At 39.4% G+C, this 243,793-nt stretch overlaps 1 protein-coding gene and 1 long non-coding RNA gene across 8 annotated transcripts; one reads left to right on the top strand and one right to left on the bottom strand.

Moving 5' to 3' along the window:
• Positions 1–107,537: 107,537 nt before the first annotated feature.
• On the bottom strand, positions 107,538–239,790 carry CCSER2 (coiled-coil serine rich protein 2). Of its 7 annotated transcripts, none has more exons than XM_067552532.1 (11): positions 239,489–239,790; positions 217,943–219,425; positions 213,356–213,561; positions 171,762–171,852; positions 166,008–166,167; positions 165,069–165,264; positions 143,682–143,765; positions 140,804–140,890; positions 137,458–137,556; positions 123,051–123,135; positions 110,223–110,448 (listed from the first exon to the last, which is right to left on the bottom strand). In XM_067552532.1, the coding sequence occupies exons 2-11, from the start codon at positions 219,384–219,386 to the stop codon at positions 110,354–110,356; spliced, it is 2,547 nt and encodes an 848-aa protein (XP_067408633.1). In that variant the 5' UTR covers positions 219,387–219,425; positions 239,489–239,790; the 3' UTR covers positions 110,223–110,353. The 7 variants fall into 7 exon arrangements, with proteins under 7 accessions (XP_067408631.1, XP_067408630.1, XP_067408633.1 ...); XM_067552531.1 differs by having other exon boundaries at positions 165,069–165,276; XM_067552530.1 differs by lacking the exon at positions 123,051–123,135 and having other exon boundaries at positions 107,538–110,448.
• An 87-nt stretch (positions 239,791–239,877) lies between these two features.
• On the top strand, positions 239,878–241,817 carry LOC137156202 (uncharacterized). Its single transcript, XR_010920694.1, has 2 exons — positions 239,878–240,249; positions 241,057–241,817. It is a non-coding gene; the product is annotated as an uncharacterized lncRNA (long non-coding RNA).
• Positions 241,818–243,793: the final 1,976 nt, after the last annotated feature.

A 243,793-nucleotide genomic window follows, 5' to 3' on the forward strand; every position in this document is an offset into this window, starting at 1 on the left:
TAAGGTCTTTGCTATTTGCTGTTTAGATTCATGGACTTTAAGACCAGAAAAGACCATTGTTATCTAATCCGACTTCCTGCCATCACAGGCCACAGATCTTCACCCATCCATTCCTGCAGTAGGCTCATAATCTTTGTCTGAGTTACTGAAGTCCTCAAATCATGATTTAAAGACTTCAAGTTACAGAGAATCCACCATTTAGTAGGTTACTCTTTCTGTTAATCAGTGCCATTTTCTGTTACATTGTAAAGAATATTACTGCAACTTAATGGATTTACAATGATTCCATAATACTGTGATGGGTAGTATTCCCAAACTGCAGTCAGATTACATTTGTTTGAGAATTCAGCACTCTCACTGACAACTGGGAAAATCCTGCTCACAATCATTCAGTTTAGAGAAGCCAGGTTAAGATTAAAAACAGCGAGTGCGCTGTAGCACTTTAAAGACTAACAAATTTAATTTCAGCAGGCATAAGCTTTCGTGAGCTTCAGCTCACTTCCTCAGATGCAGTTGGTAGAAATGATACAGCAAATAGGTAACATATATAGGAGGCAAGATTGGGGCAGTCACCACATAGAGCCATCAGAGAGCCCAGGCAGAGGCCTGCAGGTGAGCCAGGAAACAGAATATGCTTCAACTTCCATCTGGCAAGTGCACCTGTAGTGCATGTGGGAAGGTTTGCCACTTGCGCATCGGTCTCTTTTCCCATGCCGTTGCTAAGCATCACTGACGAACCGACTTTGTCGCATCTCCTTTCATCTTTCAAGATGTTGGATGGCCATGTTTGACACAGATTAAACTCTTCTTACCTGGATGACAAACTGAGGCTACGCACTATTTACTGGCTGCTTAATCACCAATTTTCCTTTCCACATAAGGACAGACACTTATGAAGTTGGGTATATTATGTATTAGCTATAATTTCTATGCACCTGCTATTTTGACATGCCTATTAATGTTACTTAGACTGTAGAAATAACAATCCCATTCCTAGTAACCCAGTGAAACAACATTTGTTTAAACAATCACAGTCTGGGAGCAGACCTGCCTGGCAGAGCCCAACATTCATGAAGAAATTCAAAGTCAACACTATAGTGAATTCGCAGCATTAATACTTATGTGACTACAGCACGTAAAATATACTGTATAACAACATTTAATTTGATATAGCATCCTTCATGAAGGGCATTACAAATTGCTGCACACCGAGTGAATCACTCATAGCTAAAGTAACAAGGGAAGGTTTTGAAAGAAAACTCATTTAAAAGGGAAAGTAATGCAGATTTTAGTACTGAAGTTTTAATGGTAATGCACACTAGAGAGTAATAGCATTTAGAAAAAAAATTACAGAAATGATCCTATCTTTCCAAAAGGGACAGTCATAGAGAAAGATTTCTGTGACTTTTTTGCTTTTCACTCAGACGGTGAAATTTACCCCTATGTAAAGGTCCAGAACAAAGCTTATACATCAGTGAAGACCCAAGTTAGCCCTATTTTGAGAACTTAAATGGCGGTTGAAGTAGAGCTTGTTAAATATTGTAAGCCACACCTTTCTGTGGACATTTTGTCAAATGAAGAGCTGGGTTTTCATTTGACCTGTTAGTACCCACTATAGTATTCACCATCTGTGACCATTCATACAAATCAAGTTTCATTCACGTCAAAGTCCATGTAAAGCGTTTTAGGTCCAGAGATTTATAAAAATCAAGAATTACATTTCGTTTTGTAATCAGACAAAATTCACATGGGGAGGAAGTGGAATAAGTTTATAATGGTTAGTTATGCCCAACTGCAGAACAGAAATAATACCATGTGAATTAGGGGCCAGATTTTCAACAGAGCTCCAGACCAGATTTTCACATGTTCACCCACCCATAATTGGGGTCAGATTTTCAAAAGACTTTAGCTCCTATTTAGGCATGCCAGCAAATTTTCAAAAATCCTCAGTACCCACACTGTCCTAAACACTTTTGAAGATCTGGCCCATTATTTTGGTGCTTAAATGGGAGCTGAGCTCTTTTGAAATCTAGTACCGTTTGAAAATCTTTGAAAACCTAGGTCTCTATGACTAGTAAATACTAAATACCAAACAATCTACTGAACACCTACAATGAACTATTCACAAATAATCCAGAGTTTGTTAAAATATACAGAAAAATGTTAAAATACTACACACATTTTAAAAGGTTGATTTTTTATGGAGAATCTGTAAATAGAAAAAAGTCTAAATTATTTCTTCTGAGAAAGTACACTGAATAATTTCCCACAGACAAATTATCACACAGCTCTTTTTAAGCAAGCACATTTATTCTTAAGGTAAAAGAATGACAAACATATTAAACAATAAAAGAATCTATATAAATGCTAATAAGATTGCCAGAGATCACCCCCATCTACAAGGGCTCTTGTTGGTGTCAGTCTTTCCAACCCTTCCCTAAGGATTTGACAGAAGATCCTGTCCATTTGCTAGATCAGAAAGAAGGCCCTGAGTCTGTTTAAACCCAGGCTATTTATTCAAAAGCCCTTTCTGTCTCTGGGCTTCTGGAGCATCCAGTTAGAAGTAGTACAGTTGAGCCTCCTCAGGAGGTATTACAAGCTGAGTGAATTTGTCTAATCACGCCCCACTGTTCTAAGCTCCTAGAGGACCTGTGGTTACCCTTGCCCATGGAATTACATACAGAATGTGAGGCCCATAATGATACATAAACTTAAAACATTAACATTTCCCCAAGATATTGCAAGAAATTGCCACATCTACCACAGGTATATTTAAGAGAGACTTCCAGATTCCAGGGAAAGAGATGCAACAGGACTGTTTATCTCAACTGGTTCATGTAAAAAGATTAACGAGACACAGGAATAACACAATCAGCACTCACCAAGTGATGCTGTTAATTTGTTAATGTCATCCACTGACCTGATTCTCTGTGATGCATGCAAGAGAGTTCGTTAACCGCCAATACATTCCAAAATGTTTCAGCTGTTGAATCGGAATGACAGCAGAAGGACAGGTTATTGCCCTCCCTCTCCCCAATACAGAATAAGTCTAGTAATACTTGAAAGATGTTTTCTGCACGTTTAAATTGCTAAGCAGCTCCTTCCCTTGCAGCAGAAACAATGCTAACAATCACATAGTTGGGATATTTGTTTTGTCAGAGCAAACATCACCACTACCATGAGGCTCTTCTGCATTCAGCCAAAAGTAGTTTCCATCTTCACCTAGAGTTAGTCTATTGTTCCAGTTACTGCATTACTGTGCTATATTGATGCAGCTTCACCAAGGCCATGAACCGTGAGAGACAGGGCATAGGCATTAGTTCCATGCCGTCATTTAAAATGACATGGTGGCATAGATACAAGTGACTACTCTTCACTAGCGCTCACACAATTGCTGATGCACCAGTACCAGTTTAATGGTGAGAGAATTTAAGAAAGATGCCAGGTTAGTCAAGCCCAAAAGAGGCAATTCTCATTGCAGAAATTTCATTATGCAGGAGATAGTTTGTCATAGCTTGACTGCCATCGTCGTCACTGTGACAGATTGGAATTCAGAGGACTTCAGCTGCAATCCGTTTTCGCTTACACTGAAGAATACCAGACAGAATAAATAAAATAAAACTGAGTCTTCCACTGCCCAGAAGGAGCTGCCATCTACTGTGAGTTCATAGAAATGCCATCATACAAACATATGCCTGGTCTTACACTTGAATTTCCTGCCAGCATCAAATTGCCCATCCATTAAACAGGAATAATGAAACTAAAAGGTGTTTACTTTAGACTTATAGTGTCATAAATGCAGGATTCCTCCAAGATTTGAATAGTCAGGGCTTCCACCAAATGTGCACTATTTTAAGACAGAAGCATAAATAACTCTGTTATAACTTGAAGTTCAGCAATTAATCATAGAGTAAGGGTAAGAATACATTGAAAGCAATGAGAAGTATATTACATTATTTTTAAAAACTTTGCATCATCTATATTTACACTACAACTGTGACATTCCCCCCTGCAATCCGGACTGGTGTGAAGCTGTGTCACCCCTATTCCTCACTCCTTGGCCCCAACTTACCCTGCTTTGCTGTGTGAACCACCCACTCCTGGGTCAGCCTATGCCCAGCCTCCTGTAAGTAATTAGTCCCTGACGTAGTGAAGGAGTGCTTCTGGCCAGCCACTCATGGGATAGACCCCCAGCAAACACCCCCAGTCCCAGATGCAACCCCGGAAACTGCCATCTTGCAGGGTTCAGGGATGTACATTGCACCCTGAAAGCTCATTTACATTTGTCCATCAATTTATCAAATAAATTAATATGCACCAGCTCTGTCACTCTAAGTGAGGTCTCTACACACACTTAATCCACATGCACTGTTTTAGATAAGACAAACGTATACGTTTATTGATTACAGTAAGATTTTAAGTGAATCAAAGTCAGATTATTAATAAGTCAAGGAGTTGATCACAATTAACTAAAAGATAAATCATATCCTAAACTAAGATTAATATTCTAGTCTCTTTCAATCTATGACATTAATTTACCACACAGACTGGTTGCAATGCGTCTTGCAACCAGGCTCCCCCTCCCTGTGAGTAGGTGCCAGTCTTTGATGTTGCTTGGAAGATAAATTCCAGGGGAGAACCCCAAGACAAAGATCCCTTTTTCTTTTTAACAAGTTTCCTCGACACCCCCTGGGGTCAAGTGATCACCCATGTCCGACAATGAGCATGACTTTTCCCTCGAGCCAAAGTGCTCAGAGGTGATTAGGCCAGTCCATTGTTCCTGTATGCATGTCTCTGCTGGGCATGGAAACACAGCATTGTGTTTGTCTGCATCTATTCAAGCCATGTGAAACACACATTTGGGGATATGATGTAGCAGGGTTTCATATCTGTACACATGTATAAAATTGCAGGAAATATGCTGCCACAACAATAATGTTCAGAATGTCATGAGCATTCCAAAAACACCTTACATGGCATATTTTGCATCAGACAATACACAGTTACACTGTAAGAGTGAACATGAATGATACACAAATCACACCATAAGGGTGTATGTGGGATACAGCGTGTCATAACAACCATAACCATTGGCACCTGGGTACCTCTTATTATACATGCCCCATTTTATTTAGAACCTCCAGCAAATTCTTAAGCCAGTGAGAAAGGGTAGGAAGAATAGTCTGATGGCAAGGGCATTGGACTGGGATTCAGGAGAACTGGGTTCAGATCCCAGCTCAGCCACAGACTTCCTGGGTGACCTTGGTCAAGTCACTTTCAACCATTCCTTAGTCTCCCATCTACACAATGGGATTGTACTTCCCTACCTCACAGAGGTGTTGAGAGGATAAAATTCATTTCCAATTTTTTAGAGATCAGATACTACCAGAAGGAGGACCATATACGTATATACAATTCATGTACTGGATCCCACTACTCAATTTAAATATTACTTCCAAAACTCACCCCAAAAATGAAGTCCGGGGAAATACACAGGATGTAAGGGAGAATATCAAATCATTAAATGGATTGTGTTATAATGTTACGCATTAACAGCTGGCACATGCCATTTTGCTGGTAGCTCTGAAGCTTTTGGCAGCTGTTGCTTCATAAACTGAGACTGATAAAAAATAAAAAGCCCACCTCAGGAGAAAGTCACAAAATTCACAGTATTTAGAGGAAGCTTGAATGGTTATTCAGACACCTGCAAAAGACCTGATTTCACAGCTAATCTGTGAATAACCTGATCACCATTTGTTTTGAGCAGCACATCACGTTGGAAAGCTTTTCCCAGCTAAAAATGACCCTCTATATTTGGAATTTTTAACTAGGAAGAATTTGACTTTCCAAAGTTTTGCATTTTTAAAGTTTAACTCAATATAACATAGAAAGAAAGACTGCCATGGGCTACAGAATCCTTCACACATATAGGACTATCTAGTTGTAGAGAACTAGAAAGAACTAGAATGAGAAAGAAGAACCAAAACATGCTGTGTTTGCAATCTAAGACAAAAGGAGACTAAGTAATTGATATTGTAACCCCATAGTAGGCAGATGGATAGTATTTCTGAAGGATGCTGAATGAAGCCAAAATGCAAAAGATATGCATTTATGTTTTCCAAGCAACAGCAGCCAGAAACATAAATTTCTAAAAGCCAGAACAGGCTTGAAGAGTGAAATGTAAAGGCAAAGACGGGCGTTAAAAAGGAGGAAGGGCCAAGTGTGAATGTGTGCAAGGAGGGGGGTCAATCGGGGCTGGAGTTAGTTTCAGGAAGATTGTTACCCTTTGAAAAGCAAGTGGTGGGGCAGAAATGAAAAAGCTTTCACAAATCCATTTTGCAGAAAGGGAAATTAAAGTAAGCACCCTACTACTATGGATGGCTAGAAAACACAAGGAACAATTAACCTGGTTGGCCTTTCAGATACTGAGGCAGAAGAAAACAGGAGGGAATCTGGACATATAATTGAACTTTTAACTTATATATAAGTGATGTGACCAAAATGACATATTGCAAGTTCATTTACGCCAACAGCCTGACTAACAACAGAGGCTGCAACACTCAAGGAAGCAGAAGACTCCCTTAATGATGATCTGAAAAGAATGGAAAATTACTTTAGGTACTGGCAGCTCAAATCCAATCTATCAAAAATGATTTCATCAGCTTTCCATCTCAGCAATTCAGGAGCTAAGAGAATGCTGAACATAAACTTCTGCGGCAAGGCTATCACCGACAGTCCTAACCCCTGCTATCTACGGGTCACTCTCAATTGCAGTCTTACCCATCAATATCACCAAGAGCAGGTAAGTCATAAAACGAAGAGTCACATCAATATTATCCAAAAGCTAACAGGTTCTAACAGCAGTTCTGATGCTTGAACATTATGAATGGAAATGCTGGCTTTAGTTTATTCCATGGCCAAGTACTGAAAACTTGTTTGGAGAAGAAGCTTGCACATGGCCCTTGTTGATACCCAGCTAAATGCAGCTATGAGACCGGTAACAGGTGCCCTGACGTCAACCCCGCTGTCTTGGCTTTCAGTCCTTGTAAACATCCTTCCTTCAGCCATCCAGCAAGAGATGGCTACATTGTGCAAGTACAAGAAAGATCTCACTAACTAAAAGCTCCTGCTCCCTGACAAGCTTGTGCACCAGCTTTGCACTCACCTGAAGTCCCACTGACCATCCTAAGTGGCTAGAGAAGCTCTTCTGTCATCTAACTTTAACCCAGAATATATCTGACAGATACAATGGGCAGGCTCTGATGTCAACAATTCCCTTATAGATGATCCCACCATAGAGCTTCCTGTTTTTTCACTCTGCTGAAGACAGCAGACAACCATCAACCATATTAGGATGTTACACACAATACGAACATGCTTAATGCAAAAATGGAGAATCAAAGATTCACCACAATGCAAATGTGGAGGTCTCCAAATCATCAAACACGTTGTGAACATGTGCCCCATGTTTTCATTTCCAGGAGGTATAGCAAAGATGTACTCTGCATCTGAATCCTTCAAACTATTTCATGCACCAAATTCATCCAATGTTCAAAAAATGAAAAATTAAAATGACTGTCAGCAGCAGAATCCTCCCCTGGTTTAATTGGTTTTAGAGATTTGTGAATCATATTTCCTTCCATTAGTTATGAATATAGAACTGCCATTTAATCCAATGGTTTTCTGTTTTTTAGTCATGATGAAATCACAAAAGGATAAAGATTTAGTTTGGTTTAAGGACCAAAAGTTCTGAATTTTTATCAAAGTTAGCCAGTCTTTTAGGGCATAGAAAACTGGGACTGGAAGTTTTACAAGAACAAGCTCTCATGAGCGATTCAGTAATTCCTACTGGGAAGTACAGCAATTTTCTGTCAAAATACTTTTTCAATAGAAAATTAGGTTTTCAACTAAACAAAAAGTTTTCATGGAGATTGTCTGTTTTCCTTGAACATTTTTGATTTTGGTCAAAAACACCAAAAACATTGTAGCTGAAAATCAATTTGTTTTCAGTTTTTGACCAAAGGTTTTTGATTGCCAAAAATATCTAACGCTTGCAATTTTCAGGGTTTTGATGAAAAAGTTTTCTATGGAAAACATTTTTTCCAGTTCTACTTTCTACTTCAGCTGGACCACAACTATTGCAGAAAAAGCCTCTTTTGACATTTTTGAACTTCTGCTTCCAGACTTGTCCAGAATCAAGGTTCACATAGACGAGGTAATTGATAAGAAAAAAAAAAAAAAAAAACATTAACCAAGACTTGGTAGGGAATGAATATTCTTACCTTAAGTGAATCAGTTCTCTCATCATGCTCAGAAATATCATATGGGGAGAGCGTGGAGGATTGGGGGGAAATTAACCTCGTAATATTTTGATGTAGGATAATATAGATTGAAATATATTAGTTATGGAATATTTGAGATGAAAAAGCTTCCAAAGGGTATCTGGAGACAGAGTTGATCACTAAGAAGTGCTGAGCACCTGGAGTTCCAACTGAAGTAATTGGAAGTTACAGGTGTCCAATACTTTATCACCTGACCCACAGTGTTGTTTTAGAACACCAAGGAGAAAAGATAGTTTGCCCAGATTTATACCCACCAACTCTCAGTAAATTAAATAAAATAGTCATAAGACAAACAAATTATTGATAATTCTAGTAATTTAAAAATCTAATATGAGATCTAGCAATTATATAGAATGGTCTTGTATGTATCATATGCATTGTTGAATGCGTGTTTGTATATAATGGCAATTTTAGATCTGTTGCATGGAAGACAAATTTGCATTAGTTATTCACTGACCAGTGTAATGGAAAGAAGAGTGATACAGAAGAGAAGACAAACAGATTCAGAGAACCCCAGGTACTTCTTGAATTAGGGTCAGAAGAATGGTGATGTTATGTTGCTGAGATTTTCTAATACGCATAAGGGAAGTAGGCACTCCACTTCTTAAATTTCAATGGCCTTTGGGCACCTAATCCCTTTAGGTGACTTTGGAAAACCCAATCTTCATTTTTGTTTTTAAATATTTAGAGCTTCGTTGATACATTGGCAACCCTAGAGATGTGGTAAATAAATCAACATACGTCTTTAGCTACACCTATTCATTAATGACTTTCTGAACTAGAAGTTTGTGCTTCATATTATCCTTTAACAATAAGAATGAAAGCAAAAATAAAATTAGTACATTGAGCAAGAATGAGATTAAAAACTGGGAGAGAAAGACACAATTCTGGAAGAGGCCCACCACGTGCAGTAAGGTAACACTCTTGCTAGTGCTTATGTTACTAGCACAAACTACGCTGGTGGCAAATGTAGACAATTGAAAGGCAGAACTTCTAGATGCAAGCCCAGCAACAATACATTAGCTGACAAACTACGGGTCTAGAATTGAATAAACTGTAACAACATCATCAGTGACTGAATGCATGTAGGTGACAGGCTACTAAATTAATACTTGCTTTTGTTAGGGGGAAGCTGATTACCCACAGAAATGTTTACACATTATCTGGACAAACTAATGCACTTTTTCTTTTTAAATTAGTTATCACCACTTTTGCTGATGCTAATTAAAGAACTAATTCATTTTTTCCCAGTACAAGGTCCTTCCTGATGCAGAGAGGGAGGTGGTATTGTGACTAATGGGTTAGTTGTTGTGATTAGTGGTTTGGCTCAGGTTGGATAAGCACTCAGAAGTTCACATGTTTATCTGGAGATTATCTAATCATTTTTGGTCAATATATCAGGCTTGGAATGCCACAAGAAGTAGATGTCTCACAACATGTTCAGAACCTCCTGGACTTAGGTTTGTTTTTGTTGTATGTTTTTCCACTTCCAAACCCATGCAAAACTAAAGTGTTCAGAGGCCTGAAAATACATTTTTTCTAAAGACTATTCCCAACTTTTCAATCCTCTAAAAGGACTCAAGTTTAGTTCAAATACTGGACAAAGGTTCACGCTCGTATTGATTCATAGGGACATAATTGCCATACTAGGTCAGACCTGTACTCCAGCTAATCCAGGATCCTGTCTCATACAGAAATTAGTACCTAATATGTCAGTAGAAGTTGCAAGAAACCCTATAGTGGGCAGTTATGGAATAACCTTCTCATAAGGGAAGTTTCTACTCCTTGTCATTTAAAAAGTTGGTTTTTGACCTGAAAGTGGGGTTATTGTCCTTCAATATAATTATCCTGTCTAATGTAACTGTAGATGTTCTCATTATCCATATACACATCTAATCATTTTTTATTTTAATCCCATTAAGTGTTCTTAAACTTCAATGAGTTCCACTGGTTAATTTTATGTGGCGTATAAAAGATTCAATTTACCCATCCCCAAGTTAATATCCCCACCTTTCTTCTGAATTTAAATACTGCTTTAGGTCACAGGTGAAATGAATTTAGCAAATCTGGGGTGTTTCAATTTTTGTTGCACCGAAACATATGTTATGATGCCCAGCTTAAGATACCTTGCAAGGGCCTGATTTTCAGAAAGTACTGAGCATCCATCCTCCAAAAACCAGGCACCCAAATATTGAGACATCCAAAATCACTAGTCACTTTTAAAAACTGAGGCAGAGATGCCTTTGTCTAACAGTTGAATAGCATATATGATGCAGGCCAGGCCTGAAATTCAACAGGAAAGCTCTATGGGGAAATCTAACTCCACTGCACTCTTACACCAAGTTTACTTTTTTTAATAAATGAAATTCCTGCGGTCATATTCAAAAAGAAAAAAATACCTTTAATTTTATAGCTGGTGCTGAAAGAGACAAATATTAGTTAATAAAAACATGTCTGCACATTTAACTACCAGGATATTTCTGGAAATTAGTTTCAGCAGTAGTCAAGTACTGTATTATATAAAAAGACAAAAGCAACTCCTCGTTCCATTGTTGTTATACAATATTTTAAACAAAATGCAGCTATGTTCTGTTATTTTACACTTCCACGGTCTCCTTGCCACACTAGGATCCAGTGTTGCCACTGAAATGTTGGCAGAGGCACAATTTTAAGATGGAATAATTCACAAGTAATGCAACACATTAGAATTGCAGATGAAGGACATTGAAACGCTTAAGTGCTGGACACATTTATGTAGGTTGTATATGAGGACTTCCAACCATTGCCTGATTTATTCTTTGCCAATCAGGAAAGTTCTTTGGAATGAAATGTAGACTCTAAAAGAATTGCTACCATTCCATCTAGCAATATAATGTTTGGAAGTGAAAGAAGAATGCTATTTTTTATTCTCTCTCTCCCCCCTAGAAATAAATAAATACAGATTGTTATGCTCATGTAGTCTCTGACTTCATTAGAACTTTAGTACTTGAATTTTTGAGTCAAGTTTGCTGATGAAAGGCTACCACCCCTTTTATTGAACTATAAAGTGCTGCCTGTAACAAATCTGGCAATTTCCTGCAATATTCTTGAAAATTCTTACAGCATTAAGTTTATGTATTATTGTGGGCCAGGATTGCACGTAACCTCTCAACGGGGTAGATGTGCTGTGAGGTCTGGGAGTCCAAAGGACTATACTGAAATTGTGCCAAAGAAGAATGGACTTTTGGGACAATAAGTATGAAGGGGAATACGTAGGGAGAGATTACTGCAAATACTTCACCTCTGATTATGCAAAAACCCAGGCTTTTGAAGCTATGCCCTGAGGACTGGGCCATTGTCTGCAGATTACCTGTTCCCATAGACTGGAGATCACCTGCCCATGCAGTGTAAAGAAATAGTTTAACTTCCCAGACAGGATTTTGGTTCTGAATCTGAGACAGCTATGAATTTGTAACCATTGGGAAAACTCAATTGTGGATTTTGAAGGACTGACACCTACCAGAGCAGTAGGTTAGAGTTGGGGGGTGACTGCTGGTAAGCTTTATAGCATGAGTATAGGTTCTTTTATTGTGTTGTCTCTGTAGTGCTTTCATTTTAAAAATAAATGTGCATGTTTAGAAAGAGCTGAGTGGTAACTTATAACTACCTGCAATACACTGCTCATAGCCTCTGGAGGGAAAGTCAAGTGCAGATACTGGCCTTTTAGGCAGTCTGGCTTGCTAGAGATATCACAGTGTAGGCAGGGAACTGTGCAGCCTTAATGATTCCTGGGTCAGGAAGGAGTACAATTCAGAGCTCCACCCAGGAGAGGTGATGGCTGGAAGCCAGCAGCCTAAAAGTGGGTGCCTTTGGTGGACCATGGAAGGGGAGCACAGGTGCAGTTGCCCTGAACTCTGACACTGCCGACCATATTCAGAAGACTCTGGTTAAAATTAAAAGATGGTTACTCTCTCAAAGGTGACTTTGTAAAAATAACAGTAGCATGTTTATTATCTTGCAGTGCCTTGAAGATCATTTGCTCAGTTCACAAGATAATTTTCCTAACTGCTAGTCCTGAAAACTCAACCTGTGTTCTGAGTCAAACTGTGTTCTTTCAGACTTATGCATTGAGAACAGCAATAAATACTGGGGAGTAGAGTTAACATTTTTGCTAACAATATGCAAGTCAGAATAGAAACCAACTCATTCTTCCAGAGCTGTGCTGATTCTGCAATGCTAGCAGGAGTAAAAAGTGGTAAAAACTTATTTTTGTCACTAAAATAATCCGACGTGATTTAGAATACATGGAAGCATTGACTGATTCTGGATGAAAGTGCTATTTAATTTTTTTCAGTCACCTTTCTGACTTCTTTTGCAATTTATACTCGGACAGTTATTAGCAATAAAGAAAATAGAGGCTCTTTTCTTGAAATGATATTTATTATGGAAGGTAGTGTTAGCATAGGCAGTTATTCATAAGCCTTGCTTGATACATGAGGCTGATTAAATTACTTTTGTTATTAAAATAAAACTAATTAAAAATGGCATATGGAACCAAGATCAGCCTCAACTATCCCCAGTGTAAGTCACTGCCTGGGATCCTGCACTTCTGAAAGCATCTGCCCAGATCTGGCAACTCAGACTAGCCAATTCAGTAGCAGGACTGGAGGGGGTGACAAATGACCAGTTACTATCTCCCTATGGAAACTGGACCAGAAGGAAGGGGCATCATCATCATAGCAAATCCCAAAGGGATGTGGTCTCCATGTAGATCGAGCACCACCCTGATCGATCTCTAGCTAGATCCTTTACATGGTCTGGCTTGATACTCAATTTATGTGCATCACTGATGATATAACCACACCACCAACGTTTTTGGCACTCAAATGACCACCAGCCATGTAGCAACATTCCTTGGTAAACATGCTTTTGATTTCATTAGGGCAGCTAGTCGCCATCTAGTCTCTCCCTCTCTTTGAGGGATGGGAGTTAAAAGAAAAGCAATTCACAGCCCTACCCTTCAACCTAAAAACCAGACTCCTTGTCTATCACAAAACTGGCCCTACATGGACATGGGTAAACTATAAACTTAAAAGTACTGGTCTAACTTTACTATAAAATGTTGTCACCAATCCCTGTGGGTTCTGTCCTTTCAGATTTTGGTAGACACTACGTCCAGGCAGAAAATTTCTAAACATTCTCATCATTTTGTACCTAATTTACCTAGATATTATGTATATAATCTTTTTTCTTGTTTTGTTTTTGCAATGGGAGACAGGCTGCCTGTTACGTCTTGGAGAGAAGTTTTGGAAACCATGCTGCTGGGTGGAATTGAAAAATGTAGGAGTAATTTATCCGGGAATAATACAGTCCATTAAGGAGACAAATATGACGATATTTATTCCACTTTCTTCCATGCAACACTAGATTACATTGGCTCTCTGATTATATTCCATTAGAAACATGCATTAGCGTTCTCTATCTCTTCTAATACAACATTCTGGTTATTTAGTCAGATTGAGAATTGTGTCCAGTTTTTGGTGCCAAGAGTATAAAAAAAGCATTGAGAAACTGCAGGTAATTCAGAGAAAGGTAAGCAAAATGAAGGAGGACTTGAAAGAATTCACATACCAGTATGAGCCAAGACTGACAGAATTACATAGATACAATTTAGGGGGAAAGGAGACTGAGAACTGACATGAGAATAGTGTCTAAATAGCTTTAAATGTTTACCTGTAAGAATAGTTAGATAAGAGAATAGTCTTCCAAAGCCATTTATAAAAGCTCTGTCACTGGAGATATTCCAAGATAGATAGAGTAAAGCCCTTGTAAATATTCAGTAAAGATACCCTTGCATATTGCCTAAGGTGGACTGTCAGATCTTTTCCACCTTAATAACTGTGATTATTCTACCTTAAAAAGTTTGAACTGTGATCTTTATGCATAACTATGTCTCTGTTAAAAATGAAAAATTAATTTGCAAGAAATAAATCATCAGTTCTGAGCAAACAGCTGTTCTGATTCTTGAGTTTTCACCATCTCTAACACTGTGCATTTATGAATTTTGAAGATACGTCTTGTACCACCATTTGAGGGCCATAATTACAACTCAGAGCACAAGGCTGGGCAGAAGCCGAAATATATTTTAAGTTATTCCCCTTTTTATTCCCAGGCAATTAAACTGAGAAGATCCGTTGACCCATATGAAACTAATGCAAAAATAAAATTGTATTACATGAAACTATTCATACTTTTCTATCCCAATATAAAATATTTTATATTTGCATTAAATATTCTCTAAAGAAGGACTTGTGAAAGGTACCAGATTGACAGTACTAGAGACTGAAGCTCGCTATCGATAGAAAAGATTCAAGAATAAAAGCAGAGGAAATTTGCTTGCATAGTTACATCTCTAGTGCACCTCATTCATTCCTGACAGGAAAAGACCAGCTCAAGTGTTGAAAGGATAGGATTAATTCCAACACTCATCCAAACCTCCCCATCTCTGCTTAAAATGCCAAGAGGAGTGTAAATATATACCAGCTGCAATGTGATTCCTGTTCATTAGGAATTGGATTGAGACTACCATTTTATTTCACATAGGCTGCTCAATAGGTAACTTTTGGTTTCTGCTAGCCTGCGCTGACTTCAAAGCAATGACCTAGAAGTAAAAGGCCCATTTTCAGTCTTTAGTCTTATGAATGAGATACTAGTAATACACTATGTGATGCTGGCAGCTCTTGCCAAGACTGCAGGCTTTAGCTAAGGACTGAAACTCATAGCTGAAGATCAGACTAGTTCAGACTAGCTGTGAGTTTTACTCATAGTAGGTATTAGTCTTATAAGAATGTATTTAGTGTTATGACTATGAAATACTTGTAAATTGCTGCATACATTAATCTCACTTGTAATCTCTATATTCCATACTATGAGAAAATATGTAAGTTTTGCTTTATGACTTTGAAAGTGTTTCCTCTGAATTTATGAACTCAGGCACAAGCACATCTTAATGGCATTTCTCTCTCTGTCCATCATTCTTTCACCAGCCTCCACCAGGAGTCCTGTGTGACCCTATCCCCCCAAATGTCTGGGACTGTGTGCGCCATCCCTTTACCCCACACTTTCACACCTATGCCAGAACACTACTGATTTTGGTGAAAATCAGAAAAACCTAAAGACAATTAATGGGGGAAGCAATAAGGGACACCTGGTTAGCAGACCCAGCTGCCTCAGCTACCTCTAATTGTCTATAGATGGTTCAAGGGTTTCTAATAATAAACCACCACCACTAGCAGGTAGATGTAGCTACCTGCTGAAAAATACTAGACAATACATTACCCCAGACACAAATACTCATGGGATACCTCACACAAAGAGTGCTATAGGATCTCTGAAATGGAACATATGCAAAAAAATAAATAAATAAATAAAAGGCACTATACTGTGAAATGATGTTAGTGGAAGCAGATAAACCAGTGCAGAGCTCATACTCGCATCTTCCCAGTATTGCCAACTCTTATAATTTTATCATGATTCTCATAAAGGTTTCATGTCTTCCGTAAAGCTGTTGGAATTATGCTATTACATGAGAATCTCAGCTTTCATTTAAAAAGTTTCTAGCAGCCAGAGAAAAGCTTGAAAACATTAAGCAAGTGCATGCTAAAGGCTCAAAAGCCAGAAGGTAAAGAAAGAGAACCCAACATCATTTTTAAGTCAGTCTCATGATTTTGTGAAGCTGAACTTGCGATTTTTTAACATTTGTCATTTGAATGGTCTTGCTCATACTGGGTGGAAAATATAACAGATGACTCCACTTTAGCTGGACCCAAGCTATGTTCCCCAACCCAAATATTGCAACCTGCCATTACAACTAGAGCTAGTCTGGAACTTTTTGCTGGAACATTATTCCATCAGAAAACATCCATTCTTGGCAGAAAACCTGCCAGATTTCACCTTATTGTGTAATCCATTTTGAAGTTGGAGTCATTCTGCAAACCTTAAATCCTTTCACCTTCCAGAAGTTACACACTGAAGAAAAGGTGGTAGCTCAGACTATCTGGCACAGCCATTTAATCGCTGCCATATAGGAAACTAGACTATTGACTGCAGCTCCTAACCAACATACCTCCTTCTCTTCTGCAACACACAGCAATTTCCAGGAAGTCTTTTGGCACTTTGGACAAGTAGACTTAATAGCTTGTCATGTTAAGGGCACTCTCCAAAACAAAGAGACAGTTCAGGTAACTGAGATTCTTTCTAATGGATCTAAGAGTGCTGCTAGTATAAGGAGTGATTAAAAGCCTCCAGTATCCATTTGGCTGTACATCACTAAGGGACATGCACAACACCCTTTCCAATTCATAATATTAATGCAGTTTCTTAGGAATGAGACAATGGAAAGCTGTGCTGAACCTTCTTCCTGTTTCCTCTTTCAGTGAGAATCTGGTTATATAAACCTCTAAGCACAGAAATACAAGTGGCAGCAGTTTTGAACTAACATTTTGAAGAGAAAATATTAAACATTGTCTCAGACTGAATGTGAGACAAGTTTCTGCTGGCAGAACATCATGGACAAAAGGATCAGAGAAGGAGCACTTGGGGGGCAGTCAGGAAAGCAACTGAGTTCTCCTTTTGGTGGTTTACATGACCTTAGTAGGGTTCATAAATGTTGTAGCTTTGCTACACATTCTTTTTTAAATGTACAGTATGACAAGTTATTGTTACAAGAACTGTATAAACATAATGTGTACACAGATGTGAACTGCATGCGAACATAGGCTCAGTAGATTTCTACTGTGAACTTTCTTTGACCTTTAACGCTATAGTTAATCCATTTTACCCATTGTTCTGACCACATCCAGCCTGGTCTTCAAATCCTTTCACTGTCTTCTCCTAATCTTCCATATCAAATATAAGCTCCTTGTCTTTATCCTTCAGAGCCATGCCCACCTTAAGCTCCAACCCACTTCTACCTTCCCATTTTTTTTTTTTTAACTCTTTCCAAGTCATGTAGTTAACAACCCTCCTTCTCACTCCCTTGTCTCCAAAGTCATGGAAGTGCTTTGAGATTTGAAGTATAACAGTTATTGTGACTGATAATTTACATTATGATGCTAGATAAGAGATTATTTCCCCCATAAGAGTCCACAGTTTTCCCACCAGTATACTCAAAGAGTTAACTCATATTTATCAGCTGTATGATTGCAAGGGTAATATCAAACAATATGCAAATTTCAGTATTAGCATAGTCAACACACAATCCAAACCAATCTCTACAAAGCCACGTTGTATGTAAAAATGTATGGTAAGTAGGAGCTGGTGAGAAATTTTGTATTTTGTGGGACCTCAAGCAGGGTCACAGTACCCATAAAATACAGAAAACTTTTCATAAGGGGAAAGGGAATAGAGGAACCTGTATGTTTTTCTCTCTCTCACACTCACCCACACCCACACCAGCAGCAAGCAGTGTACGCTGCCACTACCTGACACTGTCATTTCTGAGAAAATGATTTAAAATGGTTTTAGTTACCCTCCTGACCATAACCAATGAAAAAACCAGAAACAATTCTATGTGATCCATATCAAAACATTTAGTCAGCTCAAAATGCAAATAAAAGAATACTCACATCCATATGAATCATTTTTTGCAGTTTTCCTAATAGCAAAGTTTTTCCTCAGCAATTACATGTGGAAAAATTCTCTTTTTTTAAAAAAGACATTTCCATTTTGCAACTTTTTTCCAGCTTTAAAAATGGGCATTTTTGTCAAAGAAATTGTTTGCAAAAATTTTACCCAACTCTAAATTCAAGTTGGACTGCATTTGAACAAGAAATGTGCAACTGTTGTTCACAAACAGGCTCCACATATTCTGACAGTAAAGAATTCTGAGGCAATTTTAGCAAGTCAGGTTGTATTAATTCTATTTTGAATAAAAATACTAGAATCAGAAAAAGCCAGAAAAGTCCAACATTCCCACCATTTTGAATGGATCTCATACTTCTTCCTAAGATAATACACAGTACAAACTAATTTATATCCTTGGTGTCTATCACCAGCCCCAGTAACTCATTTCTTATGCATATTCTCTTTGGTATCAAATAATTTGAACCAAGTTCCCTAATTTTCTTCAATTTTTTATATAGCTCCTAGTTTTTTTAATCCTATACCACTGTTTATTGTGATCTATACTGCAATAGCACCTAGAGGCCCCAGATTCATTGTGCTAGTCACTAGACAATCAACAGCACCCTGCCTCCAGGAGCTTACAGTCTACCAAAGTGGTTCCCAACCTGTGGCCCAGAGGCCAAAAGTGGCCCGTGGGGGCTTTCAAAGTGGCCAGTCACTCCTCTCCAGCTGGCTGCAGAAGGGAGGCACTACCTAAGGACCCAGGCAGAGTGCGTTGCCTCAGGGCTAAAAGACCAGTGCAGGCTCCTTGCTGCAGCCAAGGGGATGGGAGATCAGCGCTCCCCTCCCCCTGGCTGTAGCAGGGAGCACAGCAAAGCACTCCACCTGGGTTCCTAGGTGCGGGGGTCCCTGTTGGAGCCAGAAGGAGGGGAGCACTGATTTTCTATCCCCCTGGCTGCAGAAGAGAGCCACTGCCTAGGGACACAGGTGGAGCACACTGGGTTACAGGACACATACGGTTTCCCCACTGCAGCCAGGGGGATGGGAGAACTGCCTCTCTGAACTCCTTCCGTCTGGCTGCAGGCAGGGGAGAGGGACTGCTGGTGGAGACTGGTGGCCCCTCAGGGTAGTAAAAATTATATATGTGGCCCTCGAGCCAAAAAGGTTGGGAACCACAGCAAGTGGATACACCAAATAGAGGAGGTTAGGGAGAATGCAAGTTAACAGTGAAATGATCATGAACAGCTTTATAAGCCATGGTCACAGCACACCAGCAGCCTAATCATGTCAAATTTTTGCAGGCATCACAGCAAAGGCGAGTTAAGAAGGGATTTGAAGGAGGGCAACAACAGCACAAACAATTTTTCACTATATAACTTTTCAAAGTACTTTCCTAATTCTGACAGCTTTTTTAAGTTCACCTTCAAGTATCCTTCCAACTCCTTTGACTTTTCCTCCTAAACAAGACTCTTGAGACATGGTATCAGTGCACGGCACTCTGTCCAAAGTAATTCCATCCATGATGTGGTATGGATTACTTTTACTCAAACCACTATCTAGATGATTCCTGGGTGCCTCTCTTTCCTTCCCACAGTAGAACGAATATCTTGAAGAAGACATCTCATCTCCTTTCAGCCAGTTACCTGCAAGGGTTTCTAATCCCCCACCCATTTCTGGGGAGAGGGGTTTAGATCTTCTTCCTCTGAAGCATTAGGGATGGCCATCACTGGAGATGTGGCATTGGACAGGGAAGACCAGAGCTCTGAGATGCTACTGACAAGTTTTCTATCTCAGGTTCTTGGCAGGCTGGTTCTTGCTCACATGCTCAGGGTCTACCTGATTGCCATACGTAGATTTGGGAAGGAATTTTCCTCAGATCAGATTGGCAGTGATCTTTGAGTGGGGTTGCCTTCCTCTACAGCACGTGGGTGCAGGTCACTTACCACTGTGGGGACTCAGACATCGGTGCACCTCAACCCCTCCTATTCTCTAGCAGTGGCACATAGGCTAGTCTCCTGGGGTTGTAGCACTTCAGTCTAATTTCAGTTGTTGGGTTTAATATGTGGGTGGTGTTGGTGGCCTAGGATACAGAGGAGGTCAGACTACAGGATCGGGTGGTGCCTTCTGGCCTTAAGATTTTAGGACTTTAAACGATGGATGAGAGGATGGATGGATGAAGCCCTCGGTGATGGATGAAGCACATGGTGGATAAAGCACTCAGTAGAGTGGCTTCCCTAACAGCTTACTGAACTCAAACACATCCGCTCACGATTTTTGTCCTAAAGTTCAGCAAATTCTGCTTAGTTCTGTCTTGCTGTTGCTTAGTCAGCTCCCTCTGGGGAGGGATCATTGGGGATAGGTAGAGGAAGGAAAGTCAGCACCACACACTTTGGAGCAGTACTCAGTTCTGAGATTTATAGCAACCTGTACACTTAACTGAGGAAAGGGACCTATCAAACTATAAAAGCTGGTTCTGATCCACATTTGTAATGCACTGTTGGTATTTCCTATCAAGCTAGTAAAGCAGGGTCAATACTGGGAAGAGAATTGAAAGCCATTCTTTTGGCTGCAGCTCAGATATGATCTGGCTCGGTTCCAGGACAAGATGGCTTCCCTGATGGCATAGCATCAACGCACATCTCTTACTTAAATGCAAATCTTCCACCTACCGTGCAAATCATCCTTGTACCCATCACACATGGCTGCTAACCTTCAGTGCCTGCAATGTTGCCAGCTGGTGTAGGCTCTGTATGGTGTTGGTACTGGTCCTCGCTGGGGGCAAAGGGCCATTTTCTCGGTGATCTACTACATCTATAGACCTGATCCAAAGCCCAGTGAAGTAAATGAAAGGCCTTTTTTTCACTTCAGTGGGTTATGAATTAGCCCCATCGTCCTACAACATCTAGCATGGAGGAGGGGTCCAGTTACTTCAATGCAGGGCCTGCTGATAGCCCTTTCCCTTTGTTGCCTTTGTGTTGTCAGCTGACAGAGACGTCTTCCTTGAGAGAGCACAAGAGGTCTGTCTGGTTTTATTGGCTGGGCAAAATGAGGGCACTTAGCCAAAACCATAGGTCATTTGCCTTATAGCTCAGAACACTTAGATCATCCCAAACATCCTGGGCCTGCTGCTCTGCTGCTGCTGCAACAGCAGCTCTGATCTTGACGCCTTTTTTCCCCCTCTTTGCCTTTTATCACATTCTAAAAAGGTACCAAGTCTCTTAATTAGTGTCACCAAACCCATGCAAATTAGCTGAAAGCGGCTTTTCTGTCACTGATCACTGCATCAAGATGAGCTATTAGGCCTGACATTTCCTTCAGTGCTGTATTCCTTTGATTAATGCAGCCACACAATTTTTTTTGAAAGTGTTGCATAAAGCACTCTTATGACAGGAATTGATTTATAAATATAAGACAGAGATTAAGAAGGGGAGGTAGACTTTCAGTAAGGAAAAATAAACCTAATGAGATTCATAACTGCAGTCTGAGGCCACCCTCAAATAGGTTGTGCAACTGAAACAGTTTATCACTGGCTGTGGTAATGGAGATGATCCATCAAAAGGCAGGTATGGGTCAACAATACTCTCACTGAAATGGGGTGCCTGTTAAAATTCTTTAAAAGGACAGCAGCCATGTTTAATTTCTGAAATATTTGGAAACCAAACTCATTCTTCTCATCTACTGATGAGATCTGCCCAGTGGAAGTCACTGACCTGTGTGATATAGACCTGTGCTGATTAGCCCATTTAAAACACACATGAAAAGACAAAGCAAAAACAAGGTTAATAATTTATCCTAATCCCCTTGTATATACAAATGAACAACCCATACAAACAGGTGCACAATTAAATGTGCCTTGGCAGGAAATAGAATACAGTCAAGCTCACACAAACAGACTTTGTTCACCATGTGCTCCTCAGTCTCTGTCCCGGGTAGAGTCAAACCTATCAGTCTGAGCAGGAGTCAGGCTGAATCAGGTACCAGGAGGTCAGAGTCCAAGACGGGCCAGAGGGCAAAACCAAGAGTCAGGCACCTGGAGGCAGGCAGAGTCAGGTTAACAAGAGACCAGGATCAGGCACCGGCTTCTAGATAGCAATCAAAGAGCAAAGACAAGGACAACTAGGCTCGGAAGCTGGAGTCTAGGATCCATCATGAGCAGGGCCTACAGCGGAGACAGGCAGGCAGTCTGCAGAATTGCAGACAGCTCCCCTTCATGGTTTCCTGGTGTAAGCACTGGTACCAGCCAACCAGTGGGGTACGAGGGGCCACCACTCATGTTTGCTGTGTGGTACTTCCTGCTGAGCCCAGCCACACAGGGTCCTCCTGTAGGAGCCCAGGGTAAGCCTCTAGTGATGATTCAGTAGCACAGAACCCCCATGGTCCCAGGTTCCAGCCCTGCAGGGTTTTCACACTCTTTCACTGTGGTCTTTTCCTTGCTGATGTTCTATTTCTTTTGCTGACTTCCTCTCTCCTGACCCTGCTCTGCTCACTGTTTCCCTTTTGCAGCCAGTGCAACAGCTGGTTAGTGGGAGGCTGCTTTACTACCTCATGGATGCCCCTCTATTTCCAGTAGTTGAACATGCTCAGCAGAAAAAACTACCAACCCAAACCTTACCCATCCCTCTGAACCAAAACTAAACCCAGTTTTTACTAGGGTCCTCATGGCTTTGCACAGACACAGACTTTATCGGAACAGGTTCTTCAGGGGCTATATGCTCAGATCCCATTTTATTCTATTGCTGCTCTGTGGGGCATGGAGTGTAAGTGGGGGAAGACAGACAACTACCCTATCCAGCACTGTGTGTGTTATATCAACAGATTCTTTTAATCTAAACTTGCAGTCTTTTTTAGTGCTTGCAGGACTCCAGTTCAGCATGAAAGCTGAAGAAAGCCTTCTTTCTTGTTTGAACCTCTTGAAGAATCTCAAGGATCTCTCTCATATGAGGCTGTCGACACATCTTCAAAGGATTTTACAGAAATAAAATCCTTCACCAGAGTTTTAATCTGAATTATTGAAAATAGGAAGTTATTCTTTTTTATCATGTTCTCAGATGAGCCAAGCTCACTCTGGCTATCTGTCCCTACATCTGGCATGTGGTTTGGCTTCCTTAAAGCAAAACAATCTCTAGCCTTCAATGTATCCTTTCCTCAATATGCTTTTATTTACATATGTGTGAATGAGTAATAAAATTATGATTATATATGTAATCATCAGCAACTTAGCACTCTCTCTCTCCCACACTTTACATTTCCAAACCTGAGTCACCTCATCATATCCGGCCCATTAACTGCTTTTTAAAATATTAAACTTCATTGGGAAAGGATTCAATCCCATAGTCACTTTGAGTTACTTCTTGGCTCCCTTTAACAATAGAAAGCCATTCCCATCTCTCTATATAACATTATCTTCTCCAGTATGATCTAGTGGGTAAGGCATTGGCTTGAGACTCAGGCCATCTAGGTACTATTCCTGGCCTATTGTGTAATCTTCAGCAAGCCAATTCACCTCTCCTTTTTCCCACCTATAAAATGCAGACTGACACCTACTCTTTTTTATCTTCGATATCTACAGATGAAAAGCACCATGAAAGAGGTCAGTATTATTATTATTAATTGTACCACTTGGTATAGATCTCAGAAAGGCAAACAAAACATAGTAGTTCTGGCATCCACACAGGAATAGTATAAGACTGTTATACCAAAAGGAATACCTCTGACAATATGTTTTAACTATTATGGATCACTCTTTTTTTTATGTGGGAGTGTGAGAAGTTGGTATATCTCATCAATACAAACCAGAAAACGGTGTACAAATATTTGTTTAATTAGGGCAAAATAAACAACAGGAAAAAAACAGTTTCACAGAGCTGTCTGTCTCTTAGCACAAAGATACCACTGACGGTTTTGCCCAGATCTCACTGCAAGAGAGAAGTACTCCCATTTTCCCACATTACCTCAGGCTCATGTAGCACTGAGGGAAGAAAATACTTTTAAATTCCAAGCCAGTCTTCCCTTTATACCCAGAATTCCACATCCCTCAAAATAAAACAAACTCCATAAGTGTCATAGATACAGCAAGTAATTCAGTATCATGCCATCAATACAACATGCTTCATAAAAAAAAAAACAACAACATTTTTCACTAACCAAAGAACAACATATTCCACACTTCATTAGCATTTACATCAGCAAAAATTGCTTAGGGCAAAGATGGCTTTCAAAGATACTTCCCAGCATGTTGCAAGTTGAGGTTGAATTTCATAGGTCATAGCAACACTCCAGGGATAAAAATATGAGCTTCCTTCTGGGGCCTTTATACAGGGTCCTACAAGTGCAAGGGTGTCATCCAATTTAGTAACAGACACCTTCTTTAAACAACATTAGTATTTTGTGATATTGCAGGATTGATGATCACACAGAGATTCAGGACTTTTCTTGGACCCACCCTGTTAGCAAGAGTTAGAATCCTGTCTGAACTGCTAAATTCTTCTGATTCAATAGGACAGATGTATTTTGTGAGACATGGGCACGACCATTTGGTCAAGTGGAATGAGAGGCAAAAAGAGGGAAATTCTACAGGAATCTTTAGGAACTGCCAAGCTTAGGGGAAAATCTTAGGCAGAGGTTTATGATCCCTTATTGGGCCAGGTCCTTGGCTAGTGTAAATCAACATAGCTTCACTGAAGTCAGTGGAGCTCTGCAGATTTTACATCAGCTGAAGATTCCAACCCATTATAATCTGAGTTACCAATAAAACTAAACCCCAGAAAAAAAAGATAAGTTTTACGTGATGCAACACATTTGGCTTTATTTGAATCAGGATGGAAATCACACTCTCTGCGCTTTATAATGAAACATTAGCCCTTTACACCAGAAAATTAAACCTGCCTCTTTGTCAGTTGAAAACATAAGCCATGCTGTTTTCACTGATGTTCAGCCGTCATTGCTTTTAAGATGCAATAACCAAATAAAATGCAACCCATGTATTTTCCATAGAAATTTCTGTGTCTACAAAAACACTCTGGTTAGGAGCAACAAACAATCTTTATTGGTTCTATAAAACCTGTAAACAATGCTACATATTCTTGAGCACCATTGACATTTTTTTAATTAACAATTTATGTATATACAGACATAGAGCACTCTCGTAACCGTTCTTGCAAGGACATGTATTCCTATCAGTACTTACAATCTCTCCCCAAAGAAATGGTCCATACGATGCAGACCTTTCAGAACTTGGCCATGTGGAACATTGCATGGAACAAAAAGCCACCAGACTTTTGGAAAGCAAGCAATTCAAATGCAATAGACCAAAAAATGATGGGTAACCAGAACAAAGGGCCAGTAATGATGTGCCATCTTGTTGAAGCTCCTAAGTCATGCAATACTTTGATTTGAGGCTCTCTTTCAAGATTTCAACTATCTCCTTGTTTTGACTGAGCTACTATATTTCTTCTCTTCTGTTTCCATTCTAGGAACACACAGAAATATACAGAGTGGTGAAAAAAAATCATTTGAACTTTTTCAAAGTTCAAAAATGGTTTGGGTTTAGCTCATATCATAAATACTTACAGTTTGATACATCTTTTCTGGGTGGCTGTCATTAACACATCTTTCTGCTAACAACTCCTCTCACTTTCCTGGGTGCCTTGTTGCCATGGCCAAAATTCTGCTTTTGCATGTATGAATATAGTTCCCATTGATATTCACTGGATCCTAATTTGCACAGTCAAGTTTGAGATGAGTTCTTTAATAGATTGCCTGATTTTGTTGGTTAGGCTTATGTATTCTTCATTGTAACAGGGCTGCTATAGCTTACACAGAGGCTGAAAGGACCACATCATCATGATGGCACATCACCACACACTGCAAATTCACAATGCTGACTGCACAATGTAACATCAGTTTGACACCCAGGGGTATAGACAGTGATACAGAACTCACAAATGTATTTGGTTATTTTTATGCTTTCCCTATGCTGTTTTTCATTCTGCCACCTGGTCTTGCAGAACACAGACACAGTCATTAGAAAAGTTGACAGGATTGACAATCATTGTTCTTCAATAGCCAGACTGACTAGGCTGTGAAGTTCACTGCATTTTCTTCATTAACTGCTAATAACTTAGAGAGATAAGTTAGTATATAGGGACAGGCACAGCAGAAATAATTAAAATAGAAGGGCCTCATGTTGCTAGTAGTATAACACCACACTGAGCTAGTTAGAGAAAAATGTTTCACTGATTCATCATCAAAGTGTATAGAGGGGAAGGAGGCAAAATCATAGCATAATAGAAGGGTAAATATCACAAAGTTGTGAATATCACGTACAGAGGAAAAATCAATCCTGACAGAGAAGCCTTTATTCCAGCTCATTTAATGTTTACAGGAATATTTATTCAAGATATTTTTAAACAGCTGTATTGTCAACAGCAGACCCTAGATTAGAACTAGAAACTTGTTGGCTCTTTTATCACTATATTTTGCATTATTGCTCTGCCTCTCTACTTTGCTCTAGTCTTTGCTTTTCTCAGAGGCCAGCAAAAGGAGCCTGTCCATCAGGCTGAAAGAAGAAAATTGAACCATCTGAAAGCTAACCACATTTTTACCGCTTGATTTGGGCATTGTTTGGCACCTTCTCTCAGGCATACTAGTCCTATGATAAATCAAGCCTTTCTTGTCTGGAGAGAGAGATGTCCATAGTCTTTTCTTCACCTACATCTGCCCGGTAGAGCAAAACATTTTGCTGCATTGAAAATAAAATCATAAAACCAAACTACTAGGAGGGTCCTCCTTTCAAATAACACTTCAACAGCCATAATGTCTGAATATAAATGAAACTGAATTTCCAGTGGAAAAGGAAACTGCAGACGATTCAGTGTGAGTGTTATCAGGGAGACGAATTTACTACTGCTTTGCAAACATGATCCAAATAGCTCAGAAGCAAGGCAGAAAATGAAAGAACCAGGTTGGTAGGTAGGTTGGTCGGTAGATAGATAGAAATGTAATGATTTTGTGGGGACTGATTCATTAATTTTGAACAGTTGGGGTTGCCATATAGTCCAAGAATGGGATTGCCTGGCCACCACTAAAATCCAAAATGCAGTTGGATTTTAAATCCAACAAGCATCTTTCCTTTTGTCTGTCACAAGTCACCCTGGTACTCTGGTTGGATTCACAATACTCCCAGGCATTCTCCTACATGCCTTTCTCTACTTATAATTCACAGCACTCTCATAGAGGGGAGTCCCACCACAACTCTATGCATTTTGGAGAGAAACTTAAATTGGAGAAAATATCTGGTTATGGTTATGTCACTCACTCAACCCTGGAGATGGACTCCTAAAAGAACATTTGCCGAAGTTTCCCCATTCCTACAGTGCCATGGAAAAGCTGTGCTCCGTGGACTCCAGCCACAATATGCAAGGAAGAAATGAGAAGGAGGGAGGGAATCACAAGCAGTGTTATTCTCTGAAGAGGGCTATGCCATTGGAACATAGTCTTGAAAAGAAGGAGAATGGGATCATCTAGATAATTGTAGATTTTAATAAAACAATATTTTAATCAAAGTTTCCATGATTCACCCATGAATTTCCCCAAGATATACTATGACAGATCACTGTCCTAACAATAAGATAAAGCCTGGTTTCTTACAGAATATTTTATAAAAATCTATTCAGATGTTTCCATGAACTCACCTCTCAGTGATGGCCAAAGCTAAATGCTAGTTTGAATGCCTATCTTTTTCCAGATGTTTTGTAATAAAATGTATGTGGACAAATTGGAGAGAGTCCAGAGGAGGGCAACAAAAATGATTAGGGGGCTGGAGCACATGACTTATGAGGAGAGGCTGAGGGAACTAGGCTTGTTTAGTCTGCAGAAGAGAAGAGTGTGGGGTGATTTGATAGCAGCCTTTAACTACCTGAAAGGGGGTTCCAGGGAGGATGGAGCTAGGCTGTTCTCAGAGGCAGGAGATGACAGAACTAGGAGCAACGGTCTCAAGTTGCAGTGGGGAAGGTGTAGGCTGGATATTAGGAAAACTTTTTCACTAGGAGGGTGGTGAAGCACTGGAATGGGTTACCTGGGGAGGTGGTGGAATCTCCATCCTTAGAGGTTTTTAAGGTGTGGCTTGACAAAGCCGTGGCTAGAATGATTTAATTGGGGTTGATCCTGCTTTGAGCAGGGAATTGGACTAGATGACCTCCTCAGGTCCCTTCCAACCCTACTCTTCTATCATTCTATGTCAAACTTGCTCACTAGGTAGCAATCAGTTCTGGTTCAGAAAGTACAGGCCCCATAACCTTGGTTTATATATGCTGTCTTTGCAGTGCAGTAGTTGTCAGTATACTATACTTTTACAAGTACCAGTCTTCAGCTGCAGTGTTCAAATGAAGTGTTTCCTGCCCATCTGTGATGACTGTCCAAGTGAGAGTTAAAGATCTCATAGTTTTGAAAAAGGAAAGACACATATCCCCTCTGGCTTCAACAAATGTCATTCTCTCCATAAAACAGGCCTTAAGCTGAGCTAGAGCTTTGCATTTCTTGCAGCCCTCAACCTCCAGAGGCACTGAGCACCAACAGCATCATTCACCTTTGTGAACAGCAACAAGCCTCCTGTGGGCACTGGTTGAATATCCACATGTTTTGAGACTATCTGCACAACTGTATTTGTTTCAAGACAGACTACAAAACTAACTGCATTCAAATTAACAGACTTCAAAATGGAAAGAGAGGGATAGCCGGGGGCAGGGGAGGAGGGAAGAAGGCATGAATACAGAGGACTAGGTCTAACAATGGAAGAGAAAGATGGAGAGGAAAGTAATGATGGGGCAACAAAGTATTAGTAGAGAACCTAATGCATGAAAATGAAAGGAGGAACATGGCAGATGAAAGACGACAAAAAAGGAATAGGGAATCGAAAGAAAACAGAATAAAAGATTTAGGATTAATATATATTTTATTCAAACAGATTTCTTTCTTTATCATCAGTATGGAAGGGGGGGGATAGAAATTGGTACAAAACTCATAAATGAGGACGTAGGTGCTGGAAATAGGGATGCTGCTGCATCCCCTGGCTTGAAGTGGTTTCCATCATATACAGGATTTACAGTTTGGTTCAGCATCCCCTCTATACAAATTGTCCCAGCACCCCTGAAGGAGGGTAAATATATATGCAAAATAGCAGCAGCCCTGAATCACCTGCTAAGCTGCAAATGTGGGCTTCAGTGCCAGAAAAGGCCAAGAGGATAATGGCTGTTCTATTTGCCTGTGCGCCAGCTGCTCTACCAGCATCTAACATCAATACATTATTCTGAGCCACTATGCCTCAAATAGTAAACCCTGCTATATGAAGAAAAATGAATCTGTTCTAATGTTTTACTATTGAAATAGGAGCCTTTGCAGGGCATTCCAAAAAGTGCACTTTCACATCTTAATTTCAAATTTATTCTGACTTTGATTCAAGTGCAGTGTTCGAGCACTCACAAAGCTACTGCATGTTAACAATGACAAAGCTGCTTGCTGCCCATATAATTTCAGAGGGTGGAAGAATATTTCAGATATTAGACAACAGCTCCCCATTGTCCTGTCTCTCCTCAATCTTCCCTTCCTAACTGTAAATGAGCAAGACAGAGGAAGACTACTGACAGTGATTATGTCAGTCCAGGAAGGTAAAGGATTTTCCATATTACTCCGTCCTCACCATTCTCAGTGATTATTTTTTATTCCTCCAAACTGTCTTTTCCCTTTGTACAGTCATGGATGCAGCGCACATATCTAGGGTCACTAGGAAAAAGCACACACCCTTCATAATTCAATTGGCCTCTCCCACTGTTGATGTCACTAAAGTACAAATAAACCAAGGTCAATGCCAAATTCTACTCTCCAGTGCAGCACCAGCTATACTGATGAGCTCTCCCTAAGTATCTGGGCATTCTTTCCTTTTATATTGCTGTAGTCTCTGCCTTGGAACAGGAAAGCCTCCAAAGAGCAGCTGACGCCTTATGGAAAGTTTGAAAGGCATTCTAGTCTGAATTCACCCCTGCTGGCACAGAGAGGAGCATTTTCCTCCAATAGTCTAGCCCACTGAACCCCCCATTGTTCATTTCTCTGCTACCCTCCTGAAAGGTCCAACAGGAGAGGAAAAATTGTGTGCCACTGGATATAGCAGAGTCTGCTGACAGCTATATACATCTCCTGGCCACACCAACGCCACAGCTCACACTGCCTACTTTTGGGGCACTGCTCTGAGCCCTCTTATAGAGTTGTGTTGCACTGGCACAGCATGTGGACTTCCTGCCACCTGGGATCCATTCAGGATTTGCACTTGCTTTCAACAGAGGGGAATAAATCTAGCCTCCTATGTACAAGTTATTCTGAATATCTACAACTATGAGAAATTTACTTATTTCCCTACTTCCATTTCTTCATGAGATTTACACAAAGATTGATTCTTTCTCTTAAGAAATGGGGAAAATATCTGTTCTGTTTATTCCATGCTTTAAGACCATAAGAACCTGTTTATTGAAAATCCAAGGTGGCAATGAATACATCGTCAAACAGAAGGTTTTGACTTAAAAGAGCAGGGGAGGAGAGAGAGCAAATGAGGTCATCATATGAACTTCTAAACAAAGATACTATATTCAGGCAATAAAGAACAACGGAAGAGGAAAAAAATCACTATACCTTAGAAGAAATCTCTATACCTTAGAAGCAGAACTCCTTCTAGAAAATAAGATTCACCATGAGAGGTCAGTTGCTTTTTAAGATTCAAATGCATTTTCCAAAGTGTTAGCGATACCATGCAAGACTAGTGCCTCACAGATAACTAATGATTTAAACAAACGCCTGTATTTAAATTATTTAATCATACTGTGTAAGTGATCCTATGAAAGGAAGATTATCCTCACTTGTAAATTACACCAAAATGTAGTAAAATCTCCAATCAAGTTCATTCTCTGATCCACTGATGCAGTCAGGCACAAGATGTATCTGATCTACAAACATAATTTTGTTTATCCAGTGGGATTACAAGTCTTGAAAAACAGACATAGCTGGAAGGTTTCCTCACTGTCAGCCCATGGTCCATACTACAGCCCACTGGAGTCTCAGATACAAAATAAGCTTTTACTAATATTTAATTTGGTCTGAAAAGGTAGAGAGATTTCATGCATGAAACCCTAATTCAGTGGTTCTCAACCCACAGGCCTCTTGCAGCCTAATCAGCACACAGTTGCAGCTCATGTGATGTCCTCAGGCCCGCACAGGTAGTGTGTGTGTATGTATGTGTGTGGATGCAGCCCACGTAACACAGAGAGCTACCTATGCAGCCCACAATGGTAAATAGGTTGAGAACCACTACCCTAATCATTACCAACCTTTGTTTCCTATATATATGCAATAAACTCGGGTAAATAATTTAGAAGCTTTAATTTACCCAAACTCCTTAAAGGTAAAATTCAACTAGTGTGCAGTGCTTGTTTTCTACTTCACTGCTCAATGCAACTTCAGAATGCAATATACTTCACTGGAGAGCTTTATAGAGTATCTGGATGCAGAGGGAGATCAAAAGCATCTCCCTTTCCTTTCGACACTTCTTCTCTATTCATTAAGATTATTGCTTTCATTTTAACAACACCTGCTGACTCTGCACACACAATCCTGAACTCTAAAGTGACCAGAAACTAGGTATATGTAGTCGCCACACCACACAAATCTGTAAAGGATGAATAAAACTCCAGGTATGTTACTATGACTTAATGACTCATTCTCTCTCTAACAAATTTGTTCTGGAAAATAAAACCCAAATGGGGATGTATAGTTTCCAATGCAGGTAGTGATTTAGAATAAATAAGTAACAAAAAATTAGAGTACTCCTGTATTTGCATATGGCAATCTGAACTGCACAGACAGAAAACTGCCAAGTTTCTGATATTTTGGAAGAACTAGTGAAGTGGTCTGTTTTGGGGCTTTTTGCTCCACAATGTGATATTAAGGTACAAAAGGCAGGGATAACAGTATTTTAACTATATGAGCTGTGATAATTATCAGTAAGTTGTAGCTTAAAGAATTTTTCTAGTTCAGTTTTATGACATTTTGTCACTGTTCAACAGGTCTAGATTCTCCTAGATTAGGTCTGATAAAATTTCTTATGACTGCAATGATTTTCCTGGTAATTGTATATTTTCTAGTTCCAAGAGGGAAAAATATTATTACATACACTTTTACAAAGTTCATTGTGAGAGTGTTTCCATTGACTTCAGTGGACTTTGGACAAGAGTCTATAACAGCATTGGACATATTTTACTATTGCACTCAGGAATTCCTGTCTGTCTAGAAGCCTTTCAGATCATCATTTCAATATTGTTCTTGAATTCTTTCCAAGTTGGGATTGGTGATACAGGCTAATGCAGTAGCTAATGCAAAGCTTTCACCTTTCAAACACACATTATACTTAAAAGTAAAATAAGTTTGGTTGGTCACATCTCACATTTCCCAAATGGGTATTGATTCAACAACAGAAATAAATCCACTGGAGATTTCAGCACAAGTGGCAGTCTCCACTCAGAGGACCAGACCCGGAACAGCAATTAGTTCTGCATGTCAGGAGTAGGGTGCATTGGAACATCTATGTGGAGGCCTAAGACTAGTACACCATACCTGATATAGGCCAGGATTTATGTACCCTGGAAGAGCTGTGTAGTGGAGAAGCTTCCCCAGCAGCTGCCCACACTAATAGCCTAGCCCTAGCTAGTGCTACCTCACCCACACATTTTTCAAAGGGAGGAAAAACAAATATCTTGTCAGCATAATGCAGGGGGCTTGGAGCAAGAAATCCAATACAGTATTGAAAGATGAGCTATTATCAAACATCATAGCAGTACAGCTAGACACATTTCAGAAATGAATCCTGACACTGTTCATCCCAGGCTCCTATATTGTCTTAATACCCATTGGATTGGGAATACGATGTACCTCCTAAAGCACAAATGGTTAATTGCTGTATACTGCTATTACTTAAAATAACTCCAGTAGAAAAGCCAGCAGCAATGACCCATAGTGCAATTTACTTTTAAGTAGTCTAAGCACATTATCTATAGAAACCATTACAATTTTAATGTTCCTGGCAAACAAAGAAATAATTACTCTTGCAGTCATGGAAGTGTTGATGTGTACCAGAACAAGATACAAATGGAAAGTATCCAATTCAACATTTCTACTTATAACAAGATACTCTCTTTTTTATTCTTGGGTAAAAGACTACCCTTAGTTTCTTTTTTTTTTAAAAATACAGGTGATAAGAAAGCTGCTTTTCAATACAAATTAAAGTGCAAATAGCATGAGATGTCAGAAGGGAGGAGAAAGAAAAACTAAAGAAAAAATTAAGTTACATTGAGTGATCTTTTGTGAAGTAGCCTTATCCATCAGTCTGGTATCTAGAAAAGCACCTAAACATATGCTTAATATTAAGCACATGCTTAAGTTCCAATTGACCAAAGCAGAATGGTCAGTACAAAACATTGTTTTATGCTATTTTGCACTGGTATAAATGACCGCTCAAGGTGCAAGACAATGGAAAAAACTGGCTGTGAGTTCCAGTTTCATTCTCTTGCTCCCCAAGCCTAAAAGGGACGGATGCTTTGAATGTGTGCTCAGCCTTTCATCTGTTAGCAGCCTCCAGCCAATCAAGGAATTTACACTGATGAGCTCAAGAAGGAACCACATCTGGCTTCCTAACCAAGCAAATGGGATACAATATGAGGCCACTGATTTCAGTGGAATTATACCTAATCACTCTGCTGTAACTGAGAGGAATCAGACCACTTATTACTATCATTGACGAGTCTTTTTTGGTCAGTGATCAATCAGAAATTATCTTCCATGCTTACAATCAGAAACCAGCACACTGTCTTTGGTGGCAAGACAATCTTAGTTGAATAATGAAGCAGGTGTGAAACAACAAATAACTGAGCTTTGCAATCACTGAAATCACTGACATTTTCAGTGCACCTCACTGGGAGCAGAATCACACCAATAAAATTAAATACATTTAAATTTCAGACTTCCAGCAGAGACAGAGAGAGAAAATATAAATAAATACAAAGGAAGCAAAATGTCCTGACTTCCACATTGCCTCTCAAAAGTTCCAATTTATCATAGGACAGAGGTGAAAAAACAAAAAACAAAACCCTGAGCAGCCATTTAAAGAGAACAGCTTGAACAATTTCTCATGTCTGCTGCTTGTCTGGAGAATCACCAAATGGATAAGTATGCAAACAATAGAAAAAGCTGAATCCAGTGAATTTTCTCCTTTCTTCAAATTCTTCTGAGAGCCCATAAGCCCGCCTGTTTTGCTGGCAAGCCTGGCAAATGCTATGTTTAGCAGAACAGTGATTACGATTTCATAAATTGAAGTTCAGAATTAAAACCCGAGCAAGTAATTTCTCACATCTATTCCGCAAGGGAGAAGAGTTTTGTTCAGCATGTAGAAACACTCTCTTTGTGAAAGCCTAAGTAATCTAAAGTACAATAAACTGTATTATTTCCCACTGCCTAGTCCTCTGCCAGCCATCCTGCTAGATTGTTCATCCTTTTTATATTAGCACACCAAGGGGAAAGCTGTTTAATTATACAAGGACAGAGATCACTTTTCATAGAATCATTTCCCACAAAATAAGGAAATTATTCCTATTCTTGACTATGCCCCATTTCTCCATGCACATTGTTCCTTTGCACAAAAGCCTCTTTTTATGTATAATAATTATTCACTTTGGATCCTTCTCTTTTTGAAGTCGGGGGGAGTTTTACCATTAACTTCAATAGCGATAGGTCTTTTGGACCAGTCCCACTAGATTATCACTAGGTCAGACCCTGGATGTCCATGCCACTCGTGTCTGTAGGCTTCCTCATGAGGGCTGGGCTGATGATACCTTTATACAAGAAAATAAAACAGAATAAACCATTAAAACATATTTGGGAGTAGAGTAGAAAGAGGACTAATAATAATCAAATATTTCAAATGAGATGTAAAGAAAAAAAAAAAAAGGTAGATTATGTTGTCTCTTCCTATCTCTTGCAACCCATTTCTGCATAGCACATGTATATTAAGTCTTGATAAGCCTCTCATTCTTAAGTGATATAGGAACAAATAGAATAACTGAATGCTTAAAGCATCCAGCTGGACTTCCTATAACTGTTGCACAGACTCTTATGACAGTTCTTTCCTTATTGCCATAGAAACTGAATCAGCGCAGACAGCAATTAAGAATCATTTCTCAGGCAAACATATTGCACCCTATCAACCAGTGATATTTACAAAATATCTGCAGGAGAGATGGTCACAAAGATGGCTTTGGGCCTAACTATACAAAGACTAGAGACCACTGGTGTCTTCCTGCAGTGCTTTTGATTTAGCATAAACATACGCCCAGTCCCGACAATGAACATTCCATAGGGTCTAAAATTCTGCTTTGTGAGACTTATTATTTTAATGAATGGAGTCAAAATTGGGTATTTATCAGTGGGTGGAACTGGTTCTTGTACATACATTTCTACAGTGAACATGCGTTTTCTACCATATAACCATTGGGCTTTTGTTCAATGGGCCTTGCTCATGGGCCTATTGACATCTGACAGTTCCAGCAAAATTTCTGTGGCATTGTCCCCCGCTGACCCAATGCCCCCTCATTGTCACAACAGCATCCCAATAGTTAATTTCATTTTTTGCTTATCTTCATTCAGACTTGAAGACAGGCAAATTATTTAACTCATCAAGAACACCATAAATCAGCATTTCCCCAAAAACACAGTCCAGGTGAGTACAAATAAGATAAAGTAAATGCCTCTCATTTTAAGATTAACAGGAAAAAATATACAGAATAAACATTTGAATAAATAATCTCTTAAATGTTCCATTTAATTGCTACCAAAAATTTAAGATAGTTCCTTGAATTCAGTTTATCAGCTACAAAGGATTACAACATCCCAGACCCAATCTATTTATGATAAGCTATCCTCCTTTCAGAGCTGACTAGTGGGTACACTCAGAATGGAAAGTCTAGCGTTCCCCAGGAACTGGGTTTGCTATAGCCCAATTTTGCTTTGAAGATTGTGTTAATCCCAGATGTTCTTCTTTGTGTGTCCCGATACAAGACAAGGTTACTCACCCTGTGCTGTAACTGAGGTTCTTTGAGATATGTGCGCCTGTGAGTGCTCTACTTCAGCTGTTGGTACATCCTCGCATCAACAATTGGAGATTTCCATCAGCAGTGCTTGTCTGGGTTGCGCATGTGTCATTCCAGTCTCTGTGTCATTGGCGCCTCGCTCGGTGCATGAGCGACCAGACCCCCTCTGTTCCTTCTCTGCCATAAAGTCCTTACTTTGAACTCTGAAGTAAAGGTGAGAAGGGTGGATAGTGGAGCACCCACAGGGACATCCATCTCAAAGAACCTCTATTACTGCACAGGGTGAGTAATCTTTTCCGAAGGGTGTCCTGGGGGGTGCTCCATTTAAGGTGACTTTAGATCAGTGCCCTTCATTGGACGGAAGGGACTTTGGAGTTACTAGGGTGAACACATCAGAATATGTTAGGCCTATCGATGCATCTGATCTAAAAGCCTGATCAATGGCATAATGTTTTGTGATGGCGGAATGTGTTTTGACACCTTGCGGGCTTGCATGTTCTTTTGTTGGTAGCATAAATGAATGCACCCTGAGATTCATTTCAATAATCTCTGTATGGAAATGGCTGTGCCTTTGGATTGTTCTGCGATGGATACAAAATTGAGGATTTTCTGAAGGGTTTTGTTCTGTCTAGATAGAAATCTAGTGCACATCTGACATCTAATGCATGTATTAATGCATCTTGTGCATTATTGTCAGGAACATAGGTAAATGGATTGGGAAGACCGTAAGTAAGTGGATCGGCTGATTTATGTGAAAAGCTGAGGTGATTTTTGGTATAAATTTTGGGTGAAGTCTCAGAGAAAAATGGTGTAAGGCGGGTATGCCATAAATGCCCCGATTTCCTCCACATGGCAGGCTAATGTAACAGCCACTAAAAATGACACCTTCATGGACATTTGCATAAGTGAGCATATTACAAAAGGCTCGAATGGAAGCTTGATAATACCTCATAGGAAACGCACGTATTTTGGATGCACTTATGTCTAGGTATATGTTCTGAATACCTGTGATGAAGCCTTAACTGTTGGGTGCTCTAACAGGGTGGGGTTGTCGATTTTAAGGTGGAAGGCAGTGATGGTCACCAAGTGAACTTTGAGCTCATTGAAAGGGCTGATTTCTTTAGTTCTAGGATGTATTTGAGTACAACTGGGATCTGTGTGGATACAGCAGTAATGTATTTGTCTTTACACCATATGTTGAATCTACACCATTTTTGAAGGTAAGTCTTTCACATTGTAGGTTTTCTGCTATTTAGTAATATGTGCTTAACTTATTCCAAACAGTTTAGTTCTTCATGACGGAATCATGTAGGAGCCAGGCTTTCAGGTGAAGCTTCTCTAGATTTGGATGGAGAATTCAACCATTGTTCTGGGATAGAAGATTGTTGCACAGAGGAAGAGCGATTGATGTGCATACCAACATCTGGAGTAGGTAAGAATATCCGGTTTGTCTGGGCCATGTGGGCACTATCATTATAACCTTTGCCCTGTTGATGCATATTTTGTCAATGACTCTGGATATCATTGGAATGAATGAGAATGCATAAAGGTGGTCTACGTTCCAATTGAAGAGAAATGCATCTCCCATCGATCCGATTCCCAGACCTGCTCTTGGGCAGAAGTAGGGGCATTTGAGATTCTGTGTTGTCGCAAAGAGGTCAACGGTTGGGAGACCCCATTGTTGAAAAATGTCTTGCAGGATCATGTTGTTTTGTTACCACTCATGATTTCAACCAAACTGTCTGCTGAAGGTAACCGCTGTCATGTTCTGGCATACTGGGAAGTACACAGCTGATATATTGATGTTGTGTCAGATGCACCATTTCCATAGTTTCATCACCTCAGTGCATAGGAAGTGTGATCATGCTCCTCCCTGACAATTTATATAAAACATGAATGCAATGTTGTCTGTCATTACTCTGATCATCCTATTTTTTATGATTGGGAAGAAATTGGTGCATGCGTTGCATACTGTGCAGAGTTCTAATAGGTTTATAGGGAGACATGTTTTGGTTTGGGACCATCAGCCCTGGATCATATGATTCCATAGGTGTGCCCCAATCTATTAAGGATGTGTTTGTGGTAATCATAACCGACAGTTATTCCAGTCAGAACAGGATCCCTGCCCGTATGTAGGTGGGTTGGGTTCACCATTGTAGAGAGTCCTTGACTCTGTTTGGCATTACAAGTTTTTTGTTTAGTTCATATTTGTGTGGTTTATAGGTGGTTGCAAGCCACCCCCATAGGCAGTGCATGTGTAGGTGCATGTGTTGCACCACGAATGTAATAGTTACCAGGTATCCTAAGAGTTGGAGACATGATGCATGCAGTTATGTTCAGGCTGTTCTTCACCAATATTAAATTGATTATGGGAAGAAATCTGTTCTCCGATAGTTACGCCATGGCAGTTAGTGAGTCCAGGTATGCTCCTATGAATTCCAGTTGTTGTACTGGATTCAAAGTGGACTTTTGTTTATTTTTAGTCCTAGGTCTTGAAAGAGTGACGTTGTTTGTTGGGGAACTTGAATAGCTTGTGCTTGACTATGTGCTTTTATTAGGCAGTCATCTAGATATGGGATTATTACCACCTCTTGCCTGCATATATATGCTGCCTCTGCAGCAAACATCTTCAAAAAAATCCTGGGTGCTGTGTAAAGGCCAAAGAATAGTACCTTGTATTGATAGTGGTTTTCCCCCAGCATGAATCTGAGGAATCTTCTGTGTGCTGGGTGGATTGTTATATAGAAATAGGCATCTTGTATGTCGAGGGCTAAAAACCAGTCCCCTATTCCAGTGCTGGTATTATAGTAGATAGTGTGGCCATCCTAAATTGTTGTACCTTTACAAACTTGTTGAGCTTCCTCAGATCCAAAATGGGTCTCCATCCCCCGTTTTCCATTTGGGTAAAAAAGTAGTGAAAGTAAAAACTCTTCCCTCTCTGTTGTGGGGGTACAAGTTCTACGGGACCAAGAAGTAAAAGATGGTTCACTTCTTGTTATAACAGATGCTCATGAGATAGGTCCCTGAAGAGTGATGGAGAAGGGGGTTGAGTAGGGGGAATAAAGGTAAATAGGATGGAACATCCTGAGTGTACGATCTCTAATGTCCATTTGTCCAATGTAATGGATGCACATGTGTGATGGAAAGGGAGTAGTCGATGTCCGAATTGGATGGTCAGTGTCATTAGCATTGGGTGTTGAGGAAGGTCATTCAGATCCTTGACCAAGATTTCAGTATTGGTGGTTTGTGGACGACAGTTGTGACGTTGAGGTTTGTTGATGGGTCTGCTGTCATCTTTGTTTGATACACTGTGGTTCATAATGTCTTTGTTGGTGGGTATACTATTGGTGCTTGCATGGATATGGCTGATACCTGTATTGTTTTCTCCTTGTTGCTGGTGTGAAAATACCAAGTGTGTGTAGTGTGGCTCATAAGTCCTTTAAGCTATGGAGGACCTCCTTGTTTTTTGCAGCAAAGTTTCATCTTATCAAAGAGGAGGTCTTCTATCATGGCCTGTAAATCTTTCAGCAAGCTTGCAGAGTGGAGCCAGGATACCCTGCACACAACCACCGCTATACCTGTTGTTCTTACAGCTGTGTCAGCCATGTCAAGGGAATCTTGTAAGGCAGTTCTAGCCACAACATGACCTTCATTTCTGAGCAATCTAAATTGTTCTCTCTTCTTTTCTGGAATAACTAATTAATTAATTCTATGATTTTGAAGTACTTGTAGTCATAATTCAAGAGCAATGTGGCGTAGTTAACTACACATTATTGTAAAGAAGCAGATGATTACACTTTGCACCCAAATAGTCTAGCTTTTTCCAGTCCTTATGCTGTGGTGTAGACTTATAATGGGGCTGTTTGCCCTGTTGGTTTGCCATGTCCATAACAAGGAAGTCAGGAGGAGTGTGGGTAAAAAGAAATTCCATACCCTTAGAAGGGATGTAATATTTTTTATCTGCCCTCTTAAAAGTTGGTGGAATGGTTGCTGGTGTTTGCCAGATGTTGTTGGCCAGCTCCAATAATGCTTCATGATTTTTGACAAGGAAGCGGTGTGAAGAATTTGTAACAGCTTGTGGTGTGTTTCAGTGAACTCCTTGAGTGGAATTTCCAGATTTTCTGCCACTCTTTCAAAAAGTTCTTGAAATTGCCTGAAGTCATCTGCAGTCGTAGGAGGAAGAGGTATTATTTCCTCCTCAGGTGAGGAAGATGAGTTATGCATTGGAGGTGATGTTTCCTTTCAATATTTTCCTCCTTTCCTTCAGTTCTCTCCAGAGATGGTTTAGAAACGGGTGGGACAGATCATGATGGAAATCACTAGGGGATCTAGGGAGAGTCTGCTGTAACCCCTTGTATAGATGGACCATTTATCTTAGTTGGGCCATTGCTTGGGAAAGGTATTGGTGGCCCAAACTATGGTGGTCCATACCATGAATGTCTATGGTGTCTGGTACATAGCCTACATTTTGGAGATTCAGGAGCAGGTGTGGCAGGTGAGGAAAGTTGGGAGGAGAAGGCTCCTTCCTCTCCTTCATCCTTGTCTTCACTGGAAAATGGTGTGGGAGAGAGAGCCTCATCAAGTATATTATGCACTGGGGAAGTATCTGTGCTGAACAGCAGCAACTGAGGTATGGATGTTCCCTGTATCTCTCTCAGATGGCAGTAATTTCATTTTTGAAGTGTGTGTTTGTCCCAGTGCCAATGTCAGTACCATGATTTTCATCAGTGCTGTCTTCATGGTCAGTGCCATAATCGGAGCCAGTGCTGGGGTCAGGGTCGGCTAAATCACCCGTGTCAGTGCCACTGTCAGAATCGGTACTGCTGTCGATGTCATAATCGCTATCAGTGCCGAGATTAATGTTAAATCGGTTAGTAGCAGTTTGACCTGTGAAACTGGTCTCTTAACATGTGTTCTGTTGGTGCGGTCATGGAGGAGGTTGGTTTATTTTTGACTCTTGACTCTGCATCGGAACAATGAGAGTCCTTCAAGTACCACTGAATGGGTGGTACCTGAGGAACCTGGTGTCTCATATGTGCTTAATCTTGGCACCATTGGTATCACCAAGAGAGATTTTGCCCATGAGCTTCTTTTTTTTTTTTTTTGGCCAGTTGTCTCTGAGGCGGAGTTGAGTCTCTTTTCTGTGAAGATTTTTCTGCAGTTTGAGCTCTTCTGGGCTCTGACAATGAAGTTTCCTGGTTAGGGTCAGAGACAGGTCTCAACGACTTTTCCATTAAAATAAGTTTGAGTCGGAGATCCCTGTCCCTTCTGGCTCTGGACTTTAGGCTCTTACAATGGGTACACTTTGGGGGTACATGTCCTTCACCAGACATGTGATACATTGAGAGTGTCCATCTGATGGTGGGATCATGTCTCTGCAGGACATGCAACTTTTAATCCTGGTGAGCCAGGCATAATAGCAGGTTCCCTGAGGGAAAAACTATTTATGCTATGAGAGAAAAAATGTTTTTCAACTGGGTAAATGGGGAAAGATAAGTATCCAACTAACAACTAAACTAATACTATATAAAGACTACCTAATTGTTAAAATGAGCTAAAGGTAGGATCTGCTGAGGGCTCAGTCTCAGATCACAATGGTTGTGAAGGAACCGAGGAGGGTCTGATCGCACGCATGCTGAACGAGGTGCCAATGGTGCCACAAGACGGGAACACCACATGTGTGACCCAGACAAGCACTACTAATAGAAGTCTCCAATTGAGGACGTGAGGATGTGCAAACACCTAAAGTGGAGCACCCATGAGGACACCACTCGAAGAAGAATAGTTCTATTTCCTTTGATTGCCACCTCTTTGATACCATCGTTCCCCCTCAGCCTATTCTTCTCTGAGCAGTCACCTCAACCTTTAAAAAAGTGTCACTCATATAGATATATGCTGAATGTATGATTTTAACCACTCCAATTGTCAGATTCACAAAAGCTGTTACAGGGAATGGTTTTCTAAAATCTCCTCACGGATATCTGACAGCAAATGTACAATACTCCAAACTTTACCCATCAGCATTGGTCTGATCGGAGGGCTAAGACTATGACTCAATCACTCTGACCCTAATTCAGCAAAACACTTAAGCTTGTGTGTAACTTGCAGCATTAAGTAGTTGCATTGACTTCAATGGCATTTTCACATGTGCTTGTGCTTAAAGTTATTCACATGATTAATTGCTTTGCTGAACTGAGTCCTATGCTTATTTTTACACTTTTCTCCTCCTAACTAGCAGCCATTCCTACATTAATATTCAAACAGACTAGGTAGGTTACTGGTATGGGGCGCTGAAGTGCTCCACTCTACATAACATGGCTTGAATTTCATATAATTAAAATCATTGTAATCAAAAGTCTTTCTAAATGATATGCTATAGCTCAAAAGTTGTGGGCTTGATGCAGAAATTATTGGTCTGATATGCAGTAGGTCAGACTAGATGATCATAATGGTCCTTTCTGGCCTTAAAAATCTATACATCTATGAAAAATTAGAGGAATAGAGAAACTAAATTAATCACAGATTCCAGTTTTAAAAACATCCTTGGTTAAGACAGCCATGGTGTTATGCAGATAAACTATAACAGACAAAATCTGTTAGAATGCAGGGGAAAGGAGAAGAGTATGCTTTCTAATTGTGCAAAATTAAGTAAGAAAAATCAAGGCATTTTGAGTTTCCAAAGTTAATCAGTAAAGTGAGAGTGCAAAAGAAGTTGCTAGATTTTGTGAAGTAAAAAACTATTGAATGATGCAAAACTGAATACAAACCAGAAAGCTTTCTGGATGCCATAAGACTGATGTAGGAAGAGAGACAAAAATCTCCTCAAGCACTCCTGTATCACTGCTGTAAGATGTAACATTGTGGCCATTCTCTTGGACTACGCTAATACATTAATGAGTGTTTCAGATGACCGTACCCCTGATAGGCTGGGCTTTGTGCTTTTAATGACCTTTCCCTTCAATTGAACTGTTGATCACACTGCACTGACAGCAAACAGGCACTACTGGAGTCTATGTATTTTGGGTGGCACAGATTGAACTTGCATCTGTAAAGCTGGTGCCTTCCTAATCCATCTGTGCAATTGCACAGCAACTGTTATTCTATAGGTCCCTGTTAAGTCTTATCACCTCTGTTCAGCAGATGATGAAATGGCATTTTACCATAAACTTTGACCCAGATGCATTGGGCATTATATGCATTACCTGTATTCCAATTCTGTTTTAGAACTCACTGTAAATTAATAAAAACCTGTTCTTTGCACTAATTAACTCACTCATGTTTGCTATCACAGTATTTTCTGTTCGGCTCCCATTATCTGTTCCCGAAGCACTAAACCATAATCCTTCATAATCCTGGCATAATCCTTCAGGGAATCTTCAAGCAACAGGTTATGTCTACCTTTGTTTATTTTAAGGTGTGAATTCTCAGTCAGTGCTGGAAAATATAACTACCCACATCCCCCCTTTTCTTTTTTTCCCTACATCTAATCTTGTTAATGTACTATTTGAAAAAAAGAAGGCTTTCATGGTAAGCCACTGCCCCTGTAAAAAATGTTTCCATTTTCCCCTGATAATGCCTGAACAGTTCTGCTCCAGTGTATGCACTTATCTTCCCATTGCATGTAATTGTGCATGTTTATCTGTGTGTTTTACGCATGTGTAATGATGGCAATTACTTAGCTTGTTGAAGTTATCATTGGGATTCTAAGTCAGTGGCTCTCCTTTTCTTTCTTTTCATTGAATCGGTTATTTCAAACCCATTCTAGAGACAGCTAAGTATTCATATAGCAGATTTTAACCATGCAGCAAGGCCAGGATCTTAGCATAGAGATACTGGCAAGATAAAGTCAGAAAAGTCAGACCAAGTAGATGTTTTACTTCATTGTGAGGAGCCAATCTATATCCTCAGATGCTTAGTTTATGAATCCCTCCATTCACTGACTCTTGCTCCAGTTACGAGCAGCTACACTGAGTCATATTTGCCTGTCTGTTCAATTTCCTTAGCTTTGCTATTAGTGGGAAATGGAGACCTGGGGCTAGTCATAGTTATATTTCTGTATATGTAAATAGCCTGATGCATTCATCTGAGCACTAACAAAATTTTCAGATACTAATGGAATGGGGTAGTCTGTCCCTTTAGGGGTAATGGCACCTGGGAGTCAGCTCACCCCTGTCCTGAGGCATGGCCTCTAAAGAATTTGGGAGATCTGATATATACAGAGATGTAGAAAACAAGAGACATTATTAGAGAGAAAGCATTCCCAGGAATAAGTAGTGTTTAGGAGGAAAACCTGGTTCGGTTTCTTTAAGTGACCCATCACAGGATGGGGTGGGCTGATCCCCAGGTCCCACTTCCTTTAAGGGGACAGACTATACCACCACAACTATAATCCCAGCCTACTCTCCTTACCCAGGAGGAGGATACCCACAGCACGGAGCTTTGAGATGGAAGGATACAAAGGAAGGAAAACTGAGGCATAGAGGAGCGAATAAAGTATTTGCAAGGTTCCTACATGGACGTGGAGGACCTCCACTGAGCAGGTATAAATTTACCCCATTCACAAGATACTTAAGAACACCATATGAGGGACTGGAAGTGAATGATGTGCTAAGCCATTGATCCACCAACAGAATATCAGAGAAAAGTGAAACTGAATTCATGCCATGCATATGACTCTAGCGTTGGATAAATAGGGTAGGAATACAATTTGAATCTGTCACCCACTCAGTAATCCGCATATTATTGTTCAGCTTCTTTGCATGTGAGTGTTTAGCAGAGTAGTAATTAAGGGGATTTGTTTCATCTTAAGTATCAATTTCAGCCATGCCTTTTCCATGACAAGACAAGATTTGGCATAGGACAAAAGTGGGCTTTTCCCAGTCATGTTATTAGCACATGTTCACTCTTATTTATTCTGTGTCCTAGTACAGGCCACTGCAGGAGGAACTATTTTGATTGCTGGAAGTGGCCATGTGATCAGAAAGCCACTGTGATTCTGAGATTATAGTTAATAGATAAGATATCCAGTAGGACAGACTGTGTAATCTTTCTCTCTCTCAAGGGCTTTGTGTCACCTACCCTCTCCTCCATCCAAGCAACAAATAGAGAATGCCCTTGTGCAGTGTGACAGTTCTGACTGGGTTCCTCTCCCCCCACATCCCTGCCAGCTGAAAATGGGCAGAGGGGAGCTGAGCTGACTGGGAAGAAGCCCCCCCCCCCCGCACCCCCGAAGCAGCATAAAGGTTAGTAAATTAGTGATGACAGCAGTAAGAGGAGTTCCATTCCTTTTACAAACTAATATAATTACTCTTTACCACACTAACCAGGTGGCCATATCTTCTTTTCTCTATTACAGGATGTGTCAAATACTTCCTTTCCAGTTAAAAAAACCGTAGGGTTGATTGCACACACAAGTCCAACCAGGACTAGAGGGGATGGAACAGAACAATGCTACTGAGGGCAGCCACTCCCATAGCTCTCTTCCTCACCAACCCCTCTTAATACATGAACCCCAGCACCCATACAGTCCATGAAGATACACACTTGAGAGGTCAGGGGAAAGAGGGAAAAGAATGCCAAAGAGATAGCATTCTTTCCCTTCTCTATTCTTACTGACCAGCAACACAGGTCCCAAACTCCCTTCACCACACTGGGTTTTTTTTAAACCTGGAAAGTAAGAATTTGACAAGTTCTTTGAAAGAAGATATGGGCAAAAAATGCATTGCAGGCATCATTTCCTGTAAGCAGATCCGAATAGTTGCAAAAGGAATATTTTATGTTCATTAACTCTTCCTTTCTTTCAGTCCAGATGCCAATTACTATTCTTACTTACTTTTTGTATTGCAGTATTGCTTGAAGGGCCAAATTAAGACTGGGCCCACTTATGCTAAGTGCTGTACAGTCTAAGTAAGAGATGGTCCCATCCCTAAAGAGCAGGAAATCTAAATTAAACAAAACAAAGGAAGGGTGAGAGAAAAGATATCATCATCTCCATTTTACAGAGGGGGAACTAAGACAAAGGGAGGTTAAGGGACTTACCCCAGGTCACACAGGAAATCTGTAGCAGAACTAGGAATTGAATCCAGATTTTTGGAGTCCTGATCCAATTCCTTTCCAACATACCTTGACATGTTAATTATATTTCATCACTGTTGTCCCATACTAAGTGCAATGGTATCTTTGGAATGAAGATTTAAGAGAATGAAGCCTTAAGTTTCCTAGAAATCACTTAGAACAAAGCTGAATGGAAGGCTATACAAATAAAGCTGACTTGGAAAAGTTTGCCTTAGTCTGATATTTCCTTTCATGAAGCCAGATAGCAAGGAGTGCCATGACTATCCAAGCAAGTCAGAGTGGGTTGGATAAATTGCATTTATTTTTCTAGAACTAAAGGAACTGAGAAATATTTGGATATATGGTTTTTAAACACCGCGTTGTCCAGATGTTGGTGTATCGGCTCTGCCACTTTGATTATCCTGCATACTTCAAGGTCAATGAATCTATTGATTTTCCACTCAGTAATAGTAACAAACTAAATGGTTCCGGCTGGAAGAAATTTATGGAGTCATTTGCTGATTCATAGGCCTCAAATATATTTTTCCATTTTTGATATTTTTTTCTCTTGGAGGTTGAAGCAAGCAAGGATATCCGATGTCAGAATATCATCACAAGAGGGATAAAAATAGGCTGTGTTCTCAAAGACAAGAAAACATAGGTTATCTTGAGCTGGCAGTTTACTTGTGATTCCTATGCAGCTCGCTCTCACACACACACCCACACACACACACCCACACACACCCAAATATTCAGGCATCACAAAAAATACATCACCTCCGGTGTTGAAATTCAATTGTCACAGCCCTGCTACATTTCCATTATGTGTTGGCCATAAAAAGAGCAGAATTATGTTACTGTCAGCCACCCTTGAACATATTTGTTCCTATTAGATATGGATAAGAAGGTGCTTTTAAATAGGATTTAGGCTAGGATTGGAAATTCGAAGTTGTAATTCTTCTTTAGCTGAAGTGGCAAAGTCCTGTGTTTTCGAATCTGATGCTCGTGTGTCAGAGACTTGCCTGAGCCTGTAGGCCATCTCACGAGGTGAGTTTACCTAGTTTTCAGGAGTTCAATAAATATCTAACTCGCTATCTAACCGAGGCCATAACACTGTACAAAATAAATCAAGTCTCTCACTGACCTGAACAAGAAGTGCAGTACGAATTAGGGTCCAACCAAGCCTGGTTTCTTGGGCTAAGGCAGAGGGATGATCCTTCCTCCCCCACTCCTGGCTTTCACCCAGAACTGCCATCTGAAAGAAGGAGCTATCCTCTTTTTAATCTAGTCTGCTGAGCCCTGATTGGCCTCTGCCTGCTCCCAGCTCTTCTAGCAGCTGGAGGACCAAGTCTCACTAGTTCTCCCAGTAGCTGACTCTGGAGGCCTTTCTAGGCAATTCTTGGAGGTCCAAATTCTCTGCCTTTCTTTTTTAAAAGGGTCACTTCCAAGGGCAGGATGTGACAAGGCAGCAGGTTCTCTGGCGGGGGGGGCAGGGAATACCTGGTACATTCATTACACCAGGTTACCTTTTGTTCACTTCACATGGATTCATTAAAATAGGCCATTTAGCTAACTTTTCTAGGCCATCTGCAGGCACCATTTCAAGGGTGTTCTTGATAAGAATTACTTAGAAGTAATGGAGAAGGGTTTTATGTCCACGATGAATGTTTTCCCAACCAAGTTGGTGGAGTGGCTGAATATTTTTTAACTCAACCATTTTAGAAAGGTGTGTGACAGGCTTCTAGGAAGAGAAAGGGTTTTGCACCTAGGTGGAGTTTAAACACCTTTCTAATGGGCTTTATTGTAAAAGATAAAATTAATAGTAAAGGATGTCCTGCCCCTGTCCAGACCAAATATAAAACAGCTCCTCTGAGCCGAGTCCAAAGCAAGGGTCTGCAGTGTGGCTCAGTGCAGGAACATCTCCATGCCATTGCATCTCCCCTCAGCTCCAGCCATCTAACTAAAGAACCCTCCTCTCTGCCTATTGTTCCAAGTCTCCTCTCCTCCAACTTCCCCAGGCCATCCCTTTCACAATGTGAAGGCAGCAATAATTCATCACAGCTGACCTAATTCTGCTACCATGCAAATTTTTGCAGGCAGCTATGGGCTCTCTTGTAGTCCTTTCCCGCCAACCTCTCAGTTGATCCATATATCCCATCAAAATACCTTAATGGAGCCAGCTGAGCCTACTTTCTTCCATTTGTAACTGCTGGACTATTTCCTTTTAAAGCATTGCTATGGAGAGAAAAACAGTATTAATGCAGGAATGAGCTGAGGTTTGTTTTATTAAAATTATCTAAAAGACTGGCAATTTACAGTGATGACACATAGTGCTCAACAGTTCCATCCATTTGTAACCAAGGGCCTCTCATTCATCATTTGATCAGATTAGCTTCATTTAGCAATTCAGTAGCCTGGACACTCTGGGTCACTATAAACTTTTTTAAAAACAGAGTTTAGAGTTACTACACCTAAAGTATTTTCCTCCTTTTTGGAGAACACGAAGAACATGTTAAGACAGAGATTTGTAAATTTCAGTCTGTTGCCTTGTTCCGCTCTGTCAATATGATATAATATAATTATACACACTAATATCTGTTAATATTATATGCAACTCCCCCTTGGAATTTGCCAGCTCCTGGAATGCTAGACTGAGGGTCTAAGGTATCCTGACCAAGGGACAACAACTGCAATGGCTACCAGTGCCTTTGGAACCAGCATGTTGGAGTCAGGGTTGGGGAGAGAATGGATTTAAAAACTCCTGCTGTGATCAACAGGGAGGCTTCTGCATGGAGTGATCTAGGTAAGCAATTTAATAGGCCAATGAAGACCCAGGGATGCTCAGTCCTTCACTGGGAGGAAATAGCCTGACTCAGACTAGTTTTAGTTTCCGTTTGGAGCGGGTTGCTGAGAGAAAAGCAGAACTGCTCAGGATGTATCTGATTAACTCCCCTCTCCACAATGGAGAAAGCAGAGAAAGCAGAGGTGACAACCAATTTCCTTTGTCAGCTGCAACTATACCTGTCCCCAACAGCTTACAATAAAACAACATTCTCCACTCCAATAGGGACACTAAAATATTTTTAGATACCAATTGCCTGGTACCCCAAGCTACAAACCTATTAACAGACTACAAATAAACAGAATGCTCCACCTCTTGTTTTTATCCAAAATGTAAGTTTCTGGGTGACTTTATTCTGAGTAGGCAATTTCAGTGAGAATCAAAAGATGCTGACTGGAATGATGAAAAAGACTACATCAGCCAATCTTGGTATCCTGGACTAGTAGTTCTGCACTAAAAAGAAAGCCAGTTCTATTTACCACACATGCAAATAGGTCAGTATACAACCCAAAACTGGAACATATTAGCCATATCATCTGATCACCCTATTCAGCCACTCAAATCTAGGACAAAATTGACCACAGTACCTGGTCACTCTAGTTAGGGCTCCACGAGGGGTGAAGAGGAAGCATCAATCAGCTCTGCTCTGGGCCCAGCCAGACTCAGCATCAGCTCCCGGTCCTGGCATGTGGCCTCAAACCCCGGTCCCCGGCTTGGCCCTTGACACCTTAGGCCAGGGACACCGGTGGGCTAACTACAGGCCCCCAACTGTGGTCCTGCTTCCAGCCGCAGCTCCCAGCCTCAACAGTGCCCCCCCACTCCCACCCCCAGTTGGGGGGCACACAGACAGGGATAAGGGGAGGCGTGGCATAAAAAGTTTGGGGACCACTGAGTTAAGGTCTACTATGAACCAATGATATATTTTATGGTGACTTGATCCAGTGTGCACTCATATGGACCTTTCTGAATCCACAGACGAGAGAGAGAGAGGATGTACAAGGATTACTAACTCTAAAGAAAGTGACACTGTGCTAATGGGTTTTGCTGAATTCAAATGCAATGGCAGGATAAATCTGCTGAAAAGGAAAGTTATTCTACTCTGTGCTGATAAGGACTCAGTGATTTAAACACTCTCGAGAAGGCCAACTGCTGAGCTCTTGAATTGCCCATTTGGAAATATGTTGGAGAAGCCATGATTTACAATGCTCCTGAAATGTGTTTTTTAAAAAAATACCAGAAATTCAGTTTTATTAGTTATGATGAAATAATGTTTACAACTTTTTTCCTGATCTGATACTACCGGATTGTTTTTTGACTTTATGATTTCTTTCACCATGTTTGTCTCTTGCCTGTAAAGCAATTACAGCCAGCCTAAAAACACTGCCTGTCTTGCAGCCTAATATTTATGGCATTTTATATCTTAACATTTTATCCCAACAACTACTGAACCATCTTTCTACCCTTCGCTTGACTCTGCTTCATGCACCGGGAATAACGGGGATCCCAGAAGCTCTATATATGCTGTGAAAAACCCCACTACTTCCAGATTTCATATTTGTTATGGCTCCCATTTCATATCCCATGTATCACCTACCGTGATTTGTACATTTTTTTTATTCTAGGATTTGAAAAGGAAGTCTGCATAAAGTTAATCCACTGAAAATTATTTATCCTTTTCTCCGGATAATTTCACCACCCTAATGGGAACTGACATCTGCTCTGCCTACTGATGCTGCATACATGGACAACTGGTTTCAATGAAAATAGATCAGTAGCAGCTTCACAAATGAGGGGAAATATAAATGCTAGGGTACAAGCAAGACATACCACATGCTTCAAGATCCACATCACTGCATTATGAGAATTGGTGATGCCTTCCAGAGTGACTTTATTTTTGCTGCATACAGTATAGTCAAGAGAAAGGTAGCAAAACAGTTCAATAGTTGGGAAAAATTGTTAGGATTCTTAACCTTGTGTCATGACATCATCGCTTATCAGCACTATTCAGAGACAGACTGTAACTATCCAATTCCAGACGCATTCCACAAACTCCACACACACTAATGGGCATGAGAAATGAACAAGATCAGATTCTCTCATTTGATAATATTTACACACTTGCACTAGGTTTTAGAGTTCGGGGCTTAGAAATAAATCAGGATTACAACCAACTGTATATGTTGAAGTTACAAAATTAAAATCTCAAATCTAAACTGCTATAACATTGAGGTGGGAAAATGCTGACACTATGAACTCTCTGCAGAGACATTGTTACCAACAAATTACAAGATAAAAGCATAAGTGACAGGATGTCACCACGAAACATCCCCAAAGCAGTTTTCACAGCTCAAGAACTACATATGTTTTCTGAAGTTTGGTTTTCACTCCCACCTCACAAATTGCAACCTTTTGCTTGCAAAACTGCTACCACTTCAGGGAAACTATGTGAAGTGGTCTATTCTGAATAAACCATATAGTGGCAACCCCATTTCTTTCTGTATTTCTCTTCCTTTAACATTTTAGACACAATTGTATGAAAACCTGAGTTTTTGTTTAGTTATAATGGGAGTTACTTTAGAAGACTGCTAGATGGTGCTAAAGTATATTCATATGCAATAGTTTGCCAATAGGTTTGCTTGGACTACAGTCCTCTTGTGACTGGTTAGAGACTTCTGGAGTCTACTGATACAGTTCTTGTTTTGTCACTAGTAGTCATATATATCAGCTAACATTTTCAGGAGCAGATGAACCCTAATGGTCTGATTTCCATACAGTTTAGGACATTATTGTATACATAATCATTGGAATTGCACATGTGCATAGAGCAAGGTAAAATAAATGCAAGTGTAAATTGATGTTTGTACACGATTGTTCTCAATGCACATAGTAGCGGTTCAATTGAACACTTTTCACATATGCAATAGCATGCATGCACTATATTTAAAAAAAAAAAAAAAAGACCTTACTAATAACATCTTTTGTTCTTACCCCCATTGATAAAAAAATATATATATAAGGGTGACGAAAAAATACACAACATTTTGCTCCAGAACTGCATGCAAGTTGCTCAGTTATAAAATAAAGTTTTGTGAAAAAGCAATAGCATGATATGCAGAGGGAACCCCATCCACCCTCACACAAAAAGCAGGGGAGAGTTGCTTGATATGAGCTCTGTCCATATCCTAGAGAGGTTTAGAAAGTAGATAGTAAAAAAACGGTACTAACCTTATTTGATTCTTTGCACTAATGGGTAAACATGTGGACAGAGAGGGAAAAGAACACACAGAAAGGATTTAGCTCAGTTTTAATTACTGCTAATCTGCAGAGACCTTCACATCAGAAATATCACCCTGACATTTTCCTGTTTACCAGCTGCAAACCAAGCTCTTTAATATTTAATCTTTCTAAGTACTTGCCCTTTGAAATCCCTGCTTTCCTCACCTGCTTACCTTCTCCCCCATGTTCATGCTACAAAGACATCTCCCACCAGTTTCCTGGCCTGGTCCCCATCACAACCCTGAAGGAGCTCTGATAACCCCTTCTCCCTCCTTAACCTTGCTTTCCTGCAGGGTCCCACATTGTCATCCTCATCCGAAAGATTACTGGCTGCAATTTAGGACTGCCTTGAGAACTGCAAAACCACAGCATAATTGGCTGGAGAAGTTGCTGAGACATTTTCAGCTGGTTCCAGAGTGAGAATCAGGGACAATGTTGTATACTGTAGAATCACAAGTCACTTGGATTTGCTACACAAAAATGGTTAACTGTCATTTAACACTGAAGGAACCCCTAAGAGCTTTAGAGATCAAAACAGGCTGACCATTCTAGAAGACAGCATGCAAGTGAGTTAAGTAGTTTTGAAACTGCTTTGCTTCCAGATAAAGGCAAAGTTAAATCTGCCCAGATTTAATAAACAGACAGTTAGATGGGAGGTGTTTACTACTACATTGCAACTATGTTTACCCTTTGGATTATTCCCAGACATCTATAGCCAAGAAGATAACACCAATTTGCATAAATTTCAGATGAGCCCATTTATACACAATTCTAGGCCTCATCAATTCAAATTAGTGGATTACAATCATGTGTAAAGCAGATATATGAGCAAATGGGAAACAAACCTAAATCTGCTATGTGACCACAACTAGGCCTGTCTCCTATCATTCCACCCTGTGTTTCTCACTATGTGTTCAGTATCATTTTTCCCCATGACTGTTGTGCCCATGTAGGATTAGTAAAGAGTTGTGGTTCACAAATACTGAGAGCAGTGTTGTTCATGCTCATATCATGGTTAAAGGGAAAGTTTTTAATGTCCCATTCCTAGATCATATCTAGTCACGATAGTTTTCACTGGAAAGAGAACTGTAATAGTGATTCTGGTCAGCTGACTCCAGAAACAAATCCGTTTCTTTCATCCCATCCCCCTTCCGTACCAGATAAAGCATCAATGATACCAGAAAAAGAAATATTTTTTTCTTCAACCAGGCAAAGATTATTTATTTGAACCAAATATCTTAAAGAAAATAGATGCTGAATAAGTAGAACCTCAGGTTATTGTCTTCACTTTCCTTACTGCAGTTTATTTCAGTACATAATACATAGAAACAATCAATATACTTTTATTGTGGGAGTAATGTGTACTGCAGATAGTTCAAAAGGAGCTTTTGCCTATGGGAAGAGGCTACAATCTCATCATCTCTAAGTGTCTGATTCAGAGGCAGAGATACATTCACATTAGCTTTTCTGTGTGCCAGCCTCAGAAACCAGAATACCAGCTAACAAGACTTTTCAGAAAAAATGTGGGACTTTTGAACCTGAAAGAGACCCTGGCTGCTACTGTAATATTTTTTTTCTTATTTCAGACATTTGTCAGAATTTGCAGAAGAATAGACACGTCCATTGAGGAAATGAAAGGGACATGGCTCCCAAACTGCTCTGTACTGTTGATGGGTCCCCCACATCTGCTCCTTGAACAAGGACTATGTTTCCCCTGTGAGCAAGGGATGTGATTCCCAGTTCACATGTGCATACTTGGACCAGCTCACTGAGAGCTACCGCAAGTATAAATAGTAAGGTAGCTGCAGTATCATGGGCAGCAGCATCATGGCTTAGCTGTCCACCTGAGCCCCATGGGTGCATAATCAGCATGACAAAACTGTGCACCGCTACCTGTGCTATCGCAGCTACTGCTACTATTTATACTGGCACTATAATTAGCTCTGTTGTTGAAAAAGGGTTGACTGCTAGTTTATAGACAAGTCCAATCCATCCTGTCTGTAACATGTAATGTTTTTACCTGACTACACTAACATCTTCAGTACTCATGCAGGGGCACTGCTGCACACAACCAGTATTGGATTGGGAGTCAGGAAACCTGGTTCTGTTCCTGGCTTTACTACTACTGACGTGCTGTATGATCTGAAGCAAGTCACAGCTGACTCATCTGTACAATTGGATTAATGATACTTAGCTTCTCTTGTAAAGTGTTTGGAGACCTACAGAGAAAAGGGACATAATAGTTTATTACTATGATATGATTAGCAATGGGACAATTTTCAATTGTAAATAGAGAAACATTTCAGCTTGACATAAATTTTTTTTAAATGTAGAACTATCAACATTTTAGGGGAGATTTATTTTATCAGCACAAGACACCTCATAATTCAGCACATAATACTTTGTAGTTAGAAGAGGTCTAAACCTAGACTAGCAGGAGGTATTACTAGTTATGAACCTTGCTCATGACCTAAGATGTGTGAAGACCACTGGCTAAAATAAATATTTAAACATAATTTGTCATCTTTTTCCATTTATGAATCTGAAGCTTATATAGGACATTTGTACAGTGGATGCATGCTATATAATTAAAACTGCTCTACGAATCAAAAGGCCTTCTGCATGTTTGCATTCAGAAACCTATGTTATTTCTTTGGCTGGCCTGATGAGAAGGTATCTGTGGGTTAGCTTCTGCACTGCATTGTGCGTGCCAGCAAAAAGTGTTACCTGCATTTCTTTCTCGGAAAACCCTGACACTGACCTCAGGGAGCAATGCTGTTAAACGTAGCCATTGCAAAGAGTTGTTTTAATACATTCTACCTTTCTCGGGAGAAGTGAGTTCTTGTAATGGTGGCCTCAAGATTTAAAAGGGGAGGATAATGGAACACAGCTTCTCCTTGCGGTAATCCGGGTAGGATGCTGTGAAATCCCCTGTCTACTTCCTTTCTCCTACAGGAAGACCTGCCCCCTTACTAGTTCCCATTCTTCTTTGGGGTGCAGAGAAAGATTGCTGAGGCAGCAGACTTCTCTTCTCCTGTGGAGAGGGGAGACCCCTCCCACCACAAGGTTCTCCAACCTGAATACAGGAGAAACAAAATGGCTCTCACTTCCCGGCACACTACATTGGGGTGCGGGTGGAGAGGGTGGTTAGGAGGGTACTTCTATACTGCTCCATACACACACCTTTGTATGAGTGGCTATAGCTCTGCTAAGGAACATGGACTCCTTTCAGATATATTTATTCTTTTGTCCACCTATGCTTCCCAGTGCTATCACACAATATAATGCAATGTCAACATGACCTCAACAGTATACAGCCATCAGAATTGGTGAGCTCCCCATCTGTGTGTTAGCTACTGCATACGTTTATGAGAGCTACTGGACAAAACAAGAGAACAGAAGGGAGAGAACAAAAACTGAACTCCATCCAGTCTCGAGCTATTCTAGCTCAGGCGAAAGTGCTGTAATAGAGATCCCTCTTTTCTGAATACCTAGGAATCCCCACACCCCAAATAAATGAAAAAGAGAATTGGTTTTGAAAACCCCCACTACAAGACAATGCATTTGATTCAAACCAGTTTCTAGTAGATTAGCTACCAAAGAGGGGAGAAGCCCTGACTGACAGGCTTCCCATATCACAGCAGACTCTCACCATCTGCAACATTTCTAGACATTTCACCCACTATGGGACCAGAAAAGAGAATGTCCAGAGTAAATGTATTTGACACTGTGTGACTGCATGATCAAGGTCTATAGTCCTCTTGTACCCTTAGGTAAAAATGTCTGTAGTTTCTACAGCTGCTCCAAGCATGCTCATGGCTAGATCAAAACGGCATAATCATGTGCCACAACTACTGGGGACATGCCTAGCATACCTATTTTTATGGCGACCTAAGAAGATTTCACTGTATTGTATCTGACTAAAGCTCCATGCTAATGAAGCCCGTGTTCTCTATGGAGAGATACAGCTTCCATAACTTTGACAGTGGAAAGGATCTCTCCTCCAAATCAATGCAAGGAAGGAACATTTGTTTAATAAAGATATTTCCAGCTAAACATAAAACATTTAGTAACAGTTGTTTGCAAGCATCTTTTTTTTCCCAGCTTCACTTCCTTTTTATCCTTCCTGGAGAAAGTAGCAAGATAACAGCAACATTGCAAACTTTGGAATAAATGCTAACCCAAACCTACCCAGCCTATCTTTGTGCTGGATGGAATCAATGGGGAAGCCATCTCTTTCCTTGACTTTTATAGGCAATAAAGGAGGAGGTGGAATCCTATGAGTTAGGCAGCCAAACAAAGAAAAACAGGAGACACAGTTGTGCTCCTCCCACAGCTCAGGCTTTCAGCAGTGTCAGCAGCGTGACACACAGTTAAGTTTCTGTCACTCTGTGACACTGAGATTAGCTGGTTCCTCTGTGATTTCACAGATGGCATCCGCCCCATGAAAGCTCCTCATTTCTAATTCCTATAACTGCTTTATCACCATAATCTGGAGGTGCTATGTCCCTAACTACTTATCCAGCCCTCATTGCTGTTTCATCCAAATGTCCTGCACTGATGTACCAAAAGCAAAATCTTCCTGCATTTCCACTTCATTTTCTTCAACCTGCAGAAGCACTCCAAGGCCTGGTCTACACTGCCGGCTGCCGTTGATGGGAGATACGCAAGCTATATTACGTAGCTTGTGTGTGTATCTCCCATAGACTTACTTATGCTCTCTTACCATGGCGTCTTCACTCTGCTACGTCGATGGGAAACACCCTCCAGTCAACGTAGCATTACTCTTTCCAGGGTGGGGATTTACTGCATCAGTTGGAAAGCACTTCTGGGATCGATTGAGCAGGTCTCCACTGCCCGCTTAATCAATCCCACTGCATCCTGTGTAGCCCCGGAAGTGTAAACACATCCCAAGAGAGAACTTTCTGTCAGAGCAGATCTTCCAGAGAGAGACAAGAGCAGCTTAAATGTCTAGAGAGAATGTCGTTTTGTCACACAATGAATATCCTAGACAGACAAAAGAGAAGTGTCCATACTGATTGATCTATGTGCTGCATTTCAGAAGGTGGGTAATATGATACCTAGATATAATTGGCAAAGTTTATTATGATCTTTTGGGATGATAGATAGTATTATGATACAAGAATGTAAGTTAATAGTAGTAATACAAAAAAGGAGTGGAGGAAATTGGGGAATCAGAGAACTCTACCATCCCAAGAGAGAATTTCCAATCACATACAGTTCCTTAATGGAGAAAATTCTGGCCAGGAGCACTTCTTCAGATGGTTAGTGTGATGTTGGCAGACTAGTTACCACTTGATGCCAAAGTCCCCATGGCTCAATTGAACTCTGACAATCAGTCTGAAATCAGTCGGGGTCACCTGTGTGTTAATACCTTTAAAACAGGTATTCAATTAATATATTTAGTCTTATTGAATGCTTGTCAATTGCTACAGACATTAATCTCATTTATAACCTCTGTATCCCATAATGTAAGGTAATATTTGAGCAGTTGTATTGTGACCCCCTGTAACTAGGTAAATCACCAAATAGGAGAGAGACATTAACTAGTGCAAAGTGCTGATCTCCAACAGAAGGCGTTACGTACTACCTAACATGAAAGGTCCATTGACACCAGATGGACTATTGTGAGACGTTAAAGAGGACAAAAGACATTGGTTGTTCTGCCCTCCCCCCATGAAGAGGAGTCATGCAAGTGGATTCCTCCTGTGAGCTGAGCTTCCAGCTCAGACTACAAGGTATAAGGGGGATAACCCCAAACAGAAGGAACTGACAATCTCTATGCTGCTTAGACTTTTGCGGGCAAGGTTTTAGGCATAAGCAAGAGATAAGAGCAAGAACAGCTTAGCGTGGGTTAGCCCTAAGGGACATATATAGTTTGTGTACTATAGACGCTTCTATTATGTTTGGAATTTAAGATTGTAACTCATTTGTTACAATGTTTACCTGCTTTAACCTTGTAAATAACTCATTTACTTTTTCCATTTAATATATCTTTAAATAGTTTATTATAGGCTTGGCTACAAGAATCTTTGGTGCGATATCTAAGGTGCAATTGACCTGGGGTGACTTGTGCTTTGGGACTGGGAGTAACCTGAATATTGCTGTGATTCTTGGTGTAAGGAACCCTCTGTCACAAAGGTATGCTCACTCTGTCTCCTTGAGTACTCTGTCTGTGACTCCACGTTTAGCCATTATGTCTGAGAAGTTTACACTTAACTGGTTGATGAAATCTAAGCATAGAATTCACAGCCAATTTAGGATTTGTGCTCTGCTTCTTAACATTCTGCCCTGAAGCTGGTACTCATGCTCTTGGGCCACTGCAGGCAGCATTATAGTTAGACAATCCTGTCCAAATAGATTTGTACAAGGCATATACAGTATTATACAAAGAAGAGTTGCAAAGCTGAACCTGGACCTAGGGGGCAGAGGACCTGGAGAATTATTTCCTTAGGACTTGTGACATGCTGAGTTTAAAGAGATGCAGATCAGACTGGTCTTTCTGGCTATGTAAGATTCAGATCTGGGACTCTGAACAGCATCTGAGATAGTTAATATCTATTCACAAGTTTCTGAGTTCATCAGTTTCTCTTCCCTAGTTTAGGCCCAATCTCGGTCAAGAGAAATTGATTTGTTTTCAGTGTTATCCTGTGTATGGGATAACCACATGTACAAATGGTTTACCAGTTATACAATGGAAATTTCAGGGTATCAGCCACCAAAAGCTAGCACTGTCACTCACAGCGGAACAAGAACAGAAAATGACAAAGTTAATCCAGCTCTGGGAAATCATATAAATAGTGTGTGTAATGGCACAAATTTAATCCCTTTTCATTATAAATCAGACCTGGGATTTCATGTTTTCTCTGTCTGATGGCCAACTGAATTTGATTACTACACTGTACTAGGAGTTTCAATTTTGCTTCATATCTATTAATAGAGTTCCAATATATACAGCACCATTTCCCCCTATCATCTCTCTTCCCCACATTTCATCCTCTTATTTTTTGATGAATCCATTTAAAATAAGAATGATGAAAGAACCAGTTAACTACTGCTGAGATTACCTGGAATTTTCACTAATGCTGCATAGCATTTCCAAAAGGAGGAATTTGCTGCTGTGGAAATTATCAAAATTGATTCCACATGGTCAGTGATCACACCCCCAAGGCAAAAATATAAAAAAACATGTTGTATTTTAAAAAAAACCTGCCATCAGATTGAACAGGGAGAAAAAGCATTCATCCTTCTTTCCACATAAACAAGAGCTGAAGAGAAAAAAAACCTTGCAATGGTTGCAAGATTTGCAAATTTTATTAAAAAATACCAAACAGTGCAACTGATCAAAAGACATATCAGTAGCAGAATATTGACACTGTGACCTACTTACTATCTTAACAACAAATTGGGCAGGGTTTTATCCAGCAAAGCACTCAAGCACCTGTGTAACTTTAAGTTCAAGAGTGATCCCAATGAAGCCAGAATTTTAAATGCTTTGCGGGATCAAGGCCTTAGTAGGTTTTTCTCTTTCAGTCACCAGTGACATCCATCACCGGAGCAGCACATCCTTATGAGACAGTTTAAATGAATGTAGCCTTAAGTAGGTGTCCTAAAGTGAAGAAACTGAGGCATATCCTATCTGAACCATCCTTAACTGAACATGCCTTATGTTCCAATAGGCCTTAAACATGCCGTGAGAAGCTGCTTATGCCCAGATTTTTAAACGTATTCCGGTGTTGCTACACTCAGCCTCACAACACCTAACTGATTTAGAAATCTATAGTTGATTTTTAGTAATGATTTAGGCACTTGGGAGTCTACATCCCGTCAACTGTCAATGCCGAGTGCAGCAATGCCAAAAAACCTTTTAAAAATTTAACAGGAGCTCGTTAGACACTCTGCAGGTTATTTGGCTTTCTGCATCCTACAGTGGACTGTTTGAAGAAGGAATCACAATTACCTTCACAGCTTTCCTTGCACTTTGGACATTGCCTTAGAGAAGAATTCTGAACTATAAGAGGCATTTGTCAGAGATTATTCCCAGTGAATCATATACAACACCCAGTTCTAGGTGTCTTAAATGAGAACTGATTTTACTGGGAAATAGTCAGAACACAGAAGAAATCATGAAATGAAAGGTTGAGTAAACTATATACTTGCGTAGTTATATCCTACAAAATGTCGTACTAAGCAGCCTGCAGCTCCAGCTAAGGATTTTGTTTAAAATACCTGAAAAATCTTACATAGGAAAGCCCAGTCTGGTCCAGAAAATGTTGCATCTCTTTAAGCTCAGCATATCACAAGTCCTAAAGAAACAACTTCCTAGGTCCTCAGTTCCTGTCCTATGTCCTTGACTTGACTTTTAAGATAATGTCAAGCAATGTCTTGTTGGGTGTTCCCAACCATGCAAAGACAAACTTTTCATCACCCACCAAAAACAGATTTTTCAGATTCCTGTTTGATTTCTCCCACCTACTTCTCCAAAGCATGATGGGTCCTAGGCACAACTATCTTTTAAGTACTTACTTCCACTGTGTGATACACAGCCATTGGCTATATGTTCTGCTTTCAGATGGGACTGTGTAAAACATATTAAATTAGTTGACCCTTGCAGGCTATGAGGAAACAAATGTGTTTTCTCTCATTTGTAACTGTAAAATGGCAATGCAAGAAGGAAGGTCAGTTTTTAAGTTAAAATTGGCACATCTCACCATACTAGATTAAGTCAAAGAACCATGCTCACCATTTTACAAAAAAATTAATCTTAATGCCTGAATGCATCTGTCACAAAAGTATCCAGAGGGCCAATAGATATACACAGCACATGTTCCTGGTTTGTTCAGATCAGTAGTGTCACATCAAAGATTCCAAATAAAAGCAACATTTGGGTTCTTAAATTTAGATACTCTTCTCTACACCCATCCTTTCCTTTCATGAGAAATCCTAGAGAACATCAATAAATGAATTAATTTTACAGTAAGCATGTGGGAGCTAGGGAAATCTTTTCATCTGCCTAATCTTTGAAGAGGGATGGACCTTCACACTGGGGAACACTTTAAAAAGCAAACAATTACACCAAAAAGTAATTTTACCATATCTGCAATTGTCTCAATTCCCCTTGCTGTTACTACAGCTATTTGTGTTTGAACAGCTAGATTTCTCCTTCGCAACTCAGCTTCTCCTCCTGTTGGGTCCTGTAGGGAAATCCTCCTCCTATCTTTAGGACACAAGGGCTGCCTGCTCTGGAAGTTAATTTCTGATAATGTAGTCAGCACTACAATCTCAGTACATTTTCTCTTCTGACTTCTTGTAAGTGTGAGGGAGAACACACTTGTTTAAAGACCACTACCCTTGAGAGCTCTAGGCACACTGGGAAATATCCACTCCTCCTATCAGCATTCATACCACCAAGAGTCACTTAGCCTTGGCTGCCTCAGGCAATTGCCTACTATCCCAGGTCAGGTTGCCACTGTTAATATAATTTTAAAAGGCAGCATGTGGAATAATTTACAGTTTTATGATGTCTTTAAACCCAGGATTTCAATGTGCTCTACAAATATTAATTAAGGAAAAACATGTAAAAGGTAATTGGTTATCTGTTTAAATATTATTAATTTTAAAGTTCTTCCCAGTAGGAAAGTCCCAACCTTTACAATACAGAGACAGCAAAATCAGGGGGAGTTAAAGAACTAATAGGCCTCAAAATAATGTATTACCAGACTTCAAGATATGTTTCTCTTGTCTTTATAGATCTTACTTGCTTAGCTTCACATAAAGCAAGGGGAACAGGTATGAGGTTTGAATTTCATGCAAGCTTGCAAAGTTGAGTGTCCTTATAAAAAGAGCAATTATACACACACTTTAAGCACCAAGCAGCACAATAATTAAATGAATAATTACCTTTCCACTTTTAAGCTGTATTGCAATTAAACTTAATTAAACATTCTCTCTACTTCACTAATCTTATACAAACAGAGGAAGGTAAGAAGGGTGTGGTGAGAAAAGGAAAGGGCATTTGGTAGAAGATCTAACCTATTATCCTGGCTATAATGAAAGATGACAGAGAGTAGTCAGAGGATGGATCCTTGTATAATTGCCCTGTCTCTTAGCAAGGTGATCATTTGGGCTGAGCAGCAAGATGGTGAATGAAACAATACAATGCAACGTTCTTCATACACAGCACCATAAAATTATTTCCAGACAGACAGGCAATTATAGACCTATAGAGAACAGAAAAATGATGGCAGATCTGCGGACAGGAAGTGAATCAGTGGCTTGGAGGAAGTGGAAAAAAAACCCTCAATTTTAAAAAGGACTATATGAATGTAAACAAAATCAATCCTAAACATAATGCTCAGCTCCTGTTTTCATATTGGGGACTGCAGGACAAAGGGGAGGCCAGGATTAGAGATGGGAAGTTTGCTGACAGGGAAGGCGGCAGCTTTCATATCAAAAAGAATATGAACAAGCGTCAAACTTGAGTGATCTCAAAAATCAATGCTGCATTTCCCTTGCAGGTTTGTGTGATAGCCTCTGGGTGCACGTGCTTCATTTTTAATTGTTATAAAAATCAACTTAAAGAATCCTCCCAATAATAGCAAAGCTCAGACCCCAGGCTCTCTCAAGCAAAGGCCTGAGTAAACAGATAAAAGTCTTAAAACATGACCTGAAGGTCAGCAGATTCTAGCTTTGTTGAACCAAAGGGCAAGCAGTTTCAAAGCCATTCCTTCTCCTCATTTACACACAGACACCACCTCGCTTCCCACGCCTTACAATTCAAATAATAAGACTGATACAAAAGCTCCCCCAGCTGCTCTCGGTAGGAAGGTATATGGGAAAAGAGATGCAGGCTCTGAAACTCAGTAAAAGAAGAAAGTCTTGACAAATGGAGTGGGTCTCAGAGCCTAGGGTCCAGCTTAAGCCTGAATGTCTACTCTGCTATTCTTAGCTCTGCAGTACCAATGTTGACTAGGGCTCTGAGACTTACTGCCATGGGTCTTTCTTTGCTGTGTAGAGGCACTCTTAAAGCCACCCTCGTCCCTTCCCCACTCGCAGTTCCTGCTCCGCCATCACAAAGGATCTGAAGCCCATTATTTAGATTAGCCGTGGCAAATGCAATATGGGTTGTGCATATAACCACAGTGGTAGGGCAACAGTAGAACATTGGACAGGAAATGGTATTTTTGAAGAATGTAATATGTCATTTTAAAACAGTTGGAAAATATTGAATACTGATTACTAGAGCGAGACGAAGAATGGGGAAAAAATGTTATTCTCCCCCCCTCCCGCCCCCACCATCCCTTTTTCACCCAGCTCCAATCTGAAGTCTCAAAGAATAAATTCTACATTAATATTTAAAATTGTGATTTTTCTCTTTCTGAAATTCTAAATTCTAAAATGTTTGGTCAAAGTTTATTTGCTCAAGAAATGTTTGAGGTGAGGCAATTTGGAAGTGTCAGAAATTTTGTTGTTCTTTCCTCTCAACATTTTAAAATAAAATAAAAAAAGTAAAGAAAATTTCAAATTTTGATTTTTTTACTATCAGCTCTTCTTAAAATTAAATCTTGTTCAGGCTACAAGTGAAATGAGTTTGATGGTTTTGACACAAAATGTAACCAACGAGACCAGCCACAGAACACAATCACCACACCATAGGACACAATTCATAAAGCTTTGTGCTCAAGAGAGGCAGAGATTGTCTAGTAAAGGACAATGCAGGTCAGGAAGAAAGGGCATTGGCAGAACAAGGAAGTGTCAGCGGATGTATGCTGACAATACCCACCTCCAATCAATGTTCTCAGCACCTTATTTTCACAATGACTAAACAAACCCTCCACATTCACCAAATAAACAGAAATTATTTTAAAACCAAAACCACTTCTGAATGCTGTCAGCAATCAGAAAGACTGAAGCAACTGCTGATGAGAAACAGGCTTTTGTTCAGGCAATCCACAGACTCTTGCTCTATACACTTGTTTCAGTGAGAGAATAATTCATGTTCCTCCCACATCAATGCAGAAAAATATCAAGTTTCTCCAAAAATATTTGATGTTTAAGCATTTAGGAAAAGCCTGCTACTATGATTATTCCATGGGTGTTTATACACTAATGAGAATGACCAATCAGAGAACCCTCCTCCACAGCCACTACCTTTCAGTCTTCTCTGTAATGAAGACTGGTTAGCACAGCACAGTCTCTGCCAGCACCAGCTCTGGCAGGGCCATTCCTTTAACTTCCTAACAATCCATTTGATTTAGAACCTAGGGACCTTGGTTCTAGTCCCAACAGCTACAAAATAGAAAGGAAGCTTTAGAATCCTTAAACTTTAGCTGTTAGCCCAAGTTTACGAGTTCCAGTGGGTACTATATTTTAGAACTTGGACATTATATCATTTTGCTAATGGAGTGGAAGCCAACAGTACTCACACCAGCTGGCAATGGTATGCCATTTGTGATTTAAACTGGGAATCAGTAACAGGAATAGGGCTAAAATGATTGCTTGTGTCTTGCAATCTGCATGCCAGATGAGTCCCCACACAAAAAGCTGCACACAGGAGGAACACCTCCACAGCAGAGTATTTGGATGCACAAGAAAGGTTATTTCTACACTGCAATTGGACACCTGTGGCTGGCCCGTGCCAGCTAACGGGCTGTTTAAATGTCGTGTAGCTATTCAGGCTTGGGCTGCAGCCTGAGCTCTGGGACCCTCCCACCTCAAAAGGGTCCTAGAACCAGGCTCCAGCCCAATCCCCAACGGCTACATTGCAATCAAACAGCCTCTCAGCCCAAACCCCATAAGCCTGAGTCAGCTGGAACAGGCCAGCCACAGGTGTCTATTTGCAGGGTAGACCGACTATAAGAGGTCTTTTTTTCAATAGATAAATACTTAGACTTGTTGCTTCTTTTGTTTCCAAGTTTTCTGTCAGATTTGGAAATATTTGCTATTTTAACCCCTTCCATGCTGCTGGGGCTGTGATTAGCAGCCAGCACAGAAGCAATCATAAGGCCTGCCCACTCCATGAATATACATTGCTGATAAACTTAATTCAGAGACAGGCAATAAAATAGTTAAGGCCCAGAGATGCTGATTTGCTACAGGAGGAAGAACCGAAAGAACTCTGTGAAGCTTGGAGCAATGTTAGGAAGCTGCTAAAGAAGCCAAGCACCCATACTTCAAAGGAACCATGTACTCTGTGCCTTATACTAAAGATCCAGCCAATGTTAGCCACTTTCCTCTGAGGACCGAAGGCTGATATTGTTACAAGTGCAATTCATTAACTTTTACAAAAGTGTAACGAAGTTATTTGTTCATAAGTAACACATTTATTATCTGTATGTAGTATTGATCTTTTCTTTAATTGTTCACTTTATGTGCTAATTTGGTCCTTATCAACAGGCTTTAGAAGGTGCCTCTGTAAATAAGAGCGTCTCTTATAGATTGCTGTTACACACAGACCTCTTCATTTCTCAGATGGTTCAAAGATTATTAGCCTCAGTCTCATGCTTCCCAATACACTTGAGGTATTTACATAACTGATTAAACTGTGCACATTGGTGACCCTACACTCACCACCCACTTTTCCCTGCTATGTTACCCAGGCAAAAGCCTTTTTTTTTTTTTTTTTGCGCACTGCACCTCTATATAGATCAATATAGAACTAGCTTGCAAATACAAACCCAACGTAGTTAGGCTAACCAAGATGTTTATAGGAAGCATAGGGCTTGATCCTGCTCCCACCAGGTGCTAGGGTTGTTTTCTTGGAAGAGGTAACAAAACAGAACTGGCTTTCATTAAAGTTAACATCTATCTCAATCTAACTTTTGTCAGCTGGGCTTTGCATCTCAAACATAGATCAAGCAGTTCTCCAAATGCTCAGGAAACACTAATATGTAATTAGTTTGGATAATACAAACACCGGCAGATTTCAAACCAAAAATGCAATCATGAGTCTTTTCGAAAGAACCACTTTCAGTGGGCTCGATTCTGTTCCCGCTGAAGTCATTGACAGTTTTGCCAGTGACCTCAATGGGAGCAAGCTGTACATTTACTATAACAAGTTTGGACAGCGATGACTTTGTGTTCATAGTTGTAGGCCAGTTCTATAAGGAAATGTACAGTATCTACCAGTGTTCATATCTGATGCATTTACCCTGGCCCCCATCCTACACACACAGAAAGCTCATGTTGATGAAGGACAAGAAACCCCTGCTTACTATATAAATGCACAATGTATTTGTTTACAATAATCCAGGGCAGGGATGCCATGGAAGGGGAATTTCCCTGGATAAAGGTTCATCAGTAGAGCCCTGCTCCCAGGCACATCCCAACACCAGCCACACACACCCAGCAGTCTTGTATATTGCTACTACATCAGCCATTTGTAAGGAGCTTGTTGTCGTCTCAGTTTCATTTTCCAGTGTTAAACATTCAGCAGCCCTGAACTTGTTGATTGGTATATTGTATCTCTAAGTCCTGTAGCTTGGTGTTTTCCTTTTTGGATGAAAAGTTTCCAAAGCTGAGTGATATGCTTTTACTGATTTTCTGTGACTTGCATCCAAGGAAATCAGACTCCTGCAGTTATTCCGTATGTTGGCTGAAAGAGTGATTTGTTTGGGAACAATACATACAATCCTACAGTAGCAAAGATGATGATACAGGAAACACAGCTAAGTATCATTTATAATGGAAATTTAACAAAAAGGAGTGGGAACATTCTTCACATATTATGAGATCACCTTGAGGCCCATTGATTCTGGAAAAGAAATTTAATGGTGACAGTAGATAGGATATGCTGATTCAAAAGCCCTGAGTGGCAATGTGGGAAAAATGAGCAATCAGCATGGTAGAGTATAAATCCTAATCGTGTCCCTAGGAAGTTATTGTTTATTCCACAACAGAAGCAAATCCATGATTGGGAATGGAAAGTGCCCCTTTCCCCAGGGAAGCAACTAGTTTTGTTTATTGTATTTGATAATACACAAAGGCTTAGAAGTCAGAAAGATGCTTCCTTTACAGTTGTCTCATTCACACAGCAGGTGTAGGGGGGCTGGCGTTGGGAAGACAGGAACGTCTTCATGTTCTCAAAGGAACAGGGTCTACCATAGGGATTAATTCCATAGAACCATTGAAGATTAGGGTTGGAAGGGACCTCAGGAGATCATCAAGTCCAAGCCCCTGCTCAAAGCAGGACCAACCCCCACTAAACCATCCCAGCCAGGGCTTTGTCAAGCCGGGCCTTAAAAACCTCTAAGGATGGAGACTCCACCTCCTCCCTGAGTAACCCATTCCAGTGCCTCACCACCCAATCCCTAGCCATCCCTATGGCTTTCTGCAATCAACCTTCCCTAGGCCCTTCCCAGAGAAGGAGAACTCCCTACCTCTTCACCTGGGTTTTTCTGTCTTGGGTCCTTCTTCTGGACCCTCCCCTGTAGCTTTTAGTTCCTTCTTTTATGACGATCCAGATGGCTCCCAGCTGAGGCTAACATCATCCAGGTGAAGCAAGGTGGGCCAAATAAGCTCTGAGACTCCTGCTAACATTTTGTTCACCTGTATAACACACTCCATCATACAGTATAACTGTGTACAGATCAGGGCGATTGTGCCATTTTAGCTAAAATGGTTTTGCTACCAATTTAGTTAAGTTGGTACAAAAAGTGTGTGTGGACAAGCCATTGAAGTTCACCTTGTCACTGTCTAGCTTCCGCTATGGTGGTGACAGCACTGTAGATATCCCCAGGTATAATTATTAGCTGAATACAAGGACTCCAATAATATATTACCTATATTATCCTAAAAAATCACATTATCTTCACCACAGTTAAATAAGTTGAACTTCAAAAAAGAAAATATACAAAGGCCTGGGTAGGCACCTCCCAAAATGGACTCCCCGCCACATTAACACATACAAGAGCAGAGTAATAAATAGCCCTTCTGGCTCCACTCTGCTAGAATGCTTTCATATAAGCACAAGTTTTGTTATTGCAATAATAAATAAGACCCTAAAACAAAACAAAAAATCCCTGCCCTGCTCAGAGACGTCATCTTGGCAAACGATACACAGTGAATGATCTTAAAGACTTGCAAGATATTAGAAGGAGTCTATCGTGTCCCACTGCCCATTTTTGTTTAAAATAATGGATCTCCACCCTAGCTGTGCTTCATTGATAAGCATTCACTATCACAGCTGTCCCCACTCCAGGGTTTTATTTATGAGGCAGTTTTTAAATGTCACCTCTCCACAGTCTGATCCTGTTTGAGATGATCAGAAGACAGCGAAGATGAGGTGATCTCCCAAAGATGCAGTACTGTTCAGAGAATCATTAATGTAGCCCAGAAAGGAGAATGAAAGCTGCATAATTCCACATATTTACCAGGGATCTTGGTCTGGTGAAGGGTCAAGTGGAAGTCTCCATAAGTGTGTTCTCCTGAGTAAGCCCCTGAAAAGCCTGGATGTGCAATGGAGAATAAATGTATTACCAGCTTGGTAACTGTTTACATTGTTCAGATACTGAGAGGAGTGTGTGTGTGTGTAATCATCTGGGTTAGACAAGAATGCCAGAATTTGCTGGGCTGTGTGTTTTGTCTTTAAGCACATCACATTGAAAACATCACATTAAGGGATTCACCACCTCTTCTGCACAACCAACCAAAGCTCTGAAACAATCCAACAAATGTCCTTCCCACAAACAGCAATAACCCCTTTCTCTTTGTAGCACCATATGCTAGAGAGGAAGGAGGTGAATGTCTAAAATCGCATTACCAGTATGAGATCTCCATCCTGGTGGCACAAAGGCAGCGTGCCTGTCAGGTGTATCCTACAATGGAAATGTATCCACTAAACCTACAGTCAAAACACCAGACAAGGATTTTGAAAATTGTTTCACGCTAAGTGAAGTCACAAAACACAAAACGTAACACATCAAAGCAGTCTGTACGTCACTAATGGGCTTTTCTATGCACTCGTATTATACTATAACTTATAACAACACTGATGAGCTCTCCCTGATGGACACACTCAAGGCTGCTGTACCAGACCTTTGGGTCCTACATCTTCTTGGATTGCTGGGGCTGGGCAGCATTAGACAGTCTCTCTGACTCCAGGCCTCTAGACACAAACTTCAGGTGCAGACCCGATGTTGGACACCCTTCTTGGCAATGAAGATCCCACTGTCCAAATGCCTAGGCCCTGATCCTAGCCCAGCTCTCCCAAGCCTCCCCTTTAGTTGTTGCATGCTCTCAGAATTCCACCCAAGCTGTGGACCTGCTGGTTTATGGTTTCCCTCTTTGGAGACAGTGTGACCATGTAAGCAAGTAACACACTGACTCTGCAAACATATTTCTAAACACACATGCACTCTTTACTCAGAGAAAGAGCATACAAGACAAAGATCCATGCAAAAACAAACAACCATAGACAAAATAAAACCTTATGACCTTTTTTAGAGCCTTGAGTTTGGGTCATTTATTTCAGGGGCCTAGGACCTTGCCTTTCTTTCCTTCCTCCTACCCAGTCTTGCCTTCTTTCTCTGATTGATGAGAGAGAGTGACTCAGAGCAGACTTGTTCTTTCATCACTTCCAGTACCTGTGTGACCAAGTGCCTAGAATAGACCACACAGAGAAAGCCACACTCAGACCAGACTGCAAGAAACTGAGCAGACAATCCCCCCAAACTGGTGGTTTATTCTATACTTAGATTAATCAAACCAGTAACAAAGAACCACTATATTACCACAGTGGTTAGCAAGAAGTCAAACACAGTCCCCTTTAAGTATTCCAGCTCTTGGCTCCTATCCGGACAACCAAATCTAATATAGTGAGAGGTTATTAAAAAAAAAAAAAAAAAAAAAAAAAAAACACATTTCACCATATGTGAGGTTCTTACTGATCCTAGAGAATCAGACATTTACTCCAGCTCAATATGCATTTCAGATCTTACTCAAATATCATGCTGTTAGCCAATCCTTAGTAAACTAACTAAAAGAGTTATTAATAAAAGAAAAGGAGAGAGATTTAGATGGTAAATAAATCATACACATAGAAACGATTGCAAAGTCCTTATATCAGGTTTGTAGCAGTGACGGAACAGACTGCTGACTTGCAAAAAATACCTCTGGTATCTTCCAAAATATTGGAAGGGCCTCAGTCCATAGTTCAAGATGTTCCTTTTAGTTCTAAATCCACAATCCAGAGAATTAGAGCAGGAAAGAGGCAGACTGGGAGGTATCTCAGATGTATTTTATATTCTTTGCTATGTGCATAGACATTTACTGTCCCAAAAAAAGCACAGCCCAGGTGCCTGGAAAGTTACTGGCCCAAGATGGAGTCCAGATCGCATGTCTTTACATGGATTACTTAATTATAGGGGGTAGCCATTGGCTCCTCACTGTCTGAGGCATCCTCAGGAAGAACCATAGGGATGGGATTAGTTTCTTCAACGGAGCATTGTAAGAGTGGAGTGTCCTTGATGGGCCATCAACACATAGAATTTACATTAGGGCTAAACAGCTAACTGAAGGGTGTCACCCAGGAAAACACACATTTAAGATATAAGTACATAGCCAATATTCATAACTTCAGATACAAAAATGAAAGATGCATATAAAAAGATCACGCTTAGCAAATCGTAATTTTTCCATTGATACCTTACAAGACGTACTTTGTACAAAACTTGTGGAAATTGTGTAATAGTGGTAACAACAGTGACATAAATAGTCACAATAGATAAATAGTCTCTCCTATACACAGCATCACACCCTGTGTCATGTGACACTCCTGGTCAGCCTCAAAGCCCATGTCAGGTGAGCAGTTGCTTGGTTATCACCCACATTAAATCCAAACTGGAAAACCTGGTTCCTCAGCAGTGGGCCACCTTCTCTAGCATATCCATTGTATTGCTAGGACAAAGTCATTCAGTCTTAGTAACCCTTAATTGCTCATCCTGTGTCAATACCTCTGAATTCCAGCCCAAGATGGGGACAAAAAGACAACAAAGAAAGTGTAAAATACAGTCTTACAGCCAAAATGGGCTCACAAACCAAAAGGGAGTTTGTAGGTTGATAGAAATATCTACAGACATATATTAAATCACCACACATTAAAGAGGAATGGCAATCACAACCAATCCTGAGGAAAGAATAGGAGAGGAATCATCAAAAGTGAAAACGAGGCTGAGAACTAGAAGTAAAAAGAAAGGCAGAGAGAGATGGCTTTGGCAAGTGTTAAGAAAGGTCTAGACGAGTTAAGATCACTAGTACTTCAAGTGACCACTGTGATATTAAAAGACCGTCATGAGGATGTGCATACAATGTGTATTTGATATTCCCATACAAAACTTCATAAATTTAGTAGTAAGATTAATCAAATGTCTTTCCTCACAGCAGCACATACACTAAAGCAAAGGAATCAAAATTAGGGCAACATTCATACAAAAGCACTAATTAGGAGGCTAGTTTTTCAGATGAAGACCTGTGTCCGTTAGACTACTGGCTCGAAACAATATCATGTTTCACACTGGCAGATTGACCGACTGTCATAACAATTTACAGTCACTATGACCTGGATTGGGTTCACACCAGTGATCTAGAGGTGAAAGGCTCTGCGTACCCGAGTACTAATACTCTGAGTCATCCAGTCCATGGTCAAATTTAAATTTCAAAGAAGTGGTCAGAAGTGCTACAAGACTCTTATTTACCAGATGATTTGTTTCCTCTTAGTCACACTTACCTGTCAATATACAGTGATGCTAATTTACAAGCTCGGGTCCTTTGGCTTAATAAGATAATAATTTCAAAACATGCATAAGACAAGAGGGGTGGGAAAAAAGTACTTAAAAAAACAAAAAACCAGGAGAAGAAAAGTAGAGCTTTCTGACTGAAACTTCTTCAGAGAAAGGTCTTGTACTGCACACAATATTACGGAACTACTGTCAGCTTTGATACTGCATTAGAAAATCTATGTAGCAGCTAACAACATTGTAATAGACATTGCCTGGGACTGGAAGAATGCCAGTTCACTCCATCTCTCTAGCCACCCACGTAGGCAACCAATGGAAAATTATTACATGCTGTATCCCTCCTCTCACCATGGTTGTACAATGGAGTCAAAAGGGTCAGAAGAATAAGAATAAGCAGCTTGAGAGGAAAGTAAATTGAGTTTCCTGGTTATTCAGAGCACTCGTGTGATTCATGAACTGATGCCTTCACCTCCTTACTCAGTTGAATGCCCAACTCCTCTAGTCAATTCTGACTCTTCCCCCCTCTTCATGGGACACTCCATAGTAACTCCTGATTTATGAATGGGGATGTGGAAGGCCTTGTCTTCAATGAATGCTCTTAAGAGTGATTAGTTGAGGGCACTGGAAACAGAAGTTTTCTGTGTCAATCTGATATATTTTAGCCTTAGTCAGGCATCTTGTTATGAAACACCATATATCCCCTATGTGGTGCATACCCACAATTCAAATATTGCAATAAAGCCTTCAGCAGACACAAATGCAACACAGCATTCACTTTTTTCTCTAAGAAATGTGGCATCAGGTTCAAATAAGCTTAAAACCTGCTATTTGCTATGTGCTTTCTTGCCACTCATCAAAAAGTCCCTCCCTATAATTTAAAAAGATGGTGGTGAGTTTACAGTGCTCTACACTCCAGTAGACAAGAGTCATAACAGAATCAAGAGATATGGGTTTTATTCTATGCTCTGCTACTACCTTTCCATGTGACCTTGGATATCACTTCATCTCTGTTCTTCTCAATTTCCTTATCTGTGAAATGGGTATAATTATATACTCAATTAAATTGTTTGATATCTAGGAGTATGAAGGGCTCCAAGTATGTTGTTATAATTATTATAGGACTAATTTCTAATGACAGTATGTTTGACAAGTGACACCTAAAGTCAGTCAGCACTGATTCCAGCTGGGCACAGAATTCCAGTGACAGATCAGTGAGTCTCTCTCACAAGTAGGAAGTGTTTGTAATGTCTGCAACAATAATCAAATTGCCATACCAGACCTGACCATTAATGCATCAAGCCCCCAGTATTCTGATTCAGACACTGACCAGTACTGGATCCTTCAGGGAAAGTTATAAAACAAACATGTACAATGTCATAGATATGGAAAAATTCCTTCCCGATACTGATGGCAATTTACTTCTTGAATGACTTGATTTACTTTTGCTAATAGGTACCTTCTGTGTAGACTGCTAATAGAGACGTGGAAAGAATCCCCTGAAAAAAGATACTGTATAATACTGCTATAGTTCACTTATATTTTAAACAGGATTGTAAGACCCAACATCATAGAACATCACACTCTGGGCAAGTTAAACTGGTCACTGATTGAGAGTGAGGCTTTACTTACTATATATGTAACTCAAAATGCATACATTTCTCTAGCAATCCAAAGAGACAGGAATCTTAAAGGAGGCATTTCAATCAAGTACTCTGAGATTATCTTATTTTTAAAATACTCAGCTAATTAATGTATTCAGAGCTATGACAGCACTGGTGAAATCATCTATGTTATATGCATTCCTCACACAAAGACACAATGGGCCAAATTCAGATCTTGTGCATTCAGATACAACTACACTGTACGTTCATGTTATCCCAGTTTACAGTAGGTCTAAGTATGGCCCTTTGCTCGTAGCAAGCAAAGAGAGAGGACTTCCAGGATGAATGGCAGAGACTCTGCTTATGTCAGAGAAGTAATTTTGTAGGTGAGATCTCTCCAGTTCACATAGAAATTAGCAAAGATCTTAGGATTTCCAACTATATAAGAAACTAACTGAACACAAGTACACATCCTGAAAGATTATTTTAAGAGAGAGATGGCTTTATCCACTTAAACTCCCACCGCATCCCCAATCATTGCAATGGAAAAGAAAAATGTAACTAGCCACTAGAGAGTTAGTGGCATGATGGAGAAGGTCAGAAGAACTTTTAGCACTGACAGAACACAGACTTGTTGGGACAGATCAATCCTGTCCACTCAATGGGGGCTCAAGTTAATCCATCCATGACAGAAAAGGAAAACAAATCCAGGAGAGGGAGGAAATGTGACAGGGTATTAATTGCTATTAACTGCCCATGCTACTGATCAAGCCATGGACTCTGAATTACATTTTGGTTGAGCTTTAGGTCACCACTGGGTGTTAAGCTATAAAGTTAAATATATCCTGCATACAAAACATGTGCATGTTGGTAGCTTAAAGTTAGAAGACGTGTCGGACTATAAGCAAAGCACACAGTAGAAAAACCACTAAAAAACCATTGCTAGAAAATGGCTGTGAACTTAACATGAAAACCATTGCAGGAATTAGATTAATAGACACTGGAAACTGGTTTGTATAGTACTAAATACAAATGCCATGCCAAACTGTCCCACACATTGTAATTTTTACACAACCGCAGCACTCTGTATACATACAACTTTGTCCTGTACCACTCTAATAGCTTGATAGAGAAAAATCAAGCAATTAATTCTGCAGCAACCCTGGAAAATTCTAGCTATTTCTGTTAAAAACACCATCTTCTCCAGGTTTTCAGTGTCCAGCGTAGGCACTTGTACAAAATAAGGATCAAATGGAGATTACCAAAAGAGATTCATCTCTCAGTCAGACTGGCCACTGATGCTTGCATAGATGGACTTTTTGTTTTAATTATATTTCTGGTTGTTATGGTTATTGTAATATCTCCTGTCTCCTTCCCTGAGTGACTATTTGCATTTCCTTCACCCCTACCATGGGGCAAAGCCTTATAACAGTTTTGATCATATGACTTGTGGTCATGCTGATCTCCTTTAGTGCTGAGTTCCATGGTTTAGGGATTTGCCCTGCTGAAAACATTCTGGATGCCTTGTTTCATTTTTGTTCTTAACAGCTGCATTGTTCCTGTAGGTTCAAAAACTGCAAGATCAGCATCTTGGCTTTCTTTCTCAAAATGCTTGCCCTCTTCCAATCACCATTACTTCTGCCTTGCCCAAATGTGAGATTAAGCTGCTGTTCTTCCATATGTTTATTAATTTAAGGCACATGCCGCATCTTTGGTTACTTCTGCTGCTCCCTGATAGGATTGGGTGGGGGTCTTTGCACATTGGTATCATGGGAGTATCTCACTTCCTCTCTAGGAAGTCTCCTATTTGTTGAACAAGAGAAGGCAGGTTGAACCCTTGCAAGATTCTACAACTCTCATACTTGTTTTGAGAAGAATATGGGGAAGCCATTTTCTTGCTGTATGATGGGAAAGTGTCTGAAGGGTCAGAGAGGTAAATAGCCTGTTTGAGTGGACCGGCACCTATCAAAAACACTCCTAATTTAGAACAAGCTTTAAATTCAGGTTAAGGGATGGAAATGATTTGGGCTGATCCTTATCCTGCCTGAACCAGTACACTAATCTTGAATTTATTCGGTTATATATTGATTAGGTGTTTACTTACGAGCATCTATGCTTTGCTGTGCATGGAAAACTATGGATCTGTGCCTTTAATAGGTAGGTAAGGCTAATTTCACTTAGGGCCAAATAAAGTACACAGTAAATGCACGACAAGCTATTAAAACTTAGCACCTAGGAGGTGTTTGGTAAAAATTGGTTAAGCGTAAAAGTATAGTGTCTAGTTTTATAATGTCAGTGTGATGCTAGGGAATGATCTGTCTTTGGCTTCCTTATCTGGCTGCTAAAGTCCAGTTCTGCAAAAGCTGAACTCCATCATTCCCCTTTCAAATACAGCTTGGCTGAGCAGCTCTTTCAACTCAGTCCAAACTCATATGCAGGGAATAAAAAGCAATCAAAATGTACTAAATTTGGAGGGGAAAAAAGAAAGCATCTGATGCATAAGGAGCCCTGGAAAGTGAGATGAAAGCAGAGGATGGATCAATTAATTCACAAAATATTTTTTTAAATATTATTCTCACCTGATGTACAATTAAATCGTGTACAGAAAACCTTGAGACCCTTTTTAATATATTTGTTGTAGTAATTAAAATGTCATTGTATTCAAGGCAGTGAAAGTGAAATTAGAATGCGGTTTATAATTAATTCCCCAATTTGTTTTATGGTGGGATATTTTATGGTACAGACCCAGAGAAAGCAGCTGTGTTTAAAAGAGGGGACTGTGACATATCAGAAGAGGTGGGGGGGAAATATGGGGGAGCCATGGCTGGAAAAGCTTCTCTCATTTAGGGCATTCAAGGAGAGATTGGGACAAATCAACTGAACCTCTGATAATGTGATGAAAATCCTGCAGGACTTCTAAGGGAAAAGCATATGGCAGGTTCATCCTCCCATTTCTACATATGAAAACAGAGCAGGAACTATGGGATTTAAATGTGGACTCTGTCCCCCTTTGGGTGCAGAGCAATCACTTTGAGAGACCGTTCTACATAATACCTATCAGGGTAACTATGGTGAACAGGCAAACAAGAGTGGGTGGTCTGAGGAAGCACCTTTAATTAGAAACAGAGACAAGTCCAAGATCTGTTGGCCCAGAACCTTACTCTGCAATTACTGTGGCTGTGCCTAAACTGTGATTTTCCTGTAAATACCACCGTTGCAGCTTTACTAATTGCATAACACTTTCTCCAGTGTTGCTACCATCATTGGAGCAGCAACTACATTAGAACAGCGAAAGATTAAGAAAAAAGGCTCAGTGGAGACAAAGCCCACGTGACCAACACATTGCCAAAGCTTGACCCTGCTCTGCACTGGGATAATCCTAGAGGAAAACACACCTGGAAATTAACTTGCTCTGACATTTTAAAGTTGTCAAGTTGAGGATTTAGCTGCATGGCTCCCATTACACAGTCAGCAGGAATTGAGGGGTTAGAACCCATGTCAAAGGCTTTGAAAGCTACCTGCTAATGTTCTTGTGTCTCTGTTCAAACAGAGCAGGGGGGGAACAGCAAAGCTTGGCTCTTAGAGAAAGCAGTTCAAACTCTCCTCCTGGGGCTAGCCTTGGAGTCTCTCCTCTTCATGCTTAGCTAAAGCGATTCTTCCCCAAGCGGACACAAAAAGGCCTCCCAGATCTAGACAAATTTGTTGACCCCTCCGAAGTCCTTGTCCCTTTTTTCTTCAAAGGCAGCCTGATTTGTTCTTTTCAGCTTATCACCCACTGCACCGTGCATTTCTGCACTTGTTCTCTTTGTGGAACTGTCAGTACAGCTGCCAAGGCAGGGTCTATCCTCAGAATGTTACTGTCAGCTAACGTAGACAAAAGCTATGCAACTTGAATCTTGGCTTAGACCTCTGGTGTTCTCGCTGACCCTGGACAGGAGGAAGCACAGAGGGTTTTTTTTTTTTTTTTTTTCAAATTCAATATTTTTGAATTTGAGAAAGATGACATCTCATTTCAACAAGTTTATCTCCGAAATTTTAGCATTCAGCCACTTCTTGTGATGTCTGTGTTCTAACTCCTGTTCTCTTGGATTCTCTCCACTCTCCCTTTACTCAGCTCAGTTATTTTTTTGTCCCTAATTAAAGATTAATCCTCTTTTTTTCTTTAAAATCCTGCTTTGGGACATCAGTCATGTCGATGGCTTTGCTTTTGAAAGTTAGAAAAGAAGAAATGAAAAGAAAAACGGAAACTTCACCAAGTCACTGTTTTCTGAGTGGATCACAATTTGATCATAACCATGTGTGCTGTGTAGTACTCATTTCTGTGACTGCTTGTTACTTGCATAAATGTCAAAGGACTGGAAGAAAGTTGCAGCAGTGAATCCACATGCTGTATAAACACTCTGAGCTAGTGCACTGTATTTAAAGACCATTACTGGTGTTGGGACATTTTTTGCTCGCTGATTTGTTTTATAAAGGAAATAGTGTAAGGATAACGTGACATAGAAAGGAAGCTGATTCTGAGTAAATCACAACATAGCAGTCCCTGGAGAGACTGTCCTACAGATGACTAAAGGCAAGAGAATGTAGTGAATGATGTAATGGAAGAAAATGCTACATTCCCATCAATGCTTATATTGTTCTCTCAGTAGGAGGGGCTCCTTTTGGAGCCCCGTTGGTCCTGTCACCACCCTCATTCATCCCGTAATAAGCATACAGAGAAAATTATCATATGTGGGCACATGAGTAGGGAGGCTCATCACATCTAATCCACCACATACCATTTTTAATAGCCTGCACACAACATATTTGATAATAGCTAGCAGAGTTCCCGTTACAGCCACCTCTTCATCCAGCCTTTTATTACACTACTAAATAAATAGCAATTAATCTAATAGCAATGAAGCTTATAGCACCCATTATTTTTAGTGATCCTATGATGTTTGATTGGTCTCAGGGTAGCTCTAATGGTTGTAGGACTATACATGAAGGGCCCTCTTCCAGATGTAAAGAAGTCCCCGTATTTTTGCATACACATCCTCTGCCACATATTTCTTGCTGGAACTCCCTACACCACCATTTGCTTGTGAGGCTTTGTGGCCTCTCACTTTCCCACACAGATCAGGAAGCCAGGAGATGAAGCTGTAGTGAGACTTTCCAAGTAGGGAGCAAAGCAGAGCAGTTAGTGAATTTAATTTCAGCCATTACTTGTTAGCACTGAGAGGACTGCAGACATAGGATCAGAATAGTATTCTGGTTAGGAAGTGAAACTTGCATGTGGGGACACTGGAAAAGTGTGGCCCTATTCATTCTCATAGATATATGCAGACACAGCTGAAGGCATACATATTATCAAGAAGAGATGAGCTATGAGTCACAAAGCTCACAGCAGGTTAGGATGCAGACTTTCCCCAAATTTGAGAATGTTTGGATGCATGGTTTTAGTCTGGGCCCATCTATACTTTGAAGACTGCAGACAAGACAAGGAAGTTTGGGGAGGAGTGGGGGTTTGAAGGAGGAGAAGGGAGACTGCATCACTAAAGTTCACATAGCTAGATATACTTCCAGCAAAAGCAGTTTATCAGATTCATGATCAATATCAACAAGCATTAGAATGCAGGACTTGGAGTTATTTTATGTGCTCATGCAGCTGCACAGCAGGAGAGAGCACTCTCCCCATCCCTCCCCATCAAAAACCCCACTCCCTTATCCTTATTTCTACTATTCAAGCCAGGACATTTCTGAACAAAAGGATCTCTTCTACAACCAGCCAAAAGCCCAGATCACACAACATTTTCAAGAAAATCTAGGCTGAATTATCAGGTGTGGGTAACTTGTGACAAAGCAAAAGGCTACAATTATAGGTGGAACAGGTAACACTGCCAATTAAGTTTGCGTAACACTATCCACTACAAGCAGCTCTTTTGGTTACTTATAACTTGACCAAACTTTAACAATTTGGGCTGAAATTTACCATGCCAGGTATCTGCCTCAGATTGTAACACTAAGAGCATCCCATTATTATTGTGTTGATAATTATGTTCTTAAAATGTGTGGCAGGGAGGGCACCATTTACCCCGCCCTAAAGTTTTGTGGGTTCTGCCTGCTTGAGTGTGTCTCTTATATAAATCAAACCAGGTCTGACCAAAAGACAATGGGTAGTGGAGACTGCAGTATAAGAGGCACCAATGGGGGAAGAATTTACACCACAAGACAGCATGGCCTCTACACCCAGCAGGAAAAAGTAACTTTATCTGGGGATAAATCATCATTCACCTAAGGAGTCAAAAGAAACCAAGTGCTTTGAGATCCATGTGTTGGATCCTGGCTAAAAGGTCTAGCCAGCCATGCTGAAAGAGAGACTATGAGAGCAAAACTTCTTTGAACAAAAGACTATAGTTTATTGAGTTTTATATTTAGCATATTTTTACTTTTGTTTGTTTGTAACCATTTCCATCTTACACTTGGTATCCCTTAAACCTATGTCCTTTTGTTAACAAACTTACTTTTTCTTTATCAAAGCACTGAGCTGGTATAAGTGCAGAGTTTTTCACCCCCAGTTAAATTAATAAGCTGCTGTGTTCTGTCTTTTAAGGTATTGTGGGTGCTACAATAAGAGGGACTGAGCACTGCAGAGAAAAATGCTTCTGAGGAACTCAGGAACTGAGGTTAGCTGTTTGTTACTTGCACAGCAAGACTTGGACTGGCAGAATAATGGAGAGTTTGCTGGCAAGACAGACAAGCTGGCGTGTGAAGGAGTGGACATGCTGCTTAGTGGCAATAAACTTTTCACTTGCTGAGGCTGAGGGAGATAAAGTGGTTCACAGTTCTGGGAATCCCAGCAGGCTGTCACATGGGTGGTCTGTTTTTGCAAAATATCAGCCAAAACAGTTCTGCTGTTTCCAAGAATAAGGCTAGGGAAAATATATAGTTTTACCCATGTTAAATTCTGGTGACCTTTTCTTTGAGAAGGTCTAATGCCCTCATGCTTTGGAACAGGAACTTGAAATTTGGCAGGCTTATATGTTATAAGCCTTTGAAAAGCTGCAGTTCACGTATGCTCAGTACGGACTTTAGTGGCTACAATCTCTGAAAATTCTGTCTTCATTGGGCATGCTCTGGTACCTCTTGGGTCCCAGTGCAGTGCAGATTATGCATGTCAAGTCCACAAAGCAACTCAGCATGCTCCATTCCAGGAGTAGATGGGTGAAGCTTGACTTTCTCTGTAATGGTAGCTCCAAGGGTAAAGCCAGGCACCAGAACTGGGAGCAGGGAACCCCTGTCTCTCCTGTGCTCTTAATGGCACCCAGGCAGCATGGAAAAGAAAGCCACCTGATTCAAATGCAGATGGCACAAGAGCCAGACCAGGGAAGGGAAAGAAGTAGATTGTGACAAGGAACCTGGTGACACTGGCATTGGAAGAGGGGCAGCAAGAGAGAAATTTTGACTGGGGTCTGGGTGGTAGAGACTGGGACCTGTCAGACGTTGAGGTAGAAGAGAAGCTAGGACTAATAGGGCAAGGAGGCTGGACTGGGAAGGGAAGGGGAAGGAGGCTGAGATGGCCTGGTCAAGGAGAATGCAACTGAGCACTACGGGAAAGATTCAGACTGGGAGTTGGTGAGGGAAATAGAGGAGAGGAGAACTCACTGAGATGGGATGAGGAACTGGGAGTAGGAGAGAGACTGGGACTGGCTGGACAAGGAGACAGGACTGGGAACCAGTGGAGAGGAAGGATTGAAGGGAGACAGACTTGGTGAAGAGCTGGTGTCTGAACTGGAACTTGTTGGGCAAAGAAACTGGGAGACAAAGAGGCAGAGGGGAGATCCTGGGATGAGGAGCAGAAGATGACTAGAGATCAAGGAGTAAAGAGGAGACAGACCAGACAAGGACCTGGGAAGGGGAAAGGAAAACTGGGACTGCCTGGGCAAGGAGACCGGGGCAATGAAAGATGGGGAGGAGAAAGATTTGAGGTGGAAATGGGAGACTGGAGCTCAGACAAGGAACCCAGATGGGGAAAACTAGGCCTGGCTGGTCATAAAATCATAGAGTTGGAAGGGACCTCAGGAGGTCATCTAGTCCAACCCCCTGCTCAAAGCAGGACTAACCTCAGCTAAATAATCCCAGCGAGGGTTTTGTCAAGCCGCAGCTTAAAAACTTCTAAAGAAGGAGATTTCACCACCTCTCTAGGTAACCCATTCCAGTGCTTTACCACTCTCCTAGTGAAAAACGTTTTCCTAATGTCCAACCTACATCTCCCCCATTGCAATTTGAGACTGTTGCTCCTTGTTCTGTCATCTGCCACCACCGAGAACAGCCTAGCTCCATCCTCCCCGGAACCCCCTTTCAGGTAGTTAAAGGCTGCTATCAAATCTCCCTTCATTCTTCTCTTCTGCAGACTAAGGAGACTGGAACTGTAATGAGAAGCTTGAGGACTGGAGTTTGGGACTGGACAGGCAGGGAGAAGGGGACTGGTACATAGAATCAGGAGTGGAGAAATTGGAGGAAACGATGCAGAAGAGATCAAGCTTAGGGAAGTGGGGGACTGGTTGAAGGGCATGTGACCATCAGAACATATTCCCCTCCAGAGCCTGGAATGGAACTGAAGATTTCTGAGTCTCACCATTCCTCTGCTATCAGCACAGATTTATAAAACTCAATGAAAAAATGTGTCTCCCTTTTCCCTCTATTGCTGGTCCACAGCCAGGATGGCAGCATACTATTGCTATCTGTTACTCCTCTAACTCAAGTTAGAGAGGTCTGTGCAGTGGACTTAAAAGGTTCCAATCCTGCTGATAAAACATATGGGTATCAATATGCTGCCAGATGATGGAATTTGTTTTTTTCTATTTGCTTTAAAAAAAGTTTTGTTCAAAGAATTTTATTAAGGTTGCAGTCAAGCACTCCAACGTTAGGAAACACCTAAATCAAGGTTGCTTGTGCAAATGAAAAATCCAAGTTTTTCACCTCTGAGACAGTGAGAGTATCAATAGAGTCAAAAAACCATCCTGGCCCTTCATAGGAGCATGGAGTGAAGTTTTAGGCACTGAAGAGTTTCCTAAAGGAAAATTTGCATGCTCTGAAGTGTAAAACCTTACTGCAGAATGGAGACCAAACTGACAGGATGCAAGATCTCTTGACCCTCCTCCCTTCGTTAATTATGAGACCTTTCACATGAATGCATAAGAACTCTCATTTGCCCCTTCTCACATCCAAGCAAGAGGAAGAGAGACAGTTAATTGTCCACCTCAGATGTAGTCAAACACCCCAGTATATACAGATCTAAATTGTTTTTCAAGGGCATAGCAAGAGGCACCTCCCTGCTCCCTGGACTCCTGCAAACCATGGAGGTTTAGAGTGTTTCAAAGAAAGGCTGGAATATTTTCATAATGGAAAGTGTTCAGCCCTATAATGAGGCAGTCTATTACCACTCCTATAATACCTTTTTTTCCTTTTTTCTAGTGTGTGTATATGTAATTATTTTCAGAATATATTTAAACCACTAAAATGCCTACTATTCCTAAAACGGGAACAACCACCTTTAATTATGTTTAATAGTTTAGTATTTAAATTCTCATACTATGCACCTGTTTAAACAAAAATAGATGCTCTATTTGCATGCTTTTTAAATAACGTATTAGCACAACAGCAAGCTATTAACAAAATACATAGCGATAGTTAATACAAAGGATACATTCCCACGTGGCCAGGTCCAAATCAGCAATGCAACATGTGACAAAGACCCAAAATGAGGGACAAACAAAATTACTCACACTGGAAAATTAAACTGATGTGGGATTGCTTCCTTTAGTGTCATTAACTAACTTTTTGGGAGGGCAGGGAGATAAATTATATTCAACCATTAATGAGGCAACACCAAATTGTGCTGAATGTAGGAAACTTTGGAACTAAAACTTATCTTGTCCCTTGATAAGGAAGGTATGATACCAAGGGATGAATTACCAAAGTAACATTAGTTTCATGAACTCATCTCCTCTGTAGATCCCCACAGTGATATCATATACCTTGCCTCACAGCTATATCACTGATTTCAAAGCAGCTAGCTGTTGTGCAAGCACACGTATGCCTCTTTCTTCCAGCTTTCCTGAAATAAGTGTATAAAAGCCCGCACACCTCAACTGCTCCTCAGATCCTCTATAACTCCAGACATAATCTTTAAACCTGCTAAGGAAAGGGAGGAGGACCAGATCAGCATGTGCCTGAGATGGTAATACTATCTGGTTTCCAAATGTATTTTGGCATGCACTCACTTTCTCCTTCATGACATGCTACAGCAGATTGCCATTCTGGAAGACTAGCTAGCAGGACTATCCTCAGTACAAGGGCTGAAGAGTGCTACTAATTGAAAATTGATGGAAACACTGCTCTGAATGGAGCAGCCAATCTGATTTGGAGTCACATTGAGATAATACCTGGTAAATGTATAAAATGAACACTGGGAGCAGCTGTGCAGACCTCAGATTGGAACACGATAAATAGAGTCAGCAGTAGCTGTTATATCCCTAACAGAAAGGGCCTTACATTTAGCTGGAAAAGGAGCATCAGTGAGCATAGAGACACTGTGAATTTTGAATCTCTAAGCCATTTAAGGCTACTCTACAGCAAAATGAACAAACTTCAGTTTTCACCAAAAGCTACCCTCAGAACTGAGGATTTCTTAAAAAGCTTTCTGCTTGCCTTGCTTATTCCAACTGAGCATCTCCTTAATCGGAAATATAATTGTTAAGAATGTTGTTTTATATTAGATCTTTATTAGAAACTCTTAAAGATCATATTACCATAAACCAGAGCATACCCAGTAGGAAAGCATGCAGCGACTTCACACCTCATATTTTTGTCCCCAACCAGGGTCTCAACAGAATTAAACACCAACTAAACTCCATATACCTGCCTCCTAATCAGCAAAGGGAGGAAAGGGGAAAGAAGGGGCACTGGTTGTCAAGGAAGAATTGATTTTTGCAGCCCAGCTTCATGGCTGAACATACATCAGCTAATTTAAAAATAAAATGAATAAGTAACCCAAAATTGCTGCTAGATGATTGATAATGGTTTTAAAAAGCAACAATCCCCCCCTCAGTGATAACTTCAGCACAGTTAAGATCTGGTTCATGAAGCTACACTTCAGGCTGCTGGTAATTAAACCATTGCTTAATTAAATAATAATGACCAATATCTCAGGCCCATCACATTTATCACGCCCACATGCAGAAGCAGCCAAAGCAGGGACTCTTGGACATCCAGAAAACAGTCTATGGTTCAGACTGGACTTTCTTGTCCCAGTACTGATTGGCTATTGGTTTCAAACCCCCGCCCCATCTCTCATAGTCGTCACCTCAGCATCAATCCTCTACTCTCTTCTCCTTTTCTTTGTCCCCCCACTTCTCTTCAATGTCCCCTCGCCTTTCCCTTTATCTTATGCTCTACCTAACCACCTCTCCCCCCCAAAAAAAGATATCACAGAACTAACAGGATGTTTGCTGCCATCCCATGGTTCACTCTGCTTCTGTGCTCCATCCCTTCCCCCACCCTGCATCTGTCTTGTCTATTTAGATGGTAAGTTCTTCAGGGGGTAGCAGCTATGTGACAGGGGTGCTCTACTCACCACTAGGATGGTGCCTCCTCCTTTCCATTCTGGAGATTAGCTTTGCGAGGTTGACACCCCTTCCTGCAGTTGCATGCCATCTCTCCGTCTGCAGCCCCCCTCTCGCTCATGACTGCTGCTGTTTCACGACACAGCTTTCTGGCTAGGTTCTCCTTCCCCCTTCTGGGGTACCAAAGTCTTCTTTCAGCAATCCTAAGCAGTCCTCCCATTCACTGCCTCATCGTGCCACTCACTCAGTGGCTGGCAGGGGAACCGGGCCCTACCCTCTACTCCAGGTTCCAGCTCAGGGACCCTCTAGCCAGCAGTCAAAGTCTGTTCCCTCCTGGTCCTTATTGCCTTTCCTTGAGCCCTTTCCTTACCATGTGGCATTGCTAGATTTATCTTCCTCTTCCTCTTCCTCTTCCTCCCCCTGGGAGCAACTGAAGACTTTCCCAGCAGCCCAGTCTGCTTCCAATTTCTTGGCTTTATAAATCCAGCACAGCTCATTGTTCCTCAGCGGGGTTCCCTCACTCAGGCCAGGGATTACTTAGCCACCTGATTCCCCTCAGCTGTGGTCTGTTAAGTAGCCCCCTTTTCAATCTACATTAACCTTTTCAGGAGTGAGGTAAAACACCCTATCACAAACCGTCTTTTGTTGTGTATGTACAGTGTCTAGTACAATGGGGCCCTGCTCCATGACTGGGGTTCCAGTATCACCAATTTCAAGAGACCAAAACTCCCACTCCCAAATCATGAGATTTAAAAAAAGATTATCTAGTGTTTTTAGGTCAGTCTCTTGATTTCTGAACTTCCCCTGCCCATCCCCAGGGTGTGTGTATGTGACAATTAATGTTACCCGCTTTCCCACATGTACTGGTTAAGGTGATTTTGGACCTGCTAGGGCTCCAACTGCATGGATGCTTAGGGGCTCAAGAAGCCATGGGAAAATATAATGGGTGCTCAGCACCCACCAGGCTGGCTGCCAATCAACTGCTCCCAGGAGCAGAAGGTGCAGGACCAGCCCTCTGTGCAGCACAGCAGCTGCCTCTGAGAGAGCATGGCTGGGGAGGCATCTGCCGCTGCCGCTCTGTGCCCAGGCTGGCTGCAGGAGATAGGGACTGAGCGAGCTGAAGCCCCACTTCCCTCCCCAGCACATTTCCGGTTCACTCAGCCCCTGTGCCCGGCAGCCAGGGCAGGGAACAGAAGCTACTTCCCCAGCCAGGTTCTCTCACAGGCAGCTGCTGCACTGCAGAGCAGAGGCCGGGTGGGGCTGGCATTGGAAGTGGCTTCCTGCCTAGCTGTCAGGGACAGTGGCCAAACATGCTGGGGGGGTGCAGTGGGAGAAGGACAGACCCTCCCCACAACAGGTAAGCGGGGCAGGGAGAGCATGATGGCCACTGGCACGGCTGAGGGGGGATATCTGCTGCACAGAGGAGACATGACCAGTCACGTGTCCTCCCCCCTTCACTTTGCCCCTCCCCCGAAACCCCACTCTGCCGGCACCTACCGGCAAAAATAAAAGTCAGTGCCTATCAGCCCCACATCACCACCACCCCACCGACCCCCTCTGATGAATGAGGCTTAATTTTACTCAGAAATCACATCTCTCATGATAAATTCATGAGAGTTGGCATGTCTGGAGTTCATAGCACTGCCATAATACAAATAATAATAAATAAAGTGCAGGATTATGGCCTTAGTAATAAGAAATACCAAAATACTGATGTGAGTGATAGTATCTAATGGGGTATCACAGCAATCTCTGAGGGCAGTCTTTATTTAACACTTTCAGTAATGATCTGAAGGAGATATTGACAACACACGACTTGAGAGAATTTATAGAAAGACTTAAAATGGGAGATGTTGCAAACACCAAAGAGGTCAGAAATATAAACATATTCAACCTGGAAAAATGTAGACTAATGCCAGAAAAAAAGATAATCCAAAACATAAAAATATTCAGTAGGCACGAGAAACCTGGAAAGTGAAAAAATTAGAGCCTGTCAGGATTTTGCCATCAAAGTGATTTTGATAGAAAATGAAATTTCCAAAAAAAATCAAAAATTTTCCACAGGTTCAAATAAACTGAAATGTTTTATTCTGAGTCAGTTTGACATTGAACTGAATCTGCCTATGGTGCTGCGGTGACTCATGGGAGGTGTAGTTCAGATGCCACATGCCCCCATTTTCCCCTATATGCTGGGCTGCATCGCCCATGATGTATTGATGTCTCCTCTCTGACCAGGCTGCCTGGTGCATCATAGAAATCACACGACTGTTGTGGGAAAATCTCAATATTTTGATCTTCTGTCCCAGTTTGGGACACAAACAAATGTTGCCATACCAGAATTTCCCACAGGATGGAAATTCTGATTTTCACTCAGCTATAGTAGTGGTGACAAAATAGAATGGTGACAGAGCAAAGTAAACATGAGTTGATAATGTAGTTTGGCAGAAAAAATGGGCAATGTGATTCTGAGCAATGCCATACAATCAAATAGAGACTTGGGATAGTATGTCTCCATATGGCTCTAATGAACTTGCCTTTGAAACAATGCCCAGGTCTGACTCCTTTGTTACTAGAAAGGAGTAAATAACTTGAAAGAATTCAGAGAAAGAGAACAAAAATTATCAGGGATAGTCAAAGACTGATTTACAAGGAAGGATGAAGGCCTTGATTCTGCAAATACTTCAGTGAGACAAATGGAGTGCAGTTATACATATGTATAAGAGTTTTCAGGATCAGGGTCTAAGAGACCTAAATATGTAATATATCTAAGTTACAACTAATGGGGCATGGGATAAAATATATACAAATGTAAACATCAGGGAAGGAGAAAAATTTAGCATGACACAAGGGTATATAACTAAGAGTAATGTGATGGAATGAAGAAAAGTTAGCTAAAATATCAACCAAAGTGTCGAAGTTCTGATATATTATGGAATAATCCACCAAGCAAATTACTAGAAGACCCTTTGCACAGGACATTTAGACCAGGACAAAGCACCAGAATTAGAGTAGATGGAAAACTAAAAATGAAATCTTTTGCCCATTTTCCAGATTTCTGCAGAGCTGGTTAGAAATTTTCAATAAAAATAATTTTAAATAATTCCCCCTATTTCCCATCAGCTCTAACGAAAATTATACTCTAGGGGCTGATCCTGCAGTGACACAAGGATGAGCTAGATGACCTAAGAGTTCCAGCAGGAGCTGGAAGGGCAGAGAGGGGAGAGCCGATACAGAGGTGATAGGAATGGTAGGGAACAGAGAGGGTGACAGGCAGGACCCAGGTCATAGAGGGAGAGATGGGATAAGAACCTGGGAAGGAAGTGAATAGGAACAGAAGGTGAGATAAAGGTGAACAGATGCAGAGTGGGAGGGAACAGGAGCTAAGGCATGGGAGTAAGTGTAGGAGCAGGCATGGGGATGAGACACCTAGGGGTGGAGGGGACAGAGCAGGCGATGGGAGAAGGGGGACAAAAGTTGTGGTTGGGGTGGTGGATAGGAGCTGGGGGAGGTGGATAGGAGCAGAGAGGTTCAGAAATAGATTGGGGGCACAGCAGCAGTAGATTCTATAACCACTAGGACCTGCTTCCTTACAGAACCTTCAGATGAAGGTTAAGATTTTTGAGTCATTACATTACTGCTGTGAAACCCACTGGCCAAGTGCATGTGTGTGTGTGATTCTAATGGAAACTTTTCTATGGACTTCAAACAAGCATTGGACCAGGCCTTAAGCAACCACTCCTACGACCTGATCCATGCAAGCAGAACCCACGTGGCCTGTGGTCTGTCTGCATGGCCCTTCATTGAAATCAGTAGGGCTGTTTCTGCGTGGATTAGATTGCAGTGTGATAGCCTTAATACGCAGCTAGCAGTGAAGGCTAAAGGGGTTCCTAAAATGAGCAGATTCTAGCAACTGGACTGTTCTTATGATTTGTTGCTAGCTTAAAAATATTTCTTTATTGTTTAAATTAAATTGAAATGCTAGTAACAAATTCCTTAGGGCAAGACAGTCTTCCTCAAATGCCATGAATATGTAATTTCGTTACAGAAAACACTGAAAGCTTTTAGTTTATTTTTGTTTAATTAAAACTGATTCAGCTGTGAAAACAAATGGCAGCAACCCAACCTTGGGAAGGTCAGGTCATGGCAAGGGAGAAAGGGGTAAGTGAGGAACTGATAATAATATTACTTGAAATTTTATAATAAAAAATGAGTATAACAGAGTTACTAGGCTGGCTGGGTGAGTGGTATTTCTGGGCACATCTACGGACAGCCTTTAGGAATGTGGCTTCTCTCACATGGGGAAGACCCCTTTCTCAGAATGCAGTGTTTCCTGCCTTGGGGAAAAAAGATACTATTTTTGGTCAGCAGCATCTTCTTCCAGTAATAAAGATGAGATGTCCTCAGAATGAACTTGTGTCTGTCATTACTCTGGGGACACTGCATGGCTGTGCTAATCCACCAATAAGGATACTGTAAGGCCACATAGCATTAATCTTCAAAACTGGAAAAAGACTTAAACCCAAGAAACATTTTTCCCTTTTTTTTAAAAAGAAAAAAAAAAGTTGAACTAATGGAACACTGCTCTCCAGACTTTTAAACTGACAGCATGCAAAAAATTGGCAACAGCATGTGTACATTCCATAAACTACACTGTTTATCTAGGCTGAATGCCCTGTCCCTCACCCCCAGAAGAGGCTCATCTCTATCTATACAATTTAGGAGCAGCTCATTATTTATGGTGCACCGAAAGGGGCTCTTATAACCATCACAAAGTGCCATTGCATCTTTCAAATTCTGCAAGAGTCAAGTCGATATGCACTTATAAAGTGTGCATCTTCAGTACCTTTCAATTGTGCAGCTACATTAGCCATTTCTGTACACATCATGGCATTTCTTAGCTGGAAACCTTATGAGTTTAGCTTTAAAATCCTGTGCAAAGTGCACATGGGAGTTTCAAAGGGGTCAAACTATCAGATCCGAACAGTTTCCACAACAACACTTTCAGAGGGGGCCATCAGCATGCCAAATTTCAGCTGTCTACCCACTGTGCACTTCCACTACAGAATTGTGTACAAAAAAAAAAAAAAAAAAAGTTACTTTCCCCAGAAGAGCGCCATGAAACTTGAAATCTTGTCTTTTCTATCAACAGAACTTGGTCCAGTAAAAGATATAACCTCACCTACTTTGGCTGTCTCAGATCCTGGGGCCAACACAGCTACAATACCACTGAAAATAAAAAAGTGACTTTTTTACTAATGGGGAAAGTGGGGATACACACACACACGACATTTTCAGAAGTGGCTGAAATGATTTTGCTTCATCTTTCCGAAAAAAACAAATCACCATACAGTAGAAACAAGTGTGTAAAATTGCTGCCTAAAATGTGAGTATTTCAGAAAGCTATGAATAGCTGTTAACGGAGTATTAGAATGGAAATGCGCATGGATTTTAACTAGCCTGGTTCCTACTATTCCCCCTATAATATCTACCCTGTGCAATAAATGAATTGTAGCTAGATTTGATTTTTGTAAAGACAAACCTTTCAGTTGGATGGGCTTTGTGCAAATACATCCTGGAAAAAAATGATAAATAGAAGTTTCCTTACCAGTAACTAGAGTTCTTGTGGGGTCAAGACACCTGCACCATGAGCTTCCAGAATCTTCTGGTGAGCAATGTCAGTTGGGGCCACTCACCACTCCCTCTTCCAGAGGGTTCCAAGGGCATACAAAGGGGCAATGGCCTCCAACCATCCTTCAGTGCCTTCTACTCACTGACCCTTCAGTGAACCCAGATTATATACATTGTCCTGGGTGCTCCCCTTACTCATTTTCTTTCTTCCTGCACTTTGGGGGCTATTTGTGTTTCTAGTCTAATTGCAGTTAGTCAGCTTTCCTTAAGAAGTAGATACACCATGCGGATCATCTGGAGCTGCAAATGCTGCAGGGATGCCTTACCCCTATTGACAGGGGAAGCTCCTCAGCTGTCCTTAGTTTTAAGGCTGTCCTTAATTTTCCTGCATCATGCTTGGCATCATTATAGGAACTATACACTGACCCGTGTTATATAACAAACTCATTCAGACAGAGTTCTGTTGGGTGCCTCACTGGAGACACTGGCTCCATTCTCAGACAGAATATTCCCCTTTCGGCAATGTCATGGGGTCCACCCAACACAAGCAGCACCTCCTGCTGGCCATCCTGGGGATTGGCTCTGCCATCTTGCACGCTCCCTCCAATGTTGTTTTCTCCCATCGTCTCCCTCTCCTGCCCCACTCATTCCCTGGTCTGCAGCTTCCTCTTGTGGGTTGGCCCTCTTGCGGGTTGGCCCTCTTGCCAGGTCACTAAAGTCCTCCCCTTCCAGGCAATTAGTCTTTCCAGACCTATTGGTTGGCTGGCACCTCCAACGCCCTGTATAGTCCTACCCCTTGCTGCTGTTTCCCTGGGCTTCTTCCTATATATCCAGCCTCTCCCCTTCTGGGTTTGCCAGTCTCCAACATCCTCCCCTCAGAAAGTGGCTATAGACTACTTCCCAGCAGCAGCCACCCCCCTCTCTGCAGCCCGCTACCTGGCTTATTCAGGCCCTGCCTGTTCCTACACAGGTGAGCCTCTCCTTAATTAGCTGCCTCCCACCTAAATCTCCCCTGCTTGCAACCTAATAGTTGATTTGGCACACCTGGCCTAATTCAGCTCTTGCAGCGCTAGTGTGGGACATCCACCCCATCACAGGCAGGAAAACCGACTTCTCCCCTTTACTATGCCTACTCATTGCAGCAAAACTCATCATGCATTTTAAAATGTGTATTTATGGAATGCCTTGGAAATTTGCCTTTCACACCCTCAATGGCATTAAATAATCTTACTTCATAGAAACATGACTGATTAACTACCCATTAAAAATGCAGCTAGCCATCTATCAAGCCTCTTACATTACTCAAGTCGCACCAAACACTCTTCCATGACATTAAACCAGCCACTAGCACTCTCTCACTCTTCCTCAGTGAAGATGTGTGTTATTTCTTTAAATGTGTAGGCAGAAGCCAGGCAGGACCTGGAGAAAATTCTTGTCAGAAACTCTAAAATGAAGTAGACAGTTAGTAGCTTCAGGGAGAATACTCTTTTCTTATTCTAACAGAGTTCCTTGTTTAGCACTGGAAGAAAGCAGCTTGGGGTGATAAAATCAGGTTATATACTATTACTACAGTGTCCAAGCACCATTGCCATGTGAGCGCCATTTGCTGAAAACACAGCTGACCTGAGTCCTTTAAAATTTGCAAGCACTATCTTGTGTCCACATCTTGCTGACTCACATTAACACAAACCTATAAAAAATGTTTGCTACCTCTTGGGAAGTGTAACTGGTAGTTTGGAAAAGAGGTTCTTTGGGTCCACCACCATTCAAGCAAAAAGCCGAAGTCAAAGCAAGCACTCACCCTGAGCAAGGCCCTCCCTGTTTTTTTCCATCTGTTATCAACATGAATTGCCTCTTGTTCAGGAATTTTAGGGATGTGCTGTTTCAGTAAAGCATTGCCCAGAGTGCACAATTGCAGCAGACTCTTCTGTATCCCCACTGGCTGCAGTCAGGCTCTAAAAAGTGCAATGAGAGATTATTCTTATTTTATTGGATCCAATTAAAGGGAAATAGGGAGATAAGATCCTTTTATCAAAGCAGCAGAGTTGAAGAGACTAAAAATGTAACAAAATAAATTCTGACAGTATTTGTGCTGTTTGAGAAATAACTCAAACCCCAAAGTAGAGAAAAATTAATTACCATCCCTTTGGTGGAATGGAGGCTGATGATATGGCTTCAGACATCAAGGAAACATCTCTAAGGAACAGGCTCAAGACTGAAAAGTGATTTCCATCGTTCCAATGGTAAGAAGTTAATTCAGTGCTGATCTAACCAATACTAAAGGCTGGTGTCAACCAGAGTTGTTATGATGAAAAAACAAACTCAGTGATGTTCAAAATACTCAAGTGTCACTATGTAAGGGGGCGTAATTTACCAGTAACCAAAAAATGACAAAATGCAATCTGGTACTGACATGTGAGCCTGAGGAACTGACACAGAGATCATGAACTGCCGGGGAGGAAAGGAAATGGGTTACATAATTTATCTCAAGATAGCTTTAAAAAGAGAGACAAATCAAAACATTTTCAATTAACAAGAACTGTATGAATATCAAAAAATGATTAAAAATAAAAAAGATGCAAACAGACAGCTGGGGGTGTTCTGGTGCTGCAAAACAGCTGAGATTTTAATCTAGCTGCTTAAAAACAATCCATGAAAAAGGAAACAAAAACAAAAAATACCCCCACCAGCCCATCCATTCAATCACAGCATCTCATGCTATGAGACCAGTCTCACAAGCTATGCAAGAATAAGTCTGGTCAGTACTTGAATGGGAGACCACCAAGGAAAAGCTAGATGCTGCAGGAAGTGGTGTTAGCGAGTCATTACATAGTACTCTGTACCATTAGCAGCAATACTCTAGCACCATGCTACGGGTGTTGTGCAACTAATAAGACACTTTTTTATTTTTTTGCTAAAGCCTAAAAACGTGGGCATTAAAATACCATGGCTGCTTTTTTCTTTTTTAAAAACACCAGAGACTGAGTAGAGGTGTCAATCTCTATGCATTGTCAAAATTTCAACATGGCTAATTAATTTCCATCACCATTTCAACTGGAGAGAGTTTATGCCAGGTCTGCCCTCGTGTTTGCTCTGTTAATAGTTATCATGCTTCCTCCCATTTCAGTAAGGGATGAAGTGATTCCTATCTATATCTGTAGACCATAAAAGTACCTTGGAACCCTTCTGGGAAAAAGCACTCCTTGCTGTTGTTGTTCTGGCTGCCTACACTGCTCTACTAATGCAACTCAATTCTCGTCTGTGGCATACATTGCTCGTTGCTCATCTTTGTGGGGGAAGGAGGGTCATAAATGTTCAGCATTGCCTTGTGCTTCTCTCATCCTAAAAATGCATATCACATGCATCAACGATATCTTTTATTGCTATAACACTGCAGGACCAGATCTTTAAAAAAAAAAAAAAAAAAAAGGCCTCCATTACTAAAAACAGAGTTCCCAGATTTGGATCACTTATAAAATATAATATTCTTCAGTAATGGTGCAAAACACTGTCATCTTAATATGACTGCTCCAGTCTTATTGTACAAGACTACTTGGGTAGAACATTGTCCTATATCTTCAGAAGGAATTAAACTTCTGTAGGTTAGAGCTTTCTGGTTTTGTATTATGTTTAAGATTTTTTTTAAAATCAACTGATTAGGCAGATTTTCAGGAATAAGAGCCAAAAATATTCTGAGTAGGCCCTACATCATAATACCTAGCTTTTATGTAGTGCTTTTCATCTTCAGATCTCAAAGAATTTTACAAAGGAGGTCAATGACAGACATACCCTACCAGATTATAAGAATTGTATGCCTGATTATAGTAATGGTCCAACATTACTTGAACAGTCAAAGGAAAGTTTTCAAAAATGGTTACATATTGTGGGCCTGATTCAAAGCGCACCAAAGTCAATAGGAGTCTCTCTACTGACTTCAATGTGCTTTGTTTGGATTGTGACTTCTATAAAAAGATTGGGCCCAATATGCCCTCCCAGAAACAATCAGTGAAATAAATTACTAAAAAATAAAAATCTCAGACTTAATGAATCAGTCTAATTTAATTCCCTGAGAAATTGTTTGCTTATGTCTTTTGTAATTCAATGCAGTAACGTATTTCATAATTTCTTCTGATATTAATTCATGTCGACTCTTGTGCTAGTTTTAATTCATGCTGTAGAAACGTTGGATTCTAGAAAAAAAATACTGTTGCAATGGGCCTTCCATTGCTGTAGAAAAATAAATGAATTCAGTAGTCTCTGAGTTTATTCTACATTAAAATATTCTCATCAAAATTCAATTCATATTGAATTGCAGGCAAGTATCAACACTTCCAAATTTATTTCCTGTGCAGCAAGCTCAAAATTAGTCCCACAGCAGGCTCAATGGGTTATTGCAATTACCTTATGGCACTGAAGAGCAGAGTTCAAGTTCTGACTGAGGTCAATAAAGAATATTAAATCTTATGAATTTATATACTAGTGCACTTCGCAAAACTGCGCATCATTTTGCTTTCAATAAAATTAATGCTTACAGTTTCGAGAAGTGACAGGTGATTGCGGATGCCTCAAAATTGGGTCACCAACTTGCAGATGCCTGAAAGAGAGTGGAACTCTCTGAAAATAAGGTCCCTTTAAAAGGCATCTCACATTCGGTAGCCAAAATCACTAATCATTGTTGAAAATGTAGGCCCATCCGTTGTTATGTGCTGGAAGCTGTTTTGATATATGCAGAAGTTACACTTTTAGATTTCACAGATTCCGCAGCTTGCATCACACTGCCCTCTGCTGCATGTTTAAGCAAAGATCCAAGCCTGCCATCCTTCTTAAAAAAGTGCAATATCTGACCTGAATCAAACATAGGTACTTGTTTGACCTAACCTAAAACAGGGTGAGGAGGTAAATGGGAATATTTTCCCTGGGTGTTCCCAGACAGAGCATTTAGGGTTTTTTGCTGTTACCTAACTGCTTTATGTGGATTTAGAAAACACGCTGTTTTTTCTCTACAGCTTTGTTGATTGATTAAGTTATGTTTCTCATGGGCCATGCAACACTGCAGTCCAGTTCACAGCAGTGTTAACACACCATTTTTTAGATGTTTTCTCAATGTAGCTCTTACAGGATGCCCCCAAAGAAATCCATGGGTGCCATTCACATTGGTGACCAACAGGTAGCCTCCTTATCCTCCCAAGATTTCTGGACTGAGTAATTAGTCGGAAAACTGCTTAACTGGGCTCAGGATAAGGTCCTGGAAAACACTGGTTGAAAATACATAACATCTACATGACAGAACTCTCGGTCAATAGCAAAGTACATTACAAGATTGCAGCCTGTACACTCCTGTGTCTCTTTTGAGCAAAAAATAAAAATAATAGAGAACGGTAAATTTCAAAACAATAAATCGGTCAAAGGGGATGAGATGACAAAGTGAACCATCAGCAAAGCTCAAGAGATGAAGTGAAAGCATCAGAACATAAATAGCAATTAATATAATAATCACACTCACACACAGAGGCATTTACTGTTATTTTGAAGTAAGAAACTGAATGGCATTCTATAATGCACAAGTGTATTATCAGTGAAAAATGTGTGTCTTATTAAGTTCTCCTATGCAATAATATCAAATACAGGTATCTTGTAAGTATAAGATTAGAAAAATCAGACCTTCTAGAAAGCCAAGTTCAAATCCTGTCAAGATCTGATCAGCATTGGACTGTTTTGTAATTATATGAGTGTACGGTATCTGGAACAAAGAGTGCTGATTTTTGATTGAGGCCCACAGGAGTTACTGTAATATTAATAATAATCAAATTATGTTTTAGACTCCTGCTTGTGGATCTTGGAGAGACCTCATAAAAGGTGACTGAGATTTTCAAAGACAATTAGTGTAATCTGGATGCAGTTTCCATTAATTTTAATAGGAATTGTGTGTCCAAGTTACCCTACATGGCTTTGAAAATCTCAGCATGGGCAGATATTAAAGATCCCCTTGCACCATTTATAAATTAGAGAGTAGGTGATTACTCCAGTGGGTTATTGGCCACTAATTTTCCCTCCCACTAAAGATGAGCATGGAGCTAGTTGCTCACCTCAATGCTGCCCTTTGCCCCAGAAAGGGCTGCATTTCTAAAACAATTTTGGTAGGCTTATTACTAACGAAGCACTTTGGAATCCTTCAGGAAGATAGGGATCCATTAGTAGCACTATATGTTATCCTTCATATACAACACAAGGTTACATGCTCTGATGCACTGTCCCTTTAGGTCACTGGAGAATTTGGCTACCTTCACTTCATTTAACCCATGATATAGCAAGTAATATTTTCTCTCATTAATGTTTGGGGGATTCTTGTTGCTCTGGACCCTAGTAAGATATAAAATTCACTGGCTTTGGTGGCAGAGAAATAGCCCATAACATTTGTGAAACCTGTCTAGCGAGCAGAGTTGCTTCCTGAAAGGATGTTATTTTGCTTTTTAAAATCTTTTCAGCTTTGTATAATGCTCAGGCTGTTGCTAGCTTTTAGTAGGTAAACAGACTGCAAAGAAAAGGAAGGGTAATCATGATACTCAAGGAAAGAGGGGACATAGTGTAAAATGGCTTTTATTAAATGCTCTGGGCCACTTTTTGTGCAAGTTTCCTTTACAGCACTCTGCCACTTCACCTCATGCCTGAGCTTCCACCATCTTGCTTTCCCAATCCTGGATCTCTTCAGAGGGTGCCAATCATCCCAAATTATCTGAAGAGAAATGTCCTCTAGCCCAAGTCTATCAAGCTCTGTTTCTTTTGGTGACCTAACTTAGCCCTGGTCTACACTTACCTGGAGATTCGGCGGCAGTCGATGGGAGTTATACAAACTACGCAGAGTAGTTTGCGTAACTCCCATCGACTGCTGTGCTTTCCTTCTGCGCGCCATCTTCACTGCACTGTGCCGACGGGGACACAGCGCTATGTTACTTGAGGGGGTGGTTTTACTCAGTCGACTTCCTGATCGATTGAGCAGGTCTATACTGACCGCTCAATCGATCCAGAAAGATCGATCTGGCGGTGGCAACTTTGCCGCCATCAGTATAGACATACCCTTAGTGTTTGAACTGAAGCATCCACAGCATTACATTAACCCAATGAACCCTCAGTTTTCTGTGTGTGAAAAGTTTAAAAATCTGGAGAGTTCAGAGTCCTGATTTATTTCCTTATTAAAGTTAAGAGGAAACAAAGATGATGTTAAGTGCCACACAACCAGTCTAAGTATACGCTGTTGAGAAAGGAGGATTTCTGAAATGGGTACAGCTCAAATTAAGGAGGAACACTAATATATGTACAGGACTAATTTCTCTTAATAAATATTTATCACTTGAGCTGCAAAGAGATGTCACCTGTAATGACAGAGGATCCAAGATCTGTGAAATGTCAGTATAGATCATTGTTATTTTTACCTGTGAAAGTTCATTGCTGACACACTGATAGCATCAGAGATGACAAGAGAAGTTCGTAAAGGAATCATTTGTAGGTGAGAAATTGACGTGGTGGGTGTGCTGTGAGTCAACCCTTATCCTAACTACTTATTGGAATAACAGGCAGCAAAGACATTCACAAAAGAACAGGCCTGAAAAGATTTTTTATGTTTGTATCTTTTTGTGTTTCTGTGGGAATTAAGGTAAATTTCTAATTTGCCAGCATCCTTTTTATTATAAAAGATAAATTGTTTTTCAATATGGCTTATGCATGGACAATTCTAGACAAGTCATTTTTTTTGGTCTTAAAATAATGATTAATTTGCATACTGGTTCTCTCTCCATTGCAAAATCCTAAACCCACTACTGCTTCAGGTCACTAGTTACTGATGCTACAATCCTAGAGGCCTGCACTATTGAAAACCATGGAAAAAAGCATAGTTCTGTTTTTGGCACTTGTTCTTGCATTGTAACAGCTTGGCCTTTCAACTAGACTCAAATGCAGCATCAGTCATGCAGATGATCAGTCCTCACTTTGTGGAGGTGGGTGGAAACTATCTGCCTTTGCAGAAAAATGGAAGAAGAGGCTTTCCACTTCTCATTATTCTACATACTGAGAGTTTGCTCAAGACCCGGAATAAAACAAGAATGCAATATTTCCATTATGCCTCTAATGCTTCCAGGATAATGGCATGATTGTATAGTCCAGACTAATTTTATTTGCACCTAAAAAGGCTTTAGATTAAAATGCATTAGTTACTGGAATTTATTAATATTTACAGGGTACTATATAAAACATCTGGAAATTATTCTGAATACAATCCCACTGCCATTTAGTACATTCACCTTTTGGAAAAGGACATCTACATGTGCCGGCTTTGGTTATGACATTACAACACACAAGTAAACCAGTACAGTGCGCCTGGAATAAGGCAGCTACTGACCTGATGCCAAACAAGCCTTATCCAAGAAAGGGTGGTTAAATTTAAGTTACCTATCCATCAACAACCCAGGGTCAAATCCCAGGACTGATGCTGCTTTTCCTTTCAATGTACAAACCTCTAATTAGACCTCAAAAATGCCCTTTGCTCTGTATGAACAGTAAAGTAAACTTACATGATGCTTTGAAGAGTTTTGCAAATTTGTCCACAATTTCCTCTCCCTTGTCTCCCCCTTCCCATCTCCCTACACTGCTATACAGCACGTACGTATACAACTGTATATCAACTAATCTCCACCTCAGAGGCAGTTGCATTTAGTACATTAGTACAGAGGCAGTTGCATTTCAGTGGTGCTGTAAGTTCATGGTTTGGGAACCACTGGGATGCAAGGTGCAATGCAGATATAAAATGTATAATTCACTTACCACTTCCTCTCACATCAGCCAAAAAAACGAGTTCACGGAGCATTTGGAGATTAGCAGAGCAGCTAACATAGGTGGTCTGCCAGTCAGAAGCTAGCAACTGGGCCTGTTCTCAAGTAAACCAAAGAGCCCTTTCGTTAAGAGAATGAGTGCAGCATATCATATAAATCATGTGATACTAAGAAAATAAAAATAAGCATCAGGTTTGTCCGACATTTCAATTCTCTTCCATCTACTTATTCCCTAAATTCCACCAGTCCCTCTCTCCTGGATGCTTTCTCTAGCCCCTCAATCCACCATTCTTTTCAGGCTGCTCCCTGCATCTCAATTTACTTGCCTCTTCCTAGCTGTTAAGTGACCTCTTTCAAAGTTCTCCCTATAGTTTGCTTCTTCTGGTTAATTTCCCACCACTGGTCTCCAGTCTGGGACTATCTCCCTTCCGGTACCCAGCCATCTAGAAAAACGTAAGAAAAAAAATCAGAAATGAAATTCTTATGCTCTGATCTCCATGGTGGCAGAAGGGAAGAGAACTCCACCCAAAAAGCAGTGTTCTCTTTCCATATTTTATTATTCTGCCTCACAACCTTTGTCCTAGTTTTCATTCACTTAATAGGCCTAATTTGTACAATGATCTAATCTGCTTAGGAACCATGTCTTTTTACTTGAAGGCTAAGTGGTTGGTAGGTCAAAGGTGCTGTAGCTATATATGATTTTTAAGCTATTAAATTATTCATTACCCTTCTTTAGAATATTACATAAAAAACCCTTAAGTTAAAAGGATATTAAGGTTGTAAAATAAAACACTAAAAAGTTAGGAGTTGCCAGAATGAAGGATACCTGTGCAACTTTAATTCAGCCCCCTTGTGCATATGCATTATGATGCAATCATAATTACATGTTCACATACTATTTTTTCCACAGGATCCCAATGCACAGAAAGGATGGTGCTCACTAAACAGATATATATTCAATATTTCTTTTTATCCTCATCATTCTGTGTATCCTCAGCATGTATCTAAATTTACCACATGCCATCCAAATTATGCTCTGAATACAGAATTAATTAGTTTCTTCATGGGCTTTTCTGTGATGCTCTCCTCAGAGTATTTAAATTCTTTACAAACTTTAATGAAATTATCTGAGATTGTGTTGTCCCCGTTTTATACATGGGGAACTGAGGCACCGAGATGTCAAGAGTGTCAACTAACTTTGAGTGTCCAGTTTAAGAAGTTCACTGGATCCGAGGCACCTTTGTGCAGCTTGGACAGAATACCATCAGGTCCAGCAGCATGTCTATTCTGTAACTTTTGGATGTCCTTCCATACTTCCTCCAGTGATGGGAGGACTACTGTTTATTTTTGGACCTGTTGCTATGCAGTTTGACAGGTCATGTAGCTCTGGGCAATCACTAGTAGGTGCATAGTTCAGCATGCGCTATTAATGTGTTTTCCATGTGTCTGTCTTCATGATGAGGATGTTAGAAAGCTGTTTCTAGCTAGCAGCTAGGCATGTGATCGCTTTGTAGGCAGGATGCTAATTGGTGTACTTTACACTGTCCTCTGCCTCGTTGGCCAGGGAGTGGACATAGATCTCACAGTCACATTTTGCCATGGCCCAGAAAATTCCTTTCAGTCATTTTACATTCTTGGACATCTCCCTGCTTCTGTCTTTTTCACTAATATACGAAAAGCCTCTTCAGAAAACCAAGTTTTCATGCATGATGGTCTGAAGCTGGTGCTATAGTGTTATGTATGCCACTTCAGGTGAGCTCCATGTCATCTGAGAGGGTACCAAGGTTACGTATGTGATCCTCAGTGGCTTGTGTGTATTTCCTGGCTTCAATAGGATCCTCTGAAAGATGCTGAATATTGTACTGTTGGTGGACTCCTGGCTTGTGAGGACTTGGAAAAATCTAGTGAGAGCTGAGTAACAGCTAGACTTTGGTCTGAGTTTGCTGGTACTTCTGTGCCACTAAAGACTCAATGATATTCTACTATGGAGCGATTTCTGATGAGGATGTGAACAGTTTCCTTCATGGCATGTCCACTGTTTAAAATCCTGGTCCTGCAATGGTTGTCAAGGCACGTAAGCCGGAGCCCATAACAGACAAGCCCACAATGGCACACAATATCAAAAGCTGGATGATGCTGTCATTCAGGAAACCCGAACCAAAAGTGACCTATCCCTGTTTCACACCCAGTTCAATCACAGCCAGTCATGGCATTGAAATTTCTGAGCACTAGCAGTGTCCCATGTAGCAGAGACTCTAGCCATTGTGTAGGACTGCTGCTAGGGAAAGCGGCCTGCTGGGATACTAGCCATTGTGTGGGGCTACCAAAAAGGAGAACAGCAGAGGGAGGGCAGCTCTTTGGACCCCTGCTGACCCCTTGACACTCAAGCAGAATGGAGTTGGTGTTCCAGATGTTCTGCTCAATTTGGTGCGCAATCTTCACACTAATATTGGTGCAAGAGTGCGTATTGGTTCAGGGCTTTCACTGCATTTCCATAAAACCTCATGTGTGCACCAGGGATGTATTCTTGTCCCAGTACTAGTGTGTCGAGCTATAAGGGCTTGATACTCCACGTCAGAATCAAGGTTGGTCAACAAGAGTTACTGATCAAGATTATGCCAATGACATTGCTTTGCTTATGGAGAAGTCAGAGAATTTTATCCCTGCCCTCCAAGGTCTCCAAGACTCTACTACTCACACTATAGGTTTGAATGTTAGACAGCAGACTACCAAGGCCCAGAATCTCAGAGGTGGGCCCCAAGAACCCCTATGGCAGGTGGGACCAAGTACCACAGAAAATGTTACATTCATTCATCTACCTAGGTCGCACTAAATGGGATGTTCTTCAACAAAAAAGTCTTGCCACCTCCTGCATGAAGTCTATGTTTTTGTTATGTATGCAAAAACATCTTTGTGCTGAGACAAAGATTATGATCTATCAAACTCATGTACTACCTGTATTGCTACATGGATCAGAAATGTGGATTTTTTTCCAGGCAGACTTGGATGACTAGAAGCATTCCATATGCACTGTCAGAGCCAAATTCTGAGTCCCACCCCTTCCTACACCTAGAGTGAGCATCCAAAACCAGAATTTGGCCTAGGTGTGTAATATCAGAATGGAATTATGTTTTTTTTTTAAAATGCTACAGCACCACAGAAAACAGATGTGGGAGAGGGGAGAAAGTAATTCTCAGTAAGTACTTATCTCTCAGAAGGTAAGGTTAACATAAAACCCTTGAATAGTTTAACACTTTTACTAGAGCTGCAAAGTATTTAGGTTCATCATTATTGCTGATCCTATTCAAGATCCAATTCTCACTCCAATTATAGCTCATAATTTTCATAATCTAGTGAATGAAATACCTATGAATCTGATTAATTCTGTGCATACTTCACTCTACAGTGCTAATCCTTACTGTAGTTCAGCTGTGTCTAAACATGCCCTTAAAAGAAAAAAAAAAAGATTTCTTTAGAGAAAATATCAAGTATGTTAATTTTGGGTTGGAGAAGATGAGGATTTCTGACCTATTTAATCTGTGTTCTCCTTTTCCCCACAGAAATTTTATGCCCTACCACAATAATCTTCATTCTGCTCATAGTGGAACAGATGGAGCTTTCACCCTGAAACTGACTGCTGCCACAAGAACTTGCTTTTATTTGGAGTGAGCAGAGGCCAGGGGATAGAAGAGGGGGGGCTTTATGAGTGATGCAATGCTTGCAAGTGTCATTCCACCACTCCCATCTCATGCCCACTCATGATCCAAACTCTGATCCAGACACAGAGTATGAATTTAGTTTTGTTTTACTAAAACTCTCCACTGAACCAAACTCCCTGAAGGACTACATCTTTGATAACGTAATGGGACTTCCCTCTGACCAAGCTCAGCATAACGCATTATGGGAGATGCTATCATGCTCCATTGGGAGCCTGGCAAATAGGGGAGAATAGGGACATCAGGCTTTTGAACTACATTCTCCTCTAAGGCACAGTACCCACAATAGGAAAATGCAGTTTAATGTTGAAATGACTCAAAACAAAGTATTTTGGGTCAAATGAAACATCTCAACTTCAGGAATGTCTAAATATTTTGTTTTGACTCTTCCAAATTTTTTTTTTTTTTTAATTTTCCGTTAAGTACAATTTTTTGAAATTTCAGCCTTTTATCCTAATTTGGGACAAAAAACAGAAGGTTGAAAAGTATGAGTTTCCCATGGAATTAAAATGGAGAAAAATTAAAAATTGCAATGATTACATACCACCAATCCTATGTAACTAATTTTAAAGAAATTTCTGCAAAAGTACATGTAAAAAGAGATACTTGATATTTTCCTCCAGCTCCTACTCAGGTGACAGTTGCTTATAAAATTTAGAGCCTCTGTGATAGGTTAAAATTACAATAAAGTACAATATTTATTGTTGGATCCTAAGTTTATATACAGGAACAAAGTATGCATTGACACCAAACATCAGGAGAACTGCCAGGCACAAGAGCAAAGGCTGAATACTTTCAGACACAGAGAAAGTGAGGCTAACTACCATTTTAGGCCCCAATTCAGAAAACCATTTAAGCATATGCTGAAGTTCCAGTGGAACTTCATGCACTTAAGTACTTTCCTGAAAAGGAACAACACAGTATTATTGTTTTAACTTTACAGTCTTTAACATTTCAGATAGCTTTTATTTAAGCATGTGAAAGTTTCTTAAGGTCTATTTCAGTGTCTCATTCAGTCGATCACCACGACTCATGACTCTCCTATTTTTTAGTAGTCTGTTCCTCTTTTTTTTTTTTCTTTTGTATTTTATTTTTCTGCAAGCCATTGCACACTCTTTACCAATTTATTTTTATTGATATTCTTTTCTTCAACTATCATCCGTTGAAACTGGTGAGATGTTAAGGAAGCGAACCAGATTTCCAGTTTCGCTCACGAAGTTACCTCTCATTAAGTTTTATTTCCTGCTATAAAACTGTTTAGATTGCTGAGAAAGTGAAGAAATATAAATGTATTACTGGGATATTACCAAAAGTTGAAAGTAGTCCTAACTTTTGAGTTTATGTCAGGTACACTCCTTAAAAAGACTTGTCAGAATGCCATGTATGCACACGTACGTGAATATGCACTGTATACAGAGAGATTGGTCAGCAGATAGACCTTAGGTTAATCAGTGGCAGGGACGTTTTATTGCCTACCATATCTTTTAATAACATTCCATCCCATAGGAAAACACTTTATGCATTTCTCCCTGTCTCTGACATCTTAAGCTACAATCATCTAGATTAATACCAGATTCTATCAGAGGTCACAATTTCAAGTTTAGCTTTTCATTTTCTCTTCTTGTTTTCAGATTTCCTTACTTTGAACATCACTGAGGGGAAAAAAAGTCTTAGAAGAGGATGACTTGCGTGAGGGGGAAACAAATCCATTAGTAACACAAAGCTCTAGAAGCACAATTCTGGAGATTAAGCATCAGCACAGCTTCCTTTCTTCGGCATTCTAACTTTTCACAGTGAAGGTATACAGTGGAATGAAGTAGGCAAAGTGAATGTAGAGGGAATGGGATACTTAGAATTATTTATTTTATTTGTATTCACTAGCGCAACACAAAGGAAAGAATCTTTACATACAGGTTTTTAACTCAACTTTACAAGCAAATTCCAATATACAATATTTTCTCTGAATTGGTTTAAAAAATAAAGGAAAAACAACAATGTAGACATTAAGGAAATTTTTGTAGCCAATACTAAATGTAAGACTTTAAATACCAACACTGGAGTTAACATTGTTTTTATGGTAGTGCTTTTACAGTTAAATAGGCAGTGAGCAGCTTTATCACAACAGTGATTGAAGTACTCTTGAATTTCCTTGATGGCATGGTTGTAGATTATTATAAAACTCATGCCTACCAACATGATCTATTAAAATCCACTCTCCTTAGAGCCAGCCACTATGATGAAATGTAAAAGAATAGCTATGGCAGCCCAATTCAAGAGTGGATTTCCATTTTCATGGTATGAAAATGTCCATATTAAGAGTATTATGTACTGTGCAAAAACTGAAGCTTCCCCCACCCCAGACATGCAATAAAACAGTATATGGATGTCTTATGGTAGTGACATGCAAACAAAATAAACCAATCAAATGGTATTTAAGTTTTTTAACTTCTTTACAATAAGACAGAAGTTAAGACCAAAAATGGACTGCTTTTTACTGATATGATGCAGTCTAGTTGAACCTCCTTGCAGTCTCATTTTGAACTTTAGAACCATTTTTATATGAACTGTGTGAAAAGATGTTCAGTGGATTTTTGGGACTTTCAGTGGCAATGTAAGTGATTACTTCCACTAGCCCCTGGGGTTAGTATTACATATGGTTTTTCATTAATGTCTCCACAGTATATTCTAGGAACATTCTCCAAAAATACTAGTCCCATGAAAGTTTTGCCATTGACTTCAAATGGGATTAAGGAAGTGCCATTTTGAGGAGAGGTGGGGGGGAAAGGGGCAAGGGGTTGGGTTGTATTGGTGTTAAAATACCATGATTAAAAAACTAAAATCAATGCACAATGAAAACTTTAGTATATGGATTTTTTTACATGCTCAAGTGTACATGAATTCTGTTAGGTGATGTAAAGATACCTCGGAAACAGCAACACTTGCAGGAAAATTCATTTCAAACAAAAAGCCACACACAACAGGAGACATTTAGATTATTTTAGGCACAACTCCAAGCAATAAAGCTCATTTAAAGTGCATTTTGTTTTTCTTCTCCTTTTGTGTTTATTCTCGTTAAAATATGTAATTGTTTGGTCTCTTCTTTATACACATACTGAACGGTAGTTTAATACTTTTGTGAGTATTGCACAAAAGAGTGTCTGAGACCTGAAACTGAGTAAAAAGTCAGCAATAACCAATTTTAGAAACCTAAAAAAAGTTCAGATACATCTAACCCTTTATATTATTTATTTAAAATCTGTACCATTACTGATGAAACATACCCATCTTTAAATAAGGTAGTTTTTTCCATTTCAGAGTGAGTTCCATACAGCACCATAATTTCTCCCCCTCCCCTTTCACTGGCGTGAGATGTCAGTTTCACCTTATTACTTCTCTTCCAGTTGATCATCATCATGCTCTGGACTTTCTGTACGTACACTGGAACCATCCTTGGCAGAGTCATGGTAGTAGCAGAAATATGTAATTGTGTTTAGGTGGATGAATGTTTAGTAAAGAGTTTCAACTGAACACAACTGCAATTTAGACTAGCATCATGGCCTCTTACATATAGCAGCTCTGCTACCCATGACACTTTCTTATTTACTAGTTTGTTAGGGTAAAACAGGGACTGTGAATATGCGTCTGTGTACACACACACACACACCCACACACACCCACACCCATTTTCACATCAAGGAATCTCTCTTACTGAAGTTTTTATAGAAACAGAAATAACTCTCCCTACCCCAAAATACATCTTAAAAACTATTTTGTATTTTTATGAAAACCTTGATGGATTCTTTTCTTGGTACCTTAAAATCAGTAAAGGTGCAGATTTTTTTTTTTTTAATCAAATTTGTTTATTTTACTATCTTTTAAAAAGTATATCCAACTGGTGGAAACTTCAGGGTGAGAGTGGAGAAGGAGGGAGTAACACAATCCACTCTGAAATCTCTCTATACCAACAACATTCCTTGAAATGAAAATAATCTCTCCTTAGACAAACTGTATAAAATTAAAATCACCTTCTCTTTAAGGAAAGTCAGCTTTCCAAACTTCCATACAAATCTATACAGACCTGAAAATGAACCAAGAACCTGATCATTCCATCAGCAGTCTTCAAACTCTGGAGAAACAGTCAACTGTCCGGAGTTAATTTTATCAATATATACAAAGTTGGTTTTATTTACTCCTCAAATATAAAGGCCTAGTCTGCTTCAGGATAGCAAATAGGATAGTCAGGGCCTTTCTAGAAGGAAAACACTTAATGATTATTATAACAGTAGTATTGTGCTGGGACTTGAATTGATCAACTTGTATAACATCTACTGCAACATTAATGCTAAGTAGATTTTTTCCATAAGAATTAACAAAAAACATGGTTCTGTTTCATTTTAGAACTGTATAACCAGACGTGAAATGAACAGATTAAACAAAGTGTATTTATGGGTTTCTTTCACAAAGTGAGCACTTTGCTTGCATTCTTCATGTGCCTTCTGTCAAACATTTGTCACTTGTCATTTTTCACTGGGATAGCCCTCCTTGGCTTAAGAAGGGCCAGAGTTTATTATTGAAGGTTCCTGTGAATGTATACACACACAATATATTCCCTGGAAAAGCATAATGTAATACATCTTCCTTCAGCAAAGGCTAGAACACAGTGTTACTATGTTTTGTTTCTCTGTTTTATTACACACTGGAGAATAAGTTTTTGAAAATACTAATTCTGACAGTGTTCTGCTTATAGTCTTGAGTCTCAGATACACATAAGCTAAAGAAAACAAGATACAATGATTTTGTGGGATACAAGGGTAAATTTTTGGAACACTTTTTCGGATATGCACTTACTCAACCCTTAGTGTGTATGTTTATAAGCTTTCTGGCCCCATAGTTGGCATGTGACAGACAAATATTTGAAGACTACCTTTAGAAAAACACTTTCCTGGATTGCAGAAATATTTTTCCTTATTTTATTTCTCCACTAAGTTCCTTCCCAGAAAAAAAAAAAAAGTACCCTTCTCTGAAATACTCAGAGTACCAGCTCTGATTACGCCATCATAGGATTGCTCAAAGCAAAGCTGTGTATATTAGTAAAAAGTAGGGTTTTTTTAAACAATTTTTATTATGTCAAATAAGTTCAAATCCCCACACAAGCCCAAGTTTTGTGCAAACAGTTCAAGTCAGATACTTCAGAGTCTTCTAATAGTAAACAGGAAGTCAATAAATACAAAAATAGCACAATAAAGTTAAAAAGTTCTTAATTAAAATGTATGTTGTGAAACCTCAGCATAGGTGTCATGTACCCCTTATCCCCAAAGGCTCATTGCGTACCATCTCAAAACCACCTGCATTAGCAGATTTTTGCACAAATATCCTTAGCACTGTGTTTCAAAAATTTACCCAATAATGTCTATTCACCACCACAAAAGCATACAATTTCACTACAGTGCAAGAATGGATGGATGTTTCTGTGCAATAAAGAGCCATTTCACCCTGTGAGATCAGCTTGCCATCTGTGAATGGTGAAAATGAGCACAAAAGCAAATAGAGCAACATTCTGATGCCTGTAGGGAAAAAAAATCTAAATTTAAAACATTGAAATACATGTCACTAAAGTCTTGAGATAATTTTGATAAATATGAAGATTTTGCATAGGCCTCTGGAATACAGAGTCAAATTATGGCCAGGAAAAGATATGCTAATAGATTAGGTCTTTGTATTATTTTCCACCGCTATAACCTAACTGATAGTCAGAACTGAGATTAGATTGAATAGTGATTTTGCTGTCTAGTCCAAATTAATAAATAAAGACAAGAAATGATTTCTGCAAGCAACCTATTCTCCTCAAATGTATAGTGAAGAACACTGGAAAAGTGCTTAGTGGTCAACACAGGCTTCAGCATTTAAGTTATTAGGAGAGACAGATGGGCAATGTAATCAAGTTGCTAATGCAGGCCGCAGATACATTTAGGAATAAATCATTCTGTTCTTTTAAGAGAAGCTGCACAGATTCTGATAGCATCAAGTTCCAAACAGGTCAGATTTGAATAGGCAAATATTAATGACAGATTCCACCTTTAATACTCATTCAGGATTTGGATAACGAAGCCATAACTAAGGCAGTCAATATGTGGTAAGCAATTGATGTATGATTCATTCCAATGAGATGTGCCTATGGATGTTATGTTTTTAATGGGTCTTTGGTTTAGGGAGGCGGGAATGCCGATTAGAGGCCAAACTATCCCCAGAACGCAAATCGGTATTCTGATTTTGCACATTTTCCTTTCTTTGTGCTAGTGATCTTGGGATGTTAGTCTTGGAATGGGAGTTCTGAGGTTCTGGAGATATCAACACAGATTTTGGGCTGTTTATTTGCTTAGATTTAAGAAAGGAAACAGTTGGTGGGCGAAGTTTAGAAATTCTCTGACTCTGTTTACTCGTTAGGTTTGTCTGACTAGAGGTTGGTTGTAGCTGTATTGCACTACATGGTGGGGGTAGCTCAAGCTGCTTGGAAGCAGTGGAGCAGTTTGGAGATGGTGCAGTAATAGGTACTGTAGGAGGCACTAAAGCATTCTGGTTTGGGGCCTTTGAAGCTCTTAAAGTCTTTGGCTGAAAAGCCTGGTTTGGGGATGAAGGTCGACTTTTCACAACTAACTTAGTCTGCACCTCTCTTGTATCCACTTGGGTAGGTGTCTGAAAAGAAGAGGGAAAAGAGTGTAGTATACTATCTTCATTCCTAGTCAGCTCTCCAGGTTCTTTAGCACTCTTTTTAACCTTCAAATTCTCCTCAAAAGGTGCATTCTCATTCAGTTCCTTTATATTGAAACGTGTACTCAGCAAAATGTTCAACTCATTCAGGCTATTTGTGAGAGCGCCATTTGCAGCATTTTGACTGTGATGATAGTCGTTTTCAAGCAGGCCCTGTTTAGGGTATTCACTGTGGACCTCGATATGTGGTATTTTTATTAATTTTCCCTGGGCGAGGTCTGTGGAACTGGGAAGGCTGCTGGAAGGCTGTAGTACTTGAGGCTGTTAAAACAAAAAGATGTTAACATATTAGACTAGGGAAATGTATATAGTTAACATTTTGAACTCAAGATGTGCGGATCTCGTGCTTGATGCTTATACATTCAGTTTTTGTGTTAAAAAAGTTGATCCATGGAACACACACAAGTGGGACTGGTAAATTGTGCACAAAAAAAGTATTCCAGCATGAAAATATACATCTCAAAACAAAATGAAAGACAAGGAGAGAAACTTATTGATTGATTTGAAGCAAAAACTATGAAATATTTTGTTTTGTTCTTTAATTGTATTGCACTGCAGTAAATGTAACAGAGTCTGAGAACTTGTAAATTCAGATGCAAGTGGCCTTTTAATAGCTAATAAACTGTCATTTGTTAGATTACATGTATCTTTTCTCTTCTGCCTGGTGCACATTCCAATTAGGTATCCCAAGCCTTTCATCAATTTTAAAGATTTTTAAGAGTGGGTAAGGACTTTACTGGACAAATTTGTGTTTGAAGTGCATTCTAAAGACACTACTTCTAAAGATTTAATTTTCTTGGTGAGCGGAGGACAGAAGACTTGATATAAGCTTGTCCTAATTAGGTTATTGACTAGATTTATATAGCTGTTTTATCCTAAAGGCTATTCAAACAAACTGATGGAGATACACTATGTAATTTTGTTTTGTTGAACAGTATCTCAGGCTGAAGACTATGTATCACATTCATCACCAGATAAATATGGTTTAATGAAGACTCTACATTTTATCTGAAGGAGATTCTATTATTATAAACAAAAGAATTGCCAATACCTCTTCTGGGTCATTTCTATTTTTTCTTTACTCTTCCCTGTAAAAAGACTTCAAAGATTAATGTGACATTTTGCTTTTTAAACTAAACTCTTGTGTGCAGAAATCAACAAAAACTTTCTCAATCTTGAGTTTGTGCACTGATCTTAGAAGAATTGCTTGAGTCTTTTTTTAAATAAAGCCAACCATAGTGCACTTAGCTATTAAAATTCAATATCACTCAGTTTGGATAACTTTCTACTTTTCCTTTTTAAAAGATGAACTACTACAGTCAAGTCTCATTTTGAAGATGACTAAATAGAGAAGCAGAAAATAATCAAATTCTTCCAAAACACACTCATTTTTGTCTGATTCTATGTATATAACATGTAGATAATAGTGTCATCACTATTACAATAAATCAGTAAACCAGGAGCAACATTTGTCATTAGACCACTTTGAGTGAACTTTTTCACCAATATTACAGCAGAGAGACTAAAAGGGCAGACCATCTCCACCCAGAGAATCTCAAAGTGGGTCTCAGGGTGCATTACATTTTGCTATCAAACTATCGGGATGGCCCCCACCAGAGGGAATATAGGCCCATTCCACAAGAGCACAGGCAGCAACTACTGCTGCACTCCACGACATGCTTACTATGGACATATATAAGGAGGCCACATGGAGTTTGGTACACACCTTTTCTTGTCACTATGCTCTTGTGCATGATTTCGCAATGGATGCCTCATTTGGTGCAGCGGTTCTCCATTCCACAGTTTTGTCATCTGCCCCACACCCTTCTCCTAGCTAAGCTCTGCTTCTTAATCACCCTCAGTGAAATACAATAGTGACTATCATTCAAAAAAGAAAGGGAGGTTGCTTACCTGTGACTGAAGGTTTGAGATGTGTGGTCCCTATCTGTATTCCAGTCCCACCCTCTTTCCCCTCTGCTGCAGATCTGGTAGATCTGCGGTGAAGGAACCGAAGATGCGGTCAGTCTGCCCCACCCTTTATTATTTCGGGTGAAAGCATGAGGCAACGCAAGGGCGCATGTGCAGCCCAATGGAAATTACTACTTTGAAAAGCTCTGGCTCTGGGTGCATGACACACGTGCATAGCTCTCAGTGGAATAAAGTGGAACTCCCCTTTTGTGATAAACTATTTGTTGCTGATTTGAGCCTTATTCTGATTTTTCAGTGGCATAAATCAGGAGTAACACCACTGAAGTCATATTTGTGAGATCAGTGTTTGGCTCTTTGTGATTCATTTTAAACAGTGGGCCACATTTTTAGTACTTGGAAATTTAGGCTGCAACAAGAGAATACGGTGTACAATGCACCATGTCCAAAGGCGCACTGCTTCCATTCACAGAGCTGGGGCCTTGGGCCTCCTTGCTCATTTATGTAGTAAACCATAGTTGTGTTGTCCGACATGACAAGAATGGATGGATGGTAAAAACGCATGGCATGCCTTGTATACTGCCTGAAGTTCCAGGACATTGATGTGCATCCTGGCTTCTTCAGCAGTCCAAGTTCTTTGCATCTTGGCGATCTCCCATGTGTGCATCCCAGCCAGCGAGCGAGATGTCTGTCATGACTGTCATGCTCGGTGAGGGTGGTAGGAAAGGCATTCCGAAGCAGACTTGGAGTGGGCCTGTCCACCATTAGAGAGAGGCAATGACCTCTGGTGGGATTCTGAGAACGGTGTCCATGGGTCGGTGCATGGGGGAATAGGCTCCTTGCAGTCATAGCTGTAGACAGCAGAAGCTCGGGCAAGCAAAGGCCCTGACATATGTGTATGCTGCCATTGGACCAAGGAGGGAAAGGCAAGTTCTGGCTCTGGCTGAGACCAAGGGGTTTAATGTCACTAAAACGATCAGGTCCAGTAGACTCTGGAACCTATCTTTCAGCAGGAAAGCGCATGTGGAGACCACTTCAATGCATGCTCTGATGAATTCCATGGATTGTGTGATGTGCAAAGTTGATTATTTGACATTCTCACTCACCCCAAGGGAGGAGAGGAGTCAAAGGAGCTGGGACACTGATTCCCGAGCTTCGGTTTGTGAATGGAATGATTGAAGTGTCAGAGATCCAAGATAGGTCTCCACCTTCCTTTCTTTTTGGGCACCAGGAAATATCTGGAATACAACCCTGTGTTATGAAAGACTGCAGGGACTGGTTCCACTGCTCCTCTCTGCAGGAGGGAGTCCACCACTATGGTAAGAATACTGTTGTGAGAGTGATCCTTGAAACAGGCTCAGGGTGAAGGGCATGGAGAAGGCAGTGTCAAACTCATTGTATAGCCATCTTGAATGACATCCAGGACCCACTTGTCTATTGTTATCACGTTCCATGCTGGTAGAAAGAGTTTGATATGCTCTCAAAGGGGGTGGTTGGCAAGAGCATTGGGGTGCAAAGTGGTTGATGTCTCTCTAGATGCACTCAAATATCACTTATGCAAAGATTGGGTGTGCTGCATAGAGGGCTGCACTGGCAGACGAGGCAGATGAAACCTGTGGACCTTCAGTCACTTCTGTGGGGGGTTCGTATGTTTGTTGGCGGTAGAACTGGGGAGTTCTATAGTGTTGTGTAGGCGGTGGGTGGTAAAATTTTCATTTCGGCACTGGCATATATATGAGTAGGGATCACAGGGTGGCTCTAGAGGTTTTTTTAGTGAGTGTAATGAATCATCCATCTTCTGGTTGAAGAGGTGTGATTCATCAAAAGGGAAGTCCTCAATTGTGCTCTGAACCTCTGTAGGGAAGCCTGAGGAATGTAGCCAGGATTCCCTCCTCATGAGGATTCCAGTCACCACTGGGTATGAATAAGTGTTTGTAGACGGAACTGCAGACTGAAGTACAGTCCTGAAGGCCAACTTGCCCTCCTCCAAAATAGCCTGGAAGCAGGCACAATCTTGTTGAGGTAGTTTATCTGCAAAATCCGCCATCTGTTCCATAGTTCAAAAAGTCATATTTGGCCACCAGTACTAAGTAATTTGAGATACAGAACTAGAAGCTGGCTGAGAAAAAGACCTTTCTACCCATAAGGTCTGACTTCTTGCCCTCCTTGTCAGAGGAGGTGGAGCATGGACGCTGTTACCTTTCCTGCTCCACCGCAGCCTGGATCACAAAGGCATTAGGTGGAGGAAGGGAGAACAGAAACTCAGACCTCATGGAGGGGACATAGTACCTCTTTTCTGCCCTTTTCAGAGGATATGCCACACTATGTTTGCTGGTTGGAAAATGGAGTCGTTGATTAGTAGTGCTACTCTGACTAGGATCAATGCAGGCAAAATGTCTAGTTATTGGTGCTGACTGTCCTGCACCTCCTCCAGCAGGATCTGAAGAGCATTAGCTATTCTGATGAGCAACTCCTGAAATTGATGGTAATCATCCAGGGGAGAGAAGGGCACAGATGACACAGCCACATCTGGGGACGACAAGGGGAACCTCTCTGGATCTGTCAGTACCGTCAGAGCCAGGATGACCAGCGCATCATCCAGCCCTGGTTCTGAATGTCTACTTGATGAAAGATGGAGTGGTTAGACAGGGAATTCCTCCTGGGTTGAGTGAGATAGTTCTGAAGGCAAATGTTGGGGCCACAAGCTCTAATATGGCCAACCTGGTTGATCCTGCTGTTGCTGAGGCACAGTCCATGGAGCTGGATACCAATGGCTCCTGGGCTGAGAAAGGAATGGTACTGCCACAGTGCTGTCGGAACCCTCTGGTAGGCATGCCTTCAGAATGGAAGCAGCAGACCTTGCATAGTGACCAAATCCTCAGACTCAGAGGAACCAGAGTCCTGTACAAACAGGGGTGCTGATGAGATGGGGTGTGCTTTAGGAACATAACTAGAGCGAAGCAGATCCAATGTAGGAGAGGGGGCTCTCTTAGCAGGCGAATGGACTGGAACAGACTGAAACCTCATCCAATCCAGAGAAAACAGTTCATGAGGCACAGGAGCACATCCGATTCTCCTCAGTGTTAATAGCACCCAGTCCACGGATGGAACCGGGGCCGGTAAGGGGGCCTGCCTCAGTGCCAATCAGGAGGGGTGTGCAGTTCAGGGACCTGGACCAGTGGATCTGGTGAATTATGTAACTTCTCACTCTTGTGAGCCATGGAACACACCCCTCCTTCATGACCGGAACGTGTGGACAATACAGCCTCTTTCTTGGATCTGGAGAAACATTTACTGCCATACTTATGCACGTTTCTATGTTTCATGGCAAGACCCTGGCATGGGTCCATAGTGCTGGTACTGACGGATCTGGACTGGGACTCCTGGACTGCTCAGAGTGATGTATAGTGGGGGCTTCCCAGCCAGGATCCGACTGTGGCACCATAGTGACCTCCACGAGGTGCTTCTTAAGCCGTAGTGCCAGGCCTTCCCGGGTGCGGGCAGGGAACAAGAGGCATATACTGCATCTGGACGCCATGTGGCCTTCCCTCAAGCAGTACAAACAGCATTGGTGCTTGTTGCTGAGCTAAAATGAGCAAGGACAGGAAGAGCAGACCGTGAATCCCGGTGTCTTCAGCACAATCCAGTACCCAGACATGGGTGCTGGGGGGTTGGTGGATAACCACCGAAGCAGCATTCCAAAATCCTTAATCCTATAAAAATTACTAGGAACATTAAAACTACTACAAAAATCAGTAAAATCTGAACTATATACAAGAATAAAAACAGTTTTTATGGAACGTTTGGAACGTGCGTCATAAAGGATCAGAGAAAAGGCAGAAGCTCTGACTTCGACCATAGGTGGTGAGAAGGAACTGAAGACGTGGTTGGTCCGCCCCAGCCTTTATTGCCTCAGGCAAAACCATGAGGCAATGCAAGGGCACATGTGCAGACGGACGGACACTACTACTTTGGAAAGCTCCGGGTGCATGCACATAACCCTCAGTGGAATACAATAGAGACCATCACTTGAAGAAGAATGACGACTTTGTTGAGAATTTTCAGACAGGGAAAATTCAAACATATCAATACAAGTGTTTGTGTACTTAAGCATTAGGAAGTTAATATATATCCAATACCACAAATAATAATGCTTAACTTTACTCAGCAGATTGACTTCTCTGGTTAAAAAGTGAGCATCACATTTTAAACTTCTGTAGAGGTACCGGTAGTTCAATGATTGTTTAGGTGAGAGGAAAGAAAAGAAGGATACTAGTTTGAATTAATGATAGGGTAATTGAAAGCATGGCTATGGGGCAGCCAAAATATTTACACATCACTGTGTACCTGGCTCCCACAGCAACTACACTTCTCCAGCCCAGAATTGCTTCTGTTGTGGCAAATTAAAAAGAGTATAGGTTAGGATTCATCCAAAATTTAGCAACCATTGTAAACAAAAGATGATGGGTTCTGTTAATGTATTAATTTAACTAGTACCTGACAGAAATATAACTGGATGTCACCTACTCAGATCAAAGTATGTTAACATTCAAAACCGTGTGTAAGACGAGTAATTTTTATAAAAAGAGGAGGGGGCTACTTTTGAAATGAGTTAAGTAATGTTCACAAGATGTTTGTTAGTGCAAATCTATATTTTCTACCATTTGCATTTTGTTCCTTTGTATTATACTCATTTCCCCCTCTATTTATATGAAATTAGCAGTAGACTGTGATTAAGTGATTAGCTATGAGATGTCTAGTACTACAGTCTCCCAATGAAATATGAGCAAGAAAAAAATCCAATGTCCTATCCACTAGTAATAGTGTTTTACTGCATGGAACCAGTTCAGCACCTTTTCATTGCTCCATATGATCGCAAATATTTTGGAGTCTATTTCAGACCGTGATTGATCATGACCAAGTATAGAGGATCATACTCATAGGCTTTATAGTTGTTTGATGTACAGAGTGACCAAGTGCATATAAATATAATTACATTATTTTTAGGTTTCTATGAATGATGTATTACTACTATCATGTAACTGAGGAAAGTCAGTCCTCACAAAAATTCAAGCACAGTATGTAACAGAATTTGTGCACACATTCCACTTATAACAAGAAAAGCAACAGACTTATTTCTATAATGGCAAGAGTGCCAAGAATTTTACACCCATCAGTGAATTGTTAGGTTCTCCAATTAAAGGATTAAATGCAATCCCTGCCACAGTAGCAGAAACACATAAAGCACAATTACTCTTAACTCCTCCAGAAGAAATCTATCGGGGTGGTGTCACAGCCAGAAAGAAATATTTAATTTATCCATGAAAAGAATCTCCACTAAAACATTGTATTAACTGAGTCACTATGATAATTTCCAGCACTGAGACAATTTGCAAATAAGCTTAGTGTCATTTATTAATACAAAATATTTAAGACAATTTGGGCATGAGAAAGACAGTAATAAAGCACCATTACTTTAAGGTTCATTGTGCTAATAATCTTGTTATATTTAAAGACATAGCTGTATCTCTGATCTCAATTCTAGATAGAATGCTTTCATGGAACAAATAAGGCAGTGTTTTTTCTCATTAATATTTTGAAGTGGGGAAAATGACTTGAGGACTGCATGCATGGCTTTGATAGGCATGCATCATGCTGGGCGCGAAAACAACAGTAGAGATGTGCGAGGAGGAGATGGGAAGAAATCTGAAGTTGTACTGTACCACGCTTTATCACAGAAGTAATGGACTAACTTCTCAACTCCTTGCCAATGGCATAATGGGAAAGCAGAGACAAGAAAAAAAGACAAGGACAATGATGTCAGAGGACCAAGACACAACAATGAGCAATTGCCATGACTGAATTGTAACTTCTTTCCCCTTCATTTGCATGTTCACATCTACTGTAAGCCCAGCTTCCAACAAAGATAATAGTATGCTCTAAGAGACCACTCTACATGTAATACTTATCGTAAGATATTTACCAGAAAAAGACTTTACTCCATTTACTTTAGGGCTTTAATAAATTTAGCCTCTTATGGTAATAATTAAAGTATTATTGACAGTATTTAACATAATTTGTTATAGTGAATGTGCATGCTCATAAATTTACACATACACATGCACATCACACATACAGTGATCAAGTACATCATGTGATAAACTGCAGATCCATACAATAAAGTTTATTTAACATATAATTTTTGCTATGTTACTTGCACTGCCTATTTATTTTCCCTGGGCCTCCCTTGTAACATTCAATAACTTTGAGCAGATTCAACCAACCCGTTTGGTTTTGGTTTTCTAAAATCAAGTTGCCACAAAAACATTTCTGCCCAAATGCAGAATTTCCTTCCTTCCTGTTATCCTGGCCAAATGGGAAATAAATTCTCTTGGGAGGGCAAATATCTAATATTTTACAACCCTTCAATTGAAGAAATCACTTTCCAATGGTGTAAAGTTATTTCCAGCTTTCCAGTGTGAGAAATCTTGCCTCAACCCATGGAAAGAACCACAATATCAGATCTTCAAGTCAGGACATTTTTATGCCTAGAACATTTTTAGAGGGTTATTTTTTTCTTTTTTTTAAATTAGCTATCTTATTTCTCTATTACTGAACACTGTATCATAATACTCAAGGCAGTAAGTGAGCCTCACTTTACAGACGTACATAAAACACCATCCCAATTTCTTTAAACCTTACCAGAAAAATTATATTTGAAATGTTAGATATGTGTAGCATATGCAAAATACTTAATAGTACTGTGTGACAAAGGTTGATTGGTACTTGTTTGGGAGTGGTTTCTGTAAAATCCATTGCTGCTTCACCTGTGAGCAATAATATCACCCCAAAGCATAGCAATAAAAACTTTACTACATCACGGCATGTATTTTGTGTATCTGTGCAGATGTGTGCATGCTCATATAAAGGGTCTGATTAAATCTTTGTTTATAAATATGTTACAACTAAACAAACAAGTATAAAGCACATTTTAAATGTTTCCAGATCTTTTGCTCTTCAAATTTGACACTTCTCTGAAAAAACAGCTACACCACATTTTCCTTAAAATTAACTTTTTAGAAAGTTAATTCTCAGTACTGAAATCAAGGTATAAACAACACACACAAATGCACTGTGTAGTACATTTGTGTCACAGAATATTTTCAATATTTAAATCATTCTCTCACCACCAAGCAGGTAGCATCCAGGGTTCACTAGTATTCTGAAGCAGTCTTACTTGGCTAAGCGTACTATCTTGTGTAGCTCTCAGAAATGCAAAGCATCCTAAATTGGCCAGTGAGGATTAATACTTTTAAACTGACCAAAAGATTTATTGTTTCTTAGGGGAACATCTCATGAGGTTACGTGAGCATTTGCTTTTAAAAAGTCTGAAAAAAATCTAAACCGTATCACGGTTTTCAAAAGAAGGCTGGATAGTCATCTGTCTTGGCTTTAGACACAACAAATCCTGCATCTTGTCAGGGAGTTAGATCAGATGACCCTTGTGGTCCCTCCTAACCCTATGATTCTAGGACAAAACACTACTGAAAGAATTATAATCAAAATGCATACAACAGCTTATTCTTGTTGATGGTATAAAGCCAGCATTGCTTAGCTTTCTTTCACCTGCAACTCATATACAGAGTCTAGAAAAGACTCTGACAAGTGTCTGGTAATTAAAGATGTCCTGAACTTGAGCACTGCATCAGTACAATGTTATCTGTGTAACCAACCCCCAAAAAACAATACTCTGCTTTTCAGTTAAGTGTGCTTGCGTTGCGATGAGTACTTAAACCAGTTGCCTAGAGAAATTACTATTATATGCTTGGGTTTCAAAATGCTCTGTTAGCTGTTACTCAAAATTTTTTATCCTAAAAACTAAATTGCTAGAGTGTCTGTCATTAATGGTATGCTTCTCTGGAACCCCCAAATTTTGATACAAAAGTTTTAAACTGAATTGGGGAGAGTTCACATAAAAAAAATCCAGAGTAGCAGCAACTGATTGTATATATTACCAAGAGGAAAAACACTGAAGGGAATATGTAAGATTTGAACTTTCATGATACATAGTATTGGGAGCAATACGAATATAATAAGATATCCAATTTTGTTCCTGGAAATGGCATATAAACAAATCACATCTTTTACTGGACAAATGATTGCACAGGCTAAAATATTGAATTATATCACAGGATCTTGAAATGATATTCAGAGTTAATGATTCTGCAATATTTACTTTCACTTTCATGTTAACTTTCAGTAAAACTCAAAACATACACTCAACAATATGTTCACTAACACAGCACACAATATTAAGGAAGGCACATTTGGCAAATTTAGGACTAAAATCTGTTAGCTTGATTGTTAGTGCTAACCAGATGGTTGGATTGAAAATTTTGGTAGCAGGATCTTATTTGTTCTGCAAAGCAGCAGCACACTGGAACCGTATAAACAACAGACAATTTCATAGCTTTATATCTTGATAGTCTAAAATTGCATTTATGTGCAAACAGACTGCTGTCATTATCACAGGGTGTATAACGAAGTTCTGATGGTTGGTAAAATTTTGCAACATCCACAGCTGGTAGTAGATTGCAGATGATACTTCTAGGTTGGCCTCCAGAAGAAATAGTTACTAGAAGAAATTGATTGAAGAGGACTACGGGAATCAAAGATCACCAAACAGAAACATAGCTGAGTTTAAACCAGCTTATGCTTAAACCAAGCATATAACAGGGTCCCCTACCATTTTCCCACAGTAATGCAGTAGAAGAGTCACAATAACCGCAGTCTAGGCTCTCTATCTACTGGTGACACCAAGTCCCATACCTGCTTTATAATGCCACTTTTGGAATTACGCCCTGGCAAATGCTATTTTCTGGGAATAACATGACTGTGCTACAAATACTGATTAGATAGGGCTAGAAATGCTATTCCTGGTACTATTATCTTCTGGAGGGAATGTTTTAAAAAATGATGCTATAGAGCATGGTTTGGCAAGTGTGCTGGTAAATATGGTATATTTTAAGATATACACAGAAAAATGATGATTTCGTATCTCCACACTTCTAGCTTCATTATATACATTCCTGATCAAGCCTAACAGTAAGACTTGCAGCAACAAAGCCAGGAACATCCAGACAACTACAGAAAACAGATTTATCCTTCTGCATAATACGCCTATTACACTTCATCCTAATTAGTCTATTATTGACTTTCATCTGTTGTCTTTGCAGAAAGCAAGCAGCAATGTAGTCACATGTAATGATAGAACCGGAGATCAAAGATGAAGATCAAAGCACATACAAAATAGATTATTTTAGGGCAACTTAATACAGTATTACTGATTTAAAAAAACCTGTGCTAATGTTAAAGGAAAAAAGATATGGGGCTGAACTGCACAGACAACGGGTAATGGAATACAGATCTTTTCATTACTAGTTAAGTGATCTGTGAGAGTAGCTAATAGTCTTAGTCCAGTTAATAATGCATGAGTGCCTGGCACCTCAGAAGTCACCATTCACACTGTTGACTTCCTTGTTGGTATGCTCAGAAGCATCAAGAACTGAACCCATGGAGTCTGATCAATCCCCTCACTCCTACAAGTGATCCTTGCAGACTCTGGCTGACAAATTGGTGGGGCAGTACAAGAATTGTGCACTGCTACTGCTTGTGCTATGCCTGTGGATAGAACACTTCAGTCTGTTGTCATTAACAAAGTTGACACCTTTTGTGAACATGAAATTACACAAGAAAAATATGAGGTGAAAACATGTCCAACTAGCACCTGGAGAAAATATGTTATGAAGAACTTAGCCTTTATTCATGCTGAATTGTTTAAATGAGTATTTTTCACAAAAATGTCAAGATACTTTTTACAGTCCTTTAAAATATTTTAAATATTATGAGATTTTCCTTAAGAGCCTTTTTTTTAAAAAAAAAAAAAAAAAACAATTATTTCAGTACAAGTTTATTTTAGGTTTCATAGTTTTCCAGGATGAAGTTTACTTTTAAGTTTAACAGTGCCATTGGAATTTTAAACATTAGTTTGCTTTAATAACTATATATATGTATTTACTGTATTTCTGATCCAAACACACTTCAGTATAGCTGAGCATCAGCAAAACTTACTGTAGTTCGCAAATTACATTAAATTTGTATAAGATGTAAGCTTTATTTATTGGTTATGTTTCTTTTGTCATATACAGAAGATCATTCACAATACTGAAGCACAAAGTAAGACTTACCATTTTTCTATTATCTAAATAAGTAGAGAGTTTAAAATCAGCAATTTTGTCTTTTGCAGATCCAAGGCAGTAGAACAATTTTAGCTCAAGCAGTAGCTAGTACATAAGCAACATTAGTAAATCATGCATACTTTGGAACAGCTGTTTACAGTGCGTTAGGTGTCTTTCCACAACAAAGATTTTAGAGAGAGAAATATTAGTTTAAAAAAGGCCATCCTGAAAAATTATTTTAAAAAGCCCTCTTTCCTGGGTTACAGTGAGAATTATACTATTTTTCTCACCAAGATTTTAATAAGGTACATATTGCATATATGTATACAACTGCGTATGGACACATGCAGATTTTATGAGTGAAAGACCACACATATGAACTGGACAGTGTGAAACAACCATAGAAAAAGAAGGGAAATGCAGGAAGCAAGATATATGTTACACAAGATTGGAAAGAAGGGCTTACTCAGGTTGGTCTTAAGAACCAATACAGTAAATTAGCTTTGAATTATTGCTATAAAGCTTTAACTTGTAGCTGCTTAGTAACTGCAGGAAGCACTTAGGTTAGGCCACAGACTATTGTATATGCCTGTACATTTCTGCCTGGGAAAAAAGGATGCTACATGATGAACAGTGCGTGCAAAGGGAAAATTTTTATTGGAGCACAGTGAGGGAAATGAGTGAGAGGTACAGACTCACTCTGTCTGCGGTGCGGTGGAACAGTCCGAGGGATGCCCTGGAATGAGCCCTGCCAGGGAGAGAAGGAGGGAGCAGAATACCCACCCTGTGCAGAGAGAGAGGGGGAAAAAGTATAATAAAAAAAGAGAACAGGGGAAAAGAAGACACCCAAAAGCCACATTCTTTTTCTGATAAATACAATATTACTGTGATTTACAATTATTCATCTTTGCTTATCTCAACACAACAAATTATTAAAACCATTAGCAAACCTAGACAAGTTATGATTCCCTCATTAGACTAGGCATATCCCTTATTCTTCCCTTGTATGACAGTGTATCAATGATCCTGTGATATGGAAAATCTCTATTTAAAAATATATGTACTGCCCCCGGCCTCCCCCCCACCCCCACCCCTTTTTTTTGGGGGGGGGGGGAGGAGGGGGAACAAGTTTTTTTCTTTTAGAAAATACATTTCAAAGGAAAACATGGCTTTAGGTGTTCATTTTTTATGCTGAAAATAGCCCCAAGTCAGACAAGATGAGGAAAGAACATTTTTTTATATAACATTTATAGACAAAAAGTTATATTTCAAAGCACCTCAGAATAAGCCTATTTAACAATTCTATTTTATTGTAAAGACATATCAACTTTAGCTTGCAAAGAAAATGTACTAATGACAGAAGGTTTTCTGATGAACTTAACTGTGGATTTTAGTCCCCATGCTTCAGATCTGGGTAAGAACAATTACTGAACGCAAAAGGGCATAGGTGAAGTTTGCCATTGTCTTTATGCCTTGCTGTAGGTAGCTTGAATCTTCCATTACTGGATCACAATGTCACAAAATGATACATAAAGCTATCTTTAAATGCTCATTGAAATGCAAGATTTGTCCTGTTATATCCCTAGGTGATCGTGGTGATGGCCTCCTATGACAATAAACAGACTTTTTTTTTTTTAATGCAGCCCAGCATCTTCTCCATAATCTTACCTTTAAAAGAATCCATCCAAACTGGCTCTCTCAAATCACGAAATAATCCAGATGTCCTACCTCAACCCACAATCACAGGTACTTTTCCACCCACTATATCTTACTTATTTAAAAACTTAAAACCTCTGCTTTCACAGATTGAGTAGTATGGAGACATGAGTGTTAAGACTTTAAGGAGACTCACCACTGTGAACTGTGGCTTTTACTAACAGACAATAGATATAAGATTATGAAACTGGAGATGAAATATGTATACCAGAAAGAGGAAAAGTGATTTCCAGAATTTCTCAGGATACAGAAGATTCCCCCACCCCCGCCAAATCTCTCCAGTTTCTGAATTGTTGCAATACCAGACTTCCCTTCCAAGAAAACTTAGCAACGCTGTTATTTTTACAAAGAAATACTCTTCTTTTATTTAGTCCAGTGATAGTCTAAATACGAATAAAATGATCAAAAGGTCAAGAAAACATTATGATAATCTCATTAATTTCACTTGTTACTATTCAAATTTCATCACAGGAGTGTCAAAAAGATTGAAAAGTACTGTGATAATACCATGTGTGATCGATCAATATTTAGAATTTACAAGCAACACTACCTTTAGCGTATGACATCAAACTGTAGAAGATTAATTTTCAAAAAGTGCTGCCTGAGTATTCAGAAACTGATGAGATAAAAGGCTAAGAGCTGATCCTGGATTCGAAATGTAAGGATTCCATCAGAAACACTTTTTAACCTGCCAGGCCACAGGTAGACACACTGAATATATAAACATGTTTATGGAGCCCTCAATCAGTAGCCATTAAGGCTCCTACAGGCTTTGGCCAAGGAGTAGACTGTGATATGATGCCAAATTTCTGTTTGCTGGAGGTCCAGCAATGTTCTCAGCACAATTTGGACCGTGTCCACTGATATTGGTATCAGAAAAATATTCCCTTAAACAAGGTACAAACAGTGACGGACGAATTATTAAAATGTTAAAAGACACATGAGATTCAACAGCTGCATGCAAAAGAATGGAACATTTTCCACATCTGTAGGAAAAAGGCCACAAACAGTTCAGAGCTCTCCCTAGCTGCTTCAGGTAGGTAGGCCCATGAAACAAATGTTCATTTCTCTAAACATAACTGAATCCTGTTCACGGTTACTATAATTTTAACACCGTGCACAGGGCTGGCCTTGTGAGGATCTTTGATTTTGGCAAAGGCTGGTGAGATGTTTCTTTCAGGTTACTTTCAAATTTAATATAAATATAACTCGTTTAACATTAAAAAGAGTGGGGTAGATTTTGGGGCCCTAATTTCTCCAGAAGAAATTAAACTCCGCTGTTTGTTTTTGGTTCATCTGCAGTTAACAGACTTTAAGAGTGGACTGAGTCTCTGCAGAGATATTTGCATAGTATGGTAATTTTTAGCACTTCTATAATATTTTACAAAAATGAATTATTCCAATAATTTTGTAGGGCAGGTAAGTATTATTAATCCCTATTTTACAAATGGAAAAAATGGAGGAAGAAAGTTCAAATGATTTGATTAAGGCATAAGAGTCAGAGTTACAGCTAGAATTAAAATACAGGGGTTCATTTTGCTCAGTGAATATCTTAGTCTTCTAGAGTAGTTGGACAAGTTACTGGACAAGGTACTGAGCAACCTTGTGGCCAGAGATCTATTGAAGGGTCAGCAAAAGAGTTACCTCTACTGCAGGTAACAGTTTGCTGGAAACCTGCTGCTAGTTCTAGTACAAGCAAGCAATTTTAAGTAGAACTTGGACTTCCTTTTTCTAAGGTCAGACACAAAAAGCATGATCTGCTCGCACACTGAGTCACCAGTTGGTGAAAACTGCACCATTACAGAAGCAGATAAGTCACCCAAGAAGGCCCAAGTGATATAAATAAGGTTGGGAATTTATCCAGATTGATATAATGGATTATGTTGGTTTTAGTGATGATTGGCCTGACATTGATCAGTGTAATTTAACAATTAGGGTCACTGTTGACCCATTCTTCAGACCCATTCTCATGCTAGAAGAGACTGACATCGGACACTGAGCCTCCCCTGAGAGATGGTGCATCTTCCTACCCTGCCTCCCCCATACGAATTGTAATAGGAACTGGGGAAGAGTGAAATCAGTACTTTATCTTAAATCTGGACCTCTACTATAAAGATTTCTTGTTTTGAGCTATTACCTACCCATTTTTGGTCAACTGCTTGAAGTGGTTATTTAAAGCATCGCCTTAGTGTGCCAAACAGGATATTAATCTTGCCCTGGAAAAGAGCCCACTGAGTGTTGCTATGCTAAAGGTTTAGTTTTGGGTAAAATATGCTTAATCTCATGAGGCTGGACAGTCTACTAACTCCAAATGTCACAAGATTTATTTTATTGTAAGGAAACATATCTTGCTGTTTTTCAAATAAGTTGTAAGGAGTTTTATACATTATATTGTATAAACCAATTGTCTGGTTTTAATTAAAGATGGAAAATAGCAAAAAGAGATATTTTAAAGGGACATTGTCAAGATAAAAGCTGTAAAATAAGTATTTCCATACCTAATGAGAGGGGAATTTTGCTTTTTAACAACAGTGTTTACACCTAAAATGTTTCAACAGACAAGAGAACTTACCCATGCTACATACATAATGATCCCCTGGAGAGTGGGGGGAATGGGGGAACAAACAACAACAAAGAACATTTGCTCAGAGGACAACACTCCAGGAGGCAGCATAAAACAGGGACCAGAAAAGATCAGAGAAGATGCTGATAAACATTTCTATTTGGATTACAGCAAATTTTGCAAAATAATCATTTAATTTAGACAGCCTGGCAGTGTCCCATTAAATATGAAAAAAGTCGAAAAGGCTGAGAATCCGTGTTCCCAGGTTTAGCCCAAGCTAGATTACCTCCTTATGAACTTAAAATAAGCAGGCCATGTTGGAAAAGAAAAAGAAAACATCACTTACTTTAGCTTCTCTAAAGGTATCATTTTATAGATTTTCCTGGGTGTCACAGTGCCTTGGGTGAGACTCGTGGAACTTAAGCTACTGTAGCTCAAGGTTTCAAGGTAGTCATAGCACATAGAGTGTAAACCAAATTCCCTCCTGGCTGTCATGTGTCTCTCTCTGCTGAGTAGAAATGCTGCTCTCCAAATGCCCCAGGTACATTCATTGATTGTATGGGAGCAGAAACACTCAAAGAAAAGGCAATTCAACATAATCATCGTAAGATAAAAGATGAGCCTCAGAAAAAAAGTGAAAGAGAGAAAAACAAAACCAAAGTAACCTATACATTCTGAGGTGAAGGAATTGGGAAGGTGAGAATCCTCCCTAAAGATGCTGTCAGTGTCATCTCTTGCTTTTCATGAGAATGGGGTCTTGACCACTTACAAGACAGGATAAGCTGCAAGGGATTTTCTATATCTTCACAAGTCCAAAACAAGATGCAAGGGCAAGATGATACTCCTGAAGGAGAATTCTAAGGCCATGCAATTCTCAGTCATGCCCCTTGTAGACTTCTGGCCCAATATTAACTGAAAATCAGCTGTTTTTGACAATGAGCTAGGGAAAGTTAGGGTCCTCTCTGGCAAAGTCACTAAAGTGGTTCCCTCCATGTGAACATGCAGCTGGCATCTGCACAATCCTGGATCTCACGCAAGTTCAAATTATAGTCACCACCCTGATGCTTAGCCCTCCTTAACTCAAGGGGTTGGAATAGCTGATGGATAGGGATGAGGACTGGCGTTTCTTACTGAAGCTTTATGCTTTATGAAGCATTGATACTGGCTGTGTCAGAGCCCCTGGAGCAAGAGGTGTTGGTGTAAAGGGCAGAACTTTCTGCACAGGAATGCCAAGTCTCAGTTATGAGCATCAGCCTCAGAGCAAAAAAATACTTGAGTGCTCCAAGAGAAGCTATGCCTGCTAATACAGGACAAGAAGACTATTTAGGAACTTATATTATGTGTAAGCGCAAAAGAGACCAAGAGTTATTGTTCCTAATTTCCAAGAATATAGCAATATCCATATCCACCTCTCTATTTCAAGCACATGAATACAGAAGGGGAAATACAGATGTAGCAACATGGGGCTGCCTGGAGTCAGAGCCTTCAAGCATGTCAGGTAGCAGCTGGCCCCCTATGTGTCTCCTGACTCAGTCAACTGCACTGAGTCCCCAGTTCATAAAATAACAACAAGTGCTAAGCACCATGGCTCCAAACATCCAGGAGCACATGCTTGGTGGAGCTTCAGGATGCTTTGGGAGCAGCCTGCCTTCCTGGCTTAGCAAGAGGCACAGTCTGCACTGATACAGGTGGCACTGGCATTGTGTCATGGTGCTGGGTGGCCTTTGCTGATCTGGGGTTTAGTTTTGAGAATTTATCCTTCAAAGCACTCCAGGCTGGCCTTGGACCAGAGTTACCATGAGCTCCATGAATTGTCTCAAGGAGGGTTTGAAGGACTTCTCCACATTTCTGAAGTGCAGGGGATGACATCTGCACACATACTGAGCACTCTTGCACATCGCAAGTGAGTCAGAGGCAGACATATAACATACATAATTCTGTTCTAAACATTCTTTTGACTCATGAACAAGATTTGATGCTGCTGAGTAGTCATCCATCTTCTTTGAACACCATATCTGTAAAAGTATAAAGGAATGGTGCATCAAGGGAAATACCAGACAATCAGAGAAACCGATTTTGAGCATGAAGAGAACTAACACTGAACTAAGACAAGTGCTGAACTGCAAAACAGAAGTTCAGTGCCAAAGCAGCAGAACAAGAACCAGCTTTAAGGCTATCCTAAAAATATATCGAAGTATCAAAGAGAGCTATCCAGATACCAACCCAAAAACAAGGCACCAAGATATTGCAGAGATATGCTGAGACAATTAATTCAAAGGCTTCAGGAGATGTAGAAATCTGAACCAGAGCTGCCTGGAAGACAAAGTTGGAACAGATAAAGAATAGGATACCTCAGCTAGAATCTAGTGGAGAATTGGAGCAATAGCCAATGTCGTGCTTGTTCCTATGAAGACTTCATTTACCAACAAGAGTCAATGAGGAACTGATGGAAAAGTTCACAAGAGTGAATTTATTCTTGGCAGAGGGTGGCACATGACTGCAAATTGGGGAACTAGTTCCTATTCTTCCCCATCTACTGCTTCAGGATAGAAAAACACTTGAGAGCTAGAGGAGTTACTTATGCCAAGGAGCTGAGATCCAGGAATGAGAATCGTGCACATTCTGCATCAATAGCAAATTTAAGTTTTCTATTTCTCAGTACTTATAACTGTTCCTCATGAATACAAGTCAAAATTTGTCATCATAAGATTTTAAAAACAACTTTTAAAGAATAGAGTTTAAAAACTCTGTATCTGTTTAATATTAGAAACCGTAAGCCCACAGTGTCTTGAATCAATGCATGCAACGTTTAGAGACTAATATATTTAATCAAAGTATTTCTAGCAAGTTTGGACTTTCATTAACACACTTTCTAAAAAGGTAAATTGTAAAATTAATTTTATATTAGTTCTCAGGGACTGAATACTATTGCTACTTTCAACAGAAAGTTGCCTTGCCCTGTCTCCCAAGCACAAAGTTCATTATAAACCAGCCTTGCAAAATTCTATTTGCCCGCTCCTCTGAGGCATGTAAAATATTAGTTTTTTTCGTTATTGTTGTAAAATAAATGACAGATAAGGAGATTTCACACCTCCAGTGGTAAGGTCAGAAGACAGTTTTTCAAAGTTATGAACTATTCTGAAATTATGCCACGGCCCATGTATCTTCAATAACCGGAGATCAAACTATATTAAAGTTATAGGTCATTAAATCTTGAGTGAATAAGCCCAGCACAAATAGGGATGATTGCTAACATTCTATTGGAAACAGAAATGCTATAGTGAAATGGCCATGGTAATGGCCACCAACAGCACATGTCCATTTACAAAAAAAAAAAAAAAAAAAAAAAGTGGAAGGATGGAGTGCATTGAAATATAAGCTATCTTAAATGAACCCTAACAATGTAAACTGAAGTTATGCAACAGAACTGCTAAATTAGAATTCTGTTATATTTTATAACAAGGAGCTGTAGTATCACCACTGCTACTACTTCATAGTTTATTCTGACACATACATTTGATATTCAATTTCCATTTCATAAAATATTGCTAGGGACTGTGGTTATGATTTCAGATTAATACTTACTCTATAAGAGCTGTTGTAACATATAACTACCAGAGTTGCCAGGATTTATAAATCGGCATTACAATTCTAAAAGTCTACGTACACTGACTGAAGGAGCTGTCTGACCTTCATATTTGACAACATTAAGGATCTGAGAGTTAAGGTGTCCAAAGGAATTACACTTTTGCTACAGGATTTTCAAATTGTATTCTATTTTGCAAAATATAGTCCATTTGAAAAAGCAGGATTTAGTAAATATTAACAACAATATTTCACAATTAATACCAGGCTTAGCAGTACTGAACTTGATTTCCATGAAGTAAGCATCATGCATTTAAGGCTATCATTTCAGACTGAACATGAAAGTTAATAAAGCAAAATACGTTATTAAAAGCTACACTGGTTTGTGGTGAGAAGAGATATTGTACTACAGTCTCTAATGCCACTTCCTTTTATTGTATTCCTCCTTCAAGAAAATATGGCAATTATCTTTTCTTTTTTTCTATTGCAAGTGATATCTTATGTAATTTGGTTCCTGCTCAACAGTGATTTCATGTCAATACTTCAATATTTATAATTCTACTAAGCCATGCAAGGGAGAGTACACAAACATATATTCATGTTAACAGAGGGACTATAAAATGCTGTCACTGTGAAATCAGGCTAGAAAAGTTTTGCATGCACATCTTCCATTGTAGATTGATACAGTCACTGTTTAGCAAATCATTCCAATGCAATAAAACAAAAGCTTTAAAAATGTGGGGTTTTTACTCATGTTACAATATGAGGGGAGGAGAAAATGGATTGAGAATATTTATTTTGAACTGATTTATCTAAAATGGGGGTGGGGGTCAATACAACAAATTAAATTTCAATGAAATAGTGTTTATTGTGTGTGGCCATGTCTATTTGTACAGCTTATCTGCCTCCTACTTGTTTCCAAAGAAAAATATAGAAGATAAAGACCATCTTATTGCTAAGCTAGCTAGACCTACATAGATTGCAAAAAACCTAAATTTAAAAACCAAATTCATTAGGAATTAGAATTTGAGTCACAAAAACAAGGAAATTATAGGTAAATCGGAAAATCCCGGTTTATTCTCTGACCTTAATCATACCATTCCATTACAAAGAAAAAAGTCACAATTTTGATTTCTTACACAGTGTTGTATCAGATTTATCATTTGACAAGAGCAACTAGAATAAGATACTATACATGTGAATAGTGCATAAGGACCATAGGCTGATTATGGTGCTTAACTCCCCTAGATTCCTTGAAAATCAAAGCTATACAGTATAAAGTAATACAGTATTCATCAACCAGAGGGTATCAAATTACTTAGTTTTGTACTGATAACCAACCCATCAACATAAGTAGACAAATTTAGTACACAAATATTTAGTATTAGTTATATCAGTTTTTTTCCTGCTTTGCCTTTTCATTCATTATATATCAGAAAATTAAACTAAAAGGCAAAATTTGTTTAATGTTTTCCAATTACAAACCAAAAGCCACAAGGTGCTGTGCTATTGCTAGTTAATATTTTAACACGATGGCACTCAAAATGTGGCCCAAAAACCATCAATCATCTGTGAAACATTTTCTGGTGACCACCCATCTCACCATGGATCACAAAGTACTTGCTTGCCTTACTTCCAATTGCTTTAAGATATTAAAAAGCTAAAAAAATTGAATATGTCTCTAATATGAAGTCTTCATGTAAGTAATTGCTGTAGTTGCCAAAGGGATAATATTCAATTATTCAAATTAATCTAAGTGTTCCACAAAAGACACTCTGAAGTATAGGTCCTATGAATGAAACATTTTGAAAACACCAATAATTAATCAACAACTTTTTAAGTTTGTTAGGACATCAGAACTGATCTGGTCACTTTAAAGTATTTATCAGCTTGTAAAGTTTTTCCTTTCCATTACACTTCCCACTCCTGAACACTTCAATCTCCATGAGTGCCAAGATCTAGTCACATCTCTCCTTACGCCTTCTTGGACAACACAGAGTTCCACCTAGCTAATATCTTCAGTTTTAAAGGGTCTTTCCTTCAGAAGGATCAAAAAGTCATTCATAGGAACCACTTCACCTGCAACTGAAATGCAGAACTCTCCAGAACAGACTGTAGAATGTATCCTATGTAATGCTGTTGTGTGTTGTTAAGCAATACATCAAGACAAAATGAAGAACTCCATCAATTGAAATTACAGATAGAGAATATAGGTAGAGGTAGACAGAATGTAATTACTCAAATTGGAATTTGGCCAGGAAAGCAAGATTAACTTCTCTCATAAAAAGTCCCATAATTAGAACCGTATAATCATTGTGCCGATTTCTGTCTTATTATAGATGACAGGCAGTGTCATCAAATTGAGTAAATCAGAGGGATACCATCTTGGGAAAAAACACATATCTGTCTAAAAGTTTTATAGCCAACAATTATAAGTAACAGTAAGATTACAAAACTGAAAGTTAGCAAGAAAACTCTTTTTCTCATTAACTTTGAATATTTGACAACACTTTGAGAACAGTCATTTTCATTTTCTCCCTTGGTTAGCCAGTTTTTCCTCTTCCTGTTAAGATCCTTATTAATATCAAGAAGGGAGAACAAATCTATGCTGTTTATTATTTCATGTAGAGAGAAATATTTTTAAATGGACATCTTATTTAAATCATATTTGATTAAAACTGGAATTAAAAAAAAAAAAAAGTTTTCAAGAAGTTCAAGTTGACAGCCTGTCTTTAAAACACAGAATATTACTCAACATTTCCCTTAGTTTCTGGGCTCACTCTTCAGATCCTGGACATCAATATTACCTCTAGAGTTTAATTTAGGTTATAGCTAAAAATTAGACTATAAATGCAGTTCTAGGCTCAGCAGTTAACTGTGGAGACATTTTTATAAAGGAGAAACGATTGCATTTTGCCCTAACATGCAGTCATTCATATTGATTAAGGTTATATACAGCGTCTGAGCTAATTCTGACATTATTTCACTGATTTGTGTGCGCTGTTAAAGTCTAATCAGCCAATGTTCCTACTAAACATGTATCAAATCAAATAAAAATTAAGTATAAACAACTCATTTTTGTATTGAATTTCCTTTTCAAAATCATTAGATTATAGATTCTTTACCTGCAAGATTGTATTAAGACACTTGATTTGTAGGATCATTTAAAAATGGTTATTTACTATAAGAGTGGGGCTCTTTGAAATGATTGTCAATATGGATTCCCACTCTTGGAATAAATAAGCTTCTGGTGCAAAAGCTTGGATCCTTCTAGATAACAGTGTCCCCTGCATCACTCACCCTCCACCCTCTCCCTTGGGTCCAAATTTATAAGAAGCATGGTCCCAACTGCTCCTGCAGTTTCTTTCATTGAATCAGGAATTTTCATAAGAGACCCTGACGTAGTATGGAAATGTCAATCCTCATAGGTCATCACTCAGACACATGGTGAGTAACTTTCTTTTTTGTGAATTGTCCAAAGGGATACCCCTTTTTTGATGATTAACAAGCAGTCATGAACCGCCAAGAGGAAAGTTTAAGAGTATTAATTAAAAGTTACTGCAAAATTGCTCTTCTGAATTCGGCATCTAATATACAGCCCAAAGAAATAACATAGTGTTGCAAAAGTGTGTACATAGCCTCCTGCATATTTCAGTGAGGGGCACAGGGATCTTGTAGAAGCTGCCTCAGACTTAGCAGAGTGTGTTCAAATAATAGCTGAATGCCTACCAGGTACCAACAATCATAAACACAGCCCAATCCAGTTAGATACCCTTTGAGTCAAGAGGTCATAAAAAATGTCTAGAGAGCTAATGTATAGATTCAGTATTATGACGTATGGAGCCTGATCTCCCCTTAAGTGAACTAGACTTGGCAAAACATACAAGCAGGTTAATTATGGGAGTGAGATCACAGACCACTTGAGAAAAGAATTTGGAGAGAGAACTCAGGACTAAAATTTTTATGGGAATGGTGTAGAAAGGAACAACCATCAGGACTATAAATCAGTAACTTGCATTTGTGATATGACTATGAGGAATACTGTCTTCAAAGAAAACAGTCGGTCAAAAGTTCAAATCCAGATCCGATATGAGAAGTACTGCATGCATTAGAGGAAATTCTATGGAGCTACCCTTTCAGAAACTTGGTTATCACAGGTAGAGTCTGACAAAACTCAAAGACAGTTTTGACTGTTCCAAGTGTAGTAGCCTGCTCAAGATGACTACAATGGGATCTAGAGATCCAGCATACTAGGAAGCACAGCATGTGGTTCCAACATTACTTCCTGAGAATTGGAGAACTCAAAGTGCTGATCTCAGCCCATAGCTAGCAATGGCACCTTGTTCTCAATCTGCCTGAATTACCACAGATCTTTTGGGATCAATAGAATTGGAGAGAACATGTAGGGGAACTTTTGATCCCAGTCTGTCAGTGACACAGGGTTCAACCCACACTAGATTACATCCAGAGATATCTAGCACTGATTGGCAGCAAAGCACTCCAACTAGGGTTTTTCCCTCTTCCATAACAAAATGCATAATCCAGGCCTCATGGGACCATTTTTGGTGCTGATTTTCCTTTCAACTTAAGAACTCTACTAAGACACAGCTTTTTTTGTCACACAAAGCATCAGCGGAGTGATGGGATTGGCAGTTGCTTCCATTCCAAAACAAGGTAACTTCCTGAATGAGCCAGCAAAATTGGACTCCATCATAATGGCTGGGTAATTATCACCAGGGTGCTGTCTTGACAACTTTGAATCAGGTCAGAGGGAAAATAGCCCTACAAAACAAACTTAAGTCAGGAGACTCTCCTGTAGAGTCCACAATCCTGAATAATTTGATAATCTCTGTGAGGACCTCAGACCAGTCCTAAGGCCTCAATGAACATTACTGCAGATAGGAAAATAAGTGAGAAGGGAATGACCTATGAGAGATGGTCACCCTTCATCCACCACACCTGAAAGTCTCAAAAGGATCTGAGAAAGTACAGTTAAGGTGTTCATGCTGTCAAAATGGGGACAGTACACCTTCTGTAACAAACACTGCATAGGACTCAGACATATTCTGAAGAATGATGTCACACAGGTGCATGAAGTCACAAGGCGTTATGGCAGTAGGAAGAATCCCACACTCTCAAGTCAGGTATCTTAGAGTATGTCTGCTAGATGGTATGGAAGCTATGCTCTGATAAGAAAGCCTTCACAGCTGTGAAGACTATCAGGTTTGGTTAAATTATAGCTTTTGTGCTGGAATGAAAACTCAACAATACAAAGTGTAAGTATTGAAACAACAGACTCTCTCAAGAGCCAAGATAAACCTTGTGGCAAAGTGTCTTCTGCTCCACCACTCGCTACGTATGGAAAGACACAGTTTGCCTCAGCAATCAAGGAAAGCAGCTATAATAATCAGGCATCTGGGTAAACCCTCATTACCATAGCAAGACCAAACGGTAGGACACTGTATTGATGGAGGTCTTCTCCAGGAAAAATAATCAGAGATATTTTCTATAAAATAAATGGGTTCTAACTATGAAAGGGAGCATTTTTCAAGACTGTCCCCTCCAATCTGCTGCCTGGAGTACAGACAAGCTTGCCACAGAGGCAGAAACCAACTGTTAATTCTGTGCATGAGAAAACTGACCTGCCTGAGGTCAGGAAGGGCTCTGATGCTGCAAAGGAGTGGATTTCATCCTGAACAAAGTGGTGTTGAGGTCAGGGGATTCATAGGTAGCCTGAGAATTTTTTATTTTTCCTAATGTGTAAGTCTACCACTAGAAGCTTCAAACATGGACATTTGTAATGGAAATTACGTCACTGTAAGCAGCGCAAAGCTTGAAGCCATTCTTTCTTAGCTCCTTTATCCATGCCAATGGCCATAGGCAATGAAAACATCTATAAGACAAAAATAATCAACCTAACAAAATTGAAATACTGAAAAATGAAGCCGTACCAGAGGGCTGGACGCCTACCTAAATACAGATCAGATATTTCCAAAAACAAGAAGTTCCCAAAGGGACAGAAATATGACAAAGCGAATGAGGAGAACATCAAGGATGATGCACCAAGCAGTGAAGAAGTCAGAAGGCAGTGAAGAGTGGCTAAGGTTACAACCTCTTTTCTATCCTCCGTACTTAAAGCAAGGAAGAAGAGGGATGGTGAACATGGCCTACACACTGCTTGCTAGAGGCTTCTCAGCTTGCACACTGGTGTTGTTTCTGTCCCAGTAGTGGAAATCTAAACTGGCAATTCCCCGAACTAGAACTAGAATTTTTTTTAAACGTATTTATTTATTGCAATCTTACATCAAATTCTTTCAACAACTTTTACAAACGTAAAAATGATTCATGCCTAAACCATATACACTGGTGTCAGAATGAAATCTGAGTAACTGTTATTGAGCCATTTAAGAAAATTACCAGAACTGTCTAGAGCAGCAATTGACAAACTTGTCCATGGGTCATTCACTGGCAGCCCACAGCGCTAGCTGGTCACATGGTGTTGCTAGCTCCTCATTTCTGGGTGTTAAGATAGCAGAATACGACATTAAGTACACTCCTAAAATTATTGCTATAGTTGCCCCAAAAATACAGTGCAGTTATGAATGTGAGAGGTGATTCATGCAATTACACATGGGAGGGAAGATGGTCCATGAGATGTTCTCTCTATTATCATGAGCTCCATCCTTTAAATATTTGAAAGCCCATGATGCTAAACTCTCTAGTGGAATAAATAAGAAAGAGGTCAACTTCTGTTGTTACATTCATTAATTAAGTTCAGGACAATACATTGTCACTCTTTCTCAAGACAAGTGAGCACAGAGGCAGTGAAATTTACCACAGAGAAACTGGATCAAATGAGAATACCTTGTGCTATAAACATTTTGTTTTAATGTGTAATCAGAGATACAGCCTTGGCCCAAGGGAATTAAATTGTGATTAAATTAAAAAGGGACAGATTTTCTATTACTGTCTCATTTTAATTATTCGTTAGTAAACACATGCTCTAAAATAAGGCCCAAGTAAAGACAAACAAAAAACACAATTGGAGATTGAACTTTTAAAAGAATGTCAAGTAGGTACTCCAAAATTACAAGGATATAAAAATGCAATATCTGTCTTATACAGCATGGAAAATCTTTAGAGCAAGCCAGAGTCACATAGTGAAGTAGAATAAAATAAGAATGAATCCGAGAATGAAACACAAAATCTTACTTGAGAAAGAGAATGATAAGTGTTACTCACAGAACTTCTCCTGCAGTAGGTTTGTGTGAATTTGTCAGCATATGTGCACATCGTCCCTTTAGATTTTTGGCCGTCTTTGTGACAGTTACACCTAGTAGCCTTAGCCCCCAATCAAAGAAAAGAAAACAATGAATATATTACATATTTTTTCAATGAAACACAACGTGAATGGCATTTTGGTAATAAGAGTCAAGTTCAATCTTCAACCATTATGTGGTATATTGCCAAGTGGTGTAATATGTTTTAGCTGGGGAACTTGTATTTAAAGTTCTACACAACTTATTCTTTTTCCAAAGAATGATTATAAATAATTTAGAATAGAAGTTCAGGTTTTTGGTTTTAAAAGTCTAAAGGCCTGTTTATGCAAGGGAGTTAGTATAGAATAAACTAGGATGTGAATTTAAAGCACACTAACTATTCCGCACTAAGCCTGTCTACACAAGGAGTTACAATGCACTGAAAGTACCTTTGTGTGGTGTAGCTAACTACAAGCTTCTACTAGTACTAGCTTCAGTAAACTACTTTATTAAGCTAAATTGCACAAAGGCACTTTTAGTGCTCAGTAAGACTGCTGAGATGAGGTGTTAGTGTGCTTTAAAATTCAGACCCTAACTTACTCCGCACTAACTTCGCATGTAGATAACCCCTAAATTATATTCAATGCATCTTCAAATAATAATGAACATCACAAGATTTATTCTTATTTAGAATATAGTTCCCTTCTACACACCAAAGTTTCTCAGTTGCTGTAACAACTAGGTACACAACCCAGCAAGAAGGTAAATATAATTTGAAGGTCTACCAAGTGTAGTAAAAAATCAATGATTACTGCAAGATGCTAAAAGGCAAGACTGATTTTTTTTTTAAGTTTATTCTTTTGTTTTCTTTGTTATAGTACTACCAGGAATTCTATGACTTAAAGTGAAAAAAATAAAAATAAACCCCCTAATTTTTCATTTCCCTTTCAGAGAAAGAAAGTGAATGCATGCCACATATATAGGCCAGGCCAGGCCAGTTTCAGTGTGTATATGTCCATACATACATTTGCAAACAGAGATGGAGATGGTATCCGTATGCAGAGCCATATAATAAATCACTTCCGTCAGCCCACCAATCTATCTCCTGGGGACTTAGTCTAATGTTACAAACCTGTGACCGTCTTCAAACAGCCATCATTTCCTGACTCCCTCCAATTAACCTATCAAAGAAGTGTTTCTTCCCTCTCTTCAAAGGAGAAATTTTCTCCAAAACTATATGTTATTAATATCACATCTTCGAGGACAAGGCTGGTGACAAGCTTGAGGTCAAATATCTTGAAATCCTTAATAGCTAGAAAAGGGAGCTTTATACCACCAGAAAGTAAAGCATTTTTGTGTAGCCCTGTTTTGTTTCATAATATCAAACCTCAAAGTTGTAAGATCTATATATTCAGAAATGCTACAGTATTTGTTAGGTTTCTATAATGTTATTAGTTTTCAAATTAGTTTTCAACTTGTATTAGTTATACAAATTTTCCTCCAGGGCAGACTGGCAGAGGCTCTGGGGTTTTTTTTGCCTTCCTCTGCAGCATGGGACACAGGTCACTTGCTGGTGGATTCTCTGTACCTTGAAGTCTTTAAACCCACTATCTGAGAACTTCAATAACTCAGTCATAGGTTAGGGGTCTATTACAGGAGTGGGTGAGTGAAGTTCTGTGGCCTGCGTTGTTCAGGAGGTCAGAAGAGATGATCATAATAGTCCCTTCTGACCTTAAAGTCTATGAGTCTATTTTTCTCCCTCAGAGGCCTGAAGTTTTGTACTCATTGTAACTAAGGGGTCTGACTTTCCAGGTGGAGGGATAAGACAAACAGCCCAGACACAATTTTAAAAGCCTCCAGTATTTCTAAAGAAGTTCTTCTGACATATATGGAACATACAGAATATATGATCGTGTACAGTAAATTTTAGGGAATTGCATTTATATGGTAGAGAATAATATCCTTTATATTTTTAACTATCAAATTCTATAGGTTCTATAAAAACCATCTATAAAAATCTTTGTTTCACCATATTAAATTCCGTTACCCTTTTTTCATAAAGGGTCAAAAGGGTGTGGTAGGTGGATCAGTGTCTGGTTGGATTTTTTTTTAGAAAAAAATGAAGCCGGATTATAAAGGTTTCTGCTATTCAATTTGTACTGAAGAGGATTTAGGGTGAAAACTGTGAAGCCCTAAATAAACATATTATTTGACATCCAGTGTTAATCTTAACATTTCCATGATCTGAACTGTCACTGTCAGCGAGAATTAATTTTTACTTACAAAAACAAAAGCTAAAAATGGTAATTAATACAAAATCTCCCTCAATATTCTCAGTCAAAGGGAGTGTTTTGATTGGGTGAGCATGGAGGGTTTGACGAGTGGACAAAGGGTCACTCACTTTCTACTCACATCACAGATATCCTCTTCAAACCAAGTTCGCATCAAGTCTACCCACCCACTATTAAAGTATAGTTGCTCTGGTTAAAAATGTAAAGTTAATCAGGCTCATCAGGGGATCAAATAGCAGATTATTTACCTAATTATTAAAGCAAATAGCACCCAAACGTATAAGGATTCACCCCTTCCCCCAACAAGGGCTGTGTGGAACAAGATAATTTGCTATAACTTGGCAACCTATGATGCAGTGACAGGCAAGGCAAAATCCAGAATTAGCTTAGGACAGCAGTAAAAGAAACAAAGAAAAAAAAAAAAAGATGTACTCAACTTTTACCGGGGGGTGTTTTTTGGTCATGAACAAGGCTGTATTTACTGCCTATTTAGAAGCCACACTGCACTGATGGTCTAAGATTAAAAATTAGTGGTTGTCTTTATATGCATTTTAGCAAATCTACCTGGTGAAAGAATATAATTTTTCATTTTACTGATACACCTGTTCATTGCTTTAAAAAAGCCCCAGAGAACTATATTTTGTATGGGACATTTACAGCTATATCCACTTTCTTTAAGTTCAATCATGCATGTAACAAATACTGTTGTTAATTTAGAGAGGCACTTTTCAATTCCAATATTAGTTGAAAAATTATTTAAGAATTACTTAGCCAATCATTTTTAACATTTTCTTTATTTAAGCTGTGTGTGAGATTAATCAGAGTTCTTATCCACTACCACTCTGCTTATCCTCCATCCTGCACCAAAGCCATAAATAACAAACACCACCTTTGTGATCCCGAAAGTATAAATGTCAAAATAAAAAATCAAGCCTACTTAACAGTCTTCAGGAGAATTACTATACAAATATGTGCTCTGTAATTCATACATGCCTATTATTAAATGTTTTAATTAGTCAAATGTGTAGTTATACTTACAAGCTGGTGCTCTAATAGTTTGATTGTTTCATCTTTTTTCTTCAGATCTTCTTTAAGCTGCCTGATCTCATTTAGCAGATCTTCAGTCTGACATATGAAGTAATAGAAAAACAGGCAACATGAAGTTTTCTCCAGTGGGGTAGACTACACCATCTAATTTAAATATCTCCCCAGGACATAGTAAAATCAAATGCTGCTGAAGCCCCAGCAGGAAAATATGCATTAATCATGATGAATTCCTCCTAAATTATGTGAGGCTCTGCTTTTATCTCATTGTCCACATGCTAACATGGGCTATATGTACATAAACTGAACATACAACTAAAAACTGTGGGGAAACTTGGCTGAACTCAGGCTATGTACACACTGATGGCGGCAAATTCGCCGCAGTCAGATTGATCTATCCAGATCGATTGAGTGGAAGAGAAGACCCGCTCAATCAATTAAACCACTTCCACAAAAGGTGCATCGCAGTGGAGACGGTGCGCTAAAGAGAAATTACAAAGTCGACAGGAATTACACAAACTACTCTGTGTAGCTTGCGTAACTCCCGTTGACAGCCGCCAAATTTCCGGATAAGTGTAGACTAGTTCTCAGCCTTTGTTCCAAGACATAGGACTGAGCAAACAGTCTACTGTTAATTTTCAACGTATGCTAGTTCCAATAAAAGTATTTTAAGTTCCTTTTTATTCACAATGGCTTTATGGTCTCTCAAAATTACATAAGCTATTGAGAAAAACTCATCACTGAGTATTATTGTATATTTATAAACCTGTTTATCTTACAATAAGAAGTAATACTATAATTTGTGTGAAAATTGTCACATAAAAGTAGACTAGTAGAATAGAATGAAAACAATAGAATAAATTTTTTTTTTTAAATTAGCAAACAAGGATAACTATTTCTTGCCCAGTACAGAAAGTCATGTTAAGTTGAATTTTAACTTGGATCAAACAGGAGATGTAAGAATTCAAGTGAAAAATATTTATGCAAAATTTTAAAGGATTTTTAACCTTGACAGCTATGAAATTATTTTGAGTTTTCTTAACACCTTTTCCTTTCTGTAGTATTTTTAAGTATTTATCCATGAATTAATCAAGCTGTTCAGCTACATAATGCATTGTGGGGGCATATTTTCAGTTAGTAACAAAATTTACATATGATTTCAGTTTAGTAAAGACTGCTGTTATCTGCTGCTTTAGGATGAAACACTTAAAGATATTTTATGGTAATGCAAACCCCAGGCAGCTACCCATTAAAGAAGATTATTTAAAAGTCACAAGAATTGAATGTCAATTAAACCTGGTTGGGTTTTGAAATCAGAAGGCAATACTTTCTTTTTCTAGGAATTATTCATGTTTTAAAACTACATTTCTGAAAGACCTGAGATGGCACAAGCAGCATAACTAGTTCAAAAGAAAACCACAGTACAAGCTGCAGAAACACAATTATAGTGCACAGAATCCTTGAAACATAAGTATTTTAGATCCCAGTCTTTGCTGTTGGCTTGCGTGGGTGTATGCTTGCATCCATTCTGATCCCTACTGACTTTAACGGGACGCCACAAAGGAGCAAGAGTCCATCTGTGCAAATCCTGCTACAGCACTGGTTTCTAAAATGCAGGTCGTTTGCAGTAAATATCCGAACCTAAGAAACAGACTTCTAATTTGGTCTCTTATTTTTGGTCCATTTTAAAAAAATATCTGATCCTATCAGTTTCTTGTAGATGTAGCCCGTAGTCACTGGTGGATCTTATATTGATTTTAAGTGGAACGTATTCAGATACTACAGTGATGGGCAACAATATAAAAGATTTTTATAAAGCAGCAACCTAAACACATATCAGATCAACCCAAATGGAAAAGGAAAAACAGATCCATTTCGGGCCATTCAACTTTTCAATGTCCCTTTTAAATATCTACTGCAATCAACACACATCCTTGATATTGTGTTTTTAAAGTTCTTCCTGAAGAAACACCTGCACTAATGACTGGGAGACCCCACTGCAACTTCTAGAACTTTGCAAATTGGCGGATAAGTGAACAAAAGAAAAAATGTAAACATAACAAAATTAATTGATAAATACTTTAATTATAGTGTGATAATACTGCAAAATATAATAGTGTTTTATTTCACAGAAGTAATGGAAGTTTAGCAACTAGACTACAATTCAGCACTCATTAAAATGCTTGTGGAGAAGTCGAGAGATGGCCATATTTGAGGGGAGATCCTCTGGTGGTGTGAATTGTCATAGGTTCTAAGGTCTGGCCCCTTGCTGTGAAAATTATGGGACATGTAGATCAGCAAACATTTAGGATAAAGACCAACATGTAAAATTAAAACCAAGAACTTCACAAGCCATTATTGTAATATTTCCACTACAAATACGAAAAGGCATAATTTTTTCAATAATTAACTTGTGCGTCAACTTGCACTCTGTTTTAATTATTCAAACAGGCCATTTTATTTGAACAAACATTAGATGGTACAAAAATAGGTCAGTGGGTTTGTGGAGGGTTTGTTTTTTGTTTGTGTTTGGTTTGGTTTGAAATTTAGGAACCAAGATGTAACAGAATACTACACTAGAAATTATAAAAAATATCTGTGTACTTTATTTGCAAGATATATTGCCATGTGCAAGAATGTAATTTGTCCATTTGTGGCTTAGCCATTAAAGAACTAAAGAGGCAATTTATTACAAATTCAAAGAATGTATTACTTCACTGAGTTGACAGGACAATTATAAAAATAAGAATTTTTTTCTCACCCCAGCTTTCTACTGGCTTATTTGATCTGGCAGTGTTAACTTTACAATTATTTGCAATACTGATAAACAAAGTTATGCTACTATTCTGCAATACAATCAACGTCAATGTACCTTATACATAGGATCAACATCCTGTGGTTCTGGGCTTGATGGTATTGGGAATGGGATGTCTTGAAGAGAGATATTCTCATCATTCTGCCAGAGAAAAGGAAAGGAATGAAGGCTCAGTTTGTTTCTAGTTCTCAAAACCAGCTTCAGACACCAAAGTATAAAAATTATGAGCCTTGCTCTTATATTAAAAGCTGAGATTAATTTTTTCAATACCTCTTAGGAAGTCTGCAATGAATCAGACTCGAGAGCTACATTTCAAAACTAAAACAAGCTTCATAAATAAAATAAAATAAAATAAAATAAATCAGTGAAACCCCTAACATGATTTTTTAGATCACGGTTTCATGACAACCCTCCTTTCTCTTGTACCACCATTTGTACTGCATTGCCTATATTCTTACTAAGCGAAAACAACTGCAATTATGCAGTTCTGGAACAAAGTGTATTTTTAATGCTGTGACAATGTACTTATGTTTACTACTGTACTGTTTAGCAGGTACTATCTCTACAATCTGTACCTTACAGAAGAGTGTTCTGTCAGACCATCTCTAACAACATTATCCGTGAACCACATACATGTGTTATAGCTGAGAACAAAAATCCTGGCCCTCAATTATTCCAAAAACCTGTCCAGAGAAATAATTAGTGGATGGTAGCCCAAAGAGCCCTGAACTAGTGTACCTTGCTATTGAATCAGATTTCATCTGCAATTTTTCACTTTTCAGAATCCCATGTATCTGTCTCCATTTAAGAGTTCCAATAATAAGGAAAAAAATATAACGTCCGACCAGTATTAAAATGCGACTCACACCTAAATTATATTAAAATAGCTCATACCTCAGCTAGGGATTATTTTTTAAACTCAAAAATACTTTCACTTGTTAATAGGTTGACTAATATAAAATTAATCAACAACTATCTGACCTTATCTAAAAAAAACAAAAAAAACAGCCCAATATGGTGCAGAGTGAAAGAGCAACATTTTATTTTTAGCAATAGTGCTGGATTCTGAAATTAAGCAAGCGAGTGGAACTAGAAAGATCCTGAAAAGATGACAAAAGATAGTTGCATGACTGCGTCCTGAAGCATTTAAACAGCCATGATTTATGTCAAAGAATAAATCAGACAAAATCATTGAAGAGAGACTCATGTCATGTTACCATGTTTGTATTGCAGTGTTACATATGTTGCCTCAAGTCACTATACGAACACCACAACACAAATATTACAATGCAACACATTATTTTAAGGTTCTTCACGGCTTCACTCCTGCTCCCGTGCTGTGGAGAAAAGGGTCTCCCTTTCTGTCTAGCTCACTAGTTCTAAGCTAAGGAAAGTGGATTATTTGTGGTTGCTATCTTAGTCGCTTGGAAGGATGAACAGTGATCCTGGATATTTACTCAGTGATCCCCACATGCCTCAGGTAGCATTTGGAGAACACATATGATCTGCATTTCCTTCAATCTGCTTGTAACCAGGCAAAACAAGGAGCTTTAGTCACACCAGTTGATTCCATGAGAGCAAACGTACCTCGATAGCCACAGGTTGACTAAAAAAAAAATGGATCTTACTAAAATAATTACCTTGGATACGCACGTTTTGTCCCATATCCATGTGAAGTACTTCCTATAGAATTTGCTAATAAATTACATAGAGCACTTGCTGCTGAATGAAGAGATAGTTTCAGATATTTTCTTAAAATTCTAATGGAAGTAATTACAACGTAGTTTGAACTAATACGGTATTTTAATGAGATTCCCCTTTACATATTTGCTTCTCCATTTGCCAGTAGCCACTGGCGGCAGCAGCAGCCACCATACTTGACAACCCTCAGCATCCTTCAACACTATATAGAAGTTACCTTTTATTATTTGTAAAAAATGGTTTAGCCATAATAAAGTTTAAATTGAATTTAAACTCACAGGACACACCTGCACCTTACAATGTTCTCTTTTGCTCTTTATATTGTCTGACTATTGATACTCAAAAGATCAAATTTCATTTCAGCTTTTCTTGCTGAAGGCTTTTGACCGCATGGTGGAGACTGTAATTTAGCTTAAGCATCACAGAGCATGCAGAGTGCCATTCGTTTCACCAGAGGCTGCTTGTTCTTCCTGGGCAGCCTGCCAGTGCATGGGCAACATGCTCCTACAGAAGCAGATAATAGTCCACTTTGATCAAGATATTTGTAGGACGATTTTTTATTGTAATATTACTGTATAAAAACATTTTAAAAAGAGTAAGGTAGTTAAAGGACACCACTAGGCATCAGGAAGAAACAAGCAGCAACTGGTGGATTTCATTAGACTGCAAATGCCTTGTAATGGTATGTTAAATTGTTATGCTTCCCCCAATAGTTTTATGCACTTAGCAGAAAGGATACACAGATAGCTACGCAGAGAAATAGATATAGTTATGCTGGGAAGTAAAAACTATGTTATAGCAAAATCAATGCACAATTTAAAATTAGAATAATTTGCATACATTGCACAGATGCAGACAACTGAAGAATTCTCATTAAAACTACTGATTTAATTAAAAAGTGAATTAAGGTGTGTAGGATATGTCACATCTGCAACACAAGTTTTGTAAGTGTTACAGCAGTTAAATCAATTCTTTAAGCCTTGTCAAACACTTTTATATTTTCAGTATCAAAGCAAGGTGCAAGTTCATTTTCATTACTCTTCCCTTGATTAGGTGAATCACTTAGAATACTTATAGTACACAGAAAGCATGTGAAAGAAACTTTGAGGTCTAATATTGTATATCCATTGGAACCTCAGCACCCTATTCTGCGCAATATTAATGACCACAAATACTAGTATTTTAGCAGGAGTTCACTGTTTTTCTGTTTCCCTCTTTCTTTTCAGCTGTATTGCCAAAATGACAAGTTTAGCAGCAGCAAGAGGAGAATTTTCCATATGTAAAAAAAGGGAGCTTCAAATAGTATTACAAAGAAGAAATACAACTAAATATTAATATACATTTATTTTTAACTGGCTAGAAATAAAATGTGATCACGTGTCACCTTTTGGGAAATTTGAATAACTGATTTAAACCTTTATTTTCAGAAATACATAATAATGCATAAAATAAAGCTGTTTTCTTAGGTCCAGTGTTACGTGACAGCATAAGTTTAGTAAGTCAACCACCAACATATTTCAAGCAACTTTATATATATTTAAGTTCTTTACTCAACTGACATTTTCTACAAAACTGGAATATTTTATTTGCTTATATAGGAACATCAAAATCTTAAATATATATTTTTACAATAGGTGTGTGTAAATATAATTGGGCTAGTCACATTTGTGCCTAATGTATCTACTCATTAAAACACCTCTTTGCAGTGAGGACAGTTTCAGTACGTTTCGATGTAAATCCAAAGAAACTGGTAAGCGCCAGCATAAAAACAAATGCTTGCCAAATATTCCTAATTTGAATTTTACATAATAAAAACTAAATCAGCAGCAACACAAGACAATTTTGCCTAATTTACTTAATTGAAAATTGATTCTGGAAAGTGGTGCTGTTAGAGAGAATAGAAAATTAATCCAATACTATTTGCAACTATTTTCTAATTAATTTAAAATATGTGATGAAGAGCTTATAGCCTCAAATTCCAGTAGTCATATTATGATTGCTTCTGACATTAATTCAGGGTTAGACAAGGAAACCCTCTAATTCTGCTTCTCTTCTACACACTAAAATGTCTCACATTTTCACACTTAATTAGCCACATAGAAAGCTGAGAACTGAACCTATGATACAGAACTGTTTCTACACGGCCTCTAAATGACACATTGATTGCACTGATATTTAAATCAGGTAATCTCTGTTTTGACAAGAGATCCATCACTGCTGTTTTATATCCACATCCTTCTATTTAAGGATTGTCCTTTTTTGTTGGCTATGACTACCAGTAATCTGAGCCATTAGTTTCCCATACAGATTTGCAATTTAATTATTTTTTTTGGAAATTCTCTCTTCCAATTTGTTTTACTGGGCTTTTAGATCCTGACTCACCAAGATACTTAAGCATGTGACTAACTTTTAGGAGCTCCATTGCAATCAATTGAACTAGTCACATGCTTAAAGTTAAGTACGCATTTAAGTATCTTGCTAAATCAGAGCTCCAGAGCTGAAATCAGAAATGGTCTCAAGCTAGCCTATGGCACTTGGAAAAGTATCTACATCTTATTTGTAGCAATAAAATCATAATACACAGTTAAAATCGTGAGCTCACCACCTCTATCTTCCCGCTGGAAAAACTAACAGTCAAAACACAAAAGGCTGCCCAAAAGATGGTCACCCACTCCTCAATTTCTACATTTTTGAAGAGTAACATCATTGTTTTCATAAATCACTCTTACCACTTTAAGTGAAGTGTGTTTATCTGGCACAGCAATACAATTTTGGTGGCAACAGAGTAAGACTCAAAAGGCCCAGTTCTTTTACCGTGCACTGGCATTAAATCTATGCAGTCAGTTCTCATTAATTAAACTAAGAATTGAGCTGACTACAACTTTGCAATCACAATGGCTAATTCTTAGAGTGGCACTTGAATTTATTCATGACATTTTCATTTCAGTTTTAAAGTATAATATGAAGCAATGAGTCTACAACCCACACAAAGTATATTTCATTCCAAAGAAATCTGCATTTTTGTTAAGGGTCACATTACAGACCAGCTGATTTTATTGTCTTAGTGTGGCCTTAATGAATGTTATGGGTTCAATTTTAAATGCTATATACCTAGATATGATACTTTTGATGTTTCAGAAATTTAAATATTCTCTAATGCAACTTATGTCACTCTAAAGATTTAATGTACTTTTACAGCATATTTGAAGGAGATTTATATACATATATATGAAGTATTATTAAAGTGCTTATTTTCATTTTCAAGCCTGCATCTGTAATTTTCACATCTACACTTTAGGGTGAGCAGAAGTATTTAATATAAATAAATAAATAAAATAAAATAAAATATATTTGGGGTTAACAACAGAGCACTAATATACCATAAAAAGATACCCGTTTGACTACTGCTATTGTGTGGGTCCCATCCCTGAATTGGCACTAAGACATAACAAGAAAGATATGGCCTCCCATTTCTTTTCTGGACTATAATATTTGAGAGAGATAAGGTGAGTGAGGTAATATTTTTTATTGGACCAACTTCTGTTGGTTAGAGAGAAAAGCTTTCCCCATTTTATATTGAAAATATTACAGTTCAATTTACTTGACACATCATAGTGTGCCTTCTGCTGTTTCATTTAGTTTGGTTCTTTATATACAATTTTTACCTTTTTTCAGATATATCTACACTGAGAAACACCACATTTAGAGAGAAAAAAATACTTTAAAAACATTTACAATGTTATTTCATTCATTTCAAAAGGGGGAAAAAAGTAAAATTTCTAAAAGACCACGAATTAAGGGACAGCCATCCTCTTCCTCATAATAAGCCACCACAAATTAACAGATCTCAAAGAGTCTGTACTGATATTACGACAGTAAGGTAAACTAATCATTATACTTTGGGGATTCTCTGCAAATATCTGATACTATTTAAAATACAGCATTGAGCTCTGCAGTTTGTACAGAGATTGAAAATGTTTGTCAGTTTCCTACCCTTGAGTGAAGCCAAGTTTTTGAAGCTTTCAGTGTAGAAATAGAGCCAAGGTAAAATTCTAACTCCCATCCTTTGCATTAGTAATTTATAAGCAGTTTTACTTGGACCATTTAGCCCATTTTCTTTTGACAGCCTACAAAACAAGAGGAGATCTATGCATTAAGGCTCCAATTCAGCATATCAATGGAATTAGTTACATCTTAAATTTAGACACATGCTTAAGCATCTTGCTAAATCATAGCCTCAGACCACTAGAAAATAATTATACTACTTGGTATCACCTAATTTGACTCAAGAATGCTTTGGAAAGGATACCATAAAACTATCTAAATACATTGCTATTGCCTCAGCCTTTCCAATTTACCAATTCCACCAAACACAGGAGTCTTATACTCCACTTAAACAAAAAAACAAAACAAACCAAAGTGGTGACTTCAGCTTAAGTTTAACTAGTATACTGAAATTTAATTCTACTGAAATTTTACCTCCCCTCACATGACAGAAATACTAGTGATTGAGATCATGTTGATGTCACTGTAAACTTAGAAATTAACCAATTAACCAATTTCTCAAATCTCAATTTCCTCTCCTTTGGTGTGACATATTTAGTTATTTATACATATTTTAAATAGGAATGGGACCAATTAAATCAGGATAAAAAAATCTTACCCCTCTCACTGGTATAAAATGAGTTCTGACCAAGTCACACTGTGAAAAGGAACTAAGATAAACTGCATTTTGTTTGGATAAGTCACCACTAATCAGAATCCCTAAACCCAAACAATGACCTCATTCATCAACATCTTAAAAGTTAACAGTAAAAACATGCCAATAAAACCCACATCTATATGTTTCTGACAACAGCAAATCTTAGGTAGAACTGAATAAAGATTTCTATAGTGTTTATATAGAACTTTCATGAAAAAATGTTTCATAATGTATTTGAGAATTAAATTTAAAACAATTGTTTTGGTCTTTTGGCTCCTTTATTATTAATGCTGTCTGTATTGTGATCTCTCATGCATATTAGCCAGTGAATGAAGGTAATATCTCTCTGCTACCCCTGGGCTGCATATTTTCCCATAATAAGTTTCCATACAAACAAGAATTTGCATTCAAAACAAATGAGCAAAACCTAACATTAACAGCACATCTCAGTTCTCTCATCGAAGAGTCAAGGGAGAAGTGGAATAGCCAGTAGCATTTTGTGAATCTAAGTAGTCCAAAGTACCACGCTCGTCCTTATATTACAATTATTTCTGATAGACAGTTTTGGAAAAAAAAACTTTCAAATCTCCTTTATAGTATCAAAAAGTAGTAAAAATAAGACTCAAAACCCATTTCCCCTTTTACAGATTATATGACATCCCATATTTTAAAGGTAGTTGTTTGCTTATTTTAAGTCTTTTCAGTATAAATGGAATGTCCAGTATAAAGTGTAATTTCTAACACTTAGCCCCACTATAAAACATCACCTTCAAATAGCAGAGAACAGCAGTTGCACTTTATAGTACAGTTTTGTGCAATGAGCAATGAAGTCGATACGCTCTGCTACTAGAAAAGGGGTGATTATTTTAAGAACATGGCGGGAGAATTAATAAAAAAAATATTGGACTCAATATGAAAAGTGAATTTAACATACGAGTTTCAATTACTGATTTCCTTAATGCTATTTTCTGACAAATTCTGAAGTATCTTATGGCTTTAAAAACGAACATCAAAAATACTCCTCCATATCCAATTTACTACTTTAACTAAAACTATATAGGTTTATCTACAGAGCCAAATTCTGAGGATCGGTGAAGCCAATGACTCTGATGTTCCCTGCTTATCTTGGGGGCCAAAAATGTTAGGGTTAATCTCAGTTTTCATTTAAAAATCATTTGCTAGCTATTTTCCTTGTGAAGACAGCTTTGAAAATAAACCAAGTTGAAAGTTTGCCCCATTTTTCATTACCACTACTACACTATCTACTTCAAGGTCCAAGAAAAACTCAACTACTGTTCCCTTAATTTGAGAGGCACCCAGACAAATTCATAGCTGTGAGGACAATGTTGCTCAGGGGTTGCTGCTGAAGGCAGTGAGGTTGTTGCAAGCTCCTTTCCAGAAGACCAGCTGCAGCTATACTGGTTCTAGTCCCAACCAATCAGTGCAATGTCTGGCTACAAAGAAGAGCAGCTTGATAACAGGATACTCCACAAGAACATTTTACTTTCATACACATAGTGCGAGTAATTTAGCCATTATAATCCTGGCTCTGAAACTTTAATCCAATTGTTTCCTCCATCTTAATAGTTACTCACCTTTAAGGGGTGTTACAATTATTTGCTACATGTTTTCCCAATAAGTTAATACTGTTCTGTCATTCATTAGCATATACAAAGTACTAAAATCCGCCAATGGCTGGAGACTTATAGCTCTCAGTCCTCTCGTTAATTTGAACAATTATCCCTTGTAAAACTCTAAATATTGGCACTTCTACAGCTGTGTTTATTTGAAGATTTCCTAATATTCTCACATTTCTGATAATCTTAAATTTGGAATTGACCCAACATATCCACCCCAAAATCCTCAAGCCTAACCCAGTCTTATGTCAAATAGTGTAGACAATGGATAGACATCATTTATGCTGGAAGAGAGGAAAACAAAGGTCTATTCAAAAACGCTGACGCTAGCTTTTTTGGGGTGACATGGGGTGAGGGGAGAAGAAAAAAGTATTTTGCCACGCTCTGCAGGAGAGACAACAGCTATTACAAATACAGCAATCCTTAACTACTTTCACCCCAATCCTGAAATAAATAACCTTTCCACAATGAGTTAAAAAAAATAAAACCAACCTGGGACTCAACAGAAATAGTTATCTTTGCCAGTGTTGAGCAACATCACAAAGGAGCTTTGGGCATCTCATGCGGAGAAAGAAAAGTGTAGCATTTCCACATTGGGACAAGAGCCTTTCCTGTTCCTTCTGTTGTGGAGAATATCTTAGCTCCACAGGACATGCCTGCTCTCCCCTATGGAGCCACACCAATCCCCACTCTATTTTTCAGTGAACTGTCTATAAAGACAGATTACAAGTTCATACTGCCATTTCCTAGAAAATTCAAGCGACTCAGCATGCATAGAAGAGGAATCAACACACCAATCAAAAAAAAATTTTCTACCACAAAACGTTCTAGATTAGAAATTCAGATTGACACACAAGCCAAATCTTTGTGCTTCTATCACTGACTTGTAAATCAACAGCACACTCCTACTTTGCAGTCTTCCCAACTTCTCAATTGAATAATTTATCTAAGAGAGAGTCCTTTTTCGCTAAAAAAAATTTTCAGACACACAAAATATGACTATGCTATCATTTCAAACCAAAAAAAATCACCCAACTTTTCTTCTGCTGTGATCTGTCATCCTGCTTTAAAACTGCTATACAACATTCACTTGTGAATGCTTAGACTGTGAAAAAACTAAACATGAATATTTTCATGAGATAAGAGATTTCATAAAGAAGCATTCTAAACAGTGTTACAAGGAAATAAAAACCTACAATAAGCTCACAAAAGTCAAAGGAAAAATGAACAGCAGCAAAGGCACCAACATAAGCAAAAATATAGAATTCATATCTATGGAAAGCACACACTTTGTGTGTTCGCTATCCAGATAACAGACATACTTCTGACTAGAGGTAGGGCTGGATTAAGACAATAAAGGGGCCTACATACATCTCCACCTGTGGATCCCTCTTTGACCTGTTACTGTGATGGACCCAAGTCACCTTACCAATTCAACCCTTTGTCCACATGGCCTATATTTAATTCTTTGTATCTTTTCCAGTGAAGCCGAAAAAGACATGACTTTTTTGGTCCGTCAGTGCAGTATTTTTTGTCCCCCATTGTTTACTCAGCATCAGTGAGGTCAGAGACTAGCATGTATTGGGTGAAATGCTGTGGGCCAGCTAGTAGGGGCATCCCAGAGGGGACTTGAAAGCATTTGTTGGAATGAGGATTTTAAAAACCGAAAGGTTTTTAATCCAGCGGCATATCCCTAGTAGAGTACACCAATGTTTCTTCATGCAATTTAATTTTTATAATTAATATACTTTAACTAGTTTTAAAATAAATCTTCAATTGTTATTTGGCTAGATCACAATTGGTTGTTAGACAAGAAATCAAGGCATTAAATTAATACAATATTATATTCAAGATTAAATTAGCTGCTGCAGCTAGTCTGTAATGATTTAATGTACATACACAGTTGTGATGGGGTGTGCTCCTCACACTTATCCTGAAGGGGTTAACATAGGCCAGATGGGCCAATTAACCTGTTCGGCTGCAAACAGAGGGACATTTAGGCTGAGAGGAAAGCCCTATTCTTGGGGAGCTCCCCTCCGCAGAAACAGGTAGAGCTTCTATAAAGCCAGGGAGCAGGTAGTAAAAAGGGGGCTGCAGAGAAGAAGACTGTAGTCACTTTTTCTTAGACAAGAGAGAGAGAGGGATTTGAACCCAAACAGAGAGGTATGTCTAGCAGACCCAGAGGAATGGGGTTTGGCTAGAAGGGTGGAGAATATGAGCCTGGGATAGGCAAGGTAGGAAGTAGAGGAGGTGAGCGACAGGAAGGTTTGCAGTTGTCCAGATCTTTGCTGCTAGAGACAAGGCTCTAGACTGGAATCCAGAGGACAGGGTGGGCCTGGGTTCCTCTACCAGCTACTGAGTGAGTGGCACAATCTGGGCAGTGTTCTCCATGTGTTCTCACTATTGCAGAAGGGACCCAGCCAGGGCAGAGGACTTATGGGATTGTTTGGGACTGTGAGGAAGATGTTGACAGTACCCTGGAAGGGGATGGCTCTTGTGACTTGGCTGGAGGGCTGAGCCATGAAGGCGAAGCGCTGCAGCTCTTGAAAAGCAAGAGAGGGACTGCGGAGCAAAAAAATGAGATGAGAGGCTGAGGAACTGCAAAAAAAGGGTGTCAGGCTGAAAAAGCTAATCCTCAGACAAAGCCAGTAGGCGCTCCAGCGTAGAGGACCCTGTGACAATAGGACATATCTTTTTCCTCTTTTGGAAGTATAGGTAGGTTTTTCACACCATACTTTCATTTAATAAGTAATAATGGATTTAAAAATCCTTGCCCCAGTGATCTGAATTAAAAAAAAACCAAAAAAACCCCAGAAAAGTCCACATTTAGTATGCTAAATTTTCTGGGTCAAAACTTGTTCAAAGTTCTCTATGAACTTAGTAACTCAACTAAATCTAAGTGAACAAAATTTAGAAGATCAAACTGCACTGCTGAATTTGTCTTTTGTCCTATTTAGTCAACTTACAAGAATATTGGTCTGATCTAGTACAGCAATTCCTGTGGTCCCTTTAGTTCGGTATTCTGTTTCTGTCAGTAGCCAATACCAGATCTTTTGTTAAAAGGTGCAAGCAGACTCAGAATTGAGAGTTCTGGAATAACTTGCTCATACTGGATGTGTTTCGTATCCCCCTAGGATAGTGGTTGCCTTATGCCCTGAAGCAGATTGATATCCTTAATTTATTAGAATAGCCTGCCTAATGTACCTATAGATGTTCTCATTATCAATATAAAATACCTAATTCTTTTTAATATTCTGTTGTGACCTAAACAATATGTTGCAGCAATAAGTTCCACAGGTCAAGAGAGTTGTACTTTTCTTTCTTAATAGCCTCTTATGAGGAACTGTGTCAAAGGCTTTTTGAAAGACCAAGCAAACATATTAAAATAGTAAGTTCTGTCTTGTCCACTCTGTTGACATTTAAAACAATCCCACTAGATGAGGCATAGTTTACTTTTACAGAATTTTGCTTGTTTGTTCCTACCATATTGTGTTCATCTAGTTTGAATTCTATCATGTATGTATTTTCATTTTATTGAGATAAGGTTCACTAGCCTGTAATTCCCAAGATCAACCCAGCACCTTTTAAAAAATAGGTACACATGCAATCTTCTAGTGCCTTTGTACAGTATAATAACCTTTTTTAAAAAAAAGACTACCTATTGATATTAACAGCCCAACCATTTCATTTTGAAGTTTCTTCAGAGCCCTTGTGTGCAGCAATGTTTGCTTATTACTCTTTGCTTTATCAATTGTTCCCTCTTTTGACACTTTAATCTGACACTACCTTAACTTTATTACTTAAAAAGAATAGTTTGAAAGCAATGCTCTCCCCACTTATGACGACTAAATGATTTTTAGTTTAATCAGTTTCTCTACAGTGTTCTATCTTCCTTAATTGCTCCCTCTGCTCTCTAGTAGTCCAGCTTACCCACTGATTCTCTCCAAGACTTTCTATTTCTGACATACTTAATTTCACTCCCCCACCCCCTGTGGATATTTGCTCTTCATATTCTGTTTTAGCCATCTTAATTTCCATCTTCTATTTCACCTGCCATAATTTATTGTTCATCCTATTGGTTGAACTTCGGCTGGATTTCATTTTCTGTTTGGCTCCAATTATGTCTTGATTCTTGCCATTTAACCACAGTGTTCACCCTCTCCTCCCTTATCTTCCCAACTACTATTTTAGTTTAGGGATATATTTTAACTTCTGTCTGAATTAAGGGATTCTTAAGCAGCTGAGACTAAACATTTTAAGTGTAGTCACTTCTGACTTTAAGGTCTTTTTAACTGGCTTCCTGTTTTTTTTTTTTCCAAACCTCACTTCATAAAGTTTAGTATTTCCATTCTAGTTTTAAATAAATCCCTCCTGTGAGTATATTGAATGTTGTACCCATTATTCTGTACTGCAGATGCTTCACAAGTACAAGAGAAGATAATAAAGACTAGCTATTTTAGTAATGCTCACTGCACCACTTGTTTTCCTACAGGAGATAATTTTAGATTGCTAAATAAGAATGCTAGTATTCATAAGCCATGTCTTATTTTCTGTTGGTTGTTTTCTAGGGATTGTCTCAGACAGAGAACCAGTCTCAAAGAAAAGGGCTAATACATACGAATTTAATAGTTTGAAGTCTGGGTTTGGTTTTTTTTTTTTTTTTTTTTTTTTTTTTTTTTTAAAGAGTTCAGCAGGGGACCAGTTAATCTAATAGAGAATACAAATTACTTACCTAACAATGCTTCCTTAATCAGGTTTAGGTTTAAGTAAAATTATAAAATGATAGCAAGAAAAGTTTCAAGTACAATATTCTCTCAAAGAAAGTCTAACACTTGTTGGTGTTATTACTATTGTGGCAAAGCTTTTCCTCTACCTCGGTGGGTCGAGTGCTTCCTTCTTGCGGTAGGTCAGGAAACTGCTTCACCCTTTAGTGTTTTTCTACCCTCTAGTGGTGGGGAAGGGTAATACAGCCTCTCTAAGACGGCCGCTCCCTGCTGGCTCCTGGTCCTGTCTCTGGTTCTCACAGGCCCTTGCCTCTTTGCTGGGGCTCTTGCCCCTCTAGTGAATGGCCGGTAGGGGAAAAGGGGGGACCCAGTCCCACCCTAGATTCTGGGCCCCAACCCAGGGACCCTACAAGTAGCAGCCTTGTGCAGTGGATTCAGGAAAGCTGCTAGCTTCCCTGGGTTACTTCCCTGTGTCCCTTGACTTAATGTCCGTACCCTGCTCAGACAGGGGTCGTTCCTGGCCTCCTTGCCAGGGGAGGCTCTTGACCTCTGACAGCTCCATTGGGCGTGGTAGTGCCCATACCAAATGTCCAGTTCTATCTTTCCCTTCTGGCAGGGTCTCTTCCCTTAGGCCTCTTCGGGCAGGGTTTTTCTCTTCCCCAGTCTTTGTACCTGCAGGGTTCTCTTCTACCAGCATTCTACTCCTTCTCTTAAACTCTCCTGGCTCTTGACAGCGTCTTGCCTGCTCACACATTCTGGTAGCTCACCTCAATCTCACAACTCCAGCCACACACTTTCTCTGGAGGGGAGGCTTTTTACAAGTCCTAGATTGGCTCCATGTGTATTAATTAACCTGGAGTAACGCCTCCTCAGCTACCAGGATAAAAAGGGACTTGCTGAGACTGGGGCTGATATATTGGCCTTCTAGTACTCTCCGGTAGCCATCTAGTCTGACCCTGTCACAGTACCTAAAGGTGGGAAGAAAGCGACAGTTGTTTATTTCAACAATAGGGCTATGTCTACACTGATGGCAACAAAGTCGCCACCGTCCGATCGACTTATCTGGATTGAGTGAGCAGTCAGTGAAGACCGCCTTCTCAAGTGGCGCAGTGCAGTGAAGATGGTGTGCAGAAGAGAAGCACAGAAGTCGATGGGAGTTACACAAGATTTTTGCGTACTTTGCGTAACTCCAGTCGACTGCCGCCAAATCGCTGAGGTAAGTGTAGACATAGCCTAGGAGGTGAAGGTCAAGTTGGTAGGAACAAATAGGAAGGCATTCAATACCAACAACCCAAAATAATTTTTTTTTTAACCTAATCCTGAAGACTGGGACAACAGCTCCCTAAAATCCTAACACCCAGTATACCCTAAAGTCACAACTAGCAAATAAACCCATTTTAGCCAACATTTCACATGAATTTTTCTTTATATTTTGTACAGTTTTTCAAAATTTGGACAACCCAAAAAATAATAAAATTGGCTCCCCGATCCAGAAGGGTCTTGCAGCTGCTATGGCATCACTTTTTGTTGGGGTGTTTCAGTGAAGTGTGTGCCAGGTTTACTGCAACAAGGACATGTCCCAACTAGGAACTGAACTGAGGTCACAAATTCACTTCACAACAGCCAAAGAACAATTAGACTATTGGTTACTACCTACCAGGGCCGTATCTGAGGCAATGCTTTAAAAGGTAAAAGATTCTGTATCCTATTAGCAATCTCTTGAAAATCCAGGCCCCATTACAACTATTTTAAAAGCTTTTAGAGTCTAGGAATACGACATTTATGACACCATATCACATTTTCTTAACTCCTTCATAGATTTACATGTGTATGTATTTTAATTTTATATTTGCAATAACAGAAGGATTAGCCTTTGGTACAACAGTTTGTGTGTGAAATAATATATCTACTTACATTAGTGGAACCTGTCCCACAAGTCCAGGTTTAAAGTGATAATTAAATGTGATCAGCTGTAGTCACGCAGAAGCAACAATGGAGGTTATTACCCTTACAATAAAGCAGACTTCCCAAGAATGATGGGAAATAACTTTCAAACGAGTGGTGTTACTTAAGTCTAGAGTCAAACATACTGTTGAACTGCTATGCAATATGCAAGCCTAGCCAGGGAGGTGCAACTAAGCAATTCATCTCCTGTAAACTGAGTCACAGCAAAAATGAAACCTACAGCTTTGTTCACAATTCACACAGTTCATTCCATAGAGATCAGAAAGCTCTGTATTCTCTTTAATACTGCTTTGAAGAGCCTAGAATTGAGGGAGATTTAATTAAACGTATATAACCCTGAATGATTGCCACATCACTACAAGGTATAATGAGGACAGTTAAAGGGGGCAAAATTTTCAACACCCTAAGTCACAGTGAGACTTAAAGAGCACTTTTGAAAATTTTGCTGAAGAATCCATTGTGAGAAGACTCTGCCACTTCCTAGATCCATAAACACAGCCATATTTGACAGATTAGAATGAACTTTAGCAATTTCTAAATTTAAGATTAATTTTCAAATATTAAAACTAAATAGAGGAGAAAGTTAAGAAAAGCGACAGCATTTAGGCTAATAAAGTGATATTTTCCCCACATTTTGGAAGAGGTCTCTGGCAGATCTCACAGCTCTGCTAACCTCTTGACAACTGATCTGTTCCTAAAACTTTGCCAAATGGTTATTGGGAGATGGAATAGGATGAGAAATATAGGCATGGGAGTAAAAGTAGCCAGTCAAAAGGGAGCTGCTGGAGGTGGTGGGCAGCGTTGGTGTAAATCAAATGGTTCTAGTATGACAAATGCTGCAATCTTTTGTTTACGTAGCTGTTCTAACAAACCAGTTCAGGAGTACGTGAGAGTTTGAGTTAGTTCACGGGAGGAGGGAAGTGATGACAGAATTTTATTGCTGATGTGATAAATAAAACTTCTGTTTACTACTGGGTATGAAACTAGGTTAAGAAAGGACAGTAGTATCTAAGATTTTCTGACAATGTCAACTACAAATGTGAGTCTTCAACAATTTCCTTTACATTTTAAAATCTAATTGGCATATTGTGAATGTGTAATACAGTAGTTCAAATAGTTTTGTAAATAATCCCAAGCATCTTTAAATGAAACAATCTTACCAATATCTTCTGCTGTAACTTTTAACATCCATTTGGAGAATGCACATACACAATTCATTTTTAGAGCTGATGCAATTATACTTCAAGGCCTAAGGAGTTTGACCTGCACTATGTTGGGATCTTCACTTTGGAAAGAGTTCATCATCTAGATTTCTATCCCCAAATTTAAAATGGTTTGGTGCTGAAGTATTACATGAGACTAACTAGGTGTTAATTTACATACCATATGTTCTGTAGTAACTCAGCAGAAGGTCATATTGTTATGGATCAGATAAAAAAAGCCTTAATTCCCACCTCTCCAACCTATTGTTTGACAGGCTTCAAACCTTACCATCTGCTCTTACCGTTCAACCTATCCCTTCTACGCCAAGTGGTAAACTGGACAAAAGTAAATATGTTTTAATATGGCTAAATATAAATGTATATCAAGGAACAAAGGATGTAGGCCATACTTGCAAGATGGGGTACTCTATCCTGGCAAGCAGTGACACAAAGATTTGGGGGTCTGAAATCCTGTGTCCAGTTCTGGTGCCCACAACTCATGAAGGATGGTGATAAATTAAAGAGGGCTCAGCAAAGAGCCATAAGAATGATCAAAGGGTTAGAAAACATGCCTTATAGTGATAGATTCAAAGTGCTCAATCTATTTAGCTTGACAAAGAGAAGATTGAGGGGTGACTATAAGTATTTATAAATCTATAAGTATCTACAGTGTATAAGTATCTACATGGGGAACAAATTGGAAAAGTATAACACAATCCAATAGGTGGAAGTAGAAGCTAAACAAATTCAGACTGGAAGTAAGGTGTAAATTTTTAATGGTGAGAGTAATTAACCATTGGAACAATTTACCAAAGGTCGAGGTACAGTCTCCATCACTGAGTATTTTTAAATCAAGACTGGATGCTCTTCTAAAAGATACGGTCTAGGAATTATTTTGAAGTTCTATCGCCTGTTATACAGCAGGTCAGACTAGATGATCACAATAGTCCCTTCTAGCCTTGGAATTATGAACCCCTCTAATCTGCTGATTTTCTTGATTCTACCTAATTCCTTCCCTCTCTTTTATCCTTCACTGCACTACGTCTGGCCTATTTTCCACTGCCTTCCATCATGCTTCGTTTCCACTTCCAATACAACTTTCCTTTCTAAATTAGTGTCCTATTTCCCTTCTCCTTTTTAGCTCCAAAATCCTGCAGCATGCTATTCATTCTCATTGCCTTTACTTCCTCTTTTAACTCTCTTCTTAATCCACCCCAAACTGGATTCTATCTTCCATTGAAACTGACCTCAGTGAAATCAGTCAAGGATTCCAAGTTACATCTAAGCAACAGTTCTCTACCCTCACCTTCTGTATCTACCTACTGCCTTTGATATTGATCACTCTCATTTCCTGTGCATACCCTCTTTCCTTGGCTTCTATGACCCTCTGCTTTATTGGTCCTCCTATCCTATAGACCATGGCTTCATAACATCCATTATTTTCTCCATTATTATCCACTTCTCTTCCCTGCATTTTTTGGTGTCCAATGAGCTTCCAGACTCTCCTCTACTCGCACCTAAGCTTTTCCTACTGGTTCAACTACCACGTCTATGTCAATGAATCTTGAAGTCTCTCTCTGCCCAGTCTCATCTCTGGATGCCTCTCAGACATTGTCTTGGATATCCAGCTGCCATCTGACACCAAACCTCTGCAAAACAGAACATTCATTTTTCTGCCTCTTCCCTCTTTTCTGCCTCCCATTTTTTTCTCCATTACTGACTCCCATCCTTCCAGTTTCCTAGGCTTGTAATCTAGGTGTAATTTATAACTTTTCTCCTACTAAAGTCTATAACCTGCTCCTGTCTGACCTCGTTGCCTCACTTCTATGCTATTAAGTCTGTCAGGAATTAAAAGTGATATTACTAAAGTTACCATTGTTAATGAAGAGAGTTTAATTACAAATCAACATTTAAATATATGTAGTCATAACAGGCACACACACAAAACTTCTGCTTCCTTTATCATGGTTACTATCTGAAATGAGATATGAATTAGTAATGTGTATTTACATTTTAGGTGTGGGCCTGTCCCATGCCTAGTTGTAATTAATAAGTAATCCAATAAATATTTTGCATTTCAAACCATTTTTAAATTTAATTTCATGTCCAGAATGTTAGAGTTTGAATTACTTAATTGTTTTACATTTCCAACTCTTCAGTGATGATTAAGTACAAGCTAATTTTTAGAGAACTATTTCACTATATTCATCTATTTTCCATTCATATATGGTTTAGAAATACTGTTTTTTTAAATGTGATTTTTATAGTTTTGTTCAGTATTCAAAAGCCATAAAGTTCAATTCAAAAATTGAACCTTAAAAAGTTTCAGTCTAAGGACTGCTTGCAAATATTTGCTGCCGTATTTACTATTTCTCCACTGTGTAATTGGTCAGCAATTGGACTAATGATATCGTTTATGTTCCCCGATTAAATGACTACAATGTTAATACAGAGGAGGTTATGCTAAAGTTATTAGAACTTTGATTCTTTAAGAAAGATTGGAAGTAATTTGTAAAATTAGGAGGAGCTAGGCAGGAAAAAGGAGAGGATTATAATGTCATTTTAAGCCTCTTCCTCTCTGGGCCACTTGAGGCAGAGTTTTTAATCTGCTAGAAAAAAACTAAAACTAAAAAAACAAACCCAAGCTATTGTAATATTATAGGCTAGGATCAGATTAAAATAAACTCTCTGTAGAGTCATCACAGAATATTTACATGCAATGTATGTTCCATTTACACAGTCCTGACTGCAAATGATGTCACCAGATTCTTTTCTGGTTTATTTAATTTCTCTTGTCCTAGGGTTCGAAGAGTTTTGCATTGTCGTAGGTGTAAATATACGTGACTGTACCCTTTACAAGTCTCATTTAATTGATTTAGTTTCAGGGCTCTGACACTGGTTTCTAGGAACATAGTCCTCCGTCAGAGGTGCAATGTTAACTTTTGTACAACAAGTTTCCACAACCCGCTCAAATGTATTTATTGAATTTAGAGCTCCAGTTTTCTATCAGTCACCACAGTAACTGTCAAACAGTTCAGCAATTGTTTTACGTGTGTACGTATATACTTTCTGGAGGGGAAAGTGTGATCAGATCCTCTAGTGAACCTCAATGTCTGTGTTCTGAGACACAGCACAGCCCTTTCCTCTGATGCTGTACTCTTAAGCAGTGTCTCCTATACACATATTACATTACACACACACACACACACACACACACACACACACACACACACACACACACACACACACACACACACACACACACACACACTAAACCAAGGACATTTTTTAATTTAGTGGTTTCCAGTTCTTTGTCATCCATCACTACTCACTAGTCAGCAACATACTATAATTATACTCTAGATCAGTGGTTCCTAACCTTTTTGGTTCAAGGGGCACAAACAATTTTTACAACCCTGAAGGGCCACCAGTCTATCAACTCATAAAAAATGTATTGACATATACACCATTAAGGACTACAAATCGCTACATATTTAAGTAAACATTTTGATGCTATTCTGCTCATTTTTACATTCACTATTTTACACCTACAACTTACACATGGTAAGTCACAGTGGGAGTCCTGCTAAGTGCAGGCTAAACCAGAAGGCACTGATTTTTAGAGTCCTGCCCCTCCTTAAGCATGGTGTGTCCTGGCTGGTCTGCCAGCAGCCACCCCAGCCCCAGCTTCAGTCCTTCCCTCCCTCCCTTCCCAGCCTGCAGCCAGACAGAATGGGTCTCCTGTGCCCCTGGCTGCAACAGGGAAACCACACGTCCTGTAGCCCAGTGCGCTCCAACTGAGTCCCTAGGCAGTGGCTCCTTTTTGCAGCCAGGGGGATAGAAGATCAGTGCTCCCCTCCCTCTGGCTCCAGCAGGGACCCCAGCGCCTAGGGACCCAGTCAGAGCACTTTGCCATGCTCCCTGCTACAGCCAGGGGAGAGTAGCACTCATCTCCCATCCCCTTGGCTGCAGCAAGGAGCCTTCACCAAACTTGTAGCCCTGCGGCAACACGCTCCGCTTGGGTCCTCAGGCAGCAACTCCCTTCTACAGCCAGCGGGAGGGGAGTGGTGGGTCACTTTGAAAGATCCTGCGGACCACTTTTAGCCCCCGGGCCACAGGTTGGGAACCACTGTTCTAGATGTACATGCATAGTTGTAATCAGAAAGATTGATTTAAAAACCCCATAAAAGTTTCCATGTCAAGGTTCTATTCTAAAGAATAACATGTCTACAGTGTGCAACACCTCTGCAGCAGAAAGAAACTACCAACAGCAAAACAGTCAAATGACAGGTATCATACCAATACCATTACACAAAAGTTTTAACAAAAACAGATTGCACACACAATATTTCTGAACTGTAACACCAAAAGAAATGCAAATTTAGGACAACCTGGGAGGGGCTGAGCACCCTCAATTCTTACTGGAGCTAAGAGTTGAGGTGTTTGGCTCCTTGCAGGAGGGAGCCTATAATGTGGTACTGGATAACTATTACTGAATTCCACATAAAAACTGTACATTTTAATCTACTTTTTATTAAAATGGCAATCTCCTCTGATGACATCCAAACATTCCATTTGCCTTTCTCTAAGGGATGCATTAAGCAAATTGAAGTTCTCTCCTGACCTAATGCCATGTAAATGTCAATCAATTCCTTCTTTTTTTTTTTTAATTAATTAATTTTGGCACATTTGGACTTAAAGAATTTTAAAAGTTAAAGTACCCAAGTTCTTTGGAGTTTAACAACGCTTGACAAATATAGGTTAGGTGCTAACAAAAATTTTCAGTGGAAACTTGCTCCCCTCCAAAGTTTGCCTGAATTTCTCTTTCCTGTCTAATTTTTAAGAGAATATCTTTGAAACTGAATATTCATGCTTTTGCAGAATCATCTTATAGCTTATTAATGCTGCCATTTATTTGTCAAACTTTGTAGAGACATGAAAGAAGCCTCTTAAGAAGTTTTAAGCAACTCATCTTTTTTTTCACATACTAAAGAACAGGCCAAATTTTAGCACTGCATGTGAACTGATAATTAACCAGGGGTTGCTAAGCACATTGTGGTGACATATAGATAAGGTGAAAAGCAAGCACGCAAGTGAGTTCTTAAGATTTTTACCATGGACAAAAAGCTGAATTCTTTGATGTTCATTTGCCAAAGAAATTAAAGAGGAATATTTTACTCTTTGCTGTCATCTTAGACTTCACCTGTTAAGTAAGGGGATCTGTCTTACTTGCACTGAACCCCATGCTTTGTTCAAATTCACAAAAATGAGAAGCTCTCTTATTTACCAATTTTACTTCAGAAAAACAGGATAGTTGTGTCTATTCTTGTGGAATTGAAGAAACAGAGTTCCTAACTGGGAAACTTTTACAATACTTGGAAAGTATAAGTTACTATTTAAGTATAAATAAATAAGAACAAAATCTTAAGGTTTCTTTTTTTCCTAGCAACATTTAGCATATTAAAACAGACACGCCTTCTGTCCCACTTTTGCTCTCTTTATAATACACTAACCTGGTGCAGTAATCTTTTCAGTTTTAGTAACTGAGTTTTTACAGCTGTGCAATCTTGAACCATATGCCGAAGGGTCATTTCATCAAGCATCACCGTGTTCTCCGGTAAGCCCACCAAATGTCTAGAAGCCTGATAGATATTTGGGGCTCCATAGCCTTCGAAGTGACCAACAGGAGGCTCTAAGTAGTGGGACTCCCTGAAAGAAATACTTTAGATGAAATCCAGAGCAGTCTTAATTTAGAGTAAAATCTGTGAGCTCTGTTTCTTAATTAGAGAGCATTTTAGTATTGTGTGTATTCATTAGTGCTGCAAGTAATCTTTAAAATTACAAAAGTACTAAAGGATACAGGCTACATCTATTTATTTAGATTGCTGAGTGTAGAAAAATGTTTACAAACGAAGCCAATGTTATCCTGACATAAAATTCTACACTTTATTACACATCTATAAAAGAGTCCCACAAACTAATTTGGTTCCAGTCATCCAGGATCAGTTCACATCTGAAACATCAAACAAGCAACAACTATACACAAGCTGGCTTGCAAATAATGCCACATTGTTTACTTCTTAATAAAACAGAAATGCTATTTCCCATGTCTCATGACAGCTACTGGAACAATAAAACCAGCAAAGCACTTTCCTTTGAGCGCATATGATGAAATTGACTGTGCATTTATATTGTGTAACACACACAGAAACCAGTGCCTGCCTAGGGTAAAATATTTACATCTAAATTACAAGCCCTTGGCAAACATCTGAGTTCAAAGAAGGGACTATTAGAGCAGTTTTAGTATAAGTGTCATCTTCTCTCAAAACAATCTAGTCAGGGACACACCACTTTTGATGAAGTAGAGCTTATAGAATTTTCAGAAAAGAAACTACACCTTATGATACATTAATTTCTAACTCCTCCCTCAAAAGAGGTGCAACAGGTCCTACCTGCTCAGATCATTTTTACCACGTGGAAGGTGGTCTGCATGGCCAAACTGATAGTGGTCTTGTGCACCCCAACACTGCGGTGTCCTCTTCCAAAATCCATCCTGCAGCTGTCGAGTATTTCTGTCTTGTCTATCATAACGATTCATATTTTCACACTCCACTACAAAGATGTTTAAAAAAAGTTATGTACATAACATTCTAGAGGAAATCACTACACACACAAATACAAATAAATGTTAATTAGATATTACTAATAGGTGCACAAGTACAAACAAACATGAATTCTTCTTCAGACTGATCATAAAAGGAAGCTAAGTTGAACACACAAGAATCAGAATTATCATAAGAGACCACCTGTAGTTGCTCACTATTTATCTGCACAATCCTTATTGCAGTAGGTTCAGAAGTTATATTGTTTAAATAAAAATGAAAAATTATCAGAACCTGCAGCAGAACCTACAGAATTTAAAATTAAGATTTAAAACTTTTCTAGAAGACCAACTATAGGAAGACAACATTTTAGAAAGAGGCCAATACTTAGCTGCAATGAAGAACAATTTTTCATTTTAAAAAATATCTCAAACTGGCTGCTAGTTTAATTTTTTTTTTTTTTTTTTAAACTTCAGAAAGAATCTAAGATTTTTAAAAATCTATTTAAAACATTCAACATCTTCAGAGTTAAACAGCTTTTGTCCACAAACAGTTTCAAAAGACTATATTTGGCAACAGCTTGCAAACCACTAGAAACAAAGCCAAAACCCAACTACAAGCCCTGCAGTCACACACAGCAAAAAGAGTAAAGTTATGAACTACTGTTCTGCTGCTAGATTTTCCCGTCACGTACCCAAAGAGTTTTTCCTCACATTGTCAGCCCGGCTCTAGAAGAGGAACTTTACACAACAGAACACAGTGTCATTCTGCTGCCTACTCAGACATAGCTGTATGTAAGACGTTGATAAACAGGCCTTCCTTCCTGCTTCACTCCCAGCCTGCATTTTGTTGGGAAGCAAGCCCAGTTTTACCCTGTGATTTAAAACTACCATCCTCACTCACTGCTTACATACTTGTTGAACTAGAACTATTTCTATATATAGTATCTAAGCACCATCCCAGCCTCCAGAATGGAACAAACAAAGTTTCTGTATGTCTAGGAAGTATTATGAGGGTGTTGGTTTCAGTTAAATCATGCATAGTTATAAATTGATTGTAGGCAGCAAAGTGCATGTAAGGCTCAAAGGAATCCTAAATTAAGATACTGTTGTAATAATTCATCATACTCACTTTTATCAGCTACTTTTATAACCAAAATAATCAAGATAGGAGGAAAATCTTTTAAAAGTGAACAGCTACATGAAACAAAGTATAGTCACAATTACTTTAAAAATCTGCCTCCTATAGTTTGTTATATAGGAGCACATTGCAAAATATAAACAAATGTATATAAGTAATTTCATTATGATTCAGCTTTGCAAACAAAACTGGATGCCACAAAATAATTGGAGGGGGAAGGGAGCATGAACTTTATCAAAACATGAAATTTGCTTACTCAGCTGTTCACATCTGCACATGGTGTTTCCCATTTCTCCCCATCAGCATCATTCTGCTTTTTGTATTTGAAATTCAATTATTTTATATTTGTGTTTTAAGAACTTTATAAACAAAATATTTTAGTACCAAATGGATCTATTCCATTACGGGATTCCCTTCAGTTTTCCAATAAAATTCCCAGCCACTATTACTAGAAGACCACCTCTTAGACGGGGACAGTTTTTTATTCTTTAAGTGATCTCAATATAGATCCCCCCCCCCCACACACACACACAGATTCTTAGCTTTCTGTAACTGTTGTTCTTAGAGATATGTTGCATATGTCCATTACACTGTCTGCACACTCTGTTCACTGGTGCCACTGAGTTTTCCCTAGCGATACCTGTAGGGGTGGCCCCTCCCATAGCCACATTCCTCATGCTGCAAAGTGAAGGTATAAAGGGTGGGGTCACCTCTCCTCTCCCTCAATTCCTTCACACTGGAATACGATGGTTTAGACTTCAAAGCCTTTGGGAAGGAGGGTGGGGTCATGTAATGGACGTATGCTCCTCATCTTAAACAACAACAATTACAGAGAGGTGTTTTCTTCAAGTGCTTGCTTATGTCCATTACACTGTAGGTGGCTCCCAAGCTATTACGGTAGCCGGTGGGGCTCAGAGTCTCATTGAAAGAGGGGCTGTAGACCACCTTCCTTGATCTGAATCCTCTCTGGATTGTGCAGACAGTGCATAATGACTGACGAAAGTGAGGACTGAGGACCACATTGCTGCTCTGCAGATGTCCATAACTGGGATATGCACCACAAATGCTGCTGAGGTTGACTGAGCTTTGGCTGAGTGCACCAGGAGTTGGTCAGAAAAGTTTTGCCCCTTTGCCAGTGTAGCAGATTGCAATACAGCTTCTGATTCATTTTGAGAGCTTTTGGGTGGTGGCTGGCTGACCCCTCAAACATTCTGCATATGAGACAAACAGGGTGGATGAAATACAAAAGGACTTAGTCCAATCCAAGCAAAAAGCTAACACTCAACAAAAGTATAGGGTGTAGAGTCTTCACTATCCCTATGCAAATATGGTTCCAGAAAGAACACTGGCAGATAGACAAACTGGTTCTGGTGAAAGTCAGTCAAATAATTTTCTCAAGGAACTTAGGGTGTGGTCTCAGTTGCATCTCTCCTTGTAGAAAACAGTGTACAGTGGCTCAGTGACCAAAGCATTCATCTCACGTATCTTCCTAACAAAGGGGATGGCCACCAGGAAAGCTACTGTCACTGACAGGTGTAAAATGAGTTCACTTATGGACCCTTCCTTTGTGGATAACAAAAAGTTCAAATCCCAGGAAGGCTTTGGGTCTCTGATGTGAGAAACTATTTATCTACTCCCTTCAAGAATTTGGTCATGATGGGGTGAATAAAAACAGTCTTACCATCTACGTGAGGGTGCACCTAAGGGCTAATCCTGACTCCCCTAGGTCTAGAAGACAATCCAGGATCATTTGAATTTTTGTCTGAGTAGGGGACACAACACGGGAGCTGACCAGATGAAAAAATTATTTTCACTTACTCATTTTTTAAAACACACACACTCTTGCTTTGAATGCAAGGGAAGAAGTGCTGGCCCTCCCAGAAAACTGCACATAATCCAAGGACATTCATATAGAATCTGGCCTCATGTGCAGTCCATGAACTTTGAGATACAAGGTTAAAGAGATGCACTCGCCACCTCACAGCTCAAGCACCTGTTACCAAAATCATAGGAGGTAGGAGAGAAAAGAAAGGGACTTCCCTGCACAAGTTATTTTGGCTTATCCACCAGGTCAGAGATGACAGCACCCTCTCCGGAAGTTGCACTGCCTTGTCTAAGTGATAAATCTGAGGGCAATAGACTGACAAAGAGCCATGCTTCTAAGGTACAGAGGTGCAACCTAATATGAGAAATAATATATGTATATACTGTCATGTGCCTAAAGAGCCTGAGACAGTTCCTCACAGTGGTCTGAGGGTGATCCTTGAGGGACACCAAGAGGTCCCATATAGTGTGGAATCTGGCAAATGGCAAGAAACCTCCTGTCAGAGATTAAATCGGGTCCATCTGCATGAGCCGGTATTGGGAACCAGAAAGCAAAAGGGTCTGCTCTATCATCGGTACCTGACTGACCTAGCACTTGAAGAATATCCTTTTCCCCTTAAAAAAAATTGGGGAGGGACAATTTCAGCAAAAAAAAATCTGGCGTTAGACGTTCAAATTTCACAGGGCAATAATTCTCATTGATAGGTATCTTTCATTTTAGTGTTCTTTGAAAACTGGTTTTCATTTGGTGTTTATGAGGCTATGAAAATTGCACTTTGTACAGACTCAGTAATTTTTTTAAAAGTGATCTGCCAACATGCATTCATTTGTGGTTAACTTAGCTGCATAGTGAATATACACATCCTCAGCATACATTGGTATGTACAATTGAAAAGTTTTCACCTCAAGCATAACATTTTCAGCTGCAACAAGATATGCACTCAATGAGGCAGAAGCTTCTCCTTCACTTAGTTGAGGAGCACAGTCAATGAGACAGAGCTCTGATGAAATCCTCGTCTTAGTGAATGTTTACTTTCACAAGACAGGGCTTTGCAGTCCTTTCTAACCAATGTTTCTATTTATTTATTTTAAAAGCTATGTTAAATGATACTGACCATCCCAATCAAAGCTGAATTGTGGAACAGACCTGGGAGGGCAAGATACGCACCTCCATGATGACTTGGCATCTGCTGGCCACTATTAAAAGGGCTGGTTTTGATCAATTCCAGTGCCCCAAAGATTTTGTCTAGACTAGGATTTAAGGGTGCAATCTTACATCGCCTTCTCTAGCTCAATCAATACATTCTAAAACTCTAATCAAGATAAATGGTACATTAGAACATACTAAGCTGGTCAAGTTAAAGATCACTATCTCATGAGACACTGTTAAAAGCTTTGTTTATATAAAGCAATTACAGGTAGCAATTGGTTGTAAAGAGCAGTGCAGGGTGGAAGAATGATTTAATCTTACTCTGCCCCTGCTGCTGCAAATATTCCTCTTACCCTTACAAGCAACTGGCTGCACAGGCAATGTCAAGTTTAAATGTTTGTGTTGTATGTGCCTGTTGGTCCAGGATTCTTTGCATTGTGTCAGGTGGCCTGGGAACCACCTGGAGTTTAACACTTTTGCACAGGTCATGTTGTGCAGACTAGAACTTCTTTATAAACACACACGCCTGGATATCACATTTTAATTTTTGGCTTGTTTCTTCAATAGGATCAGAAATTTGGCAAGTGTATCCTGCCAGAAGGAGTTAGAAAGGAGATGGAATTATTTGGAGGAATGTGGAGAACGATGGCTGGGTCTCCTGACCTAACAAAGGTTAGAAAATGAAGTAAAACCCATTCCTGAAAATAAGGAAACAACCCAGCTTCTGTGCAGAAAGGGACTAGAATTGTATTACTCCCCACCTCCCCCACCCCAGGCAGCACAGGACCTACCATCTTTCCTAAGGGAAATTTGGCTTCACTCCCATTAGGAACAAGAGAAAGTAGTGGCTATTTTGAAAGGCAGCACCTTAATTTAGGGTTCCAGTGGCCCAAGTCTCATTCAAAACAGAAGATGGAAACCATGTTTAAGATGGTAGTTCTTTGTGGAACTCTCTGCAAAGGAATGTTATTCATCAGCTGAAGGAGAATCTTTCAGTTGAAAAGAAAAATAGCAAAAACTGATCATTGATCCTAAAATGTTTCTTCAAATATAGCCAACTCATGAGATTCCAGCAAGTTTAAACAAAATGGAAAGTTTGAATTCACTGTTATTCTTTTAAGAAAATTAGGACAAAAAAAGATCTAACACAAGATGCCAATTTTCCTCAAAGGAGTTATTTTTTAATTTTTTTAAACTCAAACTAATAACCAATTTGTTTGTAAATGCCCAGGAAATTCATTCTGTAAATGCCAGAGTTTTGGGGAAGATATAATTCTTTACGCATAGCCAACTAGTTGAAACCCTGCTTCAAGTGCAAAACTTGACTGAACCTTAACTGGAACAGCGACTGACACTTCTATAACAGAGACAAGGTGGGTAAGATAGTATCTTTTATTGGATCAACTTCTGTTCTACAAATTTCCATAATAGATACAGAACACTGGGTTGAACAGTGCACGTAGACCACATTCAAACAAGGCTTAACTAACCATTGTCACAAGGTGTGTCCTCAGGTAGGTCCACGTCAAGCATGAGATCATCATCTTCAAGATCACACGAATCAAGGTTATTCAAGATATCCTACAAGAAAAAGATGAATGGGGGGGGGGGGGGAAACCTGTGTGCATAAACAATGTTCTCAGGTACAAGATAGTCAACTTACTGCCCTGCCATAAAGTGGTGCATTTTTATTTTACAGTATACTTACACTGCATTTATATTCAAGACATGACACATTGCCCCTTTCTCCAGTTGCAAGATCAATCAACACTACCCAATACAATTGCTTTACAGTAACACTACTAATTATTGCATGTCTGGCAGCCTGCTACAGTAACGATGCCTCAGTAAGCAGTTAAAATGTAGCTAATGCATATTTTCTACTTTGTGTCTTGAGGTTTCTCCAAAGGTCTCTCCATTCCTTGGCTTAACACTTTTCAATAAGATTTCTCCAGTTAGATCTTTTTTAAACCTCTGTGCAACTCGTTTGCTCACTTTAATGAGCTGATATTAACTAGAAAATCCTAGTTTGAAAAGAGTTAGCTCTCTGAATTTTTATTAATAAAATTAAATGGTACAAATGTCACTGCTTCTTCTATATTGATCAAAAGAATGAAAAGTCTTGTATGACTTCATAACAATATACAATATGAAAAAGTGGGTAAAAATAATCAGTCACAACAGGAACTAGCATGACCTTACTGCAGATTTGTCTGTCCCAGCCTCATTAAAGTACAAGTGGCAAAGGGACAGCTCTAAATGATAAACTAGTCAACTAACAAGTTTAAATAAAAATATAATTTTGCAGGAAGTTGCACCATGGTTGACTCAAAACTCCTGTGCCAATGCCAAAATATGAGGGTCATTGACAGCTGGACCTTCCATGAGTGATGGACCAGCACATGGCAAGCAATGCTCTCTTTCCCCTTTCATAACCCACTATCTGTGACAAGATTACAGAAGGGTAAAACACAGTTAACACTCAAATAGGACATGCTGGTAGAAATATTAAACTATGAATCCAATATTGATATAGAGATTTATATTTACAGGTCAAAACTCAACAGTACCAAACACCCTAACCCATCCCTACTCTCATTAATGCAAACATCCCAACCTTGAATCAAGGGCAGGTAACACACTGTACCTTGCCTTGATTGAGAGTTGAAGGTTGTAAAAAGCTCCAGAGGTGCAGAATAGCAGCAAGAGGCAGGACTCCTGCCCTGTGTCTTCTGTGGCTGTCAAGGGGTCCTGTGGCCAGTCAAGGCCTAGTCACCAAATCAGGGGGCAGCAGTCAGTGACATAATTGCCATCCCTTCCCTCAGGCAGATTCCAGTCCCCCTGGACCAGCCAGGCAAGCATGTTGATTTGCAACAGCAAGCAACGCTGGACTTTAAAGGCTGAGCTGAATTGCAGACCCCTATTTTGTGTGGTGACTATTTTCTTTTATTTTAAACCTAAAAAGGTGAACATTTATGAATGTTTAGTTTACTGATTCTGTTACTTGATCCCATTACTTTAAGGACTATATTATATGGGAATGACATTGTAAAAATCTTTACTATTTGCTGGATTTGACTTTTGGATTTTCTCCAGCATCAACCCCAACGTTTTACAGTAGCTTGCTATGCTTTTAATCTATGCTTTTTACTTTAGAAAGAGTGGCAGGGTGTGGTGTCTTTAAATCCCTGTGTTCTATTTTGTTGCTCAAGGCAACTTCTAAACTTTAGCAAAAAACAAGATGTGGACTTTTAACAAGATGGGAAGCAGAAAATGAGTAACTTTCTCATTGTTTAAGCCAGTTTTAGTCTGGAACAGCAATAAGTGAACACCTACATATGTTGCCTGTCAATCGTCAGAGGCTGAAAGTCCTAAATTTTCACTGAGAATTTAAGATTTCCAAAAGGCTTTTTGACCAACAAAACCTAAAACAAAGAGTTATCGATGTAAATTCAGTCAGGGTCAAATTTCTGATGACATCAAAACTGGAGAATTAGCGTACAGAGAATACTACAGAACAAAGCTGCACAACAATCCAGATCATAACACTGAGGACTGAAGAAAACGGGAGATTTGGCTAGTTGAGTGAGCATATGCTAAAATAAATGAACATAGTCAAACAGCCACATCTTGTTATACTAAAGGGAAATTATATTTAAATAATCAAGAACTATAGCTATAGCGTGGAAGGTGTGGAGTCATTGTTGGGAAAAGAGGTGGATCATGACAGGATCTCTTATCTTAAGTGGGAGAAACTGATTTAATAGGCATTTTCCAACACTATTTTTTCATTACTGTATTTTTGCATATGCTTGAAGAGTTTTAGTCCCCAAGAGCACCATTTGAAGTATGATTCCTGATTCTGCTGTTCAGAATATCTTCAAGATATTTTCTTCATTGAATGGGTTTTCTTCCTGGAACCTCAGCATAAAACTTTGGCAGCAGCATTCATTGTCAATACAATCTGTATGTGCATCTTTAAGTAGTTCTGCAAATTCAGCATTTGTTTGTGAGGCAGATCCAATTTGGGGCTGAATATGTATTTTATGCAGCTCCTTCATCACTGTTTTATCCACTGAAACACTAGTGTGAATGCACATGTACATTCTCAGGAAAGTGTTACTTACACTTCTAGATTTACTATTTTTCTATTGGAAACTTTAACAAGCATAATACTGCTTACACTACAGTAAGTGATACTGAATAGCCATATACTGTACAAGGTTAAATACTTCCTGAAGATAGCTGGAAACACAAACATCTTTGACATTCTGGAGCAATGACCTGCAACACATGTACTATTATGGTGTGTTTTTGAATGTTTGGGTGTAAGCTATGAAACCTACATGATGCACATCAGTGTCACTATGTATCACTGTGTTAACTTTATGCCAGAGACTTCAACTCTGTCTAATAATATCTCAACAGCTGAGCTATCCATGACTACTTTCATTATTTTCCCCTCTTATTCGCTTGACAATCAGTTTAGTGTTCATGACAGTAAAGGGCTATTAACATTGGCTTACAACAACTATTCAGGCTTCCCCAACATAGATCTTTAGTACAGCTAAATACTGATTTGCAAAATGTATGCAGTATACCAGTCTCATTAGCAGGCATTTTTACTCTCTTCTTAAAAACAGCAAGTACACTGGATGAAAGCAAGAATGAGCCCTTTATGTAAAAGTAAATTACATGGCAGTCATAAGTTGCAACTTGCCCAGAATTTTGCAACCTTAGCAACTAATCCAATGCATACATTATAGCAAGATCCAGTGAGAGACTCTGCCTGGTAGCATCTGAAGCAGCTAAAGCAGAGACCGATGCACTGGGAAGGAAGTAGCAAAATGGAGACCACCCAAAGCCACTGCTTCCCCCAACACCTCTCTGGACAAAGAATTGTGCAGGGGAGACCCCCACTTCACCATGGGGGGGGGGACGGGACACGACTAGGACCTAGGCAGTGTCTCCTCCCTCCCCAGGTGACCTGCAGAGGAGCCAACCAGAGACTCCCTGTGGTTGGAGAAACAGCTGCCACAGCATACCTTTGTACCTCTGGGCATTCTAGTCAAGTGCTCTGACTTTCTCAGCCCTATGCTGTTTGCTCCAATCCCCCACCTCCCTTCTCACAGGCTCTTCCCCCCTCCCCCCCTTTTCTTTCCATTTAGCTGATCCCCTCCTAAGTAAACTCATCCCCACAAAAAAAAAAATCTAAAAAACAAAACAAAAACAAAAGTAACTGTGGAACTAACATGACATTTGCCAACAATCCATTGTTCACTCAACCCCTTCCCCCACCCTCTCTCTGTCTGGTCTATTTAGACAACATTGTCTAACTTTTTCTTTGTAAATCCCTCCCCCCAATCTGTCTGTACACATGTTTTCTCTTATCTTATACTTAGATTGCAAACTCTAAACTGACTCTAAGTTCAAAGTCTAACTTTGAATGCCAGATGCTTCAAAGTGAATGAACAGAACAGGCAATCATCAAGTGATACTAGGTGTCACCACCAACACAAATTAATACATAAAATAATGAAACTAATAATAACATAGTCCGAGTAAAGTAGTTTCTACAAATAGAGGACAATTGCAGAAGGATTAAATATGCCTGGAAGTTTTCTTTTGAAAAGTTACCAACCTAAGAACAATTTACTTTCCGCCCCCCTTACTTTGATTAAAAATATTTCACTGAAACAAGAAGATGCTCTCCCTGTAAGCAGGTAGGTTTGCAAGGCTGATTTAACACCGATTTTCAAAGCAATCCAAAATAGAAACATGAGGAAAGCAGAGCTTTATTTCAACAGAAGACCATTGGAAACCAAGTTGAACTTTTATACCAGGTCCATATTCCTTCTCTTCCAGTATGGTTTTCAAACAAACACTTTCGATGCTTTGCTCATGTGGTCCATATACAGAAATATGAAATGAGCAATAGAGGGTCCATTACTGTTGGATTAAGACCTGCACATAAATAAAATCCAGATAGTGGAATTTCCTTATGCTGAAGATGCAAATTAGTAGCTGAACTGTCAGATATAGAGAAGTGAAATCAAAGAAGGAAACTAGAAGTAAACAGGGGACATACATAAACATCCTGAGAAAAGAAAAGAAGACACAGATGCAAGACACAGATGGACCAAAATGCCTGTCCCTCTAATAATGTAACTACTTATTCCTCTCTCAAGCTAAAATAAGGCAAAACTCCACTCCAAACCAATATGAAATCCAGAAATACATTAAAAGAAATTTAGAAAACCTAGAATGGCACATGCTACACAAAAAACACACTGAAGATTAAAAATTAAAAATTTGAAGAAACCACTGACTAGTACCAAAACATGCCAGAAATCTACTTACACTTCACAAAAGTAACCAAACACCTATGATCACTATTTTATAACAAGACACTAGGGTGGACCAATATATGATAGCTAGCATATATATGATATTAATGTGTATTATCCGCACCATATATATTAGTATGCATTAAGCACTAATATTATAGTAGTTATATAGCCTAAATTGACCTTTGCTATAATCCTTTTCACTTATGTTAAGTATCCCATAACAACTTGCATTAACTGAACTAAAGTTTTGGCTTAAGTAGATAGGAAAGTTGTCAGGATCAGGACATATGATTACTTTACCGGAGCAATAAGTAGGGAATTATTCTCATACGCCACTATCTTGAATGCTAGTATCCAAACCAAAAATAAGGAAAGGAACAGAACAAGTGAAGGAATGGGAATAAATGGATTGATTGGATTTTAGTGACATATAAAAAGATATGTCACTTATAAAATCATCCTACGAATGCCACCAGCTGAAATCTGTAATTTTTGGGAGCATATCTTCTGCATAAGGTGAACATAACAATGCTGCATGAGACACGTTCCCAGTACTATACTGTACTATATTATTAGTGGCTTGCAGCAATAAACCTGACTGATATTGGCCATTTGGTCTCTTGAATATATTTCGTAACAAACCAAAATGTGGCCAACAATTGACTGCATAATTTATTAACAATAGTACATTTATTGGTTTGTTACTTGCATTAAGGATACCATTTAGGGATTAGCTGTAAACACCATTCATCAACTTTCCTGAATTCTGCAGATTTTTAAATTTTATTTTAAGCTTTTGTCTTGTAAGCACAAGAAAGCTGGTCTGGAATCACTGAAATCTTCATTCACTTCATTGCACTCCACCTTTCCATGCCAGAAGCCCACTTCACAGAAAAAAAATATTTTGAGATCCCCAGCTAGCCATAAAGAAAGGAAGTATGGTCATAAACACCAAACTGAAAATCTATGCTCTATATGAAGGAGAGTCACATTTCCTAGCAGTTATGCACTCATGAAATTGTTTATACTGTTCCACCTTACTATTGTTGACATAATTTCCTATGTGCTTTCTGTTCCAATGTGACAATCACATGGTATTCTTTGCTGTATTTCTGTGAACAAGTCTGTAAACAGATGGCATTGACGTGTGAAAAGTGACAATTTGAATCCCAAATGACTTCATATAGATTCAATAACATTGGACACCTTTTTCTTTCTTGAAGCATGATATGTTTTTGGTGACTGCATTAAATTCAGCAAAGGTCTGGTTATCAGATAAAGTGTGCATGGAGTATTCATATCAGCATGATCATAGCATACACATCTCAGCAAAATGAATACTATTTTGCTACATCATCTTAGTTGTAGGATGTTGGATACTGTGGTGTACTACAATTTAGCTGAGATAAAGCGTCACATCTTTGCAGGAAGATATCTGATTTATAGTTCTTAGTCCCTTGATTTCTAAGAATGTATACCACTATTAGAAACCTTTATTTTCAGAACTTACCACTAGCCAATATCTAGCTAATCATAGTTTTATTTTTGTACATCAGTTACTTGTGGAAGCTGTACTTTGAATTGGTTTGTTACATAAATGGCTCCCCAAACAAAACACTACCATTGCATCACAATGCATTAATGTAATTACTACATCTGTTTTATGAGTTTTTTGAAAATTCCTCCTGAAATGAAACTAAACTGCTACTTCTCTGTTTAATTATACCAATGTACAGTACACTGAATAGACTCCAGTGTAACTTTAACAGTTGTATCTTTACAAAAGGTTTGGCCATCAACTTTTCCACTTCTCAGTTTCATTAACTTGATGCTATAAAATACTGTGGCCAAAATTTTAAAATTTGTTTTCTAAGTTTCTTGGATACAAACTGTAAAGGACATGAATCAGCTCTGTAATAATGTATTCACTGTGTATATGACTCGGACATTAGGATATTTACCGTAGGACTATATTGAGTTAAATCAACTGAGCTGTTGGGAAACAAGCAGGAAATCAAATAAGACACCTCCAGGTCAACACTTGGGGGAAAAAGAAAAGGAGGGGGTTACTAAGAGACAATGCCTGAGCTAATAACTGCTAAGACCCTACTTGTTTGGCTCCAGACAGACACAAAGCTCATTTTACCAATGCTGGGAACCAAAAGATCAAAAAGATTATAAAAACCAGTTTAAAAGACACTTTCTGTGGACAGGCAGCATTTGTTTGGGAACTGTTTGCAGAAAACAAACTGACACCTGCTTGGGCATCTGAAGAAGCTAACTTTCCTAAGTGTCCATGGGGATGGTTGCTTTTGCTTGTTATATTTGGTTCTTACTCTTAAGATTAAAACAATATTTTGGTTTAAAGCAACTGTCTGATCACTTTATTTACCACTGGTCACTACCTGAACACAGATAGACCTGCTGGGAAAGGCACAGTGGATCCACAGTGTACTGTAGCCCAGGACCAGTTTAAGAGGGCTAGAATCACATAATTCTGACGCAGGAGAGCAGAAGGCATGAGGCCTATCATCTGTGAGAATGTACTCAGACTAGAAAAGAGGACACAGGTGTAGCTAGCCTTGTAACCACAAAACTAATTATTTCTGAAAATCAGACCACCTATTTAGGTCTAATATGAACTTAGAAACCTAACTTTAGGCATTCATTTTTGAAAATCTTAGCTTGTAGGTATTAGAACTTGCACAAGCCTTAGTCCCAAGAAATAGCAGCAATGCATTTTTTCAGCATAAGTGGCATGGGTGACAAAAAGAGATTGTATTCAAGTAGTCATGGGTTTATGATGAATGCTGTGATTTAAATTTTAGAGCTTTAGTGGAGGAGGAGGCAGTAATGGAATTTTTTTGGTTTGTTTCCAGTAAGGCTTCTAAACTTGGAATGTTGTTTGTTTGTTTATTCATTATCTGCTAATGCTTGCAACATGGCATATACATATAAAGTAAAAGTTGAATAAGCCAAAACAGTTTTTTGAAAAGAGGAAGCTTTCCCCCCCTGAAAGGTAAAAAAACAAAAAACTCCAAAACATTCAAAGAATTTCCTTTAAGCCGCAGTATTCATCCCATGTTATTTATGTAACAACTTCCAGCACTATAGGAAGTAGCACTAAATTATTTCTAAAATGACTTCACTGTTGTAAACCTTAATCAGTAACAAGATAAGATGAGAGAAGTCAGTCAAAATATTTGGTCTATCTTCTTCAAACAAAAAACCCCCCACATTTATATTTATTACTTTTCATATACACCTCACCAATTTTGTTAAAAAGCCTGCAAGTTATTCTTCAGAAAATAAACCATTTTTAAGCAATTATATGCACAGTTTATGTGAGAATGCTAGATTTTTCATATAGAAAATTGCCTTATGATACCCTCTGTTTATTGAGCACAGTTGAGGATAGCCAAATAACTTTTTGGAAGTCATCACACTAACTGGGATATTTAGCTTCAAACTTGGTATCAAACTTGTGGAAATTTCAGCTGCAAATCCTGATTTGTATATCCATGCAGGTTTTTAACAATACAGAGGATGAGAGTGCCAACTAGTAATGAAAACTATAAAACTCTCTCATAAAATTCTATTAGATTAAAAGCAGAGGTTTTGACAAAATGCTTTGTAGCAGCTTGTCTTAGTCTCAAATTGAAGAAAACCCTGGGCAGTGCCTTTCTCCTTTTCTTAAGATCTTCTTTTGTTAATTTTGTGATCTCTACAACTAAAACCTTTCTGCTCTCAGTTCTTGATATATTTGCTAATCTTTTCAAATACAAGATTAATTGATCAAAATGTGAAGCAATGTCACTTAGGGCTTGTCTTCACTTACCTTGGAGATTCGGTGGCAGTCGACTGGAGTTACACAAACTACGCAAAAACTTGCGTAACTTCCATCAACTTCTGTGCTTCTGGTCTGCGCGCCGTCTTCACTGCACCGACGGGAACTGTGTTCCCGTCGGTGCAGTGCTACACCACTTAAGAAGGTGGTCTTAATATGTCAATTTCTGGATCGACTGAGCGGGTCTTCATTGACCGCTCAGTCGATCCAGGTAAGTTGACCTGATGACGGCAAATTTGCCGCCGTCAGTGAAGACATAGCCTTAAAAGAAACAACCTGTTCCATTTGGGCATCTACGCAATTAGAAAAGCTGGACATCTGAGGGTACTGAGGGAGTTGGCTGATGTGATTGCAGAGCCATTGGCCATTATCTTTGAAAACTCATGGTGATTGGGGGAGGTCCCGGATGATTGAAAAAAGGCAAATATAGTGCCCATCTTTAAAAAAAAAAGGAAAGGAGGAAGATCCGGGGAACTACAGGGCACTCAACCTCACCTAAGTCCTTGGAAAAACCAAGAAATCAATTTTGAGGCACTTGGAAGAGAGGAAGGTGATCAGGAATAGTCAGCATGGATTCACCAAGGGCAAGTGATGTCTGACCAACCTGATTGCCATCTATGATGAGATGAATGTGGATGTGGGGAAAGCGCTGGAGAGGATATACGTTCATGTTAGCAAAGGTTTTGATACTGTCCCCCACAGTATTCTTATCAGCAAGCTAAAGAAGTGTGGATTAAATGAATGGACTATAAGAGGGATAGAAATCTGGCTAGATCATCGGGCTCAACAGGTAGTGATCAGCAGCTCGATGTCTAATTGACAGCCGCTAACAAGCGGAATACCCCAGGTGTTGGTGCTGGGGCCGGTTTTGTTCAACATCTTTATTAATGATCTAGTGGATGGGGTAGATTGCACCCTCAGCAAGCTTGCAGATAACACTAAGCTGGAGAAAGTGGCAGATACCCTGGAGGGTAGGGATAGGATACTGAGTGACCTACACAAATCTCATTAGGTTCAGCAAGGACAAGTGCAAAGCAGGGATGTAAAAGCTTAACCGTTTAAACAGTAATCAGCTGTTTAAACATTTTAAATAGAGGATTACTGTTTAAACGGGGGGGGGGGGGGGGGGGCAGAGGGGAGCAGCAGCTGGGCAGCTCTCCCTGGCAGGGAAGCACAGAGCCCAGTGCAGGGGAGGCGAGCCACAGCTAGGCTCAGCTTCCTGCAAGCAGCAGGGAGGCACAGAGCCCAGCGCTGGGGTGGAAGGGAGAGGGGCAGAAAGAATGTGGACAAATTGAAGCATCCAGCAGAGGGCAACAAAAATTATTAGGGGGCTGCAGCACATGACTTTTGAGGAGAGGCTGAGGGAACTAGGCTTGTTTAGTATGTAGAAGAGAAGAATGCAGGGGGATTTGATAGCAGCCTTTAGCTACCTGAAAGGGGGTTCCAGGGAGGATGGAGCTAGGCTGTTCTCAGTGGTAGTAGATGACAGAACTAGGAGCAATGGTCTCAAGTTACAGTGAGGGAGGTCTAGGTCGGATAATAGGAAAAACGTTTTCACTAGGAGGGTGGTGAAGCACTGGAATGTGTTACCTAGGGAGGTGATCGAATCTCCATCTTTAGAGGTTTTTAAGATGCAGCTTGACAAATTCCTGGCTGGAATGATTTAGCTGGGGTTGGTCCTGAGCAGGGAGTTGGACTAGATGACCTCATGAGGTCCCTTCCAACCCTAATCTTCTATCATTCTATGCTAACCTCCCTCCTTCCTGAAGGAAGCACTGTACTGGAGGGGGGAAAAGCTAAATCCAACCAGAATGTTTATCATTCCATTTCCACACGACAGTATTGTAAGTTCAGGGAAGCAACTAAAATTTTAATAGAGACCGAAAAAAAATGGTCTTCAGTGTTTGAAAATTCCCAACACTGACCAGTAAAAAGAACTAGAACATCTAATAATCCTTTATTGAAATGGCAATAGCCTTTTCCTAGCTCAAGTTGAATGAGCTTCAACTTCAATGCCCTATATTAGAATTCCTATAGCTATATAGCTTGGGAAAACTCAGTTGAGTTAAAAAATGCCGGATTTATTCTGAAGGCAAAGGAAAATGTTTCTATGACATTTGAAGGCAATTAAATTATGTTTGGATTACTGATTAAAAAGTTATCCTGCTTTGTTGTTGACATGTCTAACATTTCTCTCCTGCTTGCTCTAAAATTATCCCTTTGATTCTTCCATAACATGCAGTCTTTTAGAACACTTCCGCTATACTATAAGAAATACTGTAATTGAGAAAAGTTAGTGATTATTTTTGCTGTTGAGTTAGTGAGTTGAATATTGCTTCCATCTGTATTAATAATAATTTTGTACTTCTGACTTCTGGTGGAAGCAGGATTGACTATTATATGCATGAGCGAGCAAATTGTCCTCTATTTACAAATCTATTTTTAATTTCACTGGAATATAAGGCTTAGGGTCCTTTTCTATAACTTATAGCTAATGGAAATCTTCCTTTAGTGCTCAAATGGAATATGTCTGGATTTTGGAGCTTTAGGACATGGGTTCTAGAAGTGCATTGACAAGGATGCAACAAAAAGATGAGTGATATTTATGTCCAACACTTGGCTCTATGTTGTCTCAACAGTATTTTCCTGTTATGCATACTATTTACCATATAAGAATTTTTGAAGTCATGAGATATCAGTAAATCATGTTGTTAATAAGAACTATATAGTATACTGCTAGAATATTTGGAAGTGTACACTTCCTGTAGACAAATCATGGCCAAAGACTTTCAAAAGAGCATGTTAGTTGAAAAGTCAAACATATTTTAAAAAGTACATTAGCAACAATTATTCATGCTTATTTATGAAAACTGGATTTGCAATAGAGAGAAAACTTTAGGCTGTTTTTCTGTTTACAAAAAAGCAAACAGAAAATGTACCCTTAAATTGCAAAACAATCTTGCACCCCATATACTACAACAATGCTGAATGGAGACAAAATAATTTACTGTATACTAGCAAGGTAAGTTTGTGCATCCTGTGTGCTTGTGATCAGACCACTGTGAAACTTAGAGCAGTCAGTCCTTTACTGCCTTGTCAGATGCAATTTAAAATCAGTATTTCCTCTCTAAACAGATCATCCTGCCAAAACTATACATCAAATATATCCCAGGTGCCCGATGCGGACACAGCAGCAAAATGGCAGACATAGGCATAGAATTCAGCAGAAGGCTACAACTTTTATTGAACTTTAGCATAGGAGAGGGGCACTATCTGCCCATTATCCATACTCTCCTATAGCAGGCATTTAATTGGTTCCAGCGTGAGGCTTACAGAGCTCCTTACCCATATAGCCTGTAACTTGGGGTAGGCTCTACACCTAGCACCTTTCCTCTGCTAGAAAGACAGAGGGTGCAGAAGGTGGGGACTTCGGCCTGGAAATGCTACAAGGTCTCTACAAGGTCGCTACTCTACAAGCCCAAGACCCAGGTTTTTAAACCTCTGAGAATCGTTCAATTTTATCCTTTGAAGCACACCAGAAACTGGCTGCAAGTTGTGATGAAATAACTCACCGGAAGTACCTCACTTAGGAACTAAGTGCATCCCTACTTAACTCACTGTAGCTTGCAGGGGCTGCAATGAAAACTAAAAACTCCCTAGTCTTCTGCCAATTGACCCAATGGGTGAAAAAATTCCTTCCTGATGGCCAAACAGGTGATCAGCTAGACCCACAGCAACGATCATAACAGAATCCCATTCCTAGTTCAGGGTGAGTAGGGTGGGGCTGCTGGAATGGAGCCAAAAAAGGATCCACTTGGCTCCTGCTCCTGGTAAAATCCTGGAAGCTGGGGAATGCTATCCAATCAGCATCACTTCAAATCCATTATCCAATCAGGCCAATGGGTGCCAGAGACTCCCAGAGGGAAGGAGCTACCCGGTGTCCCTCAGCAAATGTCTTCCTCCCTCCCTTGCTGCTGGGACTGTCCCTTTTCACCACTGACCATTGAGGCAGATCAGTGGCATTTTACAACCAGAGCATCCAATGAAAGTTTAAATACTATTTATTTGACTACTGAGGCTATGTCTTGACTGACAGCAGCAAATTCGCCACCATCAGATGGATTTATCTGGATCGATTGAGCGGAAGTGGAGACTCACTCAATCAACCCAGAAATGAACGCTATTAATCCACCTGCTCCAGGTGGAGTAATGCTGCATCGATGGAAGGGCATTTCCTGTCGACACAGCGAACTGAAGCCACTGCGGTAAATAGAAATTAGGAAGTCGAAATTGGCAGCAAGTGTAGACAGTCTCTGATATATGTAAGCAGCTTTTCCTGTGATGGAACAGACAGCTGCAAAAACATGGATACATTACACCACACCAGATTCTAAAAAAGAACTTAGTGAGTATGTTATCAATAAACATGTCAAAATAGTTTATTTTCCCATTTCAATTTTATGTAAGCATTTCCCTTTCATTTGTCACACACTCCCATACTGGCACAAAGTATTTTAGCAAGCAGAAACAGGAGGGTAAATCGAACCTTAAACATTTCTAAAGTAAGAATGTCTGAATTACAGTATCAACTATAATCAAAAGATATTCTTGCTATTTAAATATTCCTAGCTTAACTTCAGTTAATTTAGGTCATTTTAAAATACAGTCACTAATATCTTAGTATGAACTCAATTTTCTACATTTGCCTGCTCTTGCTCAAATGGTTTAGAGTTGATGAGAATGGAGCTTCTGCAAAACTGATATGCACTGCTTATGCAGTGGAAAGAAACTTCAGCAGTACAGCTGTGTAGAGCCTAGTCTCTGAAGCCTTTCCTTAATCTTTATCACTCATATATTTAAAGAAAGAAAGTTTGTTTTAAAAAAGGACAGGATTACAAACCTGCAAGTAGTACTGCATACCAAACTTGAGTTTGAAAGTAGAGCACTACTATTTTAACACTCATTACTTTCTGTCTTGATTAGCTTCCACACTGACCTGTATATTACAACAACAACAAAACCCCAACACCATGGTTCTGAGACAGCTGCATAACATTATTGCAATAATGAATATATGGTTCTGTGACTGAGAGACCCAAACACCTATGAACATTAGTTTGAACACTATAGTTTTCCACTTTATCTTATTAAAATAATACCTTTGCCTTATGTCAATACACTTGCCCTAGTATGCATAAATTCATTTGTAAGGATGAATTCCGCTCCGTTAAAATGCAAGGAAACTTCAAAGAAGATTCAGATACTATATCTGCCCTCAGTCTACCCTGCTAATTGTTGCAGTTTACAATCATATCTTCCCCTTTTAAAAAAAATCTCTCTAGTGCTGTTAAACATCCATATAAATAAAGGGGGAAATATACATAGGCAGGGGAAAGAGTGAAACTTTCTATATCGTAAGTGCTGCTGAATGAACAAAATAAAATGAAAAAAATAAAGATCTTCTCCCCTAATATTATGCTGAAGTTTAAAATATTATCTGAAACATCACTAGGTAAAATATTTTCAGATACAAGTGTGATTTAGACATTGATGTTAATACATTGTAGAATCACTAAGCTATTGCATCTGAGCAAGTTAACTAGGATACAGAGACCCTTCATTTACTGAATAATCTTCACAGCCAAATCTGATGTGGTAATAAATATAAAGGTAAACGAGTTGTTTGGTTAAAGATTTAGCACAACAGTAATTACAGATGTACTTTGTTGAATTACAGCAACTGTTATTCTATTTAGTGTTATTTTAATCTCATAGTGCAAACAAATTAAGATGTCAGGATATAAAAATTAGATATTTCTGGCTTTGCAGTCAGTTATTCTTACAATGACATACTCTTTGTGATGACAATTTACTATTATATGTGGTGCTGGTAGTGACACACAGTGAAGCAACCTAACATTTTTCATGATAAGACCCGATTTGCTTATATCTTTGACATAGTTCACCCATTCAGGCTAAAATTTTCTGTGCCAGATGTCCGTCTCAAGATGAATTTTAGGGGGAAATTTTCAGCAAAAATGGTTCAGCCATTTCCAAGAAAGCTGTGGAAAAATAAGTTTTTGTCCATGTTAAAAAATTCCTGCAAGAATTATGCTGAGAAGCTTTAGTGCCTGTATCTGTTCCTCCACCTGGTGACCAAGAAGTTTGGAAATAAAACATTCTAGGTAACCTCGTCTTTAGAATCAATCCTGGAGATGCTTACTTGGCAATCATAGGCTTCATTTTCAACAGTCTTAGTCAAAATCCCTATTAAACTCTAGAACAACTATCATTTTTTAAAGGACTTTAAAAGCCTTAATAGCTTTTGCTGTCCTTATGCTTAGAGACCAAAAGGTAATCATTCTCAAATTAACATATAGTTTAGAGAGTGTAGTTTGTGCATACTAAGAATAGATGCATATTTTTGTTGCTGTGGCTATTCATGGAAATAGAGTTGAGAGTCAAACAATGGTTAAAATAAGATGAGCTTTTAACACCTTTGCACAAATACTCATTGTTAATAGGTTTTCAAAAGTTTGTTCAATAGGTTTCAATACATTCTGAATCCACTTTGAAGAGATTCCAAGAGCAATTGAGCAAGTGTTAATTGAGTGTAGGACAGCTCATGGCCATTAGTTTTACAGCTTATTCGCAGTAAAACAATTTTACCCAGAAATCTCTAGTCCAGGGGTAATCAATTATTTTTTGTCAAGGTCCAAATTTCTTGGTCAAGATACAGTCAATATCCAGACTCCAGAGAAAATAATAAAAAAAAAACCAATAATAATGATAATAAGTAAACAAGCTTTTGGGGTTCGATCAAAAGCATCTGGCAGTCCGGATTTGGCCCACGGTTCGCCTATGGACTACCACTGCTCTAGTCCAACAGCACTCATTTTGTCTAAGCGAAAGTGAGTTAAAATTATATTAAAGTCCTTTTAGATATTGAAACTTAAGAAACTTCAAACAAAATGGTGAAATTATTCTGATCTAGCTCTTTTGATCATTACCATGGCAGAATGAACATATTTAGCAGTTTAAGATAAAAACAAGTTTTAAAAAGCAATAATGAAAAGTATTTTTCTCCTAACATTATTATGCATGTCTTCAAAGCACAGCCTCTGAAAGTGCTCACAATCCAAAAAGGCCATTGTCCAGGTCGGTTATTAAGTCATTGTTGAAAGTCAACTTTCAAAGAATTTTAGTTTGAACAGTTCACAAAAATGACAAGTGATTGGCCAGTCGTTACCTGTGTTCCCTTTTTGATTATTGAAGGCGTCAGTCCATAAATAAAAGCTTTGCCTCTCGTTTAACATGGCAATGAAGTCATAATCCCATGTTTATCAATCCGTTGCTATGGAAAAATATTACATCAAATACACACAATGACTTCACTTCACATCATCATCAAAGAGAAATTGCAGAGACAGCCCTTGATTTAAGGGATTAGTAATAGGAGAGGAAACAGTTATCACCAGTTCAGTGGTTCAGCTAGCCAAAGAGAATAGCTGGCTGTCTGGTTATCTATGTGAAATGAGCTGGGTAGTTTCAGTCCAGTTCCTTGTGGAGCCATCCACATCACAGACTATCACAACTGGCAGAGACATTCTTGGCAGTTTCAAAAGAGAGATCAATCACTGAGTGTACGTGACTCCCCCTAGAGGAGGATCCTCCAAATGAGGACAGGTCAATGGTGCATTTGCAGTACAGTACCACTGCCTGCACTGTCTTTGTGATTCTAGGACTTTACTTTCTAGAGCTCTCTTTCCAGCATTTTTCCAGGACAAATAGGCCAGCACTTTTTGTGAGCTGTCACACATACTTAAGCATGAATATTTTGATAATTGGCTAACGAGAAAAGAAAATTATGACAAAATGAAAGGTAAGGCACATTTAATCAAATATGTTTTAAAGTTATTCAATTATTTTCAAAGTTAACTAGAATTCCATAACAAACCATCCAGGGGCAGCTTAGCAATCCAGTGGCAATGCAACACACTGCTGCTACTCAGGTGCTACTGCTGCTGCAGTCTGAAACACCCAGAACAGATGGACAGAGCCCTAAACACACCACACCCAAGCTCCTAGTATTTCATGGGTGAAGGTGGCAGCAAAAAAGGCAGGACAGAGAGTGGACAGGTTGTAAGAGAACTGAAAAGGAATGGCATTGATTAATTCTCTAGAGAACAAGATTAAAAAATGGAAAGGGTTTCAATATTGTCAATATATTAAAATTCTGTAAACAGAAACCTGAGGAAAATACATCCATTATCACGATGATACATGTACAGAGTCCCCTCTAAAACAAGAATTCAGTCCAAACAGGTTGTTCTGTCTACAAAAAAAGGCTCACAGGTGGAACAGTGAAAGGCTTACAGTGCAAATGACCGAGGCCCCCATCCTGAAAACAGAGAGACTGAGGCACATGTAGAGGTCCACTGACCTTAAGGAGACCTAGTACAGGTGCAGGATTGGAGCTTCAAGACCATATTTGAGAAAATTCTAATAAATAAATAAAACAAATTAAAAAACCCAGATATAATATATAGCCATTGTTGCCATTAACAAGACTCTAAAAGGAGTTTTAATTCTATGCCTAAGGTTAGAAATCAAGAGCTTCAAGAACACTTATAATTTCAGATCTCAAATGTGTTTGGAAAGTTCCATCTGTAAAACTGCCTGTGGAAAAGGAGAAGAGAGCTCAGGATTTTTAGACAGTTAAGTGAACAAGTAAATCCTTCCCTTCCACATTAGATCAAAATAGAAGACTTCACATGCATGGTTTGTTATATTCACAGAAGCCTTTCCCCAAATAAGGGTTGCATTTCATGCTCGACAACTTGTATGGAAATTTTTCCTCACACTCTTCTGCCACTGGAGACTGTTTCTTGGCCTAAGTCTTGTCTATTACAGATGGGCAGAAGGATACCTCACTGCCCACTTTAGCAATGACAAAGAAGTTTTTCTTAGGTGGGAATGGTACATGTTATTTCTTCAGTAGCTCATAGGGTTTCATGATGATTAAGTTTATTTTTCTTGCACTTAAATTTTTTCTTTGGTGAAGCCTTTTTTGGACAATAACTCTTCTACAGTTTGGGTTATTTGTTGTTTTCTAAGACTGTTTGCTATAAATATTAGCTGCTTGATAGAAGCCATAAGAAAGTTTCTCTAAGACAGCTCGTTTCTCATTTGCTTTTGGCTGAAGGGGCACTCTGCAGCTTTTCTCTGATTACATTGTCATTAAATACAAAACTGTATCTGAATATTTTCTCCACTGAAACTACCGGCAGGGGAATGTTAGTGTCAATAAGCCTTTATGTCAATATGGCAGCGAGGAAACTAAAACATACAAGAATACACAAAGTAATCTTCCTTGTATTTTTTCATATTTCTCAGTCCACTAATCATAGTATTGCCTTGGTATCTTCTATAGGATATCTGCAGAAGCAACCACTATATTTTATTTGTACAATACTGTGATTAGCAGAGGTATTTTTGTGTTTTTAAACATAGAATTATAGAATATTCGAGTTGGAAGGGACTTCAGGAGGTCATCTAGTCCAACCCCCTGCTCAAAGCAGGACTAACCTCAGCTAAATCATCCCAGCCAGGGCTTTGTCAAGCCACAGCTTAAAAACCTCTAAAGATGGAGATTCCACCACCTCCCTAGGCAACCCATTCCAGTGCTTCACCACCCTCCTAGTGAAAAACTGTTTCCTAATATCCAACCTAGACCTCTACCACTGCAACTTGAGACCATTGCTCTTTGTTCTGTCATCTACAGCTTAGCTCTATCCTCCCTGGAACCCCCTTTCAGGTAGTTAAAGGCTGCAATCAAATCCCCCCTCATTCTTCTCTTTTGCAGACTAAACAAACCTAGTTCCCGCAGCCTCTCCTCAAAAGTTATGTGCTGCAGCCCCTAATAATTTTTGTTGTCCTCCGCTGGACTCTCTCCAACTTGACCACATCCTTTTTGTAGTGGAGGGCCCAAAACTGAACAAAATACTCCAAATGCAGTCTCACCAATGGCAAATAGAGGGGAATAATCACTTCCCTCGATCTGCTGGCAATGCTCCTACTAATGCAGGCCAACATGCTATTGGCCTTCATAATGACAGAATTTTGGATCAGCATGCTGCAGTGTGGAGTTTGTTATAAGATCAAAATATATGTAACCAATCCATTGTGGCATAACTTTCAAAGTTGTCCACTTTCTTTTGTAGTCGCCATTGCTTTATTTCATATTCTGCTGGTTGGAGGCAGAGATCCATTCCAGTGGATTAATATACTTTTTTTTTTTTTTTTTTTTTGGTTGGGGAGAGGAGGAAGGAGAATAAATGCTTATGTTTGTACAACTCTATATATTTTAGTATATAGCCACATTTTGAGAAAGGAAAATATCTATTAGGATATACTTATTATAGCAAGATTATGTACACTGCATTTCCAAACTAAAAGCCATACTCAAGAAATGTGTATGTTTACAACTTAATTCTAACATGTTTTTGAAGGTGGACAATATAATTTATGAAATATTAACTAAGTTCATATAAAATTTTACATATAAAACAGGAGAGGAGACTAAAGCTAATATGTCTCCTCAGCTGTGCTAGGCACTGAAAACAAGGAGCTTAAATGCAATACACAGTTTGAGAAAAAAAGACCATGTCAGGAACCTGAGGGGAAGAAATGGCTGAAGTGGTAGTAAGGAAAATTTTAGAGGCAACATATTGTATAGATGTGATGGTTGCAATGTGAGAATCTGAGACCAAAGAGGAAGTGATTGGTTCTCTAAGGGAAAGATGATCAGAAAAATGAATCCATGTTATAGCAGTTGAGATAGAAAGAAAGCGTCAAATTTTGAAGATACAGAAGAAACACCAGCAGGATTTGACAACAGACTGGATGGGGACAGCAGCAATGGGAGGAGACTCTAATACATCCCCGAGGAGGTGGACTTGAATAACCTGAAGGATGGTAGAATTCTTGACATTGATACAGAAGAGACTGGAAGAAGAAAATCAAGGCTTGTTTTTAATAACTTCATAATGGAGTTTGAGTGAACAACTGAGCATCCAGAAAAAAAAAGGAAGTAACAGATATTCCCTCCTATAGAACTGAAAAGAGGAAAAAGTAAGTCACTGTAGCTACAAGCAACAAGTGCTGATGAAGTCACCAGCATCAGGGAAATAGCATCAAGGAAGAAGAGGAAGGAACCAAAGATAAAGCCCTAAGGGACACCAAAAGAGTGCAGAAGATAAGAACAGAGAGTTAATACAGTGCATTACAAGTCACACTGGATATAATTAAACTACACATCACTAGCATTTCCTATAAGGAGACAGTTGCCATAGCAACAAATGCAACAAGGCTTTCATGTTCAATACAAGATAGACATTTTATTTTTAATAATCAGAAGCAAGTGTCTCTTGAAATAAACCTTTATTTTTCAGGAAAACATTTTTTAAAAGCATAGTGTTTCTGCTGGGTGTATGGTATGCAGATTGAAAACTATTATTTTATTAGATTAAGCTATTACTTTTTGTAACACAAGTAGTCAGTTTGCTTAGTGTTTTTTATAAAATGGTTTGCTGTTAGTTATGTATTTTGACATTTGGTAACAAAACAAATTAGAAACTCAAAGGGCAAAAAACACCCCACAGAAAAATCAGCAGCCATCCTGTTGAGTCAAGCCTTCACCAGTTACAGCTGTCTTTGCTAATGTGCAATTGAAGTTCATTCCTACAGCAGTAAAAATGTTCCTTTACTGCCATCTAGCATCCACTAATGAATTTACAAAACTGCAAAAAAAAAACACCCTGACCACCACAGTAAGGAATTCAAGTAAAATTTCAAACACTTCTTTGTAAAGTACACAAATCTCACTAACATGTTGACATTTTTCATAGATAATGTAGAATATAACAATTAGAATTACAGCCCCTAACAAAATGGGGTCCTAGTACATAACCAGGGCTCCCAGACACTAAGGTAATACAAATGTTATGCCTAAATAAATATGTGGAAAATAAAAATTCTGATCAATGTTGTAAGAGTTCTTTTCTAAAGGAAAAATTTTTTTGCCCCCAAAGGAAATTCAGTACTATCTTGCATTTTAGCAACAAATAATGCAGTATTTTAAGTTAACAAGCAGCAAATAAGCAATTTTCTTTGATACTCTTAACCACAGAGATCACCCATAGTGTGGATGATGAACTCTCTGCTATTCTCTAGCAGACTGGCAGCTGGATGAGAATTGGCTACCTGATGTTCAACCTGGAGGGAAACTGTGGCAGACTGAGGTAAAAACTTGGTTAAACTGGTAGAAATTTTATCATCTGCCTAAGTTAAGCAGTTTGCCCACTTTGTGTTACTCAAGTTAACCACCTGAAGGTAACCCTGAATCATCTGCTGTTTTTAGGAAGCAGCAGAAGCTATGGCTTTCTCCTAAAATGCAGTTGGCAGGAGACTGTTATCCATTCTTTTGGATATCGACCTTGCCACTGATTTTGAAAGACACTTAATAGATGAAGCGCTGAAAATAAAGTCTGATAATTACAGAGCTCACCTATACTAAAACCATCACTAATTCAGTGAAATAGTTACAAGTTGGGAGCAGAACCAAACTGTGTCTACAAAACCAAGCAAAAAACCTTGAAGAGCTTAGTTACAAAGACACTGGTTAGGTCCTGTTTACACTACAAATGTTCACCATACTGAAACACAACCTTGTGACTCGGTATAGCTACATTGCAGAGTGAAGTCAATTTACTTTAAATCGACTTTCACTCGCTGAATTGTAGAAGTCGCAGGAGTGTGATCACACCATGCTCCTTGCATCGGGCTCTTGCATTCCCACTCACCACGCTTGAGTCGACATTTAAAGCAGTGCACAGTGGGTAGCACTCATTCTCATCCTCAGAGCCCTCCTCATTTGTTCTGCAGAGTTATCAATGCTGCGTGGTTGCACAGGGGTGGGGTCACCGCCAAGAATCGCATGCAGCTCCTCGTAAAAGTAGCATGTTTTGGGTGAGGAGCCAGAACAGTCGTTAGCTTCCCTAGTTTTCTGATAATCCTGCCTCAGCTCTTTGATCTTAACGCAGCACTGCTGCAGGTCCCTGCTGTGCCATTTCTCCAACCTGCCGTGAAATATCTTCTCGTAGATATCTTCGTTTCTTTTGCTGGCTCAGAGCTCAGCCAGAATAGACTCTTCACCCCACAGACCAATGAGATCCAAGAGTTCTGGTCAACTTCATGATGGAGCGCGTTTGGGCCGTGCAGTCGCCATGAGCAGTTCGGCTACAAAGCTTTCTCCATGCTGTCCAAACTAGAAATGGTCATTCAAAATTTCCCAGGGCTTGAAGGGAGGAGCTATTTCCTGTTTATACGTGGCCATGTTACAGCAGAGTGCGAATGTCCGGAGTGGTCACAAAAGAGCATTATAGAATACCAGGCCGATGGCATCGATTTACGTTGTGCTCTGCCTACACTGACGCAAATGCAACCCATGGAATTCTACTTTAGCACCATGTCACTTGCAGAGGTGGTTTTATTAGGTCGACTTTTACCGCAATTTAGATCAGCAGAACTTATGTGCCAGTGGAAACGCATAGTTTAGGGAGTCGACGTAAGCGGCGTTACTTCGACCTCCATTGCCACTGTAGTCCAGGCCTTAGTTAATCTAAAATATTTTAACAAGTCTATTTGTATTCAGCTTCCTCAATACAATATTGTGCCCAGTTCTTACACAAACTGTCTTGCGGTTTTCATCTACTCAATTACACTTTTTAAAAATAAAATCAAGTAAATAGATTTCTCATGGATTGATATTTTTAATAATGTGACTTAGTCCAATCTTGCCCTAGAAAAGTTGCTACCACTACAGAAAATTATCTATCACTCCACAGTTTCAGAGATGGTGATATAATTACTTGCAGACTCAAATATACCCAGTAACCACATTTATCTTAAGGATAAAATGAGAGCTGCAGCTTATCTTTATATATTGTTACTGAATTTGAAATGCAAAAAACACTCAAAGGAAAATGTTGCTCCCTTGTGATAGTTATGTACAATAAAGGCACTGAACAAAATGAGTTGGTAATATTCTAGTAGAGCTTTATAGGTTGGCCACATTGGTTAATTCAGTTGAAGTCAATGAGACTTTTACCACGGACCTCAAATAGGGCAAGGATTTCACTCTGAGTGTTCACAAAAACCTGATCAAATTAAAATGCATTCAATTTTTAGAGCTGAGGGTACAGAGAAAAACAAAATAGAGACTAAAACTTTCAGTCATCAGGAGCACACAAATTAGTGTCTACTACAAAAAAAACAGATTTATTAAACACTGTTCAGCAGAATGAAGTATATACACAAAACGCTAGAAAGTTACAAGATGTTGTAAGTGTTTTATATTACTCTGCAATTTTGTGAACATGTCAGCACACATATAGCTTTAAAGGAATATTGCTGATCTGAATTTTTTTTTAAACTGACTGATTTATATTCAGATTTTCTGATAGAATACCTTAATTTTAAGTCCTGATATATTTTACATATTTCAAAAAGGGTTTAAAAGATTTTTTGCTCTCCTGTTGATGTTTGGAAGCGCCTTTCGTACAGGCCAGAGAGCAACAACCAAACATACTCAGTGCCAGCCTCTCCTCCCTCCCCTTTCTCTGTGCACAATCCATGCTGTTCTCTTCAGTTTCAACTTGTGTGCTACCTAGCACATACATGATTTTCCTGAGACCCTGCATAGGATATCCATAAAATATTAATATCAGCAATACAGAATGCTGTGTACAAAACGGCAGATTTTTTTTTTTTTAATTTCTGTTGTAGGAATTTTAAAGGCTACTTGTAAAAGTACAAAGAAAATTTTCAAATCAAAATTTTTAATTTGACCTTGTCCTTTTAACTTGTATGCACTGATTTAGAAATTCATGCTACAAAGCTCACTTACAACCCTGTGAAATAAAAGGAAATACTAATTACTGTTTGTACTAGTTTGAGACCTCACTTTAACAGTGCCACTTCCGCTATTTTCTCCCTACTTTGTGAATTTAAGAAGTGGAAAGACGACAGGAATTTGTTAAGCGAAGTTGCCTTGCTGGTCTTTTTCACATCAATTTGAATAGTAAAGATTTACTCTGTCAGTTCTAATTCAGGTTACTCCATCAGAGGTATAAGCTCTTTCTCACTCCAAAGAAAAAAAGTTTATTTGCCAAAATAACTTGTTTATTGAATATCATGCTTCACAGAGCAAAAACTACACGAGTCTCGCACCTGGCCATGTAGCCATACAACCTCTTAATGCAGTATTTGATAATTAGGGACATGCATACGTGTTATGAAAGATATAAATACCACCTCATCTAATCATCCTTCAGGTTCTCTCCACCTTCCAAAGCCTTAAGAGTTGAGCTCTAAACCTGAGGGGCAGAAGGAGGGTGAATGTGGCTATACAGGGTGGCAATACATACAGAAATCAAGAGTTATTGTGATGAGAAGTCCCACATAGCAGCCCTGCAGATTTCTAACAAGAGCACATTATGGATACACTCTACTAAAGATGCAGTCACCGTAGCTGGATGAGCCTCGACGTGTTAGCCCATTCATAACAACAATGAAAGCACAGTCCCAACTCACTTAGGCAGCCTTTGAATGGAGATGGTCTGACCTTCGGTTATTTCTCCAAATACAAACAATCTGTGGGAAAATTTAAGTAGCAACTAAAAGCTAAAAGGCAGGGGGTGGGGCCTGTCCCCTTTAGGGGGTGTCGGCCCCATGGCAGGGGACGGGGCCTGGCTGGCTCAGGGATGGGGCTCAGGTCTGTGCTCTCAGCTCCCTTCACCGCCTTGACCCAGGTGTGGATTACAGGCAGTGATATAGACATGGATGAAGATCAGATACAATTCTGAAAAGTTCTGGGTGAAATCTGCCCACCATTTTGTCTTCTGGAAGATAGAACAGAATGCACTGATCAAATGAATCTGCAACTATTAAATGACTGCCAAGAAGAATGACACTTAAGAATGACAGTGAGGTGACATAGGACAGCAGAACCCTATAAGAAAGTGCCTTTCATACAGTCAACTCAACATCCCATTCCAATCCCAGGATCAGTATGCTTCCAGTTTGGAAGGTACTAGTTCTTCCATCCCTTAGTAAAAGCATTTTTAAAAGGTGTTCCCAAACATTGTGGCTCCCTCATTAGGGCATAGACAAAAAGTAAGTAACTTGAGGTACAGATGTAGCATACCATTTGGCACTTGGAACAAGCTCTTTTTGGTGAAAATCCAAATAGAGGCAGAAATCTAAAATCTTAAGGGTTTGTCTTCACATAAAGTGCTGCACCTATACTGCTGTAGTGCTTTAGTGAAGCTGTTACTACACCATCAGGGCTTCTCCTGTCAGAGTAGTTAATACACCTCCCCAAGAAGCAGTAGTTATGTCGATAGGAGAGCTTCTCCACTGACATAGCACAGCCTACACTGGGGGTTAGGTAGGTATAACTACGTTGTTCAGGGGGTGGATTTTTCACACCCCTATGCAACATAGTTAAACCAATATAAAAGTCTGTAGTGTAGACCTCACTTAAGTCTGCCATCCCACATTAGTGCTACTGTGATCAATAGGACTCTGCCCAGAAAAATTGCCAGGGAAAGAGAGGAAACAGAGGAAAGGCAAAATATAGAAGCAATGCATCTGAGACACCTTGGGACTTCTGGCTATTCTTCAGCAGAATCTAGCTTTTGGCCCTCTCACCAGGGCCTGGAGGGAACAGAGGTCTCCTCATTCTGAGCCTCCATGTGGCTAAGCTCCGCTAGCCATGTTCCTCCCTCCCTCCCACCCCCCACCATCCTTTCACTCCTTCCTGCACCTCTTCTTATCAGCCTTGGACTGATGGGTTAACTGGCTCCGCAGGTAAGCTTGATTGACTAATTACACCCCCATCAGCTTTCTCTAGAGGAAATAATTAATATTGGAGTTATCAGTGTGCAGGCTTACTTGTTTGCACTCTGCATTTTGTCACTCACAGGCTGCCATTCTGTCAGCAAGGCACCACAGAAAAACCATTCAAAACGTTTTTTTAAAAATACCTTGTCCTCATCAGATGAAAATGCTCTTTTTCATTTTCTCAGTGAGCCAGGTTAAACCAGGGCTTAGTTTTGGAAGATTTTACTTGGTATCTGAAAATGTCTGCCTACAGACCAACTCAAATTCTGCCTACAGACCAACTCAAATTCTCAGCTTTTTAAAAAACCAAAGTCAGCCACAAAGTGGCACACTTGTGTAGTATCAGAAAGAATGGGTAAAGACTAAACATATTTCAAGAGAGACCCAAAGACGAGCTCTGTGTAGCTCGAAAGCTTGTACCTTCCACCAACAGTAATGGATCTCCTATTTCAAAGAAATCAGAATGCCACAAAATGCCACAGGGGGAGAGGCTAAAGGGGCTGTAACCCTAAGCCTCTGATTTCCTAGAGGGTCTTCAACCCTTGAAATATACAAGCAAGATTATCATCATATTTGTGCTAGCACTAAAAGGAAATCATTTATGCCGCCTGATGACACTGATTTTGTCCCAGTTTCTTAAGATTTCACAGTTAAAAGTTTTTTTTCCAGACTTTCTGTTGCTGGTGACCAGGGTGTGAATTGGTGGCACTAATCACCGGTCACTAACTACTCATGACACCACTGCACAGTAGTACTTTAGTATCGTTTTAATCTTGCTTCATGAAATGGCCGATTGACAATTTCCAAGCAGAGCAGCAAAAAGGAAAGCTAAGTTGGAAAGAAAATTGTAAGAAAGTTACCCAAACTTACTATTTCTAGGCTAATATTGCTTCAGGATCATCTTCCAAGGATGTTGAACCATCTTTCTCAGAAAATGATAATCAAAGTGAAGATATGAATATGAACTTATTCCCTCAAGAAAGGGCAGAAGAAAAGGCAAGCATTTCTGAAATCCAGGACAAAAGTGACTCATTTTTCCCACCACCTGTCCATACAGAAAACTTTCTGGTTTTCAAATGAAAGTTACCAACTGGAGAGTGTTACAAGAGGCATTGGTTGATGTATTCTAAATCCATAAAAGCAGTATTCTGTTTCATGTGCAAATACTTTTCATTGCCTAATAATTTTAGTGCCTTCATAACCCTCATGAAAACATTGTGGCATACTTCAATGCATGGTTGAATGGCTAGTACATTCGCAAGGCAAGAATCACATTGACAAGGAGATAATACAGCTGCTTCTAACAAAAACTGCGTATTGTAAAGAAGTTTTAAAGCAAAGTGACAGCTGAACTTTTAATTGAGTGTGATTTAGCATTTAGAGGAAGTTATCGGTTCTCCCTAGAACTTTATCTACGTATTCTTGAAAGAAACGCCAAATTTAACCCATTTCTAAGTAAATACATTAAATGTTATGGGAACAAAGGGAAAAAAAAGTCACCCACCCTAAAAAAACAGTCTGATGAGTTCATTTAACTCATGGGATGCACGGTTTTGAAATTTTTTGTAGCGGAGGTCAACTAGGCGAAATACTATTCTTTGACAGTCCATTAAATTCCTGATATTGCTCATGTTGATCAGTTATCTGTCATTTTCTTATATTGTTTACATGGTGCCCTAAAGAGCATTTCTTTGGGTTTATACCAAGTGAAAGCCACAGGAGCAAGTCACTCTTTCAGACCGTGAAGTCTTTTCTGGATGCAAATGATACTGCCACTGAAAACTGCAGACATCAGTCATATAACGCAAGTAACATGTCTGGAAAGCATGAAGGTCTTCAAGCTCAAATCAAAAAAGACTAAACTCACTCATTCCCTGACTTAGATAGAACTTGCAGCGTTGATCCTTGCACAAAAACCATACATTTTCAGTTTTGTTCAGAAATTATTCCCCCCCCCAAAGCATCAGCCAGTCATGGCAACTTTTTTGCAACAATCTTACCAAGTGAATAAGGAACTCTATTTTTCCTAAAATCCTTATCAGACATAATAAGATGGCCTTGTCATACTGAATCTCATAAAACAACTGTAGTCAACTATAAAAGGATTCAATGTTGTTTGAAAGAAACAATGGACAGTGCTGAGCAAAACAATGAAACTCAAAGGGAACCTTACTACGTTTCAGGACCCAGGTTCCAGAACAAGTGGGAACTTTTACTTGCCTTTTTAAGCCCCTGAGCACAAGTCCTGGGAACCCAAGTCAGATGATCGGGATCTGAGACTTGCTGACATGGGCAGTTTTTTTGGCAGTGTAGATGCACCTTACGTGAATTCAAAGAGTGTATAATAATCCCAATGCCCAAAATTAAAGATGTTTAATAAGATTAGATAAGCCTTGGTTCTTCATACGAATATAAAAACAAAAACCCTCCAACAGGTACGTAACATGTCCCTGGAGGAAGTAAGGAGATTCCAGACTCCTACAGCTAGAGGAGATCATGCAGCAATGGGGTAATGCATAGGGAGGGAAGGAAAACAGGGAAATAGGGGATAACAACAATATTTAATATCTGACATCTGTTTCTGTTCTTTGTTTTAATAGAAAAGGATCATTTAAAAAAATGTTTGGGCTCAGAATTTTAAAATGTATGGCAAATCAGGCTCAGGATCAGGGAATGATAATGTAGCCATTATAAAAAAAAGGAAAGCAGTATTTGTGGGAGCTTTAAAATGAATGCGTGTATGATAGGACACTATCTAAAATGTCTTATTTACCAAAGAGGGGCAAATGCAAAGATGAACTGGCATCTGGCTGGGGGTGGTAGAAAGTCTCACTGCTGTTAACAAATGGTAACATTCTGGGTGACAGCAGATTTGGTATTCACGGGTAACACTATAAGAAAAGCTGTAATTTTTTTTTGCTTTGTAAGTTGTGGCCACTCAAAGTTGTGGTCTTGATACAGGGAGCTCCAAGCCCCTGCACTCTAGAGTCAGCCCCAACTCAGAGACTCCTGAAGGCTCTGAGGAAGACTAGAACTGCCAGGGCTACCTTGACCCAGCCCCATGCCATATGGAAGGCACAAACCCCATCCCCCACCCAGCCGCATTCATCACATCCTTCCTGAGTCCACTCCCCCAGCATGGTAGGGCAGCCACAGACAGCAAGGTTGTCCAGGAGGTTGTGCAGGAGTCACCGCTGCTCAGCTGGCCCAGCCAAACCATCTGGCAGAGGCAGAACTGAACTGCGGTGAAGTGCAAGGCCAGTGCCCAGCAGAGCTAAGTGCAGGAGGCAGCACTTGGTGCAGAGTCACAGCAGCACTTGATATGGAGCTGGGGCAGCAAGTAGAGTAAGTCTCAAGGGAGCCCAGCCCAGCCCCACACATCCCTGGCCCTGCTGTCCTCCTCATCTGCCATTGCGTCCAGTGTCATGATTTTAGGGGCAGCTGGGCCAAATTTGAGTGGCATTTCAACCTTTCGTGACAGGTTACAAATACCACTCAAATTTGGTCCGGGCACTCTTCCATCACAGTACTACGTCCTCCTGCCCCACCTTGTTCAATTCACATCCCATTTCAAAACTATTTGGAAACACATCCCCTTCCCTAAAGCAAGGAAAACATTTGGACCCCATATACCTTTCCTGGTAGGTGACTCAGACTCCCAATTACTTCCTTGTTTTAGGGAAGGGGATAAAATGATTGTTTCTAATTGCTTCTGAAATGGGATGAGAACTGAAGGCTGGGCAAGAGGACATGGTACAGTATCTGGCTCCATCTACCCTACCAGATTAGGATTTTGCTGGTGCAATCTCTCCATATGAAGCTGACACAGGATTCCTACATGCAGCACCAGGGAAGCCATACTAAAGAGTACATGGAGCCTTGCCCTTAGAATTGACGAAGAATCGGTTAATACACAGCTACTGTTACATCTACACAGCTACTGTTACATCTGGCACAACTATGTTAACAAAACACATTTTAAACCCGTTCTGTCCTGCTGGAGGAACAGTATCACTGTTACATCTACACAGCTACTGTTACATCTGGCACAACTATGTTAACAAAACACATTTTAAACCCGTTCTGTCCTGCTGGAGGAACAGTATCAAAATTCAATATTGTATAGTGATATAAACTATGCTGTATGTGCATTTATCTTTTCTATACAGAGTAGTTTCCTTGGAGAGTATTATGCTGATGCTACAGCCTATCCTTATATTGACGCACCTTCTCCCTCTCCTCGTCCTTCTGTCTTTAGAGCCCATAGGGCTGATCTGTAGGGGACGTTCTCAGAAGCCTCCTTACTTCGGTCATCCAAAAATCTTTAGGTCTGAACTTGATCCTCCCACTTCCACCTCGCATCTGGTTTCCAGGGGGCGTGTGTGGGTGTCTCTGTCCCTCCCAGTGTCTGCTACCCTGGATCTGGGTTGACGTCCCCTACCCATTTTCTTGGAGTATTTCAATAAGCAACCGTTTGGACAAAAGGGAGAAATAAAGTAGGGCTGGCTCCCTGCGAAGCAGCTGTTAACCATGCACTGCTTTTAATAGCAGAGGGATCAAGCTCACTTTTAAAATGGGATCTGAACTAAACAAGATGGCTCAGGGAGGACACAGTACAGTGATTGAGGCACAGCTGGGCCAAATTTGAGTGAGCAGCATTCCAACCTGGCACACTTGATCAGCATCATCACTCAAATTTGTGACAACTATAAAAAGTTGCAGAGTGTAAAAAACATTGCGGTTTCCGCATCAAAAATCACAGCACACAATTTTCTTACAGCCCTATTCATGGTTGAGTTTATTAATGTCATGACTGATGATGTTAAGGGAATGAACAGTCCAACAAAATGGAAAAGGGTATTCTGCACACTGAAAAAGGATTTTCCTAGTGTAATCTATTTACAGGAAACACATTTGAAGATAAATAGCTGAATGCTTCTTGGACATAGCTACCATATGTCCCTCCAAGGCAATCTAATAGAAGAGGAGTAGCAGTGCTCTTTGCGAAACACTTTCCTTTTATTATTTCAGTGTAATTTATAGATATTTTTAGTTAACAGGTCCCTGAAAGGGAAACTTCTCATCTTAGCCAATGTATATGTTCCAAATCAAGAGCAAGCTCCTTTCTTTAACAAAAAAAAAAAATAATTTTTTTTTAAAAGAGATTTAGGAAACTTGAGGGAAAGGGATATTACTCTACAGCGGGATTTTAACAAAGTGCTTAATCCCACTTTCCACTGATCAAATGTATAGAGCATTTGGAAAGAGCAAGTGCAAATTTGTAGTATCATTTAGACAATGAGGAACAAGTGGATGTCTGATGGGAAATGATGTCAGGGACTATACATGTTATTCTGCTACTCGTGAATCTTATCCCAGGATTAATAGGATTTTTGTTTCTAGGGCTTTTGCTAATTTGGTCAAGAAAGCTAGTCTGGAAGTTATGTCCCTACATATATTAGAGTAAGAGACAGATTCAGTAGAAAAACAAGGGTCTGGCACTTGAATATGGCACTTGTTTGTATGATCCCCTCAGAATTCAAGAGCTAGAAGAAGCTTTTCAGAAATATATAGAAGAATAGGACAAGGAAGGGATCAATAAGAGTGTTTTTCTTGGAGGTTGGAAAGATCCTTTTAAATAAAACATCACGCCCCAAAAAGATGTAAGCTCTTGAAGAAAAGAATTTGGTTAAATAACTTTCTGTTTTGAAAGCTAGATTTCTCAATCTGTTTTGTAACAGATTGAACGTTTAGATATATTAAACAAAAATAAAGCAAAAAGAGCAATACAGCTGATAGCTTTTGACTAAAGCCTTAGATAAACAGGATAAATCCACCATCCTTCTGATTTTCCATACTTTCAACAATTCAGAACTTCTACATCTTGAACCAAATAGGGTAGCCTCAATAAATTTGAGTCTCAAAGTTATTTTTCTTTCAGTGCATCCCTGTTAGTGTCCTTGACATGACATAAAAAAAAATGGCATTATGTGCTATTAAAATTCATATGGAACCTAAAAGACAAAGGGGTTGTTTAAAAGTTCTATATAAGCCTACAAAGTGGGGTGAACTGGCTTTCCCTAATTTGACTTCTTATGTATCACAATTAAAAGATGTAATCAATTGGGTTAACAGACCATGCAAATACTGGGTAAAACTCAAACAAGACTGGAGCCCAAATATAGTTATTCATAATAATTGTCGGGTTAAAAAGAAACTTATGTCACCAAAAATAAAATCACCCAGTCATCTAGACCACGTTAGCAGCTTTGGACAAATTTTCTAAATTCCTGTCACTTTAGCCTCTCCCTTAGCTTTCTTCATTATTAATCAGGAATGTATTCCTAGGCAATATCAAACTGACAATTTCTTGAGGGTAAGAGCTGAGATGACAATTTAGACAGCTATTCCTGGGTCCTGATCTGAAGTCATACCAAGTGGTTTGTAATAATGTATATAATATAAAGATCCCATATTTTCAGTATTTTCAAGTCAAACTTTTATTGTGAAATCTGGTTAGGAGGTGGCTTATCTAGACCTTTAACCACATTTGAGAAGTTGACTCCAGAGCAAGCTGAAACAAAAACGTTGAATTTTTAAGTTATACACCATTTTGACTGAAAAAGATATTGATTAGAAGACAATCCAACCCAGATGAAATGATGGGAAAGGGATTTGGATGAATGGGTTTCTATGTGGGAAAGAGTATACATGTTTAATTTGTTTAGCTGTTAATAAAATTTTTGTAAATTACTATATAGATGGCATTTGACTCCAGTTAAGTTACAGCATATTTTTTGATCGTAGGGAGGAACTCTGTTGGAGAGGTATGGGGAAAGAGGAACACACTTACACCTCTGGTGGATGTGTCCAGGAATTAGACAATTTCTAGAGGAAATTAAAGAAATTCATCTTATAACAAAATGCTGATTTCCTAGAAATCCCTTAACGTGTCTACTGAACGTTCTGGTAAAGGATCTACATTTTAAACAGAACAAATTCAAATATTGTTTATTGTTAGCACTTAGACTTTGTATTGTACATTATTGGAAGTGTGTGACTGCTCCTCCTATGGAACTGTGGACGGTCCTTGTAATGGAAAAGCTTTCATGCTAAGTACATACAGAAGGGCCAAAAAAAAAAAAAAAAAAAAAAGCATATGTTTTTAGAAATGTGGTCACCCTTGTCTAGCATGTCCAGAGAAAGAGGGCTTCCCAGCCAGCAAGCCAGAATCTATATCTAGTTTTTGACTATTAACATGATTCTGAATAAGTAACGTACAATGTAGTATGTTGCCGTTTTATTGTAACTGATTTTTTTTTTTTTTTTTTTTTTTTTTTAAATATAACCATATATTTGTTCAACTGTTCCCATAATGGATGTATATAATGCCCTAAGTATTTCAATTTGTCTTTTCTATTTGAGGATGTTTTAAACAGTTTTAGTTTCATTTCAAACATTGAGTTTTTAATATTAAGACATAATTTTAGTATAAATAATGTATTTGAAAACATTATCTGCAGTAGAAAAATGTAAGTGGAAAGAAAGTCTCTAGAGAACTTTACTTTTACCGCTTTGGATATGAATAGTAAATCTTGTAAGATTCTATATACATTTGACCATGTTACTTGATTCCTGCTTGAAGTTCTCTCCCTCTTCCCCATGGTTTAACTTTAAATTAAGATAGGATCTAGAAAAATTCAGACTGAACACAAATTATACATAATATACAAGTGTTGCATTAAACAGCTCTTATTTAGGTTTATGAATACTATCAATTTGAAATGCCAAACTAAAAATTTAGAATTTGCTTCCGAGAAGGATTTTATAGAATAAGTGAAATACTTTAAAAATCTAAGGCAAGCTAACAGATACTAAATGATTTGTAAGTAATTAAGTTACAGTAATGGAACCCTAAAGAGTACCATGGCTAATTAACCTTACACAATATCATTCATTTTAGCAAGTTAAATTTAAAATAAATAAATACATAACTTGCTTCTAGATAACTTTTAAAATCAGGATGAAATGTTAAATAATTTAACCTGGAAAGGGACTTATTGCATCCAAGAGATGCAAATCCAGAGGCTCCCTTTCCAACTGAGATTTAGTCACGTAGGAAATATACATATCAGAAGATTCCAGAGACACCCTTGAAGGAACCGGAGCCAGTACAGGATCCTCAACTTGAATTTACTCCTCTTGGGTGCCTTTGCACTGGAAAAATATATTTTGTTAGAAAACCCACAATATTAAACACAATTTAGCACTCAATGTAAACAAAAACTGACGTTTAACATTGTCTGCTACTGATGGTTGACAACCAGCTGACAACGTTAATACAGTCCTTATCTACAAACATATTAATATTCTCTCATAATCTTCCAGAGTGGACTATTTGTCAGTCATCAAAAATTTTATCTTGATTTGTGAACACATTCAGAACACAAAGAAAGACCTATTAATTATCTAAAGTATTTGCTTGTCAAGGTGGAAAGGGCAAAATACTTTTAAGGAGAGTTTAGGGGTGATGTTTTGAAAAATCTTTTACTAGCAAATATGCTGCCTTTGCTTAAGTGGAAGAGGTGGGACAGAATGTCAATTCATGTTGTGTATTTCAGGCTATGTTAATTCAATGCTTTTTTTTTTTTAAAAGTGTTTCCAAACAAAATATGCAAGCAAAGGATATAGCAATTTTTGTATGTATTATTCAAAATAAGACTAAATTTATTTTGGGAAAACAATATTGATAGCTTAGCCCAAGGTCATATTCCAAAGGACGAGATAATGAGAGGTTTTTGTTTACTGTGCTCCTATTTAATCACTTGACTTCGCCTTGAATAGCTATTACAAAGGTCGCTGTGGAATCTGTCAGACATTTAACCCTCAGTGATTTGTGAATACCACATTCATACTCAGGAAAGCTAAACATCTGACATCTGATACCTGAATAAGTATAATAAGCAAATCTGCAATAAAATATGTTATTAGGAAATATGGGAGCACAATTAACCTGTTAGAATGTTAAGCACCGACACATACCTTTGTGCTTAGTTCAATAAATTGGAAATTTTGTTGAATTAATGAAAACAGATCAAGATTAAAAAAACAGTTTAGACCCACAAGGGTTTTACTTCTATTTTTGTAATCTCATCCTTTAAAAAATTTCCAATTTCTTTTTTTAATTCCAAGCCACATTTTTATTACAGTTATTTGTCCAGTGACATTGGGATCAGGAGGCCCTTTGATTTTAGGCCTATCTTGGTCCGCATTTCCAAGTCTGCTGGTGACAGGACATGCACAAAAGGCAAGAACCTTAACTCTTACCGCACAGCAGGGTGGATAAAAACTAATGCTTTTTTTTTTTTTTTAAACCGATTTTGATTTATTTAAACTGGATTTTTTTTTTTTTTTAAATCAATACTAAATTTCTCTCTCATTTAAAAAATAAGTTACAATTAAATCTCATCACAAACATACTAAACCTACACTTACAGTCTTGTAAAAATGAATTAATGACTAGTCTGTCCAGCCTAACTACCAGCTTCTTGAAAAGTTCTGGGCTTTCAGTTTCTGTTTCTCAGCAGACTAAAGTCACATGTGCAAAGACACAGGTTGGATAGGATTGTTGTTGTTCTGTGCTTATGTGGTGGTGGAACTCGGCCAATGAAGGAAGAAGAGTTATTTAAGCCACAGGCTTAGACACAAAGAGACAAAGGACGGAAGCAGAGTAGAAAGGAACAGTGGAGTGGACCAGACCGGAAAGAAAAAGGGAAGACATTATTCAGTACACACACAGCTTCCTATATTCCCCCACACTTTTGCCACAGAAAAACAGTCATGGCTTCTGGACACGAGAGAGACCCTGTCTGGGAATATTTTGAAGAAATTCCTTCCATGGGTAAAAAAGGAAAACATGTCAAGTGTAAGCAGTGCAAGAAGGAGATGCAGGGCCTAGTTGCAAGAATTAAACACAATGAAAACTGCTTATTGGGAGAAAATGATGTGGATGAAGATGTGGATATGTCTGAAGAACAATGTAGATCAACTGGTTAGTAACTTAAATAATTCACTTCATAATGCATCATTCTTCAAGACTTTCTCTATGCCTTTTAGTACAAGTGTGATTTAACAAGTAAATTCCCAAGATGTTTGCTATGTTTATTTTAGCTAATCCTTATTGCTTGTTTAATTAGGTAACTAGGTTTAGAATCGATCACTCGAGTATATGGTACAGAAAACTGCAGTAAGAGAAATCTAGAGTTGCCAGCTGCCACTGGGTGTCATTTTCTTATTTTATATTACATAATACATGCCCCTTATTTTGGAACATCATAGCCACAGACCATAATGGTGATGCCATAAGTCTATTCCCTATTTTACTTCAGCATAACTCAGCTTTCCCAAGAGAGCCCCATCTTATACATGTTTTCTCAAAAAACACAAGTGCCAATGAGTTCTATGGGGCTTACTCCAAAATTGAGCGCACTCTAAGTGCAGTCAGTCTTAGCTTTTTTGGTAATTTGGAATCGGATCTGCATCCTTGGTAAAAAAAAAATGTAAATGATTAACTGAATAATAGAGTGAGAAGAACTGAGAAGAACAACTATTCGAAATCATTTTTGAATTTTGTTTCAGGATTCCATTTAAGCATAAGAGACTTTGTTGCGGATACAGTCACAATCAACTTCAGAGTCATCCGTTGGTGCTTTTAGCAGCAGTGCTACAACTAAACATATTTCAGACAAAGTATCAGTAGCAAGCAAAAGATTTCAATCATCCAGTAAAAGCACTACCATGGATGGGTTTTTGTAAGGACCCGAAAATACCAACAAGACACCATAGATGAAAAGATTGTTCTGTTCATTTATGCCGAAAATTCCTCTTCTCGCATTGTTAACAATAAACACTTCATTGACATGGTTGAGTCCTTACAACCAGGCTATACTCCACCTGGTAGAGGAGACCTTGGTGGAAGGTTACTAGATACAGTGTTTGAGAAGGAACTTGAACAACTGCAAGAAATACTGAGGGGAAATTTGCCAGTTTAACCGTTGATGGTGGAGCAATGTACACAATGATCCAGGAATATGTGCCTGTGAAACAACAGAAGATGGGGGTCGCATATCTTTCAGAAACGATAGATACATCGGGAAATGCCCGCACAACAGAATATTTAAAAGAAGTGTCAGTGAAAGCTGTAATAAACTGTGAACAAAAATTCAACTGTCACATGCGCAGTTTTGCCAGACAATACTGGAGACGTGGCAAAGATGAGAAGATACTTATAAGAAACTGAAGGATGCTCCTTAATAACATATGGCTACAGTATCCATTTCATGCATCTTTTAGCCAAAGACTTAAGTATTTCTTCTCTAGGAATAAAAGAAAATGTTGTTGAAGTCACAAAATACTTCCGTAACAACCATTTTGCTTCAGTTTCACTGAAGAGAGTAGGAGGATCCAAACTAATTCTCCCTCAAAATGTTCGATGGAATTCTGTGGTTGATTGTTTTGAACAATTTATTAAGAACTGGCCTATTCTCATAAAACTTTGTGAAGAAAACAATTGCAAATGTGAAACATTTATGTAACATTTAAGATTTAGTTTAATAAAATATAAGTGCTATTGTGTTTGTGTGTGAGATTTAGTTCTTACCAATCCTAACGTCCCGCTGCTGCATCTGCAGCTTGACACAGATAATGAGTATTACGTACTATTTCCTAAATTAATAAAAATCGAGTTATCTAAAAAATTACAAAGTATACCCTCCTAGATGTTGTAAAATGCTGTATTGAGTTGTAAATTAATTTGTTTTAGTGATCAGATCTGCACCTTTAAGAAATATGTGAAGTATCAGTGGGAAATGATTTAAACCAATGATTTTCTCTTGATGATTTAAATAGCCTTGATTTAAATCAATCTACCCTACCCCACAGATCCTTTAATAGTCAACACATTAGGCAGGCTCCCTTCTCCTATCAAAACAGCAACTGAGGGGTGTTGAAGTCCATGTAAAATACCTTATGTTAGCAAAGTGTACAGCTCAACATGTGAGATTAGAATTTTAAATACTGTCTGATTCTGATGGTGACACAAACGGTCTGTTCCTGCCACCAAAACTGGCCTGAGGCATTATTTTTCTCTCACTGAAATAAAGTAAATAAAAAAGGCATAGTATCAGTCCATTGGTGCTACCTGGGCAGTGAGGATCAGTAGCTGTAGAAAGTACAAGAAATGGTAAAAACCACTTTTAGTTGTTTTAAAGAGGGATTTGTTGAGAAATCCATTTAATTCATTGAACTAAATGTGTAAGTGGTCCATGTGGGCTGATTTTTAGTCTAAATGTGACCATTTGGGAAAAATCTAGACACAATTTATGAATTCTGGTGGATGTTATGAAGTTATGGAATTGTGGTACCACACAAAACCTCTCTGCGGATGTGCAATCCCCTATTTTCTGACACCGGCTGTACCTTGTCTCTGCCAGACCAGACAACAGCCTGTTACACCTTAATGGCCACCTATTCTGGCGGCAACACCTTGAGACAACTGGCTGGCTGAAACTGGAAGAAACTAATCTTTCCAATTTCTCAGCAGGGAGGAATGAAAAATCCACAGCAGCAGAACAAAGAAACCAGGTGGGGACACAAAGTCAAGAAACGTCACACAAAACGTTTTAGATGGGAGAGATAAACAGGACCCCCTAGTGTGAAAGCATGCCTAACTGCAGGACCAGCCAAGGTCAGAGAAATCTCTCTGACCGAGAGAGGCTCCATGATTCTAAAGAGAAGCTGCATGAGAAGGATCCCAGAGGATTCTGTCCAAGCCTAAAATACTCTCCAGAGTGGTGAGAAAACTGAAGGAGAAAAATGCATATAGGTGTGCTTATTATTTTGTCTAGATCTGGGTATCTTTCATGCTAAGTTAAGAGTAATGGTGTTTAGAATCCTGCATAAAGTGTCTGTTGCCTTCGTTATTGCATGCACCTGAATGCTAAACTGTAGCCCAGAGCACCCACAGAGCTGCAATTATCGCAAATGGTGTGCTTCAACTATAAAAAGGTTGAGGGGTCAACACTGGTCCCAGGGACTAAACAACTGGACTGCCAGGCTTCCAGGATGGCTCTGAAGCTAACAGTATAGTCTCAGTCAAGAACACAGCTCTGTAAGACAATGGAAAACAAGATTTTTCTTCAAATCACCACTGTTGCTTCTGCATTTTCCAGCTAAAAATAATTAGTGGTTTATCCTGAAGTAATAGAGATAAAACTTAGTGCTGTATACAGTAAATGTAACCACAGCTGGCAAACAATGACCACTAAACGGAAATTCAAAGAGCATTTGAGAGTTAAAACTTCCTCCACAAATTCTCAGAGCCTGGCTGAAAATATGTTTAATCACTGCAAAAATAAAAGAACCATTACTGCTATTCCCCCCCTCTATGGTTAAAACTTCGAAGTACATTAAGCACTAAAATTGTGATAAAGAACTAATTTTAAAGAAGGCAAACACTGAAATAGAGGATATGAAAAATGACATGGATATCTAAATTTAGTGATGAACCCTGTTCAGAGGGGGAAAAGAAAAAAACTTGTATCATCAATGTAGTTTCTTTAGCCATCAAGCCCTTAGCAGCAACAATCTACTTACAGCAGATACAGGAAGGAAGAGACCAAAAAAATCCGATTAATGCCAGAGCACTCAAGAACCTCACCACAAGGTATTTTTCTAAATTAGTAAAAGGATCTTACTAACGTCATTTACTACTTCTCCTTCATTGTTTCCATTGAAAGTGTGTGTAAACATGCTACTATCAAATGGAATACTTCAGGGTATATTTTCTGTTCAAAACAGTGAACAACTCCCGGTGACAGAAGTTACACACATACATCAAGAGATTAGCCAAAGAGATGAGAGAACGAAGGAAGCAGAATTCTTTACTTCAGAAAATATCTACTAGAATATGTTAAGTTTCTCATAAATGTATATAATAAATAAAAGTATTCAATATTTACTACATCAAGAGGTATAGAGCACAAGATGTAGTATCAGAATAGCATTTACTTGATTAACAGCTCACATACAATTAAGATTTTTGAAGGGACACAACTTCACTCAATACATCTTTTGGACTGTCCTATAATATTTTTTATGCATTTTTAACATAAATGTCTACACAGCCTCTTTCATTCACAGAATTTCAAAGTGCTTTCCAAACTATATATAGTAATTGCACAACTCACCACAGGAAATTGGCAGCTGTTTAAGAGAGCCCAAAAACATTACACAATAGGTTAAAGACAGATAGTGAATACCCCATCGATAGTTGAAATTTTTCAGAGGAATTTGGCTAGGATCACAGTGTCACATCTCATAAGTGGTACCTTCCACTTGCACGGTGGTCCCCAGAATCAGATAAAGCACTATGCAGAATCACCAGCTAGTTCTGACTGACACCACTTCAACACATAAGTCTTCCCTGGATGACTCCCATCCAAGCTCTGATCAAGATTGATCCCTGCTTACCTTATGAAGTATGATTAAATCGTAATCAAAGATGATGATCTGGTTGCGGTTTCTGTATTTGTTTTAACATATTAAAAAAAAGTGTAATCATACTTGAGTTCACAACAGAACTACACTAGATCTTGTTTTTCATTTTTATTGCCAGTGGATACTACCCACCTTTGCGCACATACTCTCCAACATGGAGGAAAATTAGTGCAAGTTACCTGTCCCTATAGTACTGCCCTATAGACTAATGGGACTTCTTCTGAAGGGATCAGCAAGTCAGGCCCTCTCAGTCGAGAGGCATATCACACTTGTTCCATAGATATGAAACTGTGAAGCAAAGGAGGAGGAAGGAACTGTACATACCATGAACACAAACATTTGTCAAAAAGAATATAAAGCTTCTGAATTGCCTCTTTAGCCCACTAGGAACTCTGAGGGTGGTAATCTCCCTGAAAGTAGGTGAAAAGTGTCTAGTGTTGCTGAACTCACCCAATGAGACTGAATGTTTCAGTTCCAGACAGAAACAAGTAAGCACCATACTACACCAAGCAAGCCACCTGCACCCGCTCTGAAAATGGAGTCACAGATGAAGACAGATGATCCCATCCTACTACATATTAAGCAGCCAGGTATTGTAGGTGTTCATCTCATACACAAACTCTAGACACAAAACTGGAAGCCCTGTACTAGTGAGGAGCTAGAGTTGCCATCTCCAAAACAGGTGTCCTATGATCTCGAGAACTTGCTAACAGTGAGATGAAATTTAGATCCAAAGGGGATTTAAAACAACAGATTGGCAGGCAGGAGGAACCAGTCATGCCTGTTCCTGAGGACAAGCCTTGCCTTAGGCTGAAGGGGCTGAGATCAACTCCTCATCTTCTATGCTACTACACTCTTAGGCTGACAGGAAATATTGACCAGGCCCATTTGAGAAAAATAAGCCCTTTGCTGTTCTTTTAGTAACACAATGAGCATGGAGATGGTACTGTAACCGAGCTCCAACCACAATCTCAAAGTACAGTAAGTAGATGTTAACTATCTCACTACTAATTACTTTTTAAAATGCATATTAGATATAATACACTCCCATTTATCCAAATTTGGAGGCGGTGGGGGGACATCCGAAACTTTTGGATAACTAAGTGTTCAGATAAATGGAAGTGCTATTAACTAACACAGGGCTCCATGAAGGATACACCATAGATTCAGGTAACTACGATTTTTCACATAAAGGGAATTATAAGGTATTCTTCCATTGATATTAGGTGGGCTCAGAGTTCCTAGATTGTACCTTTTACAAAGATATAAACTAAGGAGAAAATGTAAAAATTCTGTGAAAATTAATACTGTCTGCAATACATTAAGATAGGAACAATCTCAAAGAGCTGCAAGAACATATACGTACTATGCTGTTCATTTCAGAAGACTCATAACTTCCACATGGATGGACACTCCCAATGGGCTCCAACCCTTCTTCGTCCCACATATATGTTCCATCGGAACTATCAGACGGAGAAAGTTCTAAAGAGGAGCCAGCTCTGTAGTCCATGTCCGGAGAAATCAGGTTGTTCCCAATAGTATGCTTTGTGCTTTCATTCTTGTCATCTATTGCTTAAATAAAAATAAAGAGAGTCAACAATCCAAATACTTTAGACTAAAATTAACACTTACATTCTGTGTTATTAGCATGTAAAAAGATCTGAATGGAAATGCGGGTAATGGATACATCTTAAAACATTATCTAATGTCACCCATGGTAAGCTTCGGAAATTACAAACACCACAACTTTTCCTTCTTGGGTCTCAGGACGTTATAAACTCAATATACTCATAAGTACTTTCTACCAACCTACAATTATTTTCCCCTTCCAGCCCTGTAATAATTCTAACAGAACGAAAAGTATTTCATAAAAGGATCCTGTGACTTAAACTTTGAATTACCCAAGTATGTTGGGCCCATAAGACAGGTTTTCAACTGGCAGAATAGTAATACCTCTGAAGAAAAAGAGAAACTTGTGTGACAAAATAGCCTTTAATTAGTGGAAGAATGTAGGATATTAAAAATCTCAACAACTGTGGCAAACAACTTGTCCTTATGCCAAAGAACTTATAAACCAAGTATCTGAAAATATTTTTCCAAGAACGAGAGCAACCTTCCTCTACAAAAAAACCCAAAAACACATTACTGAGATTGATTACATTAGGCTAAATTACTATCTACTATACACACAACATTTCTAGTAACAATGCTATGGTTCAACAGATATTTCATTATAATCCCATGTTTACAGGCATTTAAATGCAGGAGTTACTTTTTTCTGAACCTTTTTTAAATATCGAGGATCAGAAATAATTAGTTGCTAATTATGATCTTTTAAGAAACTATTTTAACATGATTTTTTTTCCTTTACTGTTTGCACTCTGCACTCTAGCAAGTTCAACATATCAGCAAGGTACAGGGCGCCAACTAGGCAGCTACTGCTGCAGAGAGAACAGCCTTTTCCAAGACCAGCAGTCCAAAGAGACCCATGCAGGAGCAGAGAGAGAAAGTGGCAATATATTTACCCCCACCAAGAATTTGGTAAAAAGGAGAGGAACATCACTCCCTCTCAACCCAAGAGAGAGATTTCAGGAAGTTGGGGGGAAGAGACAAGTGTACCACAAAAAAGTACAAGGGAGTCAGAGCCTGTTTTAGTGAAACTAGCCCTGAGCTGTTCTCCATGTTCCTCCACAGGAAACTTAAGGACCATCTTTACTCCTCTTTAACTCCCACCAGGAATGGGAGAGGAAACTAGGCTTGTGTCTCTCTCTATCCCCAGCCCCTCTGATTGGGCATTCACCCACCCCAACCTCAAAACATCTGAAAAACTAAAATTGCCATGGATTTATTCCTCAGTGTGAACCAGCGCCTCTGATTTAAACAAGTTTGTTTTAGAAATCATGTACTATTCTAATGGCATAGACCAACTCCTTTGCTCACGTGCATAAAAGGATTTGTGGAAATCTACTTGGGGGAAGTGGCACTATTGACTTCCCCTGGCAGGACCTTGTAGATTCCATCACCTGGGACACCTTCCCCTGTTGTAGATGCTAGATACATGTAAGTTACTGCTGTATGAAGGAGGACTGAGGGTCTGTTTTGAAGATTGGGGGCTTATGAAAGCACGTACAGGGTGGCAGAGTTGTTTGCATGGGAGTCATAACTTAAAATCCTTAACTGGTGTAAATTCCTAAACATAACATAATACAAAATTATCCTTGGGAATTTGATATTATGGCTCCCATGGCAAATAGCTCTGCCATAAATTTATAAATATTTATAATACATTTATCTGTTAAAAGTGCTCTGAAGGTGTTTAGGCTGTTATATTAGACACCTCTTTAGAGCCCACAGTTCTAGGAAACACAGCGGATCAGGAGAAAGCAGTACATGATTCTCAGGGTATGTCTATACTGACGGCAGCAAAGTCGCTGCCGTCAGATTGATCTTTCTGGATCGATTGAGCCATCAGTGTAGACCCGCTCAATCGATCAGGAAGTCGACGCAGTAAATCCACCCCCTCAAGTGGCATAACACAGTTCCCATCGGCGCAGTGCACTGAAGACAGCGCACAAAAGGGAAGCCTAGCAGTCGACGGAGTTACGCAAGCCACTCTGTGTGGCTTGCATAACTCCAGTCGACTGCCACCGAATTTCCAGGTAAATGTAGACCAGAGCTAGGTCTCATGCACAGTATAACAGGCACCCATCGTGCACACAGACCCAGACAATGATGGAAAATCAGCTCTGGAGAAAGCTTTTCCTAGTATATTGCAACAGCTGTAAAAAGCAAAAGAAATGAAGAAATACCACTGCAAAAATAGTGGGTAAAATAACAAAAGTTATGCTAATAGTGCAAAAGTGATTGCTATGCAGATTTTTAAACTATGTTTAGCTTTAGTGAGAAGTGTCAGTTTTTACCATAAGGAGTTTTCATTAAACTGTAGCAACCACTAGTGGGTCAGTATTTCATTGGATTTCCTATCTTGTATTTCAGCATTAATTAATTAATAGCATTAATTAGAGATTTACTAATGCTACATTGAAACAAACATCAAAGATAAGCACAACTCACTCTTGAGAACCATAAACTGAAACTTGGCTGAGGTGATTTCAGAGCCATTGGCTATTATCTTTGAAAGCTCGTGGCAACAGGGGGAGGTCCCTGAGGACTGGAAAAAAAGCAAATATAGTGCCCATCTTCAAAAAAGGGAGGAAAGAGGATCCAGGGAACTACAGACCGGTCAGCCTCACTTCAATCCCTGGAAAAATCATGGAGCAGGTCCTTAAGAAATCCATTTTAAGGCACTTGGAAGAGAGGAAGGTGATCAGGAACAGTCAACACGGATTCACTAAGGGAAAGTCATGCCTGACCAACCTGATTGCTTTCTATGATGAGGTGACTGGATCTGTGGATGTAGGGAAGGCACTGGATGTGATATACCTTGACTTTAGCAAAGCTTTTGATACTGTCTCTCACAGTATTCTTATCAGCAAGTTAAAGAAGTATGGGTTGGATGAATGGACTATAAAATGGATAGAGAACTGGCTAGAGCATAGGGCTCAACGAGTAGTGATCAATGGCTCCATGTCTAGCTGGCAGCCGGTCACAAGCGGAGTGCCCCAGGGGTCGGTCCTGGGGCCGGTTTTGTTCAACATCTTCATCAATGATCTGGAGGATGGGGTAGATTGCACCCTCAGCAAGTTTGCGGATGACACTAAGCTGGGATACCCTGGAAGGTAGGGATAGGATACAGAAGGACCTAAACAAACTGGAGGATTGGGCCAAAAGAAATCTAATGAGGTTCAACAAAGAAAAGTGCAGAGTCCTCCACTTAGGAAGGAAGAATCCCATGCACAGCTATAGACTGGGGACCGATGAGCTAGGCAGCAGTTCTGCAGAAAAGGACCTGGGGGTAACCGTGGATAAAAAGCTGGATATGAGTCAGCAGTGTGCCCTGGTTGTCAAGAAGGGTAATAGCATTCTGGGCTGCATTAGGAGGGGCATTGCCAGCAGGACGCGGGAAGTGATTATTCCCCTCTATTCGGCATTGGTGAGGCCGCATTTGGAGTATTGTATCCAGTTTTGGGCCCCCCACTACAAGAAGGATGTGGAGAAGTTAGGGGGGGTCCAGTGGAGGGCAACAAAAATGATTAGGGGGCTGGAGCACAGGACTTACGAGAAGAGGCTAAGGGAACTGGGCTTGTTTAGTCTGCAAAAGAGAAGAATGAGGGGGGATTTGATAGCAGCCTTTAACTACCTGAAAGGGGGTTCCAGGGAGGATGGGGCTAGGCTGTTCTCGGTGGTGGCAGATGAAAGAACAAGGAGCAACGGTCTCAAGTTGCAGGAGGGGGAGGTCTAGGTTGGACATTAGGAAAAAGTTTTTCACTAGGAGGGTGGTGAAGCACTGGAATGGGTTACCCTAGGGAGGTGGTGGAATCTCCATCTTTAGAGGTTTTTAAGCTGTGGCTTGACAAAGCCCTGGCTGGGATGTTATAGCTGAGGTTAGTCCTGCTTTGAGCAGGGGGTTAGACTAGATGGCCTCCTGAGGTCCCTTCCAACTCTAATATTCTATGATTCTATGAAACTTAAGGTCATTACGGGTTTTTTTAATTTTTAAAATATGAATTGCACAGTCATCATTTTTTCCCTTCTAAAAATAATTAAGGGTTTTTCCTTTGGAGGCCAAGTCAATTTAACACCTTATATTAGTAGTATGTTTGTACAGAAGACTGGAAAATCCAATATCCAAGGCCAAGGATTATTTACCAACCACTAATAATAATTATATGGGATTCAAAGCAACTACTAATTTGGGAATACAGAAAAATCAGTTTTACTTCACCATGATTTATATAAATTAGGAAAACTTAAACAGGTTAATATTTCAAATAGCAACTTATTTCTCTAAACAAGAGGAAGTTAAAAAAATAGAGCGCAACAAAATATTTACCAGAAACATCTATATCTAGCCATTCATTGGTGTTACAATGAGGTCTTTCACTTTCCTTGAGAGAAGTGACTGGATCTACCGGTGTTGCACCTCCATGCCCTAACTCTTCAATAAGGACGTCTTCTTGCTGAACTTGTATTGTTCTGTTCAGATCTTCTAGATCTATAAAGTCATCACTCAAGTCTTCACTCAAGTCATTCTTCTCAGAAGAGGACAAGGAAGATATGGATATTTCATCCACATCATCATTCATGCATATGACTTTAGAGCCATGCTTCCCCAGACTGTCATGAAGGGCTTCACCATATTCTGTTCTTTGACCTTCATTTTCTATGTCTTTATTCTCAATGGCTCCATTGATATTTACCATAAGCTCAGAGACTTCGACTATGCACATGTCAGTAGTTGTACTTTTGCTGCCATCCACAATGATCTTTCCAGTAAACTGATGTCTGCTAGGTTTCAGTAAAGAAGGACGACCTATTCCATACCCCAAAGAGGGTGCTGCCCCAGATGCATTTGAGAGCGCTGGCTTCTTTAAACCAGAGGCTGATATAGCAGCATATGGCCTGGTAAATCCATATCTTAAAGGTTCATTTCCACTCGGTACATCCAATTGTCGTGCATTTCTTGACAATAGAGTTGACCTCTGAGATGCTCTAATAGTCAGGTGTTGCTTTTGATAAGGCCTTGTAAGATCTACAGCTTTATTAAAGGAATGTGATCTGGTTAAGGATGCAGAGGGGAGGAAGGAATTCTGAACAGAATGTGAAAAACTTTGTGATCTAATCATTTTCTCACAAGAAAAAGGTTTAGTGTTGTCTGTGGATTGTGCTAAACTCTCTCCTGAACTGGTCCTGGTGACATTGGAGTTAGCTCTAGATCTCTGCAAGTCTACAGGTGGCTTATTTCCATAAAATCCATTTAAATGTGATTTTGGGGCATTGAGTCCAGAATACGAAGTCCTGCCAAATAATGTACCTTTGGTGAATTTCACTGAATTAGACAGTCCAGGCAAAGACTTTTGGTTTAATTCTTCTGGAGAGGATACAAACATGTTGGCTTGCTTTGCTGTTTTTGATGCTACTGACGAGGTTCTAGTCAAACCCACCCTGAGCACATCTTTACCAAATCCTCCTTGAGATGGAGAACACTTTTCAGAATCAACTAGGTTTTCATTGGAATTATGGGAAGAGTTAGACTCACCACCACTTTGATCACCAAACTGATATTTATTTGATTTTTGCCAGTTAAAAGAAAAGGACGGCATACGAACAGTGCCATTGTGCTTGCTGCAATTTTTGCCACTGCTACTATGAGAATTCCCTGACAAGTTAACATCTGTCCTATTTGGCATGGGCTGTAGGTTGCTCCCTAAAGATCTTGTTCCATACTTCGGTAACTTGGAAACCAAGGGTGTCCGGATATGATTTTTTTCTTCCATGAGCTATTGGGTGCATTGGTCCTTGAAAGTTTCTTGAATCTGTGGAAATAAAAAAGAAGGAGACAATATTACACCTGAATGAACAACTTTGGAGAACACAGTACAGCTAAAAATTATAAATGATGTGACAGCTGGATGCCTAATTATACCAGAAAAATAATTTACCTATACATATTTTATGAGTTTCTAGAGATGTTCTAATTACCCTAAGTCTATTGTGCAATAAATAGCAAACAAAATGTTTTAACTACAACTGGAAACAGTTTGCTAATGGTAGCCATCTTTTTAAAAGAGTCGGATCATTTGCCGTATTGCTAACATCAAGTGTTAAAACTCAGTGTCTGGCCATACAAAAGACCATGATTGATTTAAAAATAAGTGTTGCATGTTTTTAATTTGCCCTCTGGTTTCTAAGCCTTTAAGATATACTTGTTTTACATTTTTAAGCTTTTCTCTGCATGAAGGCAAGCTAAAAACGACTATTTAAAATGAAAGCTGATAATTTCTCATGCAATCACTTGGTTTCAGCATATGGGGCATTATGAAAACACCTTAAAATATCACAAGACTCATGAATAAGTCTCACGAACTGGCAACACTGATTTGTGAGAACTGTAATATAGATTCTAACAGGAATTAGTTTTCAAAGTCTTCCTTCTCCCTGGCAAGATTCCGTCCCCTCACTCAACAGTCCCCACTCCCGAGTAGACTCCAGACTGCATGGAAAGCTACTCTGTTCTGCAGCTGGAAGTTAAATACCCCCGACTCTTCCCAATCCACCTCGTCTCTGAACTTCCATTTGAATTAACAAAAGCACAAGCCCTTAGAACATAAAGCCCTTGCTGCCTGGCTTGGTGAAGGAGGGACACTTTCTGAGTTCTCCCTTCTTGTTGCATATGCATGGCTTCCCACTCAACAATCCATTAGAATATATAGGACCTACATGTAGTTGTCCACTCAAAAATCTGAACAAAGGTCCTTTCAGTAACAAGAACTCCAAATGCCTCATCCAGAATTTCACACCTTTAAGCAGCATGAACAGCCACCCAAACTTCAGCAGTTGTAATATCACAAAGGTCCCAAATGATACACACTTGGCTAAAGGGTAGTGAATAAAACCAAGTGAACGACAAAGTTTAAAATTGTGAATATGTTTAGGGCAAAACTGCACCAGAATTGAGGACAAGGAGTCAGAATGATAGGACAATATACTGAAGTACAGGTACTGAGCTCACAAACTCAAGCAACAAGTTACTTTAATTCTGTAATGTACTTTATCTTTTGGGACTTTTCAATCGCTTTTGGTAAGTAAATAATGCTTATATACTGCGATTTTGTAAACGATAGATGGCATATGCTATGCATTGCAGATGCCACCAGTTGTGCAGAATTTATTTATTTTTGGTGCGTTAGTAGTTTTGGGGAGATCACTGAAAATTCTTTGGTTATTGATCTCTGAAATTACTTTTTTATTCAGGAGATGTGCAATTTTTTTTAATAGCATTCCACAAGGTTTAACATTAGGACTAGCTGAGTGTGATGTTTACACCTGTGGATGAGTTGCTTGCAAAGGAAAATAAGACTTGCTTTTTCATTAATAAATAAAATTTTATGCATATTTTTTAAACAAACAGAAGACATGAGCCCCACAACCTCCTTTAATATTAGAAATTTAGTTCTATGACATCTAGAGCATGGCCAAAAGATTATAAGACACCGAAATCTGAGAAACAGAGGAAAAATATTTAGTACACTTTAAAAAATGTAATATCCATTTAAATGTATTCAATTCCAATATCTAATGAAAATTTAGAAGCATATCTTTGTTAAAGATTCAACAACCTCTGCCCACTCAATTAAGGAGGATTCATAATATATATATATCAGATCCAACGCCAACCTTTCACCCATAAGTTCCTTCAGCAAAAGCAGGGAAGTCCAGAGTTAACATCCTTGATATTTCTAAGTTAAAAAGTTCAGACTTTTTATAATATTTTTGCAGAGAAGAAATTACAAGCCCCAGTTATTCCTTATAAAGAAACAAAGCTAAAACAACAACCCCAGTATTTTAAGAATCATTTGCAAATCACCTGTAAGACTGACTTTTCTCCATTCTACAGTATAATTTGACTTCTCTCACCCAAGTTCTTTACCAGATTCCCACCTCACAAAATAAACAAACAGAAAAAGTTCTTTTCAGCTTCAGTTTGTCATATGGTCTGTGCCAGACAATTTTTACACCAGATTTAGTACCCCTCCCTTTCCACCCCCAAGACAAGTTTAACAATATGGGACTTAGGGAAAATATGTTAAACAGTCCAAAATAAGTAGAAATTTTCTTCAATCCTTTTTTACCCAATTTTATCTACAGAACAGCTTGTCTGTATGACTTTGTGACTCAGAGTATGTCTACACTGCAAAGAAAAACCCACAGCTGGCCCATGCCAGCTGAACTGGGCTCGCAGGGCTTGGGCTGTTTCATTGCTGTGTAGACTTCCAGGCTCCAGCTGGAGTCTGGGCTCTAGGACCCTAGGGAAAGGAGGGTGCCAGAGCCCAGGCTCCAGACTGAGCCAAGAAGTCTACACAGCAATGAAACAGTCCCACAACATGAACCCTGTGAGTCCATGTCAGCTGGCACAGGCCAGCCATGGGTTTTTATTTGCTGTGTAGACATAGCCACAGAGAATACTTGGCAAAGAGCTTTTGCAAACGTTCTTGCAAATGTTCACCTAACACCTCACAAAGTCACTACACCAAACACATCTTACAGGTTATTCATCCATAAAGAGTAACATGTAAAGTTATCTACAGAAAGCTCAGAACTTGTCAAGAATCAGTCATTGCAAGATGTGTATGTGGGTAACGTTTAAGGAATAATGTATTTATATTGTAAAATATGCCTTATGGACTAGAGTAAAAATTGGTCACCAAGTGGTAGTGTCTCGATGATGGTTCATTCAAGTTACTCCTCCCTAGTCAGCCGGCAAGGTAATTCAAGATTCTATTGTCTACACTTGCCACATTCCACAAAAGTCAGTAAATGAAAAACTATGAGAAACAATGAAAAAAAATCATTTAAACATAGAAAAACTCTACAAGGTAGAGGTTTATCCTGCCTGTGAATAGACACAAAAGACATTTTTCAGTGTAAGCATAAAGAAAGAAAATCTGAATCCATTCACTGAGGAAAACCCTGACAGAAGGGGATGCTTTCATGAATGTTTGTATGTTAGTTATTGATAAACCAGCAAGCTTCTCAAATAAACTGAACTCGGAGGGGAAAAATCAACTTTATTAGGTAACAAAGTTAGCTATTGATAAATGTAGATGCAGGCTCATGCTTTATGATTTTGTTTTGTATTATAACCACGTATTTCCATTGCTCTCTTGTTTCTAGTTAAATCTTTATTCTTTCTTATACTGAAACAAAAGAAGGTTTATTTAAGTGCTCACAAGGGCTGTGTGGTTTACAGGAGCAGGGGTTTAGGAAAATACTGGTAAACTGGGGTATGCTGCACCCTTGGGTGCAGAAGATCAGGAAATTCTGTGAGTAGCTAGTATCAGGGGATGGACATCACAGGGGAATGATTCAAAAAGATTGAGGTGCACCTAATGTTAAGCTGCCTGGGGAAGGAAAGAGCTGGCATAAACCCAGAGAATGCCTGAGTGGCTGAAGGACTGGCAGAGTCAAGGAGCTGATACCCAGCTATCACAAGACAGACACCATCTCACTAGAGGCAGGAGATAACAGGATGACTCAGTCCTGAGTGCACAGAGAATCATCATAGGCTTGAAGTTCAGTTTGTTTAAAAGATTGTGACAAGACTTAGACGTAGAGAACAGAAATAGCACAACAATGAAAAGCTTATTTAAAGTTACTTATTGACAAATTAAGGCCATCAGATTGACATGTCAAAGTCTGGGATAACACATCACCTTCATCTTGTATTTACAGAATAGATGGTGAGTAGACAAAACTACCATTATAATTGCAAATTAGCATTACAAACAATAAATAGATATGGAATATTGATGGCAGTGTAGGTATCCTATTATTGTTTCTGCCATCTCTATCATGGCAATGAAGAGCAAGTAAACAGGCAAATCAATCTCCAGCCATGTCATTTACTATAGTTTCCAGTTACTGTGTCCAGTTACTGTGTTTAATGTAGGCCACATTAAAAGTAAATCAATTCTATATTTTAACATACTCAAGCTTTCACTGTCTTACCATACATACTATGTATTCATCAACAATCAGGAAAAAAGGGCTACTGAGTTCATTTTTTAAAGTGATATTTTAAGTGAAACACTATTTTTAATACTTCAGAAACTAAAAAAGTCCCTGGTTCAGCAGCTCTGGACAAGCTTAATCAGCAATTCAACTATCAGCCTAAATATGTTGCCAGAGTATACAGACTTTATTTTTTCTAAATGCAAAAAACAAATGGAGGTAATTCCAACAATATGCAAGAAACTAAGATTCAGGATTGATCATGGACTTTTGGTCTTCATAACAATCAAGTTATGAAAAGATTCTCTCAGGTTCTTGCTGGAACAAGATGGAGAGGTAAAAAACCAGCACATCTTAATTTTGACCCTTCCCTTTTCTCCTCTCTATTCAGGACTGACAGAGCAGCATTATGTTCTCAGATTCAGGCTGCCTTTTATATTATGCATAAGACATGGATAGCCATGAATAATTGAACTGTATAAGACCAGGGAATTTAGGCATGACAGTGCATCCAGCAAACCTCCTTTCCAACACTAGATTACAAATGATGCATTCAAGAAGTGAATGGGATTGAAATTTTCAGCAGAAGCCTGGATATTGTAATATGTTTCACAGCTAAGAGAATGAAATAAAGCCCATACAAAATGGTTTAGGAGTTCACAGTGCCGCACTATCATATGAAGATAGTAATTTAAGACCGAGTGACATGAACTTTGTCACAGTACAGTGTACATTCATCTCTGACTCTTCTCTGCTAGATAAAGGAATGACATTGCCTAGTGTCATAGAAGATAAGCAAACAAACTTTTCTTGAAGATTGGTTAAAATATTTTAAATTAAAAAAAAAAAAAGAAATCAAGGAAACATTCCAAATAGTGTTTTTGTTCACCTATTTTAACTGTTGATTTGCAGAATGCAACATATTTTGGTATTTTGCTAACAGAGTCCAGTTTTAAAAATGTCAAAGTTAAGGAATAACATTTTTATTGGTAGGCAAAACCACCAAGAATCAGAAATGTTAAACGGAAATATATTTTAAAAATCTCCAAGAAGTTAGAAGACTTCTGTAACAAATCCTAAATATCTCCATTTGCTGATTTTTTTTTTTTAAATGAAGATATCATACTTCACCCTAAATCTTTCCTACTTACTATTCTGGCCATCTTTAAGAAAAATTACCTGTAATAATTCACAAAAAATAAGTATTAGACTCACATGTCTGGAACTTGTCCCATCAAGCACAAGACTCAAATGGGGACTCCCAAAGCAATGAAATTTTGAAGGATGCTCCCTTTATATATTCACTTCCAAACACAAGGGCAAATGTAGTCCCTTTTACTGCCACTTCCTTAGAGCAGGGAAAATATTTACAAGAGTCAACATGAATCCTATTCTACATGAAAGGTGAGTGCATGAGTGAGAATATTAAAAATTCATACCTTAAAAAACAGAGAAAGGAGAAATATATTTATTTTCTCAAGATCTACTATTAATACATTCCTACTTTTCAAGATTTTGGGGACGTACCTAACTATAAGCTCTACAAGGATCACAATAAAATAAGTACTGAGCACAGGTTTCTAAAAACAAAATAATGAGTTTAATCAGTGTTCATATTGCTAGAAGCTAGTCCATAGAAAGCCTACTTATTATAAAGGCATCATACCAGCCTGAAAGTATGTTTCTTAAGAACGACTATAATAAAGAGCTCAATAGATCTACTTCTAATGTGTATTCAGCGCCATCTGTGGCATTAAACAAGCTAACAAGTTTACTGCTTTATTCATATTCACATTGCAATGTCTGAGAATGGTTTTTATCCCTACCTTGTATCACCAAAATTGTTTTGTAAATTCACATCAATTATACTTCTGCCCAGGGTAGAGCCCTGCAAATCCACAGATATCCGCTTTATATCCACAGATCATTTCTTTGTGGATGGCAGATCAGATGCAGATCTCAAAGGCCGGAGAGCAACTGTCTGCAGCTCATAGCCTTTGACGCAGCTTCCTCGCCTTTGAGATGGGGATAGGGGCTGGTTGCCAATCAGCTGTTCTGTGGGGCTCCCTTGCAGGCTGCCAATCAGCTGTTGGGCAGCTTACTGGAGGGGCTGGTCCCCAAACAGCTGATCAGCAGCAGAAACTGCAGTGGGGCGGCCTCCAAATAGTTGATTGGGGGCCCAGAGCTGCGGATGCAGATGACCTAGATTGCAGATGGCTGTCAGAGGTAAATTGATTGGGGCGGATGCAGACTGACATTTGTGTATTGGCGCAGGACTCTAGCCCAAGGATCACAGATAGCCAAGTTCGGCCAGCAAAACGCCATTATTAATGATGGACATGCACAAAATAAGATCAGCTTGCTTCAAAATCCAGGTTATGTATGCAAAAATGACAATTAGAAATGACATTTTAATTGAAAAGTGGGCACATTGATAAAGTTCTCATTAGATTGATCATAGAACTCGGCGTGTTTTAAGACCCATAGTCACCTTTCAGACGAGACCTGCTTTTTAACCAAGTCTTAAAAAGAGAGAGTCAGGTCTCATTGAGAACATTAACTAAAAAGCTAAGGATGGCATTAGATGCATGAATCCAAATGATAATGCTTTAATTAAACTTCTGAGTTAGGCTACGTAGGATTAATCTGAAGTCATATGTTAAGCAAGTGAGCAAGCTAATAATTATGTTGGGGAAGCATAACACCTTGATATTATGGAAGAATTTTGAAAGACAATCAGCCATATCTAACTAGACAAAGTTAGGCTGTTACTACAGATGAAGCCTGTTCTAGATGAGGATCCTATGATTGGTCAATAGCTGGCTGTCATTAAAATTCAGTAAGCTAACTGAACATTATTTCAGTGCAGATGGTACACAACCATGGCTTATGAGACATAAGGCAATGAATGCTCATCCAAGATGTTTCATCTCCGAATGCACCAGGCATAAGGACAGAAATAGCTTTTGGCAAAATAATCCATTAAAAATGGATTATATCCAACCTGAAATTAACAGGTTTGAAGAAATTCCCTTCACATGCAGGAAACTGACCATTAACCTCTGAGATCAAAGTTGACCACTAGGAATGACACATGAATAAGCCAAGGAGGATCTGCGTAGTTTCTTCACAATGCGAGACCTACCTATACACTACAAATAGAGGGCTTGCATGGGCAACCTATTCACAGGTAAGCTTTGCTTCATACTTATGCAAGATAAGGGAAATCTTGTATGACAATAGCCAGCCTTACTTTACCGGAATCACACACCAAGAATTAAGTCCTCACCAGCAGATCTGATTTAAACTAAAGTCATCCCAAGAGACAATAGGTTTAAGCCATCTGAAGTATCCTCAGGACATTCGTACATGAATAGACTGCCACCAAAGATGGCACTTCCAGAATTAATTCCATGTCACAAAAGACAAGTCTCCATTTTGGATTTCTAACAAAAAGAACTGAGAGAGTAAAAATACTGCTGTGACCAGTCAGTCCGCCATGTGTCTACATAAAATGTAGAAGTCCACCACTTTTGGAGATTCTTGCAATGGCTGTGTTTATACTGACAGCAGCAAATTCGCCGCCACCAGATTGATCTTTCTTGATTGAGCCGTCAGTTTAGACCCGCTCAATCAATCAGGAAGTCGACTGAGTAAATCCACCCCCTCAAGAAGCGTAGTGCTGCGTTGACATGAACGCTGTTCCCGTCGGCACAGAACAGTGTGAACAGCGCGCAGAAGGGAAGCAGAGCAGTCAACGTGAGTTATGCAAACTACTCTGCGTAGTTTACGTAACTCCCATCGACTGCCGCTGAATCGCGAGGTAAGTGTAAACCAGCCCAATGTGTTACTCCACACAAGGGGCAGAGTGCTCTCCAAGTCCTAACTAGTTGTACACAATAGGAAAATATAAAATGTATAACTTCGCACCGGGCAAGTGGATACAATTTCTTAGGAAAGAAAGACAAGGAAGAGAACCAAAAGTGACATAAGTTTAAGTATTTCCGTGCTCACTGAGAAAGCAGGAAATTTGCAGATCACCTTGAGTATTAAAGAGGCAAAATTAAACCGCATTCTCACAGAAGAAGGAGAAATACTGGTTTCAGCCCGACTCACAAACAAGGTCCTCCCTTCTAGCCTGCCATAGCAGAGAGGAAAATGTGTGGAATGGCGATACAGTGTGTGAAGGAGAAATAAATATCTTCTTTTCCTTGTACTTTATTTTGAGTATATCCACTCATTTACAAAGTTTTTAAAAAGACATGCAACAAGATGACGAACGGGAACATAGGCACCACCTATATTAACACTGAACATTCCATAAGGTTAGACATTCCTTTTTGATAATTTTCTTAACATCTTAAGGGCTAACTGTATTAATCTTAAATATTCAGTGCCTCCCACTTCACTTTTCCACATATTCTATTTCCTTTCATATAGTCGCATTGTTACCTTAAACTTTTCATCACTGTAATAGAACAGTAAATTAAAATTAAAAAATGCTAAAACTAACAAGTTTGATTCAAGATGTTTAATTGAACATTGTCGTATTAAAAGTGGTCTTAGCAGCAAGTAATTGACACTGCCAAAATCAACTGTCACAAGATTCATGAGAAAGAAATCACTGTACTTTAGTGTCAGGCACATTTTCTGTTAATTAACTATAAGAAGCATGCCAGCATCAATTCCCACTCAGAACCCATTTTGTCTTACAAAATTATGTAAGCAAACAAAGAAATCTGACTGCCTTCATAGTGATAAATTAAAAGAAAAAAGCTGAAGAGGATATTCCACCATTGCAGAGGTTGAAGAGGATATTCCACCACTGCAAAAAGTCCAACAAAAATATCAAACGTCTGAGTACAGTAATTTACTACAAAGAGCTTGTGCTACCTTGGCTACTGAATTTAAAAAAATCTAATAGCTCATCAGTGATATGCATATTGATTCACCAGATGCTTGGAATACCCATGACACTGAAAGTATCCAGAGATTTGTAATTTATAACCAGTATATGGACTTATTTTCCAAACTAAGTTTGAATAACGGATGCCCAATTTAAGTGCAAGAGTATAGTTACCAAGAGTCAAACACTGACATTAAATAAATTAAAGGTTAACTATTAGCCAGTAAACATCCTATATCCTGTGAAGACAAATGTGTGTTTGATACAGACTGTACCACATCACACAGTCATACCAGACTACGTTATGCTGTGATAACACACTATAAAAATGAATCAGCTGCCAGATATTACCTGCAGGGCAAAGATCTGATAATTACTAGAAAATTACCATATACTTAGTCTTATTGTAGGATCCGTCTCCTGCTTGAGGCACTGAAGCCAACATCCTTTGAAACCAGCAAAGACAAGCTTGTTTATGCAGACAAACTTTAGAAAAGGGAGTAAACAAATTCATGAACAAAAGTGTTTATATTTTATTAAACGTTTGATGAATATTTATCTATGTCAACATAACTTTCATTGAAGCCAACCAACAGGAGATCTTGCAACCACATGCTTTTGTTCTCATTTGACATCTGGGACTTGTTAAAAATTAAGCCTCATCTTTTATGTTTATAGATTGGTAAAGGCTTAAAATTGAAATTTCAGACAATGACAGATTGTGAGTTCTATAAAGTACAGAATCCTGTACATCTTCTGCCTTCTTGAATGGAATGCATTTGCACTACACTATCTACTCCATTAATCATTTAAAGATCATCTGGCTCCCCACTGAATATAGTCCAGTCCTTTATGGGATTGTCCCTCATTCTCAAGTATTGCCTCTCTCTGTCTGTGACCACAAGCCCCAACGAAAGCTGTATTCCACTAGAACAATGAAACAATTTATTGGATAAGCTCAAACATGCAGAAAACAAAAGTTTTCACAAGAGCTACCCGTAGACTATATCTGTTACAGGAGTGAGTTTCATAACCCCATACCTCAGAACTAAAATATTAAACTCCTCTCTCGGATTTAGCCTTCCATCTGTAAGTTCTTCACCCAAATATGTAACACACCTACTCACACAAACAACCAGCCAATACACTAATGAAACTTTCTCCTGCCAGCTGAGAAGGAAGAAAGTTCTAGTTTTATGTACTGTGCATAAACTATGACTCTACAGTGATGAAGATCACACTAGTAACTACATGGATAGCATACTTGAAGACAATTGGTAGAATTTGAGAAGACAGCTTCTGTGCTGATCCAAGATGTGACATACATACAAGTTAGAAAGGGGCTAAAGCCTACTTGGTTTGCAACATAAAAATTCCTCTTTAATGTTCATCATAATTTAATCTCTCATAGATTAAACAAGGTAAAAGAGTTCTTTAACAGCAGAAACTCAAAAACGGAAATAGTATTCCCAAGAAGATTATTTCAAATACACATGCATATAGCTGTATTTGAGTACATACCACATCTGAATTATATTTATAACTAGATTATTCCCTAAAAATATACAGATTTTTCTCCTCTGATTCAGGATACTTTTTTTTTGTTGCATCCAACCTCAACTATGCAAAATCGCAATAGAGATGTGCTTCATGATCAACCTATCTTGGAACCTAGAGATAGTATATAAATTGAAAAGGTTACCATTAAACATAGTTCAAAATGTATAGATTTCCATACTTGTAAAGTTAATCTTTTCCACATCCCGCACCCATCCCACAAAAGGAGGAAAATCGAAGTAAACTAGTTGAATAGGAACTACTCTCCCAAATTTGATTGGTACCCAATCAAAAGGGCAAGCAGTAAAAAGGATGAACTGAGCTTGAAGTGATTTACATCTCCACATAAAGGAAATATTATGTGACATGGGGATGAAACTGCTTTGATCTGGCCCTCTAGGACTGCAACAGCAACAACATTATAACATGTCTGTATGCACTGTCTAATCCATTTAGATTATCTCTGTGCAGTATTACCACCTTCCATATTTCAAACTATTAAAACAGCTTAACATTCACAGTCTACATGTTGAGAGCAGTTACCTAGCCAAGACTACATGACCTCACTTCTACACATAATTACTACAGGTTATAGAAGAACACAAGTCAATTTATAGCCTGGATAAGGAGGAAGAATTTTAGTTAAAAATTTATGTTAGCAAGTAATCACTTTATCTTTATGAAACAAAGATATAATGGAGGATCAGCCAGCATGGTGGCATTGAAGCAATACAATATAAAACTCTTAGCAAGGGTAAAAAGGATTAGTTATTGTTATGGATTATAAGGAAACATAGCACACTCAGGCATCTATTATCTAGGTTAAGACAGGAGAATCACAGATGTACAAGATCCTGAACAGAAAAAGGCCAAAAAATGAAGAAAAGCAATTTAAAATAATTTATGTACATAAATGGATTGTTTCAATACCAATCAAATTGTCAAATCTCTAAAGAAGGAGTAGCTTTCATTGTTGGAGAGGACAGCATGTAGAAAAAACAGCTGTTCAGATGATAAAATAGACCCATCAGGATTTGCTGTGTTTACATGGATAAGCATTGGTGGGACAATTTAGTCTTTACTCTGCAAAATTCCTCTGACCCCAAAGGGATTTTTTGCCAAAACTCTACCGATACATAATGGAGGACAGCAATATATTTACTAGGTTTACTTATGCAGACCTCAGAAGAACATTCCAAGAATAGTCTTTTATGCCTGATGAATCCAGTTTGTATTACTAAATATTGAACCCTCTCAAAACACACAAACTCGCAAGTTCTTAAAACCTAATGAAAAACAATGTAAAGTAATATACTGGGTAGTAAATTTAAATTCTGGAGAAACAGCATTCAACTCTTCCATGTCTGAATCCTAGAATACATCTAAATTTCAAGATGCATACCGAACTTCAGCCCAGCTGTGATTCAGTAAATGCTGCAAAGATACAGAAACTATTCAACTGATTTGCAGCCAAGGTTACAACTGATTTGCAGCCAAGGTCACAACATTTTGTCCTTACATAAACCAGCTTCCTGAAACTTTTAAATCAAGTGTAGCATAGCACCACATGCAACTAAGAAAACACATTCATTCACCAACCACCAAAAGTTTTGGAAGCATAAATTTCAAATTAATGATAAACGTAAGACATCTTCTCACCTAACACTTTACCAAAGTTATGTTGGTTAGGTAGTTTGAGGGAAGCAATCAGAGATAATGGTGGAGGTAATATCAGTCCCTTTGAATGGAGGGAATAGGTCTAATATTAAATAAGCAATTTATAGGTGACCTCAGACCTCCAGCTGCTGGTCAAGATCATATTAAAGCAACAACCCATTCAGTTTTTTACTACCTGTGTCTGGCTAAGAGGTTGCAACATTTTCTTTCAGATGCAGTCCATACCACCATTACCCGGATATTGTTACCTCAAGATCAGACCGTTGCAATGTGGTCTCCATGGAGCTACATCTTAAAATCATTCCAAGACTGGAGCTGAGGCAGAATACAGCATTTTACTTAGTAAGTGATGCATCTTTCTGGGAGCATATATATATTCTATAGGTGGAGTTTAAGGTGTTGGTTATACCTATAAAGCCCCAAATGGCCTGAGACAGGCTGGCCCAAGGGATCGCCTGTCTCTCCATGCTATACTGCCACAGTTGCTGTCAACAGAGATACTCAAGCTGGATCCTGTTCATTATAAAAAAAGAGACGAGACAGATGACTTATTGAGGTTCCTTCTAACACTACAATTTTATGATTCTCTGTGTAGGCTCAGACTATGGAACCAGCTCCCTCGCTTATGTCTGAAATAGTCAATCTGGTGACCTTCCAGGCACATTGCAAAAAACATCTGAGGACTCAAAGTATGCTTCCCAGAAGCATGAAAGGTAGAAAGGCGTTTCTGTAAGCTGGATGGCTGAGTTTCCGATGAAATGATTAAAACCCTAGCAGCATTCAAGTAATGTGTTATTAATGTTTTGGAGCACCTAGAAAATTGGATAGCCTTTTTTGTATTATTATTTAAACCTAAATTTATAACAAAGGATACTGGGTAGTATATACAAGGTGCCAGTGCATTATTTAAAGTGATATTCCAGCCTGAACTCCTACTTCCACTGTGGATATAGTTTCTGAACTGTTTCTCAACAAAGCAATATTTAAACACCAAACCATACAAACTACTGTAACACGTTTTACATAATGGTTTGACATAACGTACAGTAACTCTACTAGCACCTCTCTTATCCAGGTTAGCTCAAAGTCACTAATTTTAAGGATCGCTTTCCAGCCCATGAAAGTTCCACTTTCCCCACAATACTAACTATTTTATTTATATGTTTAAATAGATATATTTCAAATTAAGAAAGCAAGGATAGGAGGAGCATAGAACGTTTCCAACAAGTCGGATAACCACCCACTGAGTATATAATTGCATAGAAAACACTAGGACTGTCAAAACAATTTTTAAAAAATCGTGATTAATCGCAGTTTCAATTGCGCTGTTCAACAATAGACGAATACAAATTAAAATGTATCAAATATTTTGAATGTTTTTCTACATTTTCAAATATATTGATTTCAGTTACAACACAGAACACAAAGTGCTTGCTTTGTATTTTCCTACAAATATTTGCACTGTAAAAAGATAAACAAAATACTTATTTTTCGATTCACCTCATACAAGTACTATAGTACAATCTCTATCATAAAAATGCAACTTACAAATGTAGAATTTTTTTTGTTACATTACTGCACTCAAAAACAAAGCAAAAAACTTTAGAGCCGACAAGTCCACTCAGTCCTACCTCTTGTTCAGCCAATCACTAAAGACAAACAAGTTTGTTTATAGTTACAGGAAATAATGCTGTCCGCTTCTTATTTACAATGTTACCTAAAAGTGAGAACAGGCATTTACATGGCACTGTTGTGGCTGGCATTGCAGGTATTTACAAGCCAGATATACTAAACAATCATATGCTCCTTCAAACTTCGACCACCATTTCAGAGGACATGCTTCCATGCTGATGACAGGCTCTGCTCGATAACAAAGCAGTGCGGACTGACGCACGTTCATTTTCATCATCGGAGTCAGATGCCACCAAAAGAAGGTTGATTTTCTTTTTTGGTGGTTTGGGTTCTGTTGTTTCAGCATCGGAGTATTGCTCTTTTAAGACTTCTGACAGCATTTTCCACACCTGATTTCTCCCAGATTTTGGAAGGCACTTCAGATTCTTAAACCTTGGGTCAAGTGTTGCAGCTCTCTTTAGAAATCTCATATTGGTACCTTCTTTGCATTTTGTCAAATCTGCAGTGAAAGTATTCTTAAATCGAACAACATGTGCTAGGTCATCACCCAAGACTGCCATAACATGAAAAACATGGTAGAATGCGGGTAAAAGCATCATCAGCATGGAAGCATGTCTCTGGAATGGTGGCAGAGGCATGAAGGAGCATACAAATGTTTAGCACATGTGGCACATAGATACCTTGCAACACCAGCAACATTTTTTTAAATCAAGTTAAGCGATTAATTTGTTTTGAGTTGAGTTAACTGCGACTAATTGACAGCCTTAGAAAATACAGCACTACAGAAGCTAATAAAAAATGTAGGCCAATATTTTCAAAGACAGAAGCCCAGAGTTAAGTTCCTAAGTCCGTATTTAGACACCTCCGTGGCCAGATTTTCTGGAATGCTGAGCACCCAATAGCTTCCACTGACCTCACTCATCTAATGTGAGTCTCTAAGCCCTGGTCTACACTGACCTGGCGATTCGGCAGCAGTCGACGGGAGTTACGCAAGCTACGCAGAGTAGCTTGCGCAACTCCCATCAACTGCTGTGCTTCACTTCTGCGCCGTGTCTTCACTGCACTGCGCCGACGAGAACTGTGTTCCCATCGACACAGCGCTACGCTACTTGAAGGGTGGTTTTACTCAGTCGACTTCCTGATCTATTGAGCGGGTCTTCACTGACTGTTCAATCAATCCAGAAAGATCGATTTGGCGACAGCAACTTTGCCACCGTCAGTATAGACATACCCTAAACATAGCTTTAGGAGTCTAGTTTTAGCCTATCGTTGAAAATGTTGGGCAGTTTTCTCTTGATAAAATATCATTATGGTAACTCACTCACCTGGTCAGGTCTCATACCTGTAAAAGAGGTTTGCCTTTGATGTACTTGCATATATTACACATAAAAACCTACTATGCCTCAAACATTCTTAGCTCTAATCAGTATTACTCTCTACCTCAATCAATTGTGAATGGGAAAGGAGCAAAGAAGATACCCTAGACTTCTTTAAGGCACACAAAGTGGCCTTTAATTTCATGTTGCATTTGGTCATGGAAATATCACATTGCAGTGTTTTCCAAAGATATCCTACCCCTCTAAATGTGAACATTTGTTCCTAAGTTTTATAATTAATGAGACCCTCTAAATACAAGAGAGTTGAAAAAAGTGACTTGAAAGTCATTTAAATAACTAGCTGCTGAAAATGAAGCCACAAAAACAAACACACTCTTCATAGACCTACAGCTGAAATATAACAAGATACGATTCTTTCATAGACAAGCTACGGACAACTTTAACCACTGTTGGCAAAATTAACACCAGGTGTCAGCCATGAAATTACTTTTTTTTTTTTTATAAAGATTTTTTTAAAGTTGTAATTCAAATTTTATTTGAGTTTAGGAAGAATCAGATATCACATTGTTTTATTTTCCACATTAACTATTTCCAGATACTATACATTAAAGAAGGGCATCCATACATTTATACACGATCATTTTAGATGTTTTTCATGTTTTAATGACAGATTTGCCAGTTACCAAAGTTTATACAAGAAATTGATCCCTCACTCATTCTGTTTTCTCATATATTATACTCTCCTCCTACTTGCCTTGTCTACATTAGCCTTTTCTTAAAATTATCCACCACTGGTGCCTGTGGAAGGAGTTCTAATTTTGGCAAGGCAGCCAACAGTTTTCACCAACACGCCATGCAGATCTGACATGTTAAATGAGTGTAGTCAAAATACCAATGGCCTATTTATATTAGTGCTTCCTTTTCAGCCACCACTAATAGAGCTGTGTCAATGGTAGCAACATTAGAAACTTTTAAGAAGGTAGTATAATGTAGACAGCCTTTGATACTACAGTGATATCATGTTTGATTTGTGGAATCAATGTCCATGACAAATGTGATATCTTAAATATAGGATTATTACTTCACTGTGAGATCTAAGGCAGGAGAACTTTATTAAATAAATATCTTTAGTAAGAGACTACACCCAAAGATACTACTAAAATTATTTTGTGTAAATATTCTGGAGGGTATTCTTGTTTGCTCTTGCAAGAGAGTTTAAATAAAGTATGCAGGGTCTCCTGTTCAGAGTGTCTATGGGACAGTTAGGAGGGTTAGTAAAAAGGTATGGGATACAGTGTTTTCAGTGTGCTGATGATATCCAACTGCATCTCTCTCTCGTCCAACTCAGTGCAGTTCAGCACCTCAGCTAGGGTCTAAACTGAGATTGTGGAACGCATGAGAGTGAGATGGTGTGTTGGGGGAAGCAGAGAGGAGGAGATAGTGAAGGGAATATCAGTACCTTTACTTGAAGGAGGAAATCTAACGATTAGTTATCAGGGTTCACAGCTTAGTTTTTCTGCTGCTCAGCAATCACATCACAACATTGTCAGCTATTTACCATCTGCATCTAGCTAAAAGGTTAAGAACTTTCCATTCAGATATGGACCCTGACTCAGACACCCAGCCTTTATTACCTCCAAACAAGACAACTGAAAAGCACTTAACACGAGGCTATATCTTAAAACCACACAGTCTGAAGGTGACGCAGAATCCAGCACTCACTTACTGAGCAGGGCATCTCACTGGGAGCATGACACCCACGCTCTAGGATCTGCACTGGCTGCACCCTTGCCTTCAGATGGAGTTTACAGTTTTGGTTATGATCTAAAGAAACCCAAATGGCCTGCGACCAACCTACCTAACGGCTTGCCTGTCTCTTTCTCCGCACTATACTGCCACAGCTATGGTCAACCGAGGTGCTCGACTTGTTATGAGAAACAGAAGGCAGCTGGTAGGACATTCTCTGTAAGGGCTCCAGGATCATGGAACTTGTTCTGCTCTTGGTCCAAACTAACTTGAATTTGGGGACCTTCTGGGAATACTGCAAAAGACCTGTCTGACTGGGTTTTTTGAGAGGGTATATTCATGCTTCTCAAAACCATAAAGATTTTGTAGCTGGCTGGCTGGCAGCTGAATTCCTTTTTTGAAGTGATTATTTTAATGCTACTGGGGTTTTACTGTAGTATTAATTAATTATGTGCTAGGGTGCCCAGAGTCTTGTATAGTCTTTTTATTATTTAAACTGAAATAAAATGAATTATGCATTTTAGCCTCCTAACTACAGAAAGCACCACTAGTTATTTGATCTCCTTAACATCTTTGGCAAGGAGTCATCCAATGTAAACCTAACTTGAAGGCCTTTTCTCTTGTTAAAAAGACAGTCCTGTTGATTACACTTCAGCATATTGACAGTATCACAGTAAAATATGCAATAAATTTATCCACTGACTAAAATTAAGATTATATTTGCCAGAGATATGAACTCTAGCCATCTTATGCAAAAAAAAAAAAAAAAAAAAATTATTATTATTATTTTTTTTTTTTAAAGAAAGCATGATTTTTGCAAGATGTTTCTAGTTCTATAGAAGCTCTGCCACCTCTTCATTATCAGTGGCAAATTCCAAGTATCTTAATCATTTTAAAAGGATAGTCAGATTTCATTTGAAAGGCCTGATTCCTGCAAACATTTACACAGATAAGTAGTTCCATTAAGTGAGACTACTCATGAGCATAAAATTACTCAAACATCATTTGGACAGATTGACATTTGGACATATCACATTGATTTGGACATATGTTTCTGGGGGGGGAGAGGAGGGAGGAGTTGTAACTACATTCCTAACTCCTTAGATAAATATTTAGTTTCTTTTTTTTTTTTAAATCAAGCTTTAATAAAGACTACAAATAAAAATATTTCTATTTGTTCAAAATAGTTTTTCACTTGTATTTAGAAAACAATACCCTACAATGGTTGCAGCCAGAACACTGCAACTCTAATAACGAAACTGACTATGAAGAAAATTAAATTGACTAAGCAATTTATCCTCATCCAAAGGATGAAAAAAGCATAATGACAGCCCGAAGCCCCAACGCCACTTCCTGGTGAGGGACTGCAAGGGCAGGCAGAAGGAGAGGCCAAGCCCAGCTGCTGCTCAACCCAATCCCTCACCAGAAGATGGCTGGGCTCCGGCTCTCCTTCCCACACCGAATTCCTTACTGTCTGCCAGCCCTGGCAGTGGGGCTCCTGGTTGCCAACCCTGGGAGCGGGGCTCACAGTGGGAACCCACCCTGCTCTCTCAGCTCTGGGGCTGACAGCCCAGCAGGGGTTCACAGTTGGAGCTCTCCTCTGCCCAGGGGCTGACAACCCAAGCTGTAAGTCAGAGGCAGGCTCAATTTCACAGTAGGGAGCCTACCAGCAGAGAAATTGACCTTCTTGTCAGTTTCATGGCTGCTATTATTTCACATTTGGTTCCTGCCTCTGGCTGTTGGCCCCAAAGCCAAGGGGCTACAGCTATGAGCCAAGTGGCAGGGAGAGGGGGCTCCAGCTGTGAGCCCCACGCCACAGCCAGAGAGGAAATGTGAAATAGTCGCAGCCCTGAAGCTGACAAGTATGTGACAATTTCACTGCTGGTAGACTTCCTGCTGTGCAGTTGAGCCCCGTGCTGCTGTCAGTGCCCCACACTCTGGCCATCAGTGCAAGTGCTTCTGGTGAGGAGACACACCACCAGCAGAGAGGGGGTAATGTGGACACAAACCTTGTCAAACCCTCAGTTTGAAGACAGAGAGCTTAAGAAGCTCCAGGTCAAGGTTAGGGTTTGACAGTGCCTAACCTTAATGGCACCCATTAAGCTACATTGATTGAATATAAACTTACAGGAAGCAGTGAGTGATATAGGCAAGGTCTGGCTAATGGGAAATGAACCTATTCCTTTCCAAACACCATTTTCCTGCTATCCTTACAAACAAGCCCTAGGGTAAAAATAATTGAACGGGATTATAGAAAAAGACATCCACTTTTTCAGGTTCTTTACTTCAGGCACATGCCTTTCCCATGTTAGACGCCAACCCTACAGAGATCCTGGCAGGCAGACTCAGTTTGCCCAGATTCTTTTCCTTCCTAACTAGCTGTTTCCCCAGTTGTTTCTGTGGGTGTTACTCAGCAACAGGAAAAAAAGTCATGTTTAAAAGGGAGGAGGTGATCGCAGGGGTGGGTGTGCCACCCAAGATTACTTTCAACGCAGCATCCTTTAGAGTGCTACGGTTGCCCCGGAGGGCTGGCACGGCACGGCACGGCACGGCGACCCTGGCGTAGAGCCCTGCGGCCCAGGACGGCCACACCTGTGGCGGTGAGCAGCACGGCAGTGAACCCCGCGAAGCCCAGCCGCGGCAAGTGACATTGAGACACAAGGAGAGGCGAAGGCTGCGCCCTGTTAATTAGCGTGTCACGCAAGGCAGCGCCTTCCCCGGGAGGCTGGTGTTTTTCATGACATATGCCCTCGGCCTAGGAGCCTGGTGATGCTGCAGCATCCTGTGCGCACAGCCAGCAAATCACAGCCAAGCCCCAGCCCCAGCCGGCACCACGAGACGGGGCAGCTAGCTGCATCTGCAGCAGGACGCCACGCCGAGGGCTGGGGAAGGGACCTCCAGCCCCGCGGCGCTCGGGGAGGGGTCTGCCCCCTCCCGGCAGACCCCAGCCTAGGGGAGAGGGGTCTTGCTGCGCTAGCCCCGCCGCCGGGAACGGCCCCGCCGCCGCACTCACCGCAGGGATGGGATGGAGTGGGATGGGGAGAAAGGGGGTCTCTGCGGTCTCCTCCTGCGCGGCCCAGGCTCTGCGTCTCTCTGTCTCGGATGGAAGCCGGCGGCTGGACCGGGCCGGCCCCTGCTCGCAGCAGCAGCTATCGCTAAGCTAAGGGCGGGGTGTGAATGGGCAGGGCGGGCTCCGTCCGTCCGCGCGCAGCCCTCCCGAGAGTCCTTCAGGCGGCGGCCCCTCCCCCGCCCCACTTGCACAGCACACGGACATGCCCCGGAAATGGGACCCGCCTCCGACGCCGGGCCCGCGGCTGACAGCTGACAATGACGTAAGCGCATGTTACAGCGCACGCGCAGCCGCTGCGAGCACTACAGCCGCGGGGACGCGCGCGCGGCACGCCTCTGACTTTCTCTCTCCTCCACCTCCATTGGTGCGCGCGACCGTCGCTGCTGCTCTCCCCCGCCCTGATAGCCTAGCCCTGTTCCGTTCAATCTCAACGGCTTTTCCCGCCCGCCCCCGGCTCTCCCTGCGCTGGGGGAAAAAGGACAAAAAGGAGCGTGCGCCGTGCGCGTGGCCCCTGGCCGAGCCGAGCCGAGCCGAGGTACCGTGGTGGGGCTGGGGGACCGGGACTCGGGAGCTGATGCTGCCGGCGTCCGACGCTTCGAACCCCCCCGGTCCCCGGCGGTGTGGAGGAGAAGACGAGCCTCTCCGCCCTGTGCCCGGCCCCCCTGCCTGGCGCCCTACGGGTGCGGCTCGAGGAGGCCCCGTGGGTACGTGGGGGGCTTGTAAGAGACACAGCGCCCAGCAGCGCCCCCTCTCCTAGCAGATCTACTTGGCACAAGCAGGGCACCCACATGCTGAGCCCCGGTGCGGCGCCCCGCCCCGCCACCTCCAGCAGGGACTCGGGCGGCCAGGCTGGCAAAGCGGTAGAGCCCGGGGCGGATACAAAAAGGTGGCTCCGTTTCCGATCCACGCCGAGATGGTAAACGATGCTGTCCCATCCGGGGTACCGCTAGACAGGGATTGGCAGGGCTCTACCCACTGGGGCTCTCCCCTGAGTTGTCTAGTCAGTTTCTTGCCCATGCTCCCAAAGGAAAGGTGCTCCCATCGCTGCGCCCGCGCTTCCGTGATTCAGCATCAAGCCTGCTTTGGCCATCCTGCCCTTGCCACTTCCAGCCAGCTCCATTCTTTGCACTTTTTAACGTTATTTCCTGGACTTTGTTGGCTTTTGGCCTCTGCAAACCAGGGATCACCAATAAGATTTCAATCTTTGGGCACCCTAGATCAACCTCTCACTGAGTTTTTGTTTAGGGGCCTCAACGTTTTCACCGCAGTGCTTTGCCTAAAATGCCTGTATTTACATTGCTGAATAACAGGACTGAACCACTTATACCTCAATGGTTTGCAGGCTTGGCTTTTTCCATGGCACGTCAGTATCTGTAGTGCAATGCTTCATCCATTTATTTATTCATTTATATATTTGCATAGCCTCCGTTTTCTCTGTAGTTTTGAAGTACCAAAGTGTCTCATTTTTAGTACCTTATTTTTCTGCATGTCTGTTTCCTCACACCCTCCAGAAGAAGAAACAGCACTCAGAAGCTTCAAGTAGTGTCCATGTAGAAGAAAAAAAATCCTTATAACTGATGGGCATATTTCCTGCAGTCTCTGCTTACAAGTGAGTCACACTGCACAAGGATGTCAGAAGCTCTTTGCAGATGTTAGTGCAACTACTGGGAATGCCTCCAGGTTCTTCTTGAAATAAAATTCTTAAAGATACCTGTAATTCTGACATGAGGCCAGCCTGGAGTCCTTTAAAAAACAAAAACAAACAGCCACTTGAAGCACTTATGTACCATTTATTGCCATAGTTTGAGTGCCTCTGAAACATTAATACATTTATCCTCATAATGTCTCAGAACCACAATTATTCCTATGGTGTAGATGGAAAAATGAAGCAAGAGAGAATAAGTCATTTAGCAAAGGTAGCAAATCCAGGAAATGAACCCAAATTTCCTGACTCCCAGGCCATTGCCTTACCTGCAAGACCATTCTTACTGTGCATCAACTTTAACCACTGAGTATAAAGACTCAGAACACCTACCATCTGCATCAGAATAAACTTAGATTTTCTCTGATATGTTCAGTAAAGTAGCCTGTCTCCACTAAAGCGTTCTGCAGCATCCCTTCCACACACAGGAGAGTATGGGCCACTACTTTGAGAAAGAAGGAAGGTGTTTTGTGCCAGGCATTTCCTGAAAATCAGAAAGACAGGAAGATTCTGACCCATCTTGGATCTCAACCTGAGTTAGTATTAAGTCAAGGAGAAATTCAGTATGGCTACCCTACAAAACAAAGTATCTCTTCTAGAAGTAGGCGATTGGCTATACAGTCTGGGCTTTGCTGATACATATAAATAAATACATCCCAATCACCAGCAGTGTTTCTGAGTCCTAGCTGAGGTGTTCTGCTGTGCACTTTGCACATGTGCTGAAATAGAGTATTCAGTTAAAATCTATGTCTCCTCCACATTCCTTCTCTCTCTTTCATGGACCAAACAAAGTCAAATGCTGCAGCATAAAGCACATTGGTTATATGAGGAGCAGGTTTGTTGTCTTCACCCAATTTCCCATAGGGTCTCCACTGCTTTTGATGTAGTTGAATTAACTATTCACAGATCAACCCCTAAACAAAATAAAACAAATCACTTCAAAAGTTTCACTAGAAATTATTCAAATTCTATACTCTTAACTTGATTTTTTAAAATCAAAATTAGGTCCAGTTTCATCACACATTTAAGATCTGGATCAAATAACATTAACTGTACAATAATGGGAAAATTAAGAGAAAAGATTAGTGAAGTACAAGTGCAAAATGGGAGTACTAACAGCTTGGTTCAAAGGTTACTGGTCAATGTAGAGGCTGTCATTGACTTCAGTAGAGTGAAAGTTTTAGATCTCTAGCAGGGTTAATGAAAAAATAATGTTTTGGTACATCAGAAAATTAAGTGTATAGAAAATTTTTGAGTATAAGAATATTAGATATTCCAAAAATCTTTGGAAGGAGTGGTGGTGTCTGTAAGAATTTCTTGTTTCTTGAATTCCCTTACAAAATTTGACTCCACATTACATATTCTAAAAATATTCCATGCACTACTCAAATTTCTTCTTTTTGTCCCATCAATCCAGTTTGGCAGCTCCAGCAAATTCCCATTCCCAGACTTCCCCCAGAAATGTATGTCTTGTACTGCCAAGCTCTCTCCTGGACAATATAAGCTTACATAAAGGCCATCATTTTATTAATAGAAAATGATATGCACAAATCCTGTTATCCCAAATGGAGTTTTCCAAACACTTCAATCCAAACACACTGGTGTAGATAAATCAGTAAAATACATTTATTAACTACAGAAAGATAGATTTTAAGTAATTACCAGTAATAAGGCATAAAAATCAGAGCTGGTTACAAGAAAATAAAAGTAAAATGCAACTAATGCCTAATTTAACAAGCTAAGTGAATTCAAAACAAAATCTCTCTCACCACATGTTTCAGCAGTCTTTCACTCAGGGTCCCTCCCCCAGTCCAATACCGCCTCCTTGTATTTCAGGTGTTGTTGATGCTGTGGGGAGAGAGAGAGAGACAGATAATTTGGAGCATCTGCTCTCCCTTCTTATAGTTCTCTTTTTTGAGAATCATCTCCAGCTGAGGTTCAGGAGACAGAAAGTCTGTGTGGATAGGAACTCCCAGCTGTTTTTTGTCAAGATGTAGATTTTCACCCACATCCTCTTTCCTGCCAAAGAATGGCCAGTTAACCCCTGTACAGCACTTGCGCTTTATACTACTGCATGGTACAAAGACATGTTTGGCGTGGTCACTGTTGCGAGTAGCCAAGGAACACTCATTTTGCATGTCATATGTCTCTAGGAAACATAAATTATAGTGTAAATTACTTCTGCTGCATGGAGTGGTAATATCTCCTTATTAGTACATAATGGACATTCAGGTAGCCAGAGGCCTGCCACTAGCAGCAAAAAAGAAAACATAACTGTGCTTTGGAAGCCTTGGAGGGAGTGCACATGGGATAAGGATCCATGGCAAATGGCTCTAGTTCTCACAGATCTGTCTTTTGTGGAAGTGGTAGCCACATTCCTTGAGCATTCAATTCTGTGGCCGTTCCCACTTCCACCAGGATCTGGATGGGCCAATGTGTACCGAAGCAAGATTCTTGATTATTGCAGGTTGTGCCTCCTCTTCTTTGCATACAAAGGAGGGAGGAGATGATCTCAAGATTGTCTAGAATGTCTAGTTATACTCAAG

The sequence above is a fragment of the Emydura macquarii genome, unplaced genomic scaffold (genome assembly GCF_026122565.2).
Source record: "Emydura macquarii macquarii isolate MOO-44397 ecotype Brisbane River unplaced genomic scaffold, CSIRO-AGI_Emac_v2 contig_1390, whole genome shotgun sequence".
NCBI lineage: Eukaryota > Metazoa > Chordata > Testudines > Chelidae > Emydura > Emydura macquarii.

Excerpts from the sequence above, each read along its gene's own strand:
- CCSER2 (XM_067552529.1), bottom strand. The coding sequence starts at position 219,386 with ATGGAAGAAAAAAATCATATCCGGACACCCTTGGTTTCCAAGTTACCG. Across the intron at positions 166,168-171,761 it reads GGACACACCTTGTGACAATG|TGGAGTGTGAAAATATGAAT; the intron begins GTTAGTTAAGCC and ends ACATCTTTGTAG. Across the intron at positions 165,277-166,007 it reads GGTAAAAATGATCTGAGCAG|TATTTCTTTCAGGGAGTCCC; the intron begins GTAGGACCTGTT and ends TTTCATCTAAAG.